The 288,358-nt window shown below is 38.3% G+C and overlaps 13 protein-coding genes and 1 long non-coding RNA gene across 25 annotated transcripts in view; 4 read left to right on the top strand and 10 right to left on the bottom strand.

Moving 5' to 3' along the window:
- jag2b (jagged canonical Notch ligand 2b) overlaps positions 1 to 15,003 on the bottom strand; it is a 53,327-nt gene extending 38,324 nt beyond the window's left edge. Inside the window, exons 1-2 of one of the 2 annotated variants that reach the window (XM_067571798.1) lie at positions 14,567 to 15,003; positions 13,615 to 13,935 (exon numbers count right to left, since the gene is read on the bottom strand). In XM_067571798.1, the coding sequence (XP_067427899.1) occupies positions 13,615 to 13,935; positions 14,567 to 14,635 (390 nt within the window). In that variant the 5' untranslated portion in view covers positions 14,636 to 15,003. The remainder of the gene's footprint in view (positions 1 to 13,614; positions 13,936 to 14,566) is intronic. The other variant, XM_067571799.1, reaches the window with a different exon arrangement.
- A 15,111-nt stretch (positions 15,004 to 30,114) lies between these two features.
- nudt14 (nudix (nucleoside diphosphate linked moiety X)-type motif 14) lies at positions 30,115 to 62,572 on the bottom strand. The gene is made up of 5 exons (XM_067572205.1): positions 62,352 to 62,572; positions 47,008 to 47,051; positions 40,580 to 40,644; positions 39,169 to 39,463; positions 30,115 to 36,626 (listed from the first exon to the last, which is right to left on the bottom strand). The coding sequence occupies exons 1-5, from the start codon at positions 62,430 to 62,432 to the stop codon at positions 36,377 to 36,379; spliced, it is 735 nt and encodes a 244-aa protein (XP_067428306.1). The 5' UTR covers positions 62,433 to 62,572; the 3' UTR covers positions 30,115 to 36,376.
- Positions 62,573 to 108,859: 46,287 nt separating this feature from the next.
- knl1 (kinetochore scaffold 1) lies at positions 108,860 to 126,300 on the bottom strand. 3 transcript variants are annotated; one of them, XM_067571693.1, is made up of 36 exons: positions 126,139 to 126,300; positions 124,922 to 124,956; positions 124,693 to 124,729; positions 124,529 to 124,588; positions 124,271 to 124,353; positions 124,125 to 124,180; positions 124,015 to 124,036; positions 123,862 to 123,905; positions 123,702 to 123,754; positions 122,618 to 123,524; positions 122,383 to 122,401; positions 122,199 to 122,242; positions 122,035 to 122,090; positions 121,059 to 121,737; positions 120,824 to 120,839; positions 120,640 to 120,683; positions 120,476 to 120,531; positions 119,681 to 120,179; positions 119,063 to 119,115; positions 115,856 to 118,177; positions 114,769 to 114,898; positions 114,604 to 114,662; positions 114,409 to 114,507; positions 114,207 to 114,316; positions 113,884 to 113,974; positions 113,398 to 113,514; positions 113,208 to 113,295; positions 112,936 to 112,998; positions 112,811 to 112,850; positions 112,541 to 112,645; positions 112,068 to 112,168; positions 111,603 to 111,668; positions 110,632 to 110,741; positions 110,313 to 110,434; positions 109,729 to 109,854; positions 108,860 to 109,504 (listed from the first exon to the last, which is right to left on the bottom strand). In XM_067571693.1, the coding sequence occupies exons 2-36, from the start codon at positions 124,948 to 124,950 to the stop codon at positions 109,408 to 109,410; spliced, it is 6,603 nt and encodes a 2,200-aa protein (XP_067427794.1). In that variant the 5' UTR covers positions 124,951 to 124,956; positions 126,139 to 126,300; the 3' UTR covers positions 108,860 to 109,407. The 3 variants fall into 3 exon arrangements, with proteins under 3 accessions (XP_067427794.1, XP_067427792.1, XP_067427793.1); XM_067571691.1 differs by having other exon boundaries at positions 120,824 to 120,842; positions 126,139 to 126,299; XM_067571692.1 differs by having other exon boundaries at positions 120,824 to 120,842; positions 122,383 to 122,398; positions 126,139 to 126,299.
- Positions 126,301 to 126,539: 239 nt separating this feature from the next.
- knstrn (kinetochore localized astrin (SPAG5) binding protein) lies at positions 126,540 to 129,053 on the top strand. Its single transcript, XM_067571700.1, has 9 exons — positions 126,540 to 126,604; positions 126,953 to 127,018; positions 127,114 to 127,210; positions 127,626 to 127,655; positions 127,741 to 127,840; positions 127,990 to 128,104; positions 128,201 to 128,262; positions 128,591 to 128,665; positions 128,799 to 129,053. The coding sequence occupies exons 2-9, from the start codon at positions 126,988 to 126,990 to the stop codon at positions 128,925 to 128,927; spliced, it is 639 nt and encodes a 212-aa protein (XP_067427801.1). The 5' UTR covers positions 126,540 to 126,604; positions 126,953 to 126,987; the 3' UTR covers positions 128,928 to 129,053.
- LOC137168868 (adhesion G-protein coupled receptor G2-like) lies at positions 128,258 to 139,587 on the bottom strand. 3 transcript variants are annotated; one of them, XM_067571696.1, is made up of 14 exons: positions 139,354 to 139,587; positions 139,193 to 139,249; positions 137,784 to 137,864; positions 137,528 to 137,693; positions 135,763 to 135,925; positions 135,153 to 135,287; positions 134,960 to 135,070; positions 134,822 to 134,858; positions 133,668 to 133,768; positions 133,350 to 133,471; positions 130,621 to 130,889; positions 130,414 to 130,507; positions 130,016 to 130,299; positions 128,258 to 129,710 (listed from the first exon to the last, which is right to left on the bottom strand). In XM_067571696.1, the coding sequence occupies exons 1-14, from the start codon at positions 139,469 to 139,471 to the stop codon at positions 129,553 to 129,555; spliced, it is 1,896 nt and encodes a 631-aa protein (XP_067427797.1). In that variant the 5' UTR covers positions 139,472 to 139,587; the 3' UTR covers positions 128,258 to 129,552. The 3 variants fall into 3 exon arrangements, with proteins under 3 accessions (XP_067427797.1, XP_067427798.1, XP_067427799.1); XM_067571697.1 differs by lacking the exons at positions 137,528 to 137,693; positions 137,784 to 137,864; positions 139,193 to 139,249; positions 139,354 to 139,587 and adding an exon at positions 136,365 to 136,698; XM_067571698.1 differs by lacking the exons at positions 137,528 to 137,693; positions 137,784 to 137,864; positions 139,193 to 139,249; positions 139,354 to 139,587 and adding an exon at positions 136,365 to 136,698 and having other exon boundaries at positions 135,763 to 135,883.
- A 1,162-nt stretch (positions 139,588 to 140,749) lies between these two features.
- Positions 140,750 to 151,921, bottom strand: LOC137168869 (adhesion G-protein coupled receptor G5-like). Its single transcript, XM_067571699.1, has 16 exons — positions 151,779 to 151,921; positions 151,618 to 151,674; positions 150,914 to 150,994; positions 150,664 to 150,820; positions 149,689 to 149,851; positions 149,165 to 149,299; positions 148,966 to 149,076; positions 148,829 to 148,865; positions 147,328 to 147,428; positions 147,010 to 147,131; positions 145,152 to 145,420; positions 144,945 to 145,038; positions 144,547 to 144,830; positions 141,263 to 144,232; positions 141,035 to 141,154; positions 140,750 to 140,845 (listed from the first exon to the last, which is right to left on the bottom strand). Exons 1-14 carry the CDS (start codon positions 151,894 to 151,896, stop codon positions 144,075 to 144,077), a joined length of 1,887 nt encoding a protein of 628 aa, XP_067427800.1. The 5' UTR covers positions 151,897 to 151,921; the 3' UTR covers positions 140,750 to 140,845; positions 141,035 to 141,154; positions 141,263 to 144,074.
- A 1,487-nt stretch (positions 151,922 to 153,408) lies between these two features.
- Positions 153,409 to 169,637, bottom strand: LOC137168867 (adhesion G-protein coupled receptor G2-like). 2 transcript variants are annotated; one of them, XM_067571694.1, is made up of 18 exons: positions 169,261 to 169,637; positions 169,033 to 169,152; positions 168,722 to 168,838; positions 167,581 to 167,622; positions 167,341 to 167,493; positions 167,180 to 167,236; positions 165,194 to 165,274; positions 164,938 to 165,103; positions 163,138 to 163,300; positions 162,523 to 162,657; positions 162,330 to 162,440; positions 162,191 to 162,227; positions 160,694 to 160,794; positions 160,376 to 160,497; positions 156,807 to 157,075; positions 156,599 to 156,692; positions 156,201 to 156,484; positions 153,409 to 155,885 (listed from the first exon to the last, which is right to left on the bottom strand). In XM_067571694.1, the coding sequence occupies exons 2-18, from the start codon at positions 169,100 to 169,102 to the stop codon at positions 155,728 to 155,730; spliced, it is 2,160 nt and encodes a 719-aa protein (XP_067427795.1). In that variant the 5' UTR covers positions 169,103 to 169,152; positions 169,261 to 169,637; the 3' UTR covers positions 153,409 to 155,727. The 2 variants fall into 2 exon arrangements, with proteins under 2 accessions (XP_067427795.1, XP_067427796.1); XM_067571695.1 differs by lacking the exons at positions 164,938 to 165,103; positions 165,194 to 165,274; positions 167,180 to 167,236; ... (3 more) ...; positions 169,033 to 169,152; positions 169,261 to 169,637 and adding an exon at positions 163,740 to 164,156 and having other exon boundaries at positions 153,413 to 155,885.
- Positions 169,638 to 173,224: 3,587 nt separating this feature from the next.
- Positions 173,225 to 178,956, top strand: mtif3 (mitochondrial translational initiation factor 3). Of its 2 annotated transcripts, none has more exons than XM_067571923.1 (4): positions 173,225 to 173,327; positions 175,054 to 175,516; positions 175,893 to 176,044; positions 177,255 to 178,956. In XM_067571923.1, exons 2-4 carry the CDS (start codon positions 175,057 to 175,059, stop codon positions 177,504 to 177,506), a joined length of 864 nt encoding a protein of 287 aa, XP_067428024.1. In that variant the 5' UTR covers positions 173,225 to 173,327; positions 175,054 to 175,056; the 3' UTR covers positions 177,507 to 178,956. The 2 variants fall into 2 exon arrangements, with proteins under 2 accessions (XP_067428024.1, XP_067428023.1); XM_067571922.1 differs by lacking the exon at positions 173,225 to 173,327 and adding an exon at positions 173,709 to 173,840.
- Positions 178,957 to 178,964: 8 nt separating this feature from the next.
- On the bottom strand, positions 178,965 to 190,023 carry heca (hdc homolog, cell cycle regulator). The gene is made up of 5 exons (XM_067571921.1): positions 189,636 to 190,023; positions 185,598 to 186,639; positions 183,565 to 183,731; positions 179,663 to 179,817; positions 178,965 to 179,485 (listed from the first exon to the last, which is right to left on the bottom strand). Exons 1-5 carry the CDS (start codon positions 189,772 to 189,774, stop codon positions 179,321 to 179,323), a joined length of 1,668 nt encoding a protein of 555 aa, XP_067428022.1. The 5' UTR covers positions 189,775 to 190,023; the 3' UTR covers positions 178,965 to 179,320.
- A 3,491-nt stretch (positions 190,024 to 193,514) lies between these two features.
- On the bottom strand, positions 193,515 to 200,033 carry abracl (ABRA C-terminal like). Its single transcript, XM_067572234.1, has 3 exons — positions 199,887 to 200,033; positions 198,273 to 198,335; positions 193,515 to 196,752 (listed from the first exon to the last, which is right to left on the bottom strand). The coding sequence occupies exons 2-3, from the start codon at positions 198,331 to 198,333 to the stop codon at positions 196,568 to 196,570; spliced, it is 246 nt and encodes an 81-aa protein (XP_067428335.1). The 5' UTR covers positions 198,334 to 198,335; positions 199,887 to 200,033; the 3' UTR covers positions 193,515 to 196,567.
- A 4,449-nt stretch (positions 200,034 to 204,482) lies between these two features.
- On the top strand, positions 204,483 to 228,559 carry reps1 (RALBP1 associated Eps domain containing 1). 4 transcript variants are annotated; one of them, XM_067571823.1, is made up of 19 exons: positions 204,483 to 205,214; positions 208,879 to 209,002; positions 213,878 to 214,107; positions 214,820 to 214,982; positions 215,550 to 215,680; positions 216,694 to 216,856; positions 216,954 to 217,017; positions 217,837 to 217,991; positions 219,366 to 219,487; positions 219,953 to 220,033; positions 221,333 to 221,420; positions 222,055 to 222,156; positions 222,693 to 222,753; positions 223,397 to 223,595; positions 223,770 to 223,964; positions 224,522 to 224,611; positions 224,774 to 224,928; positions 225,025 to 225,130; positions 225,222 to 228,559. In XM_067571823.1, exons 1-19 carry the CDS (start codon positions 205,062 to 205,064, stop codon positions 225,288 to 225,290), a joined length of 2,451 nt encoding a protein of 816 aa, XP_067427924.1. In that variant the 5' UTR covers positions 204,483 to 205,061; the 3' UTR covers positions 225,291 to 228,559. The 4 variants fall into 4 exon arrangements, with proteins under 4 accessions (XP_067427924.1, XP_067427923.1, XP_067427927.1 ...); XM_067571822.1 differs by having other exon boundaries at positions 214,817 to 214,982; XM_067571826.1 differs by lacking the exon at positions 219,953 to 220,033.
- A 10,143-nt stretch (positions 228,560 to 238,702) lies between these two features.
- Positions 238,703 to 252,082, bottom strand: clu (clusterin). Its single transcript, XM_067572213.1, has 10 exons — positions 251,944 to 252,082; positions 247,154 to 247,312; positions 246,573 to 246,721; positions 245,142 to 245,312; positions 244,780 to 244,950; positions 244,193 to 244,406; positions 243,662 to 243,802; positions 241,188 to 241,414; positions 240,127 to 240,314; positions 238,703 to 239,393 (listed from the first exon to the last, which is right to left on the bottom strand). Exons 2-10 carry the CDS (start codon positions 247,266 to 247,268, stop codon positions 239,381 to 239,383), a joined length of 1,389 nt encoding a protein of 462 aa, XP_067428314.1. The 5' UTR covers positions 247,269 to 247,312; positions 251,944 to 252,082; the 3' UTR covers positions 238,703 to 239,380.
- Positions 252,083 to 261,564: 9,482 nt separating this feature from the next.
- On the bottom strand, positions 261,565 to 268,983 carry LOC137169047 (uncharacterized). 2 transcript variants are annotated; one of them, XR_010924388.1, is made up of 3 exons: positions 267,642 to 268,983; positions 264,266 to 264,382; positions 261,565 to 261,665 (listed from the first exon to the last, which is right to left on the bottom strand). It is a non-coding gene; the product is annotated as an uncharacterized lncRNA (long non-coding RNA). The 2 variants fall into 2 exon arrangements; XR_010924387.1 differs by lacking the exon at positions 267,642 to 268,983 and adding an exon at positions 266,979 to 267,616.
- scara3 (scavenger receptor class A, member 3) lies at positions 261,664 to 287,702 on the top strand. The gene is made up of 12 exons (XM_067571996.1): positions 261,664 to 262,128; positions 276,080 to 276,115; positions 276,632 to 276,676; positions 277,646 to 277,765; positions 280,570 to 280,650; positions 281,577 to 281,695; positions 282,016 to 282,260; positions 283,014 to 283,233; positions 283,573 to 283,661; positions 284,324 to 284,516; positions 285,037 to 285,214; positions 285,304 to 287,702. Exons 1-12 carry the CDS (start codon positions 262,122 to 262,124, stop codon positions 285,789 to 285,791), a joined length of 1,821 nt encoding a protein of 606 aa, XP_067428097.1. The 5' UTR covers positions 261,664 to 262,121; the 3' UTR covers positions 285,792 to 287,702.
- Positions 287,703 to 288,358: the final 656 nt, after the last annotated feature.

Here is a 288,358-nt window from a genome sequence, read left to right as displayed (position 1 = left end):
TTTTCTGATGAATGGCTAATTGATTTAATGATAAATCAACTGATCAGACCAAATGATAAGCCAACCCTACTTTCCCCACTTTTCCAGATTGCAAGCTGAAATAACATCAACTTTTCTGACCAATAGTTGTGCTTCCACCTGTGCACCATTCCACTTGGTCACAAACAAGAAAGTTATGTCAAGCCCTTCGATCTAAATATTGTTCATTAACAAATAGTTTTAGCATTGTGTTTGGTTCTGGTTGACATTAAGATACTTCCTCTTGTACAACATTGTATCGTTGCACTTACAGTAAGCTTGCATCTCACCTCAGAATCAAAGACGGAGAGGCCAGTGATCCTTCTTACGGACCAGACAAGACAATCTCCAGCAAGTGTGCCAACCTCTTCACACAAACATATACAAAGGAAAATGTCTGCAATTATGTGTTAAACTAAAGCCCATCCTATCTGAAGCCATGTGCCAGGGCCACAAGCCTTAAGACATGAGTAATTTTCAGGCAAAGTAGTTTATTAGTTTCTTCTGCATTTTGGTTGAATGAAACCCTACAAACAAGTTAGGCACCACTGCCTTTAGACTTAAGGCATTTTGAAAGACATGAATTTACACTGATATGACTAAATGAGGTCTTGAGAAAGCAGGTTACAGACTCTATAGCAGTCATATCTCTGCTGGGTAGAAAGGTGGAGGGCTGCGAGCTCTGCGTGCAAGTTGCTTGCCAAAGTCGTGTGCCAAGAGATGTCGCACTGAAGGCAAGGCATTTGGCTGGCTGGTGTACACCGGCTGTGCACACACACACACGGCCCATTGAGCATGCTGCTACTATGCCAACAGGGTCATTACCCATGCACTTCCAATACAACAAACCCCTCCCCTCTTGGTGCTAATTAACCAGCATGATCCAAGACTATGCAACACGTAAAAACAAACACCAATGCATTCACATTTGCGTAGAAAAATGAAATGACCTGACATACAAAACCACAGATATGCCCAGGTACATACGTACTGCAGGCTACAGAGTGGTTAGAGATGGGGGGGAGAGAGATACTGCCAAGACAGAAACTGGTTGGGGTAATGTTTTAAATTTCATAGGGCAAAAACTAATTGAATTTCTTGCATGATTCAAAATGGAAATATCAGTAAAACATTGCAAAATAAAAAGCTTCAAAAGCAGTTTTCGTTACTCAAGGAAAGTCAGGTTGCTTGTGCATCATTATGTGTGCCAAAAGCAACTTAAACATTTCAAACAACCAAGTTAAAGCTCAACTGTGGTGCGCGCTTGGATATTTGTCAATTACTTACTCAGGTGTTAATTTGCCTGAAGAAATGTAAAAATTACAGCAATAGACATGCTTCAGAAACATTAACAAGCTAATTCCTGATCCAAAGCAACAGGGCGCCTGACTGGAGAGCAATACAGCACCGCCTCCAGCCGGGCCCCATTATCATTTCAAACAGGTTCAACAGTACAGTGACAATTTAACTGCCCATGTAATGACATGCTTTAATTATCCCCACAAGGAGCCCCTAGCACCTGCACACCATTCATTTAACAAGAGACAGGGGACGCAGTGGGCCACAGCAACACGCACATAGAGCGTACTTTAAAACACACGAATCAATGCAGAGTGACAATGGAAATACACACATGCTGGGACACAAGTCACTACTATTTGCTATGCACCTGATGGTTATACCACATGTACTCAACACTTGAGATGTAGCCGCTGCTTTATCAGTCATTAGTGGATGCTGAATCATTTTTTCCCCCATACATTTTTCCAGATAAACAAGATGTTATCTGCAGCCTCCGAACCCCTGACAGCAATCAATATGCATGTTTACAAAGTGAGTTAATATGTTTGAACTATGCTCTTACAATACTGCAACTGCCATAAAGTTATTTGCCTAATTTAGTGCATGTTTTGTATCATTAAGACATTTTCCATCGTGCTCCAAGGTTATCAGACAGATTTCCTGCCTAACCAACTCTGTGGCACATAAAACTGAAATTACATTATAGACTTAAGTTCTTCAAGCCACCAGCCACGAACCACAACGTACTCAGTTCGAGTCTGGCTGTGGAATGTTGTTGCATGACGTTCCCCACCTCTTTCCCCCTTCATTTCCTGTCATCTCTCTATTGTCAGCAATTTAATAAAAGGCCTACAGTGCCCCCAAAATGATCCCAACACACTTGACTCTTGCAAAACAAAAATGAAAAATGGATATCAGCAAGGGCTGGGCGATGTAGCTGAAAAATTTATCACGATAAAATATTTCGTTTCAGTTGATATTGATAATTACTGATCGTTTTTAATGACCTATTTTTTAATAAAGACCAGGAAGAAAAGGCTGTATTTAACCACTTTATCTTGAATTTAACCCAAAAAACTGCCATACTGGTGAGCTGACCTGTCATTTTTAAAAAAAAAAAAACAAAAAAAACAAAAAACAATTACCTCACCATCTGTACTCACTTTCTCACTCAACACTGTTTGATGGTGCAACTGAACAACACACCTGTTAAATGATTGGCTGTTTGTGTGTCACTCATAGCACGCTCTATTATCAGGGGATATGATAGGCTGTTTATGAGCCAGAGAGGGAGCATGCTTGGGGTTTGTTCATGTAACCAAACTTTGCATATTTGTTATGTGCTTTCATGGCGGTTTGCAATTAATGCATTTAAGTGAAACTATCAGACATGCTATAGGACAATTTTCTTATTGCTGAATTGATGAAGTGTCCTTTGCAGGTACATATTGTTATTGTTTTATCGCCAGGTCCTAACATCAGCTTAATTTTGGCCTCAGATACTACAGAGATAAACCTACTCAGGCAGGCATCCTTAACATACTTATGAACGCACCCACAGAAATACCTGAAACATCACAACCAACAGACTCCTAATGAATACTGTTTTTGCTTTACCAGACAAGACATGTAGTCAGCTTCAAAATACAGAATCTGTACAAAATCTTCTAATTATCAAAGTTATCTGCAGCTTCAATCTGTTTGCCTCATTATGTGTAAAAGTAGGAGTATGTACCCCACATTTACCAGATTGACAAATTGTGGGTTTGCCTGCAGAGGATACAGTACTGTAACTATTTAGTGTTGTATGGTATTTAGTTTGGAGTGGCCAGCATCAACTTAAACTACACATCCAATTTTGTAAATGCAGTGTGCAATGTCTCATGTCTGTCCACCTCTCAGCTTCTTTACACCAGGTCATCATGACCCTGTTTTAATAGCTCTACGGAAACTGTAATACTAACGTGCCAAAAGCTTCTGAAAGCACTTTCTTGCACCGACTGTTAAGCTACACCCAACTTACTGTAGGAAATGCACTGTATTTCTGTCGGAAAGGTTTCCATGACAGCCCGTAACCACTTTGAATGCTGGTTTACACATTCAAAAATGATAAAGCCACTTGGTCCATGGTCCATATTCAGTGCAGTGGTTTGCTAAAAATGTGGTTTGCACTTAGCCACTGACCTGGGCAAGAATAATGAGTGTATTTCCATACGGCATGGCTACAGGACACGTCACATCCATTTTACTTTTAAATGCCTCAGTCAGTTACATGCAAAAAGAGGGGACATTAAAAGATAAAGCTGTCATGAATTGTCAGCATCAATTCATCACAGCTTTATCTAAGTTAGATACTTAAAATGAATTATTACTGTATTGTTATAGCCGGTGAGTTAGCTGGAAGGCAGACAAGATACAAAGAAAGTCAGAATCCGCAAAGTTTGACTTTGTAAACATCTGACCTTAGAACAACTGTTGAAATAAATGAACGACCAGATATAGTTTGGACTGGCAGCTTTGCAAGCTAACTAGGTAAGGAGGACAGTACCACAGGGAAACTGGTGCATTTTGGCACAGGCAGAAATATGCCCAAAATTAGTAGAAAGTCACTGGAACTGCTGACACATGGAGCAGAGTCTTTCACAAGATCACAGAAAGTCTAAAATGAAAAAAAAAAAAAAAAGTAAAAGAATTTTATTTGATGTTGCAAAACTTGAACTTTACCAGTCTGAACGTTTATGAAAGACACTGAAATGCTTCAAGACAGTAATGAGAAACAGTCTCTTCAACAAAACAGCTGATTCATCGACCCAACCAAAAAAAGTTGCAAGATTCTTCATGGAACTGATATGTGCAACATCAATAGACAAAGCGCAAACTGAAACATCATCCTCCTGAGGAACTGAGTAGGATAGCCGCCTTTGAATATAATGGATTATGAAAAGCAGTTATTTACCACTGAAACAAAAAAAAAACCCCGTTGGTGTACCTTATGTGAAATCACAGAATGAACAAAACAAAATGTTCTCATAGGAAATCCCCGCAGCCTCCTCCTCCACACCATAACACAGATCCATTTAATATTAAGAATGTAGTCAGAGTCAGATGGCGATGACAGAGTTCAGTCCGCATGGGCTTCCACAGGGCAGCTGTCCATATCACACAGTCAATACTACACTGCATCTTTGTTGATGAGCAAAGCAACAACACAGATGTCTGTCAGACTTGTAAACTCTGACGACAGGCAACAGTACGTAAGACTTGTAAGACAAAATGTGCAGTGTCTGAAGAGGAAGGCCTTGTTAGGGAGTAATCAGGGCATGAGTGATGATGATTCTTTCAATTCCTTTACCTTCTCCGCCTACACACACACTGGTGAACATGAGAGACAATTAATGTAACAGATGCTATTTTGAATTACACTGATGCTTTCATGAAAAAGCATAATTCACCATTTTGAAAGATTTTCCTGTCCATTGCAGAATCAGCTTTTTGCAGAATCAGAGTAGAGTAAAAACTCTACCCTAAAAAGTTGAAAATAAAAGCACAATTGTTTTGTGAAAATGTGGTGGTACTATGAATACTTTAAAATCATAATGTGCGCATTTCAGAGAGTCCATGAAGATTTCTTAAAGGGGACATATCATGCTTTTTATGATTTTCTGTAATTGATATACTGTTATGATGTCCAATGTCTGTGTTAAACATGGTCAAAGTTCCAAAACTTGAGGTGATTGTGTGTAAAAATGCCGCCTTCAAGTCAAAAGCCAGGGCTTCAGCCTGCTCTGAATACTTTGTTTGCAAAGTTACCTCTACTTCCTACTCGTGATGACATCAGATTGTTCAGCATTGTCCACTGGTATATTTTGGATCGGATTCTGGCTCAGAACATGTACGGATGTTTTTGAGAAGTTTGTTTTTTGAGTAAAGAATGTTAAAAAGAAGTGAAATCCCACTTCTACTGTTTGTTTACATAGCCTCTGGAACAGAAGCTAACCAATGAGAGTGGGCGCATTGAGAGGGGGGCCTTAAAGAGACAGGAGCTGTTTCAGACAGAGGCTGAACTGAGGGGCTGCATAAAGAGCCAGTATAAGATAAATAAGGAGTTTTGAATGGTAAATCATTCAAAGATATTCCAGTGGAGCCCCAGAATAAGAAGGAATATGAAGTCAAAATGTCCTCAATGGCACATGAGTAATAATTTCTATATGGCTATATGCAATAAAAAGGCAATTTTAATAACTTTTATCTATCAGTAGTGAAAAAAGAATTTTGAACATGTAAAATTTCACACGAAACTTAAAATGTTAAAAATAAAAAAAATCTTAGAAGGGAAGTGTACAACAATAATAAGTTCATATTTCATACAGTCCTTGTGACCGCTCTGTCTCTGTCTCCGATGAGGAGACTAACCCTAGACCTTATTCTAGACCACAGTTCACTGAAGCATCCCAGAGGATCCCTCTCACGTGTTGCTTAAGTAGGGAGCTGAAAACAATCTCAAGAAATTAAAAATAGCTGAAATACAAATATCAGACCTTAAGTACCACTTTTAGGGGAAAGAGAGCTCTTGGAAAAAGCTGACATTTCACTTTGGGAGTTCTGCCTGACCGACTAATTGCATAATCAATACAGAGCCGAGCTGAATCACAGGTGAGACTCCTGTGAGTGGCTTTCCACAAAAGATGAAGGATGGGGGAGGGAGTCACAGCAAGGAAAGATAATTGTTTACTTGAGGCCTATGTGGCCGTCTCCTAGCAACAGCTCTGTCAAGCTCTGTATCAGGTGTGGCAAACCACGGCAGCCTCTGTTAGCCTTTGGTACTGTGAGTGTGTATTCATCCAAAATATAGCTACTTAACTGCTGTCTGAGGCAGAGACGAGAGGAGAGGGAGGAAGGGGGAAAGACGCACTAAAGCCACTACTAAAGCGTCTGTCCTACTTCTTTCTAATATTAAGCACTACACTCTGTCTGTACAGTGTCCCAATTCTTATTTTCCCCCCTCACACGTAGCTCAGATCTTGTTTTCTCATTAGCATGAACTGCAGGCGTTGCATGGAAGACAACCAGAAACAACAAAACCGAGACAGACGACTTAATATGCTTTTGTGAAAATTTCCAAAAATCATTAAAATCCCAAAGGGTACAGTAGATACACCTACGAAAAAGAGCTTAAAAACAAACATACTGTAGGTTGTCTTTTGTTACTGTTTGCACGTTTTACAGTATTAACACTAAAGCATATAATCCTGGCATATATATATGAACATGTAGTCCAAACACAGAACTGTGGACCAACTTTCCGTCATTCATGCTAAATCGCTGCCTGCATCAACCTACAGTGCTGATGATACTGGTGAATGTTTTCAGCTACTCCAGCACAAAATTTGGACCTAAAACACATAGATTTGCTACAGTATTTAGCAAATTCAAATAACTTTGTATTCTTAAATCTATAGAAGAACAATATCCCCATTTCTGCAAATTTGGTCTTTGTGATTTATCCTTTCAAACTGAGTGCTTGATTATCTTTCAGCCTCTCCCCTGGCACCTTTTGAGGTCAAAAATGAGAACCAGTTCTTGTAACTTTTCGAAAACCAACAATCTGACCATCTTCACCCACTTCACACAGTGATGTAAGCAGGGTTTGAACTCCTCTCTCAAGCTCTCATTTTTCATCCTTCACACAGTTACTTCCATGACTTTTCACATCTACAACAGAGTGAAAAACCACAAACGCCTTGAGGAGAGACTGTCCTGAGGTGTGCACCGTTATTCCCATTTATATGATTCATTGTTGAGACAAAAAAAAAGATACACAAAAGACACAGAGCTCTTGTAGAGAGATGAGAGAGGCAGTATGATGCAGCCAGGAGGAGGCCATGATGGAAGACTTTGTGTGGCCGTTCAAAAAGTGGTCCAAACACTTTCGCCTTCAGAAACAGTTCAAGCATACTGAACCAGTAATGCACATCCACCCACCCGGTCCAATCACAGTTGGCTGCTGATTCACCCATGTGGTTTCAGATTGTACAAGAACAACTTTGAAGGTAGACTCTTGTGGAAGTCTGACGTGGGTGGTCCCACACACCCACTCCAAGAACCACACACTGAACAGTACTTGTATCTTGACTTAATACTGACAATACACACACCTGACAGTAGCACAAAAAAAAAAGTATGACAGTAACACTGTGTGCATGTGAGGTGCACGTGACAAGCAAAAGCAGTGAGCCAAAACCATTCAAATAGTTGGGTTTGTTCCAGGAAAAACAATCTCAAAGATCCCCTTCAGACATGTTTTAAGATGTATGTAAAATACTCCACTTTGACTAATAATTTGTGTTGGATATGTTTTTTTCCACAGAAGAAAAGTTAACTTATCTTGTTAAAATCCTTAAAATGGCATCTACTCCTTCTGCCTCGTTAAAAATTCAACAATCTATAAATATTCAAATATTGTTGATTTCTAAAGTTTTCCTGCTGGACACAAGATGTCTCCTACTTCACTGTAATTCTTAGTTTTTGTGCACTGGAGGCTTCAAGTTTCCACATCACACTTATAGTTTCACTCCAAACTATGACCGTGATGTCACATGTCATGCTCGTAGGCCCGCCTCTTTAATTTAGATTTTCAATGAGCACAGAGGAACTTTCCACTTTCAGCAGATGAATGTGAAAACAGTCTTCTGGTGTCAAACTCTGCACATCCATCATTCTGCACAGTGAAGCTCAAACACCCAACTGAAGGAATAAGAAGAAAAACACTGAGCGGAGGGAGGCTTTAAGCAGGTCTGTGCAGATTAATACATCATTTTAATGTGAATGAGATCATCGTCGCCTCATGAGGAAGCTGCACACAGCTCAAGGGTGTTCATGAGCAGCAGACCAAATAAACCAACACACTTGATACACACTTCATCCCTTGATCAAGATGTTTAAATTGCCATGACTGAGTATTTTGGTGAAAGCATGACATTTAAAACATATTCAAATTCAAATTCTTCGACTCCTCGAGCTTCTGGAATAACGATTAAGCCTCTCAATCTTAATTTAGATGATGGCTGTTGCAGATCACCTACAGGTCTGGCTAACTACATGCATCCATTTACTAGCTGAGTGAGAAAGGAGCTCTCATACATATCCAAGTTCAGATAGATATGGTTACAGGCCGGCTCACATCAATCGGACGTCCGGCTGATGTAGCTGGGGGGCGGGGAGGGACAGACAGAGAGGCAGAGAAATTCCACCGGCAATTTCATTAGTGATCAAATGGAAGTAAGACGTGTCTCTCTCCCTCTCGCTCTCTCTGCTAAAGTGCAGACACAGCATGAGCCAACAAAATGGAAACTCAATCAGACGGGCCAAACGAGGCCTTAACGTGGTCAGATGGCTGCTGGAGCGAGTTGATGTTTGACGTCCATAGAAGCATCATCCACATAATGACACTGTGTGATGACTTAAAAAGGGCTGCAACGAATGATTGTGTTCATTATCGATCAATCTGCAAATTTTCTCAGTTAGTCGAGCTTTTAGTCTATGAAATGTTACTAAATGGCTTTTACAATGTGTCAGAGGCCTCTTCAAACTTCTTGTTTTGTCTGACAGTTAAAAACATTAAGATATTCAGTTGATTGTTGTATATGAAAAACAGCAAATTTTCACATTTGAGAGGCTCAAACCATCAAATATTTTAGCAATTTTGCTTGAAAAATGACAATTGATTATCAAAATAGTTGCAGATAAATCTTATGACAATCAACTAATTGAGTAATTTATTAATCGTTGCAGCTTTAAACTTAAACCTGAACAGTTTCTTAATGTAATAGTTCTGCGTTTGAGCATATACATGTTTCTTACTTTCTTTTGAAGAGTTAGAGAAAATTGTTATCAAAGTCATTTGTGGATGTTGAGTACAGAGCTGGAGCAAGGATATGGTTAGCTTAGCTTAGCATAAAGACTGGAAACGGGGAGTCAACAGCTAGCCTGGCTTTGTCCCAAAAAAATAATAAGCCTAACAAAACCTATAAAGCTTTCCTTTTTACTGAAAGTATCTTGTTTGTTTCATCAGTACATTTACAGAAATGTAAACCATTGGAGGAGTTGAGTGCTGTGACTATTTCTTGACAAACAACAGCTTATCCTTCCACACAGTACTTTAGCGCTGCATGTCCGGCGGCTACACAAAAAATGATTTATTTGCCAAGACATAGTTACAGCATGCTTCTCCTTAAACCACAAAATTGTTGTTTTCATATTTCTGTCTGTTATGTCCGGGTTAAAAAAATGAGATGCAGCCAGTTTATTATGTGAGCTTTAGAGGTATTGTTAGGCGTAGTTTCAAACTTTGGAGAGAGCCAGGCTAGCTGTTTCCCCCTGTGTCTAGTCTTTATGCTAAGCTAGGCTAACCAAGTTCCAGGCCACTCTCAAAAAGAAAGCAAATAAGCTTTACTTCCCAAAATGAACTCTTCCTTAAAACCTAAAACACAAGTGTGAAGTAGTTAGACTAAAGCATGAGAGGAGAAAAATAGCAACTAGGTAACACATTTCTAGATACCAAAAGTCCATTTCCTCCAGCAGTCATGCTAATTTATTTTAAGAGTCAAGTGTAAATACTCAATCTAGGACATTAAGTTCCCTAAAATCTCCTGTCTTTCTCATTGTGGGTAAAAACTCAGTCCCACTGTAAAACAAATTTCCTTAACTCAATCATAAAAAGGTGTGGATTGCCATTCAAACAGCACCTTAACAAAAGATTAAAACCCATAAGCAGAGAAAGCATCACCAGCAAAGTGCATTTACTGTAAATTTAAACCTGTAGAGAAAGACTGAGTGTAGGCTGAGCTCAGGGGTGGCAGCAGCATCAGTAGTCAGTCACTTTACTGGCATGCTGGCAAGAAAATCTATCGCTGGAGAATCACTGGAAGATTGCCAAAGAATGGATAAGCATCATGCAATCTGAGTAAAATCAGCCATTAACGAGTGCATCACACTGGTGTGATGATAGCTGAACCGATATCTCTGTCTCTTCACAGAACAAGCAGCTCTTCCCAGAAATGTGGGATGATTTTCATTGTCACAGCCCAACTGCACTACAACTAGACTGGGAGATGAAAAGTGTTCTGTGAGAATAGGCTCAAGTGTCAATTCAGAAAATTAAAATCTGAAGCATCAAAGAGTATTTTTCACAACTCAGCATTTCGAGGTCAATTTAAAAAAAAATAAATCACTGCTTGTGTCTGATTTTGTAGGAAATAGTTCAATATGAACTGCATTGATCATGGAAAAAAACATATGCTTTCATAGCTACAGTTTATCATTTTTTGAGAATGTTTAGTGAAAATAAAAAGCCTTAGAGTCTTGAGAGGAACTTCCAAGTTGACTAATTTGCAAACACTTGCATAACTAAGCTGCCATGTACACCAAAATTTACCAAAAATATGAGTTTTCTCAGGAAAATTACACATGTAGATTGCATCTCTCAGGGTTTTTTGCATGCGATACGGATTTTTACAGTTCTTAATAACATAAAACGTGTCACAATATTTCAAGAATTGCCAACTTTACGCAAATTAATTACGAAATAATGCATGACTTTCATTTTCAGACTGCTGAAGCCGGGTTCGGGATGAGAAGAGTAGAAGAGTAAAGCCCACATTGGTTTCCATTAGGCTTAAGATGGGCAGTTGGCCAGATGACACAGCCATATAGTACACTGCATCTTTGTTTCTTCAGTGAGGAAAGCGACAACGCCACAGCTAGTGACCCCGCCGGCTTGTTGTGACATCTGGCACTGGAATAGTGCACCGTTATCAGCCTAGACCACTTAACAGAAAGACAACACACCAGAATAGCCCTCTTCACCTCTGCCTTGAGGTGTCGCTCAACGCCATGAATAAAGAGACTCCCAGAGCTTCATATCAGATGTGTCGGTGATTGTTAGATGTGTGATCTTTTATGCATGTCATTTCAAACTAAATCCAGAAAACTGATTCGCTAACTCAGCCCTCCTCCCCACCTGATGGTCTAAACAAGAGCCTCGCTCATTAAATATAACATATGTCCTTTACTGTGTGAAATCGCACCTTTGCCATTTTCCCCTGAAGCTTCAAAACGTTAGCAAAGGCAGCTGTTAGCTGACTAAAGGTGGACCGCCTCTGTTATAAACGGCTGCGGGAAACCCTGAAATCATTAAATACACAAAAGACAAAACCTGGATCAAACCCATGAGGCCTTACACAAAAGACCACAGCAAGTACACTAGCACAAAGACTTGTTATTTATTAGAACCGACCAGTTAAGGAAATATAGTTTACTTCAACCTTTTAGTGCTCAAAAGCAGCTAAAACTTTTCGTCAAAACAGGACTGCATGCAATGAATCATTGATTTCATTATCAATTAATGTACTGATTATTTTCTCATTTCATCAATTTATTGTTTTGGTCTATAAAATAGCAAATAGTGAAAAAAATGCCCCATAACTAGCTCCAAGAGCCCATGATGACAGCCTTAAGTGCCTTGATTTGTCTGACCTATAATCCAAATGCCAAGAATATTCAGTTTGCTATCATAAGGAAACTGAAAAAACATTCAGATTGAGATGCTGGAACCAGAGATTTTTTGCTTTCATCAATTATTCTGCTTATTATTTTCTAAATACACCAACTAATTTTCTGTACATCAACCAATCGACTGATCAGCACTGGTTGGTACAATAGTCAAGTTACTGTCTAATTCCTTTAACACACTACAGCACGACCACTACATTAAAAATCTGAATGAAAGCATTCAATTCAATTTAACAGAATCACCAGCTAGATGTCATCAAAAACCACAAGTGCATCCCACAAAAAAAAACAAACAAACAACTGAAAGCGTGTTCAGTGCTACTGTACTGTACAAGCATTTTTAAGCAGCATGGCGGTCAAAACATGCACACGTTCTTCGCGTGCCTAATCCATCAGCTATCACTCAACTACAGTCAGACGAGCTTAATTGCCCTGGAGGGGCCACCAGGGGCCACCTGGCACCCACAGCAGGAGAGGGAAGCTGTGGGGTGCAAAAGGGGGGAAGAGAAGGGTACAGCCAGCAATACCAAACCATTGCCAGCAGGCACCATTCACTTCAACTGAAGGCATATTTCACACTCGCAGCGTGTCATTCATTCATCGTCATAATGGAGAATGAATTGGGGAGCATCCATCCAACACATAAACCAGACTATACTCGCAAATACAGTACATGCCATTCTTGTAGAAAGAAAGAACATCACACACGTCTCCTGTGAGGCATAAAAGCAAAATTAAGATATCAAATTTGTTTATGATGACCACACATCCAACACACAAACCAGCATTTGTTCTTACGTTAAATTAACTTTTGCAGCTGCTTTTCCTGGTATTTCCCACAATCATCTTCCAACAAAACTGGCACTAGCGAGCAATGAGGACCAATTCTAAAAATGTTCATCTTATTAAACCAAAGGCCACTTGACGGATTATATGAATTTGCCCTGAACACCCTCATGAATCAGCAAATGTCATGTTCTGAGGTGTACAGCTTCGCCATAACCGTCTCTCCATTTGAGAAGTAACAGAGTTCCCCCTCTAGGGTCCACATATCAAAGCATTTCCCCCAGTCTAATTACTCTATCACGGCCTTGGCAGGTGCAAGCTGGTGGATTGGAACAAAGCCAACCCTCATATATCAGGGCAACTTTAAAAGATGACCCAGACGACACTGCGAACCACTGTAGCTGCAACCGGATCCTTGTGAAGCATGCAATCGTTTAACCGTGATAAGTGTCAAATCTTATAAGGACAGGATGCTGCTAAGATGCCCATTTAATGGGGTGTATCTCTTCTGCACAGGCACAAACACATAACCCAATTAATCAAATCTTTAAGGATTTTTGGTAAATTTGGCACCAATTTGATCCATTAAGCAGCAGTTTATTCATATAAAATATCAGCTTTTATGCTGAAAGGAGAAGTGAAATTGCCCCTTTTATAACAGGTTCTTACTGTCAAGCCTTGTAGCCCTGCAAAGATGACAGAAAGTATTAACTTTTATCCAGATAAGTGCTGCTGTAGTGCATTGGATGTATGAAGAATGGGAGAGGGGCTCCGAACCATCCATATATGGTTTTATGATGTGTTCCCACATACATACACAAGATGATGGACTTTACATTGCTCAAATTTTAAACAGGGTTCAGTGCTGTGCTCTCTCCAGAGGAGAAGGGGTCAGGAAACACTCCTGTGGGTTTAACTGGAGCAAGGAATCACACTCACCGGCCACGCAAACTGGAAAGGGATCAAAATCTTGCCAGCATCGTCGATTTTATTCGGGTTATTCTTTGCGCCCTTAAAAGAAAACGTATTTCCACCGAGAACTTGCGTAGATCCAACTCCTAACACGCAGGGGCCGGTGGTGGTGACCTCCATCTGGTACTCCTTCAGGCAGACTTTGAAGTAAGTGTCGCACTCGTCTCGGGTGCAGCGCAGGTCCTGGGAGCTCCTGGATCCGTCGCAGCACTCCCCGTCCGCCAACTCGCCGTTTACATTCTCCACGGAGATCAGCTGCAGCTCGAAATAGCCGGTTGACTGGGACACCTAGAAACAACATTTTTAAAAAGACCAAAATTATTTATATACCCATATTAAAAGCCTACAGCGTGATGCAGGCTGCTCAAATCGGTGCGTAAAAACGGACAAGTGGCCAAAATAGTGAGTGCTCTATTCTCAATTAAAAGCATTATAAAGCAAGCGTTTGTAGATGGCGGTGGATATTCCAAAATGATTTGTTGCACCATGAATGGACCACGTGAATAGCCTACAGTTGGCAGGCTGGTGGTTTCAGACAATCAGGTTACTCTCAGACGGGAGCAAATGAACCGCTGCAGCAGCCAATTGATGCAATGCAACTTACAACTTCTTGTTTGGTTCAGGCCTAATTCTCAACCCAAATATTAAAACATTACATTGCTCAGCATTGTAACCAAAATGGAGAGTAGCCTGTATCAATTCCTCAGACTTCAAATCTTGTCATGGTAACATGATCACATGCTCCACAACTGACGGCTACGTAATTCAATTATCGATTAATGTGATGCGAATTTGCAACGCCGGAGAGCAAATACATCTGCCCACGCCCACCAACTTTTGACATTGGTAATTTTAAACATTTATTTTACGTATGCGGGGCGTAAATAAATATTTTTAAAATGAAGGGGAGGCTTCTTACCTTCGTCCATAACGTCAACAGCAGGCACACTATTGGGAAGCAATTCCTAATCCCGGTGCGATTCCACATGCCTCCGATTAATTAGAGTGACATAGGAGGGGGGGAGAAGCGATAAGAAAAGACAAACAGCCGCGGAGCCGGCGACTAGTTCCTCCTCTCCTGACATGCAAGAATCAAATCTTCACATGCGTGTTTTCCCCACCGAGTGCGTCCAGATTTCACCGAGGCATTACATGCGTGTGTGTGTGTGTGTGAGCAGGCGGCGGATTGCAGCGCAGTGATGGTCCATGTACAGGAGTGTCCCTCCGTCAAATCTCTCCACACAGCAACTGATGTTTCGTAGCCACAGCCTGAGGAGAGGATGTCTGCTTTGATTGGCAGCTCCGCAAACCACTTACAAATTGGCCTGCGGGCAGTCTCTGAGCCAACCGGATTAAGGGGCGGACAATAGTATAATACCCCCACCAACCTTCCTCCTCCTCCTCCTCCCCCCTCCTCCTCCTCTTCTTCTTCTTCGTCCTCCTCCCAAAACTTGAATTATATAGGGTTTCTATTGAGCTTCATTTGGACAAACCGCATTACAGCATGCAAACAAAAGCAGGGGTCGACTTTAATTAAACGCGCCCGCAGAGATATTATAATGAGCCGGGCTATTATTTCAAATTAGGAGCCTATCAGTGATGTCTTGAATTTAATTATAGTCTTTATTAAACGCAGGGACACATTTGAATGACAATTTTTTGGACACCAGTTCATTCCAAGCATTTAAGTATAATTTGTCACCAAAACTTTCCCGCATGTTGACTCAATTTTTCCGCTCAAAGTGGACTAATTGCTGGTGACTGATATGTAATTTGGTTATGATCATGATGCTGTGATTATAGTTTGCGTTAAATGATCAGTTTGGATGGAACATCGGTTCATCTAGTTGCTTTTAATTATAACGATGGTGAAAAACTACAATAAATACTCATTTACTATGGAGAGTGGAACACCTTGGCTCAAGAGAGAAATACCAATTTATTTAATCCTTTTGCCAAAAAATATTATTTTACGTATCTTGTTTTCTGCAGCATGACTTGCTATTAAAGGTAAAACTGCCCCTACAATGCAGCACTTCTTCATTAACAAGACTAAACTGTGTAAACCAGCAGTTTTACCAAGGTGCTCTCCTCAGTTCAACCCCATACATTGCAGTAGTTTAGAGCGCCCTCTACTGTTTGCATCAGTCACCAGTTAACCTGATTCCCTAAAAACCGGCAATATGAAGAAATTAGATGTGCAAATTTTGATTTGATGTTATATCACACATTTCAGTTGTTCATATACCGATATTCTCATAATTTGTTAGATATTGCATGGAGTTTGATGCTGTAAAAAGTAAATAAAAAAACATTTTGTCCCTATTCTCTTGGAGCAGATATTTCATTTTCCCTTTAAGACATTTGTGAACATATTCTGTGCTTTAACACGTGTTCTCATTGATATGTAGTTTTTTCTCTGCCGTTAATTAATCCTATCTGCCCTGATAGAGAATTTTTTAGATGTCACAATTTGCACTTTGTCTTAATTAAGGATATTTGCATCACTTGACAGCTCGGTCAGGGGTTCTGATTCTTGTTGACAGGTGGCCAGTGGTTACTGTTTTTACATTTGAAGGACCACACCAGTGTTTTTGCATGTTTTAGCTCACATTTAGCCCCCTTTTAAAAGTGATAACCATTTCTCAAAGCAAAGTGTTGTTTTTTTCTTTCCCCTTACAAGCAGAAATGTGATTCTTTTCATTTCCTTCCAGTACAAGAATCAATATGCAGATAATTGAAATTCAATCAGTCTCCATCACAGTAAACAGCATGTGTGTGTTTTTCTTGTTGTTAAAGTTGCAGCAACATTGCGTGGTAATAAATGCAATTGTAAAAGCTGACCGGTGTGAAAAATTATCTTCTGGATTACAGTGCAGAAATATTGCAACTATGACAAAAATAAATGATGTTCATCAAGCATGTTTTAAATTGATTTACATACTGTGTGATAATAAATGGAAACCAAAGGCTGCCTGAAGGGGAAGGAAAACATAGTACCTTTTTTTATAGGTGGACATCAGTACCCAGACTAGATGGCGCATTCTCCTTGTATCTGATGTTCATGATCACAACGAAAAGACAAAACATCCATCAAATACTCACATTCAGCTGCATGTGGGACAGATGTTCTCTCTGAGCTTATAGTTTGGTGATCTGGGTCTATTAATTAATTACTTTGACCAAACAGTACAGTCTTGTAAATTGTTTCATCATTTTGCCCCTATAAAGCTTTCATTATCTATATAAACAGGTTTTGAAGTTTTGACTGCAAATGATATTAACTTCAGAGATCAGAGATTATTTTAAGGAAAATTACAGTATTTTACAATCAGACTTTCAACATTAGCGCTCGAATAAACATCTTTAAACTAGACAATGACAGTGGTGTGTACAATGTAATGCCAACTAATAGTGTTGAAAACTATGACTACAAAAATGATTTTTCCTCTAATATCCCTGCCCTGGTGTAAGTGAAATATAACATGCTACCACAGCAGCTACACCACTTCCTTTTGGCTGAGAGAGAGAAGCTGTCAGTCAAAGTGTCTGTGACAGCAGCCCCCCTTCTCCCTCCATGTCTCTGTCTCCTTCTCATCAGGCGACTGCCAGGTCGTCAGATAGGCCTTAAAGGAGGCTGCCGATAGCCTGAGCCGCCAACATTTCACACGCTGTCACAAGTACATGTGAGTGCCTTAAGTTGGATCACACCTGGTAAAGGGCTTCGAGTGGTGAAGGAACAATGTGTAAGAGTATATGTGTGTGGAAGTGTGTGTGCTTTCTGTAGTGTCTGACCAGTATAGGTTTTCAGCCATGCTAGCAGTGTGATTTAGGGATATGTTGGTCTGTCGGTCCACCACTTTGGTCCAGACTGAAATATCACAACTATTGAATGGATTGTCATGGCATTTTGTGAAGACATTCATGATCCCCAGAGGATGAATCCTACTGACTTGGGTGATCTCCTGACTTTTTCTCTGGTGCCATCATGCAGTTAACATTTTTGTTTTTTAGAGAAATATCTCAACAACTATTGGGTGAACTGTCATTAAATTCTGCACAGACATTCATGGCCCTCAGAGGATGATTTCTAATGGCTTGGTGATCCTCTGACTGTTCTTCTAGCAGCAGCAATAGCAGCTCAAATTTTTTAATTATCCAATGAAATATCTACAAGATTGATTGTCACCAAACTTTGTACGGATATTAATGGTTGCCAGACAATCTAGCCTAATGACTTCGGTCATCCCCTGACTTTTAGTGTCGCCATGAGGTTCACATTTGTGGCTTTGAGTGAAATGTCTCAACAACTATAGGATGGAGTGATGTGAAATTTGGTACAAACGTTCTTGTTCCCCTAAGGATTAATTGGTGATCCTTTAACTCTTCATGTGGCACCAACATCTGGTCAAATTTGTATAATACTGTTGCTGATGACCAAACACCTGCAAAATTAATGTCAGTCCCATTAACCTTGGCTGTGCTTTTTGTTAAATAGCAATGTTAGCATGCTCTCAGGCTAAACTAAGATGGCAAACATGGTGAACATTATCCCTGCTAAACATCAGCATGTAACCTTTCCCATTGTGTGCATGTTAGCATGCTGATGTACAGCCTCACAGAGCTGGCTGTGGACTGTCAGTCTTGCTGAAATATGCTGTTTGATAGCCAATTTCTTGCTCTATATTTTTTCATATTTTTCATTTCCATGCCTATAAAATTGAAAGCATTCAGTGCTTACTCCAGAACTGCTTTCTTTTCAGAGTGGAAATGTCTCTTTAAAAACCTTTTAGACTGTAATGGTTCACTAATATGAGCCTCTCCATTAAAACCGTGACTAATGAAATTTGTTAAGCTTCTCCTTAAGCCAGAGTGATCCAGCAGAGGAACCTGATATATTTTGACTGTACATAAAAAACTAATTGACCAAAACGCTACCTGAAAATCTGAGCAACCATAAAAGCAATATAATAACAATTGAATTGATTGTAATTTTAGATTTTAGACTGCTTATGTGGCTGTACTTCATTACATTAGCCATAACATATAATATGCCATTAAAGACTCATAATTAGTCCAATATAGCACCAAACTGTATTATCTTCCAAATACTAGTACCTACCAAAGGGCCTCGGGTGGTGTGTGCCTACCTTGTCCTCCTGTTTGCATACACCACATGCATGTGTGTGAGGCACAGAGAGAGGAGTGTGTGTGCAGGAGGAGAGGGGATTATGAGTGGGAGCGCTGTGGGGGGTTTGCCAGCCTCCAGGGGGGAGGTGAAGTGGATTTCTTCTCTCATCCATTTTTCATGGCTTTTCTCCTTTCAGATCTCCAGTCTCTGTACATACGGCTGACGGGTCGATTCTCTTTTATCTTTAAGCATCTTTTGGGGACTCAGTGTGTGTGTCTGGTGGTGTTTGGGAGGGGGTTTAGTGACAGCACGGGTCAAGGTTGAGACACGCTGTTTTTTCATCAAGCTATAATGACTGTCTCACCACACTGGATACTAAGATGATGCTCATTTACTGATGTCTTCACAGTTTTTAATTGTGGTAGGAAGCCTTCATATTTTCCTTTAATGGTTAACTGAATTCTAAATATTCAGTGAGGATGATTGGAGCCTTTATCTTTGAACATGATGAAGCCTCATCTTAAAAGAAAGATATGGAGGTCAGTCCACATGGACCATATATAAACAGACTGTTTAATAGCAGTTTATTTCCCCCGTGGATTAATTCAAACACATATGTCTTTTAAAATGGGCTTTGAATAATTAATGACCTCGACTGGTGACCTCTAGGTCTCAGCACTGGTGACATGTGTTTCCTGGCCCTTACCCTTGAGCTTCAACAGCAAGTTGTTTAGAGCAAAATCCCCATGTTGTTTTGTTTTTTTATTTGGCGTGCTTGTTTGAAAGCTTTTTTCAACTTCATAGGGTATATCCACACTAAAGCAGACCAATCTAAAAGTGTCTTTTATGTAAAAAAAAAAAAAAAGACAACCGTCTTCCATAGTGTTTTCAGGTAACTCTGAAATACAATAAAAAGCTAAAACAACAGAAAAACACCAATTTCTTCTTCTTCCTGGTTGGATTGGTGGACAACAAATTCAAGCATTAAATTCATCATCTGTATGGAGTTGGACAACTTGGTCTCACCTCCACTGATGGTCTCTTATTTTGACTTCCATTTAGGCGTTTGCATTTTGTATAGAAAAACTCTCATACTAGAATGTATTATGAGAATATGGACCTATTTTTTACATTTTTACCTGAATATGTACTGTTTACATGTCCTGTTAGATGCAAGTGTCAGAAAGGCCGGAGCAATGATTAGGTAACCTAACCAAAAGCAAACAGGACTTAACCTAATATACCCTTATTGAAGCTCTATTATAAATCATATATGTCTTATATATGAACCTCAGTGAGGTTCTCATCTGTCTGTTGTCTGTATTTTTGTGAAATTCTATTGTGTTGCATTGTAGACCTATAAAGGTGACATCTAAAAAATATCTTTTTAAGTGTTAATCCATCTTTTATTTGTCTCAAAGATTGATTTGATGCATTTCCCAGAGATCACCTGTCAATCAAACTTAGTGTCCAGCATCGTAAGATCAATTCTTGGATTTTCTGTAAGTGCAGTTGAGGCTCTAACCAATTTCTCCTTGTTTATTCTAACACCTTCCTGTACTCAACATGTTTATTCTGGCTGTCATTTTTGCATTTCTTTGATTGCTAGCAGTGTGGAGTGAAAGGAAATATGGTGAGAGAAAATGAGGTCTGTGGCCGGAATTGAACTCGTCACAGTTACTTGTCTTCTGCCATTTTAACAAATCAAAATATTGGGCAACAGTCAGTGCAGATGAAAGCATACACTTCCTCACACAGGAATCATGCTTGCATACCTTACACCCCCCACTAATGACGTGAATGTGAATGTGCTGTAGCAGTACAGTTTTAGTTGTGTGTTATTTAGTTTAAACTTTGGTGGAGAGAATGGGGAAATACAGTCTTGCACTGCACGGCGGCTGGTAGAGGAATGCAGCTTTTCCGGCACACTGCTGTCATAAACCATAACTGTATGGCGGTTATGCAAATGCTGGCGAGTAGACACAGTGGTTGGCTAGACACAATAGCAAGAACACAACTCTGAGCAAGGTCTCTTCTATTATATTCTGGCAGTGGCAGTGCACCACTGCTAACAGTGCTACAGTCAGTCAGTGGAAAAGAAATCCTGCGGGAAATTTGATTTTGTAGGATTTGTATAGACTTAAATGGAAAATATCTTTCTCTTTATTTCTAAATCATCATTTTTTGTTACTTTTTATCCACCTGATGTCATTTGTACACCTGATACATTGTTGAGAACATTGTTTACTTTCCTATGAGTTCATATTTTTACCCTAACGAATTTTAGTACCTACAGTAAGTAGGTAGTAAGTGACTAAAATGTCTGGGATCCAGGAGATGGCAATCCAGGACTGCAAGTATGATGGTCCTCAATTGGGGCTAATTAGTTCCTCCAGGAAGTCGTGATCTTGCAGTCGCAATAATTAATGCACATTCAGCCAATCTGTGCAATATTTGCAGGGGCTCGCAATTTTACAAAATTCCTGGGATTTCTCCACATTAAACAGTCCCTCCAGGAAATTTTGCAATCGCAATAATTAACATGAGAACTTGCCATTTTGCTAAATTACGGTAACTTTTCGACATTGCATGGCAAAATCAACAGACCACTTGGGATTTGGACCAACTGTTACATTTTGTGTCGTGGTAACTGATGTCATCACAGCGCACCGGAAGTGATTACATATGACTCTTCATTGGTAGTAGTTTTTTTAAAAATCACATTGTTTTCCTTTGCTTTGCTTGCAATTTTTCCCAATGCCTGCAATTTTACCACAAAAAGAGCACATAAAACATTGCAAATTGTAATGTAATTTTTGAGAAAAGCTACTGCAAAATCAAGTATTTTTGGTTGCAATAATCACAAAAAAAAAAAAAAAACTCCGGGAAATCCTGGAGGGACTAGCTAATACACTCTGAACTCTCAGTACATTAAAGTGAGGTTGTGTTTATTCTATTAGTTTATTTTAAACGACCCTGATGTGGTTTCATGTGCAACAAAAAAAAAAAAAAACATATTTCACAACACATCATCATTCTCCATTTTCGTTGATTGTCACATAGCAGCAAACCACTAGCATTTATTTGACATTTATTTTAGCTTGCTCCAACTACAATAATGTTATCTAGTCTTCACAACAGTCAGAATGGTTTTGAGGAACCCAGAGAATTAGCGAAGCAGACTCAAGAGTAAAACTATTGGAAATATGCTCTTGAGCAAGCCATTTAGGCGCGATGGCTCTAGAAGAACTGCTATAGTAAGCACCCGACAGAAGAGAAAGTAGAAAGCATATCGTACACTCGACTTCCTATGTCAAAAAAACAAAAAGCTCACGTTTTATTTGAAGGCAGCATTTTTCACATAGTTATCAAAGAACCAGTCTTCATAAGTTCACCAGAGTTTACAGGAGGGTTAAAATAGTAATTTAAAGGACTTATTTTCTAGAATTGCTTCTTACTGTGAGTGGTGGAATCCTACATAAACACACTATTTTCTGCATGTTGAAACAGTTTTGGTTATTTCACATGACATATTTCTGTTTTTCTTCTGTGCCTGTCTCACTGGTTTAAAGTGGGCGGGACTCAGCAGGAAAAATGTGATGCCACATACTTCTATGCACCAATCACGATTTGGCAAGATTTGACTCAATGTGCCAAATGTTCATCAAACTGTGATGATCTTATCTTATGTTGCTAGGCTTAATGATTAAACCACATCCACCCGCCCTTATGAGGCAGAATTACACAGTTTTTGAGTATTAAATAATAAATTAATATTTATTATAATAATTTAATATTCAATTTTTTAAAACTCTGATTGTTGTTTATATAATCACCAATATTTAATGATTTTATTTAAGTTTTCAGGGGCTTTAATAATTGAAAACATGATGTATTCCTGGCTGTATTTCAACAAGAATGAATACAATTTTGGAGGCTGAAATCAGGCTAAGGTCAGCAAGCATTTCTGTAAATGAGGCCCTGGTGTCTCAGTGACTTCAAACGGTTGACTGAACTATTAAGTGTGTGGAAAGGGCACTTCCGCTGCGATAAGAGGAGACATGTAGTCACCACTGACACTGAGGCGTATCTCTCTCATACCCTTATGTTCTGCTCTGCTGATAGCAATGTATGCATTTGTGTTTTCTCATGCGGAGAGCTCAGATTTTTATACAGTACACGCCAGTCTGTTTGACATGTTACTGTTCAGAGGAGAGGAAAAGTGGCAGACATTTCCAAACAAACTGGAAATGCATATTTGGGTTTCAAAAACATTGGGTGAACAGGGAAACTGTCCACCCCAACCCACATTCAGTATAGTGCGCACAAATTTTTGAGAACGGTTTACAATGGAAAAACCACAGTTACAATGTTAACCAGTCGGGCAAGTTCAATGACACTTCATTGTATGTCTTGCTTTTCCTGTTCATGCTTTGAAACTCATTTTTCAGTGCAAGTCCCCATTTAACCTTTTAGATATTAGACACATGACAACAAAATGAACGGTTGCTCATACCGAGCACCCTTCTATTTTGTGTGTTGTCTATGACGGCCTGGCAATGCTAAATATTGTTTACACTCTGCTGTCAAAATGTACAAATCATTTCCGACACTGAGCAAGAGGAGGAGGAGAAAAAAGTATGCAAGAGCTGCATCTTAAAGCCCTTTGAACCTAAATTATTGTCTTTTTCTTCCCCTCCTCCTCTATCACCCATCTGTAAGAGATGAGATACGATGCTCAGATTACCTAAATGCTGCCCATCTTACTGTAAATCACTGATTTAAAAACATGATTAAAGAGGATATGTGGTATGTTGCTCAGATTTCTTTCCTCTCAGTGTTAACATAGCAAATAAGACTTTCCCATTTGTCTCCTTCCACATATGGAGACATGTAAAGAGAGGCTTGCAGTAAATCCTGCAACCCATCCCAGCATGCCCAGCCGAGGACCTCGTAAATATACCTCACTGATAAGCCCAAGGAGACGCTGCACATGGTTGCAAAAAATAGCAGCGAAACCTTTATGGCCAGGTCAGTATGAACCCCTTAAAGCAGAAGCAGGTTGTCGGCATTCACCTGGTTCCTATCTAGGACTGTTTATCAGTTTGGATCAGTCGCCCCTCTGTTCTTCCTCAAAGTACGATGCCACGTTAATCCAAGGTCCTGACCTAACTGCTCCAGAGTTAAAGGAGGAAGAGCAGCACATCTTGTAGAAATTTTAGGGCGAAAAAGTAGACAAGAAATCAAGAGATTTAACTGTATTTGGTAATGTTTAAAGGGATCGCAGGATAAATCTGAAGATATTACTAACAAGAATAAGAAAACAAACACTGCTACATTTTTCTCTAATGTTCGCTTATGATTATTTATTATAAAATACTACACATACATCTAAAAACTCTCAGATTAAGATGGGAACATCACCTTTTGGTTGAACTTCTCACAATTTTTTAATTTTCAAGAGTCAAAAGCCAAAATGCTTGTGAACCACCTGTTTAAAGAATATTTTGTTTGCTGGTTCCAACTGTAACCATACTACAATAAACATATCTACTCTTTACAACCATCAAAATGATTCTGTACATTGTAAATTTCTCAAAGACCTTCAGTTCAAAGCACAAGTTAGCAAAGCTCTGTAAATGGAACCACGTTCCCACACATGCACAGCGGCGTCTGCCTTACACAGAACTACTCTCCAGAGATGATTCTAAACAAACTAATGTGCCCAAACTTTTCTGTGGCAAAAGAACATGTCACCCAGTGCAAAGATTACTAAGAAGATTGGAAATAAAGAAACAAACTCTGCTGATTTTTCTCTAATCTTATCTTGTGATTATTTATTATGAATTACTGGATAGTTTTCCCTCCATGCTTGTAAAAACATCACGTTTTGGATGAACTTCTTTGAACCTGTGGCGAAGTAAAGGGGTTGTGTGGAGATATAGTTTTATTTTAAAGGATCAAATGCCAAAATAGTTGTGAACCATCAGTTAAAAGGACAATTTTTTTGCTAGTTCAAACTACAACCACACTACAGTAAACATATCTTCTCTTTACAAGAGTCAAAATGATTCTGAGGTACCCAAAACACCTCCACAGTTATCTCCCCACCTATTAAAACTACTGTGGAAGGCATTTATCCTATAATGGCTCTTTAAATGCCAGTAGAAGAAATAGAAAGTGCCAGTCTATGAACTCTACAAATGAATGTAAAAGCATAGATCTGTTAAGATAAATAGCCTGACAAAGGTTAAAAAACACACCTCTTTCCCATATGTATAAGGTCTCATCTGCATACAGATGGAGAGTGTGTCTGTATGCTGGAATCAGACTGGCTTTGTGCACCTTGACTTCTCCTCTAACTGCAGTGGTGGATCTTGTCTTTTCATCAAAGGGCAGGTTTTAGCTCCCACCTGTGCATGGAAGAGAGATGTGGTAATCCATCTGCTGTGGTAACACACACATCCAGATGGTCTCTGGAGAACATCCCATGTGTCCAGTTACAACATGAAAGCAACAGGGACGCAATTTAAGCACCCATCCATCCACCCCTCCCCACCATGCTTGCAGGAGGTTGAATTTGTAGAATCTTTGGTATTACATATACACTGTGTATAGGATGTACTTGATCAGGATTGTGATTGCAGAAGGCTTGTAGACAGACATACTGTGCGGACCATATTTACCAGGATGTTGTGGGTGTAACCCATGGATATATTGAGGAGAACTGGATACCATGTTAAGAAGTGGCACCCATTCATTCCTATGAAAGTTGCTCAGTGGTGCATGAAGCCAAAAAAGTCTGATGGACCCAGAAGTTGCAATTGCTTTTGCCATTATTTCAAATTAGCTTCACAGCCCGGCACTGTTCCTGGGAGCTTTGTTGAGCCAAGCAGCTGCTTAGCTTTCCATGCTACCACCTCAACCTTGAAACTGGTTAAGCAGCAACAAAAATAGATTGATGGACAATCTAAATTTGGTCTGTAAGTCCAACAGTTTGGCCCAGAATGAAATATTTCAACAATTAGTGAATGCATTTCCATATTCTGTAAGCTTTAAAATGCTAATGTTAACATACTCTAATGCCAGTGTTAGCATGTTAGAATTAGCTCAGATTAGCGCCTCAGTCTCAGTAACAACAAGGCTGACAAAGAAATGCTTAGACTGATGTAAACTGAGTCTGACACTACAGAGCTATATGTTGTTTCCCCTTGATTCAAGTCTGTATGCTAAGCTAAACTAATCAGCTCCTGCCTGGTTCTCACACCTTAGTTAGTGCACAGATGTGTGGGTGGCATCAATTTTTGTATCTAGCTATCAGAAAGCGAATAAAAAGAATTCCCAAAATGCTGAACTTTAAGCATTCCTTAAAGACTTGAAAATTAAAAAAAAAACCAAAACATTCCTTTAGAATCATCTAGATCACTGAACCCCAATAGGTGGCCCACAGGCCAGGTCCAGCCTGCAAGAGCCAAATGCCTGGCCCACGCCGACCCATTGGCACTTACATGAGCGCACCTGTCAAAACATGAAATAAAGTGTGCAACATGTGCATTAAAGTTTGCACTGCTCTACTTTATTTTGACCTCATCCCACACTTGACCTATGCTTTAGAGCACATGTAAGACCTACTGTGCACTCTCTACGTTCCACAGCTAGACAATACCACTCACCAGCTAAGCCGGTAAAAGCACTCTGTTTCTACTATCTGTAAATTAACATCTACACGAGAGTGCAACAGCTGCATCATTGCATGTTTCATGGAACCTTGCTAAAGCTCAGGAGCCATTTGCTGCTGCTGAGTTGATTAAAATGTGCAATTGATATGGTTAAGAAAAAACAAGAGAACAGTCGTGGAGCTATTACAGCAGGTGCCATTGTCGACGAGGTGGTTGAAGCTTTCCGGTCAAAGCTGAACCTTTTGGATAGAGACATTCATGGAAGAAAGCTGCACTTTCCATATCTGTGGGAGCATTGCGAGAAGAATATAGGGGAGGATCCAGCGATGAAGGATTTCGTGACGAGCCTGGGAGAAAACTTCACGGAACAATTTGAAAGCTCCCCTAAACTCTCAGGTGACATCCTCATCTTACTGAGACAGCTGTTCTCCATTGTGACTGATGGCCAGTGGACTGCAGAGGCCATAAGGCTGGTGCCTTCCATGGATGAGGCACAAGGCTGGCGGTGGCAGGCCCTGGCATGGGTGGGGTCAGCCCACCCAAACGTGCGTCCTGCCCACCCAATCAAAAGTTAAGAAAAAACTTTTTTGTTCAGCCAATTGAAAAATAGCACAGAAACTACCAGTACCATTTCTAACTTCTGATTGGGTGAGAAGTCTACAGCCTTCCTCCAAAGTCGCCCACTGCCCACCCCCTCTTCTCGTCGTGTTCAGGCACAAACACACAGAGCTCTGAAGCAGACCCGTTCACTGCACAGTGTCTCTCGGAGCATGCCGAGGGGGAGGGTTGTTGCTATGACAACTATGAACTCTGATGGCTCAGACTGCACACACAGAGAAAAAAAAAAATCACACACTCAAATGCATAACCTACTCTAACTTGTGTATGGATGGAAACAAATGAATGTTCTAAATGTTAGTTTGAGTTTAGTTAAGTTTTTGTTTATTACGGGATCATGTAAGAAAAACAGTCATCTCAAATAGAAGACATGCTTTGAATCAGCAGTTCATTTGCATCAACTCAAATATATTCTATGAAGGGAGAAGGAAAGACTGAGTTGGTGATTCAGTGGTGTCTGACTTTTTTTGTTTATTGTTTGCCACAAGAAAAGCAAATGATACTATTTGGTTTATAGCTTGATATTATTTGGTAAGCACATATTTTAAAAGTGTCAAACTAATAATAATGTGTTGTTGTGTTATTGTGGTATTGAACCTCATTTTAAAATTGATAAACTGAAAATCTCTCTCTGTCTGTCTCTATCTGTTTGTCTTCCTGTCTCTGTCTCTCTCAGTGTGTGTTTGAGTGTGTGTGTGTGTGTGTGTGGTCTGTCATAGGCTACATTTGGGGTAGGATTTCAGACTTAGCACCAGTTAATTGGGGACATCTTATCCAATTGGGGACAAAAGCCGTGTCCCCAGTTGGGAAAAGCAGATTTTTGGGTCAGTGGTTAGGGTAAGTCTCCAGGAAATTAATGTAAGTCTAAGTAGTTTCCCCAAAAGTGACCATGATCTGATCTGTGTGTGTGTGTGTGCGCGCGCGTGTGTGTGTGTGTGTGTGTGTAAATAATTAAAATGGTTGGATTTGGACTTGTTTTGTTTCAAGAGTGCTTTTTTTCCCCTTGTGTGACCTTAAACACAGGCTTTGAGAATCCCAGTCCTAAATTATTACTACTACCACCACCATTACTACTACTACTAGTAATAATAATAATTATAGTAACAATGGTAATAGCAGCAACATCTGCACATAAAAAAAACTGGACCCTGGACATTTTGGCCCTTGGCTCGGCATGCTTGACATAATTTGGCCCTTGGGAAAACTAATTGAGGAACCCTGATCTAGATCCATCTGCATTTGATGTTGCTAAGCAATGTGATTAAAAGCCAAAAAAAAAAAAACTCTTAAAAAGGCAGTTCACTGATGTAAAAAAAATCTGCATAATATTTATATAAATGTACAATTTCACTCATAATGAACTGATAACCTGCATTTTTGCACATTAGTTAACTTCACAACAAATCAATTCTAGCAATAAGCCACCAGTTGACTCCTGTTAAAGAATCACCTTCCAACAGCAGCAAGAAGCAGAAGTCATTTGAAGAGTGAGCAAAGGTAGAGGCGAAACAAGGTCAAAAGCTGTAGAGGAAAATGAAATAAAAACCTCTCATGTGCTTAGTCTGATGTTTGTGTAACTGACTTCTTTTCAAGAGCGACATTACCAGAGAAGCATGTTTTGACACTGAAGTGGGAGGGAGTGCAAGCGTGACCTGTTGCCATCTTGTTCCCAAGCAACATGCTTTTAAGAGAGAGCAAGAGGTGTGTGGTATAGGCATTTGAAAAAAGAAAGTGATATCGAATGAGTCATGCTCCTCAGAAACATTCTAGTGATTAAGTTGTTGAAACAAATATTAGACTGTTAAGAAGCTGGTTAATGAGCAGACTGAGATTTTTAAAAATGGATGAATGAAATAGTCACGTTACGAAGAGTTTTTTTTAAGGTCATTTTTAACCATGTAACAATGACTACAACAAAAAGTTCTTCCTGTTACCCTACACTCATACACACTTCTGCTGAATCACCTTAGATAAAATCATCTCCATAGTACAACAGCTTATATTTTCCCTCTGGCTGAATGTGAGAACCTGCTTTCATTTCTGGGAAACCCATCATTGATGCCCATCAAGATCAAGTGTTGAGAATTGACATCAGCGGTGGCTTATCTCCTTGGAGGGATTCTTCGCATAAATGTGTCATCCTATTTCCTGATCCACATCTACAGTAGTTCTGTCTTATCAGGACGTGTTTGTTCAAGGGAGATAATGTATATCAACCGGCTGTGTCAAGACTGCTGACAGATTTACATGACGAACAGGCAAGTGCTGTGGATTTTCAAGTTCATCACAGTACTTGATGTTCTATGTTGTTTCAGTTTCCTATGGAAGTGAAAGAAAGTGTTTCATAACTTCATACAAACAGGAAAGGGCATGCAAAAGATTCAAAAGCCAAATAAAATATTATACGGTATGGCTAAAATAAAATTAACAATAGAAAATATATTGTTGAAAACCATGAATAGATATAATGGGAGGTAAATGTTTTCCACAGTGTACCATTAACCTTACTCTGCAAGAAAAACACTGAGATTCTATGTTTAGAGAATTTACTTTATATTATTTAAGCTTTTAAACGTTGCATGGATACTATGAACACTGTAGGTGCATAAACCTGCACTGCTTCAGTGTTTCATAACCTGAGGAAAGTCCCAAGGAATAACAATGAAACCCCTTAAACCAAAAGACAGAAAGGTTACCATTGTGGAATCCACATTAGTCACCTTGTCAAAACTATGTAATACACAGACTCTTAGTTCCTTTTAGAGCAATATCCTCATTGTTTTTCAAATCTTTCCTAAATGGCTCAAGAGGTTAAGATGGTGGTCCAGCTGGGGACCTGCTGCATGTTGTTTGCCATCTCTGTCTCCCACATTTCCTGTCATCTCTCTACTGCCACTATCTAATAAAGCCCCCCTTGACTGCAAAAGAGAAATTGCATTATTAGTGCAAACACATGCAATATTCTGGTAAACACTATGCATCATCCCACACACTCACAATTGTGACATTCTGAGTGAATAATGGCAAGAAAAAAAATAGTGATGTTTCGGGCATCCAACCCATTTTATTTCAACTTAATGCAGTTTTAATCCAACACAGTTAGTGCACATGCAAAGTATCATTTTAAATATATACTGTATGTTTGTACCAAGTGTCATGTTTTAAAAGTTTAATATTTCAACATTTAGGTAATAAATTAACAAAATTGAAACATTACTGAAAACACTGCCCACAATGAGTATACACTCTTAATAAAGCATAAAATACATGAGAACTTCAGAAAACTGCAATGTTCATGTTTTTACCTTTTTTCCCCAGAAAATATTTTTTTTTAAAAACAAAAAATCAGTGTAAAACACCAGAACAGAGAAAAAAAAAAATCACAATTGGACAAATTTCTTTATGTCTTTACTTTGAGAAAAATCATAATACTTTTTTTTACTTAAAGGTATTATGTGCAGGATTTCCACTAAATATTACACTACCTAATAGAATAACATATGTGCTACACTATATAGTCACTATAAACTGCTTTATAGCAGTAAATTTGATTATCTTCTGTCCTGCAGACTTCATCCAAAATTAAAAAGTGCCTTTTCCAGGATTCATGAGCAATTTGAGAATCACTGAATGTTTAATGACAAAGGAATTCAACATCGTCCAAATTATAATTTAACAGTAATACACCTCTCTTAATTAGAGAATACTACACATAGCACCTTTAAAAAACTGACATTTTCATGATAAACTGTAGCTCAGCTCATGGTCACAGAAAATAAAATACAGTAAGAAATTGTGACACATTGCACAAACCATGTAAAAGAAGAAAAACAAAACAATCACAGTTGAAGAAGCAACTACAGCATAGCCATGGGGGCACATCTATAAAAATCTGGTACTGATGAATTACTGTAAGAATTCTGTCACAACCGTGTGAGTGTTGACATTTCTGATGTGATGCTGAGAATTTGATATGTCAGCGCTTTTAGAAAAAAGCAAATGGACACAAAATATTTTTCTCATGTGCCTGAGTGATGGAGGTAGAAATGTCCAATGCTGAGCTAATGGTAATATCCAGCATAGGCAAGAATGAATTATACAACCTTTCACTTAGCTTGAGTATTAGTCTTACTGTATATTTAATAGAAGTACAGTATGGCTTACCAGTGGCACAGTCTGCAACCTCACTCTAAACTGCCAAAAGTACATTTACTTTTGTCATAGAGGGGAAGGCTAGGCTGAAGTTCTCCCAGAACAACGCCAATCACCAGTGTTACCGACTTTAACATGGCTTCCATTGGACTGAATTGGACAAATGCTATGAGAGTGCAAAGTTTGGCTTCTCACTCAAAGTTTAGTACCTTATAAAGAAAAACACACGTTTTAAACCAAATAAGATTATAAAAACATAACCAGCCACATTTGAATAGTTTATAAAATTAATAAAAAAATTGCTGAGTACAAAATAGACTGCAGGTTTGACTCCACAGGTGAAACAAAAATAAAATCCAGGCCTCACATTAATTAAATTTACTGTATTTAACTGGCTTCTTTCCATATAGAAGCTGGCTGAACCAGCTGAACCTGAAGCACCGCTGCACTGTTTGTTTCTTTTGGCTACCGAAATTACATTGTTACACTCGACCCCTCCCACCTGCAACTGCTATTTGTTCTCGTGGATGTCACGTCTGTTTTCGCTGTGTCAATCATAAATGATAATGCGTGTCTGTCGTAACACTCACTGAATGCACTCGATATTCAGGTAATAGCTGAAATGACAAGGGGGAAGGAGTGGAGTGTTTGCACTGGTGTTGGCTTGCTTAGCTAATAACGCCCACAGTGACAAGCCTTTAGAAACCTCGTATTTTTGCGATAATTTTCCCCGCAAAAAAACCCCCCCAACTATTTCAGCCAAAAGAGAACTCATGGCAACTTTCTACATTTGACAGGCACACTAAGTTACAGACTGGCCTTAAAAGTTAAAATGGCTTTTTCTGGTCACATTTTACGTCAAGCCAACTTCAGTGAACTGAGATTATGTTGAAAATACACAGATTGAACATTTTTTATATTTTTTTTCCTTCTTTGATTATTATGATAACTATGGCAAACCCATGGGGGCTACAAATATTTTTCTCAAGAGTCATTTCAAGACAAAAAGCAAGCATCGTCATTATTTTCTAATACCTCATACTAGACAAGAACTAGACAATGGAAAACTGTGAGCACCATTGGAAATCTTTCAGTGAGGTTGTTCCTTAAAACTACTTTCAATAAGTGTTGAGATACACTGAGATTATGACTAAAGAAAAGATTGTCACACGGAGGGGGCGGGAGTAAAAAAAGAAGGTAAGGGATTGATGAGAATAAAGTTCAAAACAAATAACCGTTTGAAAGCTAAAAAATGTATTTTTTAAATAATACAGAAAAGTTAAAGATAATACAGAGGCTGATTACCATGATGTTAAGTGTATTGAAAAAAACAGGATTATACATTTAAAAGTATTGTAACATTAAATGACAGCTTTGTTAGTGTTAAAGGAATAATCTTGAAAATTTTCATTGAAATAAATGTCTGTTTAGTCACTATCTATCGCTGAATGAGGGAACACAATGGTGATTGAGCCTATGACCCACTGATGAAAGCCCTTGCATTTTCAGTATTATGAACTGGGTGTCGGTAGCGACATTCCCAGGAAAAATCACAAGCGGCGCATTTAGTGACACGTTTTCCATCAACCAGCAGTGGTTGGTCCGCCAGAGATGGTAGGCGGAGCTAATGCAACAGACTTGCTCATCTTCAACTCATTAGTGTGTGAAGTGGCATACTGTTTTTTCCGGTCTCTGCTAGCATTGCCAACTGCCAACTGACTGACGTCACACAGGCGACACTGTTTGGATCTCTGGGACGTGAGGTCCAAAAACACACCTGCATTTACCGCTTATCGCCTTAGGTGCCGCCAAAGAGAACAAAACGGAGATCTTAGAGATTGTTACTTTAAGGTTTCAAGGTTTTCCAAAGGTGCTTTCCACATTTTTCCAAAGTGTCCTCAACTTAAAATCTCCCTCCAATGTTCATTGTTTAGGTAGATAAATAGTTTGTATATGTTTGAAATTTTGCATCATAATTTACAATTGATTCCAACAATGCAAAGACATTTAGACCATGTTCACATTAAGCTGGCTAAATTCATAAACAAATCTTTTTCTCTCTGTTTTGGCCCTCCATCCAGACTAAAACAACATTTTTCACCACTGAAATGGCAGTTGTCATGCGATGTCATGTCGGCTTCTTCTTTGGAAGAGGAAGAAGAAGAAACGCAATGATAATGACTGCAACGGCAGACAGCTTCATGCAAGTGTTGTTCTCTCTATTGTCTACTTTTATAGCTTGTTTAGAGTTAAATGTAGCTTTCTACAACCCTTCTCTTGCTTAAAATTTTTAATTTGCTTGCAATAAACACAATGTCAGGAAGCTACCCAGAAATACAGAATACAGAAATATTACACTGTTTCTTGTTCTTTGTTTTCTGTGGCTGAATTGTTCATCTGTCCTCCATGCATGCCCAGTAGGAGGAGAATTATCCATTTGGGCATCCTAATGTGGACGGAGGTATTTGCAGAAACGAGATGATGCCTGGTGTGGATGAGTGTCGTTTTTGCACGAATATGGCATTTCAGAATTTAGCCAGCTTAATGTAGACGTAGTCTTAGATTTGAATATCTACTACCATTCAGGTTGGGTGGCTCATTAATCCTGAGAGAATATGAATCTATTTAAAGAATAACATCATCAGAGTCTCTGTCTTCTTATAAGGAAATTAACAAAAATAATTTAAGAAATTCCAGCAAACTATACAATCCTGCATCAAGGAATGACTGAAAGACAGTAGCTTGATCAAGCAAAGGGATTGATAAATATGGCTATAAGGGAAAATGCATATATAGGCCTACCTATGCGGTTTGGGTGGAAATGTTCTTTCGTGTGACACCATGTTTAATGTGATTACTTAGCTTTGTTTGTGCAGGTGAGAATGATGCAATTAAACCTCAGGTGGCACCAAAAAAATGCACTGAGATGCCTGAAAAAAGTGATCTTTTCTCAGAGAACAAGAAAATGAGGGAATAACTCAAGGTTCTGTGGGCAAAAGAGGACAAATGTTGATTGTCAGCTGTTTCTCGCACTCAAAAATCCTTAAAGAACAAAATCAATCTTGAACTAATGCTCATCATTATTCACTTTATCTCAACCACAGAGAACATACTCAGTAAGTTGTGATACAAGAACTAGAATATTTGACATATTTCTGATTTTACTTTAACAACTTTTCATATTTTTACGGTGTTACTCGCAAATAATATTTTTAACACACAGCATCTTTTTTCGTATTTAAGTTAATCAAACCACCAAGAAATTCATGAAGGTCAGAAATCACACATTTTCCAACTCTGCAAGAGTAAGACTCTCATGCAGTATTAAGTCACTGCAGCAGTACTTCTTTTAATATCTAACTGTAGTAATGTATAAATAATGAGATGTGTTATCTGTTTTAAGTGAGCAGGAATTTTCTAAAACAATATCTGCTTTGCTTCTGTACTTGCATATTTTCAGCAAAACTACAAGGTAGGGGGGAAATTCTTCCTTTTCACATATTAAATAATAAATGAAGTACCAGCCCTTTTTGAATGAAAAAATACTAACATATTGTAAGAATTCTAAGAACTTTGTTTGCCTATCAAGCAGCAAGTGATTCTGAAATACAATACTATAATAAAATGCTGGTCATCATCACATCCAGAGATCCTCCCTGAATATGAACAAGGGTTTAACTATTGGGACCTGAGATTTTGGCAAACTGCTGTTGAGATTCACTTTGTGTGTTAGTGTCCAGAACTATTTCATTTTTACTACACTAAACCTCCCAAATGAATTATGATCAAAGGCAATCTGTTAAATGGTTGAAATCCTTCTAAACGTGCTCCTAAACTTTGATTAATGTGTTTAAAACCTCAACATGCTGGGAATTAAATGAACTGTTTAGAAATTACTTCATGAAAATCCTTAATACTGTATCTTTCCTACTGTATTTCATGTCTGTCTTTATCTCAGAAAAAATGCAACAGAAGGTAAAAAATTAGAATTCCTCCAAAATTCTACAAACTAAATTAAAACTCATCTTCATGTCAAAGGGTTATCAGATCATTCACTGGCAATGTTAGGTGCCAAATATACTGAACAATATACCTAACTAAATGTAATAATGCCATTTGAAGTGGATTTGAGTCTAACAAAATATAGTATGTTCCAAATCAGGACTGTGCTTGAGAACAATGACACACTGAAAAACAGAAATTAGGCCCTCGGTGCAGAGGTAGGTGTATGCTTTTTTTTCTGTGTAATGAAAGTCTGCTAATATTTCCACTGGTTTGACTCCATTAAAGGATTTCTAACAGAGTGAGAGTTGATTTCAGTGACACAGAGTGATTGTTTAGCCTGGGGTACTGTGATAAGTATTGCTTAAAGGCTGTGGATCAGGGTAATTAATTGAGGCGTGCCTGAACAAGTGGTGGTTAAAACACCCCTAACCACCTCGATCGTTACAAGGCCCCACCATTGACTAGCATAGTTTTTGCATTACTGGATCACGGCTTATGGGAATACTCCACTGCTTTTTAACCTTATCTCTATGTCTTTAATGGCTGAAGTAATGATCATTATAAAACATAGCACGGTTTATAGGTTGGGTGTTGTCTCGGTACATATGATATTCTGCTTGCACATTTTGTCTGGCAAGCAGAAATGCAAACATTTGCTTGCTAAAATGTTAGCCAAATGAAGCTAACCAGGCACACGTGGCTAGTTAGCATGATGGCCTCTACAAATATCCGGTGTATGTGAAAGATTTTTTGCTTCTGTAAATGCAGGTTAACATTCAACATCCACAATAAAAGCAGTGGAGTATTCCTTTACTCAAGGGCAGGCAAATGAAATCAGTGATATGCAGCCATTAATGACAGATGGCACAATAAATGAAATGATTAGCAAACAAAAAAAAGTATCAAGACGAGAGAAAAAGTGCCAGTGACAACCAGCTATGGCAAATCTGTTGTTAGGAAAGCTTAACAGGACAAAACTTAAAGATACCTGTTGGCAACAAGACAAGGGGCCCACCCTTCATCATGTTCCAATAAGCAAAAAGGCAATAAAGGATGAAGAGCCATTAGGGGAAGAGCGGATGTGCTGGGCCAGTGTTTGAATAAATTTGGGGTAAATGGTATAAAGGGGTTTGGTTAATACTAGTTACACGTTGGTGGAGATCTTGTACTTGGGAGACATGTTATTATGGAACCAGATGAAACTAAATATGACGCCCATGGTCTTGGGTATGCGCTCGTCATAGGCAAATGTCATGGCCTCGTGCAGCGGGACTTTGACCACCTCGATAAGCTCTCCCTCCCGTGGCTCACCTCCACCTGCGCTCACGCAGTTGTCGTCAGACACCTCGGCATAAAACATGGTCTGCTTGGAACCTGTTACTCCTACGCCTGACCTGATGGGAAAAAGGGGGAAAAAGTGCAATTATTTTTAAGGATTCCACATACAGTAGGGCTGGATTTGAAGATTTTGATACCACCGATTTAACACATGAAGTTCAGTCTACTCTTCATGAGGAGAACTATTCAGCCTGTGAAAACAGTTGTGTAATGTCCTCTAAAGTTTGAAAAAATAACCCTGGTGATGAGACTTAATAATTTTTAACAGAAACCCTGCGTTAAAAACTGGGGTTATAGAAAAGTGGGAAATTTGGGAGAAAGACGTTATCAAGTGGTATTATGGGAAATATGTTCTGAGCTTACTCCATACTGGGGACTAAAAGTCAGGATATTGCTGCCTCTGCTGTGTGGATATTGACTATTTTGTAAAAATCTGTCTCTTGTGAGTTCCCTAACTTTTAAGTGCTATGCTAAGTTGCTGAAGTACCCCTTTGAAGGGGTACTTCATTTATAAAGACTGAAGCAGGGGAAAAAGCTAGCCTGGCTTTGTCAAAAGTAAAAAAAAAAAGATCTGTACTACCTTTTCATGCTACACTAACCACTTCCACACTCTATAGCTCTGTAATTGATCTTCTCATGTAACTTGTGGAAAAAAGATAAAATATTTCCTAAAATGTTGAACTATTCCTTTAAGGTTCGATACCTAGCCTTTATCATATGCAGTACAAATCAAAATCTTTTTAAATACTTTTATTTCAACACAAACAGACAAAAACAAAAAGATTGGTTTAGAAAAATAAAAAATAAATGATTGTCTTAACCGTCTGATTTATCACTCATAACTGTTGTTACCGAGAAGATAAAAATGACACTTTACCGCTGTGCCCACACTTGACACCGACACATACAATGAGGTATGAAATCTGGCGAATTCTGTCTTCAAATGCTGATAATACGCAATACAAAGAACATAAAGGAGGGCTTTCTTTGCCACTTAAACCACACAGTATTTCTCTGCTGCAGAGAGCTGTGACCTGGTGCTGCTTTGTATCAGCACAGAGCTTCACCACACGATGTGCTCCTGTCAAAACCACCCTCATAGGGGTCATGAGGGTTAAGACGATACCTATCTATTTAATGGAAGCAGCCCACACATAACAATGGCCACAGACAACACCAACAGAGCTGGAGGAGGTGTGCGAGTCAAATCAAAAGCGCAGTTATGAGAACCGTCAGTCATGGCTGTCCAGGTGCTGCTGTCTAATGTGGGACTGCTCTTCTCCTTTCTCCCAGCACTTTGAACTGCTGTGTCTGGCTGTAGCTTGTTAATAATATACTGACAAAGATGGATGGTTCGCCTGATGCGTCTTTCCACCTCACTTACATGACCTCAGCAGCACTTGTGGTTTCTCTTCTTGTGGTTTCGTTTTTATCTGTTATTATTACAGGACTTCCTCTAAATCCTGACTGTTGCTGACTTTAGGTTAAATATTTTTGTGCTTTATATATTTTCAAACTGTAGTGTTTTCAAAACCGGATTCATCGACATACATGCTTTCCTCTGGGTGTACCGCATTATGTGTAGTTTCAGACCTCCGACTCGGAGGTCTGAAAGTGATACTCCACCCAAAATGTATCTTTTGACTATCAAACACTCAAGTCCGCTCTATTGAATCTGCCTCCGCCTCATTTATTGGTATGAATTCCTATTGTAGAATACTGAAAATGTCACTCACCCAGAAACTTGTTCAATTTAAAGAAACGCCAGAATCAAGATAGCCTGTTCCTCTGAATTATGGAAGAGCAGAAGGCAGGCGCTCTAAGGTGTGCAAACCAATGATTGCAACGCAGCTACTGACAAGCTTGACAAGGTCGTGTGTGAGGGATTAAAACATATGAGGGAGGACCCAAAAAATCCCGGAAGCCATCAATTGCACGGGAGTAGGGTGTAGTTACTGGATTCACCGCTAGGTTGCATATGCCTGCAGCTTGGTGAAACTAAAATTGGGAATGAAAAGGAGAAGATTTGCCGCCGTGGTAGAAATCCAGAAGAAATGCAGGAGGCTCTGGGCATGGGGACAAAAGTTGATACAAACATTTTTCATGTAGCCATTTTTCTAGCTCAAGCACAGATGTCCCCATTATTAATCCCACCTACTACAGTAATCATACAGCTTCCCCATCATGAAAACTGGCACTTTTCTCCAACCTCTCAAATGAGTTTTTGATAATCAAAAGATTTTGGGTCACACTAAAATTCTGAAGACATTTTTTTTATTTTTAATGCTACCTGATTTGAATTTCAGACCGATAAGTTGAAATAAATCCAGGTTACTTCTGAGTGAGCATAGCTCAAGGAGGTTTATAAATGTTAATGGAAATTTCACTAAATAGGACAACAAGAAATTAATTGTTAAGGGACATTAAATCCAGTGGGAGTGACTCAAACATATATACGACATAAAAGACAATGAAAACATTGTACTAAACCCTCCCTGTGTTAAGAGTTGACAGGTGTATAAGAAAAAATGAATAAATACTGAGATAGCTGAAGATTTTTATCAAGATTGAATACATTGTGTGTGGAAATAAACTAACCTGTAAGAAGTAATCCTCTTCAGCTTAGAAGCAGGCACATCGTAGCCGCACTCCTCCAACACCTCCTGTCGGGCGATCTCCTCCAGGGAGCAGTTGGGTTTGTCCACCAGTCCGGCACAGAGCTCATAGGTGACCCCCGCTGAGGCCGGGGGCCACGCAGAAGAGCTCTCCTTCTCTGAGGCCGACTGGCCCTCCTGAGACTCCGGGACAGCGGCTTCTGCAGCGCCCTCCTCAGTTTTCTCAGCAGACTGAGGCGGCTGCGTCTTGGTCCGTTCCCACTCGCACATGTATACAGCTGTGATGCAGGACAGAAGCACCGAATTACAATGATTCTCATAGTGTAATTGTGTAGCTTGTTGTGGATTTTTCATCTTTTTTTGCCACATATTTTTCACGATAATTTTGCAAGTTACAAAAAATATTACAGAACAAAGACATTTTTACAGATATCTGATCACTTCCTCAGTCTTTTTATTCAATATTTATACATATACAGATATTTCTAAGTTCATTAAATTACCACCATGTACTGTATAGTTTTTCTATGGATGATGAGTGAAAGTTATTCCACTCAAATATAGAAAACAATCATTTTGGCCATTTTTAAACCTTGCGAACTTTCATTCCACATTGATCATTTTTAAATATCTTGTGATTATCTGTGATCATGCAGCATGCAGGTTGATTCTTAAAAGCATCCCTCTAAGATGTAGACCTCAACTGAAAACAAAATATTAATGAAATGAAAATTGGCACCCCCAAGTTACATATTAATATTGTTCATTTAAATTTAGTTAGTAATTGTCACATTTACATCATTTTAAAGTTAAATGGAAAACATTGTGGACATGCAAACAAATAATATTAACAAATAACTCATCCAGATGTCAAATCATTGCAAAATATTGACAAATTTTTTTATATCAGTCCCAATACTACAATCTACTTTTAAGAAATTATTGTCTGAAACCAACAAATTGTTTGCACTCCTGGCTTAGAAATGGATCTCATTATAGGTTGTAGACAAAGTCTGATTTCTTTCAGATAAAGGACCATTTTTTCTCCAACAGCAATAAGAGAGGAGGGAAAAAAAAATATATCAATGCCCAGACTTCCTTGAATTTAGCACACTGCGGTGTGGAACAGTCCCTGGCGACTGCTAACAAAGGAGGTTAGGCTGCTTTTTTAAACGGGGCCTCTTGCAGTCTATTTATGAGACTGCATTGTTGCTCAGATCCAGTTGAATAAACAGGGATTGTAATACATTGCTTATTCAGTGAAAGTGGCCACAGGATATATATAACAATCTAGATCTAGAATGGCGACAAGAGGAAAATGAATAAACTGTGTTGCACAGTACTACTGGTCTGCTGCTTTGCGTGGTGAACAGAAAAGAAAACAGAAAACTCACCTGGACGGAACTGCTTGACGAGGACAAAACAGTGTGAGGTGGTGTTGAAGATCAGCACTGATACACTGAGGAAAAAGAAAAAAAAAAAGGTCAATGTTAAATAAAGACAAATCAGACAACTTTTTTGCCTTCATCATACATCATTTGTCTCTTTTAGCACATCCAGGACTTCAGCTCCAGGAGAGCTGTAGGTCATGGCTGAATCAGCTTTTAAATTCCTTATGATGGAATCACCAGTTATCAGAAAAAAAGGAGTAAAACCCAGAAGTCTCTGGGCTAAAAGAGTGATGTACCCACAATTATCTCTACTCAACTTGACAAATATATAAAACAAATCATCAATACCATGCTCTTCCTGGTTTATCTTTCATGATTAAATTGTGCCTTAAACATACATTATACTAAAATCTGACTAATCTAAAACTAAAGCATGAGCAAAGACTAGCCTACATTGTAACTCACAATGAAAGAAATTGTCATCATTTTTGAGGCAACTCAAAAAATTCAGTCTTCCATGGGGAATGCTGGTGCAATTTTACACCACCATCATCCAGTCCACCCTGACTTCCTCCATACTGGTTTGGTTCCCCTCACCCACCCAGAGAGAGAGCGAGACAGGCTGCAGCGCATCATCCGCTTTGCAGGGAAAATCATTGGCTGCAGCCTGCCCTCCCTCAATGACATCCACACCTCCAGTGCCAGGAAACGTGCCAGGGGCATCCTGGCCGACCCCTCACTCCCCGGCCACCACATATTCCAGCCCCTCCCCTCTGGGAGGACATACCAGAAAATTAAAACCAATACCATCAGACACAAGAACACTCCCCCCCCCCCCGTGCCATAAAACTCATTAAATCTGCCCCTGCACCTGCCACTTTAACCACCCCCCTCCACCCAGCGTAACAGTGTAACCATAACAGTGTCTGTGTTTTATGTTATTGTTAGATTTTTATTTATTTATTAGATTTTTTACTGAATATGAATATCTTTGCATGTTTTGAAAGCTGAACCAATGCAAATTCCTTGTACTTCTACACTTAGCAAATAAATGATCCTTGAATCCTTGATTTAAAAAACAAAAAAAAATTTAAGGCAACACACACTGTCAGTGTACAATGCAGACGTAAGCCCAAAAACTAGTGGCATCTCACAACAGGATACTATTCTAAGGGACAATCCAGAAAAGCAGCAATTTAATTTATTCCACTATCCATATTGGCACTTCCTAGCCACCGTATCTACAGTATAATCATCTGTATGGGGTGTGTGATGTGTGCTACTGTATGGGCGTCAAGTGTCAAATGTGTGTGAACCATTAGACTAAAACTCTTTAGTCTCTGAAATAATGGGACCACATTATTCCAGATTAAACCATGACTCCTAGGAAGCAGGATGTAAAGAAAGAAATAAGGAGGAAGGTCAGTGCTTCGGCAGTGGCACCCAGTTGAATTGTACAGGTGGTTCACTGCTGTGTGTGTGGATGTGAACTGAGACTGTCGCTGCCAGTGGAGACTTCAGGCCTGGGATCTGTGTTGGGAAAACGGATGTGTCTGAGGTGGCAGGAAGCCCTGCCCTGTTTTTCCCATGGTGAGAGGGAACCAGGAGACTGCTATTACAACTTCTTCTAGCTACAGTGCCTGGACTTATACTGTTTAAATATCTGTTTGCAACACTGATTTTTAAATTGAGAGCCTAATGTGTATTTCAACAGTATGTAGGAATGTCAGCTGACCTGGTTTATCTTTGCCAAAGGACATGATGATTGTCACTGTGACTGATTTCTGTGCTATGCGCTCAATGCCTGATCAAAAATTCTGTTCCTACTGCAGAAAATAAAAGTTTAATTCATAAAGTCATTCTGGATAATATTGAAGTCATAGGCTGCTGCTAGTCCCTGCAAATAACTGCTTACAGTATGAGAAGAAAAGGCTAGTTTTGCCCCAGCTGCCGATCAAAAAGACTCATTTTTCAAGAGCGGTGTATGGATTCAGCACTGCACTCCTATAACATTGTCAGAGTCACAATGGACAGTCACAAAAACATATCAAAATCAATTCAGCAGAAACAGAAATATCATCTTTTTTATTCCATGTATTATTTTTCCTTGTAAAAAACCTAGGAAAGGTAGGTAGGAAAGGAAGAGAACAGGTTTTGTCTCAAGAAATGGTCAGACGACACTTTGTTTGAATTAGTTTGTTTTAAGCATGATGCCTTCAGGGCTTCATATCAGTGTAAAGCATCAGCATCACCAATCACTCCATTATGCAAGTGTTTTTGTCTTAGCTTTTGTGCATAAATTACAGTGATATTTCCAAAGGGAAATTGTTACCAAATTTTGGCTTCGAAATCACTTCAAAATAACCTCTGTCCCAAATTCTTCTGAAGGTGCTTAAACATTCAAGCAATGAAAACCCATTACTGATGTATTTGACAGCCTACCACTGAAACAAGAAGTCTAGCACTGGAATACTACCACTGTAGAGCACAAGTATGGATAAGATAATGTAGTAGATCTGGGCTAAAAGTGGGACACACAAGCCTGAGGCATGGAAGCTGTCCCTTGAGGCTTGTCTGGGTCTTGTAGTGCTGTTCCACACCATTACTGCTCCTCTACAGCTTCCCGCTGAAAAAAATGCTCTAATGGTTAAACCAAAAAGCGGGCTAAACGGACGCTCAAGACTTTTCATGCACCGTTAAACTTGGTGCCTTCTCCAGGGGTCTTCCGGCTGGACCTGAGGAGCAGGTCTGAGGTGGTTATTGGTGGTGCTGTAAAGCTTGCATTATCAAAACTGTGGAATCAGGCTTCTTGTGGTACAAGAGAGAAAGTGGCTGACCTGCTATTTGACAAATTTATCTTTGATATATTGGACACAACCAACAATGTTATAACAGATTATCTCTTGTAAAGGTGCAACAATTAGTCGGATAATCAATTAAGCAATCAAAGTAAAAACTGCAAAAGCTCACTAGTTCTTGCTTCCGAAATGTGAAAATTTGGGGTTTTGGATCTTTGGGTCTTGGAGTGTTCATCTGACAAAACAAAGATTTTTTTATTAATTGAGAAAATAATCCGTAGATTATATCTAAGGCTGCAACTAATGATTATTTTCATTATCAATTAATCTGTCATTTTTTTTCTTGATTAATCGATTTGTTGTTTGGTCTAAAATGTCAGAAAATGGGAAAAATGACAATCACTGCTTCCCAAAGCCCAGGATGCAACGTTAAATGTGTTGTTTTGTCCTGACTAACAGTCCACAACCCAAAGATATTCAACTTTACTGTCAAAGAAGTCTAAAAAAAACTGAAAATATTCACATCTAAGAAGCTGGAACCAGAGAATTTTGGTATTTTTTCTTTAAAAAAATGACTCAAAACGATTGATAGATTATCAAAATAGTTGGCGATTCATTTTCTGTCGATCAACTAATCCATTCATTGACTAATTGTTGCAGCTCTAGATTAATCGACAATCAAAATAATCGTTATCCTTGATCTTGTCTCTGAGTCTACGAATTACATATCATTTGTACCCTCTAGATGTATTAACTGGGGATACATGACTGCTCAAACCTGCTCAAACTCTTCAAAGTGAGTGAAAGGTGTAAGACCCATCAAAGAGCTGTGTTTAAGGTCTATGGCAGCGATGATGTTAAAGAGCTCCCCATATGCTCATAATTATCTTTCTGCTGACCATGAACTCCTAAATATCCTGCACTGACAAATACTCTAGCTCTCATTAACAGACACTAACAGCAATAAAGAAGCACCAATATGTAAACACTCCCATAAACATGTAGGTGTCAAAATAACAAAGCAATGGGAGTTCGCCCACCCAGTCTACATGTGTTTTTGTAGATATGGAAGAGACTTATCACAGTATCCCTCTGGATGTCTTGGGCGAACTGCATTCATGGTGGTTAGTGAAGCAAGTTCTTGGTGAGTGTTTTGCCTTTTTACCAATTCTGCTTCATGGACAGCATCTCAACCAAGATAAGGTCAGTGTCCAGTACGGAGACTTCAAGATTGCCTCTCAGCTTTTTGCCAATGATTCAGTTCTGTTGGCTTCATCGGGCCCTGACCTTCAGTGCACACTAGACCATGATGCATTTGACAGGAAATGGGTTCAAGTTGGGAGTAAGTTGTTATGAAGTGAAGAAGTTCCAGTTTTCAGGTTCTCATTCGCAAGTGAGGGTACAGCGTGTCAGACAGTTGCAGCTTTTGCCAGCACTGTACCGAATTGTCCTGGTGAAAAGATGGTTGAGTTCAAAGACGAAGCTTGTGATTTACCAGTAGATCTCCCAATGATGATAAAGTCTCAGTACAAACTTGAAAGAACGAGACTGCGAGACGAGATATAAGTGGCCAAGATGAGTTTGAGATGAGTGCAGCCAAGATTAGTTTTTCGCAGCATGTCTGGACTCAACCTTAGACAAGGGTCAAAAGCTTGAACATCTAGAAGTAGCTGGGAATAGAACCAATTCTCTTTAACATTGAAAGGAATCAGCTGAGATTTGGGCATCTGATTAACATGACTCTGAATGTCTTCCTTTGGAGTTATTCCAGGCATGTCCAACTAGGAAGAGATCCAAGAACAGACCCAGAACATGCTGAATGGATTATTTATCCCATCTAGTAAGGAACACCTTTGAATCTTTGAGGAGGAGAAGGATGTGACTGAAGAGGAGGATGCCTGGGTTAACTTATGCTGCCTTTCCATGGATGGGTCAAGTCGTGAACATGTGTTTTTACCGTTTTCTCACAGCAGGGTATGGACTCACTGTTGTGATCCTGCTTGGTAGTAGAGCTGACCACTGTCAATCCTTGACAGCCAACCCGTGACAGTACGTATAACATCTTGAAGAGCCATCTAAGCTTAGTAAACTATTATTTAACTGGTACATATTCATGGTCATATTCAAGTGACTAGAAGCACAAGAATTTATCAAATTACTCACTTGGTAGAGTTATCTAAAAATCTAAAAAATGCACTTGAAATGTAACAAGAAGTATAAGCAAAAATGAATCCTGCTGAGAGGAAGATGTTATGCACATTTAACCAAAAATGCAAAACAAACCTGGGTCCATTTAATACATGCAAGTGGGAATAACACTTTGACACCTGGGAAAGGAGCTGGATGTTCCCATGGGCTATTCCCTTTTGCAAGTACAGGTTTGAGGCTTACTGCTTTTGTCTCAGTGGTACTATTTTCACAAGGACCACTCTTTGGGGTCAGGCGTGAGGGAAAGAGGGCTTAAATGACCTGAGACATACCTTGGTCCATTACAGTACCCCAGGCAAAACAGAGAAGGAACCAGAGCTTTGACACAAATGTGTGATATTTCTCTTACAGAGCCCCCTGTGAAGCTCAGACATTTATAGCCATTGCCAAGCAGAATAATGAGGCGCCAGTTCCCACAAAACGAGGTCTGTTGTGGTCTGAGCATCCTCTCAGTACTAGGCAACTCTCGGAGCTGCAATGATTAATCTATTAGTGGATCGACAGAAAATGAATGGCCAACTATTCTGATAATTGATACGTTTTGAGTAATTTTTTAAGAAAAAAATTCTCTGGTTCCAGCTCATTAAATTTGAACATTTTCTGGTTTCTTTAGTCTTCTACGATAGTAAACTGAATATCTTTGGTTATGGACTGTTGATCGGGACATCTGAGGTTGCCTCTTCGGTTTTGGGAAACAGTGATTGACATTTTTCACCATTTTCTGACATTTTATAGACCAAACAACAAATCAATGAATCAAGAAAATAATCAACATATTAATCGATAATGAAAAGAATCATTAGTTGCAGCCCTAGATGCCAAAGCCTATAGGTATAAAAAATACCATTAGAGAGATGCTAAATATAGGCTAGCTACAGATGAAAGGACACAGAAAAACAAACTGTCTCCATCACCAACTTGTGTTGAAATTCTCTTAAACTCTGTGCTGCGTTTTGGCTGAAAAAATATCTTTTGCAAGTCAAAGAAGGAGAGTAGATATAAGATTTAGAGACACACTGATAGTATGTGTCAGGATTGGTGCCAATCCAGCAAATTCATCCTCATCTGCTGATCTGAGTTTGAGTGCCAGAGAACAAGATCAGATTCAGACTGATGCTTTTGCAACAAGCTCTTTAGTTCGGCAAGTGTGTCCTGACATGAGAGTACTGCTGATTTTATATTTCATAGCTATTTCATAGGTTTCGTAGTGAAGTTGTGCAATCTAACCACTACTCTGTTTTATAAGACTTATTAAAAAATAATTAAAAAAAAAAAAATCAACTATACTCAAATTCTCTTTTATTTTTCTTACAAGCTGTACCACCTCTGTGTTTGTGTGTATGTGTATAATTATCCGTGCACCCACAGAATTAGTCTACATAGGCATTGCTTTCATCCAAAAGTAGTGAATAAAATGTGGTTTACCTGTCATGGGTTCGCATGAAGTCCCAGGATTTCTTTGTGCCATTCTGTGAAGGAAACAAAATAAACAGCATAAGTGAAGACAATAAAAGCAGGACTGTTTTAATCCTTAAGCAATGTAGTTAGACTGTGGTTATGTGAGTCAGAGTCTGTATGCCTCTCGCTCCCCTTGTTGCATATGATTTGAATGGCAGGATGTCAAATCATCTCTGATTTATTTAATATGATTACTGCAAAAGTAATCAGCTGCCGCATGACTGCTGCTTGCTTGGACATGTGTAAGTAACATCACAAACCAAACCCAACAAAAAGTGTATCAACTGTAGCAGCAACAAAAATGTCGATGAAAAACAAAAACTTTAAAGGTTCTATATGTAGGAATCAGAAATTCCTTCTCATTAGTGACACCTGTGGCGTATAAATAAGCTGTAGTCAACATCCTGGTGCTCGTGTTGCGAGACCATTGCAGGTGATGTCTTTTTCCTTGCTTACACTTCTCAGTTGCATAAAAGAACTCTAATGTTGTATTTTATACCGTGTTTCAGCAAAGCATCTCACCCTGTCAGTTAATAAAAAATGATTAATTAATGTAAATTGCTTCACAATTCTACATATAAGACCTTTAATGGTCATGATCTATTTTAATTATTTGCACACATGTTCTTGAAGCCAAAACTGAATTAGCAATGTACACCTTTATTCCCAATCAAATATATAGTTGATATTGTTGTAGTTGATAATCAAGTTAGCAGAGAGCTAACTGGAATTTAGCCACTCGGCCGGCGGAAGTTTCTAGTGCGCATGTTCTGCCCACAGAGCGTGGCAGTATGCATTCATCCAGCCAGCGTAGGAATGTCAAACCCGACACCAGATTAAAAACTCTGTATACTGTGAAATAAAGAGATGTATCTGACAGTGATAGGCTTAATCAGAATTGTGTGAACCCGTTTGGCAAGGGGTTGAATGTAACGGACGTTCATTTATAGGTAAAAGTTCAGCACTTCAGGTTTAAACGTGGGCAGTGATTGCCATGCACGTTGTGTCGAGGGTTATCTCATCACTTTGCAGACACATGAAAAGGACAATGAGGTTAACATCCCGATTGTCTGGTTTATTTTAAAGTTATTTTCATTCATAACAGATGGAGCGGGTATTTGCAGGTCTAGCTGCCAAACTGTACTGAGGGAAATTAAAATTATATGAAATTCATCACTTTTCTTTTTCATTCTTCACTGCCCTTTCAGTGTGAAATCAACAAATAGTTCTACTCCACTGCAACAGTTTCTCATGAGACTTCAGTCTTGCTGGTTTTCATTTTAGCACATTAGCATATCAACATGGTCAGAGTCAGTCTGCAAAGTGTTGTATGGTCAGTTCTGCGAGACAGGAACGGTAAATTACGCAGCAGTCACAGTGAACTAGTCAGATGAAGAGCTGCAAGTAACAGGCACTTAATTCAGTTTGGAGTTTTACCGTCATTCCTGTCATATGGAAAACTACAGGCTCTAAACGTGGTTGCTCATAGTATGCATGTCACAGTTTAAGGCTGCAATTAACTAATTATTATCAACATCAATTAATTTGTCGATTCTTTTCTCAATTAATCAATAAATAGTCTACAAAATGTCAGAAAAAAATGTCGATCACTGTTTGGTCCAAAGCCAGAGATGACGTCCTCAAATGTCTTGTTTTGTCCTGACCAATAGTCCACAACCAAAAGATATTCAGTTTACTGTCATATACAACTAAAGAAACCAGAAAACATTCTCGTTTCATTGTTGATTTATATATTTTTAATCAGTTAAATTCTAACCAGTAATCGGTTGATGAACTGAACCTTGTTTATTTGCAGAATTTTACGTATGTAAAGTAATCCCTGTAAGCAAAAAGCACAACGTTTTTTCCTACTTTCAGCCCAAGACGTCATCGGCTCGTGACGGAAAATTTTTATATGGTCATCTGCTCCACGCACAGCGTGCAAGTTCACTGCTCTGCTCCATTAACATTATGGCATTTTTCCATTGTTTAGGGGATAGTCACGCCAAGCTATGACTTGAGTCGAGCTGGCACACTGTGAGTGTTTTTCCATTACACAGCACAGCAAAGTAAAATAAGATGTTTACCTGTTGGAGGTGTGCTAGTCGTCTGCAGCTCTTCATCAAACATCATCATCACTGCAGCTCTTTCTGTTTGTACTGTTCCTTCCTGCATTATTTCTAACTGATCCACTGAAGAAAGAGTTATATCTCCATATGTTGTTGTGTCGAACGCTTTTTAGAGCTGCTGACGAAGCTCTATTAATTCTGTTAGGAATTTCATTTCATTTCCTGTTTCTTCACAATAAAAGTCTCCCATTATTTAGTAATTTAAAAGCTTTTATTTGTAGCAGTGAAGCAGGAAATGTTGGGTTTCCATTGGCAGTAACTTAACATAACTCTGATACGACTGCAGGCTTGTGGAAAGCTGGCCAATCAGAACAGAGTGGGCTCATTGGGTGGGGTGGGGGGGGCCTTCAAGAGATAGGAGCTAAGACTACCTGTTAGAGACAGAGGCTGAACTGAGGGGCTGCATAAAGGGCCAGTATAGAATAAATAAGGAGTTTTTTGAACTGTGAATCATGCAAAGCTACTCTAGTGGAGTCCCACAGTAAAAATATAGAGCTGGAAATGAGCATAATAGGTCCCCTTTAAACTATATATTAGTAGTCATTTTCAAAGATTTATGTTCAGTAAGAACAATTGCTCTTGGGGCTGAGTGCCACAGACACGCTGGGAAGTCGGTAAGTGCCAAGAGCATTTTTTTGGTTTTGGTCTTTTCATGGGATTTGTTGACAATAATAAAAAACATATAGAATATCTAGTGTATCCTTTAACTTCTTGGAGGTATAACCAGCAAAAACAAAATATCCAGCCCTCTCATAACATCGTAATTTAAAAGCCAGCCCCCTCAGTCCACACCAACACCAGAGCACACACTGCCACACACACACACTAACACACACATAGACACACCAATTTGGTATTGCCAGCCCGTCGCCACTCATATAGCATTGTAAATAACTCCATCCCAGCCCATGATGGCGGGGTCAGCATTTTTACAGAAGGGTAGCGCCCACCCTCCGATTCCCCCCCAATGTCACCCCGGTGAGTAAGTGGCTCAAGGTTGAGCCTTACTGCCCGGCCACCTCAGTATTTACATGTGACGTCAGAGGTGGGAGCTGTGTGCAGGCAATCTCCACTAACCTTGAGGCTCAGGGGAAAGATGGCGACCAAAACACAGTGGTAGCGGAGCAGTTTTCCAGACAAACTAGGCTGCAGCCTGGTAAGATGAGTTGTGGTTGTCGGTTGTGTACAGCTGGCATGGGCGGAAGTCAAGGACCTTGCCTAGCCCCAACTGTGGACATCGTCACATGCCAATTTGGTAGACATCGGCCAACCCTAATATCTAGTATTGTTTTTACCATTTGCATCAACTAAACAAATGTGTGAATTAAACTGAAACATAAGTATTCCTCTCTCCACATCATATGCTGTATAAATATAGTAAAGTTGGCCTATATTTTCTATGCCTGAGGAAATATGGCCTTGATTCAAATTTAGGCTACACCTCCTCTCCACCCACAAGCTCTTTCAGACACATGGATGACAGCTTTCCCAGAACAGGCTTATTTCAGCTACAATAGATTTGTCTTCTTCCTCTGTGCGTGTGCCGTGGTGCAGTTTCAGTACCACCCAAGAAATGGGAGGATGTGAAATGGCAAGCTAATTGCGCTGATAGAATCAGACATAATAAAGCTACTGTTGTGGCAACAGGATTTGAGTTAGGATGTGATGCTGTGTCAAGATGTACTCTGAGCTGCAATGTGCAACTTTTAGATTTCTATCTAAAGGAAATAAATCAGGTAGATTGAAGAGTGAGAGGGAGTTTGTTTCCTTTCACATAAGTCTCTCACATTTCCTTAAATTCTCAAATGAATTCTGATGTGGGATATAAATATCACAGACTGAATATGGTTGTAGAAAATTACAGAGATGATAATAGTGTAATACATTCACATTTGCATCTAAGTAGGATGTTTGAGGAAAGCACTGCAATGCTTTTATTACCCAATTTATCAACAAAATCTTATCTCCTTAGTCATCCATGAAAGTTACAGTCATTCCTACCTTCCACCCAGCTTCTATTGAAAACAAAAGTCCTCAAAATCCTCTCAACAAACATTCAAATTACATTGTGCAAGACCTAGCAGGTCACCGCCACAGGGCCTCAATGAAGCCAAACTAGTGTAGCGGCGTTCATGCATCATTAACTATCATGTTAGGGTGTGAAATGAGAAGTCTGTGCAGGTTTAGTTACAGTATTAATATTGTGCCATCTTTATGGACTGTGAAAGATATTATGTCAGGTATTTGTTTACTGAGCTGAAAACACACACTGAGACGGGCCAACACGCATTAATTTGAAAAATACTCAATAACTGAAAAACAATTATTACATTGCAGCCCCATAAATGATTATATTTTTCATTCTGGGATGCACAATGTGATGTATGTCAGCGGTTCCCAACTGGTCTAGCCTCAGGGTCTAGATTTTCTCTCAGCCATCAGGTCACAGTCCACATATTGCCTAACTCAGTATATTTCCATGCATCCATTCCACCGTCAATGGATTCAAACTCACAGCCTTCTTGTTGTGAGGAGACAGGGCTAACCACTGCTGCCCACAAAATGAGGCGTAAAGCTCAATAATTTGCATTGCAGCAAGAGAGTGCAATTAGGGTTTTAAACTAAACAAATAAAAACAACACTACAATTATTACAACAGTAGTTACAACTAATTCAGTCTTATTCACCAGCACATAAACAGATAAACGATACAAAGAACAGGGCAATACAACAGCTGCGTGGCTGATAATTATAAGTTGTTTTCAAGCTAGATTTCAAACCAGACTTCATAACATAAGACAGATTTCTTTCCTTCTTTTTTGTGTTCAGTGTTAGTAAAACCGAACTGAATATATTGTGTGTAAGAAAGACCGCTACAGTCAACGATCGTGCGAGCCGAGGGTCACATGACCCACAAAGCTGGCATCAATAGGTTACTTGTACTAAGTTGCATGTTGCAACGCTGCCGCTGACTTGGAAGTGAGAAATGGTACTTTAAAATAAAATGTTGTCCCAGATATTCGATACATTTCCAAGTATTTCTTGCTGACCAAAATGCTCACGACTCACCCGGAATGAACCGCTTTTGGACAGCAACCCACCAGTTGGGAACCACTGATGTATGTGTCAGATAAAATTTAGAGAAAGCAATGTACTCTGTCCAGAACTTGAACTGTGTCTTGTAGGAACACTGAACCAGATGAAAAACGATGACCTGAAGGCAGAGGTGATACCCTTTCATCTGTGCTCTTGCTTCAGCTATTAGTGAAGCGTTGTCAAAACTCCTCACTGTGGAGTCATGAGAGACGCTCTGCCTGCTGCAGACAGTCTACTGTTGTAATTACTCCCATGTCAACAAAGTGTGCGAGTGTCTTACACGCCATCATTCCTCCTTGAGGCCAAGCCAGCCACACCCCTCTCACTTTTCCTCAGTGAAAGCTAAACTACTGCGAAGGCGTGTGTCATAAATCATTTGTCCTGACTGAGGCGGGGATGCACTTCTCGTGGCTTTCTGCTTTGTAAAGAGTGCTTATTGAATAATGGATGAGACAGAGCATTTTTCCTGTCAATGTGCCTTTTAAAGGCAAATTATAGGGTATTTGTGTAAGTGAATTATTAGATAAATACTAGGGCTATGCTGCTCTTGATCCCAATCTTTATGGTTGCTTTTGATGAATGTTTTGTCTGTCAAAATAACAAACTAAGCAGATATCATAAACTGTTCTCAGATATATAAAAACACTGACCAAAATACAATACCCAAAAAAAATACTTAGAATGATAAACTCCTGATTATACCATTCAGAAGCACTTGAAAATGTCCTCCAAGCTATGTGATGAACACACAGCTGTCATCTTGATGCCTGAATAACTAGGTTACCTTACAGTAGTATAGGGCAGCAACTAACGGTTACATTTATTATCAACTCATCTGACGATTATTTTCTCAATTTATCAATTTATTGTTTCCCAAAGATCAAGGTGACATCCTCAAAATTTCCTGATAGACAGTCCAAACCCAAAAGATATTCAATTTACTATTACAGACGACTAAAAAAACAGAAAATACTCATTTGACGATCTATTGCCAGAGAATTTGGGCATTTTTTTCTTAAAAAATGACACAAACTGAGTAATTCACTATCAAAACAGTTGACTTTTGACTAATAGAATAGTTCATAAAGCTCTCCACCCACTCTAAAACATCTAAATTCCTCAACTTTACTGCCACATGGTCTGTTCCAACTTCAGTGTTTCCTCTATATTCATTCAGCAGCTGCTAAAATTTCACACGATCATTAATATCAATGTACTATTAATGATTATCACTCTAACACTGTGTAAACACGATAACACCCGATGTTATTGTAGATTTGTTTTGAGTCATCCTCCCACTACTCATTCTTCAAAGGACATCTATGTGAAAGGTACTGTTATAAGAGTAGTGTAGCTCCATTAAGGAATAGGGCAGTGCATAATGTGTGTGTGTGTGTGTGGTTGAGTGAGCGGCAGAAAAGTGACGGTGAATGTGAGCGGAGCAGAGGAAAAGGTTAGCAGTAAGTTGTCAGTTTGGCAGTAAATGTACAGTACAGGCTACAGTGTGTCAGATAGTAAATGCTGCAGCTTCTCAAGACCAAGAAAAGTCTTGTCCATTGTTTCCCCTACAGTTGGAAAAGTGAAGGGGGTTAGCCCCAAGTTAGCAACAATGGGCTAGCCTAACCTTTTCTTATGAAACCCAATGTACTCACAAGTGCACAGGAGACAGGGAATTAAAATGTATTTAAAGTTACATTAAGCCTAGTCCACTACCAACTTGATGTTGTATTCCTGAACTGTAACAAAGATCTTATTACCGGCTATCTCGTACACATGTCATACATGGTCAAAACAGTCATTTAATGCCCATTAAAAGTATCTAACAATACTATCAACTGTTGCAAATAAAAAACTACATATGTTCCTGCATTCCAGTCTACAAAGTCCACCTATTATACTCATCGAAATACACTTCACTGTACATAAGCTACACATAAACTGCTGCGTGAACTTAATGTTTGAATGTATATAATATGTGATTACAACATTTAATTTACCAAATACCAACATGCACCTGACTGGCTCTTACAACAGAGTTTCAGAGTGATGCCAGGGAGAGGAAACATCATCTTTCCAACAGGGAGTTACAGGATTCAGAAAATGTGGTTTAATATTGAAAAACACCAGCACCAACAATACCAGTAATATCATCTAGAGACAAGAGAGACACAACAGCTGGACATAGCAGAAGAGTTCTGTCAGGACTGGGCCCTGGCAGTAAATATGAAAAATCATCATGTCATGATTTTTCAAAAACGCCCCAGATGTCAAGAGAACAAATACCAGTTGACCATAAATAATCATATCATTGAACATAGATGAGTTATATCTACCTCAGTTAGACCATAAAAGCATCAGGGAGTTGCAACATGGCAGTGAATGCACTAAAGGAAAAACTCAAACAACTCTAAATGCAATTAAGAGAAAATGTTATAAAAATTGTATATATTCCAATTAAAATCTGGCTTAAAATATTTGATAGTGTCATTGTGCAGTATGGTAGTGAAGTATGGGGTCCACTCATTCATAATAGCTATGAATAAACAACAACAGTCTTTACATACAGAATTCTGCAGATACATTTTACACATACACAGAAAAACACCAACAAATGCATGTAGAGCAGAATTAGGCAGGTACCCACTGATAATTAACATTCAAAAGAGAGCATTCCAATTTTTTAATCACCTTAAATCCAGTCCCCTAGACACCCTCCATCCCAAAGCCCTCAAAACCCAAGAGCTGAGCCCAGAAAAGAGTCCCCTATGTCAGCTGGTGCTGAGACTAAATCCCCCCCCTCTCAGACACACTCTGACCAGTCTCACACCAACACTGCTTTCCAAACACCAATCGGAGTTAACCAAATTATAACACGATGTAAAGAAACCTATTTGGAACATTGGACACTGAACTAAAAGCCAAAGTAGATTAGACTGTTATCTGGTCATAAAAGGAGATTATGAATTAGCAAGATATCTCTGTACTGTCAGATAGAAAGCAGAGACAGATCATAATCAAGTACAGGCTCACTGACCAAAAACTGGCGACTGGCAATCAAAAAGACAACACTAAAAATCATGGCAACCCAAAAAAACCCCAGAAAATATGGTCACTGTTCGACGGGTGAGGCTGAGACTACAATGTAAAACATTCAATGAAATAAGGTACATTTAGTTTAACAATTTCAACTATAAAATTTAAGATTTCAAAGAGTTTAATGACCTCTCAAATTTAAAAATACTCCTAGTGGAAGGAGACAGGGCATATCCTGCTGCCCAATATGTATTAACATGTCACGACCTGAGGGGCAGTGAATGACCTAGACACACACACACACACACACACACACACACACAACACATATAATTAATATATATGAATCTTACTATAACTAACATATATATCAATATTAATGTTGTGTTAATGTTCATATTATTATTATTTTGTTGTATTTTGATGCTTTGGCAACACTGTTCTCTAAACGTTCATGCCAATAAAGCCCATTGAATTGAATTGACTGATAGCAAATAATTATGTTTTAGTCTATTTACAGTAATCATATCAAAATTTCACAATTAATTTTGACTTTGATTGATGTTTAAAAGGCTGTAAAGATGACATGTTTGCCCTCCAGCGACCACATGTGAGGTGAAACTACTCATCATGAATGTGTCACCAAACACACACACATACACGCACACAAACACATATTCCCTCTCTGGTATCCTGTCACCACTCACAGATGGTGGGGTTCCCCTCATTACTCAGCCCACTTGCTGAGAGAAGTGGGGCGGGGACGGCTTGAATGGCCCAGGGGAGACGAGAGAATCATGGCCGACATGGATTACGACAGAGAGATTAGCCCATGGAGAGAGAGAGACAGAGAGAGAGAGAGAATAGCAGGGACAGGCTACACAGGACCTTGAAATTAATGTGGTCCCTCTGGCTTTGGGCGTCAGAAATGACAGGCTCCTGTGTGAATGGCTATTGTAGAGAGGGGTGTATGGGCTTGATCTTTTAGGTGCTTAAAGTCTAATAACCATCGCTACCGCTGTAACGCAATCACGTCACGCCCACCGCAGAGTCTAGCTGATCACCGGGGTCTAGACAATTACGTGTTCACAACATCGGATCTTCTTTTTCAATGGATGAAGTAGTGATGTAAAACTGACTCCTACACAGATTGTTGCATTATGGGGTGTTTGTTGCCTTGGTGTTGCTAGGCTAACGAGTGTCTTAAAGTCTGTTTATAGTGAGTGTGTTAGTCAATCAGCGCGTGTAACTCGTGTAACGTGTTTTTCTGCCATGAAGAAAATAAATTCATGATGAGCGAGAATGAGTTCAAAGTGTCTTCCAACATTTCTACTGCGGAAACAGAACATGTCAAGCTGCCAAATACCACTGTGACAAACAGGCAGTCTTATAAATGCTAACTGCTGGAGAAAATCACTTTTAACTGCTTCTAAGAGCCTGGCCACAGAGTGTGAGTATGTAACTATACTGTGACGTTATTTTCAAAAAGTATTTTTCCAAAAACATGTGTTGGAAAAGGTGGGGTCGTCTTGTAATGAGGGTCGCCTTAGATACAGTATTTAGGAACCTATTATTTTATAACATCTGAGGTTTTAATTTTTTTTTTTTTTAATGCAGTTACCGCAACGGTTTGAATGGAAAAAAAAAAATCAATATGCGGCAGCTCTAACCATCACAAACACACACCTCCTGCACCGACTACACTATCAAGCCGGCAGCTGCAGCTAAAAAAGAAAAGAAAAATCAACCACTGTCCACAAATACTCTTTGCATCTCACATGTTTTTGCTTTGCTTTTTCTGGATTTAGCTTCAGTCTGTCTTCTCACCAGCCTCAACAAAGGCAGCAAGGCTATTACACACACATTACAACCCTTGAACTACTGATCGGCAAAGCTTAAAGAACAAAGGAATCACATTTTCACCAATGTACGTTAATTAACAGCCACACCTGCATAAACTGATCAACCGGTAATGAGGAATTACAGCATCAGCGGCATTAAAACAGCCTGACAAGTGGGCCCTTATCCACAAGGACACACTTTTTAAGTACACACTCATGTGACTGTGTCCTCCAGTGAAGTCCACATGAAGGCATGTAAACCTCAAATCACATCAAGTCATTTTACATGTTCATGTCCCTCTAACGCAAACTGACCGAGATATCGCTGACTACTTTGGAAGACTTGATCGCAGCCTGTTTTCTGTTTTAACCTCTGTTAACCACAATTGCACACAAAATGCTTTTTAATGGTATGGTCAGTGGAATATAGGTGAGGTAAATGCAACAAATTAAGGCTGTTGTAGTGCTGAAACACTAATTGATAAGTCTACAGCTGCAACCATTAGTCAATTAATCAATTACTCGATCAACAGAAAATTAATCGGCAAGTATTTTGATAATCGAATAATCATTTTGGTCATTTTTAAAGCAAATGCCCAAAATTTGCTGTTTTTACTTCTCAAATGTGATGGTTTAATGCTTTTCTTTGTCATAGGTGATAGTAAACTGAAGAAAACGTCTTTGGGTTTTGAACTGTTGGTCAGACAAAAGAAGACGTCTCTGGGAAACTGTAATGTTCATTTCTCACTGTGAAGACTAAACCATTAATGCCTTAATCAAGAAAATAATTGCCAGATTCATTGATAATGAAAATAATTGTTAGTTCCAGCGCTAGATAAGTCGATTGACAGAAAATTCATTAACAACAGTTTTGATAATCTATGATTTGTGGAAATTATGCCAAACTTTGATTGGTTCCAGCTTCCTGGTTTTGATTTTCTCAGTTTTTTATGTCATTGTAAATTGAATAATTTGGGATTTTTGGACTGCTGGGTGGACAAAAGATTTGGGCTATGTAAAAATTTTAATGTTCATTTTTCACTAATTAGACTAATAAGTATAAAATGTCTCTTATTCCTCGTATTTAAAAGTGTTGTCGTTTGTTGATGCCATGTCTTAATGTCTGCCTCCATCAACTGTCTTCATGTTGTTTTTGATGTTGTGTGGGGAAGCCAAAGACTAATTCCCACATTGCGGACGATTAAGTTACTAACTAACAAAATCATTAATAAATTAATTGATGAAAGAATTGACAGATTTATCGATAATAATCATTAGTTGCAGATCTAGCTGAAATAAGTATTGCCATGCTACTAAGAAGGTCTTCAATAACATGTATCATGATGGAAAACTAATTTAAAATGCTATATAAAATAATCAAATGGAAATTTGATGCAATGCACTGTGTTCCATTGTTATTTATTACTTTTCCCAGATAAATCTAAAGCTTCAACAACAAATGTTATTCTTTTTGAATCACAATTTGCTTGCAATCATTAATTTATGTTTTGTAGAATTTTGTAAAATTAAAAATGCTTTTCCACTTATAGTTAATAAATGGTCGGACTGAATGATGACCCTGCTCTAAATCATAGTTTTAAAAAATGAAGACAATCCTCTCTCCCCCTCCAGGACATACAAAAATTCATACACATAAGGGTCATTTGTGTTTTAAGATCATAATGGATCTCATGTTCATTGAAGGAGTGAGGGGCGACGGGCTGTAAGCTATACAAGATGAATAATTCTAGATGAATAATTCAAATCATTATAATGAATAAACGGAAGGCAATTAGCCTGCTTTAAGTAGCAACTCGTGATTCAACATAAGCACGAGGCAACAAAGATAAGAGGGGTTTCCCTGAGTCAACAAGGCACAATCACCTGCTTTGTAGAGAGGCGAGGGAGAGGAGACAAAACACCAATAAACACTAATGATGAAGAGAGCCTCTCAGGCGTGACATTACCTACTTTTAGAGTGTGTTTCTGTGAGTGTATTTTTGTCAGTGACCACAGCGAGGCTGCAGATGTGCGGTGGAGCATAAAAGGTTCGGGGAAGAGATGCTCTCTCAGTGTGATCGAAAAAGCCTTTGTGGGGAGTCACTGAACAGCCCATCCTGATCTGCTGAGGAGAGGATGACGAGGATGAAAGGGAGGACAGTCCACCACCATCATCTCTTTTGTTGTCCATCTGCTGTCTTAGCCGTTCCGCCAGTCTCTTGACAAGCTTAACCCCCCCCCCCCCCCCCCCCCCTTCTCCTGTCACAGGTGTGAACCCCAAATGGTAAAAAAAAAAAAAAATCCTCACTGAGCTCCTCTCATCACATGTGCCATAATTGAGCTTCTAAATTGAAGGCACAACTACAAAAGGCCACCTCAAAATCATATAGCAGTTGCAGTTTCTTTATGTTTTGTCATCTTTTATATAAATATAAAAATCTTGATATAGATGTAAATCTCTTTTCCATTCTGAGGTCTGAGCAATCATTTGTTTCAAACACAGAGCGGACAAAATAGTCTTTCTTGCATTACTAATGACATGGACCAGCCTTCATTAATAAGACTAGTAGCTTAAATCTCTTGTCATCTTCAATGGAAGTAGAAAGGACATCGGTGTATTTTCAGGTTTTTACATTTCCTCTATATCACTGTCCTTATTCAGGTTTTAGACATCAGAAGCCAGCGCCATCACTGAGTAATAGAAACTACACAAATATTTTTAAACCTAAAAATAAATTCATCTGGACTGCTGCCTGTGTTTGGGTAGAGAAGCATATCTCACTTTACTGGAGACCATCAGGACACACAGTCAGCACATTTCACTTTCTTTTAGTTGGAAGAAAGAAAAAAAAAATTTTTTAATGAGGAACCTATAAAACACAGATAAATTAACTAGAGCTGCGAGGATTAGTTGATAATCGGCAACAATTTTGATAATCAAATCATCATTTTAGCCATTTTCTAAGCAAAAATGCTCAAACTTGCTGGTTTCAGCTTTTCAAATGTGATGATTTGAAGCTTTTCTGGATCATAAATGATCGTAAAAGTAAATCTCTTTAGATTTGGACAGTTGATCAGACAAAACAAGACATTTGAAGATGTCATCATAAGCTCTAAAATAAAAAAAATCATAACAGGCATTTTTCACCATTTTAAAGACAAAACAGTTTACCGAGAAAATAATCAGCAGATTAATCGATAATTTAAAATATTCGTAAAATGCAGCTCTTAAATCAGCTGCAGCAATACTGATTTAGATTCTTGTATCAGGATCATCATTCAATTTTCAATAATGAGCATTTATTGTGAAACACTGAGCCAGTTAATATGAGATTTACATTCATGTACAGTTTAGGAGATTTCACTCATCCACTCTGCCTGCCCTGTTTGCCATGTCAACCTGGATGAGCAGCTAAAAATGGGTAGATGAATGGATGGAGAGCGACTATACCTGCACCCACAAGCCCTGTACAATACACCTATAATGCTGGAGTAAATCCATGCAGTGCCGAAGGATTACTAAATCTGAACAGTGAGCACTGCACCAACATCAGAGATGTTTCACATTAGAAAATCTGTTTTTGGCTTGAATGAGTCAGAAGCAGTCATAATTAACTAGGGTTGGGAGATATGACTGTATAAATGTATTAGAGGTCAGAGATTTTTACATGTTTTCATACCTAGTAGTAATATCTCTGAGTGTAATAGGACATGGTGAGCAACACTGTAAATCAATGAGTAAGACTGCTTTATAGCAATACAGGAATTTGATATTATTGCATCAGTGTAATGAAGTGCTGATGTTTATTTTCTCGATTAGTTGATTAGATGTCAGAAAATCTTAAAAACTGTTGATGACTGTTTCCCAATGAGAAGATAATCAGTTTACTGTCATAGAGGGCTTAAGAAACCAGAAAATATTCACATTTGAGAAGCCGGAATCAAAGAAGTATTAATTGATTATAAAAAATAATTGCTGATTAATTTTCTGTCAATCAACAAATCGATTCATTGACTAATCGTTGTAGCTCTGATGATTACATTTTAATAATTTGACTACCATGTAAAAATCTGCAAATGTGGTCATCTGCAGTGCACATTTCCCTACAAAGTTTAATGTCACATCTTGAACCTGTACTTTATTATAGTGTGATAAAACAGATATTTAAGAGTATGTAAACCTCAAGACATTTAAAGTCCCCTTCCACTCAAAAGTACGTTTTTCTTCTTTTTCCATTCTTTTGAATGTTTGAGCTTCACTGTGCAGAATGATGTATGTGAAGAGTTTAATACTAGAAGTCTGTTTTCACATTCATCTGCTGAAAGTGGAAAGTTTCTCTGTACTCATTTTAAGAGGTGGGCTTACGAACATGATTTGTGACATCACAACTAGTTTGGATCCAATCCTGGTCCAATATTAAACTTACACAAGTGTGATGTAGAAACTTGAAGCCTCCACTGCACATACACTAAGAACAGACTTTACAGTGAAGTAGGAGACATTTAAACAAATTAAATATATTTGCATATTCAGAGATTCTGAATTTTTTAATGAGGGAGGAGTAGATGTCATTTTAAGGATTTTAACAAGATAATTGAACTTTTTTTGTGGAAAACCATATCAGACACAAATCATTATTCAAAGTAGGGTATTTTATATACATCTTAAACAAGTCTGGAGGAGGTCTTTAAACAAGTGAGGCTGTACAGTGTCCCTTGTATAAATCAGTGTAAACTGTGAAGACCCCTGACCTACAGACTCCTTACACACCAGACTGCATTTACAGATGAGTCAGTTTAACAGTTAAGATCAACAAGTCTCACCTGACCCGCTATTCAGACGGGAAACTGCTTTTCTTGCCAACTCATTATATAAACCTCCTTACACTAATGTAAAGCATGTGCTAACGGTGATGCTCAACCCCCCCAAAAAAACCCTCTGCAGCAGCAAGCTACCGTTAGCATGTTAGCCTATAGCTGTCTCTGAGCTGCCAGGTTTCACAGAAAACACAACAGCAACTGTAAACCGACTGTATGTGAAAACACACCAAACACAAAGTCATTGTGATTAAAGCAACGCCAATTGTTGCTACCAACGTCTGTGTTTGAGGTCAGCTTAGCCTTCATGTTATGCTAGCCTGCTAGCTGCCAAATGAATGGGGGGTTGGGCTAGCCCTCAGCATACAACAGCCGTTACACAGAAACAACTCACCTGGTTGTAGTGCACCCTGAACGGCTTCAGATAGTCGGATTCTGTGCACGGAACGACTTCAATGTTGTTAATCTCTTCCATAGTTCAGAGCTGGAGCGGGCTGGTGGCTCACCGATGTCTTGTCTGTCACCGCACACAAACTGACAGTGAAGGAATGTCTACGGAAGCCTGCAGAGGACATGAGACTGTCAGGGTAGCACAAGAGTTGGAAGGGAACAACGTCAAGGATGGTCGATAAAACATGAAAAAATACAAGCATTTTATGGACCAGTAGCACTAATAGTAATGACTGCTTAAAATGGTTGTTTTATTTATTTATGTTTTTATTTCCATGTGTGAAAATCAATATGTGCACATTACATTAAAAAAAAAAAAACCCAAACATGTTTACACAATCCTGCAGTTAAAATAAAACAGTTTACATTCTGACAAATAGTCAAATAAGAGATCAGAAAACATAAATGAATGAAAGGGATAAAGAAACTGAACAGGAAAATTAAGAGAAAAAAAGAAAAAAGGTAACAGTGAGGGGTGGGAGCTGTGGATGTAGGAAACAGCAGGTGGAGTTGAGGGAGGATGTGTTAGGGTTGTTGTCCAAAGTGTTTGCCTAAAATATGGGTTGTAAAGTTGTGCAGTCTACCAGACTTTTGTGACCTTATTCATCATAAGGTAGCAGTGACTTTTTCCAGGTTTGAATGGTCTGACAGCTGATTGAGCCATTGTTGTATTGTTATTTTAGTCCTGTCTTTCCAGTGCAGTTACATGACTTTTTTTTTTGCTAGAGTTAATGAAATGAGGAGAACGCTATTGAAAAGTGGGTTGATGTTAATAGTGAAGAGATCACCAAGCAAGCATCAGGAGGGAGACACTGGAATGCTGAGATGCAGAATGTATTTGTATTTATGTATTTACTGGGACCATGTAGGACTGGGACCATGAGATGAAATTTAGAGTCAGTGGTTACAGAGCTGAGTAGTTTTTAGCAGATGTTTTAATTGGTTTTGAATGTACTGATGGAACTGCTGCTCTTCATATCATCAGGTAGGACATTCCACTGAGTTGTGTCTTTCACAGAGAATGCTGACTGCCCAAATGTAGTGCGACAAAATGGTCTGGTACAATCTTGTATAGAGGATATTCTGGAGGATCTAATAACTTACGGAGTGAGTGTACTCATAGCCACATAGTGGAGGAGGGGCCAAGCTATTTAAAATTTTATAAACTAGGCACAAATTTGAGAATAATCTAAAATTCTCAAAGTTCAGTAAATTCTATTTCTCCATATCTACAGTGATGGAAATGCATTGGCTTTTTGTCCAGAGTTTTTAGACTTTGTTTATATAAGGACTCAAGAGGTTTTATGGCTGTTTCTCCAGCCTGCCCCCAACATGTGGTGCAATAAGACATATGGGAAAGAATCATAACATGCATAAATATCTTGGCTGCAAGAAAGACAGTTTCTAATATGTCTAAAATTTGCTAAGTTATACTTCATGGTTTTAACCATTTTTTTTAACATGCTTCTTAAAGTTCAAATTTGGATCCAGTGTCACACCAAGATATTTAAAATCAGTGACTATGTCAATCCTTTCACCTTTGATGAGAATATCAGTGTTAGGAGGTTGTACCATGGTTTGAGAGAAAAACATACCCTCTGTCTTGTTTACATTTAGACTCAGACATGATTGATCAAGTCAATGAGTGATCCTTTCCAATGCAATTGTTAGCTTAGCAGCAGCTAACTGGGCTGTTTTTGCATGTGTGTACACAATGGTGTCATCTGCATACATTTGTAGTTCGACATCATGACACTGTTGGAGGGAGATCATTTATATGTAGGCTAAATAACAGGGGACCTAACACTGACCCTTGTGGAACACCCATTGTGCACTTTATGTTACTGGACAGTGTGTCCCAAACTTTAACACATTGTATCCTATTAGATAAATATGAAGACATCCATGCCTGTGCTCTAGATGAGAAGTTAAATTTAGAGAGTTTCGATATTATAACATCATGATTGACTGTGTCGAATGCTTTATGCAGATCTATAATTACAGCACCAATTACTCCTCCTTTATCAAGTCTTGATTTAATTTGCTCTATTGAGTGCAAGGTAGCAGTTTCAGTTGAATGATTTGCTCTAAAGCCGAATTGCATACAATATAGACCAAAAGTGCTTGTATTAAGAAATGTTGTCAGTTGTTCAATGGCAATTTTCTTGTTTCACAGCTGCTTAATGAAACTAGACTAATAAAACTGTATGTGTGTGCAAAGCCAGAAAGCGGAATAGAAATTGTCAGTTGAGCTGTTTGGGCACATGTATCTGAGTCAAAATGGTTGTTTTAAGTAATAATTGATTACGATTCAGTCAATTACAGTCACTGGTTACTCTGGGTTTAAAGCTTTGCTGCAGGAACTCTAACTGTTTAAAACTGTTGTTTAATAATGAATTAATAATTAACTGTTTATTTGAGTTGAGTTGGACTCCAGTAAAATTAATCATATTAAGCATGTTGGCCAACATAACAATTTTGTTAAAAATAAACATGAATACATTTTAAAAATAACCAATTATTTAAAAAAAAACAACCTGGGAAAATAAATTGATCTAATTTCACTTCAGTTTATTTATAAAAATAGACTTGTAATTTTTTGTATCATCAGAGGCTGTCTCAACAAAGATCTTGCACACCATAAAGTCTTACTGAGAGGTCCAAAACTCCTGACTGAAGGAACCAAAGAATCCCACACAGAAATAAAGAGAAAAAGAAACAAAGAAACAAAGAAACAAAGAAAGAAAAATACAAGATCCGCTAACTAGGTATTTGTGAAGCTTTTAATTGCACAGTTTTAGAACTCCCCAAATTTTCCAGTTTTAGTGAAATGTAAGCAGATCAAGTCTAGTGAAAAATCTTAAATGGTACAAAGATAAATGATAAACTGCCAGAGGTAAGAAAAAAAAAGAAAAAAAGTTTAACTTACCAAAAACTGCAAAATAATTAATAATTAAATAATAAAAAGTTAATAAGTAACAACTCATACCCAGCTAACATATAACATTCCCATAACATTCCTGGAAGGTTCCTTCCAGGTTTCTAGTTGGTAACCCTCCCACAACGTTCTAAGAGTGTTCTGCAAATGTTTTTGTTCAACATAACATTGCCAAAACATTCTAATAACCACACGAAGTTGAACGTTTTTTGGACTGCTTTATAGATCCAGGGCTAAGTTGAAGCTAACTCTGGGGATATCCCCGTCAATATAATTGGGTAATATAATTGGGAATACAAAACTAGGAAACTTGGCTTGGTTGTTGAAGAGGTGAAGCATTTATTTTCATAGTGAACATTCTGTTACATTCATTGCAGTGCTAACTCTTAGAGCATGATATCACGTAGTTCGCCTTCAGATGCATATTTAAAACCTTTTTACAGGATTCTTGTTTTGAAACAAATCACCTCAATTACCTGAGTCAGCCACAGCTGATAAAATCTGCTAGCAACATTTATTAATTCAGTGGACAAAAATCCATGGTCATCAGCTAAATGAAAAGCTGCTTTTGTCCACTTCTGTGTGAAATTGAAGACCCATTGTTTCAAAACTAACTAAGAATCCAGATTGATAAATCTGCCACTGTTATTGTAAACTGCATGTGCTGTGCTAGAAGGAAGTTTTGACAGACATAGCAACAGTAACTAGGGGGGAAAGACAACAGGCAGCAATAGTTCCATCATACATGTATGATGTCATAACATCAAAGGAACAGATTCATTACACGTGTATGATGTCATCACCAGGTTACTTGCAAATATCAAGGGGATAGCTCCATTTCGTGTGTATGATCTTGTCAGTACATCCGTGTATACGGCAGCTGTGATTAGAGTTCTGTCAATTGAGACATTTCATTTCAGTAGGAAATCCACAACTGTGAAACAGACTGCGATGGCTTCAAGACTACATTCAGCAGTCCTGGGATCTTACAACTGGACCCGGGACCTGATTTCCAACATTTACAGTGGGACAGAAAGGATGAACCTGGTGGAACAGGTTGAAGAGCTAAAGACTCAGCTCCAAATGGCAAATGAACACAATATCTCTCAGGAGAAGAAGGTTACTGACCTCTGCACCAGCCTGGCCTCAGAAGTGGAAGAAAACAAGACTCTCTGGGACCAGATTGAGTATTTAACCAATGAACTCCATAAAGAGAGAGACTGGAGACAGCAGCAGACTAGACTATGCCAGACAGAGAGGGCCAAAGCTGGCCAGGAGTACACCCAGAAGATCCAGCTCACAAAAAAACTGGAGGAATCTGAAAAAGAGTTGGCCCAGCAGAAGAGCAAGGAAGCACTGTTGGTGCTTAAAGAGAAGCAGCTGAGGGCAGAGTTTGACACGCTCACTGCTTCCTACAATAAGCTCTGTGAGGACTATTCTGATGTCTACAATACATTCAGCTACTTCACAGCAGAAAAAGAAAAAAGTCTCTCGCTTCAGCAGCACCTTGAGGCACAGATTGCTGACAATGCAAACAAAGCATCAGAATACAAGACGCAGTTTCAGAGGATGAAGTTAAAGCAGAAAGCTCTGTATCTTAAAATGGAGCACGTGACAACAGTTGCTGCTGAGAAGGAGAGGAGCCTTTGTGAGGAGTTGGAGGACCTGAAAATTCAACTCCACCAAGAGACCTCAACAAACCTTGAGCTTGTTGCCAAGCTCAAGGCTGAGGAAGAGGAAAAACAGGCCCTCCAAAAACAGATCATCCTAATCATTAAAGACATGAAGGACAGGACAAGTGAGCAGAGGGAGAAATCCCCTGCTGTTTCACAGGACACAGTGGAAGAGGAGTCCACCACTGTGGTACAGGACACCGAACTTGTGGATGAGGAGTCCACCGCTGCGGTACGGGACTCCGAACTTGTGGACGAGGAGTCCACCGCTGCGGTGCGGGACTCCGAACTTGTGGATGAGGAGTCCACCGCTGCGGTACGGGACTCCGAACTTGTGGACGAGGAGTCCACCGCTGCGGTGCGGGACTCCGAACTTGTGGACGAGGAGTCCACCGCTGCAATACGGGACTCCGAACTTGTGGACGAGGAGTCCACCGCTGCGGTGCGGGACTCCGAACTTGTGGACGAGGAGTCCACCGCTGCAATACGGGACTCCGAACTTGTGGAAGAGGAGTCCACCGCTGCGGTATGGGACTCCGAACTTGTGGACGAGGAGTCCACCGCTGCAATACGGGACTCCGAACTTGTGGAAGAGGAGTCCACCGCTGCGGTATGGGACTCCGAACTTGTGGACGAGGAGTCCACCGCTGCAATACGGGACTCCGAACTTGTGGAAGAGGAGTCCACCACTGTGATACTGGACTGTGAACTTGTAGAAGAGGAGTCTACCACTGTGGTTCTGGATTCAGAACTCCAGGGACAAGCTGGCATCAGTCAGAGAGCTGCCGAGAACATCAAAAGGCCTTCTTTCTGGAAAAGATTCCGTCACTTCCTTGGTTTAAGGAAGAGAAAGAAGAAGATGCCAAAGGAAGATTCCACATCCGTCACTGAGTTCAACACCTGAGTGCTGGTGCTCAGGGCTTGGAGCTCATTATCAGTGGAATGCTGAACTTAAAATTTAACTTACAACCTTTAAAAAAACCTTTTAAAAAAAAACCTAAAAAATTTTTTTAGAAAAAACCTAAAAAAAAAAAAAAACCTTTAAAAAAAACCTAAAAAAAAAAAAAAAACCTAAAAAGGCTTTTAAAAAAAGCTTAAAAAAAAAATTAAAAAAATAAAATATTTCAAAATATATATTCTGCCTTTATTGTTGTATCTTATATTTGTTACAGGTTATTGTTTAGTTTTACGGCAGCTGTTATGGTCACAAGCTGTCATTAGTTCTATCAATTGGTTGCCCACTGTCAGGAAGGCGGATCTTGTACGAGCCTGATACTAACAAAGCAGGGTATCATTTTTTCATGTTTGCATTAAGTTTTCATCTGGCATTTTAACTCTTTTGAGCACAACACAAAACTACAATTTTAGTCCCACTATTGACAAGGCTCTTAGAAACTCAATTGTCAGGATGTAAATCAGTTCAATTTAACACTTGGATATTGTAAGGTTTAATGAACATTGCTGGGTATAAGGGCCACTAACAGAGTTTTAGTCTTTTAATCTTAGATTAAGTCTGAAATTATTTTTGTTTATGGTCAGAGTAAGATTTGGCTTGGTTTAACCTTTGTTACTCTGAAACACTGCTCTGGTTGAGTCCACATATTACATTCTAGGAGCCCGTTTCACCAAAGTGAGCTGCGAGTGCAGCTTACACAAATGTAAATCACAAATGGTGGCAGCATCCCCTTTCACAAATGATTTTCATTTACAAACTGATGATAAATTTACGAATTCTACAAGACTCTCATATACTCATGGGTCACAAGTGTGGTGTTTGATTTCATTAATGAAGCATCTCAAAATTAACACAAAAAATTGGTGAAAAAGGCCTGTGGATGTTTATGAATCTACAAATACTAATACTATACTAAGTAAGGTCAAGAAAAGTAAGTCCAGAGTCAAGTCCCAAGTCAAGACCAACAAAAAACAAGTCACAACAGGTACTGTTAGTACAATGTCAATTCCAAATCAAGATCAAAAATCTCAAGTCCTTGACTTTATCCAGTCCTAAACAAGTCATTATGCATCCTTCACAAAACATATTGTCATTTTAAACATTCAAATAGTTACTTAAGTATAGTAAATTTACAGAAATAATAAACGCTTTTTAAAATGCAAATGTATTACTTTCAGATACATTTCATTACATTTAAAGGAAAGCGATCAGGTGTAGCTCCTTGTGGTATTCCTGTGACACAAGTACAGCCCTTTGTAATCTCTGAGCTGAACGTTCAGCAGTTCTTGACATTTCTTCCTAAAATGGGCAGTGGCAGCACTAGATCTGCTATTAAAAGGTGTCACTCATGTCCTGTCTTTCCAGTGCAGTTACATGACTTTTTTTTTTGCTAGAGTTAATGAAATGAGGAGAACGCTATTGAAAAGTGGGTTGATGTTAATAGTGAAGAGATCACCAAGCAAGCATCAGGAGGGAGACACTGGAATGCTGAGATGCAGAATGTATTTGTATTTATGTATTTACTGGGACCATGTAGGACTGGGACCATGAGATGAAATTTAGAGTCAGTGGTTACAGAGCTGAGTAGTTTTTAGCAGATGTTTTAATTGGTTTTGAATGTACTGATGGAACTGCTGCTCTTCATATCATCAGGTAGGACATTCCACTGAGTTGTGTCTTTCACAGAGAATGCTGACTGCCCAAATGTAGTGCGACAAAATGGTCTGGTACAATCTTGTATAGAGGATATTCTGGAGGATCTAATAACTTACGGAGTGAGTGTACTCATAGCCACATAGTGGAGGAGGGGCCAAACTATTTAAAATTTTATAAACTAGGCACAAATTTGAGAATAATCTAAAATTCTCAAAGTTCAGTAAATTCTATTTCTCCATATCTACAGTGATGGAAATGCATTGGCTTTTTGTCCAGAGTTTTTAGACTTTGTTTATATAAGGACTCAAGAGGTTTTATGGCTGTTTCTCCAGCCTGCCCCCAACATGTGGTGCAATAAGACATATGGGAAAGAATCATAACATGCATAAATATCTTGGCTGCAAGAAAGACAGTTTCTAATATGTCTAAAATTTGCTAAGTTATACTTCATGGTTTTAACCATTTTTTTTAACATGCTTCTTAAAGTTCAAATTTGGATCCAGTGTCACACCAAGATATTTAAAATCAGTGACTATGTCAATCCTTTCACCTTTGATGAGAATATCAGTGTTAGGAGGTTGTACCATGGTTTGAGAGAAAAACATACCCTCTGTCTTGTTTACATTTAGACTCAGACATGATTGATCAAGTCAATGAGTGATCCTTTCCAATGCAATTGTTAGCTTAGCAGCAGCTAACTGGGCTGTTTTTGCATGTGTGTACACAATGGTGTCATCTGCATACATTTGCAGTTCGACATCATGACACTGTTGGAGGGAGATCATTTATATGTAGGCTAAATAACAGGGGACCTAACACTGACCCTTGTGGAACACCCATTGTGCACTTTATGTTACTGGACAGTGTGTCCCAAACTTTAACACATTGTATCCTATTAGATAAATATGAAGACATCCATGCCTGTGCTCTAGATGAGAAGTTAAATTTAGAGAGTTTCGATATTATAACATCATGATTGACTGTGTCGAATGCTTTATGCAGATCTATAATTACAGCACCAATTACTCCTCCTTTATCAAGTCTTGATTTAATTTGCTCTATTGAGTGCAAGGTAGCAGTTTCAGTTGAATGATTTGCTCTAAAGCCGAATTGCATACAATATAGACCAAAAGTGCTTGTATTAAGAAATGTTGTCAGTTGTTCAATGGCAATTTTCTTGTTTCACAGCTGCTTAATGAAACTAGACTAATAAAACTGTATGTGTGTGCAAAGCCAGAAAGCGGAATAGAAATTGTCAGTTGAGCTGTTTGGGCACATGTATCTGAGTCAAAATGGTTGTTTTAAGTAATAATTGATTACGATTCAGTCAATTACAGTCACTGGTTACTCTGGGTTTAAAGCTTTGCTGCAGGAACTCTAACTGTTTAAAACTGTTGTTTAATAATGAATTAATAATTAACTGTTTATTTGAGTTGAGTTGGACTCCAGTAAAATTAATCATATTAAGCATGTTGGCCAACATAACAATTTTGTTAAAAATAAACATGAATACATTTTAAAAATAACCAATTATTTCAAAAAAACAACCTGGGAAAATAAATTGATCTAATTTCACTTCAGTTTATTTATAAAAATAGACTTGTAATTTTTTGTATCATCAGAGGCTGTCTCAACAAAGATCTTGCACACCATAAAGTCTTACTGAGAGGTCCAAAACTCCTGACTGAAGGAACCAAAGAATCCCACACAGAAATAAAGAGAAAAAGAAACAAAGAAACAAAGAAACAAAGAAAGAAAAATACAAGATCCGCTAACTAGGTATTTGTGAAGCTTTTAATTGCACAGTTTTAGAACTCCCCAAATTTTCCAGTTTTAGTGAAATGTAAGCAGATCAAGTCTAGTGAAAAATCTTAAATGGTACAAAGATAAATGATAAACTGCCAGAGGTAAGAAAAAAAAAAGAAAAAAAGTTTAACTTACCAAAAACTGCAAAATAATTAATAATTAAATAATAAAAAGTTAATAAGTAACAACTCATACCCAGCTAACATATAACATTCCCATAACATTCCTGGAAGGTTCCTTCCAGGTTTCTAGTTGGTAACCCTCCCACAACGTTCTAAGAGTGTTCTGCAAATGTTTTTGTTCAACATAACATTGCCAAAACATTCTAATAACCACACGAAGTTGAACGTTTTTTGGACTGCTTTATAGATCCAGGGCTAAGTTGAAGCTAACTCTGGGGATATCCCCGTCAATATAATCGGGTAATATAATTGGGAATACAAAACTAGGAAACTTGGCTTGGTTGTTGAAGAGGTGAAGCATTTATTTTCATAGTGAACATTCTGTTACATTCATTGCAGTGCTAACTCTTAGTGCATGATATCACGTAGTTCGCCTTCAGATGCATATTTAAAACCTTTTTACAGGATTCTTGTTTTGAAACAAATCACCTCAATTACCTGAGTCAGCCACAGCTGATAAAATCTGCTAGCAACATTTATTAATTCAGTGGACAAAAATCCATGGTCATCAGCTAAATGAAAAGCTGCTTTTGTCCACTTCTGTGTGAAATTGAAGACCCATTGTTTCAAAACTAACTAAGAATCCAGATTGATAAATCTGCCACTGTTATTGTAAACTGCATGTGCTGTGCTAGAAGGAAGTTTTGACAGACATAGCAACAGTAACTAGGGGGGAAAGACAACAGGCAGCAATAGTTCCATCATACATGTATGATGTCATAACATCAAAGGAACAGATTCATTACACGTGTATGATGTCATCACCAGGTTACTTGCAAATATCAAGGGGATAGCTCCATTTCGTGTGTATGATCTTGTCAGTACATCCGTGTATACGGCAGATTAGAGTTCTGTCAATTGAGACATTTCATTTCAGTAGGAAATCCACAACTGTGAAACAGACTGCGATGGCTTCAAGACTACATTCAGCAGTCCTGGGATCTTACAACTGGACCCGGGACCTGATTTCCAACATTTACAGTGGGACAGAAAGGATGAACCTGGTGGAACAGGTTGAAGAGCTAAAGACTCAGCTCCAAATGGCAAATGAACACAATATCTCTCAGGAGAAGAAGGTTACTGACCTCTGCACCAGCCTGGCCTCAGAAGTGGAAGAAAACAAGACTCTCTGGGACCAGATTGAGTATTTAACCAATGAACTCCATAAAGAGAGAGACTGGAGACAGCAGCAGACTAGACTATGCCAGACAGAGAGGGCCAAAGCTGGCCAGGAGTACACCCAGAAGATCCAGCTCACAAAAAAACTGGAGGAATCTGAAAAAGAGTTGGCCCAGCAGAAGAGCAAGGAAGCACTGTTGGTGCTTAAAGAGAAGCAGCTGAGGGCAGAGTTTGACACGCTCACTGCTTCCTACAATAAGCTCTGTGAGGACTATTCTGATGTCTACAATACATTCAGCTACTTCACAGCAGAAAAAGAAAAAAGTCTCTCGCTTCAGCAGCACCTTGAGGCACAGATTGCTGACAATGCAAACAAAGCATCAGAATACAAGACGCAGTTTCAGAGGATGAAGTTAAAGCAGAAAGCTCTGTATCTTAAAATGGAGCACGTGACAACAGTTGCTGCTGAGAAGGAGAGGAGCCTTTGTGAGGAGTTGGAGGACCTGAAAATTCAACTCCACCAAGAGACCTCAACAAACCTTGAGCTTGTTGCCAAGGTCAAGGCTGAGGAAGAGGAAAAACAGGCCCTCCAAAAACAGATCATCCTAATCATTAAAGACATGAAGGACAGGACAAGTGAGCAGAGGGAGAAATCCCCTGCTGTTTCACAGGACACAGTGGAAGAGGAGTCCACCACTGTGGTACAGGACACCGAACTTGTGGATGAGGAGTCCACCGCTGCGGTACGGGACTCCGAACTTGTGGACGAGGAGTCCACCGCTGCGGTGCGGGACTCCGAACTTGTGGACGAGGAGTCCACCGCTGCAATACGGGACTCCGAACTTGTGGAAGAGGAGTCCACCGCTGCGGTATGGGACTCCGAACTTGTGGACGAGGAGTCCACCGCTGCAATACGGGACTCCGAACTTGTGGAAGAGGAGTCCACCGCTGCGGTATGGGACTCCGAACTTGTGGACGAGGAGTCCACCGCTGCAATACGGGACTCCGAACTTGTGGAAGAGGAGTCCACCGCTGCGGTATGGGACTCCGAACTTGTGGACGAGGAGTCCACCGCTGCAATACGGGACTCTGAACTTGTGGAAGAGGAGTCCACCACTGTGGTACTGGACTGTGAACTTGTAGAAGAGGAGTCTACCACTGTGGTTCTGGATTCAGAACTCCAGGGACAAGCTGGCATCAGTCAGAGAGCTGCCGAGAACATCAAAAGGCCTTCTTTCTGGAAAAGATTCCGTCACTTCCTTGGTTTAAGGAAGAGAAAGAAGAAGATGCCAAAGGAAGATTCCACATCCGTCACTGAGTTCAAAACTTGAGTGCTGGTGCTCAGGGGTTGGAGCTCATTATCAGTGGAATGCTGAACTTAAAATTTAACTTACAACCTTTAAAAAAACCTTTTAAAAAAAAACCTAAAAAAATTTTTTAGAAAAAACCTAAAAAAAAAAAAAAAACCTTTAAAAAAAACCTAAAAAAAAAAAAAAAACCTAAAAAGGCTTTTAAAAAAAGCTTAAAAAAAAAAATTAAAAAAATAAAATATTTCAAAATATATATTCTGCCTTTATTGTTGTATCTTATATTTGTTACAGGTTATTGTTTAGTTTTACGGCAGCTGTTATGGTCACAAGCTGTCATTAGTTCTATCAATTGGTTGCCCACTGTCAGGAAGGCGGATCTTGTACGAGCCTGATACTAACAAAGCAGGGTATCATTTTTTCATGTTTGCATTAAGTTTTCATCTGGCATTTTAACTCTTTTGAGCACAACACAAAACTACAATTTTAGTCCCACTATTGACAAGGCTCTTAGAAACTCAATTGTCAGGATGTAAATCAGTTCAATTTAACACTTGGATATTGTAAGGTTTAATGAACATTGCTGGGTATAAGGGCCACTAACAGAGTTTTAGTCTTTTAATCTTAGATTAAGTCTGAAATTATTTTTGTTTATGGTCAGAGTAAGATTTGGCTTGGTTTAACCTTTGTTACTCTGAAACACTGCTCTGGTTGAGTCCACATATTACATTCTAGGAGCCCGTTTCACCAAAGTGAGCTGCGAGTGCAGCTTACACAAATGTAAATCACAAATGGTGGCAGCATCCCCTTTCACAAATGATTTTCATTTACAAACTGATGATAAATTTACGAATTCTACAAGACTCTCATATACTCATGGGTCACAAGTGTGGTGTTTGATTTCATTAATGAAGCATCTCAAAATTAACACAAAAAATTGGTGAAAAAGGCCTGTGGATGTTTATGAATCTACAAATACTAATACTATACTAAGTAAGGTCAAGAAAAGTAAGTCCAGGGTCAAGTCCCAAGTCAAGACCAACAAAAAACAAGTCACAACAGGTACTGTTAGTACAATGTCAATTCCAAATCAAGATCAAAAATCTCAAGTCCTTGACTTTATCCAGTCCTAAACAAGTCATTATGCATCCTTCACAAAACATATTGTCATTTTAAACACTCAAATAGTTACTTAAGTATAGTAAATTTACAGAAATAATAAACGCTTTTTAAAATGCAAATGTATTACTTTCAGATACATTTCATTACATTTAAAGGAAACCGATCAGGTGTAGCTCCTTGTGGTATTCCTGTGACACAAGTACAGCCCTTTGTAATCTCTGAGCTGAACGTTCAGCAGTTCTTGACATTTCTTCCTAAAATGGGCAGTGGCAGCACTAGATCTGCTATTAAAAGGTGTCAATTATTGTCCTGTCTTTCCAGTGCAGTTACATGACTTTTTTTTTTTGCTAGAGTTAATGAAATGAGGAGAACGCTATTGAAAAGTGGGTTGATGTTAATAGTGAAGAGATCACCAAGCAAGCATCAGGAGGGAGACACTGGAATGCTGAGATGCAGAATGTATTTGTATTTATGTATTTACTGGGACCATGTAGGACTGGGACCATGAGATGAAATTTAGAGTCAGTGGTTACAGAGCTGAGTAGTTTTTAGCAGATGTTTTAATTGGTTTTGAATGTACTGATGGAACTGCTGCTCTTCATATCATCAGGTAGGACATTCCACTGAGTTGTGTCTTTCACAGAGAATGCTGACTGCCCAAATGTAGTGCGACAAAATGGTCTGGTACAATCTTGTATAGAGGATATTCTGGAGGATCTAATAACTTACGGAGTGAGTGTACTCATAGCCACATAGTGGAGGAGGGGCCAAACTATTTAAAATTTTATAAACTAGGCACAAATTTGAGAATAATCTAAAATTCTCAAAGTTCAGTAAATTCTATTTCTCCATATCTACAGTGATGGAAATGCATTGGCTTTTTGTCCAGAGTTTTTAGACTTTGTTTATATAAGGACTCAAGAGGTTTTATGGCTGTTTCTCCAGCCTGCCCCCAACATGTGGTGCAATAAGACATATGGGAAAGAATCATAACATGCATAAATATCTTGGCTGCAAGAAAGACAGTTTCTAATATGTCTAAAATTTGCTAAGTTATACTTCATGGTTTTAACCATTTTTTTTAACATGCTTCTTAAAGTTCAAATTTGGATCCAGTGTCACACCAAGATATTTAAAATCAGTGACTATGTCAATCCTTTCACCTTTGATGAGAATATCAGTGTTAGGAGGTTGTACCATGGTTTGAGAGAAAAACATACCCTCTGTCTTGTTTACATTTAGACTCAGACATGATTGATCAAGTCAATGAGTGATCCTTTCCAATGCAATTGTTAGCTTAGCAGCAGCTAACTGGGCTGTTTTTGCATGTGTGTACACAATGGTGTCATCTGCATACATTTGTAGTTCGACATCATGACACTGTTGGAGGGAGATCATTTATATGTAGGCTAAATAACAGGGGACCTAACACTGACCCTTGTGGAACACCCATTGTGCACTTTATGTTACTGGACAGTGTGTCCCAAACTTTAACACATTGTATCCTATTAGATAAATATGAAGACATCCATGCCTGTGCTCTAGATGAGAAGTTAAATTTAGAGAGTTTCGATATTATAACATCATGATTGACTGTGTCGAATGCTTTATGCAGATCTATAATTACAGCACCAATTACTCCTCCTTTATCAAGTCTTGATTTAATTTGCTCTATTGAGTGCAAGGTAGCAGTTTCAGTTGAATGATTTGCTCTAAAGCCGAATTGCATACAATATAGACCAAAAGTGCTTGTATTAAGAAATGTTGTCAGTTGTTCAATGGCAATTTTCTTGTTTCACAGCTGCTTAATGAAACTAGACTAATAAAACTGTATGTGTGTGCAAAGCCAGAAAGCGGAATAGAAATTGTCAGTTGAGCTGTTTGGGCACATGTATCTGAGTCAAAATGGTTGTTTTAAGTAATAATTGATTACGATTCAGTCAATTACAGTCACTGGTTACTCTGGGTTTAAAGCTTTGCTGCAGGAACTCTAACTGTTTAAAACTGTTGTTTAATAATGAATTAATAATTAACTGTTTATTTGAGTTGAGTTGGACTCCAGTAAAATTAATCATATTAAGCATGTTGACCAACATAACAATTTTGTTAAAAATAAACATGAATACATTTTAAAAATAACCAATTATTTCAAAAAAAACAACCTGGGAAAATAAATTGATCTAATTTCACTTCAGTTTATTTATAAAAATAGACTTGTAATTTTTTGTATCATCAGAGGCTGTCTCAACAAAGATCTTGCACACCATAAAGTCTTACTGAGAGGTCCAAAACTCCTGACTGAAGGAACCAAAGAATCCCACACAGAAATAAAGAGAAAAAGAAACAAAGAAACAAAGAAACAAAGAAAGAAAAATACAAGATCCGCTAACTAGGTATTTGTGAAGCTTTTAATTGCACAGTTTTAGAACTCCCCAAATTTTCCAGTTTTAGTGAAATGTAAGCAGATCAAGTCTAGTGAAAAATCTTAAATGGTACAAAGATAAATGATAAACTGCCAGAGGTAAGAAAAAAAAAAGAAAAAAAGTTTAACTTACCAAAAACTGCAAAATAATTAATAATTAAATAATAAAAAGTTAATAAGTAACAACTCATACCCAGCTAACATATAACATTCCCATAACATTCCTGGAAGGTTCCTTCCAGGTTTCTAGTTGGTAACCCTCCCACAACGTTCTAAGAGTGTTCTGCAAATGTTTTTGTTCAACATAACATTGCCAAAACATTCTAATAACCACACGAAGTTGAACGTTTTTTGGACTGCTTTATAGGTCCAGGGCTAAGTTGAAGCTAACTCTGGGGATATCCCCGTCAATATAATCGGGTAATATAATTGGGAATACAAAACTAGGAAACTTGGCTTGGTTGTTGAAGAGGTGAAGCATTTATTTTCATAGTGAACATTCTGTTACATTCATTGCAGTGCTAACTCTTAGAGCATGATATCACGTAGTTTGCCTTCAGATGCATATTTAAAACCTTTTTACAGGATTCTTGTTTTGAAACAAATCATCTCAATTACCTGAGTCAGCTACAGCTGATAAAATCTGCTAGCAACATTTATTAATTCAGTGGACAAAAATCCATGGTCATCAGCTAAATGAAAAGCTGCTTTTGTCCACTTCTGTGTGAAATTGAAGACCCATTGTTTCAAAACTAACTAAGAATCCAGATTGATAAATCTGCCACTGTTATTGTAAACTGCATGTGCTGTGCTAGAAGGAAGTTTTGACAGACATAGCAACAGTAACTAGGGGGGAAAGACAACAGGCAGCAATAGTTCCATCATACATGTATGATGTCATAACATCAAAGGAACAGATTCATTACACGTGTATGATGTCATCACCAGGTTACTTGCAAATATCAAGGGGATAGCTCCATTTCGTGTGTATGATCTTGTCAGTACATCCGTGTATACGGCAGATTAGAGTTCTGTCAATTGAGACATTTCATTTCAGTAGGAAATCCACAACTGTGAAACAGACTGCGATGGCTTCAAGACTACATTCAGCAGTCCTGGGATCTTACAACTGGACCCGGGACCTGATTTCCAACATTTACAGTGGGACAGAAAGGATGAACCTGGTGGAACAGGTTGAAGAGCTAAAGACTCAGCTCCAAATGGCAAATGAACACAATATCTCTCAGGAGAAGAAGGTTACTGACCTCTGCACCAGCCTGGCCTCAGAAGTGGAAGAAAACAAGACTCTCTGGGACCAGATTGAGTATTTAACCAATGAACTCCATAAAGAGAGAGACTGGAGACAGCAGCAGACTAGACTATGCCAGACAGAGAGGGCCAAAGCTGGCCAGGAGTACACCCAGAAGATCCAGCTCACAAAAAAACTGGAGGAATCTGAAAAAGAGTTGGCCCAGCAGAAGAGCAAGGAAGCACTGTTGGTGCTTAAAGAGAAGCAGCTGAGGGCAGAGTTTGACACGCTCACTGCTTCCTACAATAAGCTCTGTGAGGACTATTCTGATGTCTACAATACATTCAGCTACTTCACAGCAGAAAAAGAAAAAAGTCTCTCGCTTCAGCAGCACCTTGAGGCACAGATTGCTGACAATGCAAACAAAGCATCAGAATACAAGACGCAGTTTCAGAGGATGAAGTTAAAGCAGAAAGCTCTGTATCTTAAAATGGAGCACGTGACAACAGTTGCTGCTGAGAAGGAGAGGAGCCTTTGTGAGGAGTTGGAGGACCTGAAAATTCAACTCCACCAAGAGACCTCAACAAACCTTGAGCTTGTTGCCAAGGTCAAGGCTGAGGAAGAGGAAAAACAGGCCCTCCAAAAACAGATCATCCTAATCATTAAAGACATGAAGGACAGGACAAGTGAGCAGAGGGAGAAATCCCCTGCTGTTTCACAGGACACAGTGGAAGAGGAGTCCACCACTGTGGTACAGGACACCGAACTTGTGGATGAGGAGTCCACCGCTGCGGTACGGGACTCCGAACTTGTGGACGAGGAGTCCACCGCTGCGGTGCGGGACTCCGAACTTGTGGACGAGGAGTCCACCGCTGCAATACGGGACTCCGAACTTGTGGAAGAGGAGTCCACCGCTGCGGTATGGGACTCCGAACTTGTGGACGAGGAGTCCACCGCTGCAATACGGGACTCCGAACTTGTGGAAGAGGAGTCCACCGCTGCGGTATGGGACTCCGAACTTGTGGACGAGGAGTCCACCGCTGCAATACGGGACTCCGAACTTGTGGAAGAGGAGTCCACCGCTGCGGTATGGGACTCCGAACTTGTGGACGAGGAGTCCACCGCTGCAATACGGGACTCTGAACTTGTGGAAGAGGAGTCCACCACTGTGGTACTGGACTGTGAACTTGTAGAAGAGGAGTCTACCACTGTGGTTCTGGATTCAGAACTCCAGGGACAAGCTGGCATCAGTCAGAGAGCTGCCGAGAACATCAAAAGGCCTTCTTTCTGGAAAAGATTCCGTCACTTCCTTGGTTTAAGGAAGAGAAAGAAGAAGATGCCAAAGGAAGATTCCACATCCGTCACTGAGTTCAAAACCTGAGTGCTGGTGCTCAGGGGTTGGAGCTCATTATCAGTGGAATGCTGAACTTAAAATTTAACTTACAACCTTTAAAAAAACCTTTTAAAAAAAAACCTAAAAAAATTTTTTAGAAAAAACCTAAAAAAAAAAAAAAACCTTTAAAAAAAACCTAAAAAAAAAAAAAAAAACCTAAAAAGGCTTTTAAAAAAAGCTTAAAAAAATTTTTTTAAAAAATAAAATATTTCAAAATATATATTCTGCCTTTATTGTTGTATCTTATATTTGTTACAGGTTATTGTTTAGTTTTACGGCAGCTGTTATGGTCACAAGCTGTCATTAGTTCTATCAATTGGTTGCCCACTGTCAGGAAGGCGGATCTTGTACGAGCCTGTAACTAACAAAGCAGGGTATCATTTTTTCATGTTTGCATTAAGTTTTCATCTGGCATTTTAACTCTTTTGAGCACAACACAAAACTACAATTTTAGTCCCACTATTGACAAGGCTCTTAGAAACTCAATTGTCAGGATGTAAATCAGTTCAATTTAACACTTGGATATTGTAAGGTTTAATGAACATTGCTGGGTATAAGGGCCACTAACAGAGTTTTAGTCTTTTAATCTTAGATTAAGTCTGAAATTATTTTTGTTTATGGTCAGAGTAAGATTTGGCTTGGTTTAACCTTTGTTACTCTGAAACACTGCTCTGGTTGAGTCCACATATTACATTCTAGGAGCCCGTTTCACCAAAGTGAGCTGCGAGTGCAGCTTACACAAATGTAAATCACAAATGGTGGCAGCATCCCCTTTCACAAATGATTTTCATTTACAAACTGATGATAAATTTACGAATTCTACAAGACTCTCATATACTCATGGGTCACAAGTGTGGTGTTTGATTTCATTAATGAAGCATCTCAAAATTAACACAGAAAAATTGGTGAAGAAGGCCTGTGGATGTTTATGAATCTACAAATACTAATACTATACTAAGTAAGGTCAAGAAAAGTAAGTCCAGGGTCAAGTCCCAAGTCAAGACCAACAAAAAACAAGTCACAACAGGTACTGTTAGTACAATGTCAATTCCAAATCAAGATCAAAAATCTCAAGTCCTTGACTTTATCCAGTCCTAAACAAGTCATTATGCATCCTTCACAAAACATATTGTCATTTTAAACACTCAAATAGTTACTTAAGTATAGTAAATTTACAGAAATAATAAACGCTTTTTAAAATGCAAATGTATTACTTTCAGATACATTTCATTACATTTAAAGGAAACCGATCAGGTGTAGCTCCTTGTGGTATTCCTGTGACACAAGTACAGCCCTTTGTAATCTCTGAGCTGAACGTTCAGCAGTTCTTGACATTTCTTCCTAAAATGGGCAGTGGCAGCACTAGATCTGCTATTAAAAGGTGTCACTCATGTCCTGTCTTTCCAGTGCAGTTACATGACTTTTTTTTTTTGCTAGAGTTAATGAAATGAGGAGAACGCTATTGAAAAGTGGGTTGATGTTAATAGTGAAGAGATCACCAAGCAAGCATCAGGAGGGAGACACTGGAATGCTGAGATGCAGAATGTATTTGTATTTATGTATTTACTGGGACCATGTAGGACTGGGACCATGAGATGAAATTTAGAGTCAGTGGTTACAGAGCTGAGTAGTTTTTAGCAGATGTTTTAATTGGTTTTGAATGTACTGATGGAACTGCTGCTCTTCATATCATCAGGTAGGACATTCCACTGAGTTGTGTCTTTCACAGAGAATGCTGACTGCCCAAATGTAGTGCGACAAAATGGTCTGGTACAATCTTGTATAGAGGATATTCTGGAGGATCTAATAACTTACGGAGTGAGTGTACTCATAGCCACATAGTGGAGGAGGGGCCAAGCTATTTAAAATTTTATAAACTAGGCACAAATTTGAGAATAATCTAAAATTCTCAAAGTTCAGTAAATTCTATTTCTCCATATCTACAGTGATGGAAATGCATTGGCTTTTTGTCCAGAGTTTTTAGACTTTGTTTATATAAGGACTCAAGAGGTTTTATGGCTGTTTCTCCAGCCTGCCCCCAACATGTGGTGCAATAAGACATATGGGAAAGAATCATAACATGCATAAATATCTTGGCTGCAAGAAAGACAGTTTCTAATATGTCTAAAATTTGCTAAGTTATACTTCATGGTTTTAACCATTTTTTTAAACATGCTTCTTAAAGTTCAAATTTGGATCCAGTGTCACACCAAGATATTTAAAATCAGTGACTATGTCAATCCTTTCACCTTTGATGAGAATATCAGTGTTAGGAGGTTGTACCATGGTTTGAGAGAAAAACATACCCTCTGTCTTGTTTACATTTAGACTCAGACATGATTGATCAAGTCAATGAGTGATCCTTTCCAATGCAATTGTTAGCTTAGCAGCAGCTAACTGGGCTGTTTTTGCATGTGTGTACACAATGGTGTCATCTGCATACATTTGTAGTTCGACATCATGACACTGTTGGAGGGAGATCATTTATATGTAGGCTAAATAACAGGGGACCTAACACTGACCCTTGTGGAACACCCATTGTGCACTTTATGTTACTGGACAGTGTGTCCCAAACTTTAACACATTGTATCCTATTAGATAAATATGAAGACATCCATGCCTGTGCTCTAGATGAGAAGTTAAATTTAGAGAGTTTCGATATTATAACATCATGATTGACTGTGTCGAATGCTTTATGCAGATCTATAATTACAGCACCAATTACTCCTCCTTTATCAAGTCTTGATTTAATTTGCTCTATTGAGTGCAAGGTAGCAGTTTCAGTTGAATGATTTGCTCTAAAGCCGAATTGCATACAATATAGACCAAAAGTGCTTGTATTAAGAAATGTTGTCAGTTGTTCAATGGCAATTTTCTTGTTTCACAGCTGCTTAATGAAACTAGACTAATAAAACTGTATGTGTGTGCAAAGCCAGAAAGCGGAATAGAAATTGTCAGTTGAGCTGTTTGGGCACATGTATCTGAGTCAAAATGGTTGTTTTAAGTAATAATTGATTACGATTCAGTCAATTACAGTCACTGGTTACTCTGGGTTTAAAGCTTTGCTGCAGGAACTCTAACTGTTTAAAACTGTTGTTTAATAATGAATTAATAATTAACTGTTTATTTGAGTTGAGTTGGACTCCAGTAAAATTAATCATATTAAGCATGTTGACCAACATAACAATTTTGTTAAAAATAAACATGAATACATTTTAAAAATAACCAATTATTTCAAAAAAAACAACCTGGGAAAATAAATTGATCTAATTTCACTTCAGTTTATTTATAAAAATAGACTTGTAATTTTTTGTATCATCAGAGGCTGTCTCAACAAAGATCTTGCACACCATAAAGTCTTACTGAGAGGTCCAAAACTCCTGACTGAAGGAACCAAAGAATCCCACACAGAAATAAAGAGAAAAAGAAACAAAGAAACAAAGAAACAAAGAAAGAAAAATACAAGATCCGCTAACTAGGTATTTGTGAAGCTTTTAATTGCACAGTTTTAGAACTCCCCAAATTTTCCAGTTTTAGTGAAATGTAAGCAGATCAAGTCTAGTGAAAAATCTTAAATGGTACAAAGATAAATGATAAACTGCCAGAGGTAAGAAAAAAAAAAGAAAAAAAGTTTAACTTACCAAAAACTGCAAAATAATTAATAATTAAATAATAAAAAGTTAATAAGTAACAACTCATACCCAGCTAACATATAACATTCCCATAACATTCCTGGAAGGTTCCTTCCAGGTTTCTAGTTGGTAACCCTCCCACAACGTTCTAAGAGTGTTCTGCAAATGTTTTTGTTCAACATAACATTGCCAAAACATTCTAATAACCACACGAAGTTGAACGTTTTTTGGACTGCTTTATAGATCCAGGGCTAAGTTGAAGCTAACTCTGGGGATATCCCCGTCAATATAATCGGGTAATATAATTGGGAATACAAAACTAGGAAACTTGGCTTGGTTGTTGAAGAGGTGAAGCATTTATTTTCATAGTGAACATTCTGTTACATTCATTGCAGTGCTAACTCTTAGAGCATGATATCACGTAGTTTGCCTTCAGATGCATATTTAAAACCTTTTTACAGGATTCTTGTTTTGAAACAAATCATCTCAATTACCTGAGTCAGCTACAGCTGATAAAATCTGCTAGCAACATTTATTAATTCAGTGGACAGAAATCCATGGTCATCAGCTAAATGAAAAGCTGCTTTTGTCCACTTCTGTGTGAAATTGAAGACCCATTGTTTCAAAACTAACTAAGAATCCAGATTGATAAATCTGCCACTGTTATTGTAAACTGCATGTGCTGTGCTAGAAGGAAGTTTTGACAGACATAGCAACAGTAACTAGGGGGGAAAGACAACAGGCAGCAATAGTTCCATCATACATGTATGATGTCATAACATCAAAGGAACAGATTCATTACACGTGTATGATGTCATCACCAGGTTACTTGCAAATATCAAGGGGATAGCTCCATTTCGTGTGTATGATCTTGTCAGTACATCCGTGTATACGGCAGCTGTGATTAGAGTTCTGTCAATTGAGACATTTCATTTCAGTAGGAAATCCACAACTGTGAAACAGACTGCAATGGCTTCAAGACTACATTCAGCAGTCCTGGGATCTTACAACTGGACCCGGGACCTGATTTCCAACATTTACAGTGGGACAGAAAGGATGAACCTGGTGGAACAGGTTGAAGAGCTAAAGACTCAGCTCCAAATGGCAAATGAACACAATATCTCTCAGGAGAAGAAGGTTACTGACCTCTGCACCAGCCTGGCCTCAGAAGTGGAAGAAAACAAGACTCTCTGGGACCAGATTGAGTATTTAACCAATGAACTCCATAAAGAGAGAGACTGGAGACAGCAGCAGACTAGACTATGCCAGACAGAGAGGGCCAAAGCTGGCCAGGAGTACACCCAGAAGATCCAGCTCACAAAAAAACTGGAGGAATCTGAAAAAGAGTTGGCCCAGCAGAAGAGCAAGGAAGCACTGTTGGTGCTTAAAGAGAAGCAGCTGAGGGCAGAGTTTGACACGCTCACTGCTTCCTACAATAAGCTCTGTGAGGACTATTCTGATGTCTACAATACATTCAGCTACTTCACAGCAGAAAAAGAAAAAAGTCTCTCGCTTCAGCAGCACCTTGAGGCACAGATTGCTGACAATGCAAACAAAGCATCAGAATACAAGACGCAGTTTCAGAGGATGAAGTTAAAGCAGAAAGCTCTGTATCTTAAAATGGAGCACGTGACAACAGTTGCTGCTGAGAAGGAGAGGAGCCTTTGTGAGGAGTTGGAGGACCTGAAAATTCAACTCCACCAAGAGACCTCAACAAACCTTGAGCTTGTTGCCAAGGTCAAGGCTGAGGAAGAGGAAAAACAGGCCCTCCAAAAACAGATCATCCTAATCATTAAAGACATGAAGGACAGGACAAGTGAGCAGAGGGAGAAATCCCCTGCTGTTTCACAGGACACAGTGGAAGAGGAGTCCACCACTGTGGTACAGGACACCGAACTTGTGGATGAGGAGTCCACCGCTGCGGTACGGGACTCCGAACTTGTGGACGAGGAGTCCACCGCTGCGGTGCAGGACTCCGAACTTGTGGACGAGGAGTCCACCGCTGCAATACGGGACTCCGAACTTGTGGAAGAGGAGTCCACCGCTGCGGTATGGGACTCCGAACTTGTGGACGAGGAGTCCACCGCTGCAATACGGGACTCCGAACTTGTGGAAGAGGAGTCCACCGCTGCGGTATGGGACTCCGAACTTGTGGACGAGGAGTCCACCGCTGCAATACGGGACTCCGAACTTGTGGAAGAGGAGTCCACCGCTGCGGTATGGGACTCCGAACTTGTGGACGAGGAGTCCACCGCTGCAATACGGGACTCTGAACTTGTGGAAGAGGAGTCCACCACTGTGGTACTGGACTGTGAACTTGTAGAAGAGGAGTCTACCACTGTGGTTCTGGATTCAGAACTCCAGGGACAAGCTGGCATCAGTCAGAGAGCTGCCGAGAACATCAAAAGGCCTTCTTTCTGGAAAAGATTCCGTCACTTCCTTGGTTTAAGGAAGAGAAAGAAGAAGATGCCAAAAGAAGATTCCACATCCGTCACTGAGTTCAAAACCTGAGTGCTGGTGCTCAGGGGTTGGAGCTCATTATCAGTGGAATGCTGAACTTAAAATTTAACTTACAACCTTTAAAAAAACCTTTTAAAAAAAAACCTAAAAATTTTTTTTAGAAAAAAACCTAAAAAAAAAAAAAAAAACCTTTAAAAAAAACCTAAAAAAAAAAAAAAAACCTAAAAAGGCTTTTAAAAAAAGCTTAAAAAAAAAATTAAAAAAAATAAAATATTTCAAAATATATATTCTGCCTTTATTGTTGTATCTTATATTTGTTACAGGTTATTGTTTAGTTTTACGGCAGCTGTTATGGTCACAAGCTGTCATTAGTTCTATCAATTGGTTGCCCACTGTCAGGAAGGCGGATCTTGTACGAGCCTGTAACTAACAAAGCAGGGTATCATTTTTTCATGTTTGCATTAAGTTTTCATCTGGCATTTTAACTCTTTTGAGCACAACACAAAACTACAATTTTAGTCCCACTATTGACAAGGCTCTTAGAAACTCAATTGTCAGGATGTAAATCAGTTCAATTTAACACTTGGATATTGTAAGGTTTAATGAACATTGCTGGGTATAAGGGCCACTAACAGAGTTTTAGTCTTTTAATCTTAGATTAAGTCTGAAATTATTTTTGTTTATGGTCAGAGTAAGATTTGGCTTGGTTTAACCTTTGTTACTCTGAAACACTGCTCTGGTTGAGTCCACATATTACATTCTAGGAGCCCGTTTCACCAAAGTGAGCTGCGAGTGCAGCTTACACAAATGTAAATCACAAATGGTGGCAGCATCCCCTTTCACAAATGATTTTCATTTACAAACTGATGATAAATTTACGAATTCTACAAGACTCTCATATACTCATGGGTCACAAGTGTGGTGTTTGATTTCATTAATGAAGCATCTCAAAATTAACACAAAAAATTGGTGAAAAAGGCCTGTGGATGTTTATGAATCTACAAATACTAATACTATACTAAGTAAGGTCAAGAAAAGTAAGTCCAGGATCAAGTCCCAAGTCAAGACCAACAAAAAACAAGTCACAACAGGTACTGTTAGTACAATGTCAATTCCAAATCAAGATCAAAAATCTTAAGTCCTTGACTTTATCCAGTCCTAAACAAGTCATTATGCATCCTTCACAAAACATATTGTCATTTTAAACACTCAAATAGTTACTTAAGTATAGTAAATTTACAGAAATAATAAACGCTTTTTAAAATGCAAATGTATTACTTTCAGATACATTTCATTACATTTAAAGGAAACCGATCAGGTGTAGCTCCTTGTGGTATTCCTGTGACACAAGTACAGCCCTTTGTAATCTCTGAGCTGAACGTTCAGCAGTTCTTGACATTTCTTCCTAAAATGGGCAGTGGCAGCACTAGATCTGCTATTAAAAGGTGTCAATTATTGTCCTGTCTTTCCAGTGCAGTTACATGACTTTTTTTTTTTGCTAGAGTTAATGAAATGAGGAGAACGCTATTGAAAAGTGGGTTGATGTTAATAGTGAAGAGATCACCAAGCAAGCATCAGGAGGGAGACACTGGAATGCTGAGATGCAGAATGTATTTGTATTTATGTATTTACTGGGACCATGTAGGACTGGGACCATGAGATGAAATTTAGAGTCAGTGGTTACAGAGCTGAGTAGTTTTTAGCAGATGTTTTAATTGGTTTTGAATGTACTGATGGAACTGCTGCTCTTCATATCATCAGGTAGGACATTCCACTGAGTTGTGTCTTTCACAGAGAATGCTGACTGCCCAAATGTAGTGCGACAAAATGGTCTGGTACAATCTTGTATAGAGGATATTCTGGAGGATCTAATAACTTACGGAGTGAGTGTACTCATAGCCACATAGTGGAGGAGGGGCCAAGCTATTTAAAATTTTATAAACTAGGCACAAATTTGAGAATAATCTAAAATTCTCAAAGTTCAGTAAATTCTATTTCTCCATATCTACAGTGATGGAAATGCATTGGCTTTTTGTCCAGAGTTTTTAGACTTTGTTTATATAAGGACTCAAGAGGTTTTATGGCTGTTTCTCCAGCCTGCCCCCAACATGTGGTGCAATAAGACATATGGGAAAGAATCATAACATGCATAAATATCTTGGCTGCAAGAAAGACAGTTTCTAATATGTCTAAAATTTGCTAAGTTATACTTCATGGTTTTAACCATTTTTTTTAACATGCTTCTTAAAGTTCAAATTTGGATCCAGTGTCACACCAAGATATTTAAAATCAGTGACTATGTCAATCCTTTCACCTTTGATGAGAATATCAGTGTTAGGAGGTTGTACCATGGTTTGAGAGAAAAACATACCCTCTGTCTTGTTTACATTTAGACTCAGACATGATTGATCAAGTCAATGAGTGATCCTTTCCAATGCAATTGTTAGCTTAGCAGCAGCTAACTGGGCTGTTTTTGCATGTGTGTACACAATGGTGTCATCTGCATACATTTGTAGTTCGACATCATGACACTGTTGGAGGGAGATCATTTATATGTAGGCTAAATAACAGGGGACCTAACACTGACCCTTGTGGAACACCCATTGTGCACTTTATGTTACTGGACAGTGTGTCCCAAACTTTAACACATTGTATCCTATTAGATAAATATGAAGACATCCATGCCTGTGCTCTAGATGAGAAGTTAAATTTAGAGAGTTTCGATATTATAACATCATGATTGACTGTGTCGAATGCTTTATGCAGATCTATAATTACAGCACCAATTACTCCTCCTTTATCAAGTCTTGATTTAATTTGCTCTATTGAGTGCAAGGTAGCAGTTTCAGTTGAATGATTTGCTCTAAAGCCGAATTGCATACAATATAGACCAAAAGTGCTTGTATTAAGAAATGTTGTCAGTTGTTCAATGGCAATTTTCTTGTTTCACAGCTGCTTAATGAAACTAGACTAATAAAACTGTATGTGTGTGCAAAGCCAGAAAGCGGAATAGAAATTGTCAGTTGAGCTGTTTGGGCACATGTATCTGAGTCAAAATGGTTGTTTTAAGTAATAATTGATTACGATTCAGTCAATTACAGTCACTGGTTACTCTGGGTTTAAAGCTTTGCTGCAGGAACTCTAACTGTTTAAAACTGTTGTTTAATAATGAATTAATAATTAACTGTTTATTTGAGTTGAGTTGGACTCCAGTAAAATTAATCATATTAAGCATGTTGACCAACATAACAATTTTGTTAAAAATAAACATGAATACATTTTAAAAATAACCAATTATTTCAAAAAAAACAACCTGGGAAAATAAATTGATCTAATTTCACTTCAGTTTATTTATAAAAATAGACTTGTAATTTTTTGTATCATCAGAGGCTGTCTCAACAAAGATCTTGCACACCATAAAGTCTTACTGAGAGGTCCAAAACTCCTGACTGAAGGAACCAAAGAATCCCACACAGAAATAAAGAGAAAAAGAAACAAAGAAACAAAGAAACAAAGAAAGAAAAATACAAGATCCGCTAACTAGGTATTTGTGAAGCTTTTAATTGCACAGTTTTAGAACTCCCCAAATTTTCCAGTTTTAGTGAAATGTAAGCAGATCAAGTCTAGTGAAAAATCTTAAATGGTACAAAGATAAATGATAAACTGCCAGAGGTAAGAAAAAAAAAAGAAAAAAAGTTTAACTTACCAAAAACTGCAAAATAATTAATAATTAAATAATAAAAAGTTAATAAGTAACAACTCATACCCAGCTAACATATAACATTCCCATAACATTCCTGGAAGGTTCCTTCCAGGTTTCTAGTTGGTAACCCTCCCACAACGTTCTAAGAGTGTTCTGCAAATGTTTTTGTTCAACATAACATTGCCAAAACATTCTAATAACCACACGAAGTTGAACGTTTTTTGGACTGCTTTATAGGTCCAGGGCTAAGTTGAAGCTAACTCTGGGGATATCCCCGTCAATATAATCGGGTAATATAATTGGGAATACAAAACTAGGAAACTTGGCTTGGTTGTTGAAGAGGTGAAGCATTTATTTTCATAGTGAACATTCTGTTACATTCATTGCAGTGCTAACTCTTAGAGCATGATATCACGTAGTTTGCCTTCAGATGCATATTTAAAACCTTTTTACAGGATTCTTGTTTTGAAACAAATCATCTCAATTACCTGAGTCAGCTACAGCTGATAAAATCTGCTAGCAACATTTATTAATTCAGTGGACAAAAATCCATGGTCATCAGCTAAATGAAAAGCTGCTTTTGTCCACTTCTGTGTGAAATTGAAGACCCATTGTTTCAAAACTAACTAAGAATCCAGATTGATAAATCTGCCACTGTTATTGTAAACTGCATGTGCTGTGCTAGAAGGAAGTTTTGACAGACATAGCAACAGTAACTAGGGGGGAAAGACAACAGGCAGCAATAGTTCCATCATACATGTATGATGTCATAACATCAAAGGAACAGATTCATTACACGTGTATGATGTCATCACCAGGTTACTTGCAAATATCAAGGGGATAGCTCCATTTCGTGTGTATGATCTTGTCAGTACATCCGTGTATACGGCAGATTAGAGTTCTGTCAATTGAGACATTTCATTTCAGTAGGAAATCCACAACTGTGAAACAGACTGCGATGGCTTCAAGACTACATTCAGCAGTCCTGGGATCTTACAACTGGACCCGGGACCTGATTTCCAACATTTACAGTGGGACAGAAAGGATGAACCTGGTGGAACAGGTTGAAGAGCTAAAGACTCAGCTCCAAATGGCAAATGAACACAATATCTCTCAGGAGAAGAAGGTTACTGACCTCTGCACCAGCCTGGCCTCAGAAGTGGAAGAAAACAAGACTCTCTGGGACCAGATTGAGTATTTAACCAATGAACTCCATAAAGAGAGAGACTGGAGACAGCAGCAGACTAGACTATGCCAGACAGAGAGGGCCAAAGCTGGCCAGGAGTACACCCAGAAGATCCAGCTCACAAAAAAACTGGAGGAATCTGAAAAAGAGTTGGCCCAGCAGAAGAGCAAGGAAGCACTGTTGGTGCTTAAAGAGAAGCAGCTGAGGGCAGAGTTTGACACGCTCACTGCTTCCTACAATAAGCTCTGTGAGGACTATTCTGATGTCTACAATACATTCAGCTACTTCACAGCAGAAAAAGAAAAAAGTCTCTCGCTTCAGCAGCACCTTGAGGCACAGATTGCTGACAATGCAAACAAAGCATCAGAATACAAGACGCAGTTTCAGAGGATGAAGTTAAAGCAGAAAGCTCTGTATCTTAAAATGGAGCACGTGACAACAGTTGCTGCTGAGAAGGAGAGGAGCCTTTGTGAGGAGTTGGAGGACCTGAAAATTCAACTCCACCAAGAGACCTCAACAAACCTTGAGCTTGTTGCCAAGGTCAAGGCTGAGGAAGAGGAAAAACAGGCCCTCCAAAAACAGATCATCCTAATCATTAAAGACATGAAGGACAGGACAAGTGAGCAGAGGGAGAAATCCCCTGCTGTTTCACAGGACACAGTGGAAGAGGAGTCCACCACTGTGGTACAGGACACCGAACTTGTGGATGAGGAGTCCACCGCTGCGGTACGGGACTCCGAACTTGTGGACGAGGAGTCCACCGCTGCGGTGCGGGACTCCGAACTTGTGGACGAGGAGTCCACCGCTGCAATACGGGACTCCGAACTTGTGGAAGAGGAGTCCACCGCTGCGGTATGGGACTCCGAACTTGTGGACGAGGAGTCCACCGCTGCAATACGGGACTCCGAACTTGTGGAAGAGGAGTCCACCGCTGCGGTATGGGACTCCGAACTTGTGGACGAGGAGTCCACCGCTGCAATACGGGACTCCGAACTTGTGGAAGAGGAGTCCACCGCTGCGGTATGGGACTCCGAACTTGTGGACGAGGAGTCCACCGCTGCAATACGGGACTCTGAACTTGTGGAAGAGGAGTCCACCACTGTGGTACTGGACTGTGAACTTGTAGAAGAGGAGTCTACCACTGTGGTTCTGGATTCAGAACTCCAGGGACAAGCTGGCATCAGTCAGAGAGCTGCCGAGAACATCAAAAGGCCTTCTTTCTGGAAAAGATTCCGTCACTTCCTTGGTTTAAGGAAGAGAAAGAAGAAGATGCCAAAGGAAGATTCCACATCCGTCACTGAGTTCAAAACCTGAGTGCTGGTGCTCAGGGGTTGGAGCTCATTATCAGTGGAATGCTGAACTTAAAATTTAACTTACAACCTTTAAAAAAACCTTTTAAAAAAAAACCTAAAAAAATTTTTTAGAAAAAACCTAAAAAAAAAAAAAAACCTTTAAAAAAAACCTAAAAAAAAAAAAAAAACCTAAAAAGGCTTTTAAAAAAAGCTTAAAAAAAAAAATTAAAAAAATAAAATATTTCAAAATATATATTCTGCCTTTATTGTTGTATCTTATATTTGTTACAGGTTATTGTTTAGTTTTACGGCAGCTGTTATGGTCACAAGCTGTCATTAGTTCTATCAATTGGTTGCCCACTGTCAGGAAGGCGGATCTTGTACGAGCCTGATACTAACAAAGCAGGGTATCATTTTTTCATGTTTGCATTAAGTTTTCATCTGGCATTTTAACTCTTTTGAGCACAACACAAAACTACAATTTTAGTCCCACTATTGACAAGGCTCTTAGAAACTCAATTGTCAGGATGTAAATCAGTTCAATTTAACACTTGGATATTGTAAGGTTTAATGAACATTGCTGGGTATAAGGGCCACTAACAGAGTTTTAGTCTTTTAATCTTAGATTAAGTCTGAAATTATTTTTGTTTATGGTCAGAGTAAGATTTGGCTTGGTTTAACCTTTGTTACTCTGAAACACTGCTCTGGTTGAGTCCACATATTACATTCTAGGAGCCCGTTTCACCAAAGTGAGCTGCGAGTGCAGCTTACACAAATGTAAATCACAAATGGTGGCAGCATCCCCTTTCACAAATGATTTTCATTTACAAACTGATGATAAATTTACGAATTCTACAAGACTCTCATATACTCATGGGTCACAAGTGTGGTGTTTGATTTCATTAATGAAGCATCTCAAAATTAACACAAAAAATTGGTGAAAAAGGCCTGTGGATGTTTATGAATCTACAAATACTAATACTATACTAAGTAAGGTCAAGAAAAGTAAGTCCAGAGTCAAGTCCCAAGTCAAGACCAACAAAAAACAAGTCACAACAGGTACTGTTAGTACAATGTCAATTCCAAATCAAGATCAAAAATCTCAAGTCCTTGACTTTATCCAGTCCTAAACAAGTCATTATGCATCCTTCACAAAACATATTGTCATTTTAAACATTCAAATAGTTACTTAAGTATAGTAAATTTACAGAAATAATAAACGCTTTTTAAAATGCAAATGTATTACTTTCAGATACATTTCATTACATTTAAAGGAAAGCGATCAGGTGTAGCTCCTTGTGGTATTCCTGTGACACAAGTACAGCCCTTTGTAATCTCTGAGCTGAACGTTCAGCAGTTCTTGACATTTCTTCCTAAAATGGGCAGTGGCAGCACTAGATCTGCTATTAAAAGGTGTCACTCATGTCCATCTATCTCCAAGCACATTAAAGCAGGTTGTACAATGTTTAGTTCTGACACATCAGCACTATTGCCCTGCAACATGTTCTGCAGAAGCTAGAACCAAGCAGCACGTCTGGTCCTGACCTGATCAGTCAGACAGAAGGTTGAGGGAACGCCTGCTGGTCTCTCCTGGCTGACAGTGGAGGAAAGGCTGGTGTGTAGTTTTTTAACCTTTTTCTGGTAACCTTCTATGTGAATAATCTATGTGAAATCTTGAATGTTGATGCAAACAGTTCCTACAGGTCTCTGACTTTAGCCGATTGCTTACAAACTCTGTCTGTGTAAAAGCATGGAGGAAGAAGTGTGAAAACTTTTGCTGGATCCAGAGTTGGTGACTTGCAGAGTGACTAGCAGCCTGGAACAAAAGAGCGACCACAGCATCCTGCAGAGCCATGCAGCACCCTCTGGTCCAGTTCCTCCTTCAGCAAGTTAATGATCTGAAACATACCCACATACTTACTACCTTAGAAAAAAAAAACAAGATGGTAGGCTTCAAATCATGGACTTGCCAGCGCAATGGTCATCGAGCTGGTTTGGGATGAACTGAACAGAAGGGTGAAAGTAGAGCAACCTGACAGTGCAACACTTCTGCAATAGTGTTGGGAAGAACTTTCAGAACAATATTGGGTTTCCATTATAGAAAGAATGCCACAAGTGTGTTCAGCTGTTATATTAGATATTAAAAATCAGATAAAATTTTGTCAAACAAAAAGATTCAGTTGTTTCTTTTTTAAATCTCCAATTGTTTATTGGTTCTATGCTTTAATTTCAGAGTACATTGAGATATTAAACTATGTAAATTTCAATAAAAACTGGATAAAGTGAAGTGTTCTAAAACTTTTGACCAGTAGTGTATTTCCTGGCAGGTTGCCTGGCAACCATTTTTGTTTTTACACTTCCTTTTTTGTACAGATTATTCACACAAGATATGATGTATAAATAAGTGAACTTTAGAGGTGCTGGTAGGTGGATTTTGTTACCTTTCGACAGATCCTGGCTAGTTGTCTTCCCCTGTTCCAAGTCTTTGTGCTACGCTAAGCGAACTGGCTGCTGGCTGTAGCTTCATACAGTATTTACCGTACAAACATAATAGTGGTATCAATCTTCTCATTTATCTCTTGGCAACAAAGCGAATAAGTGTACTTCCCAAAACGTTGAACTATTACTTCAAAATCTCAGTCATAATAACTTAGTTGTTGTCAGGTGCTAGCCACTGTTTTAAAAAGCCTTATCAATCTTTTTAGGACTGACAGCAGGTTCAAATCCTGTGTTTTGAGTTTAGGTAGTGGGGTGACCTTTTATACCAAAGACTGCACCTTTAAATGCCCTACACAGTTTCTTCTTAGATGAAACATGAAGAGAAGTCCAGCATCGTCACCGTGCTGAATAAAGAATACGAGGTGGGTGTGGAAGCTCTTTCTCACCGACCCTGCCTTGAAGGGTGAGGCTGGATGATGTCACCCTCTCACATCAATAACAGCCTTATAATGGAAAACAATCTGCAGAGCTCCAATCTCGATGGGGCTGACTTCCTCCAACAAATGAGCCCCAGTCCACCGCCCACTACACAAGGACAGGACGTAACACTTTTGCTGAGCTGATTTACATCTAAATAAATACAGGCATAGACGAAACAATGTGCAGACCCAAAAGAGGAACCGGCGTCTCTCTTCTGGGCAAGTCCAATTTATATTGCCCGATCCGGCCAAGCTGCAGGGCACGATAAGATGGGAGGGACTGCTGAGTTGAAGCATTGTACAGAAGTCACACTGTTCTGGTTTACACTCAGAAAAGTGGACACAAAAGAAACTATGGCACAAGTATGATGGGGTAAAATGAGATGAAGGCATACAGAATTTTTGAATAGCTATTCATGAATGATGTTCTTTCCAGACATTGAGCTACTGTCTGTAGTGGGGATGGTTCACCAATTATGCCACCAATTTATTTGTTGCCATTGGTGTTTAAGTGACATGGGTGATGTTTGGACAAAAACTCAGCCAATGTTCTGTGTCATTTTCTCCCCATGTGATCCAAACACAATAACATTGTGTTTTCCAACAAAATGTAATCTTCTGTGAATACTGTCTTTTTCATTGTTGAGTTAATCCTGATCCAAACTGACAACAGATATCCACTACATTGCTTTGATTTTTTTTTTTAAATTTATTTGCAGGAGATCATCTGTGGTCACTGAAAATCCAGTTGCCTTTTGCAGCCTTGCATGTGAGAAATCCAAAACTTCATCTCCATCCATCATGCTGGCAAAACAAAACTTCTGTCAACACCTGCATTTTACATGGAAATCAATCAAACGACCCCAATCTTTCAATTTATTAGGAAAACAAATAAATAGAAGTTGTTTTTTTAACGAGAACAAGGAGTGAATTTTCAAGAGTCAAAGATTTACTGGCTGGTGTTATGGCATATTTTTCTCATCACCAACAAATCCAGTGAAAAGACCAAAGCCACCAATGTGTTAGTCCACATCTCAATACGTTCCATCTTCCCCACCTTGTCTGTAGCACTCAGCCTACAGGTTCCTGCTGAGTACATTTAACTTTAAAAACATGTAAGAAAAAAATCTGCTGAGTGCTGAAAAGCTTTTAGCAAATACTACTCAAACTGGAGTAGCCATAACAGTGTTTGCTTAGGACTATTTCCAGCTGCAGATTAATACCAACTTGTGCACTAGGGAGTATTTATGGCAGCAGAACGGTGTAGAGTTTAACTTGATGTGTTTTTAATAGTTTTTGGACACAACTGGAGATCTATGACACAGAAGAATAAACTATATCAGGCTTTGGCTACACAGGCAAACCTTGTTAGTAGCATCAACTCATTGTTGGTTGTGGTTTTGGTCATGAGATTTGTTGACGGAAAGAATATTGTGAGCCTTATCCTTTAAAGCTTTATTGGCCTACGCACGGGAAATGTGTTTCATTGTACAATGAAATTCTTAGAAAAACAAAGAACAGGTTGAAACAGTTTTGTCATTCCTAAGGATGCTGCCTTGTGGAAAGTGGAAATACAAGAAATACAGGAAGGGATGAAAGGTGAAATACATAACTGCAGTGAACATCATACTGTAAAGGGTGGGTGCATGTTCCTGTTACAGCAATAAAGACATTAATCTTCCCTAAACTGAAAACTTACAAACAATTGAGATGATGCATTTCACTTCCTCTCACTTTATCGTACAATAGGACACTACGGGTGAAAATAGGGAAAGATTAACATTCCAGTATGTGACTGCTTACCTGAATCATTCATGCTGGACAATGAGTTTTGCAATGTACCATATGGGAAACCCATATCTATATGGAAGCTATATCACATCTTTGTTACCTTTATATGTGTGCATTTCTTTAAAAAGAACACATATGAATATAAATTAACGTCTTTTTTTACAATTTAATATTTATCTCAGCATTCCTTGCACTCTTCACTTCTTTGCACTGTTTGTATCCTGTTTACAGTTCACAGAAACAGTTCTACCTGTATACAGACATTCCTTGTGTATATTTCTGAAGATTGTTGTGTTGTTATTCTGTGTAAAAACACAGAGAGCTGCTAAACTGGAGTCAAATTCCTTGTATGTGTAGACATAATTGGCCAATAAAGATGATTCTGACTCTGAATATATGTGAAACTTACTGTATTTTTTCTACATGGTGAACTTTCATGCCACAGCCTTAATCCTCTCCAGGGCCTCATTGGAACATCACCCACAAAAAGGCCTCCAAAAATCTTATCAGCTCCTCAACTGGGTCCTGGGGCGCCTATAACGTGTTAATCCCATCCTTCCACGAACATGCGGGTGCAGGGCCCTTTCAGTCATGACCAATTACTGTCTGCAGGCGGCTGATGCAGGCCAGGCTTCCTCAGGCTTAGGACAACGCCAAACCTGGAGCCTCCCAAAGTCTCCAAACCTCCTGTCTGTCTCCTCTTTTTGTCTTTTCTGTCTCTTTTATAAATATTATAAATATTATTTAAATCTGTCCATCTCACTTTCATGTTTGGGCTCTTTTGGTTTATTAAATCACAATTTTTATACTAATTTAAACACATTTCAATAGTTTTCATCTTATCATTATACAGTGGACTACATATACATTTACAGTACTAATTTCTATGGAAAGTAGTTAAACTGTGTAAATTCTAATGCAATTTTTGATATTTTTTCTTATGATGATTCTTGGTTTCAGTGGAACATTTTAACATTTCTTGATGTAAATGCTGTTTTCTCATTCAGAAGAATAAAATAATGCAGAAATTGGAACCCATTATATATATATATATATAAAAAATGTTACTGATTGATTGATTTTTGCCAAAAAAATAAGGTCATGAGTATGTTTCGGTTGGACTTCAAAAAACTTGATGATTCATAACATGAACTATAAATATCCCAACAAACCACTTGTTATTGTGGAAACTTTGGACTAATCCTTATTTTAAAGGTAAAAAACTCTCCAGTGGTCTATCCATAGCATAGTTTATCAGTCAGGGTCAAGCAGGGATTTGGGCCAGAGCCTCAGGGAATGCACTTAGTCAAGGTGGCTGATGCCCCTCTGTTAGCGAGCTCAGGGTGTGGGTCAAGATGGCCGGTATCCACACGTCCAGCAGTCTGGACGTTCAGCCGCCACTCGCCTTGTCCAGGAGACGCTCCTAAATCCTCCAACGCGAGCTTGGATGTCAAAATAGCGCCATGTGTCACAAGGGCACTCGATAATGAAGCACAGAAGTTTGGATGTTGTGTGGTTTGGTTGTGCAAGGAGATGATGGAGGGTCCATGTTGAAGACAGTGAGACATGAAGATGACAGAAAAATGAGGTGATCAAGTTCCATATAAATTGATGGGGAGACCGTTTTCATGTTGTGGCACATTAAGATATATTGGTGCAGCTTTTAAAAGGGCCACAATATATTCTCAGTTTCACTGCAGGTTTCAGCCAAAGACATTCAGAGCTGTAGACTTAAAAACTGGACTCATGTCAGACTTAAAGCTGCACTAATCAATCATTTTTTATATAACAATGATCTATGCGTGAGGTGGAAGGTGTTGGTCATAGTGTCAAATCCACAGTTAATAATCACCCGACTCTGCAGTTCCCTTCAGCTACATGACACATTTTAGCATCTTTCAGCTAATTGTTTTGGTTTTACAGTCTGTGACTTTTCTGTTTTGGTTTCCTCTCTCCACTTTCATCAACCTTGTTTCAAGCCGCAGCAGGCAGCTGTTTTCAGCAAAAAAAAAACTGTTGTATGCTACCTTCCTAGTACCAAATGGCAGACTAACTAGTCACTAACTGGTATTTAGTTGCTAAAGAGCCAAATATTTTTCTCTGGAGTTGGAGACCAAACCAGAATAGAGAGCGAATATTGGATTTATATTCGCCAGATGGCCAGAAACATGACTGTAAATGAATGCTAACATTGCTAAGTGTCTAGATGCAACCATTTGCTAACAACTTTTTAAAGTTGTCACTGTTGCTTTTACAGCTTGATGCGCTGCCCCCAAGTGGCCGAAAAAATAAATAACTGCAGGTGTAAGACAACTTGGATGTGAATCCCCTGAGAACTCTACGAAGTGAGTTTGAAAACAAAAACAATAAATTCTTAATTTTTGACCTGGTAAAAGCTCTGAACAATAAAATACATAAAAAAGTGACAGGCAGGCACTGATTGGCCAATATAGGGACTTAAGGTATCAGTTGTGTAAAAAACGAACATAATTTTAAAAGCAAATGTTAAAATGCCAAGTCATTTAATATTCAGCATTCATGAACCTGAAAGACTTGCAACTGATTTGCAATTTCCTTGTGAGGACTAGTGTCGTGTACCTGACTTAACTGACTCTAAACTTAACATTACTTAACTTGCTCCAAAAGACTTGAAAACAGCTCTGACCTTGTCTTAACTTTATATAATTTTTCCAGGGTTTTCTATCAACTTTATATTAATTATAAGATTTGCTAGTGCTGATCACTGTAAATGTACAGAGCTGCACAAAATACAGTAGGCCATATACAGTCAAACAATGAAGCTAGGTGTGTAGCATGAGACTGGACTTGAATAAAACTGACTGCTGGTTAGCTTCAGCAGTACTTCTTTTCCAGGCAGGGCCTTAAATAAGTGAATCCGATCTATGTTGTCTCGTGAAGAGAAATCCCCTCCTCCTCCCCCTTCTGCAAGACCCAACTCTCAAGGCCATTGTAATGGAAAACCTTCTCTGTCAGACCCTTATATATTTAGGAAAAGCTATTATTGTTTTGTTCTCTTGTTGCTTGCGTGCCCCAGGATGTGTTCCCCGAACAAAGTCAGAATTCCTGTTTTGTCATCATTATTCTTCCAGAGAATAGGCACCTCACCCACAATGCTTTCTGTTTGCTGGGGCTACTGGTACTTGTTTGTCTTCCATGGATACAAATAGACCTGAAATGGCATTTGACCGAAGCTAAGTGAAGCTATTGTGGCAGAGAATAGTTGGTTTCAGTCAGACTTAGCTGAAAGTTACACTGAAGTCATGTGCTATAGATGGACCAGAAGACAAAGAGAAGCTGATTTTTAATTAATCTACTCTGGAAGTTTCTCAAGGCTGGTTGATGATTTAATAATATTGTAATACTTAACAATAAAAACTCTGATATCTGTAATTTGAAAACAAAGTTTTATAAGGAAGGTAAGTGAAAACTTGTTCATCTCAGGATCATTTTTGTGAAAACAAACAAACAAACAAAAAACTTCAGGTTTTTGACAATCACAATATAAGTTGTCATAAAACGCAAAACTTGATGATGCTGATGAGAGTAAAAACAGTGACGTTGCGGGTCGAAAAACCAAAACAATGAGCAAAAAGATTTGTAGAGTTGATGGGAACTGCAGTCAGGTGATAATTCTCTGTTAGTTTGTCATTGAGTAACCTCTTTCACATACAAGTAATCATGTGATCAATTGCTATTATAGTTGATTATAGTTGCTTTAAGTTTAATTAAGTGTATTTTATAGTGTCATACTTCATTTCTTTATTGAATTTTTAACAGGCTTTGTGCATGATACAACATCACCTTCTCTAAGTGAATACTTCCTTTGTATTTCCCTGCTGATGAGATGCAATATGTCGCCAAAAAAGTTAAAAAAAAACAACCTCTGGGCTGATGGTTTGTGAGGCTGTTAGGACCATTGAGCCTTGATACTATGGGACAGCTGCTATGGCTCCTCTGTTCCCCTGCTGAGAGGGAGCCTATTTTAACAAGCCAGACCTATTGTCTTTTCCCAAGAATGACCAGAGAATGTGGCAACTCCATGGGTCACGTAGTCTTTATTTGTGTGTGTGTGTGTGTGTGTGTGTGTGTGTGTGTATGGTGACTGGGGTGAGGGGTGGGATGCGGCTGTGTTCCTGTCATTCGCATCACTATGGGAGCACATGCCATCAGAGCTAATTACCTGCCTGCAAGGACCAATTAAGACGCCCTCTAATGCCCCGTAACAAGATAACCTCAGGCGGCTTACAGTAGTGTGCAGGATGGCTGTGAATAGGAGGTGGTGGGAACTGATGTGTGACAGTGACATGAACTGTGATATTTGAAGCCAACTGTGCACAGCCATGGCACCCTACATTTGTGTTTCAGGATGCCATCGTGCAGAGATACACAAACACACACAAATACAGATTATTTGGGAGTAACTGTCACTGTAGAATACAAAGCACATCACAACATGCATGTCCTTCATTTAAAAGATATCCAGTACACCATCCTTTTAGTGCCCCTCTCTTCCTCTCTCTCATCAAACATCAGGTACATGCATACACATCCACATTCTTCTTCACTAACTTCACCACACTGATTTATTTTTGAATGTTTTGGCGAAGTTTGATGAAAATTTTCATTGAAGAAGAACAAATAATCTCCAATACAGTTAATGACAGGAAACTGAGATAAAGCACAGGTTCACAATTTTTCAAGTCTGCTTTAAAACAATAGTCAGTTGCCCAAATGAGATCCACAGTTATCTAAACATTGAAATATATTTTTGCTTTTTTTTTTTTAATTGTTATGAATGTGTTTCTTGTCTTGCTGTGTTTTTCCTCATCTAAAAATGTATTTCTTGCATGAGAAATTCATTGGCATTAATGGGTAATTTCTTGATTATTGCATTCAAACAGAGTGTTGTTTTTTTTACTACTGTTTGTGTGGTTGGTTACATGTTGTCTGCTGGCCATTAAAGCTACATGTGACCACTCACCTCTTGAAACAGCACCTTTGCTCGTGATTGGGTATAACAAGTTGTACATGGCATAAATTTATTGATTTAAAGGATAAAACTGACTTTTCCACAACTGACTAACTGACTTTTCCGCTTCTCCAGACGTCCCTGGGCTTCACAAAGTCTGACTCAAAAGAGCTGGCTAACTAAACATAAAATTTGCATTATCTTTTAATTATAATCAAAATCAACAGTGTAATATGCTATCGTAATGTCACACTTTATTAACTGGCAAAATTTATAGGTTTTGCAGCAGCCAATCTAAAGCCACTATGTGTTGGCAGCACCAAGAGTGACTCATAACTACATCAATTTTTACCCTGATTGTTTCATTTTTTCTACAAACAAAAATGTATGACATCAAAAAAACTGACAGCTGCTATAAACTTATAAAAATCCTGCATATAGTTGGAAACTATTGAAGTACTTGACAGCTTCATGTTACTCTTGGTGATAGTATTATGTGTTGTGAACGTAATGCCTTTAAAATGAATCTATTGTGTTTTGCCTACAATACAAGCCCTTCCTCTGGACCTCCTCTAAAAGTCCAGCACTATGTTTAAACTATGCTGCCTTTATATTGTTCTGACTGTATGAGTGAAGCTGTCACAGCTGGACTCCAGCAGCACAGTTAGATAATCATGATAAGACATGGCTGAGTCGGTCTATGAACAAACATGGTCACCAAGGCCAAAGGAAGGGAAGTACAATGGCGGTGCTGTGAGTCTGTCATTACAGTTATGGTTGTTGCTTTACTGTAAATGAACTGTTGAACTCTCTCTTCTCTTAACAGCTGCTGCAAATGAACTATGATGTGTGTAGTAATGGTGAGCTTCTGTACATTTAGATGTTTCATTTCTCGGACAAATTCGGTGCAAATATTCATCCATTAGGGTTAACCCAGCTGAAAACCATCCCTATTAACCCTACAATAGTACAATAGTTTTTAGATTAACTGAACTATAAGAAGCCTTTGCATCCTACCTCTCTTGGAGTTTTTCTTTCTGCAATTGAAGGCTATGGCAACTTATTCAACTGGTCTGATGGAAAACTGACACACTGATAGAAGTCAGTCCAATGCAGATAAGGCCAGACTGGGAATAAAACCTTGGGAGGGCATCAAAATCAGTACTTTGGTATGAAAATATTAACAAGACTAAGAGTCTACACCCATGCTTGCATCTCTGTGAGACTGCACTTTGGCTCAGCGATGCTTTGAGCTAAATGCTGACGTCAGTATGCTAACATGCTCACAATGACAATGCTAACGTGCTGCAGGGATAGTGTTTACCATGTTCATCATCTTAGTTTTGTGTGTTACCATGCTGAGGCTGATGGAAACATCATTAAGAGGCCAGCATACCGGCCAAATAGCTTCGGAAACCCTCTCCCTCACAATCCGACGTTGGATTCAGGAGGCCATTTCTGTAACTTTCTGAAACTGACAATAGGACGTTCACACTCACTTCACACAGAGATTGGCCAGTTGTTCACTTCTAATGTGAATAGTCACGTGCAACATTGTGAATACCTTCCAGGAGAGACTTTTTTAAACAATCGTATCTACCCTCTCTCTATGACGGCCGGCTTTTCACTCTGCCTTCAAGTGTAGCCTTTCAGAACAACTGTATGCACTTTTGATTTTCAACATGGTTGGAACCAGTTCTGATCGACCAAAACCCAACTTTTAGTCTTACAGATTTGGTTATAAACCAAAGCACTGGACAAATTTGAATTTTGACCTGATGATGGTGCTCAAATAGTTTGGGTCACCAGAATTATTTCAATTCATTCTGAAGGGGACACAAATATCTGTACTAAGTTTTAGGACAATCCATCCAATAGTTGTTGAGACATTTCACTTAAAACTACAATTTTCAACTTCATGGTGGCGCCAAATAAAAAGTCAGACGATCACCAAAGTTGTTAGAATTCATCGTCTGAGAACTATGAACGTCAGTAGAAAAGTTCACGGAACTAATCTTATAGTTGTTGAGATATTTCAGTCTGGACAAAGCGTTGGACTGACAGACTGACATTATGGCCAGTGTGGCAAAAAAGTTTAACACTAACATTTAATCGAAACAGCAACCACCATGGATGAAAGTTGAAGCAGCCTTTACTGTAAAGGTCACATTTTTGCACAAAGGACCAAATTTAAAAAATGCAATATCAGTGTTTCACAATTGAATGCATTTTAAACTCAGCAATTGAAAATGTGGGGGAGATAGAGTCAGCGTGAAGGTGGTGTAGCTCGATTTCAGAGTATTCCTTTGTCAACAACATTACATTTTACATGAACCCCATGTGAATGTAGACATGTTGCACATCAATCATAGCAAGTAGATTGCATTTTTAGGATTAGAAATGAAAAAAAGCCCTTCCTACAGGAACAAAATGTGTACACGCTTCATTTGAATTTCTTTCTTTCATGTACTTTGTCTGGCACCTGGTCGTATTTAGACTTTTACAACAAATAAAACCTTAAAGCCGTTTTCCATCTTCCAAAACCAATTCTACCACCTTAAACCTCCTGGTTGATGATGTCAGTGGAGGACACTGATGAGGTTACTAAGGTGAAATACTGCTCTTGGGTCTGAGGATAAACAGATTTGAACAGGTTGCTCGAGGCCAAATGTTCCACTTTACAGAATTAGAGCTTCGGTGTAGTGGCAGCGTCTTGACATCTAATTTAATCTAAATCACGATAAAACTGTTACTTGTGTCAGTCAGGAAGGAAAGCAGTACATCACTGCACCTCTCACATATGATGCACTTTATGTCGAGTGACAAATGGGTCTCAGATTATTGGACCATACATGATCAAATAAATGTAAAAGTTACCAATGTATATTCAATAAACTGCATTTGTCACTTGTTGTGGTCGTACAGGTTTCTGCTTATGTGTATTTGTGTTATAACTGGTTTGGATTCTCCTTTCCTGTCCAAACAAGATTAGCACAGATTAGCACTGATTCAGACAGTTAGTATAACTTCCCAGCTAATTGTTTAATTTCAAGCAATCATAAGAGGGTTGAGATCAAAGGTTTCAGTTTTATGTGAAAAGATGATGCTTTTGTAGACTGTCTCCTCATGTAAAAAAAGATGACATGGAGTGATTTGAAAAATGTATCTTGCAAATGGTTTACCGTATCAGAATCAGCTTTATTGTCATTGTTCAAGACAACAAAATTATAGTGCTGCTCCCAACAGACAGCTGCTCTGTAATCAAAGTTCAGTTAATTGTCAGTCCAATTTGGCAGCATACCTGTCTCACATTTTATGCCCAATTTTCTTTTCTATTGAGGCACTGAAATTACTGAGATAGTAGATGGAGACAGTTACCACAATTATCAGCAGAAATCATTTTATGTGTCTGTGTTTTGAACTGGAATCTTACCCGGGCCTATTATGTGAACATAATATATCAAACTGGGTAGCCCTAGCTTGTGCCTGTCATGTGTTAACATTGCATACAAGTCACAGAGCTAAGCATCCAATTTTCCAAAAAATACACAGTGATCTTTGAAAAATCAAAGATTGTAACTGTATTTTCTAATCCAAGCCAGAAACAATGTACTTTATATCCTTGGTCTTTTTGTAAAACACAAGCAAAATATTAAGACATTATTCTGTGTTAAAATATAAAACACTGAATAGAAACATTAGTATATATAAATACATTATAATGGAAATCCAATTTTTAATTTTGTTTCTTGTTGAACAAATTAAGCAAAGACATAACATAATTTCTGATCATCTTTGTTTGAATTAGAAATAGATGAGAAATCCTTTTTATCTTACAACAGATGCAATATTTTTTCATCCAGATGGGTAGAAGAGTCTTTGAACATAATGGAAAAACCTTCAGACGACTGTTATTAAACTTCTAGGTTTTCAAAGTTTGTTATTTTTCAGAAAAAATGATGCTCAGCGCTGTTAACACACTCGAACGTATTAATAATGCATGAGAGGCACAAACAAACAGGGACTATTAAGGCTGCTTTTTCATGTTTATTCAATGTGAAATCCTATTGTCTGCACACTGTGTGCTAGATAAAAAGATTAAAGAGTCTAAAACCAATGCTTATGAAATTAGTTGTTAATATTCATTTTTTAAATGTGTAATTACATTAGGATAGAGGAAAGATGAGACAGTGAAAAAAACACATTTATGAATATGAAAAAAAAACAACATCACTACATAGGTATCTGCAAGAAATTGAATCAAACAGAAAATGAGATCATCACTTTGAATACATTTTAGAAAATGATCTAATTCTTATTTATATTGTTGTTTTATGATCTAATGAATGAATCCATTTCACAAATGTAAATAATGAAAATTCCTTCAGTAGATCGATTGAAATGAAATTGAGTTGACCCCAAGGCTGAGGTCAGCAGACCTGAATGCTGCTTCAGCCAAACTTAACCCCTGCCTGGAAACCCTGCATGTCTTCTATCTGCTTTGACAGGAGCTGTTGTTTGTGGGGGAGGGAGGGAGGAACTCATCTCCCCTGATGGCTCACTCGAGGGTGACGGTTTGGAAAGTCCACTTTGACCCTTGACGTCGAGGCTTCAGGAGTGGACAGTCATTGCCCTCCCACCCTCTCGGAGGCTCGTCTCTGGCTGTTTGACCTTTCAAATGACCTCTAGACACTGTCCATGTCAGTCATGTCTTAGCTGTTGCCAACGGGCAGGAGGCAGCAGTAAGATCATACAAATGCTCACATCTTCTACTTTTCTGTAATACTGTACATAATAATTAACTAAGGTTTGTTTTGGTTCAATAAAAGAAACACAACCTACATGAATTAGTTTTCTTTATTTGATGCTTTGATGCAGCTGTTCTCAAGTCACTGTTGAGGGGAATAAATCATGTTCTTACTCATAGTGAAGAAATACAAAGCTGTCTGAGCCTCAAAATGTGGGAAAGACGGTTAAAATCCCTAAAGATAAAGAAAGAAAATGCATTGAAGAAGATGAATCCAAAACCAAAAAGGTTTTTAGATTTGACAGACACATTGCAAAAAGTATTGTGCTGGTCGGAACCCATTGAAAGAGTCCTAAGATAAATCTGAGTGATCATTTAAACAAAAATGAAAAGAAAAAAAATCTGTTTCTGCTTCACAAAGTTACGTTTGTTTTTTTTCCCTTATGAAATACTGGATACTTAGATTCTTTATCTATCTATCTATAGAGGCCTTAAGTACCTATTATTTCATAAGAAAAAAGGCCTCTAAAAACAAAAAACTGCTCACAACACATATTTACACTATAATTACATATAAACACCATAATCTGTGATGAGAGGGTGCAAGAATTGCTTTGTTTTAAGGGGTCAAAAAGGTTGGGAACAACCACTTTAACACACCACTTAACTCTGCAGAACTTTTTCTTTTTTCCCCTGAAATACAGCTGATTCTTTAAAAGCTATTTCCTATATTTAAAGATAAACATTAGTGATAAACTAATGTGATAAGAACTTAAGACAAGAATACATTTTTCACTCAGGGTAAGCAGTAGCCAAATGCAGAAATGATATATTTTATAGGCCCATAGCGCCCTCTCAAGCCTAAGCAAGGTACAGCAAGAACAGTGAAGATGCATTTTGATGTTTAATTTGCAGGTAATGCTTCAAATGGTTTCATTTATGTGAATGGGGGGGGGGGGGGGGGGGTACATCTTTCTAAAGCCTACATCATTCATCACAGAAACCCATGTGTAAGATTTCTTACACTGCATAAAACACACAGATGACACCCTGTTTATTTTAGCCATTATATCACATGGGAAGAGAAAAAGTTTCCCAGATAGCCTGCAGGATTTTGAATGAACAGAATCTTTCTCTGAAAAGAATATACTGACTGATGAGTGCAGTAAATATATACCATAAATAAAACAGAATGAGAATGGTGGGGACATAGTTACTGTCAAAGGAAAATATCTTGTGGTATAGAATGAGTGCAATGCAGCAGACAATATTTGACATCTTAAATGTTTCTTACACTCACCAAATGTTGGCCAAACAGAAACAACACACAGGTGAGTGCTAAAAATGAGGAGGTTCATTGTGGAGTTTGTAATTGTTTTTTATGTATTTGAGATGTTGATTAAAACAACTATATATTTCACTGAATCATTTAAAATGTTCTGAAAGTCAATAAGTCAGTGGAGGTCTTAGAGCTCATTAATGCTGCTGGGTTTCATCAGTTAATCTCAACACAAGCACCATATCTGTCTTTATTTCACATTCTGCAAATTGATTTCTATTATTGATCTATATTGTATGCTAAACCCATTTTTCAAACTACAGGTTGTACACAAGCTGGTGAAGGAAGGCTGAGAGTGTAATATGTACATCAATCATCACTAAAGTAAAGCAACCTTTATTATTCCATACTGCACTAATCACATTTCCTGTATTCTGGCAGATTGATTAACATTCATGGTGCTCTTCTCTGTGCTTTGTTACCCATTTTGGAAGATTACAATATCATAAACAAAATGTAATGACAGTTACTGCAAAAAGCAAATTCTTAACAAGTGCAGTTGTATTACAAAGACACAAAATATGGTGAAAAGTCACTACTTCTTGCACACCCAGGACAAAAAACACAGACTCTGGAACCTGTACATCATTTTATTTTTTATAGCAAAAGGTTGATTAATAGAATTTTAAGTTTTTAAATTTTCAACACGAGCCTTCAGAAACTTCTGCAGGATAAACTGGACTAATGAAACACTTTTAGCGCTGACTAACAGACACACTATAAACAGACTTGGAAACACTCAGTAGCCTAGCAACACTAAGGCTACAAACAACCCATAATGCAACACTCTCTGTATGAGCCATTGTTACATTCTCCATTCAATAAGGATCTCTGATCTTGTGAACACGCTATTGTCTAGTCCTCCAAAATAAGACGACACGCACTTTCTTTTAAAAAAATGTCATCTTCAAATTAAATATGGTCTTAGATTTGGGCAAATATGATAATATTAATTTGCAATGGAAAGCAATCAGAGAGGTGAATAGATGAGAAACAGACATGAGTAAAGATTATAAACTGTACAAAGTGAGGCACACAACAAACCTATCAACATTAATTTTTAAACATCCATATTGTACAAGAGAGATGGAGGACAATCAGTCTTAATTCCATACTGGTCTCAACGAAGTAGATTATCATGAATCTTCTTGACAGTCTTCGTCAAGACGTTCCGGGCTGGACTGAACGATGCCACAATCTCTTCAATCTGCTGGATCCTGCACATACAAGAAATGTAAAATAGTGTTTTTTTTCACGTTTCTTTAATGTTTTTTCTTGCCTTTGGTTGTCTAGAAATTACCTAACACAGCTTTAATATTCTTGTGCTACCACAACACTGCTGTTAGTGTGTTGAAAGGTGCATATCACTCCACTGGAAAGCCAAGAGAGGTCTATCTTAATTAACACTAAATGTATTCATTTGTATTTGAGTCATACTTACGTTGTGCTTCCAATGATGTTTTTGAAGCTCTCTACTTGCAGGACATAGAAGTAGCCGGTCAAACTGACAGAGAAGATAACCTCAAACTTGGAGAATTTCTTGAGGCTGCTGAAGACAATCCGTACTCTGCAATAAGATAACGGGATTTTAGATTATGTAGCTTTGTTTTTGAAAAGATGTGAAATCTGTTCTACTTTAACAATTTAAGAAAGACCATTCATCTTTCTTAACAGGATTTTGAGTAAATGTTTAAAAGTCAATAAGAAAAAGTAATTTTGAGCATTTTGGAATCACCAAATTAGACTGCTAGTGGAAGCAACTCATATAGTGTTAAATTACTGCTGCTGGTGCACAGGGCTAAATTATTGCAACCATTACATTATAGAAGAGTTTCTGTTGTTTTCTTTTTATTATGAATTGAAGGCTGAATTTGTGCTTCAAATCAATATGTGCACAATCATTTTCATTGCAGTTTCTAATTCCTGTACTTCATGAAGGCAAAATAAACTAAAATGTTGATGATGTATCATCATAAAATTATCTAAATATTAGAAGGCTAGCTAACTCTAGCTAAGAGTTCTTACTGAGTGTCCACACAGCTGATGTCCAGGATATCGAGTCTGAGACCGCCCCACATTTTCAGCAGACGCACCTCCTCTCCCAGCAGACGACAGTGACTCACCACCAAAGCCACATCATGGAGCAGCTGGATACAAAAGATAAAATACCTCAGTGGAAAGATTCAGTGCGACTTAACTGTAACCATGACAAGAACACCATTAAAAAGACTGAATGTTTGGCAACTACCACCTTCAAATCTGATCCTAAACAAGATGTGACAACACGTGATCCAGTCAACAAAAGCCATGTCTGAGTCTTACTTTCAACTCCATCCACACCTACCATTCGGACATGTCCATGTGTTGGATACTTCTCCACCCAGGCAGTTTCTCCTTCGATGTACTGAGAGACCAGTTTGTGAACAAGGCGAGCATGGCACTGCGACTTCTCATCTAGTTAGAAAATAAAATGTACTTTAATTGTTTTTAAATAACCAGTAACAAGAATGTCCCTCATGCTCAAAACACCAATGGTAAAAACAGACAACTTGTAATACATCAACATGCTTTGTATTTGGACTGCGTCTGGAGATTAAATGTATCCTGTGGTATTTTCTTTATACATAAACATAGTAAACAAGTAATGACCAAGGATTACAGTACTATATTGCCCCGAATATAAGACAAAACCCACTTTTCCAACACCTGTTTTTTGAAAAAGCACATTTTCATGCTCGTCCTGTTGGGAAAGTTTCTATAACAATTGATGCAAGCGTTGAAATGATTTTCTTTGGCAGTTGGAATTTTTCAGACTGGTTTTTGAGCTCTTAGTTGCCTGTGAGAGAAATCATTTTTGGCTGCTTGACAGGCGGTTCTTTTCTTCAGTAAAGACACTGGGAGACAAATCATTTCCTCCGCAGTAGAAAAATGTGTTACAGGAGCCTTCAACAACTCCTGCAGGTTAAACTGAACTAATGAAACGCTCCTAGTGCTGACTAACAGACTCACTATAAACAGACTTAGAAACACTCACTAGCCTAACAACACTAAGGCTACAAACAACTCATAATGCAACACTAAGACGACACGCACTTTCTTTTTTAAAAAATGTCATCTTCAAATTAAATATGGTCTTATATTCGGGCCAATACAGTAATATTCATCTGCAACAGAAAGCAGAGAGGTGAATAGATGAGAAACAGACATGAGCCAAGATTTTAACCTGTACAAACAGAGGCACACAACATGCATATCAACAAAGATTCAGAAGAGATGACATGAAATACTAGTTTTTGTATTTTGTACTTTTCTTACCATCAAGTTGAAATTTGAAAGTGATGTCTGATATTTTGCGCTCGGTCTCTTTATCAGCATCATTTCCTTCAAAAAACAAACATAAAGTTAAAGATGAGATGAGAAGTTCTGCTGTGAGTGAAAATACAGATCAGTCCTTTCAAAACCACAAGTTTGTAAAAACACTTTTAAACACAGTTTTAAATACTGTTAAAAAGTTTGGATGGGGAGCAAAAGTCAACACTCATGTCAATCACTCTGACATGAGTGATTGAAGTGTGGCTAAAGGTTCATTATGGTTTAAATAATGAATCAGCCTGTGGAGTGCAACAATGTTTTTTAATTTTTTTTAAAATTTGCCTGTAGAAATGCAAATGCACATTTAAACACAACTCAAAAAAATGATTGTAGCATGTCAACTGTTAAAAACAATTCACTGCATACCCTCCCCTGGGTGTGTTTAAGACCACGATTAAAAAATCTTACCATTGGAGTTTTCATACATCAAATGCAGATACAAGGTTTCATGGAGGAGAGTGTAGAAAGTGCAGTTTCCTCTCTTCTCTCCAAACCTCCATTCATTCACCCTGAGGAAAGGAATTAACAAAAAGCTAATCACTCTTTAAATATAAAAGCTGAAAAACTAGAGCTATAAACTACAAAGCCGATATACCTCTATATAATCAGTGTCATCATATATGTTATCCAATATTTTTTATTTTTTTAAAGTTACATAGGCAGCATTTTATATATATTTTATCTTTAAAAAAATACATACATATATACATACATGGAAAGAATATCAGCCAATATATCGATATTGGATTTTTTTTACTCCCTAATATCAGTATTGGCCCCAAAAATCCAGAATCAGTCCGGCTATAAAAACTCATTTATCAACAATTAATAGTGAGACAACTGTCTTAAGATGTGAAAACACATTAAAATCAGAAACTGACGTATGCAGCATGTCGATGTGGCTCTCAAAGTTCCTCGTCTCAGCTTTCAGCCTGTTCAGTTTACTTGAATTCTGCTTCTTCTGCATCTCCAGTTCAGCTATTTGTCTGTGGCAATGAAAATAAAATGCAATGAAAAGATATATCAAACAAAAAGAAACCTTTATGCATTTATACTGTAGTAAGTATGTAAACATAGTACCTAAAGGTAATAATCTGTCTTCCTGTCACACTTTCCATGGAAAAGTTGCTTGTTAAATATTCTCAACTTACCGCTCGTTATCAGCCATTGTTTCTGTGATTTGCTTCAATCCTGTTTAAGAATAACTCAATTATTTACTTCATTCAAGGACATGAAATACAAAAATAAATAAAAATGACGTGGTATCACAAGTTACCTTCTTGAAGCAATTTCAGACTTGGTTTGTCGTCAGCGCCTTTCTCTTCAACTGCTGCAAGTTCTGAGAAAAAAACAAAACAAAAAACAGTTAAGGTGTTACTGCCCTTTCACTTTCTGCTCTACTTTTATGCTGTAACCTGACATATGTCCACACTGACACAGCTTCTTGTATTGGTTTGCTGTAGTGACTTATTCAGTCTATTTATACTAACTGAACAAGTAGCATTATAAACCGAATAGTCATGTGTCATTTTTCCACAGTAGGTATACCTGTTTCTAATTGACTAATGCAGTTATCCAGACTTTTTATCATCTCATCTGCTTCCTCAATCGTCCCTCTCAACTTCTGTTGCTCCTCCTGAAAAATGAAAAATATCACTTACTTTCCATTTAAAAACACTGCACATCTCAAAACATTCCCTATATTGCAACTCAGTATTTCAATGTATTTCTTTCTTACCCGATTAGCCTGAACAAGATTTGTGTACAGGATTTCCTTCATTTCATGTGACTGAACTTTGCTCGTCTTCCTGAAGAAGTTGTTTCTCTCTTTTAGTTTTGCACCAAACGATTTGAACTGTGGGAATATAATTAGGGTTAGGAATAAGTTTGTAAACCAAATTCATAGTATTTCTGTTAGTCACACACTGCAAAAGGCAAAACAAGCTCCACCAATTCAATAAAAAAAAAAAACTGTTAAAAGGGCTTGTACACTTTTCTGGTGGACATAGATATCAGAGAAAAAGGAATAAATGCTTGAGGTCTTAGAGAAATTTGTTTGGAAAGGTATATAACTGCAATGTTGGGTTGGGTGGGTGAAATTGTAAAACATTTTGAATGGTTCAAATTTGCTTTAGCTCTTGTGTATTGAGCCCTTGCAAAGTGAAAAAATCAACACAACCATGTTAACAAAGAAGAAAACAAATCCCAGTTTGAAAAATAATACCTCCTTCTCTGAACAATTTCTCATCTCTTCCCACAAAGGTCTATTAATGATCTTCAGAGGTTTGTCTAGATCCCGCATTCGGACTTTTAACCTGGAAAGAGGACAAAACAGGCATGTCTCTTAGCTTCTGTTATAATATCTCATCTTTCAGACATCAGTCACACACTACTTCTCACAACAGTTTCTACCTATAAGAACAAACTACAGAGGCCTCTGATGGGGTGCTAATAATGAGATGTGAACACTCAAGACTCCTGATGGAAATAGTCAAGTTAGATGGGACGGATTTGTCATGATTGCATTATATAGTCACAGGTACATACCCTTCCACCTGTTCTGTGAGGTTCAGGACGTCTGTCTCATAGACCATCTGTTTAGGACGGATAATGTGTCTGTCTTTCAATAAATCCATTGGTGTACGATCCGTGTTGGGCTGCAAAAACAAAATAAACGGTCACATCAGTGTATTTTGCTGTTATTTTTCATATAATGTATATATTTTAATATAAATGAAGTTTAACCTACTCTGCCAGGAAGGACACTTTGCCGAGGATTATGGATGACAAAGTCTATGTTGAAGAGTTTAAAGAACTCTAACGTTGTAATGGTGCCGTCATCCAGTTTCTGTAATCAAAACATTAAAAGGCAATTAAATAACTGACATGAAAAAATATGGTATTTCAAAGATATATTTATTAAATATATGTAAAAACAATATACCTTCTGTACATCATTGGCATAGTCTTCAAGCTGGGATTCAAAGAGGCTGTGTTTAAAAGCTGTAAAAAAGAAAGATATTTAACACAACCAGCATCTAAACAAAGCATGGACAAATGAAGATCTTGATGAGACCAGACTACATTATGTGAAACCAGAAAAACTTACTGGACTCAAATGTAGCTTCACATTTGCTGTTGGTTGTGTGAGTATTGTTGGAGAAATCCATAGTCTGTGTGGTCATGCTCGGAGCTGTAGTAATGTTACCGTCACACTCCGTAACATGAGACTGTAATCCCTGGCAACAAAATGAAACAAAGGGGGAAATTTTAAAAACACAAGTGATCAAGAAATTGTAATGTAATATAAAGAACCGCCAATCTCAAATAAAAGACAGTATTCAAATAACAGCCTGCCACTGAGGAGAGGTGAGTTAACTTTAAATTCAGAATAATGCATTTCCACAGCTTAAATTCCCTCAGTACAACAACATAGTCATCATACTCACCAATCTACAGCTCTGAGTTTCACTTTTTCACACCAATACTGATTTCATTCATGACAGAATGGATTAGAGCTGAAACAATTATTTAAGTACTTCATTAGCCGATTGACAGAATATTTTGATAATTGATTAATCCTTTGAGTCACTTCTGAAGCATGTTCTCGGTTGTGAGAATTTGTTTCTCTTATGTGAGAGAAAAAGGAATATCTTTGGGTTGTCGACTCTTTTTTTGGACAAAACAAGCAATTTGTAGATTTACTTTGGACTGTAGGAAATTGTGATGTTTAACAATTTTTTGACGTTTTATAGACCAAGTGATTAATCGTATAAATAGAGAAAATAATAAGCAGATTTACTGATAATGAAAATAATTGTTGTAAATAACTGTAAAACTATTTATGTGAAACATCATTGCAAGACGTGTTGAGTTTCATTGGAGGAAACATTACTGCAATCGAAAAACGTCCAAATGAAAGTGATCAGAAGTAATTAGTGAATAAATACAGCATTTCTGTTTGAGAAGAATAGTAGCAGAGTGGTGAATATGACATAACAGTTTTTGTACTGATGGAATTAGTGCAGTGGAAATATACATTATCCTAAATTTACCAAGACAGCAGGTAAACATGGAGGAAATTTAGTTAGCTTAAATGAAGGTATGTATTATATAAACATGGTTTTCTCTGCCATTGAGGTAAATAAAGGCCCCAGACATTATTTGAGAATTTACAGTATTTTGATTTGACTTACCATTTCAACAATGTCAACGCTTGTCTCAACAGATGCTTTTATTCTCTTCTCATCCTTCGTATTATTTTCATCTTCTGGCAAAGGTCTCTTTTTTCCTTGAACAGCACTGAGAAAGTCCTCTTCAAATTCATCATCCTCTAAAGCCTCATCCATGTTGCTCTCTTGGGAGGGACTCACTTTTTCTGTGACTTTCTGAGGACTCCTTGTGTCCAGAGTTTCTGATAAATCTTCAAAGCTACCAAGCTCTTCATCATAAATATCACTCACATCATTGTCCAAGTTGCTCAGTTGATTGGGAGCACTGATGGTTTTTGTCCTTGTATGTTCTCTCATGGAATTCACATGACTTGAGTCCACCTTCTTTGGATGGCCAGTTTTGCTTCTTTGGGGGAGTTTTGGCTTAAAGCCTCCCATGGAGAGTCTTGACACAAGATGTTTAGTATTCAGCTTGAAAGGAGTTGTAGTAGTTGATGTTTGCTCTCCTTGTGGAGGACATTGAGCTTGTGTATTTTCTTCAGTGTTTGCCAAACCCATTTCAAGTTCAGGCTCCACAACAGGCAGGGATTTGGTTTTGGTTTTGTCCAAGTCGTGGTCCAACTCAGGCAAAGGTGCTGTGCAGCTGTCCATGGCAACAGTATCGGGAGATGTATTTATCATGTGGCTCAAACGCCTTGCTTTTGACTGGAGATCAGCTAAACTCATTCGTCTAGACTTGCGTGAAGGAAAGGCATCAACATCATGGTCAACTGCACTGGGGGAATTTTTCAACTTCTGTGATAAAGGACTAGTTTCATTTCTTAGTTCAGGCTTTTTCCTGGTCTTAGTTTCATTTGAGTCAGGAGAATCTGGAAGGTTTGTGATTTCCCCACCATCAGGGTTAGATGGTTCCAGTGCTTCTTTGCTTCGTTGTGAAGTTATATCAGTTTTCTTCGAATGGTCAGAACTGGCGTACCTGTCTTGTGTGGAAGAAAGACATTGAGGCGGTTCATCTGTACACATTTCTCCCAAAATGCGTCCTGTTTGAGCCTCCATGATATCTATGCTTACATCGTCCTCTGTATGGTCTGAATTCCCATTAGATGATCCTCCTTTCTTTGTGGTTTTATTTACAGACTTCTCCATGATAGCTGCAACACCACCTGGAGCTTCGTTTTCACTGTTCACACCAGCTTTCTGTGTTTTATGCTGGCCCAGAAAGCCGTTTGTGTCAACAGTTTCTTGAAAGGATGTTGCCACTGCTTTGGTGATCACAGGATTAACCCAGGATCCACTCTGCTTGGACAGTACGTTTTTAAATCCTGGATCCAAACTGAGTGCTGATGAAGATCTGTTTCTTCGTGAACTTGATGTCTCACCTCTCTTCTTTACAGTTGTTTCCACAGGTGGAAAATCCATGTTTCCGCAGGTGGATAAAATGTTAGGACCTTGTTTTTGTGAAAGAACAGAATCTGATACCAAATCAGTGGCAATGTTTACAGTGTGACTTCGTGTCACATCCATTGCTGCATCATTTGTGGTGAACCTCATTGTCTTCTCTCCGCCAGTAGGTAAAAAGTCCACATTTTGGTGTGACTGCAGTTCCAAATCAGTGGCAATGTTTACAGTGTGACTTCGTGTCACATCCATTGCTGCATCACTTGCAGTGAACCTCATTGTCTTCTCTCTGCCAGCAGGTAAAAAGTGCACATTTTGGTCCAATTGTGGCTCCAAATCAGTGGCAATGTTTACAGTGTGACTTCGTGTCACATCCATTGCTGCATCATTTGTGGTGAACCTCATTGTCTTCTCTCCGCCAGTAGGTAAAAAGTCCACATTTTGGTGTGACAGCGGTTCCAAATCAGTGGCAATGTTTACAGTGTGACTTCGTGTCACATCCATTGCCGCATCACTTGCAGTGAACCTCATTGTCTTCTCTCCGCCAGTAGGTAAAAAGTCCACATTTTGGTGTGACAGCGGTTCCAAATCAGTGGCAATGTTTACAGTGTGACTTTGTGTCACATCCATCGCTGCATCATTTGCAGTAAACCTCACTGTCTTCTCTCCACAAGCAGGTAAAAAATGCACATTTTGGTCCAATTGTGGCTTCAAATCAGTGGCAATGTTTATAGTGTGACTTCGTGTCACATCCATCGCAGCATCATTTGCAGTGAACCTCATTGTCTTCTCTCCGCCAGTAGGTAAAAAGTCCACATTTTGGTGTGACAGTGGTTCAAAATCAGTGACAATGTTTACAGTGTAACTTTGTGTCACATCCATTGCTGCATCATTTACAGTGAACCTCACTGTTTTCTCTGTGCCGTTGTCTTGAGTATCAAACTTGACCTGAGGGAGACAGTCAAAAATGAATGAAATTCATGAAAATGTACTCTAACATAACATTCATAGTTAGTATTATCATTTCGTTCTTAATAAAACATTTTACTATTTCAGTGTCGTCAATGATTTTAATAGTCTGACAACCCTTTCTAAAACAGAAAACATACAATCACTCTGCATACGTTTTCAGTGTTTCCCCTAGGTTGACTGCTTTGGATGGTGGCAGGTGTGGGGTTGGGGGGGTGTCGCTGAGCAAAACTTGGAAGAGACTCAGCAGCCAGACATTTGTCCGTTCTCAGTTTAGGAGCGGCTGAGATTGTCACTAAAATGAGAATATCTCATCCACCTTAAATTGGGGAAACAACAGACGAGAGCTGCAGCATTTATTAACTGACACACTGTAGCCTCTACTGTACATTTACTGCCAGACTGACAACTTATTGCTAACCTTTTCCTCTACTCCACTCGCATTCACCGTCACTTTTACGCCGCTCGCTCTCTCACACTTGCTCAACCACACACTCGCTATGCACACACATTACGAACTGCCCTATTCCTTAAAGCAGCTACGCTACTCTTACGACAGTACCATTTAATGTGGTTGTCCTTTGAAGAATGAGGAAAGGGAGGATTCTGGGATTTGATGCACTAGTTGATGACTCAAAACAGATCCATGGTAACATAGGCTGTTACTATGCTCGAAATGTGCAAGTGAAAATCATTATCACCTTATATATGGTATTACTGAAGAAAGCACCCGGCTGGCTGACCAATGGTGAAACTTAATCACTCACTCACTCATGGATAACTGCGGTTATAGGGCTGGCCCCGCTGATGGGGTCCTGCCAAAAAATGTCTACAAGATCTAAGTAACAAAATAATTGAACTCACCGGATGTCTTTGCATCTTGGTCTTTAAAGAAGCCTTCAATGAGGTTTCTAGACCTAAATGTGGAGATACAAAATAAACAGAAATTAATTAAAACAAAAACAACTATCTAACCCAAAGTGAAGCACCCTGTAAGTTTTTCATAATTCAGTCATTATGATTTCTGTTCCCTTGTTCCACACAACAGGAAAAAACAACAACTTTGAAATATAAAACGGCATCCCACAATACAAAAATAAAGTTTTTTAAAGCCATATATCAGAATTCACATTATCAAATTAACAATTTGTTCTTTAGTTCAAATGTTACATTTTTGGTTCATGTCATTCTTGTCAATAAGCACAAAAAACCCAATACTTAAAAATCATTAAACTTAACTGAGGCACTCCTGAAGTTGTTCTTAGTCCAACTATTACTATCCATTACTTGGCAATATTGCAGATACCAGAAAAATGTTGTACAAGAGGTTTAACCTCTGAACCAAATTAGTTTTTTGTCAATGTTCTCATTTTCATCATTGTCCTCAAGTCCCATTTTGATTAGTCACACCTTTTTTTTTTTTTAATATAGATATACACTGCTTTTCAATTGAGTCAAGAGAATCTGGGATGTTTGCTATACCTTTAGTGTTGGATGATCCCAATCTTTCACTGCTCTGCTGTTGCAAAGTCGCCTCTGCCCTCTTCAAATTACCACTTGGTGGGTACGTGTCTTGTGTGGGGAAAAGACACTGCAGAGAGTCATCTGTACCCATCATTCCTATAATGCGGCCTGTCTGAGCTTCTGTCATGTCCATGCTTATGTCATCTTCAGGACAGATTGTACCTCCATTAAATGATTCCCCACTGCTCCTGGTTTCTTTTCCAAGATCAGCCCTCTGTGTTTTAAGCTGGGCCAGGGAGCTGTTTGTGTCAACAGTTTCTTTGGAGGATGCTACAGCAGTCGGAGCCATTGGGTTGGAAAGGCTTGCAAGGGAGTATATGTCAAAACTCTGGCTTGGAGGAGCTAATAGACCGCTGGCAATGTTAACAGTGTGACTCTGAGTCACGTCCATTAACGCATCATCTGCTGTGAATCTTATTGTTTTCTCTCTGCATTCATCTTCTGTGCCAAAGTTGACCTGAACAAGAAAAAACATTGTTACCATATACTCACTAAATATGTACGTTCAAATCATCTTTAATGAGCATTAAAACACAACATTTTGAAAATATACTGAAGAATTTTAACAGCAATTTATACATAAACCAAGAACTTTCCAAAACCTAGCATATGACTTTACATATACTGTATGTTGTACTTTCCATGCAGTTATTAGTTTCACTTAATGTTACAACAGTATGAAAAATTATTTTCAGACTTTTGCAAAACAGATAATTCATTTGAACAGCAAATAAAAGCAGTTATAAAACTCACCTTTGACATGCTTTGACGAGAAGCACGTAGAGACGGATTCTTCAAGGACGTCATATCTAAATTTGGAAATTGAAATGCATTAATGAAATTTAAACTTTATTCAATCATAAATGAAATTGTTGCAGCAGAGAAATAAACACAGTTGTGTCAATTTGCCAACATACCAGTTGTGTGTCGACGCCCTTCTTCAGTGATCACCTTCTGCACCCTTTAGAGAACAAGACAGAAAAGGTTTGAGCCACTCGTTCACACTCGAATGTTGACTGGTTTGGTGAGATTTTCAACTGAATATTCTCATCTAAAATTTAGTTGAATGGGCAGACCAAGTGAGGGTGTAAATAAACTTACCTATTTCCAGTCACGACTGCTGTGGAAAAAAGTTTGGACAAATGTTAAAAAGCAACTTACAAGAGACATTATTCCACAAACTGGAAACACAACAGCAGACATGTAGTAAAATAATATTAGCATCTCTGAAACATACTGTATGTTGATGCCATGTGTCGAGTCAAGGCAAAATATACATAAGTGCTGAAATAATTAGCCTGTTTATTAATCAGTTGACTGATAGAAGTTTCAGTACCCTTCAGGTCAGATGATCCCTGTGTTTTACTGCTCTGCTGTTGTGAGGTCTTCAGGTTCTCTGCTGACTTTGACCCTCTGTCAGAGCGGGAGTACATTTCTTGTGTGGGAAAAAGACACTGAAAAGGATCATCATCATCAGCGAATCCCACGATGCGGCCTGTCTGAGCTTCAGTCATGTCCATGCTTATATCATCTTCAGGACAGAGTGCACCTCCAAAGGATGATTCTCTAATATTTTTGGGTTTATTCTGTGACTTCTCCATAATAGATGAAACAGAAGTTGGAGCCTGATTTTCTTTATCCACTTCAGACCTCCGTGTTTTCATCTTGGCTAGGGAGCTGTTTGTCTCCACAGTGGCGTCAAAGGAGGCTCCGGCAGTAGGTGTCATTCTGGTGATCACAGGATTAACACTGGGTTCACTTGGTTTTGAGAGATTCGAGAGGAAGTCTTTAAATTCTGGATTGAAATCCTTCTCAGTTGCACCTTGTCTCTCTTCCAAAGATGAAGCATAGTCCATTTTTCCACAACTGCGAAATACGTCAAGACTCTGGTTTGAAGGAGCTAATAGACCACTGGCAATGTTAACAGTGTGACTCTGAGTCACGTCCATTAACGCATCATCTGCTGTGAATCTTATTGTTTTCTCTCTGCATTCATCTTCTGTGCCAAAGTTGACCTGAACAAGAAAAAAACATTGTTACCATATACTCACTAAATATGTACGTTCAAATCATCTTTAATGAGCATTAAAACACAACATTTTGAAAATATACTGAAGAATTTTAACAGCAATTTATACATAAACCAAGAACTTTCCAAAACCTAGCATATGACTTTACATATACTGTATGTTGTACTTTCCATGCAGTTATTAGTTTCACTTAATGTTACAACAGTATGAAAAATTATTTTCAGACTTTTGCAAAACAGATAATTCATTTGAACAGCAAAGAAAAGCAGTTATAAAACTCACCTTTGACATGCTTTGACGAGAAGCACGTAGAGACGGATTCTTCAATGATGTCATATCTAAATTTGGAAATTGAAATGCATTAATGAAATTTAAACTTTATTCAATCATAAATGAAATTGTTGCAGCAGAGAAATAAACACAGTTGTTTCAATTTGCCAACATACCAGTTGTGTGTCGATGCCCTTCTTCAGTGATCACCTTCTGCACCCTTTAGACAACAAGACAGAAAAGGTTTGAGCCACTCATTCACACTCGAATGTTGACTGGTTTGGTGAGATTTTCAACTGAATATTCTCATCTAAAATTTAGTTGAATGGGCAGACCAAGTGAGGGTGTAAATAAACTTACCTATTTCCAGTCACGACTGCTGTGGAAAAAAGTTTGGACAAATGTTAAAAAGCAACTTACAAGAGACATTATTCCACAAACTGGAAACACAACAGCAGACATGTAGTAAAATAATATTAGCATCTCTGAAACATACTGTATGTTGATGCCATGTGTCAAGTCAAGGCAAGATATACATAAGTGCTGAAATAATTAGCCTGTTTATTAATCAGTTGACTGATAGAAGTTTCAGTACCTTTTGGGTCAGATGATCCTTGTGTTTTACTGCTCTGCTGTTGTGAGGTCTTCAGGTTCTCTGCTGACTTTGACCCTCTGTCAGAGCGGGAGTACATTTCTTGTGTGGGAAAAAGACACTGAAAAGGATCATCGTCATCAGCGAATCCCACGATGCGGCCTGTCTGAGCTTCAGTCATGTCCATGCTTATATCATCTTCAGGACAGAGTGCACCTCCAAAGGATGATTCTCTAATATTTTTGGGTTTATTCTGTGACTTCTCCATAATAGATGAAACAGAAGTTGGAGCCTGATTTTCTTTATCCACTTCAGACCTCCGTGTTTTCATCTTGGCCAGGGAGCTGTTTGTCTCCACAGTGGCGTCAAAGGAGGCTCCGGCAGTAGGTGTCATTCTGGTGATCACAGGATTACCACTGGGTTCACTTGGTTTTGAGAGATTCGAGAGGAAGTTTTTAAATTCTGGATCCAAATTATGCGTTGACGAGGATACATTTGTGTCGACGGTTGCTGCAGCGGTCGGAACCATTCGAGCAATCAGAGGATTAACACTGGATCCACTGGGCTTTGAGAGATTCGCAAGGAAGTTTTTAAATCCTGGATCCAAACCAGGCACTGACGAGGAAAGACTGATATCCGCGTTTCTGCCAGTGGATAGCGATTCTGGCCCACTGATCATGTTTACTGTATGGCTTTGGGTCATATCCATGGATGCATCATCCGCAGTGAACATCATCGTTTTTTCTCCACTTGAGGAGAAAACGGTTCTGTTTTGATGCGGAAAATCTGCAAGTAATTCTGCATCGTTGGCAATGTTTATAGTGTGACTGTGGGTCGTGTCCATGAACGCATCATCTGTAGAAAACATCACCGTTTTCTCCCCGAAGTCATGCCCAGAGTCAAAGTTGACCTGATGAAGATAAGTAACTTTATGTCAATTAATGCTCACTAAAAAAATCAAGTTTAACATGAAATAAAGCATTAATACAACAAATATAATTACAACAATGTAATTGAGCAATTAAGTGATTGTGACAATGGTAAGAATCACAAAAATGATGAAACACCAATGTGACTCCAAGCTCACCTTATCCCTTTGTTGAGAGGCATGTAGAGGGGCATTCAATAGGGTCTCCATTCCTAAATTTAGAGACTCAAATTTACTAAGAGCCATCTTACAGTGTAATATATAATGTGAGCACTTAGTAATAGTTTTTTTTTTAAAGTATAAATATTAATATCCCTACCTGTGATTTGTTGAATCCCATCTTCAGTGACTGCCACCTGGACTCTTATGTAAGAAAACACACCATAAAATATATACGTTGTTAAAACAGACACATTTTAAAAGTTTGAAGCTGTAAGTCTAAGATTATCATCTGATATATAAGTCATCTTACCTATTTTGTGTGGTTGCTGCTGCTGTGGAATAACACAGGACAAGTATTAGAAAGCTGCTTAATATTTTAGAATTGTATACAGCACTTAAACATAATACTATGTTACATACTTGTTGTCATTAACTCTTGTAATTGACTTTGGGCAGGAGAGGCATTGTTCACATCCCTGTAAAGATAAAGTGTTGATCAGGATGAAATATCAGTGTCTTTGTGGAATATGAAGAATTAAATGACTTTGATTTTTCTAGTGTCTCACTCTGAAAACAGAAGAACATTGTTGGCAGCGGCAAAACTGACTCTTCTTGAATTCCTCTTTTCCACAGGTTTGGCACATTTCACCTTAATAAAAATGATAATTAATGTTATTACCTCTCAGTTTTATTCTTTTATTGATTGTATTCTTTAAGTATATTATGGTTGGAGTATCACTTTAACTAGAAACAAAAATCTCCACTATTTTATATAGTGTATAAACACAGTCAGGTAAAAATCTCAAGTCAAGTAATCAATTTACCGCATTTTCCTGTTGCACTGGGTCAGGGAATATGATTGATTTCCGTGGTGCTTTCAAAATCTGAAAATGATAAATTGCAGATGATATGGTTCATGTCATTGATTTGTTCACAACGAAGTTAAAAATATGTATACTTAGTCCATAAAATTATTTGTATCACTGACAGAAGAAATGCGCCTCTTGGTGAATCCACCGGTTTCACTGTAACATAAAACATGAAACACAGTATTCAGCACTGGTGTATTTTAAGTGCAATGTAAATAGAGTCATATCATAAGACACATGTCAATGCCAGGTGTACAGAGGGCCTTTAGGTAAAGTGTAGAATGTAGCTTTGAGGTTCAGGCAAAAGGTACATGATTGCTTTTTCTCAACAACATAATTTTCACTCACTCAGTCTTGGCAGGATCTAGAGGCTCCATCTTCAACTGTGAAAATATGAAAACAATGTTTGTTCTGTTACATACAGGCAAAATTAAGGCAAAATTCCATTATCCTACAGCATGTATTGCCTTCGGCTATTAATGAATAAGAAAAATGACAGCCACAAGTTAAATGTTTGGGTGGAATTTCAGCTAGATCAGCTGTACAACAGTATAATAGGGCTGCAACTAACATTTTCTTTTCCCATTGGTCAGTAGATCGGAGTTGCAACAATTAGTTGATTAATTGATTAGTTATCACCGTTATTTACTTTGCAAAAAATGTATTTTGTCGTGTTGGAAAGACAAGGCTGGTCCAACTTTTAATCTATTTCTTGATCAAATATCTTATTTTATTCCCTTAGAGAAGTGGTCATCGGTAAACAAATCATATGATTTTTGGTCATCTTATACCTCGTATTTGGAAAATGCAAAATGCCAGAAAGAGTGGATGTTCTGTTATTAAAAAAGAAAGTTTGGAGGAGTGTTGGTAAAGACATCATTTTGGCTCATTTTTTATAATTGCAGCGCTGTTTTGGCTTTTTGTTGGTGTTGTTTGTTTGTTAGTGGCCTAGGGTTGGGGGTCGGAGGTTGTTGAAATGTGTGGACTGCATTGCTTATCGTATCTATAGTATGATGAAATGGGAAACAATTATAAAAAAATATATACTGCAAACATTGACCTTCACAGGCAACAGCAGCTTAAGTTAATATTCAATCTGTATTTTACAATTGTTCTTCATGACATCAGTGGGAAATACAGGACTGGATAAACATGAATTACGCTATATAGTTATTTTTATGACTGTGCACCAGATTTAAGTGACTTTAACTTCATCAACATAATCTATAAAATAGCGTACTTTCACAACAATTCATACTATCAACATGCAGCCGACATTTTAACGTAAGATTACGCAGACGTTAGAAAACGTATCGACAAACTGAACGTCAAATTAATTTCACCTTTGTTAACAACTGCTAGTTTTCTGCTCCTATACACCTCTTCCAATCAACAAATAAACATTTCGTATTAATTTCTAATAATGACAGAAAAGAAAATACAACGTTATTGACCTTTTCCAGACATATCTTACATTTGTGTAGACTCGGCTGCTAGCGTTAGCTAGCCATTCACAATATGAACAAAAAAATCAACTGAACATCAAAGAAACATATTGTGCATACCTTGTAGTTGTTATGAATTAAATCCTGGTATTTTACAGCGGACACGGTTATGTTATTACTTATTTTCTAACTTATATTTGTTTTCATGTCGCTCCTGTTTAATGAATTGGAGCTGACGTCAACGAGCCTTGACGCTAACGTCTTGGGTTTTGAATTTAGCCGCCTCCGCGCGTGCGCAGTGCAGTCTTCCTGTTGCTTTGGTATACTTCATCGATTCCTCTACTTATTTCGGTTACTACAGTAACGTTAAAGTTTACTCGACAAATGATGTATCATAAAATGCGTACGTTGATCTGGGATTAATTAAAAAAATAGAAACCTTCTATTCTTCTATTCTTCTACTTCTATTTATACAGGAAATGACGTAAACAAGCCGGAGGTGACCACAGAGGGCGGTACGTTTTTAAAAATTCGTGTTGCTCCATTTTGACTGTTGATAAATCGCATATTTCACGAATCCACAAAGGTAGGAATAGCTATTATTATTGTGTTATTGAACCATGTCACACATGTTAGTATAATTCAGTTATGTTTAACGCTTAACATGTACGTAAACTAATCCTAATACACGCGAGTTGGTTTACTTATTTGAAGACGTAAACTGAAAAATCGCACCAAACTCCATCCTAAATTTGTTAGTTTTTATGTCCTGAGTAATAGCAAATGTACCCTTGTAATCCACGATTTACCTTATACGTACACCATGTTTAAAAAGAGCGTATCTAGTTGAGTTATACTGGAACAGTTGGGTAAGCATAGATGTCCAGGATAGACTAAACTCAACTCACTCAACTTAACTAATTTCTCTATACAGGTTACTTTCTCATTGCTGGCATTGCGGATAGAAAAATGTCTTCGAAAATTCCCAGAGGCGAGCAGGGTTTGCTATTTTTGCACTTTTGAGGTCATCAAATGAACGTGTGTTTTAATTTAACAAAGTCAAACAAGGCTGTGACAATCTTCTGTCTTTTCCAGGTAAGCAGTTACCTGCAGAAACAAAGAAAACAGCAACTGTAAATGCTGTCCAAAGATCAGATGGTATCCTTAAACCTCAAAAAGAAAACGTACCAAGGTAAGAAATGTTGAATTATAAATGTTAAAAAAACCAGACTTGTTGTCAATCTTTGGCACTTCTTATTGAATTTAGTGGCACTCCACAGGACAGCTCTGCCACAGGTAGACAAAACTCTTGACAAAACACAGAATTTTCTGCCGTCAGGAAGTTACAAATGAAACCTTTTAGGCTTGATGAAGGGAGGGAATGAGAGTCAAAACTTAGTTTGAAATACAAAGTGTAAACGTCCACATCATAAACTCAGTGGGTGCTCTATCCAGAGAAACCTGGACGGAGTAGTGTCATATTATTTCCTTTCATATCTTTGGCATCCTTTCGTGTAAAGCATCACAAACCCCCAACTGCTGCCGAGCTCTGTATGTTCACATCTAAGCTATTGAATTTAATGTTTGTTTCCATTTTTGTCTTCCAGAAAAAATGCTGCTTCTAAAGGTTACAAAGGGTAAGTCATACATAATATTACATTTCCTGAACATGCTGCAGGCTTCAACCATGTTTTCACAAGTTTATGTTGCACCTCTCCATAGGGTCTCCACAAGGCATGAGCAGCAGGCAGAGCTCATGGAGCAAAATCAGAATTTGATGGCTGCCAAGGAGGAACTGCAGAAAAACCTCACAGAGACACAGGTGAAGAAAGCAAATTTGATAAAGTACTTGTAGGATTGTAACATAACTCAGTGCTTGCATTCATACTCAAGTATTGAATACATTAGACTCCTGGTAAAATGCATGTCAATGGGCTCACTTTAAGCAAACAAGTCATTATTGCTTTGCAGCAAAGGGTAACTGATTTGGAGCTGCAGTTCAATGACCTAGAAAAGGAGAATGCAGAGGTACAGAAAAACCTGAAGGACTGTCTTGTGCTCCTAGTCGCTGCAAAAATAGACCCAGGTGAATATGCATCCCCGATTTCAAAATGTGTTATATATGTGCTTAATTCTGGTTGTTAATTGATAGAAATTAACATAAGATCTCTTTGATATTTAGTTTTAGGGGAGAGAGTTGGAGAACCTGCACAACAAAATGAAGATCAAAGAAAGGAAGTAATGGTACATATTTTATTTAATTTTACCCACTCACGATAATATATTTAGAGTCACATCTTATTTGTCATTATGCTTTATCAGACAAATCAAAGCACATTTGCATCAAGTTCACACACAAAACTGGAAATAAATGAAATCAGAAACCTACTTATTAACTACTGTACTTAATTGTCTCATGTCACATAACTCCACAATTAAAGAAAACCAAACAAAAACTGTTATAAAATAATTCAAATTTACACTATACTTGTATCCTAGACATAAAGGGTCACAGGGTTTTGGCTATTATAGAGATGCCACCTGGAAAAACACATCTTCATCTTTATTTCAGAGTGTCTCTGCAGACCTGCTGAATGAATTAAAGGCCTTTGGTGACACTGCATCACAGCAGCGCTCTCAGCTAGAGGTGAGTCAAACTGTTTGAAACTTCTGAAGCTGTTCCCATTTTTTTAAAACTATGCCGTTACATTGACCAGCTTAATTTAGCTGTTTGTTGTAGTGTCGTTGGTTTAAGTGCCCCTTATTTTACACACTTTCAGGAAATCCAGACAACAATGACAGACTGTACTAAAGCACGAGAACTTATGCTGCAGGAAAGGGAGAACTTTTCCCTGGAGGCTGCTGAAATGGAAAAAGCTCTCAAGGAAGCAGAAGCTCTCTTACTCTAAAAGTGTACAGTAATCTCAATCTAAAATTAGTTAAAAAAAAAAAAAAAAAAAACTTTGTACATTGACGTGTGTTAAATGTGTCTGTATGATTGAAACTTAATAAATGATTCTTATTTCCTTATTGTATTCCTCACCTCTATTCTTTTCCAGTCAAAATATGCTTTTACACACAGCATGTTTGCATGGCTTCAAGTGGATGTACAGTATTTTGAGTATGTCTTCTCATTTAGTTACCCTTGTCTTGTTGGTGAGATAACTCTCTTTTTATATACATGACTAAAGAGATATATAGGCTGAAGCTCAGAGGGTCCTAAAAATGTAATTTAAAAATGCTTAGTCAGCAGTCAAGGGTTTCAAAATAGCTGAGTTTTAAATGTTTTGCAGTTTTTCTATTGAAAAATCAGTCAAAATATTGCATTTTATTGCATTGAAAAAGGCTTCAAAGTCATTTAACTGCATGAAACATATACCCATTTATGATCAGAAAAACTTAAGAACATGGATTTAAAGCAATGCACTAAATAAATTACAATGTTATATACATCAGTACACTTAATACTGAATTCCTTGTACTTGTAGTCTGGAGGTCAAGCTCTCCATCACTCTTTGGTCCCCATCCAAGGCTTTATTTTTTGCCTGGCTGGTTGGTGTAGGGGTTCTCGTGGTTGCCTAGACTGGTGTTGAGAGTGGAAATGCTGCTGATGTTGTCCGGGTTTTTGTTCACGCCAATGTTTACCTCTTCCCACTTTCTGGTGTTGTAGTGGTAGATGAACAGGAAGAAACCTGACAGAAAAAGATGGTCGTCCATAGTTGAGACTCTGAAATATACTCCACATATAAGTGTGTAGAGTGACAATTTTTTTTAAAAGAATTGCTAGAAAATTTAAAGCTCATCCCTATTTTACACTTATTACTCTACTATACTATAGATTTTATTTTCACAGTCATCCATCCTCTACTTTCCATTGAATATTTCATTCAGTGCAAAATATTACTTTACTTCAGCCAAAACTAAGATTAAATCAAAATATTTAAGACATTATTTGAAAGATTATTATAGAGCTGTAGGATTATATCCATGTGGATACCTTGGAAAGAGTTCAGGGCCGTGAAAACGTAGTAGGAGGGGATCCGGAGGGCACCATAGGCGAAGAAGGCAAAACCCCATGTGATGCCCAGCATGCAGCACAGTCCCAGTATGGTTACAATATTTTTGCCATTTCTGCTCATTTGTACGTTGCCTGCTTTGGTTCTCTTGAGGCAAAAGAGCCAGGACAGCATGATGATGAAGGTAGTGAAGGTGAAGAGGAAGACCAAAACATAGTAGCCTATGTTGACAATGTAGTGGACGTCACTGTCTGTCATCCAGCACCTTGGAACAGAAAGAGAGAAGGAAAGTAAACATGGTTCTACGGTATGATGATTTATATTAAATATATAATCCACAAAGTGCAAAAGTGTTTGTGAAAATGCAGTCATAACTCACATGGCTTCATTATTTTCAGTGTTATACGTGTGGATGACTTGTTCACCATATTTTCCTAAAATGAACAGGACAATCACCACTACACTCGGAAGAACTGGAAATGGAAAAAGGAAATAAACAGCAATGAGTTATCAAGTCTGAAAGAGCTACAACCTTTTTCAATCATTCCTTAAACCAAAAAAAGAGAAAATATTAATCTAAATGTACCCCAGCTGGTGACGGAGACTTTCAGTATGTAGCGATGGATTGAAATGTTGCCCCTTGTGTACAGCTGCAGGCAGAGGTGGAAGGCCTGCACAGCAAACCAAGTGAAAGTGGCCAACATGAAGTAGTGCATGAACGCCGCCATGATCTTACAAACCACTGAGTTCTTCATTTTTGCCACAACGCTGTTGATCAGGAAGGTGAGGTTAAGCATGAACATGGCCGACACGAGGTGGATGAGGAGCCAGGTGGTCTTACTGGTCTTGGTCTTCCTGTGAGAAGAGATGAATTAACAAAGAGGTCATGTATGTCAGAATTTATTTGAAAGTGTCCATGATGTTTTTGATTGCTGATGGATAAATACTGTGTTATGATTATGCTGTCAACTGGAGGAGTTAATGAACAAATGATATTATCTTCACAATTTTGATAATTGATTAATCGTTTCGTTCATTTATCGCACAAAAATGTCAATCACTAGTCTGAGCTTGTGAGAGGATTTGCTGCTTTTCGCTGTTTTACATCATTGTAAATTGAAAGCCCTTCAGTCTTGGATTGTTGATATCTGATATCTGAAGTCATCACCTTGGGCTCTGGAAAGTTGTGATGGGCATTCTCTGACATTTTATAAACTAAACAATTAATTATTTAACTGAAAAACAGCCTAGAGATCTGGCTTTTCACTTGAATGAACCAAAATATAATAATAGTATTACATCACTAAAAATATTAAACTAAACATTTTAAGTAAAATTAGAAAAGAATCATTACCGTCACTGTAAAATGTGACTGTGGTCATCTGTCAATAACAAACCAAACTGACTTTTCGGCAAAGCTGAATTCAAATCAATCTACAATAAAAATGCTAATAGCTTCACTCTGAATGTCAGTGAATTTCCTGTTCTACAATACAATGATATTTATTGACTAGTTTATAAAGGGAGAGAGCAAAGGCAGGAGAGGACACTTTGCACGCTGAACATTGTTTCATTCATTTCATTTTATGATCACAAGTTAGTTAATTACCTAAATCACCTTTACTTCTTCACCTTTACTTAAAAGATTTCACACAAAATTTATCCCGTCACAACAGACAGTGTTGTAGTCACTAATCTAAACATCATGAAAATTATGCTTGAAATCCACAAGATTAACTGCAGGACTGAAAACAAACACACAAGCAGTCATGTACGTATCTAATGCAAACTCTAGCATGAAGTCTATTCAGAACCACAGTCATATTTTATTACATAACCTTATGTACATGTATAAACAATACATTTGATTATTTTAACTTCCTTGTTCACTAAACAGTGTTTACAGTGCAGTAGTGACCTGAAAATATTCCTGTGACCATACAAGGTGATGAAGACGATGGATAAGATGTTTTATTTGCTTACGGCATTCATTTGGTACACACGGTTGTTTGCATCATACTCCAACAATGAGGCTGCTATTTCAACGATCTCATTTTCCTACTGTGAATATTTTGACATAACCTCCCACAGTGTTCTGCTGTTCTGGAAAGCTGTCTTATTTACATGAACTTTCACTACATTAACCGCTGTGGAACAACACAGCTATCAACCCACGATGTTGTATTGGTTTACTTGCACGTTAGTATGTAAGTGTTTTGCACCCTTTTGACAAGAGAGTTAGAATAGACTTAAGTGATCTAAAATATAGATATTCATTAGCTATGAATCATCAGTTTTTACTAGTTGCTCTTCTCTCCCTTTATTTGCTCACTCTGTCTCTCCTAATTGTGATAGAAAATATTTGTTTCCCATTCTCTTTTGTATAAAAAAAGTCTCAATGTGTATGGTTATATGATGAGAAAATTAAGCAGGTAAATCACCTAAGCTGTAGAACTGGTGTTATAGTGCTTCTCTTTGTTTTCAAATCACTTCATGACTTTGCTACAGATTACATCAAGTTCAAGTTTATTTAACTGTCAATCTAACCATATTCATAAGAATGTGCATATGGCAGAATGATATGTTGTTCCTAATAGGACCAGGTGATAATAATGAAAGATAAAATAAAAGTAAAAAATGACACAAAAACATAAAACATCTAAAGTGTGTAGTGCTTAAATAAATATAATTGCATTAAAAGAGACCTGAGTTATTTAAACACGTTTAAATGGCTGAGTAAAAATGCATTATACATGTATAATGCACACATACTGTACACACATACACAAATAAGAATATACACATATTGAACATGCCAACATATACAGTACTGTGCAAACATTTTGGCAGTTTAGATGTTTAGACTCTTATCCATTATGCAACACCATCAGGGAGGTGTCTGATCGGTCCCAAATGTATTCGGCAGCATGATGACCCCAAACACACAGCCAGAGTCATAAAGAACTATCTTCAGCTACGAAAAGAACAAGGAGTCCTTCAACCGATGTTATAGCCCCCACAGAACCCTGATCTCAACATCATGGAGTCAGTCTGGGATTACATGAAGAGACAGAGGCAACTGAGACACCTAAATCCCCAGGAGAACTGTTGCAAATTCTCCAAGATGCAGGAACAACTGACCTGCCAAGTACCTGAGAAACTGTGTGTAAGTGTACCGAAGACAACTGCTGCTGTTTTAAAGGCACTCACACTACTTCTACTTCTTGCATGCATTTTTCTTTTTTCGTCTCTTGTGAAGCTGACTGTTTTGCATCTCTGAGGAGTGATACATAAATAAAGTTTTATTACTGTTACCTCATAAAGAAGTGCATGAAGAGGACTATGCCGAGGAAGAACATGGACAAGCCACAGCCAACTTGAGTGATGATGGTGAGGGTGTTCAAATCAGAACTAGAGATGGTTTCATTGAGGGGAGCCTGCAAAGGGACAAGAAAAATAAACACTTTTAGGCATTTAGTTACAGGCATTGGCACTGGTAATGGTTTAGCTAGGAAGTGCAATCAGCTAACATGGGCAAACAAATATGCAAATATTTGCACCCTAATGGGAATGAAAATTAAGTGACTGAAGCTTAGTATATCATGCAAATATTACAATAGAAGTAAAACGCACCAATAAGATAGCAAAAAATGTCAAATGCGAACACCGGCATGTAATGTTGTCTCCATCTTGTATTGTCTCACATCCATCATCTGTCCAGTTTGGCCGGTTTCCTGCAAGACAGGAGCAGAGCATGTAAACAGTGAAACCAGAGGGTTCATAAATCCATCAGTTTCAACAACCCTCTTTAAAATAGTTTAAAACTTTTAAAGTAAAAATACTATTATGATAAACTCAGGATGTAGATTAAGGTAAATACAAATCAAAACATTCAAACAATAAATTTCGCTGTGAGGACACACTCACACTATTAAAGATGCCCTCACATGAGCCAATCCCTGCACATGTGGGGCATGTTCCAGTCAATCCAAGTACCACAGTTGTGTGCAGACTATCTAGAAATACTTTATAACATTTACACAGCCTTGTGCAATCTATTGTGTATGTGTAGTGCATTACATCCCACAAGAGTTCTTCACTGGATAAAATTTACTGTTAGAAACAGACATAATTGACCTTTTTCACAGCACAAAATTACAAACTAATGATATCAATAATGGCTCTTCCCCATTTAGGTGTCCCAGTAATTGCGTAAAGACAACTGAAAATAACCCAATACCTGTTTGAATCCTCAAATAAGTGACACAAAATGACGATCGATGAGACTAACACATGCAGATTCTAAAATAACCTAGAATAATCAGAATGTTGATTCTTCTTTTCTCTCCCATTAATCATCTCATGACCCCTCAGATTTATCTGGTGACCCCTTGGAGGGGCCCAACCCCTAGGTTGGGAACCACTGGACTAAACTAACTGTATATAAAGTAGTTGAAACTAGCTCCACCTCCAGCAGCTACAACAGTAACATGCTGCTCTAACACTGATGCTTCAGTATTAATAATCTAATGATGTCATATATAATAATACATCAGTCAGAAGGACCAAACCACTACTTTTACTGCAATATTTTAACTACATCAAACTGATAATACTCATGTACTTTTACTTAAGTAGGATTTTTCATGCAGGTTTTTTACTTGTAATGGAGTGTTTTTACAGTGCTGTATTGGTACTTTTACTTAAGTAAAGGATCTGTCTACTTTTTCCAACACTGGTTGTGCTTTAGCATCAACATCAATATGCAAATTAGTGAGGAAAAATACCTTCACCATTCCATGATCGGCAACTTGGAATTCCTTCCTGCAAACAAAGTAACAGAGCTGCACTGACAATGTGCTCTTGGACAATAATGAAGTACAGATGATACATATTTAATACAGCACTTTTTTTTTTTAACTTACGTATTTCAAGTTCCGAAAATTGATGGATATTTTGTCTGTGAGATTGGTGATAGCAACTCCCATTTCAATTGCTACAACTTCATCATCTAAAACAGTGCTGTTCAACTCATCCTGGAAAAATGCAACAAAGTAGTAACATGATCATATATGTAAGCTGTATCAATGAAGGTGAAATTACAGGTATTTTTCTTACCTGAGCCATATTGTTGAATCGCAAAACAGCTGCAAATGCTTCACTCACTTTCGAATCGAAAGCTTTTTCAAAAGCTTGTTTTGACACTGTAACAGATCTTGAAAACGGAGACAGAAAATCTCTGCTGTCTATAATCTGCAGGAAAGAGCGTAACAAGTTTGTTGTCAAAACTATATAGTGTACCAGTTTTAAAGTTGAAAAAATTATGAAACTATCAACTTCAATTTAGTCCAGTTAAGATATTGGAAATAATTTAGCCTCTTTAAAACATTGAACTGTTTGTTTTTAAAGGTTTAAGCCTTCAGTAAATGGGCTCGGGGCCCAGGACCAGAGACAGTGTAGGGAAGTGAAATGTCATGACAAGTATTGGATGGACTCCACTGAAATTGGCTACACACATTCATTAGGTCAAATTACCAGAAAAACTGATGACGTTCCCATCAGCCTCAGCTCTACTTTTTCTGCTAATTAGTCAATGTTAGCATGCTACCGTGCTAAACTAAGATGGTAAACACATCTTATCACATCCAGAAAACATACTGTTATTCTGAAATCTATTATATTATTTTGCTGACATGGTATGAAGGTCAAATAAAAGTAATGCACCCACATTCATGGAGTCATTCGGAGATAAATAAGCAAAGGACACTTCGTCTACATCCTCGGGCTCCGTTTTCTTCACTACGGCACCCGTGACTCCCCCTCCTGCATTCAATTCAGCTGAAGACTCACTGAAAGAGGCAACGATGCTGGGAATATTGTTCACGATTTTACTGTTGACAGATGGAAAAGCATGGCTTATATATGTGAGATATCATGTGCAACTCTGTAATCAGTACTTAGTGTCAAAACCTAAATATACACAATACTAATACATTTTCTCTGTTTTAATTTCATTGTTTAAAGGATTAGTTTGACATTTTGGTATTTGCTTTTTAATGGCGAAAGTTAGATGAGAAGATTGATACCACTCTCACATCTGTGCGTTAAATATGGAGCTGGAGTAGGGAGGCGATTAGTTTAGCATTGCATAAAGACAGGAAGCCAGTCGAAACAGCTAGTTGGCTCTGACTAAAGTTTAAAAAATACACCTAAAAACACCTCTAAAGTTCCCTAATTAACACATTTTATCTTGTACGCTTAATCCATACATAAACGGAAATATCGGAAATGTAAAATGCATAGACTGTATAAAAATATGGACGTATTCACCGTGACGTCACCCATTGGTTTCTGGTGAGTGGTTTTGAAGCTCAAAGTCAGCCGCTCCAGCCGTCGCCACTTTGGCAGTGTGTGACTCCTGGCCAATCCAAAATGGGTAAAGAGCAGGGCCGAATGGCTGAAACAAGCCACCTAGCAGCTGGCGGACTCAAAGCAGCCATGTCCTTCATTATGCGTAATTTTACGGTTAATAAAATTTAAACGGGTGAGTTATAAAAATAATTCACCCCCGTGCAGTTGTCATGAATGGGTAAATTAGCTATAGAGATCGAAACCGTTTTTTGTACCAGGCTGTAGACATGTTCATTTCTGCTTTAAAGTTGGGCATTTTAACATGGAGGTCTATGGAGATTGACTTGCTTTTGGAGCCAGCCTCAAGTGGTCATTCAAGGAACTGCAGTTTTTGGCACTTCTGCATTGGCTTAATTTTTCAGCCCCAGAGGTTGCCGCTTGGTAAAATGTTGTGGTTTTACGGCAAGTTACATGCTGTAACTATTTCTGGGCAAACAACAGTGATTTCCCAGAGCCTTGTTGTCACCATGAGGTTGCCGGGAAAATTATCATTTTTACTTTACAACTACTCTGTTTGTGTATTGATCAAACAAACAAGATTTAACATGTAAGAGAGCCTTAGATGTGTTGGTAGCACAAATTTATTAACTTTGGACAGAGCCGTGCTTGCTGTTTCCACCGGGTTCTTCTCATCTAACTCTCGGCAAAAAGTGAACTAGCATATTTCCCAAAATTCCTTCCTTTAGAGCATCTAGCGGTGAGATTGCAGATTGCAACCAAATGAATATCCCTCCCCTCACCCTCCACTTCCAAGCGTGTAGAACAATCTATGGTTGCCGCGAAACTTGCAAAAAATATAAAAAGGCCCTCTCTAGAGCCAGTGTTTGGTTTGTTCGTTCTGGGCTGCTGTAGAAATATGGCGGTGCAACATGGCGGCCTCCGTGGAAGAGGACCTGCTCTCTATGTAGATATAAAGGGCTCATTCTAAGGTAACGAAAACTACAATTCTTATTTTCAGGTGATTATGCACTAATTAAAACATTCTTATTAATTATACATTTCATTTCTGCCAAGTCTGTTCCACTAGATGCCACTAAATCCTACACATTGCACCTTAAATAAATTAATGGAGTATGTCTTACACAGCTTGAGCAGGGTCAAGTTTTCCTTTTTTATCAACTGTTACATTTTGTTTCAAATTAATTGTCCTCTCAGGCTTTTTCACTGGATTATTACAGTTGAGGCAATGGCTCCCTGTACTTGTGAAGTTGATGATGTACTTGTCCTTGATCCGTCGATTTCGCGTATCTGACAACAAAACATTTAATGGAATATACTGTAAATAAGAAGCAGAAACCTTCACAATTTCATTTTTTTGCTTATCTAAAGGGAGCTCACCCATTTTTTTGCAGTGGTCTTCATTATAAGTAGATTTTTCACACACAGTTTCTGTATCCAAACATCTAGCATGGCAAGATCCTATTAATGGAAACAAAGTCAGTATGTAACACCCAGTAAAGAAGAAATATAGACCAATATAGACCTGGTGGGACAAAGCTATAAGATCTAATATTATTTATAATATTTACATATTTCTTTGAAATTAACTAAATGAGGGGAGGTTAAGAAAAAAACTGAATTGTAAAATTCATGAAACCAAAATTGTTTGATTCAGATTTAAAAATGTGATTGTAAGAAAGTTCATTCATAATTCCACATTTCCAATTTTTAAATTAAGTGCAAATTCAATTGTTTTTTTTATCAGCTCCATTTTATTAATTGATTTTTCCACTCCATACTGAATGAAACGCCATGGCTGCAGCAACATGGCAGACTTCATGGTCATCCGTACACCAGAGGCCCTGTGATGACATGCGGCAGAAGTTATTCTTCATGGTGTTTAAGATAAAATAGAACTTAATTAATCCTGAAGGAAAGTCTTGTGCCGGAGATTGCACTTTCCTGATGAGCTTATTGAGTCTATCAGCATCAGCTGCCTTCACCCTGCTGCCCAGGCACACTACAGTGTAGAAGATGGCTGGCCACCACCGAGTGATAAAACATTTGCAACATGGTTTGTTCTGCAGATGATGAAAGAGCTGAGTCTCCTGAGGAAATACAGACAGCTCTGACCTTTCTGCCAACTTCTGCAGGTGGCAGGACTGTAAACAGTATCTGAAGTCTGAGGTGTAGAGTGTGAACAGAAAGGGAGATAAAGGGTGTCCCCGTGCTGTGTCTGACACTTTGTTACTGTATATTAAATGGTGAGACATAAAAGACTGAAACTAGAGTCAGTGGAGGATGTAGTAGCAGATGAATGTCCATGGTATCACAATCACTTATCACATGTGGTGAAAATGTTCAGTTGTCCACATACTTTTGGCCAGGCTGGGTATTTAGAACTTCAGCCTGATAAAGAGGAATGCTGTTACTTAAAATGGAGTAATAGTCATTTATTTTTTTAGGAGCTGTACAATAGGCCTTCAGTATATGTTCTGTATAGTCACTGGAAAAATTGCAAATTCAACAAAGAAGAATGTTGTTTAAAAAATGAATTAAAATTTTTATAATGTTTTTTTTTAAGTAAATTCTAAATTTATTTTTAAGATTTAAAATGAGAAATGACAGGGATGCAGAAAAAGTTCTCCTGACTTTGTTTAGAAGTTTGTGGAGATAAATTCTACTCTTGTTTTGAAATAGCAAAATGTCACATGACTTCCTGTCTACAGATGACCATTGTGCTTGTCGTCTGCCATGTTGCTGCAGCCAGGTACTCTTGTAGAAAAGTGTAGAAGATATGAGCTTACCGTTGATCATTTGACTGAAGACACAGTTTGCTTCCTTCTGTGCACTGCATTCCTTTGCTGCCAAGCAATATACAGTGAAGATGATTAAAATGTCATTGTGTGGTGCTCTCAGAATTGAAAAATGACACTGGGAAATATAAAATACAGTTATGTAATATCACCTTTGAGCTGAGATACTGTAGCATTGCAATGCGTCCCATTCAGGACAAATAGATGCAGTTTTTTCTTGATATGCCACTTTGAAATGCGCAGTACAAGAAAATCATTCTTATCATCCATTTGAGGCCACCTTCTACCCCACTGACGTGTTACTTAAGAACAGAAATACAGTTAGACTTTTATTTTGTTGCTGATGTAAGTTTTTTAAAAATTTCTTTACTCTAGTAGGTTGTACTCACGTTTAGATGCATTTTTCTGCAGAAATATTATGCAATTGTCAACTGTTGAGTGGTAAAGAAGGCAGTTTTTTTACTGTCACATAATAATCTCATAATAATCTTATATCTCTTACATACTTTTACACAATATTTAGAGCAGTTACACAAAAGCAGAACTAATTACACACAAAATGTAACATCCACGAATAATAAAATCGCTGACAGAGAAACAGGCACACCCAGCATGTCACCAGTCTACTGCAGGGCTAAAGGTCAGACTATGTTTTAAACAAACTAATTTGGACAAAGTGTCGTTATTGTGTGTGTCGTTGTGTCTATGGGTTTGCCATTGTTCATTCATGATTTGTTACTTAAAAATGTTACAACAGACACATTTTAGTAGGAATTTATTGTTAAAAATGATGTTTGTTGTTCAAAATCTGATAAAAATACGTCATTTGTCCATGAATATTGATAATGAATGCGTCATATTTTGGAGGGAAGTTAGCTGATTCAAGTGTTTATTTTGTTTCTTTTCATTTAAACATTTATAAATATGTGCATTGTTCCAATCACAATTTGTCCAAACTAAACAGAGGTGACAGAATGAAGACATTAAGATCAATATCCTAAATTTGCTTCTTCTGTTGTGTTACATATTTGTAGCAGTTTAAGTGAAACCAGATACAAACAAATTCTGTATAGCTTCTTTTGAATTAGTTGGATTACTACTATTAGTGTTTGGATCTGATTTATGTAATTGCCAGCGATGGTCTTTTCGTTGTCGCTGTCAGAAATTCCTGGCTGGTGTCAATGTGTTTTTGTGACTATGCTGCTTGTAATTACAGTCTGAACAACATGAACTGAATGTGGTATAATATGGAAGTGCCTGAGAGGCAAACACACATGGATTCTCTCATGTTAGCCAAAGTCTGTTTAAGCTAATTCACTTTCATCAACATAGTTGTACTGGTCAGATTGGGCTGCTTGTGGTTTCTCCTACAAGTTAAAATATGTTGCAACACACATTTGTTAACATTTTACCGCAAACACAGGAGTAATTTGAAAACAATGAGTAATAAATAATCTAAAGCCTGACACACATACAACTTGTGAAAATAAATGACTAATTAAAATATTTATAGTGATTTTGACTTACTCTGCAAATTATTTTGTTTCCTGCCAATGAGACCATTGAAGTTATCAGCAACAATGAAGATTATCTTCTGTTTAGGGGGACAATTTTTGTAATCCAGAAAAAAATTTCCTCTTTTGGCTGGAGGATCATAATAAAATCAGATAAAAAGTGAAACACAAAATACACATTCTTAACACAATATCTTTACATATTGAAATAACCATAATAGATATTCAGAATTTTTGTTCAAAATTTCTCAGGAGAATAACACAATGAGATACTATGGTTGCAATCAGGCTTCATTACTTGGAGATTTTGTCTACTTACCTTTAAAAATGGGACAAATCCACAGAAGACACGTCAACAAAACCCAAGTCATCCAACTCTTTTGTGTCATGTTTATTTGATGGCATTAAGTCTCGATCGAGATGTGTGATCCGTTCACTTCTACAGTACATGAAAAACAATAATAAGTATTTTTCCAAAGTGCTTTTTTCTATCAGCCAAAAAAGATATGACCTATACCTACTATGACCCAAGTCTTTTCATTCTTACCTGTCTCTGGTTGAAGTAACGTCAAACCACTGAACAGTAGCACTAAACAAGAGGAAATGAACTTTTTGGTCTGATGAATATATGCCAAACTGACTTTGCATAGCTGCCCAAACTTTTGTCTTGTAAATTTACATTTCCTGAAAATGTAGTCACATGAACTCTGGTTCCACTCTCCAATGCAAAAAAATACCCAAAATAACGTTACACTTGGATGAACGTACAGTGATGATCTAACAGTATGCAAGGAACGAATGGTGGTTGTAATCTAATGTATCTTGTTAACGTAACTTGTGTAAAAAAAACCCATTAGTTTCTGCTTAGAATACAATATTTTGTAATGTATAACAACACTAAATAGCCCACAAATCCAAGAGATGGTTTACATATACAAAAATGTCCAGGATCATATCTGCAAACCACTACCTTTACAATATTATTTAATGCTAAAAAAACAAACAAACTCACTGTCTTGAAAAACAAACCTGTTTTCAAATGTTGCATAGGGTTTTTATTCAAGGTCACCAAATTTGGAGATACATGCTTTTCATTGAGCAGTGCAAATGTGCAATAGCAATGTGAACAAGAATATTTAAACATTTTTTGAAAAAAAGTGAAATATTGTGCTACATTTTGTTCATATATGAACGTTTATATTTCTTACCACTTATGTCTGTATATCTTATATTGTGTGATGACCCCTGGTGCCATCTTGGGGTTTGATCTGGTACTAACCTGTATCTCTCCTTGTTCTGCAGGTGACTGCTAGTGTAACCTGGAACATCTGAGCGCCCACAGTGCTCCCAGGTTATTTAAGTCCTGGCTGCAGCACAGCTCACTCTCTCACTGACTCTTTGACACTCGGATGCTGCGCTGCTGCGTACCTGCTGTCTCCCACAGGCAGCCCTTTTGATTTGGTTGTTGATTTAGTTCTTTGTTTTACTTTCTTGCACCTTACAACACACACACACACACACACACACACACACACACACACACACACACACACACACACACACACACACATCTTACACCCATGCACACCATAAACTACTGCTACCACTGATTTCCACACCTCATGCTTGAAATATTTAGTTAACTCTTTAATTTGGTTTAATTTAGTTTAATAAACTTATCTTTTGTTAAAACTTGACACTGGTGTGTCTCTCTTGAGTCAGGTCACAACATGTTATTTAGGTAAAAGTAATCAATAAGCCTACTAGGCTTTTTTCCACTCCATTCGTACTGATTTTATTTCTTGTTCTTTGTGTGTTTTTTTTAAATTTTTTTGACCAGTGCAAATAAATAAACTCAAATGCTATGCTATGCTATGCTATGCTATGCTATGCTATACTATACTATACTACACCACGCTATAGTATGCTATGCTATGCTGTACTATAATATACTATACTATACTGTGCTATACTGCGGTATACTATACTATGCTATATTACACTACACTACACTGCACTATAGTATGCTATGCTAAGCTATACTATACTATACTACACCACACTACACTATAGCATGCTATACGACACTACAATACACTACACTACAGTATGCCATGCTAAGCTACACTATACTGTACTATACTACACTACACTATAGTATGCTATACTATACTACACCACACTACACTATACTATAGTATACTATGCTATACTATGCTATGCTACACTATACTTTACTACACCACACTACACTACACTATACTATATTATACTATACTATACTATACTACACTATGCTCTAGTATGCTATGCTATACTATGCTATACTATACTATACTACACTACGCTGTAGTATGCTATGCTATGTTATACTATACTATACTATACTGTGCTATACTGCGATATACTATACAATGCTATACTACACCACACTACAGTATAGTATGCTATACTATACTATACTATACTACACTACACTATAGCATGCTATACAACACTACACTACACTACACTACAGTATGCTATGCTAAGCTACACTATACTACACTACACCACACTACACTATAGTATGCTATACTATACTATACTACACTACACTACAGTATACTATACCATACTGTACTACACTACACTACATTACACTACACTATGGTATGCTATGCTAAGCTATACTATACTATACTACACCACACTACACTACACTATAGTATGCTATGCTATGCTACACTATGCTATACTTCACCACACTACACTACACTACACTACACTACACTATACTATACTATACTATACTATACTATACTATACTAAAGGGTTCATTCCAAGGTAACAAAAACACGATTTTCAGTTTCAGGTGATTACACACTAATTAAAACATACTTATAAATAATATATTACATTTCTGCCAAGTCTGTCCCACTAGATGCCACTAAAATCTACACACTGCACCTTGAATTTCTTCCAAGTAATCTCATAAATAAAAAAGCAATAAAAAATCATGACATGTTGTAAAGAAAGGGCTGATGATCATGATGATCATTCAATCATCAAGTGATCATTCATTACATCTTTTGAGAGGTACCAATACCACACATCAGCAGAACAGTTTACAATAGCAGCTATATGTAGATCCTATTCTACCAAAAAGAAAATGAAATATTCAATCTATTTGTATCAGTGAATCACCACTACTCATATATAAGTCTGAGAACTACAATCAAATGGTTGCCATGAAATTATCACCTGATATACTCCACATTGATATACAGTAAATTGATACACTTCATACTGAATTCCTTGCGCTTGCTTGTAGTCTGTAGGTCAAGCTCTCCATCACTCCTTGGTCCCCATCAAAGACTTTATTTTTGGCTTGGCTGGTTGGTGTAGGGGTTCTTGTGGTTGTCTAGACTGGTGTTAAGAGTGGCAATGCTGCTGTTGCGGTCTGAGTTTTTGTTCACGCCACCATTTATCTCTCCCCACTTTCTGGTGTTGTAGTAGTAGATGAACAGGAAGAAACCTGACAGAGAAAGATGGTCACCCATAAGTTCAGACTGTGAAATATACTGCTCATTTAAGTGTGTTGAGTGATAATTTTTAAAGGAATTGCTAGAAAACTTAAAACTCATCCCTATTTTACACTTATTACTCTACTATACTATAGATTTTATTTTCACAGTCATCCATCCGCTACTTTCCATTGAATATTTCATTCAGTGCAAAGTATTACTTCACTTCAGCCAAAACTAAGAGTAAATCAAAACATTTAAAATGTAATAAACACATCATTTGAAAGATTATTATAGAGCTGTAGGATTATATCCATGTGGATACCTTGGAAAGAGTTCAGGGCCGTGAAAATGTAGTAGGAGGGGATCCGGAGGGCACCATAGGCGAAGAAGGCAAACCCCCATGTAATGCCCAGCATGCAGCACAGTCCCAGTATGGTTACAATATTTTTGCCATTTCTGCTCATTTGTGCGTTGCCTGCTTTGGTTCTCTTGAGGCAAAAGAGCCAGGACAGCATGATGATGAAGGTAGTGAAGGTGAAGAGGAAGACCAAAACATAGTAGCCTATGTTGACAATGTAGTGGACGTCACTGTCTGTTATCCAGCACCTTGGAACAGAAAGAGACAAGGAAAGTAAACATGGTTCTATGGTATGATGATTTATATTAAATATATAATCCACAAAGTGCAAAAGTGTTTGTGAAAATGCAGTCATAACTCACATGGCTTCATTATTTTCAGTGTTATCCGTGTGGATAACTTGTTCACCATATTTTCCTAAAATGAACAGGACAATCACCACTACACTCGGAAGAACTGGAAATGGAAAAAGGAAATAAACAGCAATGAGTTATCAAGTCCAAAAGAGTTACAACCTTTTTCAATCATTCCTTAAATCAAAAAAAGAGAAAATATTAATCTAAATGTACCCCAGCTGGTGACGGAGACTTTGAGTATGTAGCGATGAATTGAAATGTTGCCCCCTGTGTACAGCTGCAGGCAGAGGTGGAAGGCCTGCACAGCAAACCAAGTGAAAGTGGCCAACAAGGAGTAGTGCATGAAAGCCGCCATGATCTTACAACCCACTGAGTTCTTCATTTTTGCCACAAAGCTGTTGATCAGGAAGGTGAGGTTAAGCAGGAACATGGCCGACACAAGGTGGATGAGGAGCCAGGTGGTCTTACTGGTCTTGGTCTTCCTGTGAGGAGAGATGAATTAACAAAGAGGTCATGTATGTCAGAATTTATTTGAAAGTGTTTGTAAAGTTTCTGATTCCTGATGTACAAATACCGTTTTATGATTACGCTGTCGACTGGAGGAATGAATGAACAAATGATGATGTTATCTTCACAATTTTGATAATTGATTAATCGTTTCGTTCATTTATCGCACAAAAATGTCAATCACTAGTCTGAGCTTGTGAGAGGATTTGCTGCTTTTCGCTGTTTTACATCATTGTAAATTGAAAGTTTGGTTTGGTTTTGGACTGTTGGTCGGACAAAGCAAGATATCTGAAGTCATCACCTTGGACTCTGGAAAGTTGTGATGGGCATTCTCTGACATTTTATAAACTAAACAATTAATTATTTAACTGAAAAACAGCCTAGAGATCTGGCTTTTCACTTGAATGAACCAAAATATAATGATAGTATTACATCACTAAAAATATTAAACTAAACATTTTAAGTAAAATTAGAAAAGAATCATTACCGTCACTGTAAAATGTGACTGTGGTCATCTGTCAATAACAAACCAAACTGACTTTTAGGCAAAGCTGAATTCAAATCAATCTACAATAAAAATGCTAATAGCTTCACTCTGAATGTCAGTGAATTTCCTGTTCTACAATACAATGATATTTATTGACTAGTTTATAAAGGGAGAGAGCAAAGGCAGGAGAGGACACTTTGCACACTGAACATTGTTTCATTCATTTCATTTTATGATCACGAGTTAGTTAATTACCTAAATCACCTTTACTTCTTCACCTTTACTTAAAAGATTTCACTCAAAATTCACCTCTTCACAATAGACGGTGTTGTAGTCACTTATCTCAACATCATGGAAATGGGTGATGACGATGACAGATGTTTTATTTGCGTACGGCATTCATTTGGTACACACTGTTGTTTTCATCGCACTCCAACAATGAGACTACTATTTCAACAATCTCATTTACCTGTGTACATGTCTGTATTTAGATGAGATGTGTATGAGTGCTGGGTGGATGCATTGTGTAACATAATTGATGACCTCTCACAGTTTACGTTCCCATCCCACTCACACGTTAACGGTTCCTCACTCGGGGACTAAAGCTTACTGTGATGTAGTTCATATATGCCCCCAAACTCTGTAACGCAGTAGATTTTATAATGTGCACCAACATCTATTAGTTTAAGACACATCTTTTACAACTTGCTTTCACCTAGAATCTTTGACTACATCTTTCCTCATCTAAAGTATGTATGGTTTTCTTTTACGCATGTAGTAAACCTGTCCAAAGACACACCCTGCTGTGGCAGCATTGCAACTGAATGTATAAACTCACAAAAACAAATGTAAAATCAAGTGTCAAGTGTCTAGTCTAGTCACAGGTATGTATTTTTTCATTTTAAGTTATTTTTATTTTCTTTTAAATGTCACCTTTCTTTGTATGTTACCTTATATTTTCCTGTATTTGTTTTTAATGTCTACTTCTTGCATGTATTTTTCTTTTTTCATCTCTGTGAAGCTGACTGTTTTGCATCTCTGAGGGGTGATACATAAATAAAGTTTTATTACTGTTACCTCATAAGGAAGTGCATGAAGAGGACTATGCCGAGGAAGAACATGGACAAGCCACAGCCAACTTGAGTGATGATGGTGAGGGCGTTCAAATCAGAACTAGAGATGGTTTCATTGAGGGGAGCCTGCAAAGGGACAAGAAAAATAAACACTTTTAGGCATTTAGTTACAGGCATTGGCACTGGTAATGGTTTAGCTAGGAAGTGCAATCAGCTAACATGGGCAAACAAATATGCAAATATTTGCACCCTAATGGGAATGAAAATTAAGTGACTGAAGCTTAGTATATCATGCAAATATTACAATAGAAGTAAAACGCACCAATAAGATAGCAAAAAATGTCAAATGCGAACACCGGCATGTAATGTTGTCTCCATCTTGTATTGTCTCACATCCATCATCTGTCCAGTTTGGCTGGTTTCCTGCAAGACAGGAGCAGAGCATGTAAACAGTGAAACCAGAGGGTTCATAAATCCATCAGTTTCAACAACCCTCTTTAAAATAGTTTAAAACTTTTAAAGTAAAAATACTATTATGATAAACTCAGGATGTAGATTAAGGTAAATACAAATCAAAACATTCAAACAATAAATCTCGCTGTGAGGACACACTCACACTATTAAAGACGCCGGGCACATGAGCCAATCCCTGCACATGTGGGGCATGTTCCAGTCAATCCAAAGTACCACAGTTGTGTGCAGACTATCTAGAAATACTTTATAACATTTACACAGCCTTGTGCAATCTATTGTGTATGTGTAGCGCATTACATCCCACAAGAGTTCTTGACTGGATAAAGTTTACTATTAGAAACAGACATAATTGACCTTTTTCGCAGCAAAATTACAAACTAATGATATCAATAATGGCTCTTCCCCATTTAGGTGTCCCAGTAATTGCGTATCTACACTGTGCGATAGCGACAATCTTTCATTTTCATTTAGACCTTTTTCATAGCAGACATTGTTACTTGTCATAGAATTTGAAGCATAGGTGGAGCTAATGCTACGTTCACTTCATATCTGTCAGAGTGTATTTACAAGCAGTGTAGGGAAAAATTTCACTGCAACCTCCTGTAACTCCAAGCAGCAACAACAAACAACCTAAAGCAAATAACAAAAATATTTTCCAACATACAATAACATTTCTAATACAATCATATAAAATATTACATCATAAAGACAACTGCTGTTATAAGCTGTTATAAGCTGTAAATAGCTGTCTAAATCCTAATATAAGTCAAATTAAATGACGATCGGTGAGACTAACACATGCAGATTCTAAAATAACCCAAAACATGGTCAGCCAGATGAGAGAGCAGACAGATTATGCAACATCAGTATGAGATCTTTGTTTTTTCTTCTTTTCTCTCCCATTAATCATCTCAGGACCCCTCAGATTTATCTGGTGACCCTTTGGAGGGGCCCAACCCCTAGGTTGGGAACCATTAGACTAAACTAACTGTATATAAAGTAGTTGAAACTAGCTCCACCTCCAGCAGCTACAACAGTAACATGCTGCTCTAACACTGATGCTTCAGTATTAATAATATAATGATGTCATATATAATAATAATATATCAGTCAGAAGGACCAAACCACTACTTTTACTGCAATATTTTAAGTATTTAACTACATCAAACTGATAATACTCATGTACTTTTACTTAAGTAGGATTTTTCATGCAGGTTTTTTACTTGTAATGGAGTATTTTTACAGTGCTGTATTGGTACTTTTACTTAAGTAAAGGATCTGAATACTTATTCCACCACTGGTTGTGCTGCAGCATCAACATCAACATGCAAATTAGTGGGGAAAAATACCTTCACCATTCCATGATCGGCAACTTGGAATTCCTTCCTGCAAACAAAGTAACAGAGCTGCACTGACAATGTGCTCTTGGATGATAATGAAGTACAGATGATACATATTTAATACAGCATTTTATTTTTTAACTTACGTATTTCATTTTCCGAAAACTGATGGATATTTTGTCTGTGAGATTGGTGATAGCAACTCCCATTTCAATTGCTATAACTTCATCACCTAAAACCGTGCTGTTCAACTCATCCTGGAAAAATGCAACAACTACAAAGTAGTAACATGATCACATATGTAAACTGTATCAATGAAGGTGAAATTACAGGTATTTTTCTTACCTGAGCCATATTGGTGAATCGCAAAACAGCTGCAAATGCTTCACTCACATTCGAATCGAAAGCTTTTTCAAAAGCTTCTTTTGACACTGTAACAGATCTTGAAAACGGAGACAGAAAATCTCTGCTGTCTATAATCTGCAGGAAAGAGTGTAACAAGTTTGTTGTCAAAATTATATAGTGTACCAGTTTTAAAGTTAAAGGTTTAAGCCTTCAGTAAATGGGCTCGGGGCCCAGGACCAGAGACAGTGTAGGGAAGTGAAATGTCATGACAAGTATTGGATGGACTCCACTGAAATTGGCTACACACATTCATTAGGTCAAATTACCAGAAAAACTGATGACGTTCCCATCAGCCTCAGCTCTACTTTTTCTGCTAATTAGTCAATGTTAGCATGCTAACGTGCTAAACTAAGATGGTAAACACATCTTATCACATCCAGAAAACATACTGTTATTCTGAAATCTATTATACCTTGAAATTTTGCTGACATAGTATGAAGGTCAAATAAAAGTAATGCACCCACATTTATGGAGTCATTCGGAGATAAATAAGCAAAGGACACTTCGTCTACATCCTCGAGCTCCGTTTTCTTCACTATGGCACCCGTGACTCCCCCTCCTGCATTCAATTCAGCTGAAGACTCACTGAAAGAGGCAACGATGCTGGCAATATCCCTCATGATTTTACTGTTGACAGATGGAAAAGCATGGCTTATATATGTGAGATATCATGTGCAACTCTGTAATCAGTACTTATTCTCAAAAGATAAAATGTACATAATACTAATACATTTTCTCTGTTTTAATTTAATTGTTTAAAGGATTAGTTTGACATCTTGGTATTTGCTTTTTAATGGCGAAAGTTAGATGAGAAGATTGATACCACTCTCACATCTGTGCGTTAAATATGGAGCTGGAGCAGGGAGACAACTTTTTAACTTAAGACAGAGCCGTGCTCGCTGTTTCCACCTGGTTCCAGTCTTCATGCTAAAGTGAACAATAACATCCTTGCTTTAGCTCCATCTTCTCATCTAACTCTCAGCAAAAAGCGGACAAGCATATTTCCCAAAATGTTCTCCTTTAGAGACCAGTTTGTAGGATTTAGTGGCATCTAGTGGTGAGATTGCAGATTGCAACCAAATGAATACCCCTCCCCTCACCCTCCACTTCCAAGTGAGGAGGAGAACCTGCGGCCGCGAAACTTGCAAAAAATATAAAAAGGCCCCCTCTAGAGCCAGTGCTTGGTTTGTCCGTACTGGGCTGCTGTAGAAACATGGCGGTGCAACATGGCGGCCTCTGTGTAAGGGGACCTGCTCTCTATGTAGATATAAAGGGCTCATTCTAAGGTAACGAAAACTACAATTCTTATTTTCAGGTGATTGTGCACTAATTAAAACATACTTATTAATTATACATTTAATTTCTGCCAAGTCTATTCCACTAGATGCCACTAAATTCTACACATTGCACCTTTAATAAATTAATGGAGTATGTCTTACACAGCTTGAGCAAAGTAAATTGTTCCATTAATTGGTGGTACTGGCAAATTAATTGTCCTCTCAGGCTTTTTCACTGGATTATTACAGTTGAGGCAATGGCTCCCTGTTCTTGTGAAGTTGATGATGTACTTGTCCTTGATCCATGGATTTTGCGTATCTGACAATAAAACATTTAATGGAATATACTGTAAATAAGAAGCAGAAACCTTCACAAATTCTTTTTTTTTTTGCTTATCTAAAGGGAGCTCACCCATTTTTTTGCAGTGGTCTTCATCATAAGTAGAATTTTCACACACAGTTTCTGTATCCAAACATCTAGCATGGCAAGATCCTATTAATGGAAACAAAGTCAATATGTAACACCCAGTAAAGAAGAAATATAGACCAATATAGACCTGGTGGGACAAAGCTATAAGATCTAATATTATTTATAATATTTACATATCTTTGAAATTAACTAAATGAGGGGAGGTTAAGAAAAAAACTGCATTGTAAAATTCATGAAACCAAAATTCCACATACTTTTGGCCAGGCTGGGTATTTAGAACTTCAGCCTGATAAAGAGGAATACTGTTACTTAAAATGGAGTAATAGCCATTTATTTTTTTAGGAGCTGTACAATAGGCCTTCAGTATATGTTCTGTATAGTCACTGGAAAAATTGCAAATTCAGCAAAGAAGAATGTTGTTTAAAAAAATGAATTTCAATTTTTTTAAATGTTTTTTTTTAAGTTAATTCTAAATTTATTTTTAAGATTTAAAATGAGAAATGACAGGGATGCAGAAAAAGTTCTCCTGACTTTGTTTAGAAGTTTGTGGAGATAAATTCTACTCTTGTTTTGAAAGGGCGAAATGTCACATGACTTCCTGTCTACGGATGACCATTGTGCTTGTCGTCTGCCATGTTGCTGCAGTCAGGTACTCTTGTAGAAAAGTGTAGAAGATATGAGCTTACCGTTGATCATTTGACTGGAGACACAGTTTGGTTCCTTCTGTGCACTGCATTCCTTTGCTGCCAAGCAATATACAGTGAAGATGATTAAAATGTCATTGTGTGGTGCTCTCAGAATTGAAAAATGACACTGGGAAATATAAAATACAGTTATGTAATATCACCTGTGAGCTGAGATACTGTGGCATTGCAATGCGTCCCATTCAGGACACACAGATGCAATTTTCTGTTGATATGCCACTTTGAAATGCGCAGTACAAGAGAATCATTCTTATCATCCATTTGAGGCCATCTTCTACCCCACCAACGTGTTACTTAAGAACAGAAATACAGTTAGACTTTTATTTTGTTGAAACGCTGATGTAAGTTTTTTTAAATTTCTTTACTCTAGTTGGCTGTACTCACGTTTAGATGCATTTTTCTGCAGAAATATTATGCAATTGTCAACTGTTGAGTGGTAAAGAAGGCAGTTTTTTTTACTGTCACATAATAATCTCATAATAATCTTATATCTCTTACATACTTTTACACAATATTTAGAGCAGTTACACAAAAGCATGAGGCAAACACACATGGATTCCCTCATGTTAGCCAAAGTCGTCTGTTTAAGCTAATTCAATTTCATCAACATAGTTGTACTGGTCAGATTGGGCTGCTTGTGGTTTCTCTTACAAGTTAAAATATGTTGCAACACACATTTGCTAACATTTTACCGCAAACACAGGAGTAATTTGAAAACAATGAGTAATAAATAAACTAAAGCCTGACATACATACAACTTGTGAAAATAAATGACTAATTAAAATATTTATAGTGATTTTGACTTACCCTGCAAATAACTTTGTTTCCTGCCAATGAGACCATTGAAGTTATCAGCAACAATGAAGATTATCTTCTGTTCAGGGTGACAATTCCTGATTTTCAGATAATTTTCCCCTCCTTTGGCTGGAGGATCATAATAAAATCAGATAAAAAGTGAAACACAAAATACACATTCTTAACACAATATCTTTACATATTGAAATAACCATAATAGATATTCAGAATTTTTGTTCAAAATGTAATTTCTCAGGAGAATAACACAATGAGATACTATGGTTGCAATCAGGCTTCATTACTTGGAGATTTTGTCTACTTACCTTTAAAAATGGGACAAATCCACAGAAGACACATCAACAAAACCCAAGTCATCCAACTCTTTTGTGTCATGTTTATTTGATGGCATTAAGTCTCGATCGAGATGTGTGATCCGTTCACTTCTACAGTACATGAAAAACAATAATAAGTATTTTTCCAAAGTGCTTTTTTCTATCAACCAAAAAAGATATGACCTATACCTACTATGACCCAAGTCTTTTCATTCTTACCTGTCTCTGGTTGAAGTAACGTCAAACCACTGAACAGTAGCACTACAGTGGTACAGTGGTAATGAACCTTTTGTTCAGATAAATATATGCCAAACTGACTTTGCATAGCTGCTCGCTGCAAAACTTTTGTCTTGCAAATGTATGGTTCCTGAAAATGTCATCACATGACTTCTGGTTCCACTCTTCAATGCAAAAATAAATAAATATCCAAAATAATGTTACACTTGTATGAATGTACAGTGATGATGTAACAGAACGCAAGGAACGAATGATGGTTGTAATGTAATGTAACTTATTTAAAAAACATCATTGTCTGCTTAAAATACAATATTTTGTAATGTATAACAACACTAAATAACCTACAAATCCAGGAAATGGTTTACATAAACCATTACCTAAACATTTTTCAGAGGGGGATCATATCTGCAAACCACTACCTTTACAATATTATTTTATACTAAAAAAAACCCCTCACTGTCTTGAAAAACAAACCTGTTTTCAAATGTTGCATAGGGTTTTTATTCAAGGTCACCAAATTTGGAGATACATGCTTTTCATTGAGCAGTGCAAATGTGCAATAGCAATGTGAACAAGAATATTTAAACATTTTTTGAAAAAAAGTGAAATATTGTGCTACATTTTGTTCATATATGAACGTTTATATTTCTTACCACTTATGTCTGTATATCTTATATTGTGTGATGACCCCTGGTGCCATCTTGGGGTTTGATCTGGTACTAACCTGTATCTCTCCTTGTTCTGCAGGTGACTGCTAGTGTAACCTGGAACATCTGAGCGCCCACAGTGCTCCCAGGTTATTTAAGTCCTGGCTGCAGCACAGCTCACTCTCTCACTGACTCTTTGACACTCGGATGCTGCGCTGCTGCATACCTGCTCTCTCCCACAGGCACCCCTTTTGATTTGGTTGTTGATTTAGTTCTTTGTTTTACTTTCTTGCACCTTACAACACACACACACACACACACACATCTTACACCCATGCACACCATAAACTACTGATACCACTGATTTCCACACCCCATGCTTAAAATATCTAGTTAACTCTTTAATTTGGTTTAATTTAGTTTAATAAACTTATTTTTTGTTAAAACTTGACACTGGTGTGTCTCTCTTGAGGCAGGTCACAACATATTATTTGGTAAAAGTAATCAATAAGCCTACTAGGCTTTTTTCCACTCCATTCGTACTGATTTTCTTTCTTGTTGTTAATGTGTTTTTGTTTGATTTTAACCAGTGCAGATAAATAAACTCAAAACTTGAAGGCCTCTGTGTTATACTATACTATGCTATACTATACTATACTATACTACACTACATTACACTATACTGTACTATACTATGCTATGCTATACTATAGTATGCTATACTATACTACACTATAGTATACTATGCTATGCTATGCTATACTACACTACACTACACTATACTAAACTATACTATAATATACTACACTATAGTATACTATGCCATGCTATACTATACTATACTATACTATACTATGCTATACTATACTATGCTATGCTATGCTATGCTATACTACACTACACTACACTATAGTATACTATGCCATGCTATACTATACTATACTATACTATACTATGCTATGCTATGCTATGCTATGCTATACTACACTACACTACACTACACTATAGTATACTATGCCATGCTATACTATACTATACTATGCTATATTATACTACACTACACTATACTATACTATACTATACTATGCTATGCTATGCTATGCTATACTACACTATGCTATGCTATACTACACTACACTAAACTACACTACATTACACTACACTATACTAAACTATACTATACCATACTACACTATAGTATACTATGCTATGCTATATTATACTACACTACATTACACTACACTACACTATACTACACTATACTAAACTATACTATACCATACTACACTATAGTATACTATGCTATGCTATATTATACTACACTACATTACACTACACTATACTATACTACACTATATTAAACTATACTATACCATACTACACTATAGTATACTATGCTATGCTATACTATACTGTACTATACTGTACTATACGATACGATACGATACGATACGATACGATACGATTCGATACGATACGATACGATACTATACTATACTATACTTAAGGGTTCATTCCAAGGTAACAAAAACACGATTTTCATTTTCAGGTGATTACACACTAATTATAACATACTTATAAATAATATATTACATTTCTGCCAAGTCTGTCCCACTAGATGCCACTAAAATCTACACACTGCACCTTGAATTTCTTCCAAGTAATCTCATAAATAAAAAAGCAATAAAAAATCATGACATGTTGTAAAGAAAGGGCTGATGATCATGATGATCATTCAATCATCAAGTGATCATTCATTACTTCTTTTGAGAGGTACCAATACCACACATCAGCAGAACAGTTTACGATAGCAGCTATATGTAGATCCTATTCTACCAAAAAGAAAATGAAATATTCAATCTATTTGCATCAGTGAATCACCACTACTCATATATAAGTCTGAGAACTACAATCAAATGGTTGCCATGAAATTAGGAAAAACCTGAACAGAACATGCAGTGTCATCTGATATACTCCACATTGATATACAGTAAATCGATACACTTTATACTGAATTCCTTGTACTTGCTTGTAGTCTGTAGGTCAAGCTCTCCATCACTCTTTGGTCCCCATCAAAGACTTTATTTTTTGCCTGGCTGGTTGGTGTAGGGGTTCTTGTGGTTGTCTAGACCAGTGTTAAGAGTGGCAACGCTGCTGTTGCTGTCTGAGTTTTTGTTCACGCCACCATTTATCTCTCCCCACTGTCTGGTGTTGTAGTAGTAGATGAACAGGAAGAAACCTGACAGAGAAAGATGGTCACCCATAAGTTCAGACTGTGAAATATACTGCTCATTTAAGTGTGTTGAGTGATAATTTTTAAAGGAATTGCTACAAAATTTAAAGCTCATCCCTATTTTACACTTATTACTCTACTATACTATAGATTTTATTTTCACAGTCATCCATCCTCTACTTTCCATTGAATATTGTCATTCAGTGCAAAATATTACTTTACTTCAGCCAAAACTAAGAGTAAATCAAAACATTTAAAACGTAATAAACACATCATTTGAAAGATTATTATAGAGCTGTAGGATTATATCCATGTGGATACCTTGGAAAGAGTTCAGGGCCGTGAAAATGTAGTAGGAGGGGATCCGGAGGGCACCATAGGCGAAGAAGGCAAACCCCCATGTGATGCCCAGCATGCAGCACAGTCCCAGTATGGTTACAATATTTTTGCCATTTCTGCTCATTTGTGCGTTGCCTGCTTTGGTTCTCTTGAGGCAAAAGAGCCAGGACAGCATGATGATGAAGGTAGTGAAGGTGAAGAGGAAGACCAAAACATAGTAGCCTATGTTGACAATGTAGTGGACGTCACTGTCTGTTATCCAGCACCTTGGAACAGAAAGAGAGAAGGAAAGTAAACATGGTTCTATGGTATGATGATTTATATTAAATATATAATCCACAAAGTGCAAAAGTGTTTGTGAAAATGCAGTCATAACTCACATGGCTTCATTATTTTCAGTGTTATCCGTGTGGATAACTTGTTCACCATATTTTCCTAAAATGAACAGGACAATCACCACTACACTCGGAAGAACTGGAAATGGAAAAAGGAAATAAACAGCAATGAGTTATCAAGTCCGAAAGAGTTACAACCTTTTTCAATCATTCCTTAAACTAAAAAAAAAAGAAAATAATAATATGAATTTACCCCAGCTGGTGATGGAGGCTTTCAGTATGTAGTGATGGATTGAAATGTTGCCCCTTGTGTACAGCTGCAGGCAGAGGTGGAAGGCCTGCACAGCAAACCAAGTGAAAGTGGCCAACATGAAGTAGTGCATGAACGCCGCCATGATCTTACAACCCACTGAGTTCTTCATTTTTGCCACAAAGCTGTTGATCAGGAAGGTGAGGTTAAGCAGGAACATGGCCAACACGAGGTGGATGAGGAGCCAGGTGGTCTTACTGGTCTTGGTCTTCCTGTGAGAAGAGATGAATTAACAAAGAGGTCATGTATGTCAGAATTTATTTGAAAGTGTCCATGATGTTTTTGATTGCTGATGGACAAATACTGTGTTATGATTACACTGTTGACTGGAGGAATGAATGAACAAATGATGATGTTATCTTCACAATTTTGATAATTGATTAATCGTTTCGTTCATTTATCGCACAAAAATGTCAATCACTAGTCTGAGCTTGTGAGATGATTTGCTGCTTTTCGCTGTTTTACATCATTGTAAATTGAAAGCCCTTCAGTCTTGGATTGTTGGTCGGACAAAGTAAGATATCTGAAGTCATCACCTTGGGCTCTGGAAAGTTGTGATGGGCATTCTCTGACATTTTATAGACTAAACAATTAATCATTTAACTGAAAAACTTTTGGACAGATAAATCATAAATAAAAACAGCCTAGAGACCTGAGGGGTGTTCCATCAACGCAGCTAAAGAAAGCTGCGCTTACTTGAAAAAGCCTGGCTAGAATTAACGTCAACTTTCACTTGAGGCTCAAGCCGTTCCACTAACGCAGCTTAGCCATGTCTAATCAACGCTAAGTCTAGCCAGACTGGAATAAGCTTGAAGTGTGCGTGTGCACGGAGTACATAAGCAGCCCAAAACAGTCAGTTGTCGAAAAGACAATACTATGTCGCAAAAAGAAGAGAAAACTAGAGCGGTGTTCTTCTCAGCAGTGGAACAAACCAGCTGATGAAACTATATGAAGTATATAAACGAGTTTTCACCTAAAAGGGCAAAACATCTACAATTAAGAAGGTGAAGGAGTTGGCTTGGCACAAAATTGATGACAGATTAAATGTATACCTGTAGGTGGGCAGTGATAGCTTAAAGGTTAGAGGAGCGAACTTATTGCTATAAGGTTGATGGTTTGATCCTGCCATCTGGCTTGATGAGTCTGCATTGTGAAAGGGAAGAGCACCACTTGTCCCTGTTCATGGTTTTATCTTTATTTGTTAATAAATGAGCATTCAGATCAGTGACTGTGGTTATATTATCACTAGGCTAGATAACATCAGCAGTATGTTTAAAATTACGATGTAGGCAACTTAAGAGAACCAACTTACCAACATTAACATTCTCTTTGACACATCTTCTCTTTCACAGGACATCCATTTACAAGCATCAGTGAAAGATAAAAAATAAGTTTCAGTTGGAGATAAAGAAGCTGGAGAAGGATATAAGTACAGTTGAAACTGCTTAGAGTGATCACATTGGTCTGGGTCAAATATCACTATAAGCAGATGATTATCATAACCATCTCTTTTTCTTTATTTTTCATGCAGAATACCATCTAATTGACATTTGTATATTTATTAGCCTACATGAATATAAAGTTACTGAATTTTATTGACTGTTTCAAAATACAGTACAGCTGCTTCAAATGTACAGTGTGCGCATTTTTGAAGCAGCGGGTTCTGACTTTTGCCAATGACAAGTTCCTTATTTTCCTCAGTGGCAGAACAGGCGGAGATAGCGGTGAAATTTACTTAAATTTCTTCCCCCCCTTTTATTGTCGTAAGTTTTGGGGAGACTAACTTACTTAAGTGTTTTTGTAAAAGTCCCCCACAGCTCTTCTATTTTATCTTTCTGAACACGGACAAGTGATGCACGTGCAAAAAGACACTTGATGGAACCATCTTTTGAGAGTCTGTTTCCGTCCATCAGACATTCTTTGACATGCAGCTGAATTAAGCTTGATCGTTAGCCTGCCACGAAGCAGGCTAGTTCTGCTGACTAAGTTACCATGGTTACTGAGCTGGGACTCATATAAGCCACAGTGATGGAACAGAACTCTCTCACTTAAATTAGCGAGGCTTAACAAAATAAGCCAGGCTATCCTGTTTGCCAGCTTGATGGAACACCCCTCAGGCTTTTCACTTGAATGAACCAAAACATAATAATAGTATTACATCACTAAAAATATTAAACTAAACATTTTAAGTAAAATTAGAAAAGAAACATTACCGTCACTGTAAAATGTGACTGTGGTCATCTGTCAATAACAAACCAAACTGACTTTTCGGCAAAGCTGAATTCAAATCAATCTACAATAAAAATGCTAATAGCTTCACTCTGAATGTCAGTGAATTTCCTGTTCTACAATACAATGATATTTATTGACTAGTTTATAAAGGGAGAGAGCAAAGGCAGGAGAGGACACTTTGCACACTGAACATTGTTTCATTCATTTCATTTTATGATCACGAGTTAGTTAATTACCTAAATCACCTTTACTTCTTCACCTTTACTTAAAAGATTTCACACAAAATTTATCCCGTCACAACAGACAGTGATGTAGTCACTAATTTAAACATCATGAAAATTATGCTTGAAATCCTCAAGATTATCTGCGGGACTGGAAACAAACACACAAACAGTCATGCACGTATCAAATGCAAACTCTGGCAAAAAGTCTATTTAAAACCACAGTCATATAATATAACATAATCTTATGTACATGTATAAACAGTACATTATTTTAACTTCCTTGTTCACTGAACAGTGTTTACAGTGCAGTAGTGACCTGAAAATATTTCTGTGACCATACATGATGAAGAGGACGGATGTTTTATTTGCGTACGGCATTCATTTGGTACACACTGCTGTTTTCATCGCACTCCAACAATGAGACTACTATTTCAACAATCTCATTTACCTGTGTACATATCTGTATTTAAATGAGATGTGTATGAGTGCTGGGTGGATGCATTGTGTAACATAATTGATGACCTCTCACAGTTTACGTTCCCATCCCACTCACACGTTAACGGTTCCTCACTCGGGGACTAAAGCTTACTGTGATGTAGTTCATATATGCCCCCAAACTCTGTAACGCAGTAGATTTTATAATGTGCACCAACATCTATTAGTTTAAGACACATCTTTTACAACTTGCTTTCACCTAGAATCTTTGACTACATCTTTCCTCATCTAAAGTATGTATGGTTTTCTTTTACGCATGTAGTAAACCTGTCCAAAGACACACCCTGCTGTGGCAGCATTGCAACTGAATGTATAAACTCACAAAAACAAATGTAAAATCAAGTGTCAAGTGTCTAGTCTAGTCACAGGTATGTATTTTTTCATTTTAAGTTATTTTTATTTTCTTTTAAATGTCACCTTTCTTTGTATGTTACCTTATATTTTCCTGTATTTGTTTTTAATGTCTACTTCTTGCATGTATTTTTCTTTTTTCATCTCTGTGAAGCTGACTGTTTTGCATCTCTGAGGGGTGATACATAAATAAAGTTTTATTACTGTTACCTCATAAAGAAGTGCATGAAGAGGACTATGCCGAGGAAGAACATGGACAAGCCACAGCCAACTTGAGTGATGATGGTGAGGGCGTTCAAATCAGAACTAGAGATGGTTTCATTGAGGGGAGCCTGCAAAGGGACAAGAAAAATAAACACTTTTAGGCATTTAGTTACAGGCATTGGCACTGGTAATGGTTTAGCTAGGAAGTGCAATCAGCTAACATGGGCAAACAAATATGCAAATATTTGCACCCTAATGGGAATGAAAATTAAGTGACTGAAGCTTAGTATATCATGCAAATATTACAATAGAAGTAAAACGCACCAATAAGATAGCAAAAAATGTCAAATGCGAACACCGGCATGTAATGTTGTCTCCATCTTGTATTGTCTCACATCCATCATCTGTCCAGTTTGGCTGGTTTCCTGCAAGACAGGAGCAGAGCATGTAAACAGTGAAACCAGAGGGTTCATAAATCCATCAGTTTCAACAACCCTCTTTAAAATAGTTTAAAACTTTTAAAGTAAAAATACTATTATGATAAACTCAGGATGTAGATTAAGGTAAATACAAATCAAAACATTCAAACAAATTTCGCTGTGAGGACACACTCACACTATTAAAGACGCCCGCACATGAGCCAATCCCTGCACATGTGGGGCATGTTCCAGTCAAACCAAAGTACCACAGTTGTGTGCAGACTATAGAGAAATACTTTATAACATTTACACAGCCTTGTGCAATCTATTGTGTATGTGTAGTGCATTACATCCCACAAGAGTTCTTGACTGGATAAAGTTTACTATTAGAAACAGACATAATTGACCTTTTTCGCAGCAAAATTACAAACTAATGATATCAATAATGGCTCTTCCCCATTTAGGTGTCCCAGTAATTGCGTATCTACACTGTGCGATAGCGACAATCTTTCATTTTCATTTAGACCTTTTTCATAGCAGACATTGTTACTTGTCATAGAATTTGAAGCATAGGTGGAGCTAATGCTACGTTCACTTCATATCTGTCAGAGTGTATTTACAAGCAGTGTAGGGAAAAATTTCACTGCAACCTCCTGTAACTCCAAGCAGCAACAACAAACAACCTAAAGCAAATAACAAAAATATTTTCCAACATACAATAACATTTCTAATACAATCATATAAAATATTACATCATAAAGACAACTGCTGTTATAAGCTGTTATAAGCTGTAAATAGCTGTCTAAATCCTAATATAAGTCAAATTAAATGACGATCGGTGAGACTAACACATGCAGATTCTAAAATAACCCAAAACATGGTCAGCCAGATGAGAGAGCAGACAGATTATGCAACATCAGTATGAGATCTTTGTTTTTTCTTCTTTTCTCTCCCATTAATCATCTCAGGACCCCTCAGATTTATCTGGTGACCCTTTGGAGGGGCCCAACCCCTAGGTTGGGAACCATTAGACTAAACTAACTGTATATAAAGTAGTTGAAACTAGCTCCACCTCCAGCAGCTACAACAGTAACATGCTGCTCTAACACTGATGCTTCAGTATTAATAATATAATGATGTCATATATAATAATAATATATCAGTCAGAAGGACCAAACCACTACTTTTACTGCAATATTTTAAGTATTTAACTACATCAAACTGATAATACTCATGTACTTTTACTTAAGTAGGATTTTTCATGCAGGTTTTTTACTTGTAATGGAGTATTTTTACAGTGCTGTATTGGTACTTTTACTTAAGTAAAGGATCTGTCTACTTTTTCCAACACTGGTTGTGCTGCAGCATCAACATCAATATGCAAATTAGTGGGGAAAAATACCTTCACCATTCCATGATCGGCAACTTGGAATTCCTTCCTGCAAACAAAGTAACAGAGCTGCACTGACAATGTGCTCTTGGACAATAATGAAGTACAGATGATACATATTTAATACAGCACTTTTTTTTTTTTAACTTACATATTTCAAGTTCCGAAAATTGATGGATATTTTGTCTGTGAGATTGGTGATAGCAACTCCCATTTCAATTGCTACAACTTCATCATCTAAAACAGTGCTGTTCAACTCATCCTGGAAAAATGCAACAAAGTAGTAACATGATCATATATGTAAGCTGTATCAATGAAGGTGAAATTACAGGTATTTTTCTTACCTGAGCCATATTGTTGAATCGCAAAACAGCTGCAAATGCTTCACTCACATTCGAATCGAAAGCTTTTTCAAAAGCTTGTTTTGACACTGTAACAGATCTTGAAAACGAAGGCAGAAAATCTCTGCTGTCTATAATCTGCAGGAAAGAGCGTAACAAGTTTGTTGTCAAAACTATATAGTGTACCAGTTTTAAAGTTGAAAAAATTATGAAACTATCAACTTCAATTTAGTCCAGTTAAGATATTGGAAATTATTTAGCCTCTTTAAAACACTGAACTGTTTGTTTTTAAAGGTTTAAGCCTTCAGTAAATGGGCTCGGGGCCCAGGACCAGAGACAGTGTAGGGAAGTGAAATGTCATGACAAGTATTGGATGGACTCCACTGAAATTGGCTACACACATTCATTAGGTAAAATTACCAGAAAAACTGATGACGTTCCCATCAGCCTCAGCTCTACTTTTTCTGCTAATTAGTCAATGTTAGCATGCTAACGTGCTAAACTAAGATGGTAAACACATCTTATCACATCCAGAAAACATACTGTTATTCTGAAATCTATTATACCTTGAATTTTTGCTGACATGGTATGAAGGTCAAATAAAAGTAATGCACCCACATTTATGGAGTCATTCGGAGATAAATAAGCGAGGGACACTTCGTCTACATCCTCGGGCTCCGTTTTCTTCACTACAGCACCCGTGACTCCCCCTCCTGCATTCAATTCAGCTGAAGACTCATTGAAAGAGGCAACAATGCTGGCAATATCGCTCATGATTTTACTGTTGACAGATGGAAAAGCATGGCTTATATATGTGAGATATCATGTGCAACTCTGTAATCAGTACTTAGTGTCAAAACCTAAATATACACAATACTAATACATTTTCTCTGTTTTAATTTCATTGTTTAAAGGATTAGTTTGACATTTTGGTATTTGCTTTTTAATGGCGAAAGTTAGATGAGAAGATTGATACCACTCTCACATCTGTGCGTTAAATATGGAGCTGGAGCAGGGAGGCGATTAGCTTAGCATTGCATAAAGACAGGAAGCCGGTCGAAACAGCTAGTTGGCTCTGACTAAAGTTTAAAAAATACACCTAAAAACACCTCTAAAGTTCCCTAATTAACACATTTTATCTTGTACGCTTAATCCATACATAAACGGAAATATTGGAAATGTAAAATGCATAGACTGTATAAAAATATGGACGTATTCACCGTGACGTCACCCATTGGTTTCTGGTGAGTGGTTTTGAAGCTCAAAGTCAGCCGCTCCAGCCGTCGCCACTTTGGCAGTGTGTGACTCTGTCTAACTCCCGGCCAATCCAAAATGGGTAAAGAGCAGGGCCGAATGGCTGAAACAAGCCACCTAGCAGCTGGCAGACTCAAAGCAGCCATGTCCTTCATTATGCGTAATTTTATGGCTTAATAAAATTTAAACGGGTGAGTTATAAAAAAAATTCACCCCCCCGTACAGTTGTCATGAAAGGGGAAATTAGCTATAGAGACCAAAACCGTTTTTTGTACCAGGCTGTAGACATGTTCATTTCTGCTGTAAAGTTGGGCATTTTAACATGGGGGTCTATGGAGATTGACTTGCTTTTGGAGCCAGCCTCAAGTGGTCATTCAAGGAACTGCAGTTTTTGGCACTTCTGCATTGGCTTAATTTTTCAGCCCCAGAGGTTGCCGCTTGGTAAAATGTTGTGGTTTTACGGCAAGTTACATGCTGTAACTATTTCTGGGCAAACAACAGTGATTTCCCAGAGCCTTGTTGTCACCATGAGGTTGCTGGGAAAATGATCATTTTTACTTTACAACTACTCTGTTTGTGTATGGATCAAACAAACAAGATTTAACATGTAAGAGAGCCTTAGATGTGTTGGTAGCACAAGTTTATTAACTTTGGACAGAGCCGTGCTTGCTGTTTCCACCAGGTTCTTCTCATTTAACTCTCAGCAAAAAGTGAACTAGCATATTTCCCAAAATTTCTTCCTTTAGAGACCAGTTTGTAGGATTTAGTGGCATCTAGCGGTGAGATTGCAGATTGCAACCAAATGAATATCCCTTCCCTCACCCTCCACTTCCAAGTGTGTAGAACAATCTATGGTTGCCGCGAAACTTGCAAAAAATATAAAAAGGCCCTCTCTAGAGCCAGTGTTTGGTTTGTTCGTTCTGGGCTGCTGTAGAAATATGGCGGTGCAACATGGCGGCCTCCGTGGAAGAGGACCTGCTCTCTATGTAGATATAAAGGGCTCATTCTAAGGTAACGAAAACTACAATTCTTATTTTCAGGTGATTATGCACTAATTAAAACATTCTTATTAATTATACATTTCATTTCTGCCAAGTCTGTTCCACTAGATGCCACTAAATTCTACACATTGCACCTTTAATAAATTAATGGAGTATGTCTTACACAGCTTGAGCAGGGTCAAGTTTTCCTTTTTTATCAACTGTTACATTTTGTTTCAAATTAATTGTCCTCTCAGGTGTTTTCACTGGATTATTACAGTTGAGGCAATGGCTCCCTGTACTTGTGAAGTTGATGCTGTACTTGTCCTTGATCCATGGATTTTGCGTATCTGACAACAAAACATTTAATGGAATATACTGTAAATAAGAAGCAGAAACCTTCACAATTTCATTTTTTTGCTTATCTAAAGGGAGCTCACCCATTTTTTTGCAGTGGTCTTCATTATAAGTAGAATTTTCACACACAGTTTCTGTATCCAAACATCTAGCATGGCAAGATCCTATTAATGGAAACAAAGTCAGTATGTAACACCCAGTAAAGAAGAAATATAGACCAACATAGACCTGGTGGGACAAAGCTATAAGATCTAATATTATTTATAATATTTACATATTTCTTTGAAATTAACTAAATGGAGGGGAGGTTAAGAAAAAAACTGAATTGTAAAATTCATGAAACCAAAATTGTTTAATTCAGATTTAAAAATGTGATTGTAAGAAAGTTCATTCATAATTCCACATTTCCAATTTTTAAGTTAAGTGCAAATTCAATTGTTTTTTTTTATCAGCCCCATTTTATTAATTGATTTTTCCACTCCATACTGAATGAAACGCCATGGCTGCAGCAACATGGCAGACTTCATGAAGTCAGGTGTGCATATCAGGTGTGTGATGATATGCAGCAGAAGTTATACTTCATGGTATTTAGATCAGATAGAACTTAATTAATCCTGAAGGAAAGTCTTGTGCCGGAGATTGCTCAGAAATGACAACAACATGAGAATAAAAACAATAGAGTAATAAATGTAAAGTATAAGGAGTATAAGGAGTAAATGCTAACACTAGTGCCTAATATGGCGAGGACCATACAAGGACCTGCTTGATGACCACGCCTGCTATCATCATTATCATTAGTCATATTTCTATTATTATTACCGTTGTTATTGTTATTATTGTTGTTATTATGCTACTCTGTGTCTCTTTCCCCCTCCCTCCTTCTTTCTCTCTCAACCCAAACGGTCCAGGCAGATGGCACCCACCTAGAGCCCAGTTCTGCTTGAGGTTTCTTCCTGTTAAAGGGGAGTTTTTCCTTGCTGCTGTCGCCAAGTGCTTGCTCATGTGGGAATGTTGGGAATCTGTTAAATAAAGAGTACGGTCTAGACCTGCTCTATGTGAAAGTGCTCTGAGATAACTTCTGTTATGATTTGGCATGCAGGGGATGAGAGGCTTTGTCCATAATACTGAATAGTTTCCTCAGCATCCACCTCTCCGACACCTCCACCAAAGACTCCAGTTCCACTCCCAGGAAAGAACCCGCTTTCCTGATGAGCTTATTGAGTCTATCAGCATCAGCTGCCTTCACCCTGCTGCCCCAGCACACTACAGTGTAGAAGATGGCTGGCCACCACTGAGTGATAAAACATTTGCAACATGGTTTGTTCTGCAGATGATGAAAGAGCTGAGTCTCCTGAGGAAATACAGACAGCTCTGACCTTTCTGCCAACTTCTGCAGGTGGCAGGACTGTAAACAGTATCTGAAGTCTGAGGTGTAGAGTGTGAACAGAAAGGGAGATAGGACCGTCCCCTGAGGTGTCCCCGTGCTGTGTCTGACACTTTGTTACTGTATATTAAATGGTGAGACATAAAAGACTGAAACCAGAGTCAGTGGAGGCTGTAGTAGCAGATGAATGTCCATGGTATCACAATCACTTATCACATGTGGTGAAAATGTTCAGTTGTCCACATACTTTTGGCCAGGCTGGGTATTTAGAACTTCAGCCTGATAAAGAGGAATGCTGTTACTTAAAATGGAGTAATAGCCATTTATTTTTTAGGAGCTGTACAATAGGCCTTCAGTATATGTTCTGTATAGTCACTGGAAAAATTGCAAATTCAACAAAGAAGAATGTTGTTTAAAAAAATGAATTTCAATTTTTTAAATGTTTTTTTTAGTTTTTTTAAGTAAATTCTAAATTCATTTTTAAGATTTAAAATGAGAAATGACAGGGATGCAGAAAAAGTTCTCCTGACTTTGTTTAGAAGTTTGTGGAGATAAATTCTACTCTTGTTTTGAAAGGGCGAAATGTCACATGACTTCCTGTCTACGGATGACCATTGTGCTTGTCGTCTGCCATGTTGCTGCAGTCAGGTACTCTTGTAGAAAAGTTTAGAAGATATGAGCTTACTGTCGATCATTCGACTGAAGACACAGTTTGGTTCCTTCTGTGCACTGCATTCCTTTGCTGCCAAGCAATATACAGTGAAGATGATTAAAATGTCATTGTGTGGTGCTCTCAGAATTGAAAAATGACACTGGGAAATATAAAATACAGTTATGTAATATCACCTTTGAGCTGAGATACTGTAGCATTGCAATGTGTCCCATTCAGGACACACAGATGCAATTTTCTGTTGATATGCCACTTTAAAATGCGCAGTACAAGAGAATCATTCTTATCATCCATTTGAGGCCACTCTGCACCCCACAGACGACGTGTTACTTAAGAACAGAAATACAGTTAGACTTTTATTTTGTTGCTGATGTAAGTTTTTTTAAAATTTCTTTACTCTAGTTGGCTGTACTCACGTTTAGATGCATTTTTCTGCAGAAATATTATGCAATTGTCAACTGTTGAGTGGTAAAGAAGGCAGTTTTTTTTACTGTCACATAATAATCTCATAATAATCTTATATCTCTTACATACTTTTACACAATATTTAGAGCAGTTACACAAAAGCAGAACTAATTACACACAAAATGTAACATCCACGAATAATAAAATCGCTGACAGAGAAACAGGCACACCTAGCATGTCACCAGTCTACTGCAGGGCTAAAGGTCAGACTATGTTTTAAACAAACTAGTTTGGACAAAGTGTCGTTATTGTGTGTGTCGTTGTGTCTATGGGTTTGCCATTGTTCATTCATGATTTGTTACTTAAAAATGTTACAACAGACACATTTTAGTAGGAATTTTTTGTTAAAAATGATGTTTGTTGTTCAAAATCTGATAAAAATACGTCATTTGTCCATGAATATTGATAATGAATGCGTCATATTTTGGAGGGAAGTTAGCTGATTCAAGTTTTTATTTTGTTTCTTTTCATTAAACATTTATAAATATGTGCATTGTTCCAATCACAATTTGTCCAAACTAAACAGAGGTGACAGAATGAAGACATTAAGATCAATATCCTAAATTTGCTTCTTCTGTTGTGTTACATATTTGTAGCAGTTTAAGTGAAACCAGATACAAACAAATTCTGTATAGCTTCTTTTGAATTAGTTGGATTACTACTATTAGTGTTTGGATCTGATTTATGTAATTGCCAGCGATGGTCTTTTCGTTGTCGCTGTCAGAAATTCCTGGCTGGTGTCAACGTGTTTTTGTGACTATGCTGCTTGTAATTACGGTCTAAACAACATGAACTGAATGTGGTATAATATGGAAGTGCCTGAGAGGCAAACACACATGGATTCCCTCATGTTAGCCAAAGTCGTCTGTTTAAGCTAATTCAATTTCATCAACATAGTTGTACTGGTCAGATTGGGCTGCTTGTGGTTTCTCCTACAAGTTAAAATATGTTGCAACACACATTTGCTAACATTTTACCGCAAACACAGGAGTAATTTGAAAACAATGAGTAATAAATAAACTAAAGCCTGACATACATACAACTTGTGAAAATAAATGACTAATTAAAATATTTATAGTGATTTTGACTTACTCTGCAAATTATTTTGTTTCCTGCCAATGAGACCATTGAAGTTATCAGCAACAATGAAGATTATCTTCTGTTCAGGGTGACAATCATTGATTTCCAGAGAATTTCCCCCTCCTTTGGCTGGAGGATCATAATAAAATCAGATAAAAAGTGAAACACAAAATACACATTCTTAACACAATATCTTTACATATTGAAATAACCATAATAGATATTCAGAATTTTTGTTCAAAATGTAATTTCTCAGGAGAATAACACAATGAGATACTATGGTTGCAATCAGGCTTCATTACTTGGAGATTTTGTCTACTTACCTTTAAAAATGGAACAAATCCACAGAAGACACATCAACAAAACCCAAGTCATCCAACTCTTTTGTGTCATGTTTATTTGATGGCATTAAGTCTCGATCGAGATGTGTGATCCGTTCACTTCTACAGTACATGAAAAACAATAATAAGTATTTTTCCAAAATACTTTTTTCTATCAACCAAAAAAGATATGACCTATACCTACTATGACCCAAGTCTTTTCATTCTTACCTGTCTCTGGTTGAAGTAACGTCAAACCACTGAACAGTAGCACTACAGTGGTAATGAACCTTTTGGTCAGATGAATATATGCCAAACTGACTTTGCATAATTGCCCTCTGCAAAACTTTTGTCTTGCAAATTATGGTTCCACTCTCCAATGCAAAAAAAAAAAAAATCCAAGATAATGTTACACTTGGATCAACGTACAGTGATGATGTAACAGAATGCAAGGAATGGATGGTGGTTGTAATGTAATGCAACACGTTAATGTACAGTAACTTCTGTAAAAAAAAATATTATTTTCTACTTAGAATACAATATTTTGTAATGTATTCACAACATTAAATAGCCTACAAACCCAAGAGATGGTTTACATATACAAAAATTTCCTTAGGAACCTCATGAGCCTATGAAGGATCATATCTGCAAACTACTACCTTTAAAATATGATTTAATGCTAAATAAACGGTCACTGTCTCAGGGCAGTACCCCCACATTATGATAAAATACCCTCTAAGTCTTCCCCACAGTATGATAAAAAGCCTTCTAAGAGTTCCCCACATTATGATAAAGTGCCCTCTAAGGTGCCCGCACAAAGGAGGAAAAATACAAAAGTTCTGTAATGACCACTGTCCAGTTATGGGTAAATCAGGATGAAATGCCCTGTAGAGTGCCTCTATATGTGACAATCTGGAATGAAGTGGAAGAAAATGTGATGGTGCCATGTAAAGAACCCCCAAAAATGAGAAAATATGATGTGCCCTTTAAATGACGAGGATGTAATGCAGTGCCCTGTGACCTGGAGGTTCTCTATGGGTGCCCTTCTAGTGAACAAAAAATATAAAAGAAAAAAAAAAGAAAAAGTGCAATTTAGGGTTCCCCTAAGGCTAACACACTGAAGTGCAGAATAGGCTGCCCTTTCACCCTTTCAGTGAAAAAAGGTGTAGTGTAACCTGGAGCACCTGAGCGCCCACAGTGCTCCCAGGTTATTTAAGTCCTGGCTGCAGCACAGCTCACTCTCTCACTGACTCTCTGACACTCGGATGCTGCGCTGCTGCATACCTGCTCTCTCCCACAGGCACCCCTTTTGATTTGGTTGTTGATTTAGTTCTTTGTTTTACTTTCTTGCACCTTACAACACACACACACACACACACACACACACACACACACACACACACATCTTACTCTCATGCACACCATAAACTACTGCTACCACTGATTTCCACACCTCATGCTTGAAATATTTAGTTAACTCTTTAATTTGGTTTAATTTAGTTTAATAAACTTATCTTTTGTTAAAACTTGACACTGGTGTGTCTCTCTTGAGGCAGGTCACAACATATTATTTAGGTAAAAGTAATCAGTGCAAAGCCCAGTGCCCAAACCAGTGCAAATCAATAAACTCAAAAGTTGAAGGCTTCTGTGGTATACTATATTATACTATACTATACTATACTATACTATACTATACTATACTATACTATACTATATTGTAATTCTGCTATTAGCTTGTATACTTTAATTCTGTGAATATTACTAGTATTTTGTGGCTTTGTAGTTCTTGGTAGTAGACTGTGTTTCTGTTTCTCAGTATTGTATTTCTACTTCTGCCTCCTCTGTCTTTTGTACCAGTGAAACCTTTTGCATGTGTGTCTTTCCAAAAAGACAGATCCTTCCTCTGCTGCTCTTCTATATTAAACTTTTTTTTTCTTGCTGAGTTTTTGTTTCTCTAAATTAAGGGTTTAAGTACAGAGCTTGTTGTATGCTGTAAAATAAACTTAAAGTCTTACTTCATGACAAAAAAATAGTTAAAGGATCAATGTGTAGGATTTAGTGGCATTTAGCGGTGAGGTTGCAGATTGCAACTAAATGAGTACATCTCCCCCTCCAAGCATGTAGGAGAACCTAAGGTGGCCACGAAGTCGCAACAAAACAGGAAAGGCCCTCTTAAGAGTCATTGTTTGGTTTGTCTTTTCTGGGCTACTATAGAAACATGGCAGTGTTACATTGCGGCCTCTGTGGAAGAGGACCTGCTCCCTATGTAGATATAAATGGCTCATTCTGACAACGATTCTTATTTTCAGGTGATTATACACTAATGAAAACATACTTATGAATATTATATTACATTTCTGCCAAGTCTGTTCCACCAAATGCCACCAAATTACACACACTGCACCTTTAATGTCTTGCAAATAATCTCATAACTAAAAAAGCAATAAAAAAAAATCATGACATTGTAAAGAACGGGCTTCATGATCATTCAAAATAAATTCAGATTACATTTTTTTGAGCGGTACCAATATCACACACCAGCACCTACACTAACACGGTGTGACAGTGACATCAACAGGACCAAAAAGAAAATGAAAGATTCTCCCTATTTGTATCTATGAATCACCAATACTCCTATATAAGTCTGGGAACTAATCAAATGGTTGCCATGAAATTAGGAAAATCCCGAACAGAACATCCAGTTTGACCTGATACACTCCACATTGATATATCTTTTTTTTTTTTTATCTTTCTATCTTTTCATGCTGGAACTGTTGAAACTGAAAAACAGAGCCGGTGAGTCTAGTCCTTTACGTGGATAAAAATCTAGCTGTTTAAGTATTTATAGCATCACATAAAAAACAGAAACAGGAAATGAAACTATCAATGAAATTTCCTATGTCTTGTGGGATTAGATTTTGCATGACTCACTGTTTGTTATTTGAAGGCTACATTCATCTTATACATCCTTTTTTTCCCCACTCTCATAACTGTCTGTTCAGTATGAAGCTACAACCAGCAACTGGTTAGCTTAGCTTGGAAATAAAGACTGGAAAAACTGGGAAACAGCTGACTGTGTCCACAAAATTTGTATAAAAACCGAACTGCCGATTTGTGGTTTAATGGGGGAGGTTATGTGCCAGACTAGGCTACTTCTTGTCTTCGCTGTTGTTTCCCCCCTCTCGACAATAAAGCAAATAATTTTATTTCCCAAAATGTCAAACTATTCCTTTAACTGAGACAATAAAGCTGCATTAAAATAGTTATATACCCTAACCCTGTTCTGCAGTTCCACTCAGCTTAATTAAGTAAAATTTTGAATGCAGGACTTTTACTTATAGCACAGTGTGAAATACTTCCAAAACTGATCTTTTTCCAAAAAGTCATGTTACTATTTTTTTTTTTTTTTTTTTTTTTTTTTTTTTAATTTTTTCCAATGCTGCAAGTGGATGTCGAAATCTCATAACCTGGTCAAGCAAACCTGAGGGCAAGCAAGAACATTTGTGAACTGACCCTTTGATGAACTAACAGTGGATCCTGCCTTGTCCTGAAGGGGACAACATTGTGGTTTTATTGCATCTATTCTGACACAAATTAAATACTAATGTGGTGATTAAGGAACAAATCAAGAGGTGGCAGAATGAATGGAACAAAGAAAGTAAAGGAAGATATCTTTTTAAAAATAAACCATTAGTTGGGATTGCAGGGTCTGAGGAGAGACTTATAACAAGATTGAGGAATGGTCATACTGGTCTAAACAGTTCTCTTTATGTGATTGGAAAGCATAATAATGGAAAGTGTGAATATTGTGGAGAGGAAGAAACAGTGGACCATGTTTGATTGCATTATCAGAAGTATGTTTCAGTATGGAGAAAGACGTTTTAAAGAATGCACTAAGAAATATTGGAGAACAAAATATTAGTAATGTTCTGTGTTACTCTGTATTCTAAAGTGTTGGAAACTCCTCCAAGAGTATTTAAAATTAACAAGATTAATGAATAGAATCTGAGAAATATTAGTATTATTTATTTATGTATTATGTTTCCCTTTTTAAAATTTAATGATGATTATTGTGTTTATTGTTTAGATTGTAATTCTTTGTCTGGTAGAAATATTAGAGAGGGCAGATCTGTAGTGCACCCTCCACATCAGTGGGTGGCGCTAAAGCACCTGAAAGCTGTTTGCCAACCGCCAATAAAACTAAAGGAAGAAGAAAACAAAAATAAATGAAGAAGAACATTGCGGAAGACGCGAACAGTCAGCCTGCAGAGAGCATGAATGTATGACATTGATCTAAAGTGAGTAAAAAACAACAACAGATGACAGAATAATTTACTGTGAGCGAAATTCACATTTGTGTGTTATTTGAGCACAAGTTCCTGCATTGATGTGATGTGTAACACACAGACTCTGTTTGTATGTAATTGGAGACCACGTTAGTACGTTTAGGACAACTTGTTCAAAGTGTCAATGAAACCTACAGTTCATTAATTCAGATGTCATATCTTCCTATCACAGCCTAGATGACTGTAAATGGCCCTGTCAGCTTTAAGCAGTGCTCCCATGTAAAACCTGACAATTTAATGTTTACAGGTTACTGCACTTCCAGTGAGATATACTGTATTTGCTGTGAGACGTTTTATGAATCATTAGTTCATTAGTTCATTTCTGATCGGTTCAGCATAACATTACTGATGAACCATCGGTTAAATGTGGACACAACTGTCCTAATATTGGTTATTTTAAGTGCAGACATTTGCAAGAGGTCAACCAACTCAGCTGAAATCCAAATAGGTGTAAAATTTCCCAAAGTAAGTAATGAAGTAAGTTTGGTGTATCCCGAATAACACAGTGGAGCCTGACGATTTGGAAAAATCGTCTTAAGTTAGGGTGTTTGTGGTGTGTGCAGTGACAGATAAGTAAGGGAACCTTTAATTGGCAGATATTTGAATGGAGGCTGGCTGTGGAGAAGCAGATGTTTAAGTTGTGTTGCTGGAAGGAAACTGAAATATTAAAATTAAAACATAATTGTAAAACAGGCTGTTGATGTATTATGTTTATCAATTTCAAATGAGAGGTCATTAATGGTGCACAGATTAAGTTAGACTTTACATCCACTCAGTATTTTTGTGATGTCAAGTCTGCCTAACCTGTAGAGTCAGGTTAGAAATAAATTATTGATTGTAGAGCTGCGATGATTAGTCGATTAAGCGATTAGTTCACAGTAAGGTTGTCAATACGGTAAAGTATTGACACTTCGATACTTTTTTGATACCAAACGATATGATCTCCATTAATTATACATTCGATTGTATTGAAAGTACAGAAACTATTAAAAAACAAAACAGATCTGTATTCAGATTTTCAACCCAAGTCTGCACAGATGAAACAACGGGGAAGAAAATTAACTGGTCCTGAACCTGTGGCTGTTACAGCACTCTCTCTAGCAACAAACCCACTAACCATCGCAAACTTAATTTAAAAAGAAAAAAGAAAAAACATATCCTATTTTGTGTGCCTAGGGCTTTTCACTCTTGTTGCCGTGGTATCAAAAGAGGTATCGAGTATCATTTTTTAAATACTTTTTTATACTTAAATTTCTGGTATCGTGACAACCTTAGTTTTCAACTTTTAAACTAACTATTTTGATAATCAGTTAATCGTTTTGTGTCATTTTTAAGAAGAAAAAGTCCAAATTCTCCGATTCCAGCTTCGTAAATGAGAATATTTTCTGGTTTCTTTAGTTCTCTATGACAGTAAACTGAATATCTTTGAGTTGTGGACAAAACAAGATATTTGAGAACGACATCTTGGGCTTTGGGAAACAGTGATTTACATTTTTTTCACCATTCTCTGACATTTCATGGATCAAACAACTAATCAATTAAACCAGAAAATAATCAACAGATTAAATGATACTGAAGATAGTCGTTAGTTGCAGCTCTGATTGATTGTGATCTTTACCTGAGTGCACTGCTTCACATTATCATATCTGGCAGCTCAATTGTCTCCTCTCTATTTTAGACTATGTATGCAGGTTGCGTGAGGTGGATGCTAAGCCACACGGTGAGAGCTGCGTGTGGCGGCAGTCCAGGCTACAGGATACCAGCATCAAGGTTCCTCATATGCACTGAAAGATCTAATGCTGCCGCCGCCGCCACCTGGAGATGGTCTCCGTTCTCCACAGCGGTAGACGACGCAGAACAGACTCCTGCACCGAAGAAAAAAAAGCAGGATCCCCGGGCACATGCCACGATCACCAGCGTCGGCCGCAAGATCCCGCAGCGTGAGATACAGGTGATCAGTGAGACAGGCGAGAACATGGGCACCATGCACCGTGCACATGTGCTCAAAATCATGGATGAGAAAGGTCTTAAATTGGTGGTGCTCAGTGAACATAAAGACCCTCCCGTGTACCGTCTGATGAGCGGCAAACAGATCCACGAGGAACAGCTGAGACTGAGAGAGAAACAGAAAGCTAAAGCAGGTATGTGGTGTCCTGGCACGAGACTTTAGTCTAATAGAAATACATCACTACCTTTTTTCCCCCAGTTAATACACTGTATGTATAATGACGGGGAGCTGCTTACAATTTGCAGACCATACATTTTTTCAGAGAACCAGATTTTAACCAAAATGAATCCCAAAAAAAAGATATTGGAATTATTAACTAACTGATCTCAGTTTAGGATTTGAGTTTCTTAAAATGAGGCCTGATTACTCTGAAGTAAGTCATTAACTTTCAACATGGCAGATCCATCTCAGCACAATAGTATTCAGCAGATCCTCCAGCCAACCGTATGTAAAACAGAATGTAACACAACAGGGCTGTAAAACGGGGCTTGACTGTATTCTCTCTACAGCCCCCGTGCAGGTGAAAGAAGTCACCCTTACATCTGGCATCGGCACTCACGACCTCACAACCAAACTGAAACAAGTGGAGAGCTGGCTGGAGAAGAAGCACCATGTTCGGATCACTCTGCGGTCGGGACGCATGCATCCCGCAGACAACCTGGTGAGAAAGAACACTCACGTTTTAGAAGTTTTTCACATATTTTTGCCTTTTTTTATTTGATAGCTACAGTTGAGAGATGAAATGAGATTAGAGAACAATTACAGTAACAAACATTTGGATATTGTGGACACACAGATACAAAGATTCAACACTTTCATGAACAAAGCTGACAGAATGAACTACATACAAAACAGCTCAAGCTAAAGGAAAGTACTGTAATTTTAGGCATGGAAAATGAAATCTTGTTTAAAACCTTTGCACGATTGTGCCTGTGATTGTTTTTTGAATATTTTCTTTTGTGGTTAGTGGTTCAGAATTATATACATGACAAATAATGTGGTCAGATAATGTCCTTTCAAGACACTCAAATACTCTGTAAGATATCTGGTAGCCTCACAATCGTCTGGAGGCGTTTGAGTCTGACTGATGTATCCGATACTACAGAAATGTCAAAGATATTTGACGTACTTAAGAAACAGTGTCACCACTGACGAGTTTACTTTTCAGTTGAAAAATGTCCCACTCAGGACATCTTAGTCAAAATTCTTTAATAACCAAATTTAAGAGATTTTAATCAAAAATTAACTGTTTATGTTAAAAATATATATCAGATTTTTAAAAAACAACTTTCAATCATCAATGTCACTATTGGTCAGGCTCTAGTATGTACTGAGCTATCATTCACACAGTTGTATTTGTTGGGGTTTTCAGCAAAAATGCAACAAATTCTCTGCCTCCAGCCTCTCAAATTGAGGATTTGCTGCTGTAAACTAAATATCTTTAGATTTTGGGTCAAACAAAAGAAGCTATTTTAACGTTGGGCTCTATTTTCTGGAAGTAACTATTCATCAATTAATCGAGAAAATAATAGACAGTAATTGGAAGTTGCAGTTACTTTTCATGCTGTGTTACTTTGGATACTGTACATGTTTATGTTACATTTCAGTAGGTGAAGTTTGTTGTTGCCAGTAAGCCTAACTTAAGTAAAAGTTGCATGTCACTGATTGTCAGTCAAACTGCAGCTTCTGCTGTCCTCTCATCTTCTCTTCATGCCGTTTGCCAAACTGCGATGTTGAATTTTGCTTTAACAGCTAAGAAGATGCAGGACCATTATACTTTTATGTTTTATGGTCACACATTTGACAATGAATTCCCTCAAAAGTTTTCTTCAATAGCAAATCTTAAACATATGTGCTTTTATTTCCCGCAGGACACAAATCTGGAGCAGATAGTGCAACAAATGGAGGTAATGGTGGGATTTGTTTCCAAGCCAAAAGTCATACGTGATGGTCAAGCAGCCATGTGTGTCATCCGACCACCTTCAGCCAAGGAACTGTCGCAAATGAAGAAAAATAAGACTTCACCGTCGCAGTCTGCCAACTCCAGTTCACAGGCCGCTCAGCCCAAAACACCATCGCCTGTTAGCAACACGGACACAACAGAAGGGTCTACGCAGCAGTGAAGCCACAAAAACAAGCTGACATCTGTTCCTAAATGTCACGTTTTGGTGTAAAATCCTTAATCAGGATTTTCTCGTAGTGTGAAAATATTTAAGGGCATGTTTGACATATAAAGTTTGGTGTGACTTGAAGACTAAGCTTCACTCCTCTGAAACAGTCACCATAGGCCATGTTCTTCAAAGGAGGCGGAGGAACTTTCTTTGGTACGAGTTAGTTCTCATATTACAGCATACTAGCCAACATTAAGGCTAAATAACTGGCTGGCTAGTTGCCGTAGGACTTTAGGTAACAACAGACCAAAATTTGATTTGTGCAGGCCATGATTCAGAGGAAACCATTCCAGTGACCCATCATGCCCTCTCGACAGAGACATTGTCATCCTGTAAGAAACCACTCCTGTCAGAAGACGTTTTTACTCATATTGTAGGATAAAGTCGCTCAGACCTTTTCTTCTTGCCATCTTGATCCAGAATTGAAGTCATCTTATCAGTGTTATACATGTTAGGATGTTGATTATTCAATTCTGTCATGCTGTACACCTGTATGGAAGCATCAAAAATGAATTTTTGTACAGACATTCATGGTCCCCAGAGGAGGAAGCCTTATTACTTTCCTCTAATGACACTAGCGGGTTGACTTTTGTGTTTTTTAGTGAAATTTCTTGGATGGATTGTCATAAAAATTTGGTACAAACATTGAATGTCCCTGGTGATCCCTTCATGTTCCATCTTGTGCCATCTTCAGGTCAAAATGTCAATTTGTCCAATGCTAATAGGTTTATGAGCAAATACTTATAGAACCACAGTAACGACACTCCCATCAGCCTCAGCTGTACTTTGTGTTTAATGCTAATTAGCAAATGTTAGCATGCTAACACACTCACATAAGATGCTGAACATGGTAAACATTATACCTGCTCAACATCAGTATGTTAATATTGTCATTGTGAGCATGTTAGCCTGCTGACATTAGCATTTTGCTCAAAGTACAACTGTGCCTAAGTACAAGTAGCATCAACGAGCTGCTACCATAGCTGTAAACATGTTCCTTTAATTTGTCAGTTGTCTTTAAATGGGATAATGGTGGTGAGCAGATGTTTGTCCCAAGATGGGAGGTGTGTCCTCACATAACAGACTTTTGAACCCAAAATGTGTCGGAGTACACACACACAGAAACCCCTAGAGGGGTTAATGTGAAGAAACAAAAAATGGTGATTTGATGGAATCATGATGCTGATTATCAGGGAGTTAAATTTGCTGATCTATGTGAAGCAGGTGAAGATCATCATTGATTAGTCCCATGATGACTTATTAACACAATAATGTGAAAATATCGTGGATGAGGCAGTCCATTCACCCATTATTTTCATTCTCAACAAGGGTTTTTATAACAACGCCCTGCTTTCCTTGATTAAGAAAATGTTTGAGATGTGATAAAGACATCAAACCAACACCAACGTGTCTCTTTCTCTGCTTTATTCGAGATCCATCTTTATGGTTTTTTTTTGGTAAAAAATAAAACAAATTTGGCGTACAGATACATTCACTTGTCACAGATAAATGTGTGTCTGCTTGACTGCAGCGTCAGTTCCACACTTTATCAACACCTTCCTGGAACAGCAGAGATACTGTCTTGGAACTTTTTTTTCTTTTTTTTTTTAAACTAGAGTCATACTTTTTCTATACATACAAAAGAAACCGAAGAAGAGAGAACTTAAAAACCACCTTAAGGCCCAAAAAAATAAAATCTTTCCTAGATTGTGTTAGAAAAAAATAAGAACAAAAGCAGCTCAACTAGCATGCATGGACAACATTTGTCAATAAGCCTCGAGTACTTTGTAGGAGGAGAAAGGTTTAACAAAGTGATAGTCCAGGTTGCCGCAGTGAGGGCACTGCTGGACGTTGCTGTACTCTGAGAAATACTGCATCCCGACCCGAACGTCCACCACCGGCTTCCCGCAGTGCTTACAGTTGAGACGAGCCTGAGGACACATGGAGAGGAGAGGGGAGGCAGGTCCATTAAACAAACTCCAGTATCAGTGTCGATCACTACAGAAAATAGCGTCCCATCACCTCTGACATTTTGTAGATTCACAGCTTTTTTTTTTTACCCACTTTTAGATGAACTGACTCCACTCAACAGAGGTCAGTGTTTGTACCTGACAACACGGTGAAGCAGCCAGTATATCGTAGGTGTACATGGTGCCCAGTTGGTGCCAGCTCCCATCCCAGCGTGACTTGCACTTGATGCAGACGATCTTGTGGACGCCTTCTAGACAGTCCACACAGATGGCGTAGAGGTGCATTAACCTGCCTGTTAGAAATGAAGAAATATAGTTAGTTGTTAAATTGACTAAATAGCAAGAACAGTTGGTTTGTCTTTCCGCAAGAGTGGCTTATTTATAAGCTAAGAAAATCGATAAAATAAACTTTTGATTATATTTGTGGCTTGATTTGCTTCTACGCTGCAAGCAAAATCAGATCAGTGCTTCTGAGTCTCTTCATATATGGATCGGAGCAGCCTGGGTGACTAGACAGTCAGAGAAGTCGATCCTTACTGATGATATTGCTGCTGAATTTCCACATAGATGTGATTTCATTTCCTAAAGAAATAAAAGATTAGCAAGTATAAAAATGCATTTTCCCTCCTGTTCATACTGGCTATTAAACAATTTCCTTCAAATGTGCTTTCAATGTAAGTGATGGAGGCCAAAATTCACAGTGTGTCCACACAGTCATTTTGTGCAAAAATGTATTTAAAAGTTTATCTGAAGCTTCTACGAGGCTTCAGCAGTCTGAGTTAGTCATATCAAGTGGATATCTGACACAGTTACAGTCTTTTTAGCATCAAATTCCCTCTTTGTGTTTCCTCAGACAGTGTTTCCCTGTTGAGCTGTGGTGGAAGTATAGTAACAAAAAGAGGAACTTTGGCACTAAAAAGACTGTAATGTTGAAAATCTACTTGATTTGACTCATTTGAACAGCTGAAGCTTCACATTAGCTTTAAATAAACTTCAAAAATATTTGCACAGAAGGAAGACTGTGAATTTTGTCACCCATCACTTACATTGTAATAAACAGGAGGAATGATTATGGCAAGAAAAACCTATTTCAATGTTCATTTGGGCTCCTGACTGTTGTTTTAAGAAAGACTTGAGAACCCATCTTTTAAAGTCCATCAAACCAAAGTTACAGAGGAAACACAAAGCAGCTTACTGTATAAATCACTGTATACATAAATGTAGTCAGAGCCACTCTAACATAAATCAGTCACAATAGAGCCATGATTTTGGTGTTCTGGGGTCATTTTCACAAAACATCCCGAAGCTAAAAGTAGCTTGTAACTGGCTAACTTTGGAAAAACTCTAAAAATAAGGAGTATGTCAGTCCTAACTTTAGGACTCCTACATTTTTGGTCTTAAGACTAATTCACAAAGCATTTTGGGGCTAAAAGTAGCTCCTAAGTCTGAGAGAAGTTAGAAGTAGTCCAGAGGACTCCTAAGTTGCTGACGCCTGCTCACAAGATGCAGGTAATGTGCCCCCTTGCATCCAGATTTTGGAAAAAATTCTACAATAATGAACTTTGGAAAGCATTTTTTGACATCAGGATTCAATTCAATCCGTGTACCAAAATATTAAAACAAAAGAATAACCCCAGACATAGGGGTTTACACAATTCTCCACTTTTAAAATGCAGTTCAACGCTGATGCCATCGTAATGCCAAGATACCCTCTTAATGCTTTTGTTTTCCAGTTGAAATGTAAATGAAATAATAACCAACTGCAACAAATAAATGAATAAAGCTGATTCCATGGCCATTGCTGGATTACCCGGTAAAATGGACTCTATATGTAGAGTTATCCAAACAATAGTATCAGTATCAACATGTAGATGGTGTTTGTTAAATATAATCTACAATACAAGTAAATATTTTACCTTATTCCACTTATGAAATCTTTCTATACTACACATATACAGAATCTATCAATCCTATTCTATCTATCTAATCATGCTGCTGTTTAACATTCACTGACACAGTCCAGTCACCTGTCAACCAATCACTGTGGAGATAGTGAGTAGGTTCATTGATGAAACTCTTGATTAGGAACGCTAACGAGGACTTAGGAGGACTCCTAGTGGTAAGATAAAATACTAAGTGAACAAAGCCCCTGATGTGTTTTCGATTATTTTCATTAGCGATTAATCTGCAGATTGTTTTTCAATTAATCAGTTATTCGTTTAGTCAATGAAATGTTAAAAAAATGGCATTCACAATTTCTCAGAGGTCATGGTGATGTTTTCAGAGTCCAAAAACTTTAAGGGCATTCAATTTATTGCCATATATGACAAAGAAAAACATCAACATTTTTAAACGATGGAGCCATAAAAAGACTGAAACGATTGATTGATTATAAAAACAGTTGCCGATTAATTTTCTGTCAATCGACTAATCGATTAATTGCTGCAGCGCTACTCCACACTTTTCTATCTTAAAGGGAAAAACTTTGAATAAAGAAAGCAACAGCCACACTAACAAATCTTAATCAAACCCCATTGTTTAACTGTACCTACATTTCTATTCAGCCTGACAAAAAAGCATGAAAAACTGAATAAATCATCCTTTCATATTGATGCATATCAAGCATCATACATATCAAAGCTGGTGGGCCAGCACATCAAAGAAGCTTCATGTGGCCGCCATGCTGATTCACATTCATGCTGGACTGTGCAGAAGCCAGAGGAGAGTCTTTCTATGTCTATATACACAGTACAGATGGGCTTATTGATTGTTTAACCAGTTGCCTTTACGCAATGGAAAGCTAAGTTTGAACATGTTGGGTAGAAAACGAATATCAAATTGAGGAACGTAACATATGAAGATTTATTTGTAACCGCTAAATATGTACAGTTTTCTCTAATTAGCAGCAACCTGTGTTTTTGTTGCACTATGCAATAATGTTGCTTCTCAGATAATTAAACACTGCACCTTGTTGCATTCAGGACCCACTGAAAAATGATTTAAATGTCACAATCTGAAAATGACTGATGGAACAGTTCACAGCTTGTAGTAACTGAATCATTTAAGGGCTCATAAGGCAAAAGGGTTTGTATCCACTGCTTTATACAAACTGAATATAGTTTAATTAGTAAGGATTCAAAAGATTCAAAGCTTTTATTTATCATATACTTATATAATATGTGCAGTGAAATGCAGGGAGGCATATTCTTGAGGCTCTGCTGAAAAGGCTACTGTGCAATAACCAATAATAATTAGAATAAAAGTAAGAATTAGAAATATAAATATAAACTATAAATATATGTAATATAAGTATTAAAGTGTATAATGACTCAATGCATGTACATGTTTTTTTATAGTAATATAATATAAACAGAATTAAAATGTGTGAATTCTTATCTTCTAAGGTTATTACAAATTCAACTTGATAGTTGAAAAAAAAAAACAATCTCACCACAAGGTTCATTTAGTAGCTCTTCTGGAGCTTTTGATCGTTATCACACGGTCTTCCTCAGCAGACGGAGTTGCCCTCTTGTCGATGAATTGCAGATGTTCAAATTTCCATTTCTTAAAGTGCTCAGAAAAATGGAAATTTGAACATTGAAATGTTTAAATTTGAATAAATGTAACTGAACCCAGTATTATAACAACTGGACAAATCCATTTAATGAGGAAGAACATGTGTTATGATTGAAACCACCGGTACAGCTATTAAATCAGTAATGAGATCATTTTGTGACCTGCGGTGTTCCAAGTCAAGAATAAACTTTCTGTCTCAGATTTGATGAGTGTGTGGTAGATTATTTTCCTCATTTCCCATGCTCATATATTTTTAAATAACATGTGTTTCTCAGCATCAGTTTGTTTGCACAGGATGAGACAAATAAAAATCTTTAATTGTAGGTCTTTACTTTTTCATATTTGTGAATCTTACTGTATGTGAACTGTCATGTACAAAATATTTGAACTACGTCAACTCCATCCACCGTGTACTGGTGTGAAATAACCTCGGGTGATGACATGATCTTGAAAGCGGGTCTGACCTTGCAGGTGGCAGGGGACGTCGTACTCAATCTCGTCATGGCGTGAGGGGCTGAGAAACAGTGTCCCGTCCACCAGAGGAAACTGTTCAAACACAGGCAGCGCCCGGTGACACAACGCACAGTTGACCACGTTTCTCTGGCTCGCACTGAGGGCTGACAGGATAAACCTACAGGACAAGAGTATGGACACAATATGAAACAAGTGAACGGTTCAGAGCTTTTCTCAATGGTTTTAGTGAATCTTTCTAGACGAGCTGAGTAGAGAGGCAACGATTAGTCGATTAATCAGTTAGTCAATCAATAGAAAAGCAGCTATTTTGATAATCAATTGATCTTCTATGATAGTAAACTTAATATCTTTGGGTTGTGGACTGTTGGTCAGGACAAAACAAGACATTTGAGGACGACTCTTGGGCTTTGGGAAATGAAGATCAATATTTTTCACTATTTTCTGATGTTTTATAGACCAAAAAAATGAATCGATTAATCGAGAAAATAATCAACAGATCAATCAATTGAAATTGTTAGTTGCAGCCCTAAAGCTGAGTCAATCCGATGACTAGGGGTGCTTTCCGTTTGGTTGACACGGCTCATTGTCTCCCTCTCCTCCTCGCATCTTAGCTCCTCCAAACAGGGATGTGAAACACAAAGGTAAAGACACGAGCATGTAGGGACATTCCAGTGTCCTTTTGATGGGATGGCATTTACTCAGGACGCATCTCAACTGTCAAACACTTTAAAAGAGAAATAACTGGTGCCTGATGACAGCTGCTCATTTACTGATTATAGATGTCCTGCAGTGTCTGGCTGGTTTCTTACTGAGGGATCAATAAAAACAGCTATAAGTTATATAAATAACAACCTATCTAACCAGCTGCGACGGAAATTAATTGACAACTATTCTGATAATCGAACAATCATTTCAGTCACTCTTTTAAGGACTAAGGCTAAACATTTGCTGGTCGCAGCTTGTGAGAATTTGAAGCTCTTCTGTGTCATACATGATAGTAGTAAACTGAATATCTTTAGATTTTGGACTGTTGATCGGACAAAACAAAAATATTTAAAGCTGTCACACTGAGCTCTAAGAGATTATAACAGGCATTTCTCACTATTTTCTGACATTTTATAGACAACATGATTATTGATCTATTGAGAAAACAATCGGCTGTCTAATCAGTAATGAAAATAATGGTTAGTTGCAGCTCTAGTCTGATGTCCTGTTTTAGTCTCAGGCTGATATTATGGGACTAAAAATGATCTGCTGTTCTGCAGCACAGAGAAAGGAGGACAGGAGGAAGAACAATTAGCAGGACGGAAAGCACCCTACACCTTCTAATAATGTATTTTCTTTTGTCTCATAGTATTTTAAATGCTGTTTCAGAGGCTTAAACATAAATCATGACTAAGCATTCAGGTTAATTTTGCCAAGTAATGATTTTATTTATAACACAGACCCAAATTCAATCAAGTCTTTGCAGCAGTGTTCCTCTTTTATTTTTTTTTTACACTGTTTATAACATAAACATAAAGGAACATTACTGTCATGGACGCACAGTGTCAAAGTTAATCACATTATACTGGTTGGCCTTTTGCAACATCAAAGCCATTATGAGCGTTCACTGTGTTATGGTTAAAGCTGCTGGCACTGAGGATAAACCTCTGCTATTTAAGACGGATTCCAAACCAAATAAACTGTATCACAAGCAAGGCTGTTAAATTCTGCAAATTGTCACTGTGATCTTTCTGGAATTTGGAGCAATAACACTCTAAATTAGCAATTAACCTCCAGAGATTATGTTTTACGGTGATGCTAGAGCTGCTCAGAGGTGTACTGAATAAAAGAAACTTATAAAAACAAGGCAATTTTGTCATTTTAACAGCAGAAAAAGAGTAAAAAATGTTTTTCTAAATCTCAATAAAATACTTGTCTTTATATATCTATATGCAGATATGTGTTTATCAGATAATTGACAATCAGGACTAAGAAGCAGAAGAACAAATTTTATAACAAATAATAAAAAGAGGCCTACCTGCGCAGCTCTTCCCCCTGGCCTGCCTGGGCATCGTCCTCCATGCGGACGTGGTAGGTGTTGAGTTTATGGCGAGGGATGTGGGTGAGGAGCTCCGAGAGGTCCAGCCTCCTCAGGAACTGCACCGGGTGAGGGTGGGCGCCGTCACCCACGCTGCCGGAGGTGAGCCGGTGGTGAAGTGGGAGGGCGAAGGACAGCGGCAGGGGGAGAACAGACCCGGGGGAAAGATGGGGACCATCGGGCCCACCGCCGGAGACTCCCATGGAGCAACCGCCGCTCCGGCTGAGGGCTCCCCCGACTAAAAGGTGTTTCCTCTGCGTGTCCATGTGGACAGCTGATTTGAGGAACTCTCCCAGCTGACGGGAACCCCGAAAACCTGCTGCTCCGCCTCCTGCTGCGAGGACAGCAGTAGGAGAGGAGAAGCCGGTCGGAGGAGACTGTCCCGGGGAGTCACATGGAGACTTCTGAGGAGGCCCCAGAGGAAAAGCTCCTCCTGCTGCTGCTGCTGCTGCTCCTCTCTCTATAGAGTTCTGACGGTCCACTGATTGTCTGCGAGGTAGCTCCTGACTAGACGCTCTGTGAGCTACTTTACCTCCTCCTCCTGCCAGTGGCTTGCTTTTCTTGGGCTCCTCAAAAAGCCCGTCCCCAGGTCCCGAAGCGCCCCCACTGGCCCCCGTCCTACCCGTGCTCCTCTCAGATGGCTTCTTCTTACGCTCATCCTGCATGCGCTTCACCTGATACCAGTCGGTGTCTTTCTTCAGATGGCCCTGGCCGCAGCGGCAGGAGCAGAACCTGAAGGCCAGGTCGTAGCCCTTCTTGGTCCACATGTTCTGGCGGCACTGCTTCTCGTTCCAGGAGCGCGCCCGGCCGATGCAGTTAAACTGGACAAGAATGGAGCTCTCCCACTCGTAGAAACACTGCAGATGCATCCAGTTCCCGTAAGGGCAGAGCTCGTTGTTGCAGAGCACCCGCTGGTAGTCGTCCTTCTCAAGGTCAATGGACCGGGCCAGGCTGCAGCCGAGAGGGGTCGCACACTGGACCTCTGGATGAGTAAAGACAGGAGGGGAGACCAGAGAGCATCATTTGACGTGTTCTCATCAAAATTTGACATTTATTTTACAAATTATACAGCTGCAACTAACAATTATTTTCATATAGATTAACTGGAAGATTATTTTTGAATTAACTGATTAATTGTTTGGTCTTTAAATGGTTTATAAAGTTTATAAAGCTCACAGTGACATCCCAAAGTCCAAATATATTCAATTTACACTGAAATAATTCTCACATTTGAGAAGCTGGAGACCAAACAATGAATCAATTAATCGAGTAAATTCATTTTGTTGTTCATTTTGACATTATATCTCCACAAAGCACTGATTTAAATGGACAACAACACGATTAAAGCTGTCTCTCCATCAGATATTACATTCGCAACATCACCAGCATCACACAACAATAAATGCAAATGTTTTTTTAAGAAAAGGGGGATTTCTGTGCTCTTGCATCAATTTATGAAATTCAACTAGGCCGCCCCCCCGGAAGCCTGAGAGCAGCTCTATTCAAGCTCTGCCAATTATTGTCAAGTCTGGATGTGAATCAAGCGAATGTGGGCACTCAGTCTCTCTACAAGGAGCAGCTCATGATAACACACTGTGGGTGTGTGTGTGTGTGTGTGTGTGTGTGTGTGTGTGTGTAGGGGGATAGTTTCCTCCTTCCTTTTCCGGTACACTGTCAGCGTTTTTGAGTCTTTTCTAAGTCACCACATAACATTTTTAGCATCATTTTACTGGAAAAACTGATAAACGTCTACATTTAGTTAAGAGTTCAGCACGAATGAATCTTGAGATGAATCTTGCTTCGACACAGAGACGCAGGAATAAACAACAGTTATAGTAATAAAGATATTTTTTAAGTTGACTTAACAATACATTTATTTGAATGTTCTGAAAAGTAAATGTATACATTTGACTTAAAGGATAGGTTCACGATTTTGTGCAAAAATGTATTTAAAAGTTGATGTGAAGCTTATATGAGGCTTCAGCAGTCTGAGTTAGTCACATCAAGTGGATATCTGACACATTTACAGTCTTTTTACCATCAAATTCCCTCTTTGTGTTTCCCTGTTGAGCTGCAGTGGAAGTTTAGTAACAAAAAGAGGAACTTTGGCACTGAAAAGACTGAAACGTTGAAAGATATCTACTTGATTTGACTCATTTGGATGCTGAAGCTTCATATTAGCTTCAGATAAACTTTTAAATCTGTTTTTGTGCAGAAGGAGGACTTTGGATTTTGTCCCCCATCAGTTACACTGTAAGTATCTGCTCACTATGTTCTTGAGTAACTGATTAATCATTGATTAATTGCCAGCCTATTGATTGTGAATAAATTCATCTAAAAGATCAATATGTGAGGTGATTCTTTTTGCTGCTTTTTTCCCTAACTTTGTTCTGTTTTTTTTTCTAAAGGCAGAACACACGACTGAATTTCATTGCAGGAGAAGCCACCTGTTTCCTCTGTTAACTCATTAAATGGTTAATTGTTAATTACTATGATATTAGAAAATATTCAAAAGGCCCATGGTGACATATTATAGCTTGTTTTGTATGGCCGACTGCCCAAAACCCAATGATAATTCAGATCACTTTAATTTAAGACAAAAAAGCAGCGAATCTCACAATTGAGAAGCTGGAACCATCAAATGTTTTTGCATTTTTGCTTGTAAAATGAAAATCACTGATCAAAAGAGCTGATTGATTAATAGTTTCAGCTACACTTCAGAGGGATACTGCATATGATGACTAAAAAAAATACTTTTTACGGTTCTGAAAAGTAAATATAAATACATTGCTTTAGGAGTGTTTGCTCATCATTGTAATTATAAAGTCCATAACTTATGTTATATTCCCTGATATAATTCAACAGTAATATTATAGAAGAGCACTAATCAGTGTTTTTACACATAACACAATACAGTTATAACAGATCTACATAAAAAAATCTCATTACAAAGTAGTAATAGACATAAAGATGAGCAGCGGATTATTTCACATATGAGGTGAGACGGTTTTCCAAACTACATTTATACCACATGAAGTGTGAGTGCAAGAAGCTTGCAAGGGTGACTTTTTCAAGCTATTTCAAGTCTGTATGGGATGAAGTTGAACTTGAGTGCGCAGACAAGCGGTGAGGTGTCAGTATTACCCCTGAGGAAGGCCACAACCAAACACTGTGTGGACAAGGTGCGCGTCAGGAAAACACAGCTGAGGCCTGCACGGCAGCACATACACACACACACACACCAAGTGTAAGGTTGGCAGCCATCGGTCAGTAATGTGCATGTAATAATATTCACAGAATAACCGCACTGTGCCATTAAAACTTAAGACTACATCTCACAACAAGCCATATTATGTTCATAGGTGATATTCTTTGTTTTCTCCAAGAGTAACAAGAGGACGCGCCAAACTCCCTTAATAAATCTGACAATTTAAAGATGTATTGCTCCTCAGGCACTAATCGAACCTGTTAAATCATGACTGAACCGGATTTACAAAACAGCAACAGCAGCTCTCCACTTCTGCTCACATCCGACACAGCAAGCAACACCTGCTTGAGTACATTTCCACCGTGTTTGCTCGCTGTTCCCACAAATATACTTGCACCAAAACACACCACAGTGGCGCTTAAAAACAGACTGTAAACCAGCTACACAGCACTGAGATCTCAGGGCAGCTGAGCGCCAGCTACTTGCTGCTTCATGTAAACACAGACGATCAAAAAACCCACATCGTTTCATAGAAGGCCTGAAGTCGTGATCGACCAGTGTAGCCTGTGTATGCCGATAATCTGACAACCATTAAACTGCTGTATTTTTTAACCCAAGTTTGGCACGGCTGCTCTCCAGATAAGAAAGAAGTGTGGAGTGGGGGACAGAAACATTTGCAACGTCGCATTGCATGTCTGTCACAGAGCTTCCCCTCGCAGGAAGACAGGCAGCATCAGCAAACTTCTCCATCTGTCCGCTTCCTCTCTTACCGCTCGAGCGCTCGTTTCTGGGTGCAGCCGCCGCGGCTGCGCCTCCTGTTGCGGCCGCACAGGCTCCATTTTCCTGCTCATCTCCGCTACTGTTAGTGCGTTTGCTTTTCTTTCCCTTGTTGCTCTTCTGGTTGGGCATTTTACAGGATTCGGGTGTCAGTGTTATTTTCGACCCGTATCAACGACTGCTGTCAACGCTGTCTGACATTTCTGTGGACTCCATTTGTGCAGAGGTGTTTTTGCAGTGTGCTGCTGTTGTTTTTCGCCTCCTCGTGGACGACAGGCCTGCTTCTGTGCAGCTCTGACAGCAACAGTCATGAGGAATAAAGCTGCTATAACCTTTCAGGACGAAGGCGTGTCCGTCTCTTGTTTTGATTCCTGCTCTGCTGCTTTCTTCCACCCCCTGACGTCACAGGACCCCCGGCATTGGTTGTCAACGTATTATGATGCGTTCTCGTCCTGTGGGAAACCCCGTAATTTACAGCTTGAAATGCTTCTGTTTATTTATTTTATTTTGAAACTGAAACGACGATTATAAAAATGAATCAATAACCATTTGGCAGTGGCGGAAAGTATATTTGGTCGAGAACTGTACTTAAGTACAATTTTGAGGTACTTTACTTGAGTATTTCCATTTGATTCTACTTTATACTTCTACTCCACTACATTTATTTGACAGCTTTAGTTACTTTTCAGATGAAGATTTGACACAATGGATAATATAACAAGCTTATAAAATACAACACATTATTAAAGATGAAACCAGTGGTTTCCAACCTTTTTGGCTTTTGACTTCTTACAAAAAGCAGTGTGTAGTTGGATCACATTTCAGATGTCTATGAGTTGTTAACAGCTCCACCAAATAGTGATTTTTTCCCCTCTAAATTTCTCACATGCTTTCATTTCAATAAATGTTCAAATGATCCAATATTTCACCAAAAATCAAAGATTAGAGAAAAAGTCCAAAAACTGAAAACAGATTTGTGTATCAGAACTTTGTTTTTTCTTCTTTTCTCTCCCATTAATCATCTCACGACCCCTCAGATTTATCTGGTGAAACTTTGGAGGGGCCCGACCCCTAGGTTGGGAGCCACTGGACTAAATTAACTAACTGTATATAAAGTAGTTCAAACCAGCTCCACCTCTTGCAGTTACAATAGTAACATGCTGCTCTAACACTGATGCTTCAGTATTAATAATCTAATGATGTCATATATAATAATCTCATATCAGTCAGAGGGGCCAAATCACTACTTTTACTGCAATACTTTAACTACATCAAGCTTATAATACTTATGTTCTTTTTACTGTAGTAGGATTTTTCATGCAGGACTTTTACTTGTAATGGAACATTTTTACATCTCTGTATTGGTACTGTATGATCTGAGGTACACCTTAATGAAAGAAATGTTATGTTTAAGAAGGCATTTACTTTTTCCTTAAAGCAACTGAGCATTAAAATAGCAGATTTTTGAATAGAGTTTGGCCTGGTGGTGCTATGTACCCGGGTTAATTGCTGCAATCCTACAATGTATTGTTGCTTTTAAGAAATCAGCAGACTTCCTTCAAGCTAACAAATCTTTTTTCTTTAAAAGGTTTGTCTCATTCACTTGGTTTTGTTCCCTTCTCTCGCAGCAATGGATGTCCCTCATGAAATAAATTTGCTGGTGCAGGAGATTCAGTGACTTGATTTTCCTCTCTCATTAATCATCTCATGACCCCTCAGATTTATCTGGTGACCCTTTGGAGGGGCACGACCCATAGGTGGGGAACCACTGGACTAAACTAGCTAACTGTGTATGAATAGCTACAACAGTAACATACTGCTCTAACACTGATGCTTCAGTATTAATAATCTGATGTCATATATAATAATATATCAGTCAAAGGGATGAAATTAGTATTTCTCCTTTGACACTTTAAGTATACTTGGCTGATAATACTTCTGTACTTTTTGCATAAGTAGCATTTTCAATGCAGGAATTTTACTTGTAATGGAGTATTTTTACATTGCCATTGGTACTTTTACTTAAGTAAAGGATCTGAATGTTTCTTCCACCACTGACGTTCGTAAAACCAATTAATCCTTCTAAGCACACATGTAAAACATTTATGAGTTCCAGCTTCTCAGATGAGAGGATTTTTTTGCTCTTACATAACAAACTGAATATCTTTGGGCTTTGGGATGTTACAAACAAACAAACAAACACTTGAAAACATCACCTTGGCCTATTGGGAAGTTTGTTTAGTAACATTATATTTTGACAGCTCATAGATGAAATGATAAATATACAATCACAACAATAATCATCAGATCAATCAATAATGAAAATAACGGTTAATTGCAGCCTTATTTTGTTTGTTTGTATATCATAGGATAATGCAAATGAGCTACTGTGATATTAATCAAATCCAATCAGGTTTGGAAAAAAAAAAAGTCTTAACTCAAGGTTCACTTGCTCAGTTATTGACCGCGAGATGTGATTGAAAGCTCTGGAAAGAGCTAGTAGACTTTGAGTTATGATTCTTTTTTCAAACTACTGTTTCCAAGGTGATGAATTTACATTCACATTCAAATGCTTTCACATTTAACTGTAACATCTAAAATGGAAATTCATGGGTTGCAGGAGCTAAAAATACACAGATGGACTACAAAATGAAACTACACAGAAAAAACAAACAGTCATAATAAGCATTCATGACTGTCACTGACTGCTGTCGGTTACAGTGACAAGTCAGTGACACAGTTTATGGTTTTCTGTAACAAAAAGTCACATTTCAATCCAGACTAGTCTTGCTCATAACAGTGTCGTTACATTAAACCATGACATTACAGCAAAGAGCCGAGTGATGGCTGAGTTATAATGATGAGCAGCTCTTTCGAAACTATTTACTGAATAAAGCTGAAACTACAGCATGCTAAATTGCCTTTCTCGGTTTTAAAACACACGCATGGCGCTCATGGGAAAGTTTACAGAGAACAGTTTCAATAATTAGACAAGCAAATGGACAAAAAGTACCCAATATTCATTCAAATAAGATTATTATCTCTTACTTCAGTGGGTCTTTAACCTCTTAATCAACATCTCCTAAATCAAGTTTTTGGTGGCTGTCTCAACAATTAGGTTAATTACTTTCAATTTAGCTACAGTGTAAGGTTTGTTTGAAAGCTCCTTTTCTTACCACATGTGAACTGCAAAAAAATGATCCAACTACTAGGCAAGACCTGAGATCAGGAGCTACACAGTTCATTTACTTTTTTTTCTTTTGTTTCAAGTAATTTCAGTCATGTAAACACTTTGAGGGTGCTGCTTCCAGATGTAAAGCAGCTGTGTCACATATTCCCACAGTACCTGAATGCAGCAGCAGACTCAGCTAAGAGAATGGAAACTGGGGAAGTGGATTAGAAGAGGTGACCAGTGTCACATACCTGTGGGGAGGCTTTCACTGCCCTATTCTGCTCTTATGACAGCAGATATTTCAGTAGCCTGAGTCATGATATTTCCAGGCTGAATTCCTTGAGAAATCTTTCTAGCATTGCAATGAAAGTATATTTACTCTTTAAATTATATGAGGTAACTGGAACATTGAAACAAGCCCCACAGGAAAAAAAAACATACATAAATCAGAATAACCAGCAAAGAAACCAAAGGTATTTAAATTTGACCAAAAGGCTTTTCTAGACTAGAATGGATGAAAAATAAGATATGACAAAAATAAGCTCTTTGCACCTCTCAAGATTAAAAAATTAACACATTCTGATGATGCAAATGATGGTGCGCGTCCCATCTCAGCTGCACACTCAAAACAAATACAGTCTATCCAATTAAACGTGTTTCAAGATTATTAGTCACTAAAGAAAACACACAGAAAAGCAGCTTGAAGGCTTCAAGTGTAAAGATTTTATTTCTGAGTGTATTCCACAGTAAACAGAAACCTGTTCTTTTAGGAATGTGTTATTGCCAATACAAAAGTCAGTAACGACGCACTTCAACACATCATGCAGGCATCCCACTAGATCACAGATATAGAACAAAGTGGAAATGGCTCCAAGTATTGGCACAGCTGACAATAACTTTCTCCTTCTTGTTAAATGTTGCCTTGTAATCTGCATTTGTGTTCAAGACGTCATCTGAAACTCATTCATAGAGCAGCACACAGTGAGTGCAACAGCAGGATAATCTTACATTTCCAAAATGACAGTGATGCAAGCAGCGTGTTTCTTCCTCACTCATGATTTATTCCATCATTTCCACAACTTTTCTGACTATTGTCTCCTCTGAAAAACAGGCTACTACAGCACTTAACTCGTTACTTGTATTCTGATGATTAAATTCCACATGACTGATCTTTTCCAGGCTACTTTTAAGAGACATTCATACAGTTTAGCTCATTAATAATTTCAGTTTTTCTAGATTTCAACAAATGATCTGTCAGAAAAAATAACAGACACCTAAAAGATATTCCTAAGTTGATGTGACAGCAGTGGACGTGAAATGGGTCTTATAAAACTTGCAGACCAGGAGAGTCACAGAGTTGATAATGTGCTTCTCTTAACTGTAACACCAACAAGATCTGATATGTAATTAAAAAGTAGACAAGGCTTGATATTATGCAGATGAGGACAACAGCTGAGCTTGTTGGTGCTTCTGGTAGATATTAAAAATAATCCTTTTCTCTCACATCCAAATTGCGGCAGCCTCTTAAAGCTATGGAGTCCCAAAGTGTTCAAAACTACATAATTACATAAGACGTTAAAAAATAAACATACCAAATATGAAGTATAATCATTAATGATTATAAAATGTTAAATCTGATTAATTTTATAATAAATTTCATCATTTTTCATTTCAATTTTGTCCCTTTTCCGCAGTCTGCTTTATTTCAGAATGCAATTTTGTCCAATTACCTATGAATGCCACTTTTTCTGTCAATGAAATGAAAAAAATATGTTATTTCACAATTTGATGTTTTATTACAAATTTTGTCTGTGTTTATTCAAGTATTTATTTGTTTCATAACGTCTCATTTATTTATTTCATTTGCATCACTTTGAGTTTCCGTACCGAGCTGGTTGTGCTTGTGAATGATATTTTGGCAAATAAAGAAAAGGAGTTTTTTCTTACGAAACAACCAGTAAAAGACCCACAAATGATTAGTTTAGAGGGAAACTAATCAAAGTGATTATGCCTGATCTGCAAGTTTCAGTTGACCTACAGTACAGAATATAAAGTGGTAAAAACAAAAAAAAGGGAAGAAAACTATAAATGCACAATACTCTTGTCACTAGTAAGACATCTAATTTAAGCCACAGGACATTAATTAAACATATTTTGGTTGTGTTGATTTTGGTCCTGAGAAACATTACAAATTCATCATTTTCATTTGGCACCAATCACTCTGTAATTATACACTAATAGAAATTGCACAGTAAATACATTCGCCATTTGCTTATCGACTATTTCTCCTTAGATATTACAAAGATGACAAGAGGTTTTAGAATTTGTTTAGAAAAGAAAATTCATCACTGATCATATATAAAAAGATGGAATAAAAACTACTCTAGCACATTGTAATGAATACAAAAAGGTGCAAAAGTGTCTCTTGAAATGCACTTGTCTTTGTAGTTTCTATGAAGGAATTGTTCTAAGATTTCCAAAGGAGCTCGTCTAATAAGGTCTTATTACAAAGTCCAGAGGTAGTAAAAATGGCTCATGTAAACAATAAATGGAACTGCCATCTGGTGACACTGTTGGTGGACACACACTACCTGTTGTTTTAAAACTGCACTAGATTTACATGTGAATACACTCATCGTATGAAATGATTTTTAGTTCATGATGTCGTGATACTGAGAAGAAGAATACTAATATAGTGCAGCTTTAAAAACCAGTAGAAACAATTCGTAAATATCACAATGCTTAAATTAAACCAGTGAAGAAGTAGTTTGTATGACACAGATTACAAGTCGCTAAATCTAACCAGCATCATGTCCTCTGTGTTCCACTGAACCCATTTAAAGTCCGGTCACACCAGGAAGTGGCAAATTCATCAGCTCATCTACATGAAATATGTGTTTCTAGAGGCTCGGTGACATACAGCAGTGACTACTTGCAGTGCAGGACTAGTTGGTAAACATGCTAACGCTAGTCAGTCACAATAGCTCTCTCATCTTATTCCTATTTTCTCTGTTTTATGCCGTTTTCTCCCAGGATTGTACATCATTTCATTAAAAAATAATAAAGATTGAGTCGGTTGCTGATGGGACAATAAATTCACAGTTTATAGGAGGTTAAATAATACAGCTAAGAAACTACAATAGCTTCCCCCCTTTTTAGATTCTATGGCTCTCTGTTGTCGCTAAATGTTTTGATTTCGCTGTGAAATTTTGTTCTTTCAAATGCTGGTGTGACCGGGCTTAAAGAGAGGCGTTTGGTTGTATTAGTTAGCCTACACTGAAAATGCACAGAAATTAACAGATGAAAGCGTCACACAAAATATTACATTCCTGATTTGTGCGTTTATAGTCTTAAAAGTGTATCAAAACAACAGTTTCAAGCCCTGGTTGATAAAACGGCAGCGCCTGAGAAAGGGAGAAACACCACTTTTCCTTGTCATCTGAAACTGTGAATATGGCTGTTATTCAGCCCCCGAAGAACCGAAAATATACTCAAATACCTTTTTTTGTGACTGATTTTGTTCGGTACGGTGAAATCAAATGAAACTGACATGCCAGCTGGGTCCAGAAGTATACTGTTAGGTCTAATCTGTTTGGTCACCGTGTTTGAGTTCAAATACTGAGCCTTATACACGTAGAAAGATAATTGGAAACAGAAGCTTGGTGACAAGCCGGTACACTGCAGAAGCTCAGTATCTGGAAAGATTCAGTCAGACCCACAGCTGCTAGAGGCTGTCTGGTTCCAACAGCAGCCTCATTCTTGGAGCAGGATGATATCGACGTTGTCGTGGACGCCCTGGAGAAGCAACTCTCCCTGAAAGCTGATCACCTTCCTTTTCTTGGCTGCCTTCAAGGTGCCCACCAGCGCCTCGAAGATATTGGCACAGCGGTCGTCATTAAACAGCACCCCGAACTTCACGCTGGTTTGCCCATCAGCATCTGAAATAAGAAGTTGATAAAGTTATTTCCTAATAGATGGATTATAATCTTAAAGCTGCAGTAACTGATTTTTTTTGACCACCAAACAAGCTGTGAACACAACACTGATGCTCTATCAACTGTTAAGTACACGTGCTAGCGCTAAGTAGCCTAGCTTAGTGCTAAAGTTCCTCTTTTTGTTACTATACTTCCTCCGCAGCTCAACAGGGAAACATTGTCTGAGGAAACACAAAGAGGGAATTTGATTCTAAAAAGACTGTAAATGTGTCAGATATCCACTTGATATGACTAACTCAGACTGCTGAAGCCTCATATAAGCTTCACATCAACTTTTAAATGTATTTTTGCACAAAATGACACACCATCATGGCTCCCCACCATTTACATAGAAAGCACATTTGAAGGGGATCTTTTAATAGCCGGTATGAACAGGAAGAATGATTACAGCAAGAAAAACCTCTTTCACTGTTCATATGAACACCTGACTGTTGTTATAAGACACACTTGAAAATTTGTGAACCTATCCTTTAATGTAAAACAATAGTAATTCAACCTAGCAGTAGCTTATTTGGAATAAACTGAAGGACTATGTAGTGAACATCAGCAGTGAAAGCCACCGGAAAAAAGCAGCATCCACAAAAACAGAAAATCCAAGAGGAAACAGCACAGCAGTGAGCGCTTGTGCTGCATTCAAGACAAGTCGGCAGATTAAGAAACATTCATGCATGCCTAGCCTTGTTGTCACACCAGATAAAAGCGAATTACACCGCAGCTATTATTGTCACGTCACATATTTGAAGTGGTATGTTAACAAGTGAAACCAAACATAGAGTGTTTAGCTCTCTTTTTAAATTGGCTGAATCGACTGTGTTGATGTTTATATTGGATTTGATTTAGATGTAAGTGCCAGTGATCGTCGCTTTGCAGTCATTTCACAACCAGTTTTTTTGGCGTACTGTTTTTCTCACACAGCAGGAGATATTGTAGCGGTCAGAAACCTCTGATATGATGTGAACACAGCATTGGCGCCAAAGACAGAGACATAAAAGGCTCATCAATTTTTAACAATTTTCTACTGAGAGGCTGAAAAGAGACACAGGCAGGCCAAGGGACACTTAAACATTTATAAGAGTTATTTTAATGGTAAGTACGAGTACAAAGCGTGAAAGGGACCTGATTATAAAAGATTAAGAAGCTGATTTTCACATTTATTTTTAGAGCTTGAATGTCATATTTATACTGTGATAATTCAATAAAATTGGACTATTCAAGCATTCAGATACTCAATTTCTGTATAGTCTGTATAAATAACTGCATTGACTCCAGTTTATTTATGTTTCCAGCATTAGGAGTGGTGAGCTAGAAATACTGATCAACATCAGACGATTGCATGTTTATGGTTTATTAGAATTCACGGCATGAACTGGCTTCAAAACTGTTCAGCTATGCCAAAGTACTCCAGGAACACAGAGGATTAATCATGTCATCCTCCAGTATACAGAATCATAGCCTGGACTCACTTTTACTGCCAAGTCGCTGAATCTCCTGCACCAGCAAATTTATTTCATGAGGGACATCCATTGCTGCAAGAGAAGGGAACAAAACCAAGTGAATGAGACAAACATTTTGAAGAAAACAGATTTGTTAGTTTGAAGGAAGTCTGCTGATTTCTTAAAAGCAACAATACATTGTAGGATTGCAGCAGTTCTCTAGTACGTAGCACCACCAGGCCAATTAAAGATAAAAGTCCTGCATGAAAAATCCTACTACAGTAAAAGTACGTAAGTATTATGAGCTTGATGTAGTAAAAGTAGTGGTTTGGTCCTTCTGACTGATGTATTATTATATATGACATCATTAGATTATTAATACTGAAGCATCAGTGTTAGAGCAGCATGTTACTGTTGTAGCTGCTGGAGGTGGAGCTAGTTTGAACTACTTTATATACAGTAAGCTAGTTTAGTCCAGTGGTTCCCAACCTAGGGGTCGGGCCCCTCCAAAGGGTCACCAGATAAATCTGAGGGGTCGTGAGATGTTAGTGGGAGAGGAAAGAAGAAAAAACGAAGTTCTGATACACAAATCTGTTTTCAGTTTTTGGACTTTTTCCTCTATCTTTGATTTTTGGTGAAATATTGGATCATTTGAACATTTATTGACATGAAACCATGTGAGAAGTTTAGAGGGAAAAATTACTATTTGGTGGAGCTGTTAACAACTCACAGACATCTGAAATGTGACCCCGACTACACACTGCTTTATGTAAGACGTCAAAAGCCAAAAAGGTTGGAAACCACTGGTTTCATCTTTAACAATGTGTTGTATTTTAAAAGCTTGTTTTATTATCCATTGTGTCAAAACTTCATCTGAAAAGTAACTAAAGCTGTCAAATAAATGTAGTGGAGTAGAAACTACAATAAAGTACAGTACTTGAGTAAATGTACTTAGTTACTTTCCACCACTGTGTTTAACCCACCATCAGCAGCAAAAATTTCAGTAAAAATTTCAAATGTCCTAACTGACATCACGTGCACCTTGGATAAACAATGACTATAATAATGTTGATTTAAATGAAATTAAGTGCTGCTTGGTGATCAACTCTATGCCGAATTTTCCAAAAGAGGGCAGTAATTAAAATAAAGTCTTAACTTTTATTCTAACCATGATTACATTTGATTGTCAGCAAGACAATCCCTATTTAACCTGATTAGTGAACGGAGTTTGGGGCTTGTATTATAACAGTATTTAATAGGACTGAATGTGAAGCCAAGAAGCAATGTGCAACGTAACAAGCTACAGCATGAACAGGGCGGACTATCATTCATGCGGAAACGCTTGATTAGCAGCTCCCAGCTAACCATCACAGGACACAAATGCTTGCTGTAATCCATGCATTAAAATGATCTATGGTCATTCTTACTGACGGGTTAATAAGTCACAATTCAACGACATTTTAGATGACTTTGAAATGGAAATATATTCCACTAAGCAGCAGACAGGAGCTGGCCGGTAACGTTAGCTTTAACGTCAGACAAATGATCCGCTGGCAGAGGACTGACGAGTTCAGACAGATAAACAGAAAAAAACGATTTTAACACGAATCCAGTTTAGATATAACGTTTACATGTCATATTTACCTGACTGTCTGTAGTTCTTCTCGGTTTTAATAAGATGATGGACGACTTCCTGATGATTCGGCGCCGGTGGTGGATAAAGTTGCTGTGTTCAGGGTTTGCTCGGAAACTTCCAACTCAAGTCTTTATAGAAATGACGTAAGCCTGGTTTTTGCTTAAAGTCCTCCTCCACTCAAAAATATTTTTTTCTTCTCGTTGCTTCAGTTGAATGTTTGAGCTTCACTGTGCAGAATGATGTATGTTCAGAGTTTGTCACTAAAAGGCTGTTTTAACATTCATCTGCTGAAAGTGGAAAGTTTCTCTGAGCTCATTGAAAATCTGATTTTAAAGGGCGGGCCAACAAGCATGATTTGTGATATCACAACTAGTTTGAAAGCCAATCGTGGTCCAATATTCAATTTACACAAGTGTGATGTGGAAACTTGAAGTCTCCAGTGGACAAACACAGAGAATGGACTTTACAGTGAAGTAGGAGACATCTGGTGTTCAACAGGAAAACTTTAGAAATCAACAATATTTACAAATTCATATATTCTGGATTTTCAATGAAGGAGAAGGAAGAGATGTCATTTTAATGATTTTAACATAGTAATTATACTTTTTTGTGGAAAAAAACATCTGACACACATTATTGTTCCAACCAGTGTGTTTATCAATCAATCAATCAATCTTTATTTATATAGCGCCATATCACAACAGAAGTCATCTCAAGGCACTTTTCACATAGAGCAGGTCAAGACCGTACTCTTTAATTTACAGAGACCCAACAATTCCCCCATGAGCAAGCACTTGGCGACAGCGGTAAGGAAAAACTTACCGCTGATGACATATAAACATGCAGTTTATATGTTTTAATATATGTCTGAATGGAATCTTTACATAAACATTAACACACTGTCATGTAAACAAATGAAAGTGCTCACATGCTGAAACTTAAAATCAAGATAACATTACCAATGTTTGACCCAAAAAATATGAAGCAAAAGATCACTTATTTGAAAATTTTCCAGATGAAATTGTCATGGCTTAGTAAGGAAACTCCACCTGCTAACGAAGGCTACAAGATGAGATGTATCTGAGAGCTCGGGATCATTTCCAATAAATGACCTTGTAGCTACTAACAGTTCTTTCTGTCAAATTGCTGTTTTCAAGCTCAATACTGAACCCTCAAGCTCACAGACACTTAAGTTATCACCCTTGCTACTCTGAGAATGCATACACCTCAGTGACTGTACATAACAGATGTTTCCAACACACCAGACTTATTAAACATTCCTATAATTAAGGGATATGGCAGCAGGTTTCCTAAATGTTGGCTTTTTTGTTTTACCGCATTTGGGTCTGTCATTGGTCCCAAATTTCCTATTGTACTTGAATGCCACACGAATGCTCATCTGACTTCATCGTGACACAATACGATGCTTTCAAATGCACTGCCCCATATATGGCATTTTAGAGGTAGGAGAGATCTTGTGCTTATGGTCTGCTTCTGCAAACAAATTACCTTTTCTAGTGCTCCAAGAATGGCTGACACAGCCAGTTAAACAGATGTTCAATGAGTACAGAAGCCAAATCCCACTTCAAAATGCCAAGAGCTTTTGATACCAGGCCACCAGAAACAAATGTATGTGCTGATGAACCAACACCTAGAATGCAGTCACTATCATTATTAACACTTAAAGGCCCACCTAGTGCACCACATTACCCAATTATATGAGCATGTAGGCACTTAAAAGCACAAAAAACTCACAAGTGTGGCTATTCAAATGTCCAGTTTGTGCACATTTTGAACACATTTTTCAGAATTGAATGGCTCCTGACTTCTTTTTTGTGTTGTCACTACTGACCTGTTTAGGAAGCCTACTTTTCCACATTTTTGCTCTCACACCGCAGCAGCTCATCAACATGACTCAGATCCTCCTTTTGTCCATCATCTCCCTCATTACCTTCCTCTTCTCATATTTCATCTTCCTTCCCTCTCCTTCCTTTCTTGCTCTCTTATGCTTTCCTCCTTGTCTTCCTCACCCTTCGCCCTTTCTCCACCTGCATGCCATTCCTTATTACAATGTCCCTGAGACATTGTAATTGTCTCACCAGCGTGCTCTGCATTGTTGACTTCAGTGTTCCTCTGAGTCACTGACTTTTACACATAATAATGCTGTCATTGACTTCATCACTGTTTAGAAAGCCATGTATTCCTGCATAGTGTGCTTTTTAATCCAATATGACATTTATCATACATGATACATAAAATATGAAACATGTGCACTTTCATTTTAGCTTAAAAAAACAGGTAAAATAAAGGTAACTTGATTGTTTGAATGTAATTTGAAAGTTATGCTGTTTGTAATTTGATTGAAAAATATGAAATAATATTTTAGAGCTAGAGCAATACATTGGCTTGATTGTCGTTGTTGTTGAATATTATAAGCTGATTTTACTTTATCAAAGATGTATAATATCAGTGAAAAGTAACAAGAAATTGCAGTACAGAAATGCCAAAGATACAGTTTGAGGTGTTACATAGTTTGTCCACTAGAGGGCACAGGAAGTTTGTTTTTTTCAACAGTAAAATGTCTCTCTATAGCTACATATCTTGGTCTCTAAGAAAATCTAAAAGATCCTTATATAAAAAATGTTTGTTTATGTTATGTTTCTTTAAATAAAGCAAAAACAAATATCAGCTAAAATATGGTTACTTGATTTTTATTTATTCATTTTTACTATCAATTTTCCATATCAGTGTCAGTCTCAAACATACTACCAATAGATTATGGCTCAATAATTTATTGGCATTTGAAGCAGAAACATTGTAAATTGGATAAAAGCATATATAAATGCAGCCATTTACCATTTATTTTAATACAATTTATAATCAAAGCTTTATAATAAAAGTATCAGACACAATAGAGGAACAATAGTGAGTGAAGTGAACTAGTCCTGTTTAATATTTGTAAATACTTCATTGTCTGTATTCTTTTTCTATCAATTAACCCTCATGGTATCCGCGCAGCTTTTATTTTGATATCACTCATCCGGGTCCCTGCAGGCCATGCAAGCTCGCGCTGACTCGGACCGTAGCCTAGTGACGTCATGAGGCATCAAGCTAGCTACAAGTCACCCGAGACAAAACCGGAAGTTTTCCGTGTTTTTCTTCAGAACAAAAGCACAAGTGTGTGTTTTAAAGGAATTTAATAATCACTGGACACAGGATAGAAAATAAATGTTGCTGTTTAATTATGTTTTTCTTCGCTAATTCATTTTTCTGATTATTTACTAATTAAGTAAAGTGTTCTGTAAAAATTAATCTTGTAAGCAATTTGCATTAAACATTGAACATTTAGAGGGACCTGGATGATGATTAATGATTTGATGAGTTGGATTTTAGAGGGGAATGTTGCTTGTGGTCTTTACTTTCATGAAAACACATGTAGATGTGCACACATGACCTTATGTTGGAAGAGAAAATGGAAGAACTACTGTGAACTTTGACTTTAGCTCATTATCAGAATATTTCTTTTCTAAAGTGGATTCTTTGTAAATAAAGACATGACATGTAAACACCAGATCACTGTAACCTGCTGGAGGGCCCTAGAACAAAAAGCAAAAAGATTTGTCTCCATTCAAAAAAATCCAAAAAAATCACCTACTACTACTGAAAATGGACACCAGGAAGAGTAGTTATTGCCCAGACAACAACTAATGGGGATCCAAATAAACAATAAACTACTTATCCTCTCTTCCCAATAGGCCCCAATGATCCCATGCAGGTGGTAATTTGGTGAAAGAGAAATTCACCTTTAATCAAATGATCACAAACTATTTGGATAAAGAATACAGGGGGCCTGAAAGTCTGGGGGCACCAGGGTGGTTGAAGAGGCCAAAACTCCATCAACACTTGTAGTATGAAGAACAACTTTATTATGAGACCAATGCATTTTGGCTTGTGAGGCTCATCATGGAGAGTATACAACACACTACAAAGAAAATTTAGAGTCCCCTCCACTCAAAAATGTGTTTTTCTTCTTGTTCCTTCAGTTGATTGTTTGAGCTTCACTGTGCAGAATGATGTATGTGCAGAGTTTGACACTAGAAGACGTTCCTCAAATTCCTCTGCTGAAAGTGGAAAGTTTCTTTGTGCTCACCTTAAATCTTTCAGGGGTGGGATTATGAGCATGATTTGTCACATCACAACTACTTTGGAGCCAATCCTGGTCCAGTATGCATCTTACAGAAGTGTGTTGTGAGAACTTGAAGCCTCCATTGCACAAACACTGAGAATGGACTTTAAAGTGAAGTAGGAGATGTCTTGTGTCCAGCAATGTGGTAATTGTACTTTTTTTGTGGAAAAAACACATCAGACACATATTATTGTTCCAAGCCACTAAACTGGAGTCAAACTCCTTGCATCTTTAAATAAGACCGGAGTGGAAAAAACAGCATGGAAGTTGCCCATTTAACCTGATTGCCAGCCATGAGCCATACAGGAAGACAGCCTGTGGAAATGTCACTACATTTGTTCTCAAAGAGTCATTTTCATTTAATTTTGCCAAAACAGTCAAATTTGAAGAATCCCACCGGAAGTCTTCTGTCAACTGAGTGGCTTGACAGTGGCGGTAGGAATGGCGGCTATGATTACTAGAGGAAGGAACCCAAAGACCCTGAAACTTTACTTCTAGCGGCCCCGCAGAGGAATTCGTCTGCAGCGAAACGCAGAGGCACCGTCCCCATCACGGATTAACGGGAGAAGACGTGTCGTAACGTGAGATTCTCGCGGTAGATCCAGACGGAGGAGGCGGACGCACTAGTTAGCTGAACGTTAGTGCCGCTGACTTTGATTCAAGGTAGCTGTTAGCTCGCTGCACTACTAGCCAGCTGTTGGCTAACTTACTTGGCTTGGCTGGCCCAACAAGTTCACTTAAGTGAATAAGTGTGTGAAAGCATTCCTTATTTGACTCGTTACATGGTGATCAGCTCTCTTTAGTATTCGGGACTGTTACAGAGAGTGGGGATCAGACGACGCCAGGTCGACACGGCGAACATTGTTGCTGCTAACGTTAGCTAGTGCTAAGTTGGGATCCTGAAGTCTCGCCCATTTTTTGGATCCTGCCCCAGCCATTGGCTTACGGGCTAATCAACAGCCAACTAGTCTGCTTTTAAGGTTCGACTGGTGCCACAATGGAAAGTCTAACGTTGAGTGATATCGAGCAGAAATATTACTCGGATTTGTTCGTTTACTGCGACACGGACAACACCAAGAAAGTGGCGTCCAACGGGAGAGTTCTTGACCTTTTCCGGGCGGCCCAGCTACCCAGCGAAGTTGTCCTGCAGGTAAGCTAGCGACATGAACTGCCAGCTTTAAACTGTTATGGTTGGGAGCCCAAGACTGCACCCAAACGTAGCCGTGTTCATGTGTGTTTTACAGACTTGCCTGGCTGTCAGAGCTTGACCTGTCAGTCAGTTAAGCTACGGTTAGCTGTGGTGGTTAGCAATGCTGCGCAGCAAGAGACACACCTTCTTCTGGCTAGTGTTAGCTTCCTCAGCCAGAGACAGCCACTTAGTTAACCTTAGCTGTACATTTAGTCTCTGTTTGACATCTTATACACATAAACAGAAGCTGGCATGTTTTCTCTGCAGATATCATCTTGTTGGCATGTGTTGAACAGCGCCTAATGTGCACAAGTTACACAACCTCGCAAATCTTGCCCTTTGCTTCAGCTCCCTGCCCACTCTTTCCTGTCTTCCGATTCAATCAACATCTGCTATTTAGTTCGCCACCGGGTTGAACTGCAGACCCAGTGTTGCAGTGTCCACTTGTCAATCTGCTATTTAGAAGTTACCACCATATCTGAAATGCCTTTTTATAAATCCATGTCTGAGGAGACTTATTTCTGTCACAATCCCTGTAGCTATGTGTTTAACCACAGATGTATTTTGCTTCCTGTCAGATTGCAGTGGAGCTGCAACGATTAATTGATTAGTTGCCAACTATTTTGATAATCAATAATGGTTTGAGGTCATTTTTTTGAAGAAGAAAATTTCCAAATTCTTTGGTTCAAGCTTCTCAAATGTGAATATTTCCTGGTGTCTGTGGTCTTCTGTGACAGCAAACTGAATATCTGTGGGTGGTGGACTGTTAATCGGGACATAACAAGACATTTGACGTCACCGTGGGCTTATGGAAAACACTGATTGACATTTTCCACCACTCTCTGACACTTTATAGACCAAACCACTAACCAATTAATTGAGAAAATAATCAACAGATTATTCGAAAACAACCGTTAGTTGCCGCCCCAGATTACTATGTTGGTTATTACGGTCACACCACACATGATGCCATCCGGTCCCTTCCTTGCTCTGTCTTCAAACTGTTGAGTTGTCCGTCGCCTGCTAAACGGCAGCAGCCCATTCTTGTGACTCCTGGTCTCTCAGCAGGCCAATATTTGCAGTTTGTGAGTCAGCATCCTTTTCAAGGTCAACAAGGGGAGCTGTGTGGTGGAAGAATTAAGCAGTGTTGTAATCCTCCACTTTCAAAATGTACACCGAACACTGTGGTGGTCTGTGAGAGACACACACACACACACACACACACAGCTAGTGTCGTGTTGTAACAGGCTGAGTAAAGCGACGGGTGCTTTGTATCCACACATACACAGAATAAGTCCTTTGTCAGCAGGAAAGGGATCAGTCAGCTGTGGCGGGCTGTTGGTGTTGTGTCACTTGAGGAGTCACCCTAATGTTATGAAGTTCAACTCCCAGGGTATTAATTGGTGTCTATATACTGCTCTTTTTCATGCAGCCACACTTATGTGAACTTATGTGCACCTTTCCATACAATTTATATTTTCTGTTGGGACTGTCCCATCTACCATGTTAGACTAAGCCTGCTCAGCATGATGTCAAGTACAACAAAATATCTGATAATCAGGCTTATATACTGGTGAGACCCACTGATCATCTGCCAACCAACAGAAGAAATGAGACTGTTGCTTGTGCCTGTTATGTGTCAAACTGTATCACAATAAGTATTTGGACAACTTCAGTGCAAAATATCAAGAGTTTACAGTATTGCTTGTGTCCACTGATAAGAAAACAGTTTAGTCTATTGGTTTTTGTGTGTGTGTGTGTGTGTGTGTGTTAGATTTAACAAGACATACAAAATACACACAAACTCACAAAGATGGCTCCAGATCCCCTCCATGTCCCACCCACAGGACCTTACTTGAAAGGAGCAGGTAGTAGTCAATTAACAGAGAAAGAAAGAAAATGACAAAATTAAATGAACATATTAATAAATACAACATAAAATAACAAGAGACAATGTAAACAATCCTAGCTTATTCAGATGACTAATGATGTATCAGTTCTGATAACATTTTTATATTAAATCTGATACAGGCGTTGACAAGGTGTCCATAGAAGGGTTGCCAAATCTTTAGAAAGATGTTGTATTCATTTCTGAGAGAATATGTGATCTTTACAAGTAGAATGCAACTATTCATCTCCAAAACCCATCTAGCTATGAGGAGATGTGAATCAGACTTCCATGTCATTGCGATACACCTCCTGGCAATGCATAAAGCTATTTCTAACAACTTTTTTTTGAGAGTTTCTTGAATGAGCACTAATGGTTGTAAGATTCCCCAGTAAGCAAATTTGCAGATCCAATGGGAAGGTAAATCCTGTAAGTTTTGTCATAATGTCAAAGAAGTCAAACCACAAGGTACAAAGTTTTGTATATGACCAGGTACAATGCAAGAGCGAGCCCACCACTATACCACATCTGAAACACATATTTGATAACTCAAGTTTGTATTCATGCAGTCTCTGTGCTGTGAAATAGAGCAGTGAAGAACGTTATTATGGATCGATGGTTTAGCTTACTGTCAAAGGAAACCCTAAATGTTTGTTTCATTACGTCCACGTCTTTCTAAGGTATGAATTGTCACATACACACATACACCCCTCCTTCATGCTCCTTCAGAAGCTCCGCCCCCCCCCCCAAAATCCATTGACGCGCATTGCCACGGTGACGACCGAAAGAGAAATATGGCGGACTCCAGAGCGATGCTTCAGCTGTAGAGTCACTTCTGTTCTTCTCACTTTATCACGAGTGGAGGAAAAAAAATGTGTCTCTCATGTGAGCACAATAGTCCATCCACACTCTCCGCCTCTCTGCGGCCTCCTCACATCTCACTCTACCTGCGTTCAGCGTCTCCGTCCGCAGAAGCAGCCGTCTGTCAGCTGCAGCTCCTGGTTGAGCTGAGAGGACAGCGGCCGGACGAACCGCCTTCACTAGGATGACTGACAGCAGAAATATACTGAACCAAAATCATTTTCACGTCAGCTCCACGGGAAGAAATCAACTGTGTTTGTATTTATTGATTCGTGATACGGTTAATAAGTTGAAAACACATATACAGCGAGATATTTGTGTGATTGAAACAGCTGCCTGCTCAAATCATGTTTCACTAAATGTGACGGAAACAGATGTGGGGGGGGGTCTCTGTGAGACTCTCGGATTCAGTGTGAATTGATACATTTAATAAAATGGAAGTGTATCTGTTCCGTGAGAAAACATTTCTTTATGTGAATTGGCCGAGGTCTCTCTCTCTCTCTCTCCAGTTCTCCAGCCCTCTCCCACCATTCAACGAGGGCTGGAGACGGGAGACTGTCATGTCCCCGTACAGACAGCTGCTCTGGTGACTTCCCCCTGTCCTGTGCACGAGCACCAATGCCCCCTGTTGCTGATTGGCCCGAGTAGTGTTGCATGGCTTTCTCTGAGCCACTGTGTTTGCATGCCCATTTACAGAGCCAGTGCTGTGTATGAACACAAAGAACGGACAGCTAGCGGGACTGTGAGGAGATATTCGCTGAATTTGACAAAAAAACTGTGTTGGAGTAGAATCGCTGACTTTACTTTTTTTAATATCAGATTAATCCGAGGTTGTTAACTGTTTCTTCCTTGTCTTCGTTTGCGGTTGTGGTTTAGATCACAGAGCTATGCGGAGCCACTCGGCTGGGTCACTTCGGGCGGAGCCAGTTCTACATCGCTCTGAAGCTCATTGCCATCGCCCAGTCCGGGCTGCCCCTGAGGGTGGAAAGCCTCAACTCGGGTGAGTCGATGACAGTTGAACTTTTTTTTTTTTTAGCTTTTTCTTACTGCAGAGTCACCTCTCACACCAGCAGGAACAGATTCAGTACCATCATATGACAATACACCAGGTTCTCTGACAAATGCCACCAGATTTTTCTGTTTAGCTTTAATCTTTTTGCGTATCCAGGTTGGCAAAAATATTTTATATTTTAGAATTAGAGCTTAATATTTTGAGGTGCTCATGAGACAGGAAGCAATGAGTAGTTGAGAAGTTTTTTAGTGTCAAGCTCGGAAGAATGCAGTCTGTGTTACCTAATGAGATCTGGGAAAGTGATAGAACTAAACATAGCATAAAGCGTACATTAGAGCTGGGCAATATGGCAAAAGATATGATCACAATAATTTTTTCCATATTGATCAATATTGGTATTTATCACGATATGTCATTTTATAATGCTGCCAGTTTGAAGAGTATCCTGATAATGACTGAAGCCTGAAGAAACCAGAGAGTTTGTTAGTTCAACTTTAGAAGTTCAACTTTACTTTATCCTTTATTAACATCAAAAATAGAATAACATAATGTAAACATTTGTCTGTGCAAACATGGTTTGGTTTAGAATATATAATGGGATAAAAGAATAGCCTATATTTAATAACATCTTAACATTTAACTTTGCAAACATGCTTTATCTGCCTTAACAAAACAATACAAGTTAGCTCGCCTTGTAACTTATTAAAACAAAGAAAATAAAACTAAAAACTGTGATTACTATCACATCAAATGTCTTTGGCAGGACAGCAAACATGTCAAATATTTATAGAGGTTCAACCAAGACAAAAAAAGTAAACAAATGGATCAAGATATTATGTTCTGGTTTAAATCTCTCAAATGTTTTAGAGGTAGAAATTTGAGTTAAATTGCAAAATAGTAATCCAGTCATTATGCTACATCTTTATGAAACAACACCAGTGGACTAGCCTTTTGTTGCTACGCTGTTTACTAGCTTTGAGCTTAGCCTAGCTTAGCTTTTTGCATTTGCAGTCAAAGCAGCCTCGTTAAAACGGTAGTGTGTGATGATGTGACTTTTTTTTTCAGCTAACATTACTTTAGTCGAGATGGACACTCCAGATCGTTGTAGTCCTGCTAATGATAGCACTAGCGTAGCCTTGTTGGCTGCGGTAGGAAATGGTTGTGTACTTTGATGTGAAGGCCAAAAACCGCAGTCTGACTGGCTGTCGTCATGTTTATATCTGCTGTGTGATAGGCTGTTAGATCTATCCATATCGAGTAAAAAATGTCCAAAGTTTATCATCATTATCGACATAAATGTTTCTTGTGATCCCATATAAAGATTGTTTGATCGCCCAGCCCTAGCATATATTATTTGACAGCAAACTTGTGGTTGCAGTAGTCCAACATTTGTATTACTAGGTGACTAACAGTAAGAGTTTGTTTCAACTGGTTTTTATTTAACCAAGCTAAATACAGTGTGTAGTCTAAGCCCTGAAGGATCTGACTGCAAAGTTGTGTTTCTCTCTTCTCTCAAATAAGCCCTTTACTACTAAAAGCAGTTACTTGTTTGGCCTGAAGTATTGCAACATAAGTTGCTGAAATGATTTCATAATTTGATAAACAATATAAGGAAGCACCAAGGCCACTTCCTCTTAGCAGCATGGACATGATGTACAATGTCAAGGTCATTAGATTGAACTTTAAAAAAATTATTTCTCTTAACATGAAGGAGAGGATTAATGCTGTCTCAGAAGTAGATATAATAAATTAGTTTTATACTTCAGGCTGCAGCTGAGATGCAGTTTGGTTTACATTTTGTGCTGTTGGAGAGCCTCAGGTCACCTTGGTCATGCAGTGATACTGAGTTGTTTTTCTGTCAAAAGCCATTTCAGGAGGTAAAGCTTTCAAAGGTGAATGGTCAACATCCAGAAAAACAATTTAGAATGTGGGATATGAGTATAATGTTGATTCAGTGCTTTCTAGAAGACTGTTCATAGCACATGTCGGTCCCGTGTTTCTGCTGCGTGCATTTAGGTCTGTTGGGTCGCCACGCATCGGATCTTTTTACTCTGAAGGCGTCCGCAGCTTGACTGCAGATCATTTGTTCAAATGTTATTAGGATCAGGCTGACAAATTAGTGGGTGTTATATGCATTTTAGTACATTATTCATTTGATGAGCTCAGTAGCTTTTCTCTTTCGGTTGTAATTGGTCTCAGTCTTGTGTAATAAGAGTAGCATTGCCTCACATACTTCAATATAAGTTGACCACTGTATTCCCATTCAATTATGGCCAATAATGAGAAGCCAATATTACTCATTTATGTCAAGCACTGTTCAGTATAACACTGCAAATTTTTAACTACAACTTTTGATGATGCAGCCGGCATTTTTGAGTCCATTTTGTTGTTTGGTGCTTCTTTTTTTTTTAATGTACCTGTGGTTAACTGCGAAATCAGTATCTTCCTTTGTAAATGTCTTCATAATACACATTTTTATTTATTGATTAGCACATCAGTGTTACGGCCACAACAAAAGATTTGGCTCAACCTTGTGACCAGCAACATATAAAGAGGAAGCCGTACCCTAGGACTGGTTTAAAAGAAAAATGATTTTATTTACAAAAAAATTGCCATAAATTAACCAAAACTATGGGAGTCTGGAGATCTGGTCAAACAAACCTAACCCTAACAAAAAGATGAGGGAACCATAGCAAGGGCCTCTTTCTCAACTGTAGAGTAAGCACGCTGATGACGCTTGAAGTTTTTTGGAGAAGTAGGACACTGGGTGTTCTACTCCATCAGCACCATCCTGAAGCAGAACAGCTCCTGCACCAACTCACTCAATTGTCAGTTTAAATGGCTGATCAAAGTTAGGCGCCGCAAGCACAAGCATTAGTCAGCAGGGTGTTAATCCGCTGAAAAGCATGTTAACAACTGTCAGACCACAAAAAAACTGAACTTTTGGGCTTAACAGGTCAGTTAACGACGCTGCGATGACAGAACAGTTTTTGCAAAAACCCCTCTGTAACAGCCAGACATCCCAAGGAAGCGGCGCAGGTCTCGTCTGGAACCAGGAACAAGGAATGCCAGGATTGCCTCCACCGGACTGGACGCACTTCACCTCAGCCCGCTACTTTTCTCAGATAGACCACAGTTGCTTGACCAAAATCACATTTTGCTAAGTTAAGCGTCAGGTTGCTCAAACACCTCCCTTATCTGCTGGATGTGACTTTGCCAGGAATCAGAGTATGTTACCAAGTCATCTATATAGGCTTCATACCCAAGAAAGATAAGAAATCTCCTTAGCACGGTCAGTTAACAGGACTTGCCAGTACCCTTTTAAGCAAATCAAGTTTGGTTACATACGAGGCACTGCCAACACAGTCAACACATCCATCCACAAGCTGGAACCGGGCTCAGCAATCCCGCGCATGTACTCAACCTCTCTTCTAAAACGAAAAAACGCTCGTCAGGATTAACACGATATGCATGCCGTTTAATCGGTGGTGAGTCACCTACATTAATATCATGTTGCAAGACTGTCGTGCATGAAGGTACATCAGAAAGCAGCGGCTTGTGTGACAAAATCAACTACATGATGTCGGCACGCTGAGCTTCAGGAAAGTGAGCTGAGTGAGAATCCTCCCCTGTACCGCTGCTTTGGACAAAACATCATCATCCTCTTGAAAAAGTAGAATATTCTCATCAAAAGCAGGTGATCTCTCAGATGAAGGCTGCTGAGCCTGTGGAGACACGGTTGCATTAAGTTCTAATTCCTTTAAACGCAACACACGCTTAGTCTCTTCTTCAAGTCTTCTTACCTCAAGATTACAATCAATATCCTACTCCTTTAGATCTAGACGACGCAACTCTTGATTCAAGCTCTTTTAATCTCACCTGTTCAGCAAGATTTAGCAAGACTCCTCAGATTTAAGGAGAAGTAACCACACCCTGCACGCCCACACCAGCTGACAACAATCCTTCCCCCACTGAAGTAGACACCAGCTGATCCTTTATTACCTGTGTCTTGCCTCGCCTGCTGATAGGAATGTCAAACCTTTCCACACTAACACAATCCTCCAGATTAAACTCCATTGTAGCACCAATTTGGAACGACAACGCAGGACCAGTTACTAACAAAGCAACTCAAAAGCAGGAAACCCACTACCCCGCTGCCATCTAAGTGTTATAATATTCCAAAAATAACATGCTGGCATTTTATTGTACACACCAAGAGAAATCCATTGTGCAACCAAAGCGGTATGGCAAAACCAAAATAACAAAATAACACGCACAGACTAATCAAGAACACAAAAAACGACTCCGCATACAAAGTGATACACAAGAACAAACACGCACAGTAAACCAAAGAGGATCCCAAAACACCACCTATAAACAGGCAGCCACACTAAACTCCATTAACAAAAGCCTAAAGGCACAGCACACAAAAAGTAGTAAAACTACATTACCAAACCCACACATGACAAAAACGCTGAGTTAAAGCCACAACAAAAGAAACATTTGACTCAACCTTGTGACCAGTAACGTATAAAGAGGAAGCCACACTAGAAGATTAGTTTTAAAGCAGAGTGATTTTTTTTTTTTTTTATTTGAAAAGAATTGCCACAAGTTAACCAAAACAGAACAAAAAGATGGAGGAAGTCTGGGCCAACCACACAATGAGCCAACCCCCCTCAAACTACTAAACTATCCAAACAGTGTGTAAATCAAACTGACAAACAAAGCCGTGAAAACTGAACTAACCAGACCTCCATCCTCAAAACGGATAAACACAATAAGGAGCAAAAGAAACAAAACTCATCAGCAAATAACAAAGAAATATTTCCTTTAATCCTCCTGAATGAATTCCTCTTTCTCCAGTTAAGGACCTGCCGCTGCCCAGGTTCGTGGTGGGGAAGAACGAGGCAGAGGCGAGGCACGCTGCTCTCTACCAGGACTCAGACAGTCAGGGGATGTACCCAGCCTCTGCCACTGCAGTAATACCCAGACCACCAGGCAGGGGTCACCAGAACAAGAAAGGCCCCGCCTCATCTACCACGCTTCCTGTCCACGAGGTCATCCAGCCTCTGGCACCCAGCATAGAAACACAGGTGTGTAATCCTTGTATCTGTGTGCAGGCTTCTACTTATAGTACTTATAGTGTAAATAAGGATATAGAGTTGGGCTTAGGGGAGATTTATAAAGACAAAACTGCTTTTTTTTCCCCCACAATTGGTACTGCTAAGAACATTAAATATGTGTTTATTATTATCTATCTTTTGGAAAGCATTTTTCACTCCCTTTTTTATTTCCTCAGACGACTGGATCCAGCAGTTATTAGAGATAATGCTGTTGGAATACTGCTGTGTTTCCTGTTTGATTGCTTATTGCTCAAATGACTCTCTAAAGTTTTCTTCATCAGCAGTGTGTTTGCCCGTCATTTATGTATGTAGTCTTCTTCCTCGAGTCTATTTGCATCTATTGTGAAATGCTGTTTTTCCATTCAACGGGCTGCGTGAAAACAGATAAAAAACTTATTGCATTTACTGGCCTCCTCTTGGCTTGGATGATTGAAATCTTATAGTATTTGAGGAGCGATCTGAAAGTTAACACCCATAACAGGAAGCCATAATCAGACCGTCGTGGCTGCACTGCTGCACGCTGAATTTTCTGTTTCTTCGTTGTGTGTCAGATGAAGATTTGAAAGTGTTAAGATATCCGTTCTTTTTAAATGTCCAGTTGTTTACATTCCTTCTAAAAAAAAAAAAAAAGAAAATCCATACATATTATGTGTGTTTTGATTTGTTGTACATCTGTTAGCAGCCTGAACCGACGTCCCCGGTGGTCTCCCCTCACCAGTCGCCCCCCACCTCCCCTCCCTCCTGGAGGAAACACAAACGGCAGCACAGCGGAGGAAATCCAGACAGACAGGCGGTGGTGGCTGCAACCGGAGCTGTCTGGACGCAGTTCAGAGAACCACAAACAGGTAACATCCTCTGACCTGCTGGGGGGGGGTAATAACTATCCCTTAATATTAATTACATGAGCATCTTTTATGAATTAAAGCCAATCGGAAGAGGCCTCAAGGCGAATGATGTTTGGCCTCTTTTTGGGAGAGAGGAGTGTGTTTGTTTTTTTTTGAAGTTGAAAAAATATAGGATAATGCATACCATCTACAACATTTTGAGGATTAGCGCAAGGAAGAGGCAAGGTTTCACTTAAGCAAACCACTAATGACAACAACAATGACTGGCATAATGGAAAGAAAACATGATGTGGAATGAAAGTTGCTACTAGTTGTGACTTTAGTGAGAAAGAGTCAGAATATGAAGCAGTTTATGATGCTTCCTGTTCTTTGCAGCTTGTACATACTGTAAATCATGTTTGCTTAGATCGACTGTTGCAATTCTAGTTAGTCACTAGAGGAACAAAGTGGACATCACATGACCTGCAAAAAAATCTCTGTAATCTCCTCCTAATAACACTTACAACACATTTATTTGTTTTGCATATGTCATGGCACATCACCGTACATTTACTGTCCTCCTTCCAGCTCCAGTGTCCGGTGACGGGATGTGGTCGTCGCACTCGCCCCCTCTTCCAGGACAGGAAAGTTGGGTCAGTTTCACAGCAGACACCCCGCCATCCAGCACGCTCCCAGCAATGCACCCCTCGTCAGTACAGGTAGGGAAGCCTTACGCTTGCTTTATGATCTCGGTTCTAGGGCCACTGTCAGACCTGCATCCGGTCGAATGAGACTCTGGTTTGTTTTCCCCTTGATGCATCTTGTTTGGGCAGGTCTGAACACAGCGATCATACTCTGGTGCGGACCAAAACAACTGCACCAAAAACAAACTCTGGAGCGGTTTGTGGGGGGGGGGGGGAGTTTACCAACTCATCCACTGATTTGAACCAGAGAAAACAATCTATAGGTCTGAAAACGCCGTTAGCCTCAAATCAAACCAACCCAAGTCTTTTTCTTCTCACCAACATACACTAGCGAGTGAGAAGATCAGCTCAATCGTTACCACGATAAAAAAAAAAAGTAGAATCTGTCTTTGCTCAACCCGCTTAGAAACTCACACTACTAGTCGTGCAACAAAGTAGTTCAAACAGCCGTCAAACGGTGTCAACAGCTCATGGCATGGCAGAAACAGGGTCTGTGGTGACAAATATGATTACATGTTGCTGAGTCATTAACACCCGCTGATCAAGAGGAGATAATAACAATTAGTAGTGAATACAGATGAACAAGTTACGAGAATGACTGTGCACAGTATTATGACTCTATTATGGCTCATCAACCTCTTTGGTCAGATAAAAAGTGCCGTCTCATATTGCACACATTAAGCATGATATGTTGTACAAACCGCAGTTGTACCTCAAACGTCAGCCAACGTTTTATATCTGTGCTTTATCTGCTAGACTCAAACTGAAGTAACTTGTTTGTTTCTTACATTATTATTATTATTTTTTTATTCTTAAATACTATTACTGAGCTAGAAAGTTTTTGATCCAATAAAAATAAAACCTTTTGCTGTGCATTTGTACCACATTTATGAGCATTCTTTACAGTTTAAAGTGTTTACAGTCCAAACTGAAACTACTGCAAGCAAATCAGGATTTTATTATGCTTTATTTACTTTAGTGTATTGCTTCTAATCAGTGCTGTAATTGTCCCGCGTTGCCTCTCTCAGGAAAGCACAACGATACGAACGGTGGCCTCGGCAGCGACGACCAATGAGATCCAGCGACAGTCCAGCGGCTACGATGATCCATGGAAGATAACGGACGAGCAGAGACAGTATTATATTAACCAGTTCAAAACCATTCAGCCAGACCTTACCGGCTTCATACCTGGTAGGAAAATACAAAAAACACACACACACACACAAAAAGAAGCAGCTTTCTGTAAAAACAAAGTCATTTAATCTCCTTCCTCCTCCATGTGTTGCAGGTTCAGCAGCAAAAGAGTTCTTCACCAAATCAAAACTACCAATTTTAGAGCTGTCACATATTTGGTGAGTCTCGGCTACTCTGATGTTCACTTTTGTCATTTTGAAAGTTCAGTCATTTTTGCTTACATGTAAAATAGATATAGATATGGAGAGCCAGTATTGGACATTATGCAAGAACCCTTTAGGATCATCTTTATTCTTTTCTTTAAGTAAAAATAAAAACAAACTCAGAAACTGGAAGCATGTCTTTACTGTGTAGTCTCACAAAAGGAAGCTACTGATGTATTAATACGTGAAATGAAATGGAGAAAGACTCACATTCCTTACATTTGAGAAGTTATTGCCAGCAAATATTTAGGATTCTACTCGATAAGTTTGTTTAAATTATTTATTGAAGAAAATAAGCCTCAGCGTCGACCAAGTCAGACCCTAATCTACCAAGCTGCCGTTGCTTTGAAGGGGAATAAACGGTTCCTGGATCATTGTACCGTTAATTACTGCATATCAAAAACAAGCTGTCAGCTCTTGTTAGCATTCTCTGGCTTATTTGCGTAGGAGGAAGCCTCAACTTTGGTTGTCACAACTTGTTTTGAGCAGGACTCGTCGCTACTAGTATCACCGGCTCACAACGGCGCTAAGTGTGAAGTCGACTGTGTGAAACGCTACACGTTGTATTCAACTGTAGTGTGAACATGGAGTTTGTCTGTCAATGCATACCGATGCTCCCCGAGCAGGTGTCAAGTTTTTTAACAATGCAGTGAAAATAAAGCCCGAGCGAAGGTCTTCATGAACATAATTCCCTTTTTTCTGCTGCAGCTAGCTGGTTGTTTACATTGTGCTTTGTCCAGACTGCAGACTCACTGCCTAATGTGTGTTTTCAAGGGAGCTTTCAGACTTCGATAAAGACGGAGCGCTGACCTTGGACGAGTTCTGCGCCGCCTTCCACCTGGTCGTAGCCAGGAAGAATGGTTACGACCTCCCTGAAAAGCTGCCCGAGAGCCTGATGCCAAAGCTGATTGACCTGGATGACTCAGCAGGTACGCTGCTGCACCCGCTCTGTTATTTCTTCCCTTTTATTTCCCGGCCTCATAAAACCTGTAAGGTAACAAAGTTGTCAATGTGTAGAAAACCTGCATCTTACTATGTGATGGTTCAAGTGAGCAATACATTTCTGCTGCCGTTTTATAATGACATCCACTCATCAGCTGACAGTCACAATAAGCACGATTATTAAATATGACTTGACATCCAGTTTGTTTACTCTAGATATGTCATAACAGCATTTTTTGGCGTGGAGCTCAGTGTTCCTAGACACAGATTGTCAAATAAAACATAATTCTTTGTTTGTTTATTGTTGAAATTTAGTGTGCATGCCAAAAATGTTCTGTTTTATAACTGCAAGTGTTGACTTGAGTATTTTATCCTCTGAAGAACAAGTGGTATTTTTGGCACTACAACATTACTCCTTGAACCTTGAACACAGAAATGGTAAATAAGCTAAACGGATGGTGATCTCACCGGCAAAGCAGCTCTAGTATTTCATGTTTATGAATAAGAAAATAGTCCATAACTGTCTCTGCTCCCTCCCTACAGAGCTCTGTCCTATCCCACCTCATTTTATAACCTTTCATTGGAAATATATTTCAAACATTTAAAACGCTCTTTTTTTTTTTTTTCCTTTGCTGATTCAGTGACAAACCAGACCCTCGTATTTAACAGCAGTGACATACTTTTAAATCTGTCCTTTGATCAGTAAATCACTCGCAGGAGGAAGTTATATCCAGCGGCACTAAATCCTAATAAGATTCTTTTAAAGTAGGACGACAACTAACGATGATTTTCATTATTGATTAATCTGCAGATTATTTTCCCAATCAGTTGATTAATCCTTTAATCTATTAAATGTCTGAAAATGGTGAAAAAATGGCCTTCACAGTTTCTTAAAGGACACAGTGATGTCTTGAAGTTGCTTGTTTTATCTGACTAACAGTCCAAAATGTTAAGATACACAATTAACTGACATATATGACAAGGAAAAACTGCAAATCTTAACATTTGAGAAGCTGGAACCATCAAATTTTGGGGCATTTTTGCTTGATAATGACTGATAATGACTATTGACTAATTGACTTATTGTTTCAGAAGATTTTAAAGAACCATACCAGATTTTTGAGCAGTCATATCTTTAAACATTGTAGACATGTAAAAAATGTTCCCCTATAGGTAAAAGCATAACTGTACTTGAATGGACTGGGATGTTTTATGCAACTTTTTGGGGTGAAAACAAAAAAAAAAAAACAAGCCTAAAAAAGCTGAAACACTTTTTGTCACCATTTAAACCTTATTATTTATGTCTTTGGTTATTGTGAAGGAATCCTCTAACCTGTGTTTAATTTTTTTTTTGTACACAGAGGTCCCGGAGGCGACTGCTGACGTTGGTTACTCGGCCTCCCCGGTGGAGGTCACCCCCAACAAGTCTCCCTCCATGCCCTCACTCAACCAGGCCTGGCCAGAGATGAACCAGAGCAGCGAGGTTCCCACATGCACACGAGACACACACACCATTACTTATATTTTCAGCTCCGTGTATGATTTCTTTTTGCTGTGTTTGCATTTGATTCATCTTTAATTAATTGCTCAGGGTTAAATAAGGTTAAGCTGCTTTTTTTTCTTTATCCATCCATCCATCATGATTTGATCACCACTTCATCTTCTTCATTATCAAACATAATTACTGATAATTCAGCGCCTCTTCTCTCACTTCTTGGACTGTGGTGGCAGCAGCTTGCTGTTTCTGTATGAAAGTCAGCGATGTTGCTGGATGGGTTTTTTTTGTTTCCATGCCTGCTGATGCTGATGTCAGGTCACCATGTCATCTCCCCCCGATGACTGATGACGTCACATCACGGTAGTGGCTCAGACTGATGATGTAAATGTGTGATGTCACTGCACTGGCTGACTGACATGTTTTTTCTCACTGTCTGTCTGTCTCCTGCAGCAGTGGGAGACGTTTAGCGAGCGCTCCTCCAGCTCACAAACTCTGACCCAATTTGACTCTAACATTGCACCAGCTGACCCTGTAAGTCAATCACTTAGTATGCATGGTTTCACCATTAATGGACAGACATTAACCCTCTCTGGATCTCTATGCATTCTCTCTCTCTCTCTCTCTCTCTCTCTCTCTTTTTCTCTCTCTTCTGTCTCTCTCTGTGTCACTCTGTCTGTGCATGATGATCTTTCAAAGTGCAGTCCGCTGCATCAGCAGTGGCAAGTGTATGTTGTGATTTGGCTGGCTTAGCTTCTATTGGACATCACCTTTTTTTCTACAGTGACATCCACCATTCAATAGTACATAAGCAGAATGTGACAGATAAATCTTTCCATATAGTGGCAACGGTGTAAGTACTTTGTGTAAAAAAAAGAAAAAAAAAAAAGTGATGCTGTTGGACTGTTCAAGTCTTTTCTTGATTTTTTTTTTTTTTTTTTTTTTTTTTTTTTTGTCCCTCAGGCAGACTTTTGTTTTCCTCTCAGCAGTAAATAGCGCTGCACAATTAATCTGGCAGAAAGCGCAGTATTGACTACCACTGTGAGAAATTGGCTCTCACTGCTTTGTAATTCTGGGCAGAAATCCCAGCGTTAAAAAAAAAAAAAAAAAAAAATCAAATTGAGTCTGAGTGGGCAGAACTTAAACAATAATTAACTCCTTAAGTATTTTTATTCTTTTGTTTTGTCGCTCAGCTTATAAAGACGAGGAGCGTCTTTCCACCTATCAGCGAGATGTTTTACTTAGACAGAATAACACATAGTGATGTTGATGATACCTTCCCTCTACATACATGTGCTGCAACCAACCAGCTCACCCAGTCTGACCAACACTGCCATACCCTGGATTGGAATATAAAGTAAACTGATAAGCTAGGGCTGCTATGATTAGTCGATCATCAATTATTCAATTGGTAGAAAAATAATGGCAAACTATTTTGCTAATCAATTTATTGTTTTGAGTCATTTTCAATAAAAAACGCCAAATTCTCTCACTCCAGCTTCTCAAATGTGAATATTTGTGGTTTCTTTCACTCTTTTATGACCGTAAACTGAATATCTTTTGGTTGGACTGTTGGTTGGGACAAAACAAGACATCTAAAGGTTGCAGCTGGGACTTTGGGAAGTTTTCACCATTTTCTGTTATTTAAAAGACCAAAAAACTGAGCGATTAACTGAGGAAATAAATGACAGATTGATAGTAACAGCCCTGTTGTGGACCACAAATCACTCATCCTTTTGTGAAACATGTCTGTCTCCCCTCATAAATCTCTCTGTCTCACCTCCCTTTCTCTTTCTTTCTCTCTCTCTCTCTCTCTGTCTGTCTGTCCTCCAGGACACCGCCATCGTCCACCCAGTTCCCATCCGGATGACGCCCAGTAAAATCCACATGCAGGAAATGGAGCTGAAGAGGACTGGCAGCGGTGAGACAGCCTCTGTGCCTCACGGCTGACTGTCCACATCATAATTCACAACTAGATGAATCAGACCTCATGTGTTTAGACAAACAGTTACTGTTTATATTATACTTGTGTGCAGCTATGAGCTTGTGAGACAAGATTTTCCATTGATCATTCCTTTGGTTTTTTATGGATAGCTTAGAAAGATGCTTGAAATGTGTCTGTGATTTAAAGCTAAACTGAAGGAAAAACATTTTTAAAACTTTCATTAGAAGCCACACTGAAAGAAAATCAAATCTGAGCCGCTCGTGCAACAGAAGACAGATGTGAAAACGTTGTGGTGTGACACTGTTTGGTCTTAAACTAATCCTGACAGTACAGTCAGTACAGGAGTGCATGTTGACGTTCACAACACCGGGTGCCTTGCTGAGTTTGTATTGCGATGTGGGACACGTAATGAAGTTTGTTGTCAGTAAACATAAACATAATCAAGCAGGATTATTTTTATCCTTAACATGCTGTATTTTGCGGTCAGGTTTATTATAGCTCCTACTGAAGATACTTTTGGGCTCAAACTGATAGTAAAATTGTTCATTTGCATAATTGACTGCAGGATGTTTAATCATTTCCACTTCCCTGTTAATTCTCAAATCCTCAGACCACAACCACCCAACCAGTCCGCTGCTGGCTAAACCTCCAGAACTGTCTGAAGAAGCTAAAATACCTGCAGCCATGAAGTTTGTACCTGCAAACACTGTAGGTGAGTAAACGATGGGCTCATGAGATCTCATGCTGAAGTAAAGATTTACTTCTATGCGTACAAGATGTAAAATGGGTACCTTTTCACCAGCGTGGCTGAAGAGAATAAATTGGCTCCATTACTGTTATCAAGTCACTTTTATTTGAATAGCTCAGTGTCACAAATCACACATTTGCCTCGGGGGGGATTTACAATCTGTACAGCAATACAACATCCTCTGTCCTTAAACCCTCGATTTAAATAAGGCAAAAAAAAACCCTCTTACCAGGGGAAACATGTAAGAAAGAGCACAGAGAGAAGGATTTGGTGTATGAGAGCTAAGTCAGAAGAAATTTCGGGCTTCTGTTAATCTAGCATATTTCTTTTTTTAATGAAACTCTTTGCTGATCTTTTCAGATGCATCATCAATTGCAGAAAATATTTGCAACAACTATAATAACTACTCAGTGTTTTCATCATGTTCTGTGTTGACACTGTGTTACAGATCTGTAGGTTGAGCATGTTTTCATAGGGGTGTGTTTTTTGTCTCCATTAAGGTGATGGTTACAGCAGCTCTGACTCCTTCACCTCAGACCAGGAGCCAATCACAAGACAAAGGTTAGTGGCTATAGTTTGATGTCATTTATCTGTTTTTTTTTTCATATTTTTGTAGGACAAGCACTGAGGACCAAACCTTGTGTTTTGTATACATCAGGCAACTAATATATTATATTTCACACACTTGTCATTTACAGCTCATGTAATGTAATATCCTCGTCACTGTTATCAGCGGGTTTTAAGTTTGTTTGTTTTTTTCTTTTTTAATGTAATCTTTTATTGTGCTCAAAATGAGACTGTGAAATGTATGTAGTCTGCCATCTGAGCATGATGACAACAAAGCAAAACAGTGAGAAAGAGGCACAAAAACCCAACAACAACAAAACTAACAAACAGAAAAAGCAACACAGGAAGTAACCTGAACATCCAACCAATTTCCCTCCCAATCCTGTAAAATATATACAGTAAATATTACATTGATAGGTTGTGTTTGACAGATGGTGAATGTAACACATCTTTACACCCAATTAGCATATCTCCATTTGACAGTTAGTCCAGACATTTATAGATATGAATATTTTTTATTATCTTTGAGCATCTTTCCACTTGGATTAACACATGTTCTGATAAATCACACAGACAGTGTAAACAGGCAGTGTAAATATTTGTGTTCTATCCGAGAAACATAAATGTTTGTGTTCAGGTCTCAGTCGGGTACGTCTCCAGAAGCTCTGAAAGTGACAGCCCCGCCTCCCCCTCCACCCCGGCCTCACCCCTCTCACTCCCGCTCCTCATCTCTGGACATGAACCGCACCTTCGCCGCTGCATCTGCCACGGGACAACCACAACCCTCTACGATAGCTTACCCGCCTGCTGTGCCTCCTCGACCTCTACCTACGCAGGTGAGACAGAAAACCGTTTTTTTTTACCTCATCTTGAATTCATACTCGACTCCTGCAGCAATGATGCGTTCAGATACAGAAAGTTCTGTCACTCCTATGCAACAAATCGTAAGGAGCGAGTTATCTCCACAATATAAAGGCCTTCACTCTGCTCACTCTCTTTCCTCTCTCTAGACATCAGCACCACACACCGGCCATCGTGTAGAGGCTGAGGGTGCACCGGGAGGCGGGGCCGCCCTCACCACCACCTCCCCCCAGCAGATTCCCCAGCAGCCCAATTTTGCAGACTTTAGTCAGTTTCAGGCCTTCGCTGCATCTGAACAGCCTTCCAGCCTGCCGGAGGTTGACAAACACAGCGAGTCTGGACAGGTAGGTGGTTACCTAGAGTGTGTTCCTCTACTTCTAGGCAGTCTGTTAGCTGTTGATGGCAAACAGCAGTTAATTTATTGATAACTGTGCAAGCTAGAAAAGTCCAACCTTCCTCCTTCTGAGAGTAGTTTCATTAGTAACAGATATAAATACAAAACATTCAGAATGAGGATTCATATGATGCAGTCAGTGCTCTGTTAACTTTGAAACAAGGCTGTGTATCCTAATCTTCTACATTATCACTTGAGTTTTATTTACCATTTTGATTAGATAAGTCACACAGGCCCACGGCGATTTATTTCAGATATTCTTTACTTAGATAAAATTATAGTTTACTGCGTGTTCTGCCATTAATCATTCAGCAAATGTGATGAGAAGAAAATTGCCAGCCTCTTATCCTTCAAGCTCAAATATGAATCTCACCAATTCTTCACACAAAAGCCACAAATCTAAAGCTGATTCTCAGAAGTATTTATTCAAAAGTTGTAGTCTGGAGGGCTATTGAAGTGCAGAGTTGAGAGTTTGACGTGTAATGTTTATGTTTGTTGTGTCCACAGGTGGAAAAATCATCAGAGGGCGCCGGTCCTTTGAGAACAGTGAAGAGCGATAGCCAAGCAGATGAAAGAACTTCAACCACTGTTAACTCTGTATGTCACCGTCCTCTGAACATTACTTTAAAAAACACCTGAAACACTTTAAAGTACACAGAAGAAAAACTGAAAGCTCTTTCCTTATTAACAGTTAAAAGACACAGACGAGAACTTGAAATGGAAAATAAAAGAAAATGTTTTGTCTTGTGTTCCCGTCAGGTGAAGGGCTCGTCTGGCCCGCTAGCTCCTCCTCCCAAACCGGTGCGTCGGAGGTTGAAGTCTGAAGACGAGCTACGACCAGAAGATGAGCAGCACGGTCCTCAGAAATCAAACGTCATAGCCGCCGTCCTGGCCACTCAGCCTTCCATCCCCAGGTAGGAAACTTGTGTTGGTTAATGAGAGTTTGTTCATTGTTAACAGTTGATTTTGTGTGTCAACACTTCAGTAAAAATGTGTTTGCGTGTCCTCAGGTCGGTAGGAAAGGACAAAAAGGCAATTCAAGCTTCAATCAGAAGAAACAAGGAGACAAATACAGTGTTGGCACGACTTAATAGTGAACTGCAGCAGCAGCTGAAGGTATGAGGGTTATGCTCAAAAACGTTTTGTCTGTCTTTTCCTTCTTTGGCAAAAAAAAAAAAAAAGTCGCTCATAATTTTTCATTTCTCAGGACCTGCTTGAAGAGAGGATATCTCTGGAAGTCCAGCTGGAGCAGCTCAGACCTTTCTCTCATCTTTAACCAACATGAGGAGGAAAACTCGGCTGTAGTTCATCCGAAGCAAAGCTGGGCCCTCCGTGTGACTCCCCCCCTCCTGCCCCCTGCCCTCCCCCCTCCTCCCCCATCCATCCATCCCTCCCTCCCTACCTCCTTCCATCATCCTGGCTTTCCCTGAAGGCTCCGACCTGCCGCAGGGCGTTCCGTTAAAACTCTCTCGCTCAATCACACACTTATCAATCGTCAAAGCGGAAGGACCGAGAGCACAGTCTTACCACAAGGGGGAGGGAGCGAGAGGAGCGTGGGCGGGCGGGTGGGCGGGGACTTTTACAAACTGGCACTTTTTCGATTTTCTCTAAAGAGAGGTGAAGGCGAGGACGACGGCTGGCTGAGAAACGGTTAGGAGTGGCGGACAAGACGCTCCAACTGTGAGTTGGGTGTGAAGACAAACCGCTGGTGTCTGATTACTTTACTCTCTGAGTGACTGAAGAAGAGAGGCAGAGTGTGTGTGTGTGTGTGTGTGATCGTTTCTGTGTTTGTGTTCCTGTTCGGCGACTTACTTGAGGCAGTATGGTTGTTCTCTCTTGGGTGGGGCAAAGACATTGCTACACCAAACTCCTATTAAAAAAAAAAAAAACGGGGGGCTTGTTGGGTAAATTTAAAGGAACAGTTTTGGGAAATATGCTTATTTGCTTTCTTTTCTGAGAGTTAAAGATGAGAAGCTCGATACCACTTTCATGTGCTTTAATTGTAGTTTGAATGAGATTAGCCTTAGTCGTATTTTGTTCGTTTAATCCGCACAGAAGAAACATGAAAACGATCATTTGTGGCTTTACTGGGAGTTACACGCTGGAAATATCCCTCGGCAAGCGGTATTGATCTTTTCATTTAACTCTCGGAAAGAAAGCGAAGAAGTATTTTCAAAATTGTCAAACTGTTCCTTTAATTGTCTTCTAAATGGCTGTTTTAAAACTGGACAACAATGGTGGGACAACAGGACTCTGACATTTGCCTCTCCGATGTCATTGATGCTCCACTATCCTGAAAATAATCTAATAAAAACAGATCACAGAGACACGCTACAATACATATTAAACGCTTTGAAAACAGAACCAGGAATCCGCTTTCGCTACCAAGCAAGGAACACTAAAAACAACATTTTTTTTGACTGGAGTTTGGTGTGGCCGGTCTCTCTATAAGAGACTATAGCAAATATACCAAGCTGCTTCTGGACAGGACTTTGTGTGTGCGTGTGTGTGTTTGTGTGAGGCCTTTATTGGCCCAATCATCATGGTGAAGGCTTTCGACTCATCCTGTGACATGAATTCAGCCCACCTCCCTCTTATTACTGCCCCCTTGAAGTCTACGTGTGTTTGTGTGTGTGTGTGTGGTTGACGGCATCATGCAACGAACGAAAGCGCTTTGTCGTCTTTGAGTGTGTGTGTGTGTTTTTTTTTTCCTTCATGTTACAGTGTTTGGGGATTAATGTGACTGAATGGTTTAACCTTATGCCAAATGACTGAACTATAACTCTGCTCTCTCGCCTCTACTTGGGATGTGTTTTAAAAAAAAAAAAAAGAAAAAAAAAGAAAGAAAATGCAACCTCTTCTCCTTTCCTACAGGTTTTTCTTTTTTTTTTTCCTCCCAAACATAGCTGTGGATCAACATTCAGCTTTCTTTTTTTTTTTTTTTTTTAAAACCTCTCATTCTTGATTGCAGTGGTTATTAACTTCACCTGTACGGAAGAGCAAAACAAGACGTTCACTTGAAGGTTTTAAAGGTATTTCAGCTGCTCGACTGCAGGAGGCGGCATTTATGAAGAATTGTGTTGCTGATCGGGGAGAAGTTTTCCTGTGATTTTTTTTTTTTTTTTTTTTTCCCTTTTCGGTCGGCAAACACGTGCACAGATCCAAACTGATGGTGCGGATAGAGTTTCCAATTTCCAGTCGGACAGTCAGCACTATGCAAGTACGGGGCGATACATCTCCACAGACCAACTGTACTTAGCTGTTTGTACTATGATAGTAGCAACTGTGTGAACAGTATACTCTGTTTTTTTGTTTTTTTTTGTATCTTAGATCTTCCAGAACACCATCTACTGTATGTTTGTGATTCATTTTGCCTTTGTGTTTTTTTTTTTTTTGTTGTTGTTGTTGTTGTTGGTACTGACAAACAGTCCGCTCCCCCTCTCCGCCATCCCCCCCTCCCCTCCCCGGTCCCGGCTCCAGAGGGAAGTTAACTCCAGATCAGTGTTGTATCAGGGCATCCGAAATCTCCAAGATATGACCCTTTCTGGGTGTAGACGAAGCTTAACAGGATTACAGTCGGAGACCAGTCAACAGAATGGGAGACCTGAATGGCCCAACTGCACTTTGAACTTTAACCCACCTCTCATTTCTTTTTGTATTTTTATGTGTTACGTCCCTCCTCCTCGCTTTCTTTTTAACCTGCATGTTTGTTAATGTCTTTCGCATATATTTAAAAAAAAAAAAAAAAAGTAGATGCTTTAAGAAGAAAAAAAAAAAAAATAAGGAACCACTCGAGTTTTATTTCTTCAGTACAACCTGGAAACTGTAAGGTGTTTGTGCCAGTGCCCTAAAAGATCCTGTCCTGTTTAGTTCATTTTTATTTGATGTTTTGTCCCCCGGAGCTTCCTGTGTGTTTGTGAAGAATCCGTCTTCTAAAGCCTTACTCCCCCCCACCCCCCCGACTGGCGTTCAGGTTTCCACGGTGGCTGACTGACCTCTCTTCCTTGTTGTATCAAGGCTCGCCTTCTTTTTTCTGCTGTTAAGAACGATGATGTATTTGCTGTGTGTGTGCGTGTGCGTGTGCGTGTGCGTGTGCGTGTGTGTGTGTGTGTGTGTGTGTGTGTGTGTGTGTGTGTGTGTTATATTGTTTCCAGACCTGGATCTAATACCATTTAAAACCCTGTTAAATACCATCATGTGGGATTGATTTATGTTTGCTAGCACAACAGCTCCCCCCTCATCCTTAAACCCAAATGGCAATCCAGGCAGGCAGAAGCAATCAGTCGTAACAAAGTCTTTGATGGGATTTTGAATGCTATTTGCTCCCAGATCTGTGTTGTATATTGTATATGATACACACTTTTGGACTCATATGTAAATTTGCATTAATTGCTGACTAACAGCGAAATAATATTCTATTTAATTCCTTCTCTCTTGGCTGTGGGATCCTAGATGTTTAACTGCATGGATGTACTGTATCTCTGCAGAGTCAACTAGCAGCTGTGTGATTTTTACACAAAAATAAAAACGGCACAATATTTTAAACACTGACTTCTTTCCTGTTTGTTTGAGAACTGGGCTCGTGTTTGTGTTCAAATGTCTAAGAATTCCATTTAAGGATGTTCTAAAGACACACTTAAAAGCTTGCTGATGTCCAAGTCTAGTATGTTAAATATGATGGCGATATTACAGATGACAATTCTTGACTGACTTCATGATGGGTTGTCATTTATTTATGTTTTTATGTGGATTCCTGTTGGCTGTTATCAGCGCAACAGCTACTCTTCCTGGGTCCTTCATTGGAATAAGGAAGAAATAATGAAAACAAAAAACTACAATAATTTCATGTGATAATGTAAATCAAATGTGAATCAAATACACTAAAGTAAAAGATTGTACTAGTTTGTAATATAGTCAGCAGTACTGCAGCGTACATAAAGCAATTGAATGACCATACATGGGTGTCTACAAATACAATATAGAACAATAAGCTTCACTATGAACTAAAAAGACCCTGTATCAGTCAGAATAGCCTTCATTTTATTGATGACTCATTAGAAAACTCTTTTTAAAGGTAATCGTATTCAGGGATTTTCTGGTAAATTATTACCAGGTTATCTGATCATCAATTGACTAGTTTTATAATAGTTCTTTTTTCTATTAAAGATTGTTCTTGAGAAAAGACAATTTTGCTGTTTTAAAAAACACGTAGAAGGTTACCAGAAAAAGATTAAAAGACGTCACACCAGCCTTTCCTCCACTGTCAGCCAGGAGAGACCAGCAGGCGTTCCCTCAACCTTCTGTCTGACTGATCAGGTCAGGACCAGACGTGCTGCTCGGTTCTAGCTTCTGCAGAACATGTTGCAGGGCAATAGTTCTGATGTGTCAGAACCAGACATTGTACAACCTGCTTTAATGTGCTTGGAGATGGACATGAGTGACACCTTTTAATAGCAGATCTAGTGCTGCCGCTGCCCATTTTAGAAAAACATGTCAAGAACTACTGAACGTTCAGCTCAGAGATTACAAAGGACTGTAATTGTGTCACAGGAATACCACAAGGAGCCACACCTGATCGGTTTCCTTTAAATGTAATGAAATGAAATGAAATGACAATATGTTTTGTGAAGGATGCATAATGACTTGTTTAGGACTGGACAAAGTCAAGGACTTGAGATTTTTGATCTTGATTTGGAATTGACATTGTACTAACAGTACCTGTTGTGACTTGTTTTTTGTTGGTCTTGACTTGGGACTTGACTCTGGACTTACTTTTCTTGACCTTACTTAGTATAGTATTAGTATTAGTAGATTCATAAACATCCACAGGCCTTTTTCACCAATTTTTTGTGTTAATTTTGAGATGCTTCATTAATGAAATAAAACACCACACTTGTGACCCATGAGTATATGAGAGTCTTGTAGAATTCGTAAATTTATCATCAGTTTGTAAATGAAAATCATTTGTGAAAGGGGATGCTGCCACCATTTGTGATTTACATTTGTGTAAGCTGCACTCGCAGCTCACTTTGGTGAAACGGGCTCCTAGAATGTAATATGTGGACTCAACCAGAGCAGTGTTTCAGAGTAACAAAGGTTAAACCAAGCCAAATCTTACTCTGACCATAAACAAAAATAATTTCAGACTTAATCTAAGATTAAAAGACTAAAACTCTGTTAGTGGCCCTTATACCCAGCAATGTTCATTAAACCTTACAATATCCAAGTGTTAAATTGAACTGATTTACATCCTGACAATTGAGTTTCTGAGAGCCTTGTCAATAGTGGGACTAAAATTGTAGTTTTGTGTTGTGCTCAAAAGAGTTAAAATGCCAGATGAAAACTTAATGCAAACATGAAAAAATGATACCCTGCTTTGTTAGTATCAGGCTCGTACAAGATCCGCCTTCCTGACAGTGGGCAACCAATTGATAGAACTAATGACAGCTTGTGACCATAACAGCTGCCGTAAAACTAAACAATAACCTGTAACAAATATAAGATACAACTATAAAGGCAGAACATATGTTTTGAAATGTTTTATTTTTTTAAAAAATTTTTTAAAGCTTTTTTTAAAAGCCTTTTTAGGGTTTTTTTTTTTTTTTTTAGTTTTTTTGTTTTTAAGGTTTTTTTTAAAGGTTTTTTTTTAAGGTTGTAAGTTAAATTTTAAGTTCAGCATTCCACTGATAATGAGCTCCAACCCCTGAGCACCAGCACTCAGGTGTTGAACTCAGTGACGGATGTGGAATCTTCCTTTGGCATCTTCTTCTTTCTCTTCCTTAAACCAAGGAAGTGACGGAATCTTTTCCAGAAAGAAGGCCTTTTGATGTTCTCGGCAGCTCTCTGACTGATGCCAACTTGTCTGTGGAGTTCTGAATCCAGAACCACAGCGGTGTACTCCTTTTCCACAAGTTCGGAGTCCAGTACAAGTTCGGAGTCCAGTACAAGTTCGGAATCCAGAACCACAGCGGTGTACTCCTTTTCCACAAGTTCAGAGTCCAGTACTGCAGCGGTGCACTCCTCTTCCACGAGTTCGGAGTCCAGTACCACAGCGGTGGACTCCTCTTCCACGAGTTCGGAGTCCCGTACCGCAGTGGTGGACTCCTCCTCCACAAGTTCTGAGTTCAGAGGCACAGCGGTGTACTCGTTTTCCACAAGTTCGGAGTCCAGAACCGCAGCGGTGGACTCCTCCTCCACAAGTTCTGAGTTCAGAAGCACAGCGGTGTACTCCTTTTCCACAAGTTCGGAATCCAGTACCACAGCGGTGGACTCCTCTTCCACGAGTTTGGAGTCCCGTACCACAGTGGTGGACTCCTCTTCCGCTGTGTCCTGTGAAACAGCAGGGGATTTCTCCCTCTGCTCACTTGTCCTGTCCTTGAAGTCTTCAATGATTGGGATGATCTGTTTTTGGAGGGCCTGTTTTTCCTCTTCCTCAGCCTTGAGCTTGGCAACAAGCTCAAGGATTGTTGAGGTCTCTTGATGGAGATGAATTTTCAAGTCGTCCAACTCCTCACAAAGACTCCTCTCCTTCTCAGCAGCAACTGTTGTCACGTTCTCCATTTTAAGACACAGAGCTTCCTGCTCTACCTTCATCCTCTGAAACTGCTTCTTGTATTCTGATGTTTTGTTTGAATTGTCAGCAATCTGTGTCTCAAGTTGCTGTTGAAGCGAGTGACTTTTTTCTTTTTCTGCTGTGAGGTAGCTGTATGCATGGTAGACATTAGAATACTCCTGATAGAGCTCATTGTAGGAAGCAGTGAGCGTGTCAAACTCTGCCCTCAGCTGCTTCTCTTTAAGCACCAACAGTGCTTCCTTGCTCTTCTGCTGGGCCAACTCTTTTTCGGATTCCTCCAGCTTTTTGGTGAGCTGGATCTTCTGGGTGTACTCCTGGCCAGCTTTGGCCCTCTCTGTCTGGCATAGTCTAGTTTGCTGCTGTCTCCAGCCTCTCTCTTTATGGAGTTCATTAGTTAAATACTCAATCTGGTCCCAGAGAGTCTTGTTTTCTTCCACTTCTGAGGCCAGGCTGGTGCAGAGGTCAGTAACCTTCTTCTCCTGAGAGATATTGTGTTCATTTGCCATTTGGAGCTGAGTCTTTAGCTCTTCAACCTGTTCCACCAGGTTCACCCTTTCTGTACTGCTGTAAATGTTGGAGGATCCCAGGACTGCTGAATGTAGTCTTGAAGCCATTGCAGTCTGTTTCACAGTTGTGGATTTCCTACTGAAATGAAATGTCTCAATTGACAGAACTCTAATCACAGCTGCCGTATACACGGATGTACTGACAAGATCATATACATGAAATGGAGCTATCCCCTTGATATTTGCAAGTAACCTGGTGATGACATCATACACGTGTAATGAATCTGTTCCTTTGATGTTATGACATCATACATGTATGATGGAACTATTGCTGCCTGTTGTCTTTCCCCCCTAGTTACTGTTGCTATGTCTGTCAAAACTTCCTTCTAGCACAGCACATGCAGTTTACAATAACAGTGGCAGATTTATCAATCTGGATTCTTAGTTAGTTTTGAAACAATGAGTCTTCAATTTCACACAGAAGTGGACAAAAGCAGCTTTTCATTTAGCTGATGACCATGGATTTTTGTCCACTGAATTAATAAATGTTGCTAGCAGATTTTATCAGCTGTAGCTGACTCAGGTAATTGAGGTGATTTATTTCAAAACAAGAATCCTGTAAAAAGGTTTTAAATATGCATCTGAAGGCAAACTACGTGATATCATGCTCTAAGAGTTAGCACTGCGGTGAATGTAACAGAATGTTCACTATGAAAATAAATGCTTTACCTCTTCAACAACCAAGCCAAGTTTCCTAGTGTCCTACCAGCAGCTGATTATATTGACAGGGATATGCCCAGAGTTAGCTTCACCTTAACCCCGGATCTATAAAGCAGTCTCCCCTGTGCTTCCTGCCCTCAGTCTGGAGGCTGGAGCAGCAGTTGCAGATGCAGCAGTCTGTTACACAAGCTTTTGTTAAAATAATGTCACATTATATTGTAAAAGATCCAGCTGATGAGATACTGAGGCAACAGAAGTCATAAAAGTGTTATTCAAATCTGTTTATATTATTTCTTTTGATAGTTGCAAGATTGTTCAAGTTCTAGATACATCTTAAGAATGGTAGGCTAGCAAAGAGTCTGAATGCTCACATAAATGAGACAGTTTTTGATTTTTAAGAAATTAGCAAAACTTTCCAAAAACATGATGCTCTGTTGTAGTCTGATGGCCATAAAAGCCAAATTAATCCATTTGAAATTGTATTTATAACACAAAAAATTGTGCAAAAGTGAAGGGGTCTGACTTTTTTTTTGAAGCGACAATCATTCCAAATCACGTCTCAGAAGATCTTGATTGCAGTGGTTATTAACTTCACCCGTGCGGAAGAGCAAAACAAGACGTTCACTTGAAGGTTTTGGACTTTTGGACTCATATGTAAATTTGCATTAATTGCTGACTAACAGCGAAATAATATTCTATTTAATTCTTTCTCTCTTGGCTGTGGGATCCTAGATGTTTAACTGCATGGATGTACTGTATCTCTGCAGAGTCAACTAGCAGCTGTGTGATTTTTACACAAAAATAAAAACGGCACAATATTTTAAACACTGACTTCTTTCTTGTTTGTTTGAGAACTGGGCTCGTGTTTGTGTTCAAATGTCTAAGAATTCCATTTAAGGATGTTCTAAAGACACACTTTAAAGCTTGCTGATGTCCAAGTCTAGTATGTTAAATATGATGGCGATATTACAGATGACAATTCTTGACTGACTTCATGATGGGTTGTCATTTATTTATGTTTTTATGTGGATTCCTGTTGGCTGTTATCAGCGCAACAGCTACTCTTCCTGGGTCCTTCATTGGAATAAGGAAGAAATAATGAAACAAAAAACTACAATAATTTCATGTGATAATGTAAATCAAATGTGAATCAAATAAACTAAAGTAAAAGATTGTACTAGTTTGTAATATACTTAGCAGTACTGCAGCGTACATACAGCAATTGAATGACCATACATGGGTGTCTACAAATACAATATAGAACAATAAGCTTCACTATGAACTAAAAAAACCCTGTATCAGTCAGAATAGCCTTCATTTTATTGATGACTCATAAGAAAACTCTTTTTAAAGGTAATCGTATTCAGGGATTTTTCTGATAAATTATTACCAGGTTATCTATCATCAATTGACTAGTTTTATAATAGTTCTTTTTTCTATTAAAGATTGTTCTTGAGAAAAGACAATTTTGCTGTTTTAAAAAACACGTAGAAGGTTACCAGAAAAAGATTAAAAGACGTCACACCAGCCTTTCCTCCACTGTCAGCCAGGAGAGACCAGCAGGCGTTCCCTCAACCTTCTGTCTGACTGATCAGGTCAGGACCAGACGTGCTGCTCGGTTCTAGCTTCTGCAGAACATGTTGCAGGGCAATAGTTCTGATGTGTCAGAACCAGACATTGTACAACCTGCTTTAATGTGCTTGGAGATGGACATGAGTGACACCTTTTAATAGCAGATCTAGTGCTGCCGCTGCCCATTTTAGAAAAACATGTCAAGAACTACTGAACGTTCAGCTCAGAGATTACAAAGGACTGTAATTGTGTCACAGGAATACCACAAGGAGCCACACCTGATCAGTTTCCTTTAAATGTAATGAAATGTATCTGAAAGTAATACATTTGCATTTTAAAAAGCATTTATTATTTCTGTAAATTTACTATACTTAAGTAACTATTTGAATGTTTAAAATGACAATATGTTTTGTGAAGGATGCATAATGACTTGTTTAGGACTGGACAAAGTCAAGGACTTGAGATTTTTGATCTTGATTTAGGATTGACTTTGTACTTAGAGTACCTGTTGGTCTTGATTCTGAACTCATTTGTCTTGACCTTACTTAGTATAGTATTAGTATTAGTAGATTCATAAACATCCGCAGGCCTGTTTCTCCAAATTTTATGTTAATTTTGAGACGCTTCATTAATGAAATCAAACACCACACTTGTGACCCATGAGTATATGAGAGTCTCGTATAATTTGCAAATTTATCATCAGTTTATAAATGAAAATCATTTGTGAAAGGGGATGCTGCCACCATTTGTGATTTACATTTGTGTAAGCTGCACTCACAGCTCACTTTGGTGAAACGGGCTCCTAGAATGTAATATGTGGACTCAACCAGAGCAGTGTTTCAGAGTAACAAAGGTTAAACCAAGCCAAATCTTACTCTGACCATAAACAAAAATAATTTCAGACTTAATCTAAGATTAAAAGACAAAAAATCTGTTAGTGGCCCTTATACCCAGCAATGTTCATTAAACCTCACAATATCCAAGTGTTGAATTGAACTGATTTACATCCTGACAATTGAGTTTCTGAGAGCCTTGTCAATAGTGGGACTAAAATTGTAGTTTTGTGTTGTGCTCAAAAGAGTTAAAATGCCAGATGAAAACTTAATGCAAACATGAAAAAATGATACCCTGCTTTGTTAGGATCAGGCTCGTACAAGATCCGCCTTCCTGACAGTGGGCAACCAATCGATAGAACTAATGAGAGCTTGTGACCATAACAGCTGCCGTAAAACTAAACAATAACCTGTAACAAATATGAGATACAACTATAAAAGGCAGAACATATGTTTTGAAATGTTTTATTTTATTTTTTTAAAATTTTTAAAGCTTTTTTTAAAAGCCTTTTTAGGGTTTTTTTTAAAGTTTTTTTTTAGTTTTTTTTTTTTTTTTTTTTTTTAAGGTTTTTTTTTTTCAGGTTGTTTTTAAAGGTTGTAAGTTAAATTTTAAGTTCAGCATTCCACTGATAATGAGCTCCAACCCCTGAGCACCAGCACTCAGGTGTTGAACTCAGTGACGGATGTGGAATCTTCCTTCGGCATCTTCTTCTTTCTCTTCCTTAAACCAAGGAAGTGACGGAATCTTTTCCAGAAAGAAGGCCTTTTGATGTTCTCGGCAGCTCTCTGACTGATGCCAATTTGTCCCTGGAGTTCTGAATCCAGAACCACAGCGGTGTACTCCTTTTCCACAAGTTCAGAGTCCAGTACCGCAGCGGTGGACTCCTCTTCCACGAGTTCGGAGTCCCGTACCGCAGTGGTGGACTCCTCCTCCACAAGTTCTGAGTTCAGAGGCACAGCGGTGTACTCGTTTTCCACAAGTTCGGAGTCCAGAACCGCAGCGGTGGACTCCTCCTCCACAAGTTCTGAGTTCAGAAGCACAGCGGTGTACTCCTTTTCCACAAGTTCGGAATCCAGTACCACAGCGGTGGACTCCTCTTCCACGAGTTTGGAGTCCCGTACCACAGTGGTGGACTCCTCTTCCACTGTGTCCTGTGAAACAGCAGGGGATTTCTCCCTCTGCTCACTTGTCCTGTCCTTGAAGTCTTCAATGATTGGGATGATCTGTTTTTGGAGGGCCTGTTTTTCCTCTTCCTCAGCCTTGAGCTTGGCAACAAGCTCAAGGATTGTTGAGGTCTCTTGGTGGAGATGAATTTTCAAGTCGTCCAACTCCTCACAAAGACTCCTCTCCTTCTCAGCAGCAACTGTTGTCACGTTCTCCATTTTAAGACACAGAGCTTCCTGCTTTAACTTCATCCCCTGAAACTGCTTCTTGTATTCTGATGTTTTGTTTGAATTGTCAGCAATCTGTGTCTCAAGTTGCTGTTGAAGCGAGTGACTTTTTTCTTTTTCTGCTGTGAGGTAGCTGTATGCATGGTAGACATTAGAATACTCCTGATAGAGCTTATTGTAGGAAGCAGTGAGCGTGTCAAACTCTGCCCTCAGCTGCTTCTCTTTAAGCACCAACAGTGCTTCCTTGCTCTTCTGCTGGGCCAACTCTTTTTCGGATTCCTCCAGCTTTTTGGTGAGCTGGATCTTCTGGGTGTACTCCTGGCCAGCTTTGGCCCTCTCTGTCTGGCATCTAGTTTGCTGCTGTCTCCAGCCTCTCTCTTTATGGAGTTCATTGGTTAAATACTCAATCTGGTCCCAGAGAGTCTTGTTTTCTTCCACTTCTGAGGCCAGGCTGGTGCAGAGGTCAGTAACCTTCTTCTCCTGAGAGATATTGTGTTCATTTGCCATTTGGAGCTGAGTCTTTAGCTCTTCAACCTGTTCCACCAGGTTCACCCTTTCTGTACTGCTGTAAATGTTGGAGGATCCCAGGACTGCTGAATGTAGTCTTGAAGCCATTGCAGTCTGTTTCACAGTTGTGGATTTCCTACTGAAATGAAATGTCTCAATTGACAGAACTCTAATCACAGCTGCCGTATACACGGATGTACTGACAAGATCATATACATGAAATGGAGCTATCCCCTTGATATTTGCAAGTAACCTGGTGATGACATCATACACGTGTAATGAATCTGTTCCTTTGATGTTATGACATCATACATGTATGATGGAACTATTGCTGCCTGTTGTCTTTCCCCCCTAGTTACTGTTGCTATGTCTGTCAAAACTTCCTTCTAGCACAGCACATGCAGTTTACAATAACAGTGGCAGATTTATCAATCTGGATTCTTAGTTAGTTTTGAAACAATGGGTCTTCAATTTCACACAGAAGTGGACAAAAGCAGCTTTTCATTTAGCTGATGACCATGGATTTTTGTCCACTGAATTAATAAATGTTGCTAGCAGATTTTATCAGCTGTAGTTGACTCAGGTAATTGAGGTGATTTATTTCAAAACAAGAATCCTGTAAAAACGTTTTAAATATGCATCTGAGGGCGTCCTACGTGATATCATGCTCTAAGAGTTAGCACTGCAGTGAATGTAACAGAATGTTCACTATGAAAATAAATGCTTTACCTCTTCAACAACCAAGCCAAGTTTCCTAGTGTCCTACCAGCAGCTGATTATATTGACAGGGATATGCCCAGAGTTAGCTTCACCTTAGCCCTGGATCTATAAAGCAGTCTCCCCTGTGCTTCCTGCCCTCAGTCTGGAGGCTGGAGCAGCAGTTGCAGATGCAGCAGTCTGTTACACAAGCTTTTGTTAAAATAATGTCACATTATATTGTAAAAGATCCAGCTGATGAGATACTGAGGCAACAGAAGTCATAAAAGTGTTATTCAAATCTGTTTATATTATTTCTTTTGATAGTTGCAAGATTGTTCAAGTTCTAGATACATCTTAAGGATGGTAGGCTAGCAAAGAGTCTGAATGCTCACATAAATGAGACAGTTTTTGATTTTTAAGAAATTAGCAAAACTTTCCAAAAACATGATGCTCTGTTGTAGTCTGATGGCCATAAAAGCCAAATTAATCCATTTGAAATTGTATTTATAACACAAAAAATTGTGCAAAAGTGAAGGGGTCTGACTTCTTTTTGAAGCGACAATCATTCCAAATCATGTCTCAGAAGATCATCTAGAATCTACTCTTAACCAATTTAGGAGACTTCTGGAGATCTCTTAAATTAAAGAGCATTTTTAGGTCGAAAGAAACTCGATAAATAGCTGTTCGTCTCAAGTTTGCAAGTAGATTTTTTACTTTTATATTTAAGTAAAGTCTAAAATTTAACTTTCAGCAGTTTGATAAATATAGACCATGTCCACAGAGACGTATATTGAATCCATAAATGAGAAATTCTTTATTCGCCAAGTGTTAATCACTTTTAAATGCTCAAATTCAGAGTAAGATGCAACAGAAAAGACAGACAGAATGGGTTTGAGTAGGTTTTATTGATCTCTATGTATTGCTTCATTGCTAGACTGTTGTACAGAGGGGCTCAAAGTAATCCTGAAAATGATCAACTCTGTTGGACAGAGAAACCTTATTACATTTTCACTTATCCCAGCTTTAATCAGTGATTTTTAACCCTGTTAATTAACCACTTCAACCAACTCAGATAATAACAATCAGAGATCTGTAGAAGGGCCAATCAAGGGATTAAAGTCACTGAAACAACCAAATTAACTCACTCTAATGTCAGTTTTCCTGCAACAAATCAAATCTTTACTTTACGGAATTGTGGTGAATGAGATATTAGTTTAATCTGCATGTGTTAAAGTTACATCAATGTTGTTTTTTAACTAAAACTCAAGCATTTTTAGAGCTGCGGCCCTTTTTTGCCCAGCTTGCATATGATATGAGGCCTACATATGGTATGAGGTACTACAGACATGTATCTATCTACTAAATATCTTCTCTTACAGCAGGACAAAGAGCTCTAATGTAACAATATAAATCTCTGAGGTTAAACTGTAAAAGCAGGACTTGGAGAGAGTTTACAACAGAATCAGTGGGTTGGCTTCGGGATTTCCAGGTTTGTTTTGATGTTGATGAATCCAGAACATTCTCTTTGTCAGCAGACAGTGCAGGTTGGGCTGCAAATCCAACTTTATTTGACCACACTGGGAAAAAAACAAACAGATGGAGATCAGGATTTGAAAGGGATTCTTTTCATCCCAGCTAAATCATAAAGTAAGCTGACATGAATTCTCATTGTCATAGTGTTAAATTGAACACAAGAGCCCACTAAATAGACAGGATTGAGCATAATATCTATATTTCATATCGCAAAAAGTACTCAAATCATTTTCCAAAGTAAAATTGGCAATATCAGATTATCAAATTACTAGTTTATATGGAAAAAATACTCTTTTCCGATCAGTTGAAAAGAACGGAAATAAGAAAAGACGTGAAAAGAAGGAGGGAAGGAAAAGAAGGGTTAGAAGAAAGGAAAAAAATATTGTTTTGGTAATAATGTTCATATTTTAAATGTAATTAGTAATTAGTAATTATAACTGACAGTAGAAAAGGTCAGTTTCTCTCAGAAATGCAGTGAAGTGAAAGTTGAAAGTCTCTCAGACAGAATCCCCCAAGTAAAGTACCAGCTGACCTAATGTTTGTACTTTGAACTACACACAGTAAAGTAGTTAAACATAGGTACTTTGGTCTTTTGCCACTACTATTATCTTAAAAAGGAGAAAATTAATAACTTAAAGAAGCATTGAAATGACAGTAAATGGTCGTAACCTTTAGAATATGTGCCGGTCCAGACACATTAACTAACAACAAGAAAATATATCAAATATTTGTTGGTTAACTCTTTACAAGTGCTTGAACTGGCTGCTGGACACTCACACACTGGTTTCCTTGTAGTTGTCCAGAGCCTTCTGGGCCACCACCTCGGAGAACTTGGGGTCAGTCCAGGGGATGTCACCCGGGACGCTGAAGTTCATGGGTGGTGAGTCGAAGAGCTGCACAGACACTTTGGTTTCTTCTGGCTCCGTATCCTCATCAGGCTTCTCCTCGCCGTCCCTGCAGATCACCTACAATACAGAAAAGAAGGGTTTAGCTGCACATCCAGTTTTTCTGCCTACAGTCAACATACATGCATTTTCATTGATATATTCTGCATGCATGCAGATATAGTGGGCAGATACTGGCTTGTACAACTCCAAATTCAGTAATTTTCAGTTGAATTATTGCTGTAACACCTTAAAAAGAAAAACTCTCAAAACGCTTGTACCTTCTGTACTTTTTAATACCATAAAATCCAATTTGCAAGGTGGTAGTCAAGCTAAAAGTAAGGTTCAAGGTTGCTTTTATTGTCTCTAAAAAGAGAAAATTGTCTTAAGGCCTAAACGCACTGGTAGCGTCTGACGGGCGCGTTTGAACTACACCTTCCTCTCTGCATTTCTCATTTTCATTCATTCATTACGTCCAACTAATGCAGCAGTTAATACAAAGGTTCTGTGGTGTTGGCATTTCAAATCTGATGCTTGCAGTGCGCCATAGGAGCATCAATTGATAATTGACAAGCGTCAGATGACATGCGTCAATTATCGCTTTTGGGCCTTTAGATTTAATGCATTACATTGTCATATCTTTCAGATTTCTCTGTATCATGACCCTGCATAAAATCAGAAAAAATCTCTATCCATTTCTGTACCACCTTTTTAGAAATTCATATTTTGTTCATGAACTTTTGGATAAGACGCAAATGTCCTCATGAGAATTTAAAGCAAGCAAACCAAGATATATAATGGAATATTGATTTTGGCTGCAAATTGCACCCTCAACAAGTAGAGGTTCTCCAAACCAAAACTTACACAGAGGAACTGAGAAGGATAAAGAATAAAAGACTGCTTTGGAGCTAAACTGAATGTGAGCAACAAGTTCAGACGGCCTACAGTACGTACCGTCTGAACTTGGAAGATGTTGTCCTTTGAGTTGGTGTTATTGACCAGAGATGACACCCAGCCGAACTGCTTGTTGAACAGGTCCAGGATGGAGGAGGTGTTAAACATCTGCTCCTCAAACCTCTTCAGGAGGGTGTTGTACTGCTGGGTGAAACGCTCTGCCATGGCCAGCGCCTCCTCCAGCTCCTCCTTCAGGGGGCCCTCCAGAGGTTTCTTCCCAGAGCAATCTGCAAAGAAAACAGGCAGAAGACGAGCATATGTCATCCTGGAGCTCAAGTACGGTTAGGAAAATCTGTTTGGTGCTAAAATGGGCTTAAATGACTGAAGGTCATGATAACAATTCCTAAACATGATAGAAGTTGCAGTTTGTTTTATTGTAGGATTTTTGAACAAGGAAATCTTCTCACTGTCGTGTGGGAGGAACCATTTGTAAAATCTGATAACAGCTGCTAACAATAAAATTCTAGGAACACGATTTGATATTTTGGGAAATATGCTTAATTGCTTTCTTACCCCAAAGTTAGATGAGAAGATCAATACCTCTTTCAAGTATAATATAAGTATTGATGTTCTCAGCTCTCAAAGAAAGTGCATTAGCAGATTTTCCAAAACATCAAACTATTTATTTAATGAGAAAAACATAATGAAGTTAGTTGATTTTTACCCATGCTAGCAGCGTGGCTCAATGTATGGCAATGTTGGTCTGTCAGTTGGTCCAGTCAGAAATAGCTCAACAACTAATGGATTGCTGTAAAATATTTATGACGTCCCCTGACTTTTCCTCTAGCGCCATCACCAGGTCAAAATTTTTAGTTGTCCAATACTTGCGCTTATGATCAAATACCTACGAAATGAATGCAATTTCCATAACTTTGTGTTTAGTGTTAATTAGCAAATTCTAGCATGCTTATGTGCTAAACTAACATGAACATGGTAAACATTATACATGCATCACATTAGTATGCTAGCATTGTTGTGAGCATGTTAGCATGACGGTAGGCCAAACCAACCATTTAAAAGTGTGTTGTCACTCTTACATAAATACGTTCCTCCAGGTTTTTTTTGTGATTATTGCAGCCAAAAATGCTTGATTTTGCAGCAGCTTTTTTCAAAAGTTGTGATACAATTGTATGTTTTGTGTGTTCCAATTGCAGTAAAATTGAAGGAATTGGGAAAAATTGCAAGAAAAGGAAAATAATGCTATTATTTAAAAAATACTACCAATGAAGAGTCATATGTAATCACTTACTTTGATAAAAAGGTTACTGTATATCACAGAGACAACTATATTTCAGTGCTAATTTTTTAAATTTACTTCCTGAACATGAGAACCATGAGCTCAAAGTTATAGAAAAAGAAAAATATTGTACTTGAGTTCACTTTATAAGCCTTTATTAAATAAACATTCATCTCAACATTAAAAAAATCAGTCAATAATGCCATTAAAATAAATCCATTAACAGAAAGAATATAGTTTCATTTCCAACTGGTATTCTTTTGACTAACTGAATGCAAACTTCATTTAGGAACATTTGGGAATAGTTTTTCTTGGTCTATGGCAGTACTTTTTGTTGGCAGGTGAGATTTGTCCATTTTCCACCTGAACATGCACTTGAATCCTTGCTGAATGCGCTGTGATGACATAAATTACCATGACACAAAATGCGACAATTGGCCCAAATCACAAGCAGTCTGTTGATTTGGCCATTTCATGCAGAAAAATTACAGTAATTTAGCAAAATTGAAAGCTCTAGCAAATATTGTGGAGATTGCTTGAATTTGCTTACATACATATCTTAGGATTTAAATGTAGATGCTTGTAACTCCAATAAGCTGAGACATCATTCTGAATGTGAAATCAATATGAACCTCTATTTCCAAATGTCTCTCTGTCTAAAATGTAGACAGTACATCTTTGCTTTCAGAGCCTGTCCTGTCTGTTCATGGCTAGGGAACAAAAACATCATCAACATAAAGTAGGAGATTACATTATTAAATTGCATTCTCCCTCTCTGCATCCCCTGGCCATTAATTCAAAGCCCTTCCTGTTTTCAACATTATCATAAATCCTAATTGTGTTAATAAAAACATCTCTGGACCATCATTCAGGTCTCCATCTCTAGTTTCCTGCCAGAGGAAGCTGGATGAAAGGACACAGCCAGACCTTAGTGCCCTGTACCCTGTACCTTTTGAGCAGTTATTATTAGATGTTGTGTTATGTGTTATGACATCTGACATAATTTTATATTATTATATTTTCATATTATGTCATTTACTGTGTTGGTTTGCTCTGTTTATTTTTGCTGCCTATATATGTTACACATTTGCAAACTTTTGTACTTTGTTTTTAAAGTCTACATCATCATCATCATCATTGCTATCATTATACCTTTATTGTATCCATGTTTATATTTTTAACTGATGATTTTTAACTGAGTTTTGGTCACAAACACTTCACCAGAGACTTATCTTACCAATATGTTGGATGTCTTTGCACTTCTGACACTCGTCGCGGAACTTGAGGCAGCCAGCTGAGTTGCGACGAATCTCTCTGCAGGTCATCTTGCCGTTGCCAAAAGGTTTGGTGATGACCACGTCCTCATTCACAATGCCATCTGCGACCAGACACAAACACACAGTTTACAACATGTCTGTTTCCAAATCACAACTTTGTGTTAATTTTTTATTCATGGTTTGAAACTAGCTTAAAAACCCTGTAAAGTCCACTCACAAATCGATAAATCCTAAACTCACTTTTTCTAATCAGAATTTTATTGCTCTTCAAACAACTACAAAGGTTTAGATGAGTAGAATTGACAGGGCAACAATATTAAAACTGATGTTAATGATCTTTTAACATCCTTCAGTAGAATTTTTCATGCAGATCTTTAACTTGTAATGGAGTATTTTTACATTTCTGTATTGGTACTTTTACTTAAGTAAAGGATCTGAATACTTCTTCCACTGCTGGTTGTGATTCAGGTAGAGGATGTTAGAGAACATACCCTCATTAGGAAGTGTGTCAGAGTCAAGGTCCATCATGGAGCCCATGGAGCCGAAGAAGTTCCTGCCCATGCCCATCATGGGGGAGAACAAACTCTGGAAGCCGTGGAAAGGCTCGTGGAAGACTGTGCGAATGACTCTGCTCCGGCGAGCGTAGGGTCCCCAGAAACTGGGCAAAAGGAAACTTGGAGGGTTGTAATGCACATGATCAGCCACCTGAGGAGCGTGAAGCACACAGAAACAGAGCTGATGCTGTTATACCTGTTAACCACCTCCTGAGAGAAATATCTGGCTCTTCAGCTGCTAAATGCTCCACTATGTTCACCAGCTAGTCACTAACTGTGTTTGCCTGCTGTAGCTGGAAACAAAGTTATTGACAGCAGTGAGAGTGAATGAAAACTAGAGCTGCAATGATTCATCAATTGACAAAAAGTTAATTAGCAACTATCTTGTCTATCTTGTTACTATGTTGTCCCTGAATGTTGGTGGGCAGAATTAAGTGTTACTGACTGTAGTCAATACAACTATCACAGTAAATATGTATCTGTATGTCCAGTGTTTATTCCTATGGTCTACAGGTGAACAGTACCTTCATACTGTCTGAAAATATGCTGTCCACTCCGTCGGCCATCTCTGAGTATTTCTCCTCCAGGTTCCTGAACTCTGTGTTTTGTCGTTGTCCCTCCTGCTCCAGGTCGTCTATCTTCTCCCCGTTGATCCAGATGGAGAAGGGAGAGGATCGGTTCAGCACGTCCTCCAACTACAGAGAAAGGGAGAATTAGTATTTTCATTTTTTTAAATCCATATTTATAATACCAATACTAAAAAGATGCTAGACAGTAAGTAAGGCAGTAAAGGAAGTAAGTGCTCTTTGCAGTAAAAATGAAAATACTATACTACTTGCCATCATATAGTATTACTAGCTATTACGAGTTATTACGAGTATCTGACCTGGCGTCCCACCAGTCCAGATCCACTGCTGCATGTGCGGGAGTAGTACTTGATGCAGGTGTTCTTCAGACAGGGCTTACACTCCTCCCATAGAGCCTTCATGGTCTCGTTACAAACCTCCTCCTCCTGCTCCAGCTTAGCCTCCATCTCCTGAGCCGCACGCATCGATTCCTGCAGCAAAACAGAGACAGAGATTAAAGAGGAAATCTTTTTTCTTCTTTTTTATTGTGGTACCATCGTTAATATAAGTTGCTTATTGTTGCAGCAAAAAAATGACAGCTCCACCTACAGTTAGGAGATCACGTGATACAAAATAACACCTCTATCAATTTGCTATGTACAGAGAAAACACATAATGTAGCCCATGAAGGATGTTATACACTTTTTAAAAAAATAAAGGGATGCAACTAATGATTATTTTTATGATTGATTAATCGTTTTATCCATAAAATGATCCATGAAGTGAAAAATACCATTATAATTTCCCAGAGTCAAAGGAGACATCTTCAAATGTCCTATTTTGTCCGACTAACAGTACAAACCCTGAGGTTATTCAGTTTAATAGTATATATAACAAAGTAAAGTAATAGATCATCACATTTGAGAAGCTGAAACCAGCTGTTTACTATTTTTGCTTTAAAAATGACCAAAACGATTATATGATTATTTAAAATATTTTCTGATTAATTTTCTGTCAATCGACGAGTCAATTGATGAGTTGACTAATCATTGTGGCTCTAAACATTTTATGGAATATATTTATTATTATTATTTTTAAACAGACAGGAGAAAAGCATGTGCAGAATATGCACAGAAGAAACAAATCAATATTTGTTCTAGAGACATATCAAAGAGGGAATAAAGAAATGATATTTTTGTAATTCCTGTTGTTATAAAAAAGAGTTTTAAAAATCGTTTTCCTTTAGTTCTTGGTCTATGTCACAATGCCATTGCTAGAGCTGAGCTGAAATAACTTTTTTTTTGCAGGAATTCATTATTTTTTCAGGAAAGGATTGAGGAAAATGGCAATAAAGAAGATCCACTCTGCAAGAAAACTGTTTCTCATTTTGTCATTCTGTATCCTGTCAGCATACTGAGGTGATATCATTAAGTATTTGCTTACTTGTAGTGAGAACGGGTCTATTTTCTTCATCTTTCTTTCATCATTTGTTAAATATTTGGGTTCTTGCTGTTGCTGCTTTATAAAAGTTATAAACCACAGGATGAAGTGCTTTATAGTGACTTAAAAGTTTACTCTGCTTTGTGATGTGGCTCAAAAAAAGCACATTAACTGTTCTGTAATCACTAGACAACTCTATTGGGACAAAATATGTCAGTGTGTTTTATTATGGATTATATTTTAATTATACTTTACCTTCATTATTTATATAAAAAAGAAGAAATTATATAATATATGTCTCATGTCTCTACCTCTTTCTGCTGCTTGGTTTTCTCCAGAGCATCCAGAAACATCTTGTGGTCCTCTGAGGATTTCTGCATCACACTCTTCATCTCCTTCACCCCATTAATGGCGTTTTCAATCTGTTCATCCAGATATTTCTCTCCCTGGAGTGAAAGCCCTGTGAAGAAAAACATATAACATGCATTTTCACTTCAACTGTGAACGCAAAATACAATATCATGTATTGCTCCTGCGTCTCTTCCCAAGCTGACACATTTCTGTTCAAAGTAAATGATAATTATATGTTTTTATCTTCATTTATGTGCACGTGTTTGCAAACAGAAGAAGAAATTTACAAAAAACACCCTTTAACTCTCCTCTGCTCTGTCTGTTACTGCTACATCCTCAAGTTTCCATTTTAAACATGTCATTTTTTACATATTTAAACACTGCTGGAATAGCAATCTTCATACCTGCTCATATGTTGAGGGGATTTTTTTCTTTTTCCTAAAGCTTTGCTAATTTCCAACAGGGTAAGGTGACTCCATTTTAACATTTAAAGGGTGTTTTCTGATGCCTTATATACCCCAAGAGATGCAGTGAAACTTACGGGTAAGATCCTCTTTAGATGGGTTAACGATACAGTTGGCTGAGGCCAGAAGAAGAGCCAACACAGCCAGAGTCTTTGACCCCTTCTTCTTCATCATCATCATCATCATTAACATCCTCTCTGACTCTCACGGGGCCAGCAGGCAATGATGAGAAAAACCTGGAAAAAAGAGACACAGTTAAATCTCTGCCTCCTGTTGTAATGTTGTTGTAATGTACCTGCATCTCCACTAGAGGGTGACATAAACTGTACAGAAGACAGACAGAGAGCTACGCAGTAAAAAATGAGCACACTTAATCAGCAGGTTTTCATCCTCACACAGCATAACATAAAAATAACCGCACTAATCAATACATGTAAATAATTCAGAGCCTCCTGAATGCATCATATTCCTCATCTCCGGTTTCAATCTTTAAAACACAAAGTGGGGAAATCATCACCAAGTTGACCTCAGATCAGTTTATTTTTGGGTGACTTTGACCGACGGTGCCTTTGAAAAGCATTACATAAAGAGAACAGCGAGCCCTTTCTCTGTTTAAACATTTCTCTGACGTGTACTTGGTCAGCTGCCCATGTTTTCATCAATGTCAGATTAAACAAAGACCGACTGTGGATGCTGATTTTTTTTTTTTTCCCTCTTCTTCACACACACAAGATAGAGACTGATAGAGTGATGAATGATACAGAGAGAAAGTCATTAGACAGAAGGACTGGCCTTCGCTTCTTTGTTTGCAGCTTTTCTTGTGCAGTATAAATCTCCTTCTCTGAGTTTAATCTGTTGATTAATTCTACAGCCACCTTTAATCCTCTGTTTTCTTCTAACTCAGCAGAGGGTTTCAAATGTACCAACCTGCCATTTTCAAGCAGGGTAATGACATTTTAACATGCATAAGAAAGTTAGTGAATTTATATTATACTAAAATCTGAAAGTATTAGGCTTCAAGTGTTTGTCGAACATCTCATCCCAAAATCATTGACATTAATCTGCTTCAGCCTCAAGAGCATTAGTGAAGTTGACCACAGATGTTGGGTGATAATGTCTGGCTCACAGTTCATTCCAAACATGTGAGATGAGGTCAGGCCTCTGTGCAGGCCGGTCAAGTTTTTCGCAAGAAACCATCTCTTCATGGACCTCGCTTTGTGCATGGGAGCACTGTCATGTAAAAAGAGGAAAGAGTTTTTTTCCCAAAGTGTTGCCACAAACTTGTAACCACACTACTGTCTTGCACTGGGTGACATGTTCCTTCACCACGAAGATTACAATCGCAGTAGTTTGTTTTGAAACAGCTCCTCAGACAGTGATCATGTTTTCAGTCTCAGGAGAGTTGTTCCGTGTACGGCAGACGCCACTGCACAGTTCTGTTTATAGAGCTTCACTAGCTTGTTGTGCAGCATATCACAACCTTTTGACTTTGTACTACATTGTTAATAACTTTAGTATAAAGTCAAGAGGTTGTCATATGTAGCACAACAAGCTAGCAAAATTCCTGTGCATGTGCATGTGCAGTGGCGTCTGCCGTACACTGAACTGCTCTTCAGAGACTGAAAACATGATCATTGTTTAGTTTTTGGAGCCGTTCTAAACAAACCAGCATGACTGTAATCTTTGTGTTGAAGGAATATGTTAATCAGTACAGCGGTGTGGCTCACTGACATGATTCATGGTTTTTGGACAACAATGGAGGTCTATGGCACAGAGGAATAAGATAAAGCTATATCAGGCTTTGGATACACACGCAATACTTGTAAGTAGGATCAATTCATGGTTTGGCTCTACATGAGATTTGTTGACAATAAGAAAAATATAGAAAATTGCTAGTCAAATCCTTTAACGTTTCCTGTAGTTGGGACTAAGGGGCCCAGCCTGAAGACCAAAAGTAGTGGACAGGTGTGTCCACATACTTTTGGCCATATAGTGTAAGTTGAATTACGGCAAGTCACCATATTATCCAAGGTAAGAGTGACACTGACCTGTATGCAATAAAGAGTTATTTGCTGATCATTAAAACTTAGTTTTCTTTTTCAAATAAAATATATCTTATGTAAGTTTAGATGAGAGAAATCTTCTTCATGTCATGCAGTCAATTTTGAGCACAGTTGCCTGCTCGCCCACCATCTCTTGTTCCTATGGAAACAAGCAAAGTGTTTTTGCATCATATCTTGTATAAATTTAACCAATAAGTTTTACATTAATTTCTTATTCAACCCCCGCACATGCAATTCAATTCAATTCAATTCAGTTCACACATAAACATGCTCATTCAGCTTGCTGCAGCTTTTGATTGAAGCTATATGATGTTTATGATGTGACATATTTAGTCTTTATTGCTGCAATCAAACAGAAATTCACAGATTTGGTATTTGGTAATAGAAATTTTGGGATCTCCCTTCTCCACTAGAATATAAAATGTCCGATGACCTTTGACATAAAACTAGAATCATGTATCATTCAGCACACTGCATGCTAAAGTGTTATACAGAACCAGGGAAACAGTCAACAGTCATCACACAGCAGATAAATTCAGTGTACTGATGTTACAACCTCTCTGAATCTTAGTGCATTCCTTTAATCTGATGTGAAAAACAAAGGAACAAACAAAAATATGTGACCAACTATTCCAAACCCAGCAGGACTTGGCGTCCACCTGGGAGCAAAGAAAGTGTCCCACTTTCCTCTCTACAGCATCTGAGCTCATGTTCACGAGTTTCACACTTCCAGTACAGGAAACTGCAGCCGCAAACACCATGGGGTCGTTATTCAAGTGAAAGTAAACCTTAATTACAGCATGCTGGTTAATGGAAGGTTTGTCAACAGGAAATGACTGTTTCCGGATAGGCCTTTTTAATGAGAAAAAAACCAGAATCAGTTTGGTGTTCAGAGAGTGCAAAGAATGAGAAGTAGCAACAGACAGATCCCTGGAGAGTTAAACACAGTTAAACAAGAGACAGTTAAACAAACAAAAAGAAGAGAAGAAAAAAAGGTAAAATAATTTACTATGCAGAGGCTGAGCTCCATTACTTGCAGAATAACAGCCACAGGGATCCTGGTTACACAACCGAACAATAGTCCAGATGTTGCTTGTAAGGCCTTCCAGAAAGTTCAGTTCGCTTCATGAAGTAAAATAAAACTTTATCCTCTGGACATCTGTCCACTTGCTACACATAAAGGATTTTGAGTCCATAATAGAGCTGCAGTTGATTAATTGATCTGTTGGTTGACAGAAAAATTATTGGCAACCACTTTGAATTAATTGTTTTTGAGCTAATCGATAAAGAAAAAAATAATTAGCTGCATGTGTATCATTACTGTATAGTGAGTGTATATTACATATATTGCACTGTATTTTAATATACTATTATGTATATTGTATTCATTTATTTTATTATATTATTTTTATTATTTTATTATTATTATTATTATCTATTCATACTTATACCTCTATAACTATACCTTTATATACTTCACACATCATGGCTGCTGGATTTGCTCTACTGGATCTCTATACACAAATATTTTGCACAAGTATTGCTTTTTTAAATGTAATGTCTCTAATTTCTTTAATATCTTATCTTATCTATGTTAATTTTATTTCATTGAAACCGTTTTCTTACCTCTTAGCCTGTCTCTGTGCTGCTGTAATGTGTGAACTTCCCACTGTGAATCAATAAAATCTGATCTTTTTGTGTCTGAAAAACCTGCTTGTTTCCACTTTTGATGAATTCCCCATCTGTTTCTGTCTCATTCTCTCCGTTAGAAGCTAAAAACTTGCACAAAATGACTTTCCCAGTGCTAGAAAGAACAATTAAGTAATCTGGATCATCTGGGTTCTAATTACAACAAATGGGACAGTAGTGCGTGTGGCCTCATTTTGTCCTCTTTTCAAGTGTTTGGGGGATTTTTGTACCCAAAGGATTCACTTGTCATGCAGTCATGCTGAAATTAGAGCCAGTTCTACAACAGAAAATGTATCAAAGCTAACTAAAATCCAGTTTGGGTACAGCTAATATCACCAAAAAGTCAGTTGAATCAGAATTATTACACATGAATTTAATTTAAAATCCATCCTGCATGTATCCTCTGTTCCTCCATTCAACACTCTCACTTTCTAAATTATCAAACTGCATGTTTATATTCTTATTTTGCAGTAAGTATTGCTGCTCAGTGTGCCCAACCACAATATGATGTCATCTACCATAATCCTGTTGTTTTCATCCAAAGATGGAGGTCACACCCATGAGTGAGCACAAGCAGCAGTCAACAATGAAGTCAGCATTTCTGCATGATGCACTTCACCCATGTATGGCACTTTAAGCTTTTGAGTGAGTGTGTGTGTGTGTGTCTTTGTGTGTGTGTGTGTAGAAGCGCTTTGCCATGACCTTCTTAAGAGTTCTTATACTCTGATTCTATTTTTGATACTATGATGATACCTGTTTTAATGTATTTTGTTTTGATGTCTTTTGAATCTGTCTTGTTTTTAACTCCTGAATGCTGAATCTCCCATCTGCACAACAAATTTGGGTGCTAATAGAGAAATCCTGAACCTTGACAAAAAAACAACAACTGCAGAGATCATTTAAACTCATTTCACAGCCTAATTATAGCTTAATTATATATATGACATTACATGATCTGAACCTGAAAAAAGCAGCTAATATGATGCCTCTGTATTCTATTTATTAGGCTATAATAAGACTGTTTTCATGGCAGCCTGAAAATAAAGAGACCGTTTTCTTTTTGAGCATCAACCCAGCTGCAGACACTACAAATTAAGCCCCTGGCTGTGACTCACCTCTTTGTGTTTCCGGAGGCTCCAAACCGTCTGAGGCTGCCTCTGCTCGCTCTGCAGCTCGTATTTATACCAGCGGATAACGGGGACGGTGCATGTGATTCACTGACCAAGCATGCCGCGCGCTGCAGCCACTGTCAAGCTGCTGCAGTGCACTTCCTGCAGGTCCCTGCAAAGTAAAACCAGTATCAGGAGCCCTTCTGTTTGTTTTTTTCAAGACGAAAACTGCCCTGAAGGTGGAAGGGTAGTTGTGTTTTGTACAGTATGTTCAGATCCTTTCCTTAAGTAAAAGTTGAAATACTGTACTCTAAAAATACTACGTTACAAGTAAAAGTCTGAATTTAAAATGTTACATAAGTAAAAGTACATAAGTATTATCTGCAAAATGTACTTAAAGTATCAAAAGTAAAAGTACTCATTTTGTAGACTGGCTTCTTTTAGTGTTATATTATTATAGTATATCATATTGTTTGTTTTTATTACTAACAAACACATGTTAGATCATTTTAATGTTACACTTTAAACGGGTTCTGTGAAACACTCAGTGTCAGATTTGAGGGCAGATTATTCCACTGTACTGCTGCACTGTAGACAGATGTGTTTTTGCCCATCAGGCTACTGATGATACAAAAATGTATGACGTCTGTTGAGCTGCCTCCGGTAAATTAGCTAAGATTGTCTCTTAGTAGTGAGAAATAATTAATTGAGTACTTTGGTACCTTATTACTTTAGGTAGATTACGAGTAATAGTACTTCATCATGTTATAAAAGTGTATCATATATCTTTCTTTATTATTATTATTATTATTATTATTATTATTATTGTTGTTGTTGTTGTTGTTGTTGTTGTTGTTGTTGTTGTTAATAATAATTAGCTTGTCAAACAGGATCTTGTATCAAAATGTATGATGCACTGTTATTAAATCTATTGTGTGAAACATTGATACTTTTAACAAGTCCCCACATTATATTTGAAAAACAGAATTTGTTGCCACTAACAAATACTCAAAATATTGATATACAGCATCTAAAATGTTATGTATATTTATACAACACCCAAATATCTGTCTGTAAGTGCCTATCACAGGTGATGAACCTTCACATGATGTTTTTTTTCTGAAGTTCTACACAAGATTACAAAATTTTGTCAATATGCAATTAATTTCCTGAATAATAAATCATATTTTCTTCACAAATAGTGACACATTGTGCTCAGATGACAAAACAAGGAGCCCTACAAAGTGTGTAAGCATCCTTTGTATTTATATAAGTAAATATATAATATTAAAGTAAGTAAAATTAAAACTATATATAAGGGAATATTGTCAGTCTAAGATTCACACAACAGCATGTATCATATATTATTTATGATATATAACTGATCTTATTTTACAATATATCACACTGATGTTTGTGTTTCACTCTCCTGAGGAGTCACTGCCATTACTCCACTCAAGTAAAAAGAACTGTGTGCTTTATTTTGAAATCAGAGTCCAGTTTCCTGTCCTTTGCTAAACCCTACCTGACGTTGACACTTTGAGCCTAAGGACTTTTCCAGAAGTTTTGTAATTTATTGGCAGCTGTGCTCAGAGCTGCTGAGCAGGAAGACAAACACTTGATTCATCCTAACTGTGACTCAACACTTACTAACTTCACTGTCACGTTTCTGTATCTGCAGGTTATCAAACCAGGTCAGAAATGTACAATTTAACAATAAAAACATGAACCCAACAAGCAAAATTTGTAAAACAGTAACACAGCTCCTAAATTGAGCAAATCTAAGTAAAGCATTCAGGTATTTAATAATAAATTCATTAGTTCACTGTTATGGAAGTGTGTGAGTGTTGTGCGCCAGAGCCCTGTCTGCTGAAATATACTTTTTTCTTTTAATCATTTAATGTAATTTAAATGGGATTCTGAACAAAAAACCACAAGTCAAATGTATACAATGAAATACAAAACTTGAACAACAAGTTTTATGACTTAATGATATTTTCAGTTCAGTCAGACAACTTGTGTAAAATGTTTATTTACAGCAAGCAGAACATTAGAGTTTGGCATCATCACTCCCTGCAGCACAGAGATATTGGTGAGTGATGAGTAAATATCTTCCCCTCTAGCGAGAACCTGCAGGTGGCTGCTGGGGCTGAATGAGCAGGCAGTAATACTGTGGTGCACAGCAGCAGCAGCATTAGCAGAGGGAGAGATGGGAAATTTTGTAACTTAAAAGACCTGGCTGAAAACCTGGGGCCCTTTTCTGGGAATCATGAGGTAGACTGCTAAATATGGAGGGTGTGTTTGGTAGGTGATAAGGAGAGTGAGGCATGTCACGTCTAGCAGTGCAGCTCGAGTTGACTGCCTGAGCTTTGCACTGTGAATGTTTTTCCTTTTTGAAAATCTCAGATAAAGTCACAATAATAAAAATAGACATAGTTATTAGCTTTGCTGCAATTTCTGCAAAAGTTTTAACAGGATTTCTACAGAGGTACAGTATTTCACTGCAGACATTTGATCTCATAAAGCAGAACAAGCACAGGTGCCATTAAAGATATTAATGATCTTCTCTCTCTTCAACACTTATGTGTCCAAGTGCGCCAAGCCAGAGAGTGTTAATGTTATTAATTACACCTGCAGTGAAAAATGTCTATTGTTTGCAGGAATCTATCTATTGTTTGTAAGAGTCCAGTCCTTGTTAAGGAGGCATAGCTGTCCATAGAAAACCATGTATCTCCAAATCTGGTGATTTTAAATGTATCTGATAAACTGTAGAATTAAGTTGAGAAAAATCGCCTACTTCTTAAGCAAAATAAGCTATTTAAAAACACTGTTGCAAAGCTGAATGCGTGATACATGGTTTTCAGCATTGTAATGCACAGCTGACTCCTCGTTAGGTCTAAACAGCTCAGAGGTCCCTGAGTTTCAGCCTGTTCTGACTGAAAATCCGCCTGCGCTAACATGTAGCTTTCCGTAAATGTCAGGAGGCTTTTGGGAATTAAAAAAAAAAAAAAAAACAGCAGCGGGAGGAGAACAAAATGTTAAGACGACGGATCCTGCAGGCTTAAAACATGGAAACAAACACACAAATCATAGGACTAGGTGATGAGAACTGAGTCAAGCTGCCGTCAAATCAAATGTTATTAATACTGAAGTATCTTTAAACAAAACAGTAATACTAAAAAACAACACGAGAGGCTGTGTCATCATAGAGGGCGGATGTTCCAGTAAATCACACACGTTCATACACTCACGCACAGATTCCTTAGTTCTGTGTCAGCAGCAATCATCTCTCTGCCTAAAGGTTCACCAGCAGATAATATCTGCATTATATGTTAGTATAGCATATACATGTATTTACTTCATTAATGCATCCACCTAAATGACGTAGAGACTTTTAAACTCTACACTTATAAAACTATCAAGCACATGCATGTTCCACAAAAAGAGATAACCATGAAAAATGTTGTTTCCTCAGTAAAAAACAAACAAACTAAGGCTTACATTTAAAGATTATTTTCAAGCTAGAGTGTTTGTCTGCTCTACTGAATCTGCTAGTTGATCACCCATCAGTGTAAAAGCCGAATGTGACACTAGGTGGCAGGAACTCCTTTCTTATAAACTCTTCTCCCTTGAGGTCTTAACACTGGCTTCTTACTTCACTGTGTACTGTACACTCACAGAGCACTTTATTAGTAATGCTTTTCGATGTAATGCAGTGGAAATAAGCTTCATCAGTTATAGGATGAGTATTTTTCATATTATATATATATATTCATGCAAATATGTTCACATGTTGGAGACTGCATGGTCTGTTTACAGCAGAATGAATCTAAATAAATAAACTTTAGTGACCAGAACATCTGCGTAGAGATAATAAGGATGTAGGGAATACCAGACTTAAAAATGTGAGTGAGACATGTCCCTTTCACTCCTTCCAATATGGCCCCCATGTGTGAAATTTCAGCCAGCATAGCATCCCTCATTAAACACCAGTCTGGCTGTTTGCATGACGGGATTTTTAGCTGATTTAATCTATTAAACAAAGTTTCTATCCATTCAAAACACAGCGTGGAAATGTGACAGTATTTAAGTCACGGTGATCGTGTGGTGAAGAGTGATACTGGGCAGATATTTAATAGCATTCAGAGCCAGATGTTCAGTTTTTATATTGTTTCTAGAACTTTGTGTCTGTCATTTGTTCCTCTCTTCCTCCCTGGCCGTCTCTGTTTCTGGAGTCTTGTTCACTTCACGTCCGCTTCACTTCATCAAACCAAGATGGATGTTGTTGCAAAAGAGCAAGTTGCTGTCAGAAGGCAGTCCAGAAGACAGGATTCTTGGAGCATCTTGCGATGTTTATCCTTTACGCAGATTTACAGCCTCACTGCACTCTGAGCAGAGGTCACTCGATCACTGGTTCACTCACAACAAACAACATGAGAATTATTCACCACATACAGTACATGCAATACAAAAACAACTATAATATACATAAAAGACAGAAGAAAGCTACTGATATCAATACCAGTATGAGAATGAAGCTGCAGGAACACCACTGTTTCATCCAACAAATTTAGATGAAGATTGCACCAGAGCCTCAACATACTTAAGGACAACTTAAGATCATTTTTTTCACAGTGTTATTTTTTAACAGAAGTGAAATCAAGTCTTTTGGGCTATGCTAAAGAATTAAAACTAGATACTTGAATGTTTTTGCTTTCAAGTCTGAAGTCAAACCAAATTATCACAAATTCAAGTCTCAAATAAGTCAAGTCCCTCCACCAGTCAACTCTCAAGTCCTCACTTTTGTAACTTAAAGCACCTAATCAATATATTTATAATAACAATTGATCAAATGAGTATGTGACGTGATGGAATGTAACAAAATACGTCGATTCAAGTACTGTACTTATGTACAATTTTAGCGTGCTTTACTTGAGTATTTCCATTTTACGCTACTTTATACTTCTACTTAACTTAATACTTAACTTACTATGTAGAGATTGGTTTTCTCTTTGACATTTAAGGGTCTTTTTCTGATGATCAATATTAAAAAAAGACATTAAATCTACTTTGAGCCAATGTTGTAAAACAATAAAAGATGAAACATACCAAGGGAGGTGAATGTTTTTTACAGGCACTGTCTATCTGTAAATATACCAATAACAGAGTATTATTATACTGTAGTATAAGATCTCAGTACTTCTTCCACTACTGGCTATGTGTAATGTGAAAATGGACGCTTATTGTTACAAACTTACAGAGGGTTACCACCCGACTTTGCAGTTCCTTTCAGCCTTACAGATCGTTTTATTGTCTTTCAGCTCATTGTTTTGGTAACTTCACTGTTTTGGTTCAATCTCAACATTCAAAAATGTTTTTTGGCCACAGCAGGCAACTGTGCACTACTTGCCCAACACCAAATGACAAAATTAGCTACTAGTTAGCTGGTGAACATAGTGGAGCATTTAGCAGCAAAAGATACAGATATTTTCTCAGGAGTTGGTGGAGACCAAAACAGAGCCAGAAGCACAGTGAATATTGGACTTATATTTGTCAGGTGGCCACGACTCCAAATTAATGCTAATGTTGATTGATGTCTGCTGGGTGTGTAAATAGGCAGCTGTGTACTAAAATGTTTGCCATATCAACTTAAAATGTTATAATATATCACTGTTGTGTTCCCAGTTTGTTTGTACTGCACACATGACCAAAAATTATTGCAGGTTTAAGTCTGACTTGAGTCCAAGTCTTGAATCCCAAGTCTACATCTGGCTCTCAAACATGAGCTAGAGACAACCAGCCACATCGACTGCTACTGCCTTTGTTTCAGTAGTTATCAGTCTGACAATGACGTATGTGTGTTTACCAAATGCTACATGGCAGCAACTTACGTAAGTTGGATTTCAACATCACACAGGCCAAAAATGCACATCTGGATCTAAACCTCGCTGGCCTGAAGGTATGCTCAGTTTGTGTTGCTCAGTGTTGACAGTTTACCAGCAGCAGATCCAGTGTGACTAATCTAATTATCTGTTGCGTGACCCGCTGCAAACTTTTGTTTTTCTCCACTTTCTGTGTGTGTGGGTGGGTGTATGTGTGTGTGTGTGTGTGTGTGTGGGTGTGTGAGTGGAGGTATCCAGATGGTTGACAGAGACGGCTGTACTGTAGTGTGTGTGTGTGTCTGTGTGTGTGTGTGTGTGTATGTGTGCATCCTGTGCCAAGCTGCTCCAGCATTCATTCGGCCAACTGGTGAAGTAAAACCATGTAGCTCTGCTGCCAGTCCCCAACCGGTGGCATGAATTTCAACACACACACTCACATGCAAAGAGAAATGCTCTGCTGGCTTCTGACACAAAACATAATTATCACCAGGTTTAAAGGGTTAGCCTGGATTTTTTGAAGTGGGGTGGTATGAGGTATTTATCCAGAGTCAGGATACGCCAAAGATCCGCTCTCTGACCCAAACAGCTGATCTGCGGTGTGATACAGTGTGCAGCATGCGTAGGAACACGGAAGTCCTAGGGTTGAGAAAATGTAGTGCCAAAGGAAAGGGCTGTCTGACGGCAAGGTAAAGCGGTGAAAATATTCTAAATATAGCGTACACTTAAACTGATATTTATTCTTTTAGGTGGGCCTTTTTTTTTGGTGGCCCAAATACGTTTTGCTGCTGTCCCAGTCCACAGCACTACATTGTTTAGCTTCTGTCTGCTTCTCCAAACTGGTAGTGTGCCAATCGCCATCTACTGTTGGTAATACACTATCTATGGATAAGTACCTAATACAACCCCACTTCAAACAATCTAAACTAACTAACTTTAATTGGTCCCATTGGTGGTACTGAATGACCGGCGGCTGACAGGCTACAGATGGACTTCAAACATTTGTATGATTCTGGCATCAATTTAGGGGAATTGTGTTTCTATGAGTGTGTGGATAGAAGCATGAGTATGCACTGAAATGTGCATGAACTACGCTGATTGAGAAACTCCACAATGTAATCAAAGGCTGGTGGTTTGATGATCAAAGACCAGCTGAGCAACGCTGGTCATTAAAATACCTAATAGACTCCTTGTTTCTATGTACTGTAGCTTTCAGAGCTGTAAAAACTCTGCTGTACTCTTCTAGTGAAGGAAAAGAGAGGAGAGAAAGATGTGGCCTAATTCTCAAAAGGACATTATTCACTCTTGGTTACGGTTGCTATGGTGATGCGGTGCAAAACAATTTGGCAGCACTGAAATGTCCTGATACAAATAATCACTTCAAATAATGTCCTACGGGATATTAGAGCTGTTGGTACTTGAAAGTGTTTATTTAAATAGTTTTTCTTGATTGGTTGACCATGATGTCAGCATGATGTATTTAAAATGTGTGCCTATGTGCTGCTGTTTTACTTTGCTCTTTGTCATGTTAGCCATTTGCCTGAGGAAGAAGGACTTTTTGTACCACATTAAAATATACTCTATATGGGCTTTACTGTATGAGGGGACTCATCGGTTGTTAATAAAACATATGTTAATGTTTTCAAGATCTGTAATTAGCCATTTATGAGAATAACGTTTATGAAAAATCACTTTGGCTCATGTATACAGTCTTCCAGCTTTATGCTCAGGGGTAGAAACTTTATTAATACCTTTTTACATTCTAATAAGTTGTAAATATTTGTCAGTCATTAATTCAAAATCTTAATGATAATCCATTATATTTGCAGTTGTAAATGTCAATGTGTTGTTAATAAAAGATTATGGCTGGACTCTGCAGATCTAGGAGATAAGTGGTCACACAGTCCATTGGAGAGATTTTCCCTATGAATGTAAGAGTAAGTGACCATATTAACCATTTGTAAAGCCATTTGTTACAACTTATAAAGCTTTGTAAAGTATCCTTGTGGTATTGTGGCCGTTAACTGTAGATAAAACATATACACTGCAACACTGACAATCTGGCAAGGAGTGAATAAATCTGGGCAGGTATATATGCTAGTGGGGCTGATGAGATAATGAGCAGCAGATTGGGATGATTTGGGAAGGAGGAACAGGTGAGCAGGTGAGTGTGGGACTCAGATGACTGGGATAGGTGGAAAGTCTGGGGGCGTCTGGTGGGCAGGTCTGGAAAATTCCTCACAAATGAATGAGCCAAAATAGCAGTGGCTGGACACTGGGACAGAGTGCCATTGTGACATAATGGACCTTGTTTTCTCTACTGCTGTTTCCAATGTCAAGAATGACCTCTGAACTCCAGTTTTAAGCCAACATGGAAGAGACGTTTTTAAAGTGCTCAGAAAAATAAAAATGTGGACATCTACAATTCCATGACAACTCAACAAACTCCACATCAAAAGATCCAGATCAGTTACTCAATAGACCCTGTACTCGGCTAACTTTTTGACATTTTGAGCCAGTTCCAGGGCTCTGGTATTGTGCATGCTCACTCACTGACATAGCTAACTGGGACAATTAATGGAATGGAGCCATCGTTAATGTTATTATTTACACCTGTGCTTTCCCTGCTTAGTCAAGTCAAAATGCCAGCTGTGAAAAAGGATTTGTTGATCTTGTGGTGGGACTGTTTTCTCAACTGAATGATGTGTTTTCATTAAAGTTAATGAGTCATAAATGAGAATTTTTCAAACAAATGACACAAAAGAAACTATAAAGTCATGTTGGTTCCTAACAACAAGCAAAACAAATTTTAAGCACTAGCATACTTTATTGATGCGTTGAAACAATAAATACTGGAATGTCATTATTTTACAAGAATGAGCTTAGAGAAAGAGAGCAACACTTTATATTCCTCTGAAAACAAAATGGGGAAGTAGTCTGTTTTCACAGCCTACACACGAACAGATGCACACAACATGTACAGTATGTGGTCACGTTGCACATGTACATGCATATCTTACGTATACTCTTACATCTACTTGCAGACACATATGGTCATGTGTACAGAGACAGCATAGATCTCAACATACAGTTTTATTTAAAACTCCTGCCCCCGTCCCTCCTTCCTCTTTAATGTTTTATTTATATTACCAACTGGAGGGTGAAATATACATCTTGTTTAGTACTTCATAACCATATCCAAGTGTCACAGTGACTCAGTGCAGAAGATGAAATATAGGAACTGAAAATCTACAATGCCAGACAGCCGATAGAGTTGCCTCGTCAGCTGGATGGCCAGATGTGTATGTTGGTGCGAGAGTTACACCTGCTGTAAGTTTTAGACACTGGTAGTCGAGGTTATTGGGAGAAAACTAAGAAGAGTGCAAACTGGTGCCAGGTAGGGATTATAGCTTTGACATGTGTCTGTGTGTGTTTGTGTGTAGGTGTGTGTTCGCAGAAACTATTTCCTGTCTCGCAGGCCAAGGCCACAGATATTCAAGGTGCTCACTCCACGATGTTAGAACATTTGTTAGCAATTAGCCTCGGCCACAAAACTGACTCTCAACAAAACACATGAACCCTCCCTCCCTCTCTCTACCCCTCCCTTTCCTTTTTTTTTTCTTCTCATCCTGTCCCTTTTCCAGTCCCTCCCTCATTTTCCAGTTTCTTTGTTCCCCTCCCATCTTTCTCTCTCTCTCTCCTTCTTTCTTACCACCCTTCTTCCTTTTCTTCATCCCTCCTTGCTCCATTTCTCTCTCCCTCCCTCCTTCTCTAAAGTTGCACATGGTTTCCGTCTGAGGAGGTTTAGTTTCCTCAGGCTATGGAAAGGAGAGGGATGATGCCAGAGAGCTGCAGGCAGACACACACACGTTAAAAACTTTGTGTAGTTTTCAGCACTGATAGACCTTCAAGAAGACTTTAATTAATCTAGAATTCAGCCTGTTTTTTAAGTTGCAGACGTGCATCTTTTGCTCATATAGGCTGGTAATAAATGCAGCTGAATCCTGCATTCATGAGCTGAGCTGAGGTGCAGCACCTCTTTTGCTTTTCACATCTGTGGAAGTAGGACATTTTGGGACTTTTTGGCTTTCTTCTCATTTTGGAAATTTGCCGACAACTGGAAAATGAATGCTGACACCTAAATGGTAAATTGCTGACTACTTTAGCTGTTCTTGGACACTTGTTTTGTGAGGGGAAAAAAAGGTGAAGACGACTGCAACATCACCACCACCATTACCACAACAATCAAGCTGAGCATCAGTAAACTGGACAAGCTGTTTATACAGAAAACTTGAGCAAGGAATCATGAAAGGTAAAGTGGATTTCTCTGACTTTTTTCAGTTATTTCATTCTTAGCACCTACACATTTCCTACTACATCTTTCTTCTCACCAAAACCTAAACAGTACCTGCCATGGTGGCATGCAGTCAGGCACCTGCACAGGGTATCAGCGACCACATATGCTTCTCATCTGTGCTCTGCTCCAAAACTTTGGCAGTGTGGATCCTGAGAAAGTGGTGGTTTGTTGTTCTTGGATGTGAGACTTTGATCAGTCAGCTTTAAATCTCTCTATATGTGTGTGTGTGTGTGTGTGTGTGTGTGTGTGTGTGTGTGTGTGTGTGTGTTAGTGTGTGTGTGCACACCACAACCCCTTTAATAAAACATAAAATGTTCTCTAGCCCTGCCAATCTGCCACAGTTTGACTTAATAACCCCTTTAAAAGAGCGCGAGTGAAAACATAACATTTGAATTTGAGCGTTCTCATAACATGGCATGAAACGAGAGCTGCCAGTGGCTTTGAAGAGGGGCAGGGACTCTTACATGGTTTCTAGGCTTACTGTAGAGTGTGCAGAGCTGCAGAGGTATGAGGAGTCAAAGGCTGACAGAGATGGGAGGGTACAGTGGGAAAGAGGGGATAACAGAGAGGGAATGAGAAGGAGTGGGAAGAAATCCCACATGGGTTAACAGCTTGAAAAGATGTTAAGAAATGACATACTGTATTTATTACCAAGAGTAACTGGAATATGATAGATTTATTTATTTATTTGTGTTTATTGTAAAATGAAATCTGTAGCACTCCTCTCTCAAACTTTGAGGTGTTAACCTGCAAGTTCTTAATTTGCTTTTTTATCAGCTTTTTTTCTTCCCTGCATTGATTGGTGTGGTGTTAAACCACTGCTTTTCCTGCAGATCGCACTGTGGCATCTCTGTGCTTTCATGATGATTGTTATCTTTGGTTTTGTTTTGATGACGTTCTAGCTTTGAGGTAGCGCTTATTAGTATGGCCACTGTAATGTCATGATGACTATCACTGCTAATGTTATGACTTAGTTTATCTACTGTTTCTTCCAAATTTGCCATGTTGGGGAACTAGAGGAGTTTTCTGGGAAAAGATTTTTGTTCATAATCACATAATAGTACTAAATTGACCAAAAAATAGTGCTGATGAGTGGGGATAATTCTCATGTCTACCATCCAGTGATACCGACAACAAATCCTAACCGTTTATGGTTGATCAGAAGTAGTTCATATGACGTGTTGTCCAACCACGTCAGAAATCAAAAGTGTTTACAGTTCTCTTTGGGAACGTATTCATAGTGTTGTTCAATGGTACAGATGAAAAGTGACAGAAATAGTTGCATCAATAAAAAAGAAAAGAGAGCTAGAGAGAGAAGTGTGGCAACCACTAAAGTAAGTGGAGGGTGAATGTAGAATTGTCTGTTTTGGTCCTATGCAGCTTCTCCTAATCCAGTGTCAAAAAGATGTCAGGGAGAGGGGGTTTCCGAAGCTATGCGACTGCCCAATAAGCACTTCTGATGGAGTATACTGGCCCTTTAACCCAGGCTGGCTGTGGACCATGAATGTCAACACAAGCTGTGTCCAAAAAAGGTCTAAGTTATCATTTTATTTACAACAAACTTGTCTGACTTACTTGCGAAGTGCTGCAGTTTACTTCATTTTAGTCTAAATAAATAATTTGGATGTTGCAGTGAGTGTACAGTAGCCTAATAATTCAGCATTTTGTGTAATACACTTATTTGCTCTCTTGCTGAGGTTTACAGGTTTAATACCACACCAATACCATTGTCATGTTAGTACACTAAATATAGTAATGGCACATTGACTGTATATAAAGATGGACATTCTGACAGTGCCCAAAAAGTGAAGCCAAAACATCTCCATCGCCCCCTGGTGGCTGGCTGCAGTATAGGTCATTAGTCCTGCCCCCTCCATGTTAGTGGATGGGACATAAGCCAAACTAAAAAATCAAAGTACACGTCAAATAAATTTTTCCCAAAGATGGGTTCTGTCATTTCAGATAGTGCTTAACATGCTGATGTTTGTCCAAGTACTAATTTTTCTCATAGGTTTGTTTTTAATTAGTTATTTGATGATACAGAAAGGGGGTCTGATGTCATGATTGACAGTTGTGACAGGCGCTCTCAAACCTGCATCAGGCGGCAGAATGGCTGAGGGGGCATGTTGCGCAGGCCATCATCCCGCCAACTGACTCCACTGCAAAGACTCTGCCTCCAAATGACGTCGCACAAGCAAGATGGCAGCTCCTGGAAAGGAGATATTTTGGCTTCACTTTTGCATAGCAGTAGGAAGTGGAGATATTAAAAATCAAAAGCACATGACTAGCTTAGTTTAGCTTAATATATAGACTGAGCAAAGGGAAACTTGGCTCTCTCCAAAGTTCTAAAATACGAATATATTTGACCCAATTTTTATTTAATCCACTCACAAACCGAAGGGGGTTACAATTTGATTTTTGTACAGATTTCCTTTTGGACAAAGCCAGGCTAGCTGTTTCTCCCTGCATCCAAACTTTATGCTAAGCTAAGCTAACCATCTTCTTATAGTACCTTCATTCTTGGCATACAGAATGATATCAATCTTCTCATCCTACTCTTGGCAATAAAGCGAATAACAGGAAAGCGTGTAACAAATCACAAAAGCCACAAAAATACACATATCAAAGGTGGCTACTCTGTGCAATAAATATAGGTTCATCGAGTGCATTATTACAATTAGTGACAGAAAGTAGTAAAACGTTTATATTATGTTGTAATTGTTTAGTATTTCAGTTACCGAATATGGTTTCTAATCACTAACTCATGGAAAATCTGGATGTGTACCATGTTTCACATCAATGAATGTGTGTTTTGGATTTTACCAGTGACATTACAAATGAAGGCAAATCATGGTGAGCTTATTACTAGCAATAAAAGGAAATCATATGAAACTCCCGCCCAACTCCAGTTGTGTCTTTGCTCCTGAAAAGTCTGGGGGAGTGAAGCTGACTTGAGCCACAAGACGATACAGCAAATTAACTCCAAGAACATATACAGTGTACTTCTCAGCCAAACAGTACAGGAGGTCTGTTAATGTGGTTTCCAGTCTTGCTGAGAATGAGTCCAGCCCAGCTCAACCAGAACAAAACATGCTGCCTCATACATTCCTACTAGGTCCGGGGAGGAGGGCGCTCAGAAGGGGAAGGGGGAGGAGGAGAGACAGGTGTATAGTTGGCAAAGCAGAAGGAAAGAGTGAGCAAAGAAGAGAAGGGGAGGCAGATCTTCTTTTTTCAAAACCATTTCTGCTGTGGCAGTGTTATATATTTACAGTCAAAGCATTTTGAATTTGAATTGAAAGGAGAACAAGGAGACATAATATCTGAATGTCATATTGATTTGGTATCCAGTGTGCCCTTATTTATTTTTGCTCAATTTGATTCATTATCTAAATATTGCTGCTGGACGTTTTTTTGTTGTTACACTCTAGCACTATACACAAAAATGCTGAATGTGCTTTTTCTTCAATTTAATTCCAATGTGGTGGTAGATCATCTAATCTTTATAGATGAGTTGAATTATGCTGGCTAAAGGTATGTGGGCATTCCTATACAGGAATAGGACTCTGTCCTTTAAAAGCAATCAACTATATAAACAAGAAGTCACTGTAGTATTACAAACTATAACATCCAATAATAACAGTGTAAGGGGTCAAGAGGTATATTAAACTTAACTGACAATTAAGGTATGACTTTTTAATCTGCATACATGGGGACTTACTGGTGCTCATGCAGTATATATTGAGAAAGAAATATCCAAGTAAGCTAACTTGCTGATGTTATTTGGTCATGTTGTCTAACCGTATTGGCATAATGGTCATTTGAGTGTTATTTTTGTGAAATGTAATGTAAATCTTCCCAGTTCACATGCTTATTAAGCAGCATTTTGACGACCATCACCTATCACTCACTTTTTTTCAATCTGAACAGTATATTAGAAAGCTAACGTTAGCTTTGGCAGTTGTTTCCGTTAGCTATGTGACTACACTTGGCACTTACTAATTGTATTTTTTTTAGTGACATAACTATGTAAAAACGTATGTATGTGGAGCAACCAACTATAATTCTGTGATGTGTATACACTAATGGTTTAACTAAGCTATGTTTGAACTGCACAGCTAGCTGTGAGATTTACACATCACTAATTAAAACTGGTTGCACCACACAAACTAATTCTTACATAGCGATCAATGGTAGTTATTAAATATTTAGGCTACAGCTATTACCTGTAATGGAACTGTCGTGTAAGCTAGCTGATGAACCAACTGAAAAAGCTAACATTAGCTTACTAATATCTGACCCATTAAGACTGAAGAGTAAACAAGGTAATATGGAATATGGTCAACATATCTGACCTGAAACTTTAAATTTCACAGAAAAAAACACACTAAACATCAAATTACAAAACTTTTTGCCACTAACATTAATGACCAAATGATGACATTTAGCTTGATATTTCACCCTCACTGTGAACTGCATTAATACTATTAATTCTAAAACACACATATTTCTCCAGGTATATTATTTCTTGATATAAACAAAGGCAAACCTACATTCACAAAGGATTAGTCTTAAATTTTAATGGTGCAATGTTAGTAAATCGGATACTTAGGAAGGATTTTATGCACAAACTTAGTGATGGATTTACGAATAGCTGGTGCAACCCAGTCCAGGTCCATAAAGCAGAAATAGTTTTCCCAGTTTCATGTGGAAGAACTTAACTGGGTGTCCATATTCTTAATTCGGGTGTACATATACTTTTAACCATATGTTTTAACTTCCTTTTAGAAAGCTTTTTCCATTCTTACCTTTATGTCATCTCACTGTGGAAAGTGAAAAACACAAGCTGAGAGACCCTCAAATAAAGCATTAAAGAATATTGTACACGCCCTTTGGCCTCACAGCCCCGTAAACCTAACCAGGCTTGTCTCTCTGTCCCAGCCTTGCCGTCCAAAGCGATTTAGTCCTGAGAAAACATGATGCGTTTACGGTATTGTGACTGTAAAAATCTCCAGTTTCACTGCCAAACCACAATAAAAGAACATTCTCTTGTAATGGCTTAACTATAACTTCAGCTTCGCAGTCTGCAGCAACACATACCAGGCGTTTATAGTTTTGTGAGGAGACCACACATTCCAGTCAGAGGGCACCTAAATGACTTGGATGTCAGCAGAGGTTTGGAAAAGGACTCATTTGGCTTTACGAGTCGTGGTCAAGACCTCCACTCTGACCTGGAGCAGAGCCCATCTCATGACTCCTGGTTTCATTTAATACTGGGATTTGCTGAGGTTCTTGAAGGGGATTTTCTGGTCAAAGTAATTTAACTCGAGCTAAGTTAAGGAAAGGAACATTGAAAAGGACATGTTGTTGTATCTATGCAGCTTCATGTGGAGTGGATCTCTATTTGTATGTTAAGTCACATCATGGAGTCATGTGGTGAAGTTAGGAGACATTCAGCGTATGTTACTCACCAAGGATAACATTTTGCACAATCCTCTGGCAAAAGCAAAGTCCAGAAGGGGAATGAAGGGTGGACAAGGGTGGGCATTGGGTTTGGAAAGTCCAAAACCCCCTGAGAGGAACCACCACAGAGGAACCACAAACATGGAGTGGCGCAGATGGTTTGCTGACACAAGTACAGGCCTGGCGCCATGTTCACAAACACCAAAGGTCCAATGGTGAAACAGGATGGAGGGAGGGAGGATGATTATCTCCATGTGGGTGAAGACCAACATCCTGACAGTATTAGTTTGCATTTTATAGTTTATCTTCTAGCCGTGCTTTCACTTGCTCATCACCCTGTGGAAAACTTTGTAACTGATACTCAAATTCACCTGCATGTGCATTCTTATTGAACTGGTTAGAAATGTAAAGTAAAGTGGCCTGTAACACATCTCTCTCATGACTTGTGGGTGTGCTGTTTTAACTTTCTGCTAGCCTTGACTATTTCGTAGGTGGACCATCTGGACCTGAGCACAGAGGATAGTGACTGGGAATTCACACTGACATTCACAGAAAACTCAACAAGCTCCTTTGTGAATGTTTAAGAAGGTCTTTTAAGGGTTAGCTGATTGTCTTGTGTAGGAGCATTGTAGCCTGCTGTTTAAACCATTTCATACAGTAACTTTTAAAGATTTTCTAAGGTGCACAGTATGTTGTGCACACATCAGCCTGGAGAGACTGATGTGTTGGTAAGCTGACACATTAACAGATGAGCATGTAAACACTTCAGTAGCAAGACATCAGCTGGAAGTGTACAGCAATATGTATTAAGATATCAACAAAAAAAGACTTCATAGTTGTTCAAATGATGAAAATTTTGGTATTGTTATCTTCTCGTAAATCTGCATTTAAGAATTTATCTCACCAAAGTTCATATTCTTCTTCTTATTATTATTTATTATTCATCTTGCACCATCCATACTCTTAACAAGGGCAGTGGCCAAGAACTTTTCAAACACACAAAATGTACTCAAAGCAACATTTGACAAATGTTTGTATTTCTGTGGCTAGTAGCAGTATCACTTTTAGCCCAGGAAAACTTGACCAGGGCAAAGTCATGAGCTGCTTTCCAAGTTAAAGAATGACAAAACCAAGAGACCAGGACTGGGTCGCATCAGCTGTTCATAAATCCATCCATCACTAAGTTTGTGATGGAGTGTGAAAGTCTTTCTTAGGTAAAAAATTTACAACATGTAATTACTTTAGTAATGTGTAAATTGGTTGCTAGGAAACATCTGTCACAAGCTGTATTGTAACTTCAAAAAAGTAACAGTTTAAGGGGGCCAAAAGATAAAATAAACTTAACTGCCAATTCTTTGTGAATGATTAATTTTGTTTTATTTATTCCTTCAGACCTGGAGAAACGTGTTTTTAAATTAGTTGTATTCATGCAGTTTACCATGAGAGGGAAATATCTGACAATGCAACGCAAACCCACATTATTTGGTCATACAGTCTGATGCTATTGAATTAAAGTTTTGTAATTTCATAGTAGTGAGCTAACGTTACCTTTGTTAGTTAGTTCATTCAGCTAGTTTACGCAACAGTTCCACCTGATAGTTAGCATTTTAAATATTTAGTAACAACTAATCTCTATAAAGACCTACAAGAACTAGTTTGTGTTGTGCAACTGATTTTAATTTAGTGATGCGTAAATTTCCACTCAGTACACACTCACGTTATAGCGAGGCTAAGTTCGAACTTACGGTACGCTGTTGCAACTGCCTCGTTGTCAAAACAGGACTCACAGTAGCTTTGTAATATGATTTGTCACTGTCCTTGTCGTACTTTTATTGAATTATCCACTGGTCAAAGCTACATCCTGAGTTTGCAGTGTTGTAGTTTTCTCGCTGAAAGTAGCTTTTGGAAATGTTTAGTTTTATTAGATTTTGTTTCAATGCATTTTCCAAGCATCTGCTGCAAATACACATCCTTACAGTATATTTACTTCTTCTCACAGTTAAGTGTACAATTTTTGGGCTCTCTGTGTACTCAAAGTGCAATCAAACTTTTCCATCCTCAGTCTGCTCACAGTCTGGATAAACAACCCAAAAAACCATGTCTCGTTTGGTCTATTTTGCACAGCACTGTACTGCAAAAAAATCCATATTTAATTTGCAGTTGCATCAAGACTTTGTATATATTTCTCAATCTTCCAATTACTCAGCTGACCTCGACGTATGTGTTTTTATGATCTATTCTGTTATTTAAAGTTTCTTTATGCTGCAGGTTTAGGTCCTAAGCAAACTGAAGAGAGCTTTTAAATGTTGGACATTGTAAATGGACATTGCTGATATCACTAACAAGCTAAATTAGGATCGGTCATACTTATTATTCATCCAATCTAGCGTTTACTTTATGATTTTTATACTAAGGCATGGTGGCTATATTACCTTACCAGCCCAGTATAACCAGGAATTATGGCTATGTAGGAAATACCAAGGCTGAAAGTAAGGGTGTGAAGGTCAGGGCAGTGGATAGGCGTGTAGCAAATCTGACTTTCATACAGGAGATCAGACCTGCAATTAAGGTTGGCCTTTTTATTAACCCTAACCATGATCTTTCCCTTACATTACCCACACCATAGTTGCCATGCATAGATATATTAGTGAGCAAGAACTTCAAAAACATTGGCATTGGATATAAAAAAGTAAATGCTGCCACTGAACTTAATCCAGGGTATTGCAAAATCATCCAACCTCAATGTTCTTGTTTTTAGCTTTAGAGTTACATCTTACACATAGCTGTCTCTGCTGTGGTTGCAACATGTTAAATATTTGCAATTGTAATAGAGAAAAGTAGCACTGTTTCTATGAAGTATATCCCATTGCTTCCCAAGCAGTTTGGCTCATGCCTTATTGGTTGCATATGTTCAAAAGACATTTTTTTTCCTTCTTTATTTCAAATTTTTTTTAGGGCAATTATCCAATATTTTACAAAAATAAAATAAAAATTAAAGAAAATAATTTAGTTACGCAGAAATGTATTTTTTCTGTTTTCTATATTGCAAGCCTTCAAATTGATCTTACCACACCTTGTTGGTTCCCTAGGTTGGGAACTATAAACTTCAGTTTATATTAATAAGCCTGCGAGATGTAACATCTAGCAGCAGTTATTTCAAACACTTAAGTGATTTTCTGACTGTTTGTTTATAGAAAGTAGAGCACAGAAATCCAATACTTTTGGACTGAGTTCTCATTGTGAGGTTTGGAGTTATCTCATCCAACCCTTTTACAGAAAACAGTGTTTGTTATCTCTTAAACAGGTCATGCAGGATTAACGCGGTTGTTTGTTTAATCTTGGGAAAAAGATTCACTTGATTTTCAAGCACTTAAACCAAAAATTTGACAAAGAAACCGTTTGTCCACTGATTCACACTTTTTAGTAGTTCCACAGTGTTTTGCCATGGCCTGCCTACATACGTACTGTAGGTGTGACCTGGTGGGGTTATGTTGTGCTGCTGTCAGCTTAGTTCTGCTCTGTGTGTGTTGGACAGGTTGACTTCCTCACTAACGAGACAGACATGAGGGTTTTTCCACAGAGAGCAAGGAAACCATGAGGAGAGAAAAAAGCAACAGGCAGGAGGAGAAAGAAAGAGGGAGGGAGGTGAAACAGGCTAGACAAGGAGGAGATAGATGATCAGGCCAATAAGTCAGTGGGTAGGACTGGGGAGTAGACAGATACTTGAGGGTTGATACTGATTGTAATATTTTGGATTTCAGCTTCCAATAGTAAATAATGCGCTGACACTCAAACCCTGAATCTGACCATTTTCATGTTGCAGGAGTCCAAAAAATGATAAGAATTTAGTTTTTCTACCAAAAATCTATCTTAGTCAAGGGTGGGAAAGTCTGTGAAACTCTCCACTGAAACCCAGAATAATGACAGTACATGATGTTAGATCCCTTACTATACTCTTGTTAGGCTCTTGCTACTATTGCTACAGCTTTCAAACTGAAGTCATGAGTTTTCATTTACAAGATAATAATACTAACAAAATGGATACTGTAAGACTCTCCGTTGTTCTCTTTTAAAAAACAATTTTGTCTGTTCCAATTGATTTTATAGGCCTTTGGTAGCAGTGGAACAGATTAGAATCACCTTATTAAGTTGTTGTGGCGAACATGTCAGCAAACAGTTGCATTTATTTGTAGTTGTGTTTGTGTCTAACTGATGAATATAAGACCAATATTCTGTCTCCTTTTAGCATGTTTTGGTCTTCATCAACTCCAGTTCCAGAGGGAAATATCTGGCGTTTTAGCTGCTTAGTGCTCCACCAACTTGTCACTAATTTTGTCTGTCGGCCCCTTTGTGCTGGACACATAGCATACAGTGGGTTTGTCAGCTTTTTTTTTTTTTGCTGAAAACAGCTCTGCTGGAAATAGGGTTGATGAGAGTACTGAGACTGGACCACAACAGTAAAATTGTAGGCCGTATAACCAAAACAATGAGTTAAATGCTGGGGAACCACAAAGTTGAGTGATAATTCTCTGTGTGCACCACTGTGAGCGACCCAATTCACATTACACATAGTCATTTCATCTGTTGGTTAATCTAAAATAGATTAGTGCAGTTTTAAGGCCAAGAGCAACATCTGCGGACTCCTCCTTTTTTGATACGTTGACACAGGAGGCCACTGTAGGCATCCCTTCTCCTACCAACAATAAACATTGGTTTCTTTTCCATGACTACAGTTTTTTCCTAACCAAGCAGTTTTTGTACCTAAACTTAACCAAATTTTAGAGGTGGCAGATTGAAGGCATTTTGACACAAAATTAAAAACAATCTGTTTTGTCATTTAGAATACTGTACTATAAGGATGGCCTCATTTCAAGCCCAATATCAGTGAGACATATTCAAGTGTTCTTGTGTGGAAATGAATCAAAACCTCCCATCACAGTCAAATGAAATATTGTGCTCCCTGTAGTGTAGGAGCCTGTTAGTTAATGTTTCTAATAAAAGGCCAGTTCTGGCTTGATATGTCAGCAAACCAACACTACAGTTTGTGCAGGTGAGGTCCAGTACCATGAGATGGAAACTGGTGAGCCACTTCTGAGTGTTTTGAATATTATTTATTGTGCAGTTCTGTCTCTCTCTATCTTTGATGTCCGTTCCACATTTCTGTCTTTTAGTTCTTTGGATGTGGTCGCCTCCACCTCTCCTTCAGTTTTTCCTCTCCCTCCTCTCTCCTCCCTCCATCATTATGTCAGCCTCAGTGTTTTGTGACTTGTCCACCCAGAACTGACCTCAGCTGTTCCACCGCTGCCTCACATAAACATTCACCTCATCAAGGCTTTTGCAGACCAAGTGTGTTGATTTGCTCTCTCAAAACTTTAGATTCACTTGTGGAAAACATAATATTAAAATCTTCAGCTTTCATTCCAGTGCTGATCTTGTTTGTGTTACCACCTATCCCATTATGGTACTTGCACTGTCAATTGCTTCTCTTAGACAGTGAATGAAGGTAAAGTGTTCACTGTGTAAATGAATGCCACATGTGCATTTGCTAATTAGTTTTACATAAAGTACTTGAACTCACATAGTTTTGGAGAAGTGCTGAATACATTTCTGTCTTCAAAAATATACTTCTATCATGACAAATTATGTTTCTGACCTTCAAAACATCATCATGGATTGCATGCAGTTTCCCTTACCAGCCATTTTTCTCTTGTCGTCTCCTTATCAGAGGCCAGACTTCTCTTCGTGTTGAACTGATTACGTGGTTAACCACAGAGATTGATCCACTGCAGACATCTTGGTTTAAGAAATTTTGCAATATTTTGTTTTGGCTTAAGTAATGGAATAAAACAGAAAAATAACTTAGAATTAAGTGTAAACCAGTGAAGGGATCTTTATAGTTTCATAACAACACACTAAAGAGACCAAAAAGAGTTCATCTCTGAGTCTGCTGAGTAAACACAGTGGAAGTGTCAGACAAAACAAGTCACACTTTATACATCTGCTAATTCAGGCTATAGCATCCCTTCTGGTAAGTATTGCAACTTCTGACCTACAGCAATGTCCACATGTTAACTGCTTCAAGGAAAACCTGTGCTTTGAGTACCAAGCACACTGAACATTCATAAACTTGAAAGGTGGTTCTGAAAAGTTTGTAGCTTGTCTCTTTTGTGCAGGACGACAGATTTTGTCCACTTGGATTCACAAGAATTGTAAAGGATTTAAGCAGTGACTCAGTTTCCTCTCAAACCACAAGTGCAGCATATTCCATTTCATCGCTGTCCATCCACATGCTCACTATGTTCCAAACACTAATTTGGTATTTTTAAAAAATATTGCTAAATTCACAGCTTTCACTTCCTGCAACCAACGCAAGGCACCACAGTTTAGTCAGAGACTTAAGTTAAGGAATCAACCATTCACAATTACCTTAGCTGTGGTTAGTCATATGTCAGGAGTGGGCCAGGCGGAAAAGGTCCTCACCAGGGTCAATCAGAGAACATGCTTCTTAGCCAGAATTTCTGAATTTCTTGACAGGAAAGTAGTGGTGACCCTGGCAGGAGCTCTTGTCCAACCTTATTTTGACTACACCTGCTGTTCATGGTTCAATGGCCAAACTTCTACCCTTAAAAATAGACTTCAGACTTTGCAAAACAAGGTAGTTAGGGTTGTTCTGAAACTCCCCATCAGAACTCAACTTGACCCTTCTCACTTTTAGAGCCTTGGGCGGTTGAAAGTACAGGCAAGAGTCTCTCAGATTGAGTTGTGCATGGTGCTGTCCTCAATACCAAAAAAAATATTTCATCCAGGTGAAGGATATTCAGCAGAGGGGGCTGTGAGGTAATGTTAATTTATTGATCTGTGATGTACAGAGTAATTAATTAGTTTTATTAACTGAGTGGCGAGTAGGGCCATGCACTGTCCAGTGAAGCACAGGTAGTGACTGATGTTGTTAATAAAATGAATAACTTGCTGAGTGTATTATATTCTTGTTTTGATTAATGTTTTTGAGTCATTCTTGCCATGTCAGATCTGCTGTCTTGACCCCTCCCCTGCGCAGCCCCCATCCCCAAAGGGACCACAATGGAAATAAGCCTCTGGGCTTTATTGTGTTATCCTGGCTTTTCCTTTCATGTACGCATTCAATGCCATGGCATGTTTTTAAAGTGAACTGTCAAATAAAATCAATCAGTCTACCGCAAATGGTTGTAGAGTTAAACTTGGTGGGAAAAGGCTCTGCTTTTTGAGGGAGCTCTGAAAGAGTATGAGCAGGAAAAAGGGTGCTAATCCCTCCTTAACAAACACATACATGAACATCAATTAAAAACTAATTTAATAAGGAGGAGGTTGGAGGTAGTCATATGTCACCATATGTGGCCAGTCATAGGCCACATATGATGATGCATGAATGTAATAGTTGATGCCAATCAGCTGATGCCTAAACTAACGCGATGCCACATTTGCATGCAACAAGGAGAACTCTCGATACCTTTCAGAGCCACATTTTAAGCCTACAGGTGCTGAATATTAGTACATAAGTCTTTGGTGTAATATTCCTTTAAAACACTCCACATCTGTCTAGTGTCACTCAACGCATTTTCTACATTTCCACAATCAAAAACATCATCACAAAGTCAAACATGTCTGTAATGTGACGACATACATTACATTATGTAGCAATGTTTCAGCAGTCTGACACTCTTTGCTTAAAGGCCAGCTCCTTTTGGCAGCGTCAACACCGGAGCATGGTAGGGTGTCCAACTGTCTCTCTTCAGCTAGTCAGCAACTTGCCAAACTCTCTTTTTCCTGTGTGAGTTGTGTGTCCTTTCCAGCTCTTTTCCCTCAGAAACAGCCTCCCATGCAGCTCCACTGAGTGTTTTAGTTTCCTCACATGAAGCGCCACACCCACATTGCCTCTGGTGTGGGGTTGGGTAGCACTTTGGGTGGCGACGTGCGGTATATGGTCCACATGTCGTTGCTGTTACATACAGTTATTAAAACATGAAGTTGAATGTAAGTCTGGGATTTTAAAGTAAACTGACCTTGTGCGGTTTATTAGACTCTCTGGTTGGAAGTTATGCTTCTTACTTCAGCCAGAGTATGCGATGACAGCCTCCATGGACACACAATACTCCCCCACAGAATAAGCACACAAAACCAACAACTGTTCTCATGCTTTGCACCACTATGGAGCTGTTTCTCCTGAGTGTGCAACAGCTCAGAGAAAATATTTGAGCAGAACAAAAACATGGAGTTGTGCTATGCTAAGTCTCATACTGAACACACTGAGTACAATAGGGGGAGACTGTGGGGGATTGTGAGGCAGCTGGTTTGTATGATTTATGACAGCAGTAATACAACTTGTTGGTGGCTCCAGAAGAATTGGTTTCAGTCAGCTTTGTTTTTTGAAAACGTCTGTTTTATGTCTCACTTTCTTTTTCTTTGTCAGATAACTATGGAGGATACGAGAACCAGCTTTTCAAAGGTAAAAGTCAAACTGTTCTATTGCCTTGAGCTGAGACAGTTCATTACACATGATGTACTGTATGTCACATGATAAACATGGTACTGTCTATTAAATGCAAAGTCTGCAGGTGAATTTGGGAAAGATGTGTGATGCAATTTCTACAATATTGCGTTAGCTCTTTGCTGCCCTTGTCTCTGCACACAAACCATAACCATGTACATGACACAACCATGATATTAATTTTTCTCATAAGATTCACCTTAATTGGTTTCCGAGAAAGGTTAATGAGCTTGTAAATGCTTTCAAGGGAGTTCATCTTTTGCATTTACAACCTGCAATTTCTAGGACTGTGATTCAAGCAAAATTGTCCATGATGTCTTTGTTAAGAAAAGTGAAATATAAGTGGTTCTCAGTAATTTTCATGATTTTAAAAGAATCACATGACACTAAAAACTACTATGTTATTTGGTCAGTAGTAGAACACCATGTTTTCAATATCTCATGTTTGCATTTTTTCCTTGTCTTGTTTTTCAGAGGAGGATCTCACTGGCGAGGAGGAGGAAATACCTTCATTTAGAGGTGAAGGCCTCATGCACACAAGTCTTAACAACAACAAACATGGTCATCTGTATTATGTTTTTTTTAAACCAGTGAGATTGTGTGCACGCATGTCTTGTGTATGAATGCCTGAGTATGACTTTTTGTGTGTGTGTGTTTGTACATCTGCCAATGACAACATTATGTATCAGATCCACATCTGCTCCACATCTCACCACATTCAGCCTCTCAGTTTTATCCCTTTTATTAACTTTAAGTATAGTACTTAAATTATAATTCCAGTTTAATACAACTTGTCTTACTTTTGTAGTTTTAGCCATCATTTATATCACTTATGATAATATCATACTCGCCAAAGTCACTACAACTAAGTCTTATGGGGTAAAAAACAGGAGAGGTCATATGATCGACACAGGTTGTAAACAAACCAGCAATATAGTACTCAAAAGCTCAATAATAATCCCTCATTGCACACATTATGTCATAGTCTAACAAAGAATCAGTATATAAACTGTGATGGATGTTTACAACAAACAGTTTTGGTAATAGTTTTGCCGTTCGCCTTCGTTTTCTCTTCCAAATAAGTCCAAATAAGTGATCATCTTAATGCTCATGTTTGTTGCCCCATTTTAAGGAATTTTGTTGCATTCCCAACTCTCAGCTATTAACTTATTGAGTGCATTTATTACTAACAGAAATGAAGCTCAAAACTATGAAAATAAGATCCATGTTATAAACCAGAATTGTCCATTGAATGCAGTATAAAATGGAGTATTTTTGTCTTGCGGTATTGCAACTTTTCCAGTAAGTAAATGATTTGAATACTTCTTCCACCACTGGTTACAATTATCTGCAAATTGCTAAACTGATCTTGCTAAAGTTATCCAAGTTTTATAGGTTTTTTTTTAAAATTGTGCATTATTGTTTGTATTGAGTAATTCATTCAAACTTTCATTATTGCATGCGTCCATCTATTTAATGTGTGTCCAGGTCGTACCAGAGGTGGCTGTGTGAGGTGCCAGCAGAGCCACTCACTCCAACTGGCTGTCAAAGTCCTCTATGGATTTATTGCATTTCTCATCATTACCGTTGCAGTGCTGGCATCACTCGGTGAGCTCTGTTTTTAATTTTTGATTTTCACCCTGCAACCTTAGTACTTACCGGCACCCAAGGCTAGTTTAGCTCTGTTATTTAGCTTGCAGTAAAGTCAAAAGTGAGCTGTTACCACAAAGTGAGCATACCACATTAGTACCAGTCTAAAATGAAAAAATCTCCAGATATTATCTCCACCTCTGACTGCAACCAGCCCTTAAAATCAGTCGTTCCCTACAGGGACCCTGTGATTTGTCAGATATTCCCACTGATTAAGGCTGATATGAAGTGGGCTTGTCATGGGAAAATGACAGACTCCACTTTGTATGTATGTCTTAATAAAACACAGCACATTTAACTTCCGTAGGTCAAAATATGGACACAGGTCCTGTGTGCCCTGTTTTACCTGACTGCTGCTCAGTGCCAACAGATGCTTTTTACATTAACATCACTCTTTATTGGGTTTGAAAGCTGTAAATCTTAATCTTTTACTACTGTTCAGGCATCTCAGGAGACAGTGAGACTTGGTAGAGTGACGCAAAATCCCACAACACACACAAGGTTGAATTTACATACATGTACAGAAAGGTAATGAAGTCCTGTCTTGTCAAAGCTCTGCTGCAAACTATGTGCAGGGATTACATTGACTTTTTCTTAACAAATGTGCTGGAAACATGTAGAAATACTGTACATGTGAACTCACTAAGGTTTGTGTTCACCACCAGTAGTTGTACATGCTGTTGCTAGTAACAACCGCTAAAGGCATAGTTCTGTAGCAGTTGCAGTTTAACTGACATTGATAGCTACATCCACCATTTTGTCAGATTCGTGACCATTAAACAAAGACATCCTTCCTTAAAATGCCTTATCCTATGCTCCCTTATCTGTGGGTAGCTATTTTGTGTCTGATTGTAATTTGAAATATTAAATTTATTTTTCTACAATCTGTTGACTGCTAACTAGGTTAGCTATTGCACTAAGCTAGCTGTCTGAGGCTAATGTGTAAGAAATATTTTATAAATTAAAATTGGGCTAGCTGTCACTGATATTTTACTCTTTTTACTTTTATTGATGTGGACCCTGAATAGGGACTTAGCTAATGTGTTTTCCTGGCATGAGATACAATGTTTGCTAACTAGCATTAACTAATTTGACAGCTTGTCTAACATTATGCTAGCAGTTAAATCCAATTTTTTCGTTATTTTACTATTTATTTTACAATAATGTACCTTAAGTCTAGTTAACTTTTGTTTTATATCAATCTTATTGCAATTTGGGTAACACTTAAGCTTGCTAATGTTACGTTCACTGAGAATTTTAACAATCTGTGACAAAAGACATTACACAAATATATTCTGGGGGTCATCATTTTTATACAGTATATTGAGCACCATCAAAGACAACTGAGCATCCAAAAATAACTACGGTATATCGGCATTTTACAAACATCTTACAGATGTGTGCTGACACAAACATTACAATACAAGCAGAAACAGAACCCAGTTTATGTTTATGTCAACTTACCAGCTGTTCAACACCAAAGCACTAAAACTCTTCAGTATCAACAGAAAACATATTGCACTTGGCTGGAACTAACTGTGCATGTGCACAAGGAAAAACAGACACCAGTAACCTTTGATTTTCCATTCCCAGCTGAACATCTGTTTAATAATAAATAATTCAGAATTAATCTGTTTAGTAACAAACATGGATGAATTGTATTGTAGCACATGTATTCAGCACTCTGCTATACAAGATGAAACATTTTATTGGGGGAAAAACATTTTTTCAAGTAATGTGTGTATAGAAAACTGTAGTGGTAGATTTACACACAATCTCTCAATCTCAATCTTACAAAATCGCGTTTTATGGAATTAATTCATTCAATCTTGTTTGTTGCTTTTAGCATCATTGCACAGAATCTATCAAAAGCCATGAGTCATGTTCAGCATCACTGTCACAGGAGCTAATAGGTGGTATGTGCAGAACGCATATGGAAACATTTATAAATGCAAGCAGACCTACATTATTCCCCTGAGTCAGTGGTTAGGATGCAGAAAAAAGTGTGCAAATACACAGTGTTACAAACTTAAACTCACAAATGTATGCTCAAACACACAAAAACTCACACTCACAAAATTGTTGTTGCTCTTTTGGGAAATATGTAGGGAGGGGGGCAGGACCTGGCCAGCTGGCTAAACCATCATTCATCAGTGTTTTAGTTGCATTTGTTAACTAATGAAAACTTGACATGTTTTCTTGTCAGGGCTTAAATTACAACTTTTTGTTTTTACTCCTTAAAATACTTCCTATTTCCTGTTAACAGCAAGGAACTGGTGATGGTAATCACAGATGTATTATAAGAGCTGGATACTAGACTGAAAATGGCACTAGTCCAATAGGAATTGCTTGCCTTGCGCATGCGCCAAAAAAGTCTCTAGCTTCTAGGTTTTCTTCTGTGTTGTGCGGCCCACTGAATATGCACAGTAATGTTTCTGCTGTTGGCCCATAGACTTTACATTGTGGTAATGTCACAGATTTTTAAATTACTTTTCTCAGCTCGAGGAAAGTTTTACAAATATGAAAAAAAGGAAAAATTAGGATATTAGGTAAAATTATCTATTCTTCGACATTCAACCATCCTTTCTTGTCATTTTGGCTCACTGAGTGCCACGATTAGTGATACTGCTCAATGCTGTTTTTGAATTACGTTAGCATTTGTTCTTCATGTTAAAAGTTAATTTAATATTATGTTAATATTTAATATTTCTAAAATTACAGGACATGCTTCCTTAAATATATTAACTTTCTTGTGTCTGCAGTGTTCAGGAAGGTTGACAACCTGGCTGAGAAGGAGTCTGTCTACCACAAGAAGATCACCACGGCTCAGCAAGGAATAGAGGGTAAAATAGCTTGACTCACAAATGGTCATTTTTTTATACTGACTCAGCAAGGCTTTATACAGCGATTACAGATATAACACAGAAAAAAATGGATTTTTGAAGATTGAAGTAATCAATCAAAAGAAGAGTTAATTTACTGTCCTACTGATTTGAAGAATTTCATCATACATTCTTAAAATATATTTTCATATATTTTAAGAATGTAATGTATGTAGAAAAACTGTGGTATGTTACTGTACAGAAGCATTCTAAATTGATTCATTTATAGCACCAAAGAGCTTAAAACAGCTGTTTTCTGGTACTGTAAAGAATCATCAAGAACAAAAAAAGCAAAATACAAAGACCCTTGAGATTGTTTATTGTTCAGAAGTTAATTTGACAAAATGATGCTAATTTGGAGCTTTTGAGTGTTTTTGCCAGTTGCAATTGGAATGAAAGATGTTTAAAAATCCATTTATCTGAGTACCAAAAGGATTCTCTTCCATGGTGGTTTAAAAATTGAGATTAAAAGTTTATCCTTGACCTAGGAAAGAGCAGTTGATTAAAAACAATCTCACTGCAAGGTCCAGTTATTTATTTACTTAGTTAAATTTAGTAATATTTAGTGTCTTCCTCAGATTGTGTGATAGGAATTAAACCTCCAGAACAGCTTCTACTGTAAATGGACTTTGTGGTGAAATTGTTCTGTCAACTGCAAACATACTGCATACAGTATGTACCAGGTTTTAAAGGTCATTTGTGATTTGTGAAGCAGTAAGGATGATTGAGTGTGATGTCAGGGGAATTCAGAAGATATCTTTCTCTCTCGCAAACATATGGTTACCAGACATTTTGCTATATAACATGTACAGTCATCTAGAATTTTTTTCCCATAGTGCCTCACTGCCATATGTTCACTCTCTTTCTTTTCTTTGTCTGTCTCTCAGATCTGAGCTCAGCCTCTAACTGCTCAGGCTGTCTGGATGTGACTCTGTACAGTGAGGAGATCAGCAGGCTGAAGAAAGAGTTTGAAGAAATCCAGAAAATGATACTGGGACAGGAGCAGGTACATTGGATCACAATTAAGTTGTTTTGTTTTGTTTTGTTTTGTTTTTTGATTCTATCAACAGTCCAAAATCCAAAGATACTCAATTTACAATTATTTAAAACTGTGAGAAGCAGCAGATCCTCACATTTGAGAAGCTTAAATTATTGTCAGAATAATTGTTTTTTAAATCTTCTGTCAATCTGCAAATTACTGAATCATCTCAGCACTAACCGTAAAATAGTGACTCATAGTTTTTATCGAATTAATTTTTTATTATCATCCCAGCAACCAAAAAAAATACAGGTACAATCTGTCGCTCCTCTCTGATCCTCCCTCAGGTCCTGGACCATGCCTCTCAAAGCCAGACCACCCTAAAAGCTACCAGCACCCGGCTGACTCGCGACATGCAAAACCACCTCATGTCAATCAAACTTCTCAATCAGTCTCTGGAAAGATACCTGGATCGGGTGGAGGGCTGGAAGGACGTGATTGAGGAAACTGTCGAGAAGATGAAAACTCTGACAGAGGATCAGTATGACATCAAAGCTACCGCACAGCAAGTTAACACCACTGTGGCGCTAAGGTGAGTGAAAAGCTGAGGGCAGAGACATTTGGACAGATACTGTAACTCGGAAATTAGTATTTTTAACTTAAAACTTGATAGTAATTTCCACAATCCTGAATCAGAACAGTGTGCATAAGGTATTATCAGAAACAGCACAACTGCTAGATAAGTATAATTTCTCTTCAGCTATATTTACAGCATGTGTTCATGACCTTTTACTGAACTGAGCAAAGTGGGAACTTCAATTGCTGACAGTAGGCAAGAAGCCAGGGTCTTAGTCATAATTGCCATTTTTTGACAAGCCTCATAAGCAAATCTTTATTTATGGAGCCAAACCACAGTAAGAATAACAACTGGGTTTTCCCATTTGACAAAGGCACAGCTGTGACTTTAAACCAGTATATGACTTAGGATTTTATCATCCATGCTGTTATGAGATACTATTAGAAATTTGAATGGGATGATAATATCACCAGATGCCTTTTTATTTTTGCAATGTGTAGCATATTTACGAACAGGGAAAACTTATTTCCTGGTTACAGCCAAGCAGGCATGTAGGTAAATTAATCAAACAGATAGTCAGTGTAAGAGTTTCTCAAAATATCAAGTCATAATCCACTTTTTGACTGCTTCTAAAATAGTAAAAATTCATTAGTAAAAAGAAAAATATAGCAAATATAGCACTGTCTGATAAAGGCAATAATGTGAACATAGCTTGACATTTTATCCACTGCACCTCACATGTCCTTTGTGCTTCCTTCTGCTCTCCAGCTCAATGTGGATACACGCCCTGCAGAGGAAAGCAGAAGAGGAGACTCTGGTCCTCCAGAAGTTGACCAGCGACTGGCAGAACTACAGCCGAGTTCTGAGCGCGATGAAATCCAATGCTAGCAGCACCGTGCAAAACATGCGCTTCCTCCAAAACAACATCGTAGCAGATCACCAGAGAATAGCCATGTCCAGTGAGATGCTCAACGACCTCAATCAGCAGGTATGTGTGTGTGTGTGTGTGTGAGTTTGTTTAGTCTTATGTATTCATGAACATATGAGGTTCAGGATCTGGATGCAAGTTCATTATTTTTCTGTCTAGATCAGTATTACAGATAGGTTTTATAGCATGTGAAGGGAAACACTTCTGATAAAAAAACAGAACCTTGTGAACTGCACAAACAGGTTGAGAATTAAAACATCTATTTGCAGCTTAAACACTAGTTGTCACTTGTACACCAATTTGGGAATGGGTCGGGATTAGTTGTGATTGTTAGGGACTAGCATATGTCAGTGGGTCCTCATAAGTATAGAAGTACTACATATGTGTGTGTGTTTTCAGGTGATGAACCTGCAGATGCAGCTCGATAATGTGACCTCTTTCATGGATGAACATGAGGAGAACATGCATGACCTTCACTACCATTCCAGGTGATACACATGCACAGAAATTTGTATTAATATATATAGGTTTTTCATGATCAATCAATTTGCCGATTATTTTCTTGATTAGTTGTTTGGTTTATGAAAAGTTAAAAATTGTGAAAAAACCTCATTCACAATTTCATAGAGCTCTCTGTGATACCTTCAATTTGCTTGTTTTGTTCTACCAATAGTCCAATACCTATAGATTTTGAAATGATTGTTATACATATAAAAGCACAAAATCCTCAAATCTGAGAAGCTGGAACCAGAGAATATTTGGCATTTTTGCTTGAAATATTACCAAAAAGAATAATATATTATCAAAATAGGTGCCCATTAATTTTCTATTGATCAATTAATTGGCTAATTGTTGCAGCTCTACCACTATACTTGTGATAAAATTGTACTGACTTGCATTAATTCCTTAAAGGCTTATAGTATATTTACCCTATCCTTGACTTAAGTCTAATTCTAACATTAACTCTAAAATTAACCCTACCATACAACAAAAACTTACCTCATGAGGACCAATTTTTGTGCCCAAATGGGAGGTAAATCCCTACAACATGATTAATATATAGTATACCAACAAGCAAGAAAGAGTATTATCATTCTAGAAGTAACAATGTCTGTACAGGAAGAAACCCTCACTCAACCATCCCTTTTAGGTACTATGAAAACCGGACAGGTGAACGTTTCTCTGCCTTGGATGGTCGTCTGAACTCCATCGAGATGGAGATCGAGACATTATCCTCCAGCATCAATGCCACCGTCAGCCATGTCCAGAGCATGTACAAGTATATCAACATCGAGAGCTCGTCCTGCCAGGGCCGCCTGAACAGACAAACAGAAGATCTACAGGTTGGAACCACACAAGAACTTTTTCATTACTTGGTGATAACGTATATAAAGACAAATACAAATACACACACAAAATATATTCAGGTTAGAATTGAAATCCTTTTACTGTACCAAATACGGTGTCATCTGCATACAACATTAGACACACTCCTTACTTGACTGGCAGCTCAGGAATTTGATTGGTCTAAAAATCTCATAATACAATTGATTTCTTGGCCACATATGTGGGACTACGCCATTGTCTATATATGATTTTTTTCTGTCATGCTTTGATATGTTTGTGACAAAGTGTTCATTTATTTAAAAGTTGTTAGCGTAAAGGTTAGTTAAGCTGACTTGTGCATTTTTTTGACACACAGTCCATACAGTGGATGTAATTTGTTTGCACATAATATTACCTGACTTCTCCTTGTAATTGAATTTCTCTTTCTTTCTCCTCCTTGTTATTTGTATTTGTGTTCTTGCACATTTTCTTCTTTTGTATCATATCTTTATTCTCACAACCATTTACTTTCTGCAGAATATGAACAATACTGTCTTGTTACTCCTCCACTTGGCCGACACACTGAGGCAGCAGAACATGTTGTTGAATGTCCGGCTGGATATGGATGTCAGGAATCTGTCCATGGTGATGGAGGAGATGAAGCTGGTGGATACACACCATACACATATCATAAAGAACCTCACTATACTAAAAGGTACACTAGATGTTGTGGTTTATAAATATAAGTTGAATGCCTGTTTACACTTTCCTTTTCAACTTGACCTCACCATCTTCTCTCAACAGGTGCTCCAGGACCACCAGGGCCCAAGGGGAACCGTGGTGAGACTGGCACAAAAGGACCTATGGGACTGACTGGGAGCAAAGGTGACCGAGGTCCTGTAGGAAGTCGCGGATCCCCCGGAGAGAAGGGGCCTATTGGGCTTAAAGGTGTACCAGGTGAAACAGGACCCAGTGGCAATAGAGGGGCAGTAGGCGCCAAAGGAGCCAAGGGATCTCTTGGTCAGCCAGGACTGCGTGGTGAGAGGGGCCAGAAAGGTGACATGGGCCCCTCTGGTAAAGATGGGCTCCCAGGACCAACAGGACCTCAAGGGATCCAGGGCCAGGCAGGACTACCAGGCATCATTGGGCCAACAGGGCCAAGAGGAAAACCAGGGCCAGTTGGGCCACCTGGACCACCAGGAACCCCTGGACCTCCAGGATTGCCGTATCCCCATGACCAACTCAACATCCAGCAGCGAACCGAGCCTGCTGCTGGATCCAAGAGACAGTAGGACTCAGAGGTGATTTATAAGGCACAAAAGAATGATTATCAGATATAAACTGAAGGAGTATTATCCATCGTGACTGGTGATGCAGCAGCTGATGAGGAGAAAAAACTCTTATTCCATTTCTATGGGATTGTGCAAGACAATGAAGAACTTAATAACCAAACCAAATGCAGCAGATCAAATTTGGGACGAAGACGGGGCATGAAAAGACGGGCATTCCCCCGATGAAATGACTTAGCAAGCTAAGGTAAATCAAGAGGAAGGTCTAAAAAATAGAAAACAGAACTGCTGCCACAGACTGAACTGTTGTTTCCTTTGTTTTTTCATTGACTTTCATTGACCATTTTTTGTCTTGAATACCCAGGACAAAAATGGATTGTTTGGTTAGACTTTGTATGTTGGTATGAGGAGAAACTGCCTTCATCCAACACTTGGATTTCATCACTACTTGTGATGGGTCTTCCCTCATCCACCTGGCAGTCCATATACAAATAACAAACAATGAGCTTTTACCAGGGTGAAAAACTTCAAATAGATGGTGAGAAATCATGCCCGTTACTGAATTTGAATGTACTGGAAGGGAAGAAGGGGTGAGAGGTTGTTGTGGAGCCACCAAACCCACATGGGACATAATAAATAGGAGGAGAATTAGACTAAAGTAGTGGTGGTTTCCCATCCAGGCCACCAGACTACTCAAGGGTTTACATTCCCATGCACTAGTATAAGGACACAAAAAATCTGCTTCTTTTTACATTATATTCATGTTGACACATCCTTTTCTGTTGGATGGCACTTTATTGGTTCTTTAAGAGTAAAATTTAAGCATTTTTGTCCATTTTATTTCAGAGCAGGTACTCTGAAGCCTTTTTCATCTGCTGGTAAAACAGTAATTTTATGAAGTCTGAAGAATTGAAGATTTGAGGATACAGAGTTTAGGCCCTTCCAGTCTAAATTTCCATTTGAATGCTCTGGTGACCATTAACCTATTTTACATAGTACGATATGTTTACTTCTATTGTTGCTGTTGAATAAGTAAGAATGAAGAAAATAACTTCTTGACTCCTCTTGACATTCTTGGGAAAACATTTTGGGAAATACATTTTCTTTCATTGTGAAAATAAGACAGAAGATTGATACCACTCTTATGTCTGTGTGGTAAGAACGGAGCTAAAGCCAGGAAGTGATTAGCCTAGCTTAGCATAAAGACTGGAGGCAAGGGGAAACAGCTAGCCTAGCTCTGTCCAAAGTTGACTGATTAACACAATGTATCTTTTTTGATTAGTCCATACCCAAACATAAATGTAAAAATGGCAATTTATGGTTATAAGGTTGTTGTTTTTTGTGCAGAGCATCTTCAGGAAGCTGTTGTGGTGTTACTGTGCATGCAACTGCCTCTAAAATCCTAAGTTGTCATTTTGACATTTCTGTGTTTCTGCTAGTAGGTGTATTTTTGAGCTTTAGAAAGAGCCAGGCTAGCTGTTTCCTAATGCTTTCAGTCTTTATGCTAAACAAAAGTGGTATTGATCTTCTCATCTAACTCTCAGAAAGAAATTGAATAAAAATATACTGCTTCTTTAAGAGGTACGACAGACAGGAGATTAATGAAATTCATTCAACACATAAAATGTTGGTAATTGTGTAAAAAAGTGATAAAACGATTAACACAAAGGTAGCGCTGAGTTACAGTTTGTTTTTGTGCAACACAAGTGTTACATTTGCTACAGTGTCTAATCAATTTTGATAACGGAGTAATCATTTTTAAGAGGGTTTACATCTTATAATACATACACAAATAATCGTTTATATCACAGAAAAGTAGCTTTACAAAAAGGGAAACATACTATTTTTTTGTAAAATTGTGTGTTGTTATGAAATGCGACTGGCTTGCATTGAACTTCAATAAAAGCTTTTTTTAACAGTCTTGTGAGTATCCTACTGTACTTTTAAAGCAATGCAGTGCTATTGTTGCCCTGTGAAGAAAAGGGAGTGGTTTTATCATTTAATTCAAAACACATGTCAACTCCTCCCATTAGATTCTTGAGGTTTGCTGCCACTGACTCAAAGATATTTGATTGTCTAGATTTACCCTGTTGTTTTAGCATAGGTAATCTGCCAAAAAATGTGGCCTAAACTTTACTGTAGAATATATTTAATATAGGGTACAGATGTCAAAAAAAGGTGTAAGGACAGGAATAATACCCCTGACATGCCCCAAGTTACCTGTTTTGTACTACTACTATCTGTTAAAATTAGAAATCAGTTTTAAAATACTTAATACTTTTTAAAATACTTGTTACTGATCTCCAGATTTTAATATCTCACAAAGGGTTATGCAGGTGTGTTGTGGAAGAAAACAGATGATAGCCTTCTTGCAGCAAGCTGTGGCGACAGCCCTGATGTCCTGCTGCAATGATATTTTTACAGCATTTCCCTCTTTTTCCGTGCTGAAACATGACAGGCCTTGTGGGATGTGAGGAACCTGATCTCCAACAAAAACTTCCTTCAAGAATCCACCCAAATCCCTTATTTCTGCGGTCCCATGACTGTTAGTTATGAGCATGGAACATTAG

The sequence above is a fragment of the Thunnus thynnus genome, chromosome 18 (genome assembly GCF_963924715.1).
Source record: "Thunnus thynnus chromosome 18, fThuThy2.1, whole genome shotgun sequence".
NCBI lineage: Eukaryota > Metazoa > Chordata > Actinopteri > Scombriformes > Scombridae > Thunnus > Thunnus thynnus.
This window is presented reverse-complemented; position numbering and strand designations above follow the sequence as displayed.

Excerpts from the sequence above, each read along its gene's own strand:
- nudt14 (XM_067572205.1), bottom strand. The coding sequence starts at position 62,432 with ATGGAAGAGATTAACAACATTGAAGTCGTTCCGTGCACAGAATCCGAC. Across the intron at positions 40,645-47,007 it reads TTCATGCGAACCCATGACAG|TGTATCAGTGCTGATCTTCA; the intron begins GTAAACCACATT and ends CTTTTTCCTCAG. Across the intron at positions 39,464-40,579 it reads CGTCAAGCAGTTCCGTCCAG|CTGTATACATGTGCGAGTGG; the intron begins GTGAGTTTTCTG and ends CCTGCATCACAG.
- knl1 (XM_067571691.1), bottom strand. The coding sequence starts at position 124,950 with ATGGAGCCTCTAGATCCTGCCAAGACTGA. Across the intron at positions 119,116-119,680 it reads GGGATCATCCAACACTAAAG|GTCTAGAAACCTCATTGAAG; the intron begins GTATAGCAAACA and ends CTCCACATTTAG. Across the intron at positions 114,508-114,603 it reads ATGCCAATGATGTACAGAAG|AAACTGGATGACGGCACCAT; the intron begins GTATATTGTTTT and ends TTTTGATTACAG.
- knstrn (XM_067571700.1), top strand. The coding sequence starts at position 126,988 with ATGTCTTCGAAAATTCCCAGAGGCGAGCAGG. Across the intron at positions 127,841-127,989 it reads AAAACCTCACAGAGACACAG|CAAAGGGTAACTGATTTGGA; the intron begins GTGAAGAAAGCA and ends ATTGCTTTGCAG. Across the intron at positions 128,666-128,798 it reads AGCAGCGCTCTCAGCTAGAG|GAAATCCAGACAACAATGAC; the intron begins GTGAGTCAAACT and ends ACACACTTTCAG.
- LOC137168868 (XM_067571696.1), bottom strand. The coding sequence starts at position 139,471 with ATGGATGATAAGAATGATTTTCTTGTACTGCGCATTTCAAAGTGGCAT. Across the intron at positions 137,694-137,783 it reads AGACCACTGCAAAAAAATGG|ATACGCGAAATCGACGGATC; the intron begins GTGAGCTCCCTT and ends TTTTGTTGTCAG. Across the intron at positions 133,472-133,667 it reads CATTTTTTGCTATCTTATTG|GCTCCCCTCAATGAAACCAT; the intron begins GTGCGTTTTACT and ends GTCCCTTTGCAG.
- LOC137168869 (XM_067571699.1), bottom strand. The coding sequence starts at position 151,896 with ATGGATGATAAGAATGATTCTCTTGTACTGCGCATTTCAAAGTGGCAT. Across the intron at positions 149,852-150,663 it reads ATTTACTTTGCTCAAGCTGT|TAAAATCATGAGGGATATTG; the intron begins GTAAGACATACT and ends ATCTGTCAACAG. Across the intron at positions 149,300-149,688 it reads CTCCGAATGACTCCATAAAT|ATTATAGACAGCAGAGATTT; the intron begins GTGGGTGCATTA and ends TCTTTCCTGCAG.
- LOC137168867 (XM_067571694.1), bottom strand. The coding sequence starts at position 169,102 with ATGACACAAAAGAGTTGGATGACTTGGGTTTTGTTGATGTGTCTTCTG. Across the intron at positions 165,104-165,193 it reads AGACCACTGCAAAAAAATGG|ATACGCAAAATCCATGGATC; the intron begins GTGAGCTCCCTT and ends TTTTGTTGTCAG. Across the intron at positions 156,485-156,598 it reads ACTGAAAATAATGAAGCCAT|GTGCTGGATAACAGACAGTG; the intron begins GTGAGTTATGAC and ends TTCTGTTCCAAG.
- mtif3 (XM_067571922.1), top strand. The coding sequence starts at position 173,724 with ATGAACCATCGGTTAAATGTGGACACAACTGTCCTAATATTGGTTATT. Across the intron at positions 173,841-175,053 it reads TAGGTGTAAAATTTCCCAAA|ACTATGTATGCAGGTTGCGT; the intron begins GTAAGTAATGAA and ends TCTCTATTTTAG. Across the intron at positions 175,517-175,892 it reads GAAACAGAAAGCTAAAGCAG|CCCCCGTGCAGGTGAAAGAA; the intron begins GTATGTGGTGTC and ends TTCTCTCTACAG.
- heca (XM_067571921.1), bottom strand. The coding sequence starts at position 189,774 with ATGCCCAACCAGAAGAGCAACAAGGGAAAGAAAAGCAAACGCACTAAC. Across the intron at positions 179,818-183,564 it reads CGTCCCCTGCCACCTGCAAG|GCAGGTTAATGCACCTCTAC; the intron begins GTCAGACCCGCT and ends CATTTCTAACAG. Across the intron at positions 179,486-179,662 it reads CTGCTTCACCGTGTTGTCAG|GCTCGTCTCAACTGTAAGCA; the intron begins GTACAAACACTG and ends ATGTGTCCTCAG.
- abracl (XM_067572234.1), bottom strand. The coding sequence starts at position 198,333 with ATGGATGTCCCTCATGAAATAAATTTGCTGGTGCAGGAGATTCAGCGA. Across the intron at positions 196,753-198,272 it reads TCAGCGACTTGGCAGTAAAA|ATGCTGATGGGCAAACCAGC; the intron begins GTGAGTCCAGGC and ends TTCTTATTTCAG.
- reps1 (XM_067571822.1), top strand. The coding sequence starts at position 205,062 with ATGGAAAGTCTAACGTTGAGTGATATCGAGCAGAAATATTACTCGGAT. Across the intron at positions 219,488-219,952 it reads AGATGAACCAGAGCAGCGAG|CAGTGGGAGACGTTTAGCGA; the intron begins GTTCCCACATGC and ends TGTCTCCTGCAG. Across the intron at positions 220,034-221,332 it reads ACATTGCACCAGCTGACCCT|GACACCGCCATCGTCCACCC; the intron begins GTAAGTCAATCA and ends TCTGTCCTCCAG.
- clu (XM_067572213.1), bottom strand. The coding sequence starts at position 247,268 with ATGTTAATGATGATGATGATGATGAAGAAGAAGGGGTCAAAGACTCTG. Across the intron at positions 245,313-246,572 it reads AAACCAAGCAGCAGAAAGAG|GAATCGATGCGTGCGGCTCA; the intron begins GTAGAGACATGA and ends GTTTTGCTGCAG. Across the intron at positions 240,315-241,187 it reads ACATCTTCCAAGTTCAGACG|GTGATCTGCAGGGACGGCGA; the intron begins GTACGTACTGTA and ends TCTGTATTGTAG.
- scara3 (XM_067571996.1), top strand. Across the intron at positions 276,116-276,631 it reads CGAGAACCAGCTTTTCAAAG|AGGAGGATCTCACTGGCGAG; the intron begins GTAAAAGTCAAA and ends CTTGTTTTTCAG. Across the intron at positions 282,261-283,013 it reads AACACCACTGTGGCGCTAAG|CTCAATGTGGATACACGCCC; the intron begins GTGAGTGAAAAG and ends TCTGCTCTCCAG.